This window comes from Myotis nattereri, assembly GCF_964212035.1.
Source record: "Myotis nattereri genome assembly, chromosome: 16".
NCBI classification, from domain to species: Eukaryota; Metazoa; Chordata; class Mammalia; order Chiroptera; family Vespertilionidae; genus Myotis; species Myotis nattereri.
Window position 1 is genome coordinate 34,176,589 of NC_138091.1, and position 236,384 is coordinate 34,412,972.

Below are 236,384 nucleotides of genomic sequence, written 5' to 3' on the forward strand. Positions count from 1 at the left end.
GCTAGGTCCGTGGTGCTGTTTATTTTTAAACTATAGGTCTGGTGCACGAATTCGTGCACATTGAAAGGAAATTAATTAGAAATATTTCAGAGGCCAGCTAGGGACCGTGGGAGGTTGGCTCCAGTGCATGTCTGGCCGTTTCGCCAAGTCCCAATCAACCAGACCCCAGCAGCAAGCTAACCTACTGGTCTGAGCGTCTCCCCCGATGGTCAGTGTGCATCATAGTGACTGGTCGAACAGTCAGACACGTAGTATATTAGGCTTTTATTATATAGGATGGCCAGTGCACATCATGGCAGCTCCTGCGTTGAGCATCTGCCCCCTGGTGGTCAGTGCGCATCATAGCTACCAGTTGGACAGATGGACACTTAGCCTTTTATATATATAAAAATTGAACAGTAAAGAAGTGTTGACAATTCCACAATTCACACTGTTTTAATGTAAGGATTATAAAATACATACAATAAAAAATACAGATGGTATAAATACTGAAATTTAACATTCTAACAAGCCATAAGGCCTTGTTTCTTCACCATTCGTTTGTTTTACATAGTGTAGAGATACATTAAAATATTAAGCCTCACTACTGTTATAAAAAGGGACTGAAACTCTTAATTTTATAATAAAATATAGTTAACACGACTGCCAAAAGCCCGTGTTCTTCACATTTACTATTCTCATTAATTCCTCATCACACACACACATCCAACCCCTATTGATCACCAAAATTTTATAGTCTTATCTTGCAAGTGTAGCATATATATAATTAAACAGTTGATAAACATATAAAGATTGAGCACAAAGAAGGCCCACAGAGTACTGCTGTGCAATGTATCTACCAACAGGTTGATTAGGCCAGTTGTTATATTTGACAGCAAGAAAAAAATCAACTGGTTTCTGTTTATAGCTGTGATTAAACAAAGACTGGGTTTCTTTCTTTCAGCTTCAGAGACTAGAGATTCTGAATGCTTTTTATTTGTAGCAGGAGACTGGATAAGTTTCCAAGAACATGGTACTAGAGCCCCTTGAATTAGAAATTTGGCAAAACTCAAAATTATATCACCCAGTAATAAACTACTAAGAAGGATCAAGCTAGAAGCAACTATCCAAATACAAAAGGCTAAATTGGCCATTCTTCTAGATGCTGCTTCTACCTTTACCTGAACTATGTAAAGAGATACAAAGAGGCTAATAGCTAACAGTAGAATACAATACGCTACTTTTATCCAGTCTTTGATATGTGATCTTTTTTTAAGCACATATGACCCTGTTTGCACACCAGCCATGTGTATTGCCACATACCCCAAGGTAGACATTATTCCTTCTCGGTTGGCATTTAATAAACCAACCCTTGTGCCACTGCCATCAGTGCCATACAAAATTAACCTTTTCAATGGGGTCAAGTCAAGGGCTAGCTGGTATAATACAGTGATGCCAATGGCCACAATCCAGGATTTATTAGGTGGGAAAAACATCAAAAGCAGTGATGTTATCAATTTCACAACTATTAAGGTAAAGAAAAAGTTCCAATGAACTCCATACTCAGTTAAATGTTCCTGATAGCCTATGGATTTTATAATGATTAATCGTCCTACTCCTAGGAAGACTAATGGCCAAACAGAGTACAATGACTTTGTAAAATGATCAAATCTGGACCCTTCCATACATTTTCTCCTAATCTCTGGACAAACCATTGCAGTTCCAAACACAAAGCCTCCTACTCCAAAATCCATTGCTCCTGTCCCGTAGAGCTCAGTTTTGGCTAATCTTCTGGGGAAAAGTGGGAAGTCCACAGCCAAAATGGCAACAGCAGTAAAGGCACTGTTAATTACACGGAAACAGGAGATGGCTGGAATGTATTCTGATTCTAGACTAATTTTTAAGAATTTTTCAAGTATTTTCTGGACAGGCATTCTGGCATAGCAAGTTCTCCGGCAGTATATTTGATAGAATAGCCCTGCCCCAAAGATAATTACAGTGAGGTGCTCAAGGTATACAAAGGAAGACAAAATGGTCAAAGTGGTCACCATGGGAACTATTAGGAAAACAAAGTCAATGAAGAATCGAGTTCTCCAGGTATGTGAAGACCACAAGTGCTGTGAGAGAATGATCAGGAGCCCTCTGCACAGGATGCAGACCACAGGCAAGCACAAGCCCTGGGTAATTTCCAGCACGCTGGTTCCATTGTGGTTACTAACAAAAGCTTCCTTCATCTGCTTTTGAGACATTTTTTCTTCTTCCTGTTTTCACAAAGAGCAAAGGAATGCATTTGTGGAAAGCAGTGTTCTTGTGCAATTGGCATATATATGTACCTGACTTACTTTTATCTTAAATTTCAGAGTAGAACCTAGGTCTGTCGTGTGACTTCCTCTTCGAAGGATTGTGGGAAGAAGCCTAACACTAATACATGAGGATACGAATGTTACACTAATAGCATGAAATTATTGGTTAAAAAGCTTTAGCTATTTTCAGTATAAGGCAGACTCACAAAGAAGTACATTTGGGATGATAAAAAAAAAAAAATCCCACAGTCGGACAGAAATTCCTATTACAAAACATGGTCTGTCATGAAGATTATGTAATGAAAATTGAGTACACATAACTAATGGCTATAAGTTAGATCAGACAGAGGGGAAGGGCAGGGACAGAGAAGGCATTCAAGTACACTTGGGAGTTGGGGTCTTGGTTTTTGTTCAGAGCCTCCAGGACACACATCCGAGTCCCCCAGTGGCCTCTTGAGCCCCAGGCTGCTCCTTACATTTACAGGTGCCGAATTTCACGTTAGATATACGTTAGGCAGAATGGAGGCTAAGGGGGGGAGGGGGGGGCTGTATAGTATAGCACATACTGGGGTTGTTTTATAAAACGCCTCTCGGCCACACAGCAATGTCTGAAAAGTGGCACATGCGAACACATTTGTTGGTCCAACAAGAACGATGTAGAATAAATGAATTCATGACGGCTTAAGCCGGTAACAAACCGATCGGCTGGCTTAAAACTACAAGTCCTGCCCTGGCCGGTTTGGCTCAGCGGATAGAGCATCGGCCTGCAGACTCAAGGGTCCCAGGTTCGATTCCAGTCAAGGGCATGTACCTTGGTTGCGGGCACAGCCCCTGTGGGGAGTATGCAGGAGGCAGCTGATCGATGTTTCTCTCTCATCAATGTTTCTGGCTCTTTCCCTCCCTCTTTGTAAAAAATCAATGAAGTACACTGAAAAAAACAAAAAACTACAAGTCCTTTTCCACCACCGCGTCGGGACCGTATACCTCCCGTGCTCGGTGCTCCGGTTGGTCTCAGTGCTCCCCGGACGGAGACTGTCTACGTGGGTCAGGCCGCCCGCCTCCCCCGGCCCCGAGGGGCAACGCGGCAGAATGGGCAGCTTCCGCCTCCCGAGCCGCGCTTCCGGCCGACGGGAGTGGGGAGATTGCGCTTCCGGGCCGGCGAATTCCGCGCGCATCCGGTCCTGGGTGGTGCTGGTTTCCTCGCCAGCTCCAGCATGGGGTGCCCGGCCAAGGGGTGCCCGGGCCGTGGCCGTAGCCGGCCCGTCCGAGGATCCGGAGCGGAAAAGCCGCACCGGGCGCCGCACCACCGCTCAGACCGCGGCGCGGCCCGTCAGGGTGATGGGTCGCAGGCCCCGGCCAACATTGGGCCGTGGCGGCCCCTCCCAGCCCGGCGAGGGCCCCGAGACCAGGACGCCCTGCCTCCCGCGCCGCTCCCGCCTGGACCCGAGCCTCCCCTTCACTCCGGTCATACCCAGACTCTCAAAACGTCCTGTGCCAGGAGGAGCCCCCAGCTCCGGGTCCCCGCATCGCGATCAGGCCACGTGCGCCCCGCGCCGCGTGTGCGCGCCCCGCCCCGGGGGAGGAGCCAGCCGCCGGCCGGCCACTTAGCGGAGCGGCTGCGGCGGTGCAAGCCCGCGGTCTCGGCTTTCTCTCGGGTTCGCCCCCGCCCCTCCTCTTCCCTCCGCTCCTCGGGCTCTTCCCGCCGCCCCACCCGGCCCGCCGCTTTTCCAGCCGGGCCGGCGGGGCCGCACGCTCAGGCCGTGGGATCGGTGAGTGCCACCCCAGCCCCGGTCTGAAGCCCTTCCATGACCCCCAAGGGGCGGGGAGGCCGGTTTGCCCCCGGAGCGCTGAGGCAGAAGTGGACATCTCCCCTTTCCAAAGCGCCTTTTCCCTGCCCTTTCCCTTTCCCTTTTGACCCTCTCGTACCCCAAGGGAAGGTAGCCTGGATCCTGGCCCTTACCAAGAACTTTTGTGATCAAGGACCTTTCATGGTCACCTTCCACCTTGCCAGCAGCGGGCGACCCTCAGTGGGGGTTGGGGGGAGGTCCAGGTCGGCAGGGTGGGTCCCCGCCCCTGCTCCTCTCCAGAGGGACCTGGGAGGGGGCGCTGGCCCCGGGAGGCGTCAGGGCAGCCGCGCCCTTGGCTGGGGTCACGTCCACCTTCCCGGGAAGGACATGCTCTCCCCGTGCCAGGTGCTTAAGGAGCGGCATCCCAGCCTGGGCCCGGCGGGCCCTTTGCCAGGATCGGGAGCCCCCGGTTCCCGCTGGGAACCTCAGGGCGGGGCTGGCGAGGCTACCAGGACCCTCACCCGGCTTTTCTATTCTGCCCTCCGAGCCGAGGAGAACCTGAGGCTGGGGAGGAGGAGGAGCTGGTGATCAGGTTGCCGCTTGCCTTGCCTTGACTTGGTGTTTCATCTATTCATTACCGGCTCCCTCCTGCCCGCAGTGGTCACACCCTTTCCAGAACTGCTTGGCTGGTAACCACGAAGCCGAGTGGGAGCAAGAGCGGGGAGGACTGGAGAAAACCGCTCTAACCTGACTTAACTCTGGCTGAGAGCTGACATTGCACATACTAACCAACATTTGCAAAGAGCTCTCACGGATTCCACTAGCGGCAGCCCATTTGATCCTGAACTCTACACTGTGAGGTCTGGGTGTTAGTATTCCTTTTTTGCAAACGACAGGGGTGAGGGGTGGGGCTGCAAATCTGGGTCAGTGTGATGTGGAGGGTGAAGACACTGGGAGACAGAAAAGCCTCCTGCTCTCTCCTCTCCACTAGACAGAAATATCCTTTCTTAACATAGCCAGCAGTTGGTGGGGTGGGAGGCTAAAGTCAACCAGATACTACTCCAGGAAGAGAAATGAGAGCTCAGTCATTCACTGTTAAGTCACATCACCTTCCTGGTCTACTTTGATTCCTCATCTTGCAAATGGAGATAGTAAAATCTGCCTCGCAAGGAGTGGTTGTGGAGGAAATAAAGCTTAGAGAGCTCTAGTGATGCATCTGAGGGGCTTTGGGTTCTAACCCACAACCTCTCGTGCTCTGCCTCTGGTCCTCTCAGATGAGCTTCCAGTCGAGGGAGTTTTGTTCTCCTTGAGTTTCTGGAGCCTCTGCGTAGCTGTCCTTTGGATGGGATACAGTCAGTGTCCAGGGTGAATGTGGAATGTGTCTAACAGGCCAGATGCTCTTCTCTGCCTGAATGTTCCCATGGAAGTTCCTATTCCTGTTCTTTCAAAGGCTAGATGTATTCAGAACCTTAAGAAAGTCTCCACCCAATTAAAAAAAACAAGAAAGAAAAAAAAAGAAAGTCTCCCCTCCTGGCCAGGGTGGCTCAGTAATTGAGCATCAGCCTATGAACCAAGAAGTCACGGTTCAATTCCTGGTCAGGGCACATGCCCGGGTTGGGCTGTGGGCTCCATCCCCATTGTGTCACATGCAGGAGGAAGCCAATCAATGATTCTCTCATCATTGATGTTTCTATCGCTCTCTCCCTCTCCCTTCCTCTCTGAAATCAATTTAAAAAAAAATTTTTTTTCTTAAAAAAAGAAACTACCCCCCAAGGTTAATCCATTTCAGACCCCCCACATCATGCTTTGCTGGGGCAGTGTGCGGCCTGGGAAATTCTGAGTCTGAGGGTCACTTATAGTTTTACAGAAATTGGCCTAAGCCCAACTCACAACACCCCTCTCTCAGATGGGCTCCCATCCTCTGAAATTCTCATTTTAAAGTTGACACTGGATATTCCACCTGATTAGTGCCCCCAAATTTTGTTAATTGTACTAACAATGTTTCCCCTCTGAGTGCATATTCAGATTTGTGTTTTGTGGGTTGCTTTCAATCCATGACCTCATTGACCTTCACAGCCACTCCTTGTGAGGCAGATTTTACTATCTCCATTTGCAAGATGAGGAATCAAAGTAGACCAGGAAGGTGATGTGACTTACCAGTGAATGACTGAGCTCTGATTTCTCTTCCTGGAGTATCTAGTTGACTTTAGCCTCCTACCCCACCAACTACTGGCTATGCTAAGAAAGGATATTTCTGTCTAGTGGAGAGGAGAGAGCAGGAGACGTCTCTGTGTCCAAGTGTCTTCACCCTCCACATCACACTGACCCAGATTTGCAGCCCCACCCCTAACCCTGTAGTAAAACTAGCCCCGGAAGAGCCCAGGGAGCCTCCAGAAGCTCTTGTAAAAGTTTCCCCTGCTCCCTATTTGGCAGGGAACAGAAGAGACTTCCTTTCTGCCCAGGCTCGCTCTGGTTCTCATTTTGCTTCCTCTGCTCGGTGCAGGGAGCGGGAGTCAGTCACCCTAAAGAAGCCTTCATCTGTGTGTGGCCCTTGTCTTCTCTCTCGTGCCATAGGCTCTGGAATGACTCACCTCAGATTCTTCCAGAACTGAGCCCTTTGCTGGACCCATGCCCGAGCCTGTGTCCTCATGACTAGGTGGATTGCACTCCTTGTGCCTGTAACCCAGAACTCTGGCTGACCACACTGAAGCAGGATGCTCCAGCAGGTAAAACCTCACCCTCAGATAACCCAGGCCCCAAAGCACCTGAAGCACCTTTGTATCTTTGACTTGTCTGAATGTGGTTTCACTACCCTGTCCGGGAAGGAAGAAAAACGACCCCTTAAAGGTCTTCTTTTCTCACTTCAGGAAGTTATTCCAGTGCCTTTCACCTGTTGTTAAGTTCTTCCTGATACTTAATTTGAATCTCCCCTTTTGTAGCTGATAGCTCTTTTCCTTGGTGTGGTTAAGGCAGTGGTTCTCAACCTTGGCTGCACATTAGAATCACCTGGGAATCTTTAAAATCCTGATTTCTGGGCCTCATCCTCCGGAAATTCTGTTTCTTTGTTACTAATGTTGTGGCCTCACCCCATAACAAAGAAACAGAATTTCTGGAGGATGAGGCCCAGAAATCAGGATTTTAAAAAGATTCCCAGGTGACTCTAATGTGCAGCCAAGGTTGAGAACCACTGGGTTAAGGGAATCCTGAGGACACTTTGGTGACCTTCAAGCCTGAACCAGTGAGGAAGTCCTGAGAGATGTCACTGCCAGCCGGAATTGTTGAGGCACAGGGGAAGCCTGGGGCTTCCAAAAGGAGGTGAAGCTGAGAGATGTCCCTGAAGATGTCTCCTTGAAGCTGGGCCTTAAAGAATAAGTAGGGCCTGGCCAGTGTGGCTAAGTGGTTGAGCATCGACCTATGAACCAGGAGGTCACAGTTCAATTCCTAGTCAGGGCACATGCTCAGGCTGTGGGCTCAATCTCCAATGTGGGGTGTGCTGGAGGCAGCCGATCAATGATTCTCTCTCATCATTGATGTTTCTATCTCTCTCTCCCTCTCCCTTCCTCTCTGAAATCAATTAAAAAAATATTAAAAAAAAAAAAGAAGAAGTAAGAATTAGCCAAGTAGAGAAGGAAAATAAGCAGTCCAAACAAAGAGGTCAGTCTGTGCAAAAGTGTGGGAGATGACCCTTGTGGAAATAGAGAAGGATTCTGATGAATGGATCACAGGGCACATGGGGGGTTGCTATTGGATCTCTGCCACTCGGAAAAGGCTACAAAGCAGAGGGATTTCCAGGGATCTAGCTATGCTCTGACCTCAGCACTTACTCTGGAGGCCAAGACGCTGCCTTGTGCATCATAGTGGGCCCAAGTTCAGAGAAGAGGCAACATCTTTGTTGCCCAAGCAGGTTTGGCTCAGAGAATATAGCATCAGCCTGCGGACTGCAGAGTCTTGGGTTCGATTCCGGTCAAGGGCACATCCCTGGGTTGCAGGAGGCAGCTAGCTGATCAATAACCTCTCTCATCATTGATGTTTCTATCTCTCTCCCTCTCCCATCCTCTCTGAAATCAATAAAAAAATATCTTTAGAAAAAAGAAACTTGTCTTTGGGCCTCTCAAATGACACCTGCCACCTGGGCTTGAGGGCTTTGAACTTGTAGGGCTCACTAGTCTCATGGAAACCCACACAGGTCATATCACAGACCCTTTCCTCCAAAAGCAGATTTCAGCCAGGTTACTGTCTTCTCCCCACCCCATCTTCCCTACATCCCCCAGAGAGAAATGGGGAGAAGAAACATGTGGAGAATGTTGGCATCATGCATGGGGAAGGGAGAAGGAGAAAGGGCCTGTTCCCTCGACTTCTGAGCCTCTTAAGTAGACCCAGAGCACAGGAAACTAGTTGTGTAATTAACCCCCAAGATTAATTAAGCTGCAAGAGGCAGGTGATGAAGGCATGGAGCTACCTCACAGCTGATTTTTCATCTCAAATTGAATGGTTTCTTTAACACGTTAAGTGCCATGTCAGTCACCGGTGACTGACGCTATACTTTCCGTCTGGACCCGTCACTCACTGGTGCCGCCAGCGTATCGGTGAAATCGGATATCGCAGGCTAAACGGAAAGGAAGACAAAGCAGGCTTGGCGCTTAACGTGTTAAAAAAAAAAAGCCCCAAACATGGTTCTTTTCCTTTGTGGTACTCCTATACCAGCCCTCCACCGTGGCCCCCAACCCTGCCAGGCCCAATAAGGCTAGTAGCTGGCCAGCCTGGAAGCCGGAGCTCATGGCATAGCAGACGGGATAGCATTTATTGATTTATCCAGTATTCACTATGTGCCAAGGACTAAGTGCTCTTTATATTGCTTCTTGTTTTTCCCAATAGCCCTGTGAACAGGCTTTATTTTCTTTTATTTACAAAAAAAACACCTGTGGCTCAGAGAGGTTAAGTCACTTACCCAGGCTCACTCGCCTAATAAGTGGTAGGACTGAAATTTGAACCCACCAGGCTATGATACTGGAAGCCAATTCTCTCTCCACTGTACAGTCCTACCCCTACACAGCTGCCAGCTGGTCTGAGTCACAGCTCTCCTGGCCCTGTTATACCCTCCAGGTGAATGGCCATAGTTCAGGCCCTGATGCCCACAGTGGGAAACCCCTCAGAGAAGACCTGCAGGAGTTCCTAGGCCAGGAGGCCCCGCTGCACCTGCTGGATGACCTCACCAAGGTGAATCCTGTGACGCTGGAGACAGGTATGGGCCTCCCCCTCAAGAGTGCCGTCTCCAAGAGCGTGGCGCTTTGGTGTAGGTATTCAGCACAGCTTCTCCTGGCCAGACAAGGCAGGCAGGACTCCGGACCTGGAGCCAGATACGCTGCTTCAGACCAGCCTGGCAAGTGCATCTAGGCTCCCCAACACCGACTTTGCTCCAGATTTGGCGTTCATCTTAATTAGATCTTGTACCTATTCATCAGGGAGCTGCTGGAATCTAATGGCTCTTGGCTGAGTGCAGAGGGAGTGCTGTTAGGCAGATGTTTGTGTATGCTAGTGTCTACATTTAAGCCAGAGTTTGCTAAAAGCACCTCTGCCTCAGTCCTGAGGTGTTTGCAGGCCCGGTACATGGCAGACACATTCTACACCAATGCTGGCTGCACCCTGGTGGCTCTGAACCCCTTCAAGCCTGTCCCTCAGCTCTACTCACCAGATCTGATGAAAGAGTACCATGCTGCTCCTCAGCCCCAGGTAAGACTCAGCCACTTCCAGGGCCTCAGGACTCCCCTACCTCCCCTTAGGCCTCCTTACAGCGTCCCTGTCCTTATCCATCTATGCACCGGCCATGCTGGTGCCACAGCCCTGCCCATTAGGAGCTCAAGGAATTTTGGACACATGACAGTGGTGCAAAATGAGAGGTAAATACTTGTTTAACTGAGTTTGGATCATAAAATAGGGACACAGGGCAAAGTATTTTTTTCTTATTTATGGGTGTATTAATAGGAAAGGATTTACAAAGATATGTTTGTGTATTTAACAAACCACTGTTCAGGAAAAAGATAAAATTAATGCGCTAAGGATTATCCTAGAAAATTCAGTGCACGTTCATCTCTACTGAGAGGAATACATTCTTATGGGGGTGGGGGAAGTGCAGGCAGGGAGTAGACTAGCTGGTGTTAAAGTGCATCATGTGTTCAGGGAAAGGCAAGAGCAGACTTGCTGGCAGTAAGGGGCTCTTGGGGAGAGAGGCAGTAGATGAGGTAGGAAGAGGCTGAGATAAATAGGAAGGTTCTGAGTCATCACAGCAGGCAGAGAGCCCACAGAGCTGCTTCCAGGAGTGGAGGTGGACTGAATGGTGCCCACTGCGGGGAGAATTACCCTGGAAGCTGGGGGAGTTGCGCTGAGGAAGGTGAGACAGGAGGCAGGGAGAACAGTTGAAGACTTGGTAATAGTCCAGGTGAGAAGTGACTGGGGCAGAAGCTGATGGAGAGAGGGACAGCTCTGACACCATCCAGAACTGTGCCTTCTCCTTCAGGAAGCTGTGGGTAAGCAATCATTGTGGGGTGGAATCATGTGAAGTCTGTCCTGAGAGCCCATATCTCACTGGCCATCTGCCTCCTCAAGGGCAAAAGCCAAGTCATGGTGCCCTCTGCTTTCCCAGTGCCCACCTTGATACCTGGCACATTGAGGACAATTAATGTTTGGTGATGGAAAGGAGAACAGTGGCCTTGGAATGCAAATCAGATGGTTTCACTTACTTGCTGAGTGGCCTTGGGAAGGTTACTTAACCCCTCCGAACCTCAGATTTCTCATCTATGAAAGAGGATTAGCTATCCATCTAATACAGACTTCTTAGGCAATAACTTGAAGGAAATTCTTTGAAAACTGCAAAGTACAGTAACAAAATAATACAGAACAGAATAAGACTTTTAAGATAAAATGGGATAAAGTATTTGAGGCTAGCTCTGCTTCCAGACTGAGAGAAGATGAGTGGGTAAAGCCACCAGGGGGGTCCCACAGTTGGGCCTAACACTGTTACATCCAGGAGATTTTTCTAGAGGAAGCCTCTTGGCACTGCTGTTGGCAGGCTCCCCATCTCAGCCATCATTGGATCAGCATTCCTTGAAGACATGCATTCCCTCACATGACCTTCTGCCCCTTGATGTTTCAGAAACTGAAGCCCCACATCTTCACTGTGGGTGAACAGACCTACAGGAATGTCAAGAGCCTGATTGAGCCAGTCAACCAGTCCATCGTTGTCAGTGGAGAGAGTGGTGCTGGAAAGGTACGAGGGCCTCTTTCCCATCCTGTCCACTTCATGACGGGCTGGGTGGGCAGAGAGGGAGGGGGACGTTCCTCGTGGAGCCGTTTGCTGCCTCGTCATTCCCGGACAGGCTGGCTTTACCAGGGAGTCAGTGTGTAGTGGTGGGTAGTGGTGGGCAGGAAAGGAAGTCAAGAGACAGGATTCTAGTCCAGGCTCTTCCACCAGCTCTGATGTAACTCTAGGTGAGATACTTTCCTCCTAGGGCCTAGGACCTAGGCCTTCATTTCCTCATCATAGGTCTCTCCCATCTCTGACACCAATGGAAACAAAAGATAGCTATTGGGGATTCCAGCATAGTGGTTCAGAGCACATCAGAAAGACATTTCAATTTTGTAAACCTGTTCTTTCACCTATAAAATGGCAAGGAAAGGAGGACCAACACGCAACTCATGGGACTTCTGTGAGAGTTAAACGAACCAGTGCACATAGACACTGAAGGTAGCTGGGATTACTTATGGGAAAGCAATTAAAGTAGCCCACTTGCATCCTCTGTGTTGTCCATGATGGTAAGGGCAGTGCCTTGGGCCAGAAGCTCCTGGTGAGTCACGTGGCTCCCTGGGGAGCAGAACCACAATAGGTGAGACCAAATGTTGCACAAGAATGGGTGCGGAGTTGCATAGCTGGTCGGAGGAGGATACTGGTCCAGGCCTCACCCTCCTGGCAAGCCTCATGCAACCACCCCTCCCTTCCCACCACACTTCTCAAGGGATTCTTTGGACCATAAACCCCCTCTGTCTACACTCACATATGAGGGAATTGCTGAGTGCTGAGTATCTGCCAGATTCTAGGCCAGGGCTGGGCAAACTACGGCCCGCGGGCCGGATCCGGCCCTTTTGAAATGAATAAAACTAAAAAAAAAAAAAGACTGCACCCTTTTATGTAATGATGTTTACTTTGAATTTATATTAGTTCACACAAACACTCCATCCATGCTTTTGTTCCGGCCCTCCGGTCCAGTTTAAGAACCCATTGTGGCCCTCGAGTCAAAAAGTTTGCCCACCCCTGTTCTAGGCCCTGGGCTCACCGCTGAGGAGTGGCAGGGGGAGGAACGGAGATGCAGCTGGCTTTCAGGGAGCTCTTAGTCCACTGGGAAAGATAGACAAGGAAACAGATGAAGGCAGTAAGCTGCAGGATGAGGACTTGGACTTGGGTGGGGAGGAGATCTTTGACAGTTGTATCAAGGTGGCCAGTGCAATGACAGATGTCCAGCTCCTGGACAAAGCCCACTGTCCCTCTGGGGAGCTGCAGCTGGACCTGGCTGGAGACTCATGCAACCAGAGCTCAGTAACTCATTACTGAGCAGCTGCTGTGGTCATGGGCTGGGCCTGGTAGACTTATTTTTAAATAGCATAGTTGCATAGTTCAAAAATCAGGCAATACTGCAAGGCTTACAAAGAAAAACAACAACCCTGCCCCATATTTCTCAACCCCCCTGGCTACTTTCACATCTTATAGCAGTGTATCTGGGTGTTTCTATCATGTTTCTAACCAGCATGATATTGTTAGTGACTGCTTTTTTCAGTTTTGGACCTAATCTTTTCATTTCCTACTTTGATGAGGATTTAGTCTTATTTCCCTGCCCCCAAACACATATGTAATTTTATCATGATTTCTAATTAAGTTAATAGGCAGTATTTATATTATAACCATGTAATCTATGATTATATTTCCTTGTCTAGTTTTTACTTTCCCTCATATGATTACCCCAGTTTTCTATTTGTTTAGTTTCTACATGCCTATTAAATTATTACCAAACTTATCACCAAAGCTTTTCCAGCTTGTTCAACTGGCAAGTACATCTGGTTCTTTTTTTTTTCTTCGAGGTGCCCTTTCCAGAGCTCTCCGATCTGCTCCCGTCTGGCCTGGTGGCTGCTTGGGGCTACTGCCATGCAGCTATTACCTGGGGGCTCTCTGCCTCGCTCTGGGGGTCAGATCACTGTGTCCATGATAAATCCCCCTTGCTGGAGTCCACGGCTTCCCTTCCTCCTCTACTGCTTTGTATTTATGGAGCACATTCTTTAGTAGCTTCCTGGAAAAGGCAGTAAATGAAGCACAAATTTTTGAGTTGCATATCTGAAAATGTTTATATTGCCTTAAATTGGATATGTTGGCTGGGTTTTATAATTTCAGGTTAGAAATAATTTTCTTTACAAATTTAGAAGTTTTTCCTTATATATTGAGTGTTGCTTTTGAAAGTCCTAGTCCATAAATTGTGATTTTACTTTCCAAAAGCTGTAGGTATTAAAACTCACAGTGGTATATCTTGGCATGGTCTTTTTTTTTTTTTTTTTACTTTCTATGCTGGATACTTTGTGTGGGTATTTTAACCTGGAAACTCATGTTTTTTGTTTAGGGAACTATTTTTGTAGTATATCTAATAATTTACTCCCCTCCATTTTCTCTTTCTGGAGCTCCTATTAGTAAGTTTGATTACTTGTTTAATAGTCTTTTTTTTTTTTTTTCCACCTAATCTTCCATCTCTTAACATTTTGTTCTGTCTTCTGGAAGATTTTTCCTACTTTCTCTTTCCAAAATTTGTTTTTCCTGTTTTTAATAACTTTCAATTCTTTTGAATTTTTGTTCAAAATTTTAATTCTAAAAACACTTTCTTGTTCTCTATTATTTCCCCCCCAGTATCTTGGTCTTTTCATAGGTTCAATATCTTCTCCTTTTGTTGAAAATATTTCATAATTTTTACTTGCCTTCTGCTCCTTACATTGACTGTTTCCTTCTAGTTCCTTTTCCTTCATTTGTTTTTATATTTGTCATTCATGTAAAGGAAGTTTACCAAATAGTTATTGATCCTCAAATATCTGTTCATACTTAAGATACAGTAGCCTGCTCAGGTCAGGGTGTGTTGTCCCATCTCTGCCTCAGGACCCCTTCTTTTTCTTAAATGCATCCTCTGGAGCTAGAAGCAAGCACTCCCCATTTCACAGAGCGGGGGAAGTGCTTTGCCCAAGGACACAGTTGAATTCAGCATTCATCCATTCAGTTAGCACCTTGCTTGGTGGAGGAGATGGTGCTAGTGTGCACCGTTCCCTCAGGCAGGCTCAGAGGTGGGAGGGAACTTGGGCAGGGCTCCCACAGGCTGTTTCTGCCGTAGACATGGACTTCCCGTTGCCTGATGAAGTTCTATGCTGTGGTGGCTGCCTCACCTACATCCTGGGAGAGCCACAAGATTGCAGAGAGGATCGAGCAGCGCATCTTGAACTCCAACCCTGTCATGGAAGCTTTTGGTAAGCTCAGTGTCCACTGTCCCATGTCCTCTGGGATTTGCCACCTTCCAGGGAGAGGAAAGTGAAACCCTCTCTGTGGGGGTTGGAGGATGAGTGTATCATTCACTGCCTTGGGCTCCCAATCTCCAGGTACCCTGAGCCTCTTTACAGCAGAGATGCTGTCCTTCAGCCATCTCCTCCCTCGAGCAGATGTAACAGTGGTGCTGGAGAGGATCCTGTGGCTCCTCTGGTCTAAATCCTGATGGTTCAGAGGAGAGGGGAATTGGTCTAAGGATGTACAACAGTTAGTGTCCATGTTGGGACTCTAGATGTTGTGCCTAACTCAATAGTGACAGATTGTTGTTTTTTATTCTTTCCCTTCAAAGAAGACAGTCCCTGGCTGCCTAGGCTTGCTCATTTCAGTTCACTGCCAGGAAGTCCTTCTAACTCCCGAGTCATACTTGCTTAGTCCTGTCCCCTGTGACATGGAAACCAAAAAGGGGCCTTTAGATGGCTTGATAGAGACATGGCCCCAGCAGACCTGCAGCCACATTGGCCCATGAGGACTCTGTAAACATAGGGGAGCGGTATAAACAGAGGTGTGATCTGTAGGGAATGCGTGCACGCTGAGGAATAACAACAGCAGTCGCTTTGGGAAGTTCATCCAGCTCCAAATGAACAGGTAATTGCTGCTGCTGCCACTGCCCTGGCTGATGGGAGGATGGGGGCAGGGAGTCAGCAAGTGGCTGGAGTAGTCTCTAGCCTGGGCCACCCCTGTGGGCAGAACCCTGCTCCTCCTGGCATGCATGTGTATGGGGTTTATTAGGCTCAGTGAACCCTGAGGGTGATCTTTGAATCCAGAGAACTATAGCTGCTGCAGCCTTGGGGAACCTGGGGCAGTTCCTCCTGGCTTTTACCCTTGCTTGGGGACTTACAGTTAAACAGCCACTTCTGTGGCCACAACCCTGAGCTTGACCCTGCAGGGCTTCTGCTCCTGCCTTGGGATGGGGCATAATGACTTACAGAGGCCTTGGCTCTGCCCACCTGAGCTGGGTGCAGGGGAATGTCCCGTAGCACTCAAGGGCCTGCTGAATAGTTCCTCGTCCTCATGACCCCCATTGGCGAAGTGGAAGAACCTGGTCGGGAAGTGGGGTTGCAGTCTGGCAAACAGTAAATGCCTATGGAATGAATGGGTAACTAATGGGCTCTGGTCTGCCTGTGCCAGGGCCCATCAGATGACTGGAGCTGCAGTCCAGACCTACCTCCTAGAGAAAACTCGTGTGGCCTGCCAGGCCTCCAGTGAGAGGAACTTCCACATCTTCTACCAGGTCTGTGCCAGGTGGGGCCCACAGCTGCCCAGATGCAGGGTGGAGATGGCCTGTGACTCCTAGCCCCTCCTTCTGCCCCCTGCCTGCCTCTTTAATTGGCTTCCAGTGGTGCCACCACTTATTCTAGCAAACTTTATGTAACACTGCCTCACACTGGACCTAGGCTTCTGGGATGGTTTGGCGTGGGATGTGTATTACCTCCTCTATCAAACCAGACGGTGCTGGGGACTCTCCTTAGAATGGTACTGTTTCCTCCAAACAGAACGAGGACTTCCCCAGAGCTGTGCCTCTTTCATCAGACGGGTGGTCCCCCAAAGCATGGATAGTGTGTCCCCGGCTCTCAGGTTGAGCCTGGGGCCTCCCCAGAGAGGAGTTGTGCCTTCTTCAAACATAGGCCTCCTCAGATGGTGTTTGGCACTGGTTGCTCTGCTTTTGCCCCGTGCCTACCCTGGGTGCTCTACAGTCTTGTGATGTCACTGCCATCTCTCACTCCTTTTATCTCGAACCCAGGCCTGTATAGGCCTGGGCTTCCCTCGCACCCCAGCTCAGCAACCTGTCTCCCTCCCACAGATCTGCAAAGGAGCCAGTGCAGACGAGAGGCTCCGGTGGCACCTCCCCGAGGGAGCCACCTTCTCCTGGCTGCCCAACCCAGAGAGGACCTTGGAAGGTAGGGGGAGCCTTACCCAGCACCCACCCCCCTCTGCTCACAGCCTGCCTCTCTCACCCCTCACTGCCCCTGCTGGCCTCTGGTCCTGACACTGGGCTGTGACTTGGGTTTCTTTTCAGAGGATTGTTTTGAGGTGACCAGAGAGGCCATGCTTCATCTTGGCATCGACACCCTCACCCAGAACAACATCTTTAAGGTCAGAAGGAAAGTCATGGCACTTACATTTGACAGAGGTCACTGGAAGCCTCCTCTGAACCTGAGTCTTCCTGAGAATCTGAGACTTTGGGCCCGCCTTGCAGTCTCCAAGAAGTGGACCGCTCCTCTGTGCCCCTGAACCTGAACACGGTGTCAGGGTGGGAGGGGCGTGGAGCACATAGTTCTGTGTATAAAACAGCACCGAGAGCGTTAGAGCGCACAGGGCAAGGAGCCTGGGTCAGCTTTAACTGCAGTGGTCAGAGTAGGGAAATCATGCTGCCACGTTTGCCCAGGGCAGCTAATGGGCTCTGGTGTGTCGGAATTTTAAAATCATGTTTACACCCTTTAGCTCACTGGGTTTTTCAACAGGCCTGTGTTTAGGGAGTTATTCCTACTTTATGCTTGAGAAGACTAGAGAGGTACAGTGACCTGCCCAAGGTCAGACACCACTGATACAGATAGACTTGCACCATGCGGAGTAAGTCCAATTCCCACCTTCTTTCCCCTCCTCTCCGGACATGCTGACCCAGGTGAGCTGGGCTCCTCATCCCCATTATTGGCCTCCCTCCTCCCATCTGTCTTTGCCGACTGACTACCTCCTGCTCCCTCACCTCCTCACCCACCAGAGCAATGGGAGGGAGTAGATAGGATAGGCTGGCAGCAGAGACGGTAGCCACTGCAGGGAGGTGGCAGTGCAGTGGAAAGTGACCTCCATCTCCAGGTGGGGCTCCTCAGGCAGGGAGGGGATCATGGCCAGTGTGGACACTGCCAGGCAAGCACCTGGCCAGAGGGACAGCAGGAGTGGACAATAGTAGGGTGTCCAGACAGGAGTGCTGGTTGGGGGCTGGCGTGACCCTCTGTTCCAGCCACACTGCCCATCGGGCACAGCAGCCTCCTTTCTACAGCTCCTAGGGGCTCGTCCACATGCATCGAGTGCAAAGGCAAGAGGGCCCCCACTGTACAGACACCATGGTCACAGATCCTCCCCTAGGCTGGGCCATCAGAGCCCAGGGAGTCAAGCCCAGCTCCATAGAAGCCTGCTCCACGAGGAACAGGAGCTGCGTTCTACAGTCTACTCCAGAGGGGAAGGCAGAGGGACAGACCATGGTGACCTGGAGGCCCGACCAGCTGCCCTGGGAGGCTTCTGTAGTCAGACTGCCTGGGTTCTCTTTTAACCTGTCCCCTTCTCATCTCTGTCATGGACATCGTTGCAGCACTCTCCTCTCTGATGTTGAAAAGATTAACCAAGCCCTAGCTGGTTTGGCTCAGTGGATAGAGCGTCGGCCTGTGGACCAAAGGGTCCCAGGTTTGAGTCCAGTCAAGGGCACTTGCCTGGGGTTGCAGGCTCGATCCCCAGTAGGGGGCGTGCAGGAGGCAGCCAATCAATGATTCTCTCTCATCATTGATGTTTCTATCTTTCCCTCTCCCTTCCTCTCTGAAATCAATAAAAGTATTTTTTTTAAAAAAGAAAAGATTAACCAAGATGATGCATGTAACATGCATAGAATTGTGTCTCATAGAGTCCTGCAGCAAATGGGCAGTAGCTGGGAGCTGCTATTATTCTTCTCTTGTGATTATATTTAGAAGAGAAGTCTTTCAGGCTGGGCTCCAGCCCTTACAAGGTGCCCACTGTGTGTCTCCTTTCTCCTGCCCCTCAGATCCTGGCTGGACTGCTGCACCTTGGCAACGTCCGGTTTGCTGACTGTGAGGATGAAGCCCAGCCCTGCCAGCTGATGGATGATGCCAAGGGTGAGAGCAAGGGTGGCAGGGGGCTGTGCCTCAGGCTTTGGTCACACACCCAGGGAGCAGGCCGGTCCTGCCCTGAAAAGAGCCAGTATCAGTGGGTTTGGGTGGGAGGCCAGAGGGTGAAATTTGGAATTTAACATTTGATTAAACATTAGCTGTAGCATCCTGCCCTGGATAAGATACTCCTCACCCCATCTCTGAAGCAGGCAGCATTGACCCCATTTTACAGATGAGCAAACGAGGGTCAGGGGGTTTATAATTTGTCCCACACGTGGCAATGTGGACTGGGACACAGAAGTCCTGGGTTCATGTCCTGCCTCTGCCTTTGGCAGGTCTCTTTGCCTACCAGCAAGGTTTCCTCTGTTCATTTGGGTGGGCGATGGTTCCACGACAATGGCTTCACTGCCTTGTGAAGGGGGCTGTTTGGATGGAAGGTTTGTCCTCCCAGGCTCTGTCAGAACATCGGCCTCGCTGCTCTGGCTCCCAGAGGACCCACTGCTGGAGACATTGAGGATCAGGACCATCAGGGCGGGCAGGCAGCAGCAGGTGTTCCGGAAGCCCTGCTCCCTAGCCGAGTGCGACACCCGCAGAGACTGTCTGGCCAAACTGATCTACGCACGGTGAGCACTCTGGGCCCCTGCTGCCTCCAAGTTCTCCCCTCTTTGGAGTTGAACCAGACACTGCCATGCAATAGGCCAAGGTGAGGGCTGCCAGACACAGCAGATGGCTTCCCTCCCTGCTCCCCAGATCCTTGGGGACAGCAGGGAGTAGCTCCCAAGACTTCCCCAAGCACCTGGGGAATTTGATAGATGGTGAAAGAGCCAGAACTTCAGCCCAAAGTGCAGGGCAACCCAGCAAGCAGCAAGTGGGAGCCCAGAACAGGGTAGGGCGGGTACTGGCCTTTCCTAGTGGGTGATATGGGCATGTCCACCCTCTGGCCATGTGGTTAAGGGTGCTTTCTCATCCTGGGTTCTGAGAAGCTCCATGATGCCATGTAAGGGTGTCAAGTGGCATGTTGAATTTAGGGGACGGAACACGTCTATGTACGAGTGCATGTGCTTATGGGAACTCAGGCCCTCCTGGGTATGGCACCCTCGCTGGAGGAGCAGCTCTGCCACCCCTCAAATTCAGCTCGACCCTCTCTCACCAGAGTCTCCTCTTCCCCAACCCCAACAGGCTGTTCGACTGGCTGGTATCGGTGATCAACAGCAGCATCTATGCGGCCCCCGACTCCTGGACCACTTTCATAGGTAGCAGGGGCCCCCCGCCGGGAACACCCCTTCTAAAAAAGACCAGGGCAGCTCTGGGTCCACCGTGCTAACTCTGGCAGCTCCTTTCCCTTCCCTGCATCCCCCTCTCCTCATCTGTCCACCAGTGTTTGGGCAAGGACATCTCTACTCCCGGATGCTCACATCTGACTCGTCATAGCTCACCAGGCAGACTCAGATGGCACCTGTCTGGGAGAGTAGTGGGGATGAGTGAAAGATAACCTTGCTGGAACCTGGGTAGGAATGTCAGGTAGGGGAGGCAGTAGAGCTCGGAGGCACCAGTGAGTTTGTTCACAGAATGTGGAATTCTAGACACCAACTGGTCTGGTGAGACCCAGGCCCTCCAAACTGGGCTGGATGCAGGAAATGTTCCCTGGGACTGGTGGCCTCAAGGTCCTGGTAGCAGGACCTAAGGATTCAGCCTCGAAGAAGACCTGGTGCCCTGGGTTGCCCCTCACACACATTCGGCCTTTCTTCCTGTTGCAAGTTCTGAGGGGGCATGAGGTAGAGATGGCACCCTGGGGTGGGGTACGGTGCTCTGCCCACTGTGGGTGTCATGCTCGCTCAGCCTCATCCCCAGGCTGCCAAGGATGAAGCTTCATCCTGGGCCCCTACAGTCCCCCGGCCTCTGCAGCGGCCCCATGGGTTCTCCCCTCACCACCGCCCCACCCCCCACAGGCCTGCTGGATGTGTACGGCTTTGAGTCATTCCCTGACAACAGTCTGGAACAGCTATGCATCAACTATGCCAATGAGAAGCTGCAACAGCACTTTGTGGCTCACTACCTAAGGGCTCAGCAGGTGAGCATGTGGCAGGGTGGGGCCGTCCTGGATCCTCTATCTCTTCCTGGCCCCCAGGACCTAGCCTTTAGTTCTTGATGCCATTCTGGAATAGTTGGTGTTGCTGAGGCCAGCCATAGGATGGCCTTCTGGGCCTCAGCCCTTAGCTGCCTCCTGCCCCCTCACCTTGCCTTCTAGGAGGAATACGCACTGGAGGGCCTGGAGTGGTCATTTGTCAACTACCAGGACAACCAGACCTGTTTGGACCTCATCGAGGGGACCCCCATCAGCATCTGCTCCCTCTTAAACGAGGTGGGAGCATCAGTAGTGTGCTGAGCAGCAGAGGTGGGCTTTGGACTTCTCTGGGGCCTCGAAGACTCGTCACTGCCCTTTCTGTGCCTCTGTCTCCCCATCTGCCAAATGGGTTTGCTAATCCCTGTACTCCTTCGCTCAGGGTCACTGTACTGCCTATGTGACAACTCTGCTACCATGGGGGCGATGGGGTGGAGACTCAGGGTGTGGGGAGCCCTCTCACTTTTGTGGCTGTCTGCCTGTCCCGCCCCACGTAGGAATGCCGCCTTAACCGGCCAAGCAGTGCAGCCCAGCTCCAGACACGCATTGAAAGTGCCCTGGCAGGCAGCCCCTGCCTGGGTCACGACAAGCTCAGCCGGGAGCCCAGCTTCATTGTGGTGCATTACGCGGGGCCTGTGCGGTACCACACCGCAGGCCTGGTGGAGAAGAACAAGGTGAGGCTGGGCCATGGTCCCTGGGGACCTGGGTACAACGGCACGCTGAGTCATTGCTGCCCATACACGCAGCTTCCTATTGTGTGTCTCCCTCCTGAGTATCTTCCCAGAACCCAGGGTCACCTCTGGGGCCATCTGCCTGAGGTCTGCTCATCAGGCATGACCCGCCCAGAAATGACCCATGTCACACTGGGTTGCTGATTCATAGGCGACCAGCTTGTCTCCCGGACTCAGGGCCTATCCTACCCTGGAACTCCCTCCTCTGGGGCCTGGGTGAGCAGGCTGGCAGGCCTGTGGACAGCCCTGGGTAGCACACCATCTGCCCTCACCCACTGTTCTCGTCCTCTCCCAATAGGACCCTGTGCCCCCTGAGCTGACCAGGCTCCTGCAGCAATCCGAGGACCCCCTGCTCAAGGTGTTGTTTCCTACTGACCCAGAAGAGAAGTCCCAGGAGGAGCCTTCTGGCAAGAGCAGGACCCCTGTATTGACGGTGGTGTCCAGGTTCAAGGTGGGTCTGGTAGTGCTAACATGACATGTTTGGGTCACTCCTCAGTCTCAAATGTTTACCAAGCACTTCCCAGGATTGGTGCTGTTTACGGAAAGCATTGATGAGTCAAGAAGATATGGTCCGGGTTCACACCGAGTTGACAGTCCTGTGTGGGAGACAGAGACAGGCAACAGACACATACACTTGGCCTAGGGGCCTGTGGGTGGCACAGGGGTCTCACCCACTGCTTATGGGGGGCTGTGGAAGAGCAATAGTTACATGCACCCGTGACCTGGCCCATTCCATTCTCCAGCTTCCTGCTCAGACTTTGTCCTTGGCCAGTGCAGGTTTGTCTCCTCCCGTATCTTATACTTTCTACCGTCTCTCAGCACACTCTGCTTCTCACCCCAGCCACCTCAGCTCCACCCTCCATGTCTCTTTTTAGTTTATTCCTTCTCATCCTTCAAAGCTCTGGAATATCATCACCTCCTTGAGAAGGTACCCAGGGAGCCCAGGTTTGAATAGCACTTTCCTGTCCAGCCTCAGATACTACTGATGGTGCCCGTCCAGTGTCTGTGCAGCTTGTTAGACTCGGCTCTGAGACAGCAGCAGACTGCCTGGGTCATAGGCTTTGGTTTAATAACAGCTATTTCCTGAATGAATGGCTGGGGGTTCTGATTGCTCTCTTCTAAGAAGATTGTGGGGGTTGGGGGACCCTGACACCAGATGCAGAGAGACCAACCAGCTGGAGGGTCACAGGTCAAGAAAGGTCCCTGGAGGCAGATGTGAGGAGCAGTGGGAGGTCAAGGGATGGGAGTGCTTGGACACAGTAAGAGCCTCCAATAGCCATCCCAGGGCACAAGAAGATCCTGGTGTTGGGGCTGGAGGTGTTTGATGCAGTCTCTAACCAGGGCCCAGCTGATGCCCCCAGGCAGCTCCAACCTCTGCCTGACCTCGCTCTCCCCTCTGCAGGCCTCCCTGGAACAGCTTCTGCAGGTTCTGCACAGCACCACGCCCCACTACATTCGCTGCATCAAGCCCAACAGCAAGGGCCAGGCACAGACCTTCCTCCGGGAGGAGGTAATTCACACTGAGCCAAAGCTGCTTCGCCGAGAGCCATATCTGGCCAAGGCCCTGGAGGGGTGAGGGCAGGACATCTACTCCAAGTGCAGTGACCAGAGAGGATCTCTCAGGCTGGGCCTGAGGGGCTTGTCTCCCCATAGCTGGCAGGACAGTCGTGTATGGTTGTGTGGTCTGCACTGCAGGGACCTAGCTAAGGAAGGAAGTAGGGCTCTGGCGCCTCTTGCTCTCTTCTCACCTAGCACTGCCCTGATGAGACTGGAGCTGCCCAGAATGGCTCTCTTGCAATTAGCTGGAAGTCTGTCCCGCCTTACATTGTAGATTTTTAATCTGCACAAAAAGGGCCAGCAATTGTTCTTTGCTCAGGGTACCGGGCTCCATGGGATGTGGATGAGGTGTGAATACTGGGCAATGCTGGAGTGTCCCACAGTCAACTGGTAGATGTGACCTAGGGGGTTATAGCCAGAACCACTCTTCTTTGGTCAATACCATGGTTCAGGTCCCAGAAGGTTCTTCACAGTATAACCAACCTCCCATGCCCTGCAGCTGTGACTCACTTGATTGCCTAGCCAAAAATAAAATAAATAAAAACAAATGGGGCTGGGCTGCATGTGAGGCAGAGCATCTGCACTGTGGGGATGGTGAGAGCCGTACCAGCAGCCATGAACCACATAGGGGACCTGGGGCTGCCAGGACCCTTTTAGCAGGGAGGTATTTCTTAATTTCTCACTGCACCAGCCCCAGAGTGTATACCTCCCTCAATGGAGCCTCAGGAGACCCTGCAGTCCACGCTGTCAGGGCCATGGGAATGCCGTCTGCCCTGCTGGCCCCATGCTGCAGGTACCACGTTGTCTCTCCACCCTTGCAGGTCCTGAGCCAGCTGGAAGCCTGTGGTCTCGTGGAGACCATCCACATCAGTGCCGCCGGCTTCCCCATCCGGTGAGTGGGCCCATCACTGCAGGGGCAGGGCCAATGTCAGGGTAGAGCTGGGACTCAGGCCCAACAAGAGCCTGCCCAGCCAAGAGACGGATATGGAGATGAAGGGAAAGGGCAGGTCTACAGGTGTCAGCCTGAACTCAAGGAACTGTGCTTGTCATTTATCCGTTTACTTTCTGTGCACAATTTTGAGCTAGGCACTGTTTCTAGTATGTATCAGTGAATAAGGAAGGTTGAGTCTGCCCTCTTGGGTCATACATTCCTGTGGAAAAAAGAACAATAACTATAAAGTTAATCAATGCTAGGGAAGCCACAAAAAATGCTATGAGGTAGACTGATGGGAAGGGGTACCCTTGGGCTGGTCCAGGAGGGGTCGTAGGCAGCTCGGGCCTCTGGGAAGATTTGGGGAGGAGAGCATTCCAGACTAGGGAACAGGTTAGGAACTGAGAGGTGCTTAAGTGACTGGAGCTCAGAGAACTGGGAGGAGAGGGAGGGAGGGATGGGGGCCAGACCTGAAGGACTTCACAGCCTGTCCTGGGTGCTGTGGAAGCTGCCGGGCATTCTGAGGAGGGAGTGCTGTGCCCTCACTCATATCCCATGGCTGCCATGTGGAGGTTGGACGTAGTGTCAGGAAAAGAGAGGAGTGAAAGGCTGTTGCAGGTGTATAAGTGAGATGGTGTCCCCGATGAGGGTGGCAGCAGTGAACACTGGAGAGAAGTGGGTAAAATTGGTGTGGCTTGTGATAGAAAGAGGACTGTGGATTGATTGAACGTGAGTTATTAGGCAGGATGGTCAGCTTCTAGGCTTCCCTCTGAGGCAAATGGGTGGATGGGGGTAATTCCTGGAGGCGAGATGGTTTGAGGAAGGCACAGGTTGCAGGGTGGGAGGGTCAGGTTTGAAATGGCTGTGAGACAGGCCCGGGCTCAGCAGAGCTCTAAGAACTGGAGGGTCTTAACACCACAAACAAGGAGGAAACCCCATCGGGGATAGAAGGGATCGGGGTCATGCCCTGAGGAATGCTCACATTTTGAGAGGGGGGGATGACGAGAAACCAGCAACAATTTTAGTGGCATGCTGATGGCTGTGACAGGAGCCGCATGGTGCAGTGTTGTAGGCAGAAGCCAAGCTTAGAGGAGGAAGTGCAGATATCAGATGTCACCAGCTGTTTAGAGAAGTGTTGCCGTGAAGGGGAGTAGAGTGGGTCAGAGGACGGGTGGAGATGCAGCCAAGCACGGGTGTGAGGTAGGAGTGGTCTAGTTGTCCAGAGGGGGCCCTCCACGCCCCTTGGAAGGAGGCAGACAGCAAGTCCTCTAGGAAAGGGCCCAGGAAGAGCAGACCCTTAAAATAATCTCTCCAGAGCTACAGCCTCATCCATGCAGTGCAGCCAGGGCAGCACCTCGCTGGGTTGTTGAGCAGATTAAATGCAATTACTCCCGTCGTATCCTGAGCGCTGTCCCCACGGATGAAGTTGCTTCATTCCCTTCTTCCACCCACTTTGGCTTCCAGGGTCTCTCACCAGAATTTTGTGGAACGGTACGCGTTACTGAGGCGGCTCCATCCTCGCACAGCCCGGGGCCCCCAGAGCCCGTCTCTTAATGAAGGGCGCTCAGGTGAGTGAGGCCCCTTTGTTAGTCATTTGTTCATCAATCTACTGTTACTGGCGTATAGGGGCAGACAGTGGTGGGAGGTGAGGCTGGGGTGACAGCTGGGGCCGAGTCACAGAAGCTGGACTTTATTCTCTGGGTGGACAGGGGCACTCCTCATGTTCCCTGGAGACTACTGTGGGGCCACGTGGTGGGCTGTTAAGTTGGCGGGAGTAGAGAGAAGCTAGAGATGTGGACACAGGAAATATTGAGAAGAAACTGGTCAGACTGGGCAAGCATTTGATGAGATGTAGAGGGAAAGGAAAGGAAGAAATTAGTTAAAATAATTATTAAAATAATGAGCTCTGCCTGGCCAGTGGGGAAAGGCGGTCTGGGGGAGCTGTTGAGCCTACTGGGGTCCTCCCCCCAAACTCTGATCTCAAGGGAAAGTTCTGGCCTGTGACCCTGATTTGAGGATTGTGGGCATGTGGCTGTCCTGAGGCTGTGGCCCCAGCACAGGAGGAGGAAAAGAGGTGCCAGGCTCCGCCCAGTAGGATCCCAGCCCAGTGGTAACCACTCCCCCCACTTACACAGCCTCACCTTGGGGCAGGAAACCCAGTTGGGACAATTCTGCTTTGTTTTTCTGTCTTGGGCACAGTTTGTCACCTTCCTTTCACCTTTCTCCCCGCCGCTCTTCCTCCTCTCTCCATGGTCTGCTCTGCTCTGTCTCTTGCCCACGTCTTCTGGGCTCTGGTTGATTTTGCTGCTGCTTCTCGTCTGCGGTATCTTCTATGGCAGCCTCTGTCTCCAGAGAGGCGCTGGGCAGCTAAAGGTGTTCAGAGCCTCAGGTAAACCTCCCTCCACAGCAGTCAGCCCTGTGATGCAGGTCGGCAGGGGGACCCCATGGCCTCCGCAGGCCCAGAGTCTGTCTTCTCTTTGCCCTTCCATGGCAGGAAGTGAGCTGTTAGGGCGGAGGGGGTGGCCCTAATGCCGTTGGGCCCTCAGCATGTTCAGGGCACCAGGTGTCCTTTGTCACTTGCCCGAAGGGACCCACAGGAGTGGAGGCTGCAGGCCAGTCCAGGGCACAGCTACAGTGGGATTCCAAGACTCCTCCTAACAGCCAGGGGCCTGAGGGATAAGAGGGGCTGCTCCTGGTCTCTCCCCCACAAAAATAGGTAAAAATGGCTAGAGACAAGAACAAAAAAGAGGCCTGTAAAATGCTAGGGAGACCAGAACCAGCTTCTTAAGGCCACAGAAGTGTGTAGAAGACGAAGCACTGATGGGACCTCTGTCTCCCACCCTTAGAATGGTCTCCACAGGCCGCGGAGGCCACACTGCAGCCTCTGCTCCAGGACATCCTCCGCACTCTGCCCGCTCTGCCTGGCGCAGCAGCCACATCTGGTGACCCGGTGGAGGCCACACCAGCCACAGTGCACTGTGGCAGGACCAAGGTGTTCATGACGGACTCCACGGTAAGCTGGCTTCAGAGGAGCAGAGGTCACAGAAACAGCTGTGTACTCTCAGCAGGACGGGCTGGGCTCTCCTCAGGATAGGGGGAGGGTGGGCTGCGGACCTCAGTGGATGCCCCTTCTCCCAGCTGGAGCTCCTGGAACGCAGGCGTGCCCAGGTGCTGGAGCAGTGCGCCCGCTGCATCCAGGCTGGCTGGAGGCGACACCGGCGTCGCAGGCAGGAGAGGCAGAGGCAGGCTGCTGTGCTCATCCAGGCAGGTAGGACTGGGGCCCTGGGCACGTAGCCTCGTTCCAGGCCCACAGATGGCCTTGGGTGCAGCTGCCATCAGTGACTGCAGGCCCTACGTTCCTTTGAATGCTGTGCCTTGAATCCCCACACACCAAAGCTGACAGTGTCCCAGCCTCAAGGCATTGGTGGCACGTCCTGTGGTGACCTGGGGTTCACGCTCCCGTCCTCACCCAGAGCGTCTTTCCAGTTCAGTGAGTGGAAAGCAGGTCACCCCACAAATACGGGTGCTATGTAGGTAGCGGAGGCTAAAAATCCCTTTAATTCCCTTTCCCAGACCTAGACAACTGTTTACTCCATCTTTCTTTCCCTTTACGACAACTCTGCTGGTCTCCAGGGCTTTTAATGAATTTAAGAAGGTAAAAACCTGTCCTAACTGGTTTGGCTCAGTGGATAGACTGTCGTCCTGCGGACTTAAGGGTCCCAGGTTCGATTCCGGTCAAGGGCATATACCTTGGCTGCGGGCACATCCCCAGTGGGGAGTATACAGGAGGCAGCTGAATTGATGTTTCTCTCTCATCAGTGTTTCTAACTCTCTATCCCTCTCCCTTCCTCTCTGTAAAAAATCAATAAAATATATTTTTTTAAAAAGAAGGTAAAAACCTGACAAGATTTGATTCATCAAAAGAAGAAATGTATGAACCATGTTAACAGCAGTCTCATTTTTAAAAATAAAAATACTAGAAACCACCCAAACATTGGACAGTGGTGGAATCATGGCTATATTATGGACCATCCTTATGAAATAGCTAACAAGTCTTTTTGAAGATTTTAAACTTAATGGAAAACCACTTCCAATATGATGTTCAAACCTGGGTGCCAAACTATACATCAGGGTGATGCCACCTTCGTAAGGTGCATTTCTGTGCATATTAGCATGAAAACAATGCATAAGAAAGCACTGTAGAACTATGTGGTTTGGTAAGGTAACAGCTGACTTTTATGTGTCTTTAAACATTTTCATTTTCTAGAATCCAAATGTATTCATATTTTATGGAATAGTCCTTTTCCTGAATATGATTATACCAAAAAGAAAAAAATGCTGAAATTTCAGTAAGAAAGTGTCATGGTCAGTCCACCATTTAGTAGTTATTACCTTTACCAGCATGTGAGTGTCTGGTGATATCACTCATGGATTCACAAGGCAAGCAAATTTGGGTTCCCAATAAACAGAACTAATTCTAAAAGATGCAGGCAAGCCGAAACCGGTTTGGCTCAATGGATAGAGTGTCGGCCTGCGGACTGAAAGGTCCCAGGTTCGATTCCGGTCAAGGGCATGTACCTTGGTTGTGGGCACATTCCCAGTGGGAGATGTGCAGGAGGCAGCTGATCGATGTTTCTCTCTCATTGATGTTTCTAACTATCTCTCTCCCTTCCTCTCTGAAAAAAAAAAAAGATGCAGGCAATTCAGACCCCTGATTCCCTGGACATTATGCCAGACTGAGCCAAGGGTGGGAGCTGACCCCGCTCCTAACTGTCCCTTCAAGGTACAGGTACCTCCAAGTCTGTGGGTGTGTGAGGGCCAATTCTGATTCATGTATTGACTTTAGTACCTTACCTGAGGGAAGTGTGCAGGTAGCCAGGGACTGAAAAAATACCCATTTCAAACTTTTAGGGCAGCTCTGGTGTCACTGCACAGCCAGGTTACCAAGAGCTGTAATGAACACTGTACTCTTTCCTGTTTCTGGGCAACCCTCTAGCCATTCGCTCCTGGTTAACTCGGAAACAAGTCCAGAGGCTGCACGCAGCTGCCACAGTCATCAAGCGCGCATGGCAGAAGTGGAGAGTGAGTATCGGACTCAAGAAGTCAGGGTTGCCTGTGGATATTTCGGTACCAGATAGACCCGGGTTGGAACATTGGCCCTGCCACTGCAAAGTGGGTGGTCTTGTGTTCTTCATGCACAAAATGGCGACGCCCCACCTACACTGCAGGGTGGCTGTGACAGTAAAGCGTGGCGTAAGCAACTGGGAACGTGCTAACACCATGGAATTACCGGTTCAAGTAGCCTGTGTAAGGCCTAGGCCCACCTGCCTTGGGTATGAAGTTCTGCCACACACAGCCAGTCTGGTTGAAGGCACCCAGCTGTTCACAGCCAGGGGCCCTTCAGTTCACCTTGTTAAGCTGACTTATTAAAGAGGGTTTTGGTTTCCATTTTCCATTGAGAGCTAATAAGTCAAAAGCTATAAAGTGGTGTTTTCTTTTTAAGATCAGAATGGCCTTCCTTGCTTCTAAAGAACTGGATGGTGTGGAAGAAAAACACTTATTTCAAGCTCCCGGTTCCCCAAGTTCCTTCCCGCTGCCCCAGGCACAGAGCTGGCTCCTGGGGGCAATAATCCGCCTCTGGCCCCTGGGACTGGTCCTGGCCAACGCAGCCGTGGGTGTGCATGGCTTCCAGAGGAAACTGGTGGTCTGGGCCTGCCTCCAGCTCCCCAACAGCAGCCCCCGTAGCTACACTGTCCAGACAGCACAAGAGCAAGATGGTGTCACGTCCATCCGAGCACTGCCTCAGGTAAGCTGTGATGGGATGGATGGCAGCAGCTCTGGGTCCCTCCCATCTCACTGTAGAAGGCAGGAGGCCAGGCCCAGGAATCCACAGTGGGAGCAGGTCTGAGGCTGGGACAAGAGCCGTCCTAACCCTACTGGGGAAACCAGAGCCTAAGCTTCCCAACTGGCTGCAGTTACAACTCCGACTTTTCCAGAGCCTTTTCATCACCTCTTAAAAACTGCCTCTAAGTGTTCTGGAGCAGCCGTCGCCAACCGGTGGTCCGTGAGGTCCGAAAGGTTGGCGACCGCTGGTTTAAGGAAACCTTCGGAGCAGCGGTCACTAACCGCTGGACCACCGGTCCCTGAGGTCTGAAAGGCTGGCGGCCACTATTCTAGAGTCACCTTTTAGTTGGTCCCACTTTCAAAAAACTTGGGTTTGCTGACAGCTTGCTTACTCCAGTGGCACTGGATTTGGCACCAGGTTTTCCCCAAATTATGTTACTTGGTTTTTCTCCTTTTCCAGCTAAGGAAATGACAACCAGGTGAGTCACGGGTCCTAGTGCCCTGTGTTTTTATATTACGAGCAGCCAGGGGGAAAGTCAGCCAGCATATAAAACAGGCAAACACTCAAGGATTACGTGATATCAACAAGGCAGAAGGAAGGAAACTGAATTTCTTGCCAGAGGAATTACTGTAAGCCAGAACCTGGGTAAAATCTCCCATGACCACACAGTGTAAACCGAAATCTGTTCGACCTTCTGGCGTTAAGCAGTCTCAGGGCTGAGACAGGTGACACTTCTAGGAGGGGAGCGCTCTACTGTTCCTCATCTGCCTCACACTGCAGGGATGTGAACTTTTCTATTCTAATACCGCTCTGGACTTTGCCACTTAACCAACTGAAAAACATATTGGTTAGTTCAGTCCTGTTACTGCTGTGACTCTCATGCCAGCACTTACTTGTCCACACTCCCCTGCATCCCTAGCATTTGCTCTGTGAGGTACCTTTAGGCCCTGGCTCTCCTGGGAGCCGGGGTTAAGCCACATCTCTCTCTCCCCAGGGCTCGATCAAGTTTCACTGCAGAAAGTCTCCGCTGCGCTATGCTGACATCTGCCCTGAACCTTCGTCCGACAGTGTTACTGGCTTTAATCAGATTCTGCTGGAAAGACACAGGCTGGGCCACGTGTGATCTCTTCTCACCTTCTGTCCTCACCTGGCTGGGCAACCTGTGGTGCCTTTGTTTCTACAATGCCTTTCCTGCCAGCTGCCTTGCCAAAGACATTTAATCAACACATAGCTGCCAAACTACTCCCAGTGACTCCCAGGCCTGTGAAGAGTGATGGCTCCTGCCCGCCTGCAGGCCAGGGCTGTGCGGCCAATCACCAGTGGGGCCTGGGTCTCCAGCCGCCATCTCAAGCACTGACAGGTGTCAGGGTTAGTAGTTCCCAGACCAAGATTAAGAAACAGCAGGGCCACATTTTAACTATATTCGAGGAGCCAACTGCAATCAAACAAGATTGAGAGTTGTCTGTCGCTACAGTGGGGTACCCCCCACTCTGATTCCCCACAAACAGAACAAGCAGCTTGAGATCAGCTCTAAAATTTTGGTTGGGGAAATTCTGTGTTTAGTTCCTTTAAAAGGAACAAAACTTTACTATTTAATATGTTGTTGATTTATTTAATTTGAAGCAATTAAATTATGAATCAAGGATGAACAGTGCAACGTACCACAGAACCACACCTTAATTTTATTTAGTAACACTGAGCAAGTTTTCACTCAAACAAGTGTGAAACTTGATAAATTATCTCATGATATCTACCTTAACTGTACCAAAAATAAATAACCTAAAAACAACCATTTGAATGTGTGCCACTTGAGTGCCCCCATCTGTCTGACACCTAAGCCCACAGCAATGGAGGTGAAGACTCGCATGACCTACCCTACATCAGCAGGTCTTCGTCCTGGAAACACTGCCCTTGCTTGGGGCCCCACATCAGCTGGTCTCCTGGGAGAAGGAGCAAGCAGCACCATAATCCATTTTAAGGATCCTTATTCTGGGATGGTTCCACGATGCTTAAACAGCAGTCGGCAAACTCCACAAACAAGGGCTCCTGCATGCAGGCTCTCATGAGCTTGGCTTTGTCGTCCCCCTGATCGAGGCTGACCATCAGCTGTCTAAGGTGTGGATTGAGCAGTAAGCTTCTTAATGCTGCAGACTCCCCTTAAAAATTAAGGAAAGAAAGCCAATCTGAGTTGAAGCTGGAACAGGTGGAGATGGCTGAAAGCTAAATGCTTTAAATGTAATATTGTATCCCCTTAACCTTTAAACCCACAAATTAACCCCAGTGCTTTACATAAACAAGGTGAAATCAGCATATAAAATGATTTCCAAGTTAAGTACTTCATGACTACATATACAGAGAACAGCCTTAGCTTATTGGCAAGGAGTTATACACTGAATCAAGCATGTCAAACTCCAGAGGGAGTGCTTGTGAATGATGCTTAAGTGCTTGATCCAGCCTGAAGCACGGTCGGTAGTGAAATGACTCTAACACCTGCATGGTGCTTTACAGATGACAGAACTGTTCACAACTATCCCCAGCTAGCTCCAACCTCATTCTATCTAACCACTGCGATGGGACCGGGTGCAAAGCACCACCTGTCAGGCAGCCTGTGAAATGGGAATGAAAATAATGGCCACCTGTAGGAAGTACCCTGGCCCATGAATTAGAGGTAACAGAACTGCTCTAGGGACTGAATGAGCAAAGCCAAAAAATACTGGGTATTATTAACACCCATATCCTCTTAAAAATCAAGTCCAAAAAAGGGGACATATAATACTTTCAACAATAAAGATAGCCTTAGCCGGTTTGGCTCAATGGATAGAGTGTCAGCCCGAGGACTGAACAGTTCAGGTTCTATTCTGGTTAAGGGCACCCACCTTAGTTGCAGGCACAATCCCCCACCCTGATCAGGGCGAGTGCAGGTGGCAACCAATCTATGTCTCTCTCACATTGATATTTCTCTCTGTCTTTCGCCCTCCCTTCCACACTCTAAAAATCAATGGAAAAATATCCTCGGACCCAGTAAGGTATTTTTAAAAAAATAAAAACAAATTTAAAAAATCAAGTCCTGGGATTATCCAGTATGCATTAATGGCTAGACTGCAAATGGAGCACTAGGAACACGGAAATAAATGTAGGTTTCTCCCCTACAGACTAATGTGAAACAAATTACCATAAAATCTGGTGAGTAGTATATTACAAGGCACCATGGGAATATGAAAAAGTATCTAATTCTGACAGTCAAAGGTCAAGAACACTTTAACTGAGGGCAGGACACTTGAACAAAGCCTTGAAGGAGGAAAAGAACTCGGCTAACTCACAAAGCCACTGTGACCCCAAGCCAAGAAAACGGCCTTACAGACAAGCTGGGAGGTGTGGAAACCCTGTGTTGTTAATAGAACCGTGTGGCTGGATAAAGGGCTCTGCATGCCACGCTAAAGTATTTAATAACCTTAAAAATCACATTCTGGCTCTGGCCAGGTGGCTCAGTTAGAGCTTTGTTCACATACACCAAGGCTGCGGGTACAAGAAGCAACCAATGAATGCATAAATAAGTGGAAAAACAAACTGATGTTTCTTTTTTTCTCTCTCCCTTCCTCTCTTTCTCTAAAATCATAAAACCACATTCTATACAACAGATTAAATGTATCTCAATGGTTGACAAAAAGTAAGCACAGTACAGACTTACCTAAATTCTTTAAATTCTGCAAAGAAACTCTGTCCTGTTCCTCGTCACTATTGAGAAAATCAGCTACAGAGTCGTCATCATCATCTAAGGAATATATAACACAACCAACTACTTATGGCTCTAAAGAAAGGCCAGGTACCAGATTTTAACTACTCAAATAGATTTTTAAAATGTATAGGCACGCACGTGACAGTACCCCATCTGTATAAACGCCTCTTTTAGGAAAGGGAAGGAAGATGAAAGAAACACTGGTGACTTAAATGCGTCCTAGTGTTCACACGCTTAGTCTATGTGTCTCCCTGTGCTGGAGGCTGATTTTCCAATTCTTATCCTCCGTCTCTCCTCACCATGGCTCCAGCTCTCAGATGGACCAATAAACTAGGTGTGCTCCATAAAAACCTGCTAACGTCAATCTCATGGGCAGAAATTGCTGGCATTGCCTGAACCCAATAAGGAAGTTTGTCCAAGGGCAGAACCGGGCCACCTCCTTGCTGTGAATGTTCAAGATGCCTTGGGTGGCATCAGAGGGGGCTGCTTTCAGAGGCAGGCATGATGCATGACCCCAAGTAGCCAGCTGGCTGGCAGGATGGGATGGCAGCTCTCTACCACTGTAACCTGTGAGAAGCCTCCAGCAGCAGCAGCAAGGTGTCATGAGCCAAGGGCAGCCTCTCACCTAGGCCCAGCTCAGGTGAACTGACAGGTCCAGCCAGACCCATGAAGGGAGACTGAAGCCATGACTACAGAAGGCTCCCTCACCCCCAAACCACACCCACGGTCTTCCCCCTCTTGCCCCTTGCCCCTATTATTCCTGTCCTGAACAATGCCTTTAGGCTGCTCTATATCACCAGCAAGAACAGTGCCCCCACTCCTGATGCTCTGGACCAGGGGTCCTCAAACTTTTTAAACGGGGGGCCAGTTCACTGTCCCTCAGACCGTTGGAGGACCGGACTATAGTTAAAAAAAAAAAAACTATGAACAAATTCCTATGCACACAGCGGCGGCAAAAACACCCGGCGGGCCGGATAAATGTTTTTGGCGGGCCACATGTGGCCCACGGGCCGTAGTTTGAGGATCCCTGCTCTGGACTAAGGAAGCTGCTTCTCCCTAATGAAGACATGGTCCTTGACTCCCTGCCCCAGCCCGTCTCCTCTTTCCTTTCAACTTATTCTATTCGAAACTCCTTTCTAGGTTTGCTTATTTGGAGCCAACTAACCCACCTTTGTTTTCCTCGGGCTTTATAGTTCTTGCAGTAAAAGCTGATACTTTTTCCTCAACAAGACGGGTTTCGGTATTGCACTGCTCTGAAAGACACACAAACATCAGGAGCACATCCCCTCCATTTTAGTGACAAGGCTATACCTCCCCACCAAGCCAGCATCGAGGTGGGAAGCATATGGATGGAGGAAGGGATGTGGGTGGGGGTAGAGATGGATGCAGAGGAAGTGAGAGATCAGATCAAGGGAAAGTAGCAAAAACAAGCAACCCTGAACCTGGCAAAACAACTTATGGACCCCTAGGACCTGTCCGGATCCCTCCTTGCCTTGCCTAGTATCACAGGGCTTTCATTATGTTTAAGTGGCACACTGACTTCAATTAGCATCAAACTATTTTCTCAGGAATTTCAGGTATCAAATTTGCATGTGCTGGTGCCATTGGGCATACACATACACAGGTCCAGCCCGGAGGGGTTCAGTCTTAGGGATGACAGCTAGAGAGATGGATAAGATGCAAAGGGCCAGAAGATAAGACCAAGAGGAGTCTTGCAGGAGGAGGCATTGCCAGGTCAAAGACCATTTCTGGCAGAAGAAAGATGTGTGGCTAGCACCCACCCTTAAAATAGCGTCAGGTGCAAGGAGATGGTGATGAGCAAATGCCAGCAGACGGGTGGTGGCTGGAACACAAGTGGAGGAAGCAGGAGCAAAAGTATGCCACACGCGGCCGACCGTTACAGGTATTTCTCAGCAAGAGTGCTACTGCGTTCAGGGTGGAAAGGTCTTTAATGCTGTCAGTCTCACACACCACAAGGTGTTTATTAGAATCAATACCAATTAACAGAAGTACCACCAACTCCTCCTCAGCTACCGTAAAACAAAAACTTTGTGAAGTGATATCTCCCTGGGAGAACCACACCCAGGTTAAGAACCACTGACCTGTGCTGGAGAGAGAACTGGCCTTTTCAACAAGGGAGTGAATTGCTCCAATTTGCATTTCAGAAAACTCACCCTGGCGGCAGCAGGGCCACACAGATAAGAGCTCCTGATGGGGTTCTTAGAGGGGCCTCATGGGGATGCAAGGTGAGGGGGAAGTGCTCCCAACCCAGCTCTCCAGCCCTATTTCCAGCAAAACAGTTATCTTCTTTCCTGTCTATCTTTAGCTGAAGGTTTACTTTTTTAAATATATTTTTATTGGTTTCAGAGAGGAAGAGAGAGAAACACCAGTGATGAGAGAGAATCATTGATCATTGGCCTCCTGCAGGCCCCCCTACTGGGGAACCAGCAACCCCCAGCATGTGCCTTGACCAGGAACTGAACCACGGAATCCAACCGTGACCGGCCAGGCGGAGGTTTCTTTTGAGATACTCCAGAGATATTAGAAAAAAGGCAGGGGGTGGGGTTGGAGAGAAAGGCATGAAACATACTGTTGTAAAGCAGAGACTAGAGGGGATGAAACAAACAACTAATGAGAAAAAGGGGGGAGGGGGGCATCTATAATACTACCAACGATAAAGATAAATTTTAAAGAACCTAAACGAGTAACTTTAACATGAATCAACCAATCATGAAGTCGTGGGAAAGGGCCCCCGAGGGCTGAGAAGAGGCGCTGGCGGAACAGTTCAAATGTACACTTGACAACATTAACAGCCAAGGACATATCGCCTTATTGTAAAAAGACCTACCTCACTGTTTCTAACAAGACATTACTGAGAAGAACGTTCTCGTTAACATTAGCCAGCGCAACTTGGGCCGAATGATGAGGAAAAGAAAGATGAAATAGCTGGGTTGCCTTTTCCGGCGAAAAACGACCCACTCTTTTTAAAAGACACAATAAAAGGACAGCACGTGGAAGAAAAGACAGAGCAGAAGAAAGGTTCTGACTGTTGAAAATCCGGAGAAGCAGTCACAGGCAGAGGTGTCCCCAAGAGATCCGGCAGGGTCGGGCACGACAAGGCCCGGAGGGAGCGGGCCTGAGGGGTGCACAGCCCCGAGACCCGGGCGGGACGTGGGAGCCGCCCCACACGAGGAGGGAGGCCCGGGCTGAGGCGGGGGCGCGGGGCCTTACCTCTGTGCTTCCGGAAACAGGTCACCGAGCAGCTGTAACAGAACCGACAGGGCATTTCAGCTCTAGCCTTGCGCACCCTCCCGCGTCCCAGCCCGGCCCCCGGCCCCACCCCCACCCGGCCCGACACTCGCGTCCGCCTCCCCCAGGACGTCCGGCGCTTACTAGGGCACGCGGCAGGCGGGGCAGCGGTATTTAGGCTTCTCCAAGCAGATGACACAGACGACGGTGCCACCACCACTGAGCGACGCCATGGTCTCCCGGTCCCGCCGCGCGCTGCTCCGGCCGCGGGTGCCACGTGCACGCTGTTTCTTCCGCCTCCTTAACCCGGGCCAATCAGCGCGCAGCATTTACTGGCAGACAAAAGCAACAGATTGATCCTGCTTACTGTTCCAGGCCGAATCAGTAGAAAGTCGATACACTCGATGTGCATCCAGTAACTGCATCAGGTTTTTCCTGATTGGGTCACCTCGTGGAAGAACTTGTCAGTAGCCCTGTCCGTCCGTACGCGGCAGGGGGACTTGGAACAAGTCATCGGCACTCTCCAGTTCAGTTGCCCCACAGTTCCTTTTCTGGTGTGGACTTTCTGACGCTTGCACAGGCTTTGGGTGCTCCCCGCACATGTCATTTGCTTATCTCTAGCAAATGAGAAGTCCAGCCATTGGTCAAACCTCTGTCAGATCACGAGACACACACATGCCCTTCCCAGCCTAGGCCAGTGGTCGGCAAACTCATTAGTCAACAGAGCCAAATATCAACAGTACAATGACTGAAATTTCTTTTGAGAGCCGAATGTTTTAAACTTAAACTATATAGGTAGGTCATTGTTATTAACTTAATTAGGGTCCTCCTAAGGCTTAGGAAGAGCCACACTCAAGGGGCCAAAGAGCTGCAGTTTGCTGACCACTGGCCTAGGCCATTTTTCTCACGGGAAAGAAAGATGAGGCTTGGTCACTGACAAACGTTTATGGAATCTAACTGTGAGTCCTGCTATGAGCAGATGCTGGCCTGGGACACCCAGGGATTATCAAAGGTTGTCTCTGGCCTCTGGGAGCTTAGGGCTTAGAGCAGCCGTGGGCAAACTACGGCCTGTGGGTCGGATCCGGCCCGTTTGAAATGAACTAAAAAAAAAAAAAAAAAAAAAAAAAAAAGACCGTACCATTTTATGTAATGATGTTTACTTTGAATTTATATTAGTTCACACAAACACTCCATCCATGCTTTTGTTCCGGCCCTCCGGTCCAGTTTAAGAACCCATTGTGGCCCTCGAGTCAAAAAGTTTGCCCACTCCTGGCTTAGAGTGAAGGAAGGAGGGGGAGGTGGGAAGGAAGATACTCAGTTTTAGAGTCATGCTAACACTAGCCTGCACTTGCATGATCCTGAGAGTGAGTGCCTCCTTAAATTTTGCACCCTTGGTTTCTCACTCACCTCACCCTAGTTCCAGCCCAGGGTGGGGCAGATTAACCAGGTAAGAGAAGAGTGACTTCTGGCCCAAAGGTGGGAATCCTGTCCTACTGAGTCCAGATAAGTGAGCTCTGATGAGCCTTGAATGCCACCTCAGGCTTTAGGAATAGACAAATTCACACATTATTGGGAGCCCCCCTCCTCCTCAAAGCCCTGAGCATGGCCCCATGTGAGTGGTGCCCTTACCCTAAGTGCTTCCCCCTTTTGTTGGCTCATCAGCCCTCAGGATCCCAATACAAGGGTCCCCCATGACTTTCAAAATCTGTGGGAATGCATCTGCTAACAACCAAGGCAGCCATTCTAGTCTTAGCTCAAACCCCTCCCTGGCTGTGTGACTTGGAAACATTGATTATCCTCTCTGAGCTCCCTCATCTATTAGATATCCAGACCTATATTCCTTATCTGTTGTGGGCAAAGAGGAGACCATGTATTAAAAGGTTTATAATCTGAAGCACTACAAAGAGTTATTTCCATGATATCTAAAACATTTCTGTAGCGCTCCTGCAGCTCCAGTCCAGACCCCATGAGCACAGGTCCCAGGCCCCGAGTCCCGGGTTTCTGCCGTCAGCCTCTGAGCTGTGCTGGCCCTGGGTGTGAGTGACTATCCATCCTTCCTTTGGCGGTGCCAGGCTGTCCGGAGGACGCTGTCCAGTCCTCAGTGCTGAACCGTCAGGTTCCACCCTGGCTGCCTCCCTGCACTACTGTCCCTACCTGCAGCCTCCAACCAGGCGCCCGGGCAAAATCCAAGGCGCATCCACAATGACCCAGTAATCTGCAGTGTTCTTTGTATTCCTCAACAATTGTGACGGCCGCTGGTTTCAATCAGAAGTATCCCAGCAGGTCTGTGCTTACCTGGGAAGGTGAGTGACTTGTCACACCACCCTTGAATCCCGTGCCCTGTCTGGCACCGGTAGAAATTCGCCCATTATGGACATCACCACTGCCCTCTCCAAACTTTTCTTGTGAATTGTGTTTGGAGGCTGAGGCCACAGAAAGTTTCCACAATTTTTAGGGGTTCAACCCCACCCCACCCACATCCAAACCACACTGAATCCCCTAACTTCGGGTCGAGGAATGGTGATTCCAGCAATAAATAAATAAATAAATAAATAAATAAATAAATAAATAAAATTCCTGGGATTCCTCCCAGGCACATTCTACGCAGTAAAAAACAGCCCTCCCTCCCTCCCCTCTGGGAGACCCTCAGCTTCCATGGACAGCCTCACCCCTCCTGCTCCAATGCCCAGGACAGAAGGTGGCTCAGCTGTGATGGCGATGAAATTGAGGAACATCAAGAAGCCACGGAAGACCAGCCCAACTCCTCCAGGAAGTGGCTAGTTCCGAGAAGAATGACAGGTCTGACTCCAGGCCCAGCAATGTCTACACTGACGCGGATGCCCATGGTGGCACCTGGCTCCCCTGGACCTCCACCGTGCCCATCCTAGCAACTGTCTCGCGCCTCCTTAGCGTCAGACTGAGCAGTGCCGACATGGAGAGGCGAGGTAACAACCTGGCGCAATCGTTTTCAGAGCTAGGGCTCTGGCAGGCGCTGTCCAGCGCATTTCAGACAAGCCAATCCTGGGGCTAACTCCTAAGACCCCGAGGCGCGCGGAGACGCCCAGGCCTGACGCCCATCACCGCCAGAGGGCGCTCCAGGTAGCGATCGGCCCTGGCGCAGCCGCGCTCGCTCCAGGCCTAACGGAGGAGACAAGGCTGTCCCACCTCGCAGGCCGGCAGGAGTTAAGTCCGGACCTGGGCCGCCGCACCTCGCACCTCGCCAAGTGGCAGGGAAAGAGCCGAAAGCGCGGCAAGGAAGCAGACGACCGATGGGCAAGTGTGTCTGGACGAAAGCAAGGCCCACGCTAGCGAGGACTCCAAATGCAATTGGCTGTCCAGGGGCAGTTCCCCAGTGGCTACCGCCCCACGCTCCCTGTCAGCCCCAGAGGGTGGAGGACACCTACATTAGTCTGATGAAAGTTTAATCTGGAGCTTTTGAGTTACTAACTAGGGCGTGAGCCCCTGCCCTGCACCTTCCCTCAATGCCATGATGGGGCGGGCGGATCAATCTAATCAGCCCACTAGGGCTACACATTGCCCTTATCAGAGTCCAGGGGTTGATAACGTCAGACTCTTTGCGCTGCCGTGCTAAATCTCGGCTTCTCTCTGCAGTTCTAACACCTCTATTCCTGCCCCCCAGGTTGGGGATTTCAGGTGACCGACTGCCATGTTCTCATCTGCCCCCCTCCCGTTTTCCCGCCCGTGTTCAGGTGTTCAGGTTGCTGGTGGGAGTCAATAAAAGGAGGCCTGAGGTTCTGGTAGAGTGGTCCCAATAACTGATTCCCAGCTCTCTGCATGTTATTTTATAGTTGTGACATGGTATCTGTTCCCCATCTCTAGACAATGACAGTCTGTCCTACAGTTAGACTTCAAAGAGAACTTCCAAACAATAAAAGGATAGAGAATAACTGCATTATCCACAGTCCCAGGAGAACTGGAAAGTACAAACAGTGCAGGTCACCGTTGTTTCATGAACACACTCATCCTGCCACCCACAGCTCCACACTTTTTTTCCCTCACACTCTCTCCACTTGAAAGTCCACATAGAACTCCTTAGGGCAAATAGAGATCAAAGGAATCAGGACTTCCCAACCAGATTCTCCTAGAAGCTTCGAAGGGTCTCCTGTGGAGCGGGGCCCAGAATGGGGGGCCCCAAGCTAGGGAGACCCAGCTCTAGAGGTTCTGGGTCCAGCCTGGTGGTGTGGTTCAGTGGTTAAGTGTAGACCTATGATCCAAGAGGTCACAGTTCAATTCCTGGTCAGGGCACAGGACCGGATCCTGGGCTCCGTCCCCTGTAGGGGGTGTGCACGAGGCAGCCGATCAAGATTCTTTCTCATCATTGATGTTTCTGTCTCTCCTTTCCCTTCCTCTCTGAAATCAATACAATATATTTTTTAAAATAAAAATTAAAAAGAGGTTTTGGGTCCAGAGGTCTTGGGGCGTGTACTGGTCACAGATAAGTCCCGACAGGCGGGTTGTGACCGGTCTTGAGCGTCCAGAATCAGGAGGCGGGGTGTTACACATGGACGCAGCCCTGCGCCTCCTCCCGGCCCCACAAGGATCCAACCTGTTAAGGATTCTCGCACCACCTGCGCTCGCCCTCTAGGGGCCAAAAATCGTCTCTCTCTCTAACAGCCCTCCCTTCTTTGTCGAGTCAGACACCCCAAGAAGTTCTGGCAGGAGCCGCCCGCCTGCCCCGGAGGCGCTGTCCAGCCCGCGGTGCTGAAGCGCCCAGAGCCCTGCCGCCAGGGAACAGACGGCAGTCCTAGCCTGCAGCTGCTATTCCTAACCCGGGCATCGTCCAGACTGGCCTACTAATCTGTACGGATGCTTGTCTGCCTCCGCAGGTTTAAACTGGAATTCCCCAGAGATCGGAGCTTTCCTGAGGAGGCCCAGGAATGCCAGTGTTTGACCAGGGGCCTGGAGGCTCAGGAAGTGGACAGTACTCAATTGCTGTGCGCCATTCTGGAAGCAGTAGGCCTTCACGCACGACAGGCATCTCCACTGCCCTCTTCACACTTGTTGTATGAGTTGTATGGTTCCCCGCACAACTGGGGAGAGCCCCTCACTTTCCAGGAACTCAATTCTCCTTCCCACGTGCATCCAAACCAGCAGGGCCAGCTACCTGAAAGGGAGGGGGGGACCATCCCTGGGCTCCTCTCATACACATTCCTTGCAGTAAAGATGCCTCCACTCTGGATGACCACCAATTTTCATGGATACCCACGACTGCTCTCCTCACCCAATGTCCAGGCAGGCAGGGGAGAATACAGGGTCCCCAGTGAAGGGCTCTGCAACTTGGAGTCTAGAGTCTTGCCCTTGAAGGAGTAAATGGCATGGTTGCCCAGTGAATTTATCATAATCGTGATGGCAGTGATGTTGGGCAGCATGAAGAAACTGGGTAGAACTACTAGGGCAGAAACTAGTCCAGAAAAGAGGGGCCAGTAGGATGCCAGAAGGAGCAGACAGGTGGCTACATTGGTGCCCGGGACCAAGCCTACACTGGACCTACCATGTCCTGTTGCCCCAGAACCCCAAGGGTGACCATTATGGTAGCCCAGGGCCCAGTCATATCTCCTCAGCATCAGTCAAACCTCAGTTCAGATTGGGAGAGGGATGAGGTACAAGTGGAGGCTAAAGGGTGGACAGTGAGTCCTGTTGCTTGACTCTTGAAGCCCGCCCCCTCTCCTGATCCAGGATGCCTGCTGGTGCAACCTGGATGAATGAAGACAGGCAGTGATGCTCAGCCTGCTGAAGGGACACATCTGTGTGGGCAGGAGTGGGCAGTCCACCAGCAGCTGAAAAAGTGTAACTCCACCCCAACATGTGAGTCCCAGACTGTGGCCCCCATGGCAACAGATTAATAACTAGTGTCACCCTGGGCATCATGGTGGCCCCAAAAGGCAACGGGGATATTAGCAAACCCATTCGGCACATGGGGAGACAGAGGGTCAGAGAAGGCACGGGAAAGTGCTAGCACCCCCAAAGACAAACTTCTGGTGTTCAACTCACTCCAACATCCTCCTCCCTGTTCCTTGTTCTCCACTTCATTCATCCAGGGCCTGGTGATAATGGAAGTCCCTTCTGTCAGACCCAAACAGCTCTGACTACCATGGTAATTAATAAACAACCACTCCAGGGTTCTCAACAACATAATCCTTCTGGGGACGGGGGGGGGGGGGCGGTGCAGGAGGGATCTTACTACCTTAGGGCCAACATGCCACCCTTTGGCTGGCCTGACACAAGCACATGAATACCACCCGGCGAGGAAAGGACTGCCAGTCAGACCCAGGGGACAGGTGGAGGCCTGAGGAAGTGCAGGTGCCTCCTCACCCACTGGGCCTGCAGGCAATGAGCCAGAATGCTGCTTCAGCTTCTCATCACAGAGTTGAGCCACAGCTGTGCCATGCTGTTACTGGGGAAAAACATGAATCCAAATCCATCCAGCAGGCCTGGCAGAATGAGGGAACCTGAGGGGCCACGGCAGGGGCCACCGGAAGAAGGCCAAGGTGGGAGCCCTCTCATCAGATCAAAAGATCGACAGCCCGAGTGTCCACATACGAACCAGAAGAAACCCACCACTGGGACACCCAGGGATGAGGCAGAAGAACATGAGTGTGATCCTAACGTGGTGACGCTGGGAAGCACGGAGAAGCCAGGTGCAGCGCCTTGCAGCAGGGCCCAATTCAGAAAAGAGGGCACTGAGCAGCCGGAAGGCACACTGCGTGCTTCCCTGAGCCCCGGCGGGGCCTGCTGCTCCTCAGCTCCTGCTCTGCCCCTGAGCATTCTTCCGCGGCCTTCTCCTGCCTTCTTGTCTTCAGTCTGGGGCACAGTGTGAAGCCCAGAGGGAGACCAGATACGAGTTGCCACCCAGTAGGCTCCAGGTGAGCTGAGCCTGCAGCAAATGCCCAGTTGCCAGTGTCCAGCACTGCCAGGCACGGCTCCCAGCCCAGTCTGACCCACGTGGCAACAGTACCAGGGCTGGACTAGGTGCACAGCCCACAGGGCCTCAGCAGCCCACATGCCAAAGAGCTGGCTGCTGGGGAGGGGGCAATGTGGTGCCCTGGGTTGCTAGCAAGGGAGCATTTCCCCTGAAAAAGCAGAACCTGAGCCAGCCCAGGGATCCACAAGGGGCTGCTGGGACACAGGTTGTTGTCCGGAACACCACTGTCTGGCTGCTTCTGGGCCAGCCCTGGGAGGGTGGACAGCCAGCCAGGAGACTGCACATCACCCACCCACCCTCACCCTGTATCCGCTACAAAATGAAAATGCTAGGCCCTTGGTTCAAAAATCGTTAAGCATTTCAGAATATTAAACCAAGTGCAGCCCCTCTGAAACTTCACGAGTTCCACAGCCATGAAGCCCACCCATCCCATCCCATTTAAGGCTCATTAAACTTGAACTGCACTTCAGGTTAACTTAGGGGTTACTTGCTATGGCAGAGCCACTGTCCCCCACCTCCTGGTTTGCCAGAATAAGGGAGGAGGCAGGGCCATTTGATCTCACCCTCCCACAGGGCCTACGGAGTGGGGAAGTGAGCTATCTATGCAGACTTGCCAAATCTCAGCCTCTTTCTGCAGCTCTGACACCCCCATCCTTCCCCGGGGCATGGGGGGAGCTGGGGTGACACCTGAAAGAAGTAGGTAAGGTGGGGTCGTTAGAGGAGTTTCTGACACATTCTCAGTGGCTTGTCTCCGTTTTCCCTCTGATACCTAAGAGGCAGGCGTTCAGGTCTTAAAAGAGCTTGCATATGGTAGTAGTATCGGAAAGTCTCTGGAAGCGAGCTGAAGTTCTGGGTATCAGGGATAGAGTGGACCTAAAGATTTGCTTTCCAGTTCTCTGTTTGCTATTGTATTATCGTTAAATGATGCCCTCCCCACAAATGAAAGGCTAGGGAAGGATGGACAGGAGGAAGACCTTCCGAACTGTAAATGGCCCTCAACTGTTGGAAGGGCGGGGGCAGCAGAGGGCGCCATTGTGCAAATACAATCCTGGGAGGAGGCACCCACCGGCACTCATTTTTCTCACACCCTCTCTGAGGCAGGTTAGTAAGCCGGGACAAATGGAAAAGGGAAACTGAGACAGGAAGTTGAACAGCTAAGCAGTTTATAGCCATGTAGTAAATCACAAAATCTTATCTTCCCTAACCAAGGACACGAAGAGTAAATGGTTTACACTTCTCCGCAACGGAGGGTAGATAGCACAAATCACCCTACTCTGGGAGACAGATAACAGAAATCAAGTTAGTGCCATGTGTGCCAGCCACACCCAAGGACAGATGAAGTCAGGGGAATAAATCTCATGTTGGCACTTCAGCATAAAGCTGATGCAATATTCTATTGAAGCTCTCCCCTAAAATTCCCATCTTTGGAAAACAGGTAAGAACCCTCAAGAAAAAGACCCAGCTCGGGCTCTCTCTGGAGCATGCCCACGGCTTTCTTCCCTCTCATTTGTGCATCTCTACTTTTCTTTCCTAAACTCTTAAGGGTCCCCATGAGACTTGCAACTGAGGGAGCAATGGGCAGCGGTAGCTCGTCCTGGGCTGACCCCTGAACTTGTCTCCAAGGCCCCTTTTTCTCTGACTACTCAGTGAGCTAACGGCAGCGCCACCGTGGCTCACTTCTTTCACTGTGACTGTTACTGCTCAGTGAGTCCACGCAGCCCAGCATGGCCCACTTCTTTCCTATAACGTTTCTGTTGAGCCAAAGCTGAGAGCCGCCTAGGTGCTCTCTTGTTGCTGCTTCTACGCTAAGCCTTTCCTTGTCTCACTGTTCCCAGTTTTAATAAACAAGCTCTCAAAATCACCTGGACTCATATTGTGAAATCTTTCCTGCATGAACCCACACACTACTGGCCGGCCTGAGGCAGACCTGCTCTAGGCCCAGTCCCCTTTCGGTGACCTCTCTACCCTGCAAATCTACAGAAACACCCCTGTTACTCCACCCCCACCACACACACACACACACACACACACACACACACACACTCCCTGTTTTACAGGAACATCAGAAAGCAAAGAGAACTCCAGGTTCAGATTCTCCAAACAGCCTCGGAGGGTCCCTTAAAGGGTGGTGGCTCCCAAATCTTTTGCCTTCATCCTTATCCCACCTCCAAACTATTTTCATGAGCTGATGATAGTTCTGCTCTGTGAGGAGCCGGGGAGAGAAACTGGGACCCTGGTTTCCTTCCCCAGCCTGTGGCCCTGCCCCTCCACTGGGAAGATGTTCCCTGCATCGTTATTTTCCATGAAAAGTGAGCTGATGACACAATTTGGTGTTTAAAAAAAAAAAAGAAAGAAAGAAACAGGCCAAATGAAGTCACTTTTGCTAAGCCATATCATTAAACCAAAATTTAATAACTAACCTAATTCAGTTTCAGCCTTTTCCAGGAGTAGAATTTTAAACCAATCAGCCTGGAATTTCCTGATCAGACACTTCTGCATAAGACCTCCTGCCTGAAATAATCCACTCTCTTAATCCCACCTCTTTCTGCTTACAAAAACATTCCACTTTGTACAACTCTTTGGAGTGCCTCTCTACTTGCCAGATGGGATATTGCCTGCTAAAGAGAAAGTCACAGGCCCAAAATGCCATCCCTCATGCTAAAAGCCCATTATAACCAAACCTAGATTTAATACTTGATTTAAGTGCAGTTTCAACATCTCACAGGAATGTAATCTTAATGCACCAGTTTGGAATTTTCTGATCAACCACCAGGAAGGCTCCCTCCAACTGAAAAGAAAAAGATATCCTGGCCTCAAAATAATCCTTTCTTTGCCTTTGTTACTAGCTCCCTTGCCTGATCCTTCTTCCTATAACAACCTTTCATTTTGTAAAATCCCCCACAGTACCCTTCTAGTTCTTAGATGGGGTGCTACCCAATAGATAAATTGCTGAATAAAGACAATTAGATCTTCAACGTTACTCATTTAACATGCCTGATTTAGGCCATACTAGCCTCAATAAATTCAAGAAGATTGAAATCATATCAAGCATCCTTTTCATCATAATGGCATGAAAAAATACAAATATGTGGAGACTAAACAACCAGTGAATCAAAGAGGAAATCAAACAAAAAATCAGAAACTATCTTGAATAAATGAAAATAAAAACACAACTTTTCAAAATTTATAGGATGTAGCAAAAGCAGTGCTAAGAGGGAAGTTCAGAGCTATACAAACCTACCTAAAGAAAAATCCCAAATAATCCAACTTTATACCTAAAGGAATTAGAAAAAGAAGAACAAACAAAACCCAAATTAAACAGAAGGAAGAAAATTTTAAGATCAGAATGAAAATAAACAAAATAAAAAAAAAAACAGAAAATATCAATAAAACTAAAAGCTGGTTCTTTGAAAAGATAAATAAAATAGACAAACTCATCAAGGAAAAGAGATTTTAATAAATAAAATCATAAATGAAAAAAGAGAAGTTACACCTGACACCACAGAAATTTTAAAAAAATCATTAAAGAATACTATGAGCAATTATATCCCCCAATTTGATAATCTAAATAAATGAATAGATTTTTAGAAGTATATAACCTCCCAAGATTGAATCAGAAAGAAATAAAAAGATCTAAAAACACCAATTACTAGCAGTGAAATTAAAGCAGTAATAAAAAAAACTCCCAACAAATAAAAGTCGAGGACCAGATAGCTTCACAGATGAATTCTACAAAACACTTAAAGAAGAATTAATACCTATATTTATTTTTTAAATATATATGTTTATTGATTGATTTCAGAGAGAAAGGAGGAGAGGGAGGGAGGGTGGGAGGGAGGGAGGGAGAGAGAGAGAGAGAGGGAGAGAGAGAGAGAGAGAGAGAGAGAGAGAGAGAGAGAGAGAAACATCAATGATGAGAGAGAATCATTGATTGGCTGCATATCCCACACTGGGGATGAAGCCCAAAACCGGCGCATGTGCCTTGACTAGGAATAGAACCTGACCTCCTGGTTCATAGGTCAGTGCTCAACCACTGAGCCATGCCAGTCAGGCAATACTTATATTTCTTAAAGTATTTCAAATATTGAAGAGGAAGGAACACTTCCAAACTCATTTTATGATGCCAGCATTACCCTGACACCAAAACCAGATAAGACATTACAAAAAAAGAAAATTCAGGCTAATATCCTTGATGAACATAGATGCAAAAATTACCAACAAAATGTTAGCAAAACAGATTCAACAATTAATTAAAGGGATTGTACACTATGTCCAAGTGGGATTCATCCCAGGCATGCAAGGATGGTTGAACATCCATATATCAATCAATGTGATATATTACATTAAGAAAATAAAGGACTAAAACCATATGATCATTTCAACAGATGCAGAAAAAAAGCATATGAAAAAAATTCAACATCCTCTTATGATAAAAACTCTCAATCATTAGAACTAATAAATGACTTCAGTAAAGTTGAAGGATGATACAGAATCAATCTACAGAAATCTATTGCATTTCTATTCACCAATAACAATCAGAAGAAGAAATTAAGAAAACAAACCCATTTACAATCACATCAAAAAGTATAAAATACGCCGAAACCGGTTTGGCTCAGTGGATAGAGCGTCGGCCTGCGGACTGAAAGGTCCCAGGTTCGATTCCGGTCAAGGGCATGTACCTGGGTTGCGGGCACATACCCAGTAGGAGATGTGCAAGAGGCAGCTGATCAATGTTTCTCTCTCATTGATGTTTCTAACTCTCTATCTCTCTCCCTTTCTCTCTGTAAAAAATCAATAAAATATATTTAAAAAAAAAAAGTATAAAATACCTATGGATAAATTTAGCCAAAAAGGTGTAAACTGTACTCTGAAAACTGTAAGACATTGAAGTAAGAAATTTAAGAAGATATAAACAAATGGAAAGATAAATCTTGTTCATGGATTAGAAGAGTTAATGTTGTTAGAATGTCCTTACCACCTAAAGTAATATACAGATTCAATGCAATCCCTATTAAAATAGCATTCTTCTCAGAATTAGAACTAATCCTACAATTTATATGAAACCACAAAAGACCCTGGATAGCCAATGAAATCCTGAGAAAGAATAAAGTGAGAGGTATCAGGCTCCCTGACTTCAAACTATACTACAAAGCTACAATAATTAAAACAGTATGGTACTGGCATAAAAACAGATACATAGATCAACAGAATAGAGAGCCCAGAAATAAATCCTTGTTTATATGGTCAATTAATCCATGACAAAGGAGGCAAATATATATACAGTGGGGTAAAGGCAGTCTCTTTAATAAGTGATGTTGGCAAAACTGTACAGACACATGCAAAAAAAGAAATATACAAAAATAAACTCAAAATGGATGAAAGATAAATGTTAGACTTGAAACTATAGAACTCATAGGAAAAAACAAAGGCAGGAAACTCTCTGATGGTGCTCTTATTACTATCTTTGTGGATATATCTCCTTGAGCAAGGGAAACAAAAGAAAAAATAAACAAATGGGACTACACTAATTTAAAAAGTTTTTGCACAGCAAAAGAAACCATTAACAACACGAAAAGAGAGCCTACTGAAGGGGAGAAGATATTTTCAAATTATACATCTAACAAAGAGGTTAATTTCCAAATCTAAAAAATAACTCATACAATTTTAACAGCAAACACCCCTCCCCAAAAACAATGCAATTAAAAAATGGACAGAGGATCTGAATACGCATTTCTCCCAAGAGGACATCCAGATGGCCAACAGACAAATGAAAGGATGCTCAACATCACTAATCATCTGGGAAATGAATATTAAAATCATAATGAGATATCACCTCACACCTGTCAGAATGGCTATCATCAATAAATCAACAAGTAGGAAGTGCTCGCAAGGATGTGGAGAAAAAGGAACACTCCTACACTGTTGGTGGGATTGTAAATTAGTGCAGCTACTATGAAAAATAATATGGAGATTCCTCAAAAATTTACAGCTAGAACTTCCACATAACCCAGAAATTATTCTTCTGGGTATTTATCCAAAGAAAACAAACACATTAATTTGGAAAGATATACGTACCACTATGTTTACTGCAGCATTGCTAATAATATCCAAGATATAGAAGCAACCTAGGTGTCCATCAATAGATGGACATGATAGTATACAGGATGGAATATTATTCAGCAATGAAAACTTGCCATTTGTGACCACATGGGTGAACCTAAAGGGTATTATGCTAAGTGAAATAAGTCCGACAGAGAAAGACAAATACTGTTCAATCTCACTTTTATGTGGAATATAAAAAATAATTAAATCAATTTTAAAAACCACAACAGCCCTAGCCTGTTTGGCTTGGTGGATAGAGCGTCGGCCTGCAGACTGAAGGGTCCCTGGTTCGATTCCGGTCAAGGGCACATGCCCGGTTTGCGGGCTCGATCCCCAGTGTGGGGCATGCAGGAGGCAGCCAATCAATGATTCTCATCATTGATGTTTCTCTCTCTCTGAAATCAATAAACATATATTAAAAAAACACACACACAACAGAAACAGATCTACAGATAATAGAGACCAAGCTGATGGTTGCCAAAGGGGAAAGGTTGGGGGAGGGGGACTTTTTCTAAGACCCCAATTCATGAATTGCTTAATAAAGCCCATTAGAGCTTCAGATTTACTCAGCTGAATTTTTGGTGTTTTTTATTTTTGTTTTTTTAACACTGGGTACATTGTGAAGCTGCAAGGTGACATTTGTGGAGGCTGTGAGGTAACACGGACTCATGTTTACAGTAAAATGTGAAGGTTAAAAAGCAGGACGCTCAGTTGTTCACTATGTCAATAGTGTTTTGCATATTGATAAAGACTAAAAGGGAAGGCTGGAAAATGAAACCGATGAATTAAGGTTATTAAGATTTTTTTCCCTTAACACTATGTCAAATTATAAAATGGTTGCCTTCAGAAGACAAGGTTATTGGTCACGCTTCCCCCTTGCTTCTTCCCAAACATTCTACACTGAGTAGATATTATCTGGATAATCAGAGAAAAGGAAACTACAACACCCCCCTCTCCCCATCCCCACCCCCTCGCCATGCTCACCTGCCGCACACCCACAAGGAAGTTGTTGCCACAGCATTCATGGAGTGGGGGCTGTCCCCCTTCCCCCCCAGGCTGCCTGCGTGGCTCTTCCCTGAATTCATGGAGTAGGGACTGTCCCCCTCCCCCCCCTTCCCTGCATTCATGGAGTAGGGGCTGTCTCCCCCCCCCTCTTCCCTGCATTCATGGAGTAGGGACTGTCCCCTTCCCCCCCAGGCTGCCTGCGTGGCTCTTCCCTTTTCTCCCCACCTGGCTGCACCCTCATCGCCCTCCTTAGAGGTCCTTCCACTACAAAGCCAGAACGTAAATGAATACACTTGGAAAATGCAAGGAAGCGCTGTCAGATCTCAGCCTCCTGCTGTTGTCAGCTGGGGCTCCGGCGGCTGAGACGCGGAGAGGGGCGGGAGAGCCATGGGGGAGTTTTCCTGAGCTCTGCAGGGCAGGAACAGAACATATGTCCTCTCCGGAGCCGGATTATTCCGTGCTTGTTCCTGCTGTTATGACTTCAAAATGTTCAGGGGCAGAAGTGCCTGCCAGTCCCTCTACTAAGGAAGCCCTTGTCTTTCCCCATGAGGACCCCCAGCACTCTCTCTGTGCCCCTCTTTCTGCTCCCGCGGGATTCTCTCCACAGTGCAGAGAAAGAAGGTAGGTTTGAAGGTGGGGGAAGGGGGACTGCAGCCTCCACAGATGCTGGCAGGAAAGGAGCTTTCTTGTCTCTGCTAGACTATGGCAGAGATCCAGGTTGGGGAGTGGTGGAGCTGAGGCTATTGGCTAAATCTTATATTACATGTGGGTTTAATCTCAATATCCAGGGATGCAAAAACTGCAGTCTCTGCAAAGAGGAGAATGCAGAAAGCAAGGGGAGCTGGGGGCTGGGGGTCCCCATGGAAGAAAGGTGTGTTTCGGGGAATGAGATGGCATGGAAAGAACATCAGGGTGAGGGAGACCAGGGTTCAAATCCCAGCTCTGTTCTCTCCTTGCTGAGCAACTTGGGCGAGTCACTGCCCTCTCTGAGCCTCAGCTTCCGCTCTGTAACTCAAGGATCCCTGTCCCTTTCTAGGGCCGAGTGGCTGAGGCTGTTTCCTGGCCTATAAAATCAGGATCTTGATATCTACCCCTTATCAAAGGACAGATCAGTCCAGCCTTCTAATCCCAACTAACAAATCCTACCCATCTGGTGCCAAATACCTCTCCAGTTTCCTCTCAGCACTCTCCCCTCTCACGTGATGGTCCTACCCACCCAGCCCACCTCCATGCCTTTTCTCATTCTGTTTCCTCTGCCTGGATTTCCCTTCCTTTTGGGGATTAACAACTACTTGTCTTCTAATACTCAGCTCCTCCAGGAAGCTTTCTTAGATTCCCCACCTCCGGCTGGGTGAGGTGCCACTGCCCTGGGCTCCTGTAATATTCACGGGCATATACCACTGTTGCCCTCACAGTGATTACAGCTGAGGTTTATTGAGCTTTCTAAGTGCCTCGCCCTCTACCAGACCCTTTACCCAGCATCATCTAGTTAAATCCTAACCATACCTATGGGGGGGAAGTGTCTTTGTTCTCATTTTGCTGATCAGAACACTGAAGGGTAAGTGTCCAGGTTGGGATGTGAACCAGGGTGGTGCCATGCCAAAGCCCATTAGAAGTTTTTGCTACACACTCTGTCTGCCCATGTCACCCCTTGAACGCAGGTAGTTTTCTGTTTTGAGATATGTTCTATCCTTCCTCTCACCTGTGGATACCACGAGTGCAGTGCTGAGATAGGTGCCTCCACCCCACTCTGCCAATCGGAGTCCCAGGAAGGGCTGAGTCCGAAACTCACATTTTCAGGGCCCTTGCAGTTGGGGCTTCCCTCTTGCCCTTCAGCCTTGCTCATCCCGCCTTGATGCCAGGGCCCCTCCCTGGACTCAGCCCCATGTCCCCAGCCACCTGATGTTACATCCACACCTGCCTCAGGTCAGGTTTAATCCAGGAGGAGGGACCTCCACTGAGAGGTCATGGTCACGTGTACTAATGTGTCCCACCTGGCTTCAGCTCACTGCATGCTCACAGTAACCTAAGAGGAAGTGAGGGGTATGGTTTTCATTTTACAGATGAGGGAAACTGAGGCTCTGCTGATATCAGAGCAAGTGGAGGCGACCAGATGTGACCCCACGGTTGTCTGACCGCCAAGCCCTCTGGCTTGCCCAGTGCCCCCCTCCTGTTCCTGGAAGGGCCTTGTACGTGCAGATCCTCAGAGGATGAGAACTATGATTCAACTCTGCATCCGTCTCGGGTCAGCGTGACACCCAGACACCAGGACGGTTGTGAAGTGTGGGCTGGGAGGGGCAGGCTCACAGCGAGCCCAATAACTTTACTGGCAGAGGTCAGAAGGGCAGAGATTGCCATCCCCACCTTAGAGATGAGGAAGTTGCAAAAAGAGAGGAGTAGGAAGGTTGCCCAAGGTTGCCCTGAGTCAGAGGAAGAGCAGGGATTAAACCCACAACCTTGGTGTGAGGCTCTAACCAACTGAGCTACCCAGCCAGGGTAGTGATGCCCATCTTTTACCTCCTCCCCTGCCCAAGCTTTTTTTTTTTTAATCCTCATCCAAGATATCCTAAGAGAAAAAGGGGTGGGGGAGAGGGAGAGAGGGAGAGAGGGAGAGAGGGAGGGAGGGAGAAAGAGAGAGGGAGAGAGAGAGAGAAAGATCGATCGGCTGCCTTCTGAACATTCTTCAACCAGGGATCAAAAATCGCAACCCAGGCCCTAACCAGTTTGGCTCAGTGGATAGAGCGCCGGCCTGTTGACTGAAGGGTCCCAGGTTCAATTCTGGTCAAGGGCATGTACCTTGGTTACCAGCACATCCCCAATAGAGGGTGTGCAGGAGGCAGCTGATTCATCAATGTTTCTAACTCTCTATCCCTCTCCCTTCCTCTCTGTAAAAAAATCAATAAAATATATTTAAAAAAAAATCGCAACCTAGGTATGTGCCCTGACCAGGAATCAAACCTGCAACCTTTTGGTGCACAGGATGATGCTCAACCAACTGAGCCACTCCAGCCGGGCTCTCCTTCCCCATCTTGCTGGCCCCAAAACACAATAGGGGTGCACCGACCTGAGAAGAGCATAATTACCTAGGGAGCAGCTCCCCTTCCCACACTCCTCTCCCCTGGGGGCTCCAATGCAATGGGTTTTGAAGTGAATTGAGTCGCTGATCAACAGCCCCTTCACCCCACAAATGTCTCCAAGTCCCTCTCCTGCCAGGTGGGGCTGGCCTGGGGTCACCGGACCCTCTGAGGTCGACCTCACTCCCAGGAACAGGCTTCTCCCGCCCTGCCCTGCCCGTCCACAGTCCTGAAGGATTTATAGCCCTGTGAACAACCATCCACTTCCCCAAAAAAGGCCCTTGGGGAAATCCCTCCCAGGGCCAGACTGGTGATTCAAGTCTAAAGCAGTGAGGACAATAGCCCCCCCCCCCCCCCAGCCTGGAGCCTGAGTGGGGGGGGCCCTCTGCCTCCATAAGATCAAAGGTGCTCCTGGGGCTGAGTGATCCTGGGCCAGGAGAGGGGGGCGGGGGGAAGCTCTACCCAAGGAGGAAGCCCCTTTACCCAGGTATTCTTGGGGAGGCAATCCCTTTTCAGAGGTCCCGAGCCTAGGTTCAAAGGCTGGTGGGGGCTGAGCAGTTGACAACAGCAGGGAAAGGGCCTAGATCAGAAAATGGGGGCTTCCTGTTGATGGAGGGGGGCCCTGGCCCACTGCCTGGCTCCCCATCCCTCTTCCTCACCCAAGTCTAAGATTCCCAAACTGCCACGGAGGCCCGCACCCCATGCGCAGTGAGAGGAGGAGAGAGGAGAGCCCTCAGAGCCGCGAAGGAGACCAGAGGCGTTGCCGCGGGGACGCACAGCTCCGCACCCTCCCGAGACGAGAGGGAGTGGTGGAGCTGAGGCTGTTGGTTAAACCTTGTATTACATGCCCCATCGCCCCAAAGGCTAGGCTTCCCTCAAGGGAGCTCCTCTCTCCCTAAACTCGTCGGGAGATCCTGGCGCAAGAGAGAACTAGGGCTCCATTCAGACACCATCTCTTCTTTCCCTCTCATCTCAGGGGTGGCGGGTGGCTCCACAGGACCCGGGCCCCCCGCCCTGACCCCGCAGGTTGCGCTCTCATGGAGCTCCTTTGCAATTCATTTCTCAATTCTGCCCCCCCGCCCCCCCCCCTCCCACCGCCCTCCTCCTGCTCTGGGCATCACATGGACACTCACGGTAACTTAGGGGCCTCTTCACTCTGTTGAAAGAAGGGTCTTTGTTCTGCTTGGAAATTAAGTTCTTAGGGAGCAGCCTGGGAGGAAAGAGGAAACGAAATGGGACAGAGGATCAGCGGCCACTGCCTGGGAAAGAGACGCAACCCTCCGAGTGGGGACGCCGGAGTCAGCGCACACCAACGCGCATCCTCAACTCTGTCCTCCCTCCCAGGCTACCTCCGCGGCCCGCCCCAACCCTAGGCGTCCCGAAGCCCCCCGAGGCCCCCCGAGGCCCCCCGAGGCCCCAGAGGTCCCCGAGGCCTCCGAAGCCCCCAGAGACACCCGAGGCCTCTGAAGCCCCCAGAGACACCCTGAGGTCCCCACGGGCTTCTCCAGAGGCGAGAGCGCTGCTCCCGGGCCGCGCCAAAATGGTCCAAATCGGGAATCCGGGCATCTTGCGTGGCTCAAGCACCTTGCGATGCTGCTACCCTGATCCCAAACCAGGGACGGTGTGGAACGGGGTGGGGTGGGGGGGTAGGGGGCTGGGGGGTATTCCTCTGAGAGGAGAGGACGCAGAATCGGTGGGGGTGCCTCTTGCGTACAGCGGGGTGGGGGTGGGGGGTGGGTGGTTTCAGGACACGGGGAGGTGAGGCCCCGCCAGGGGGAGGAGCCGCTACCCGCGTCCCGTGGATCGGGGCTCCCTCCCGTCGCGGCTCCGCTATAAAACCCCGGCCCTTATGGCCGCAGCACCCACGGCGGCCTCCTCGGCGTGCGACCCCCGGCTCGGCGGCGTCTTTGCTCCCGCGCAGGATGCGGCTGCTGCTGGCGCTCCTGGCCCTCGCCGCCTCCCGGCCCTTGGCCCGCGCAGGTGAACGCCTGGGCTCCGGCCCCTGCCCCTCCGGTGGCCCGCCCGCGCCCCCAGCCCCGCGCCCCCGCCCAGGCCGCGCCCGCGGCCACCGGTGCGCGCCGGTTGCGCGTCCGTCCCGGGCGGCGCGTGCGCCGGGAACGGCGACTGCGGGCGGACGGGGCGCGAGCGAGCTCGTGGGCGCACACGAACGGCCACGTGCTGTGCGGGGGAAGCGTGTGCCCGCGGGTGCGCGGCGGCCCCGGGCGAGAGGAGCGCGCGGGGCCGTGGGGAGGATGCTTCTCCCGCCGCTTTGACGCGCGCCGCTGCTTCTCGCCCTTTCCGGCGTCGCAGGCGGCTCCTGGTGCCACCGTTTGTCGCTGTGCGCCCCGCGGGGCTGGGGGCTGGGGGGCTGACCCTTCCTCTCCGCCCGGAGCTACGGCAACACATTGGTGTGGCGGGGCCTTGGCACCCCCGCCCCCGACCCTGAGTTCCTCGTCCCCGGGGGCTGCCCCCTTCCCGCGCCTCCCCGCCTCCCCGCGCTTTTGTCCGGAGCCCGGCTGGGGACACCGGGAGACCCGAGGTCCCCGGTTGAGCCGGTCTTTCTGGCCGGGGTGATTTTCGTTTAAAGATTAATGGTGAGGCCAAGCTCTTAATTATTCTCCTAGTTGGGAGGCGGCAGGAGAAATGTGTTAATATTTGATAAGGAACTGAAGGCGCTTCCAGCGGCGGGGCGCAGGGACCGGGAAGCACCTTTTCTACGCCTCCCGGGGCCCACCCCCTTCCCGAAGCCCCCACTGCGCGTCCCCGGCTCAGCTCCCCCTAAAGTTAACCATGGTCCTGGGTGCCCATCCGACCAAACCTCCTCTCCAAAGACCAAACCTCCTCTCCAAAGACCAAAGCGCCTCTCCAAAGACCAAACCGCCTCTCCAAAGCCAGGTGCCCCTCCCGTGGAGCGCGGAGTGGGGGGCGAGGGAGCCTCTGCACAGGGGGCGCGGGTGCGGGCCGGGGCGCAGGACAGCCTGGCCGCCTGGGGGAGGAGGGCCGGGTTGAGGGGCATCTTGCAGCGACTCTCAGGAGAGGAGGAAAGAGAAAAAAGGCAGTGAAAGGGTTCAGAGCAGGACTCCCCGCGATGTGCCACTTGGGTCTGTGACTTATCTTGAGCTGAAGGCAATCGAGAAACTGTTACCTCTCCCTGGAAGACTTTAAATTGGGGCTTTGCCAATCAGAAGAGTCATTACCAGAACTGACCTTTTATGACTTAGCTATGAGGCAGGGCAGACTTCTAACTACTGAGCATCTGCTCTTATGTTTTGGGTGTGAAGTGCCTCCCCTCGGAAGCCCAAGGTGCCTTACCTCATCCTTAGCCCAGAATGCCATATGGACCTCATTTTCCCTTTCTCGGAACCGCTCATGCATGTGGGGTTCCCACAGGTACATACGAGATTAAACTTGGTCATTTTCTCTTGTTAATCTGTCTCAAGTCTATCTGGTGATCCCACAGCCGAAAGACCCCAGGAGGGTAGGGGTAAGTGTGTTCCTCCCTTTCACAGCAGGACATGAACATTACTATTTATTTAATTTTTTTAATTTCTTTTTATTGATTTTAGAGATGAAGGGAAGGGGAGAGATAGAAACATCAATGAAGAGAGAGAATCATTGATTGGCTGCCTCCTGCACATCCCACACTGGGGATGGAGCCCACAACCCAGGTATGTGCCCTTGACTGGAATCCAACCTGGGACCCTGCAGTCCGCAGGCCGACGCTCTGTCCGCTGAGCCAAACCAGCCAGGGCTGAACATTATTATTTAGAGTTGGACCTTCGAAACCTACTTAAGCAGACAGGCTCAGTAGAAAGAGAAAGGTTTTGCAATTAATTCGGGCGTTCTGTGGCTGTGTGGCCTCGGGTAAGTCACTCTCCGTTTTCTCATTTACAAAGCAGGATAGTAATTAACTTCACGTGTGGTTTTAAGGGTCCCCATAAGCCAGTGGGTGTATGTGCTCAGTGTGGTGCATGATGGCTAGGATGGCTCTACCACTGGCCTGTGCCAGCCAACCAGGGCCTGATCTCAGCTGCCCCCTCACACAACCGGTGCTCCTTTTAGGGCCTGGGCCCTGCTTTCCTGCACCCATTTCATCCCTTAGGGAACTTGAGGCCGGAGAAGGACCGGGCTGCACACTGAGTCCCCAGAGCATCTGCTGCCGTGAGAGGAGGGGAGAGGATAGGGGGCCCCTCAGTCTCAGCCTCCGGGCCAGGACTTGCAGAGACTTTGCCCAGGACACATTTGGGTTTCGCTGAGCTGGTTTTCAGGATCCCTTCCTCCCCCCAGAGTGGGAGGGTGGGGTGTCCAAGGTCCATCGGAGGGAGGTTCTTCAGTCGTCTCTACAGAAGGGGGGTCAGGGGTGGAACGTCAAGGCTGGGGGACAGTGGCTGGGTGATTGGCATGGTGGTTAGTCTCTCACTCTGCTTCTGGTTAGGGCCGGCAGGCTAGGGGGAACCTGGAGCTTGGAGCCAAGACCTAGGTGTGGGTAGCCCCCCTCCTTCCCAGGCCCTCTTGGCGGGGGGCGGGGGGGGAAGGGGGGCGAGACAGGCGGGTAACCCTCAGCAAGGGCAGCCCTCTCGTGAACGGTGAACAAATACAGGAACCTGAGCGGGTGTGCGACCTGCCACCTCTTGCCTAAAAGCCAGCTCTCTACCCTCGGCCCACAGACAGACCTGACCCCTGGCCTTGGCCCCATCAACATTGTGTTTTCCTGGCTCCAGCCTCCTGAAGAGGGTAGTTACAAGAGCATTCATCCAAGCAGGTCAAAAGTTTCTATGATTAAGACAGTGGATCAGAGGTTACCATTACAAACGCAGGAGCCGTAGCTGGCAGGAAAGAGCAAATTCCTAAGAAAGCTTAGCCTGAACCAAAGAGGCCCTGGGGAGGCTCAGAGGGGGTTCCGCCCTTCACAGCTGTCTTCCAGGACTCTGGTCTAAGGAAGGCTTCCCTTGGAGTGGCTTTCCCATGAGCCTCCAGTCCAACTTGACCTTGGAGGCCCCTTCTGCCTCCGGGACCTCTGAGAGGTGAAGACACAGGAGGATGGTAACAAGGAGCTCTTCACCGGGGCAGGTGGCCTCCCACTCATCGTCTCCTGGGACACTTACTCCTGCCTGAGGAAGAACGTAGGGCTCAGAAGTCCGTGAACTCGCCCGCAGAGAGAGATTAAGCCAGAGGCAGCCAGGGGTCCGCTCCTGCGTCAGAGCTCTGCCACCCACAGAGGGGCCTGCATGGGGAGTGGCCACTCGCCCTTGCAGAGTTGACCCATATGGGGGTTCCAGAGGCAGCAACTCCAGGGGCAGCAGAGCCCTGTCCAGGGAAAGACGCTCAGGGACTGTCCCTCTCTGGAAGCGGCTGTCCCAGCAGGGGGCCTGGCCCCCTCCAAGAGGGCCTGGGAAGGAGGCGGGCTGATCCAGAGCTGAGGGACTTGAACACCCAAAGTGGTTCTGAGGGTCCTGGAGCAAGAGGGTGTCCAGCTTTCTGTGAGTGCTCACTCCTGGCCTCAAACTCTTCCTCCCACTCCCTAGCGAGACCCCGACCTCCTCCTGGCTCCCTCCCCAACCTGTCCCCATTCCAGGGACCCCAGAGAAGGTGGGTTTGGATGGGGGGCGGCCCAGGCAAGAAGGTGGGGGGAATGGAGGGATGCTCAGAGGGCTGAGCTCAGGCTGAGTGGGAAGCTGTGCTTTTCTTAGGAATTTCCTCATCCTTGAATTCTTTCCAACTCAGCTTTTGCCATCTGTGCACTTATAAGAGGCCAGAGGGAGGGAGGCAAGGGAAGGGAAGGGCTCAACAGGGACTTGGCTGAGTTCCAGGCTACCTGCAACACGCCTGCCATCTCATTTAGTCCTCCTCCCAGCCCAGTGAGGTGGGTGGTGGTGTTCCACTTTACAGATGATAAAACTGAGGCTTAGAGAGATTAAGTGACTTGCTCCTAAACCCACAGCTCCTCAGCCAGAATTCCAGCTCCAGCTCCAGATCAAATGCTTTGTCCACCCTGCTGGTCCAGCCTTTAAAAAAATATATATCGATAGACTTTAATTAGAGCAGGTTTAGGGTTACAGAAAACTGAACAGAAAGCAGAGGGCTCCTGTGTGCTCCCTCTGCCCCTGCACAGTCTCCCCTCTTGTCAACATCTTGCATTTGTGTGGCATGTTTGTGGTGCAGCCTTTCTGCAGAGATGCTGGTTCTACCAGCCTGAGGCAGAGCCGGGATGAGAACCTGAGTCTGTCTGGTCCCAAAACTCAGGAGTGTGGGGTGGTGGGACAGGGGTACAGGCTTGGCTGTCTTCCTTGCTGTGGGGCTGTGAAAGTTTAGCCAAGAATGGGTCTTACTAACAGAAGAGGGAGGGGCCAGCCTAATCTCCTGGAGGCATCGCCTCCACATTGGTCAACTCTGGGAAGGCAGCCAGAACCTGACTCTGTTGTCCTAATCCCCCTCCTCCCCTCTCACCTCCCTTCCAGGTTTGGGTTGGAGGAGGGAGGGGGAGGCTGATGAGAAACCTGGGGGCCTCGGAGCCCTGCCTGCCTGCGAAAGGAGAACCCCAGAACCCGTGTCTTGGGGACGGATGACCAGCAGATTAGTCACGTTCTTGCACTGCCTCTTGCCCCATCCCCACCCACAGTTTCTTCTTAAGTGTCCTCTCCTAGGAACCCGCCACCCCAACCCCAGGGGGGCTTTGACTCCAGGGAGATTTGCAGCCTCTGACCCACTGTGCGTGCACACGCACGCGCGCGCGCACACACACACACACACACACACACCTGGTGTGGCTTGTGTGCACACAGTTCACGTGCGCTCCTAGGGGCCTATGGCTGCACAGGTGCACGGACACACGCTCACAGGCCTCACTCCTGCCTCTCTCTGCTCCAGAGTCACACTGGTGCTACGCGATTCAAGCCAAGGACTCCAAAAACTGCGTGGGTAAGTCCAGCGAGCCTTGGAGACACAAGGATGGTGGGAAGGACGAAGGACAAGGGTGCCCCGCCAGCCACATATCAGCTCTGAACACAGGCACACACGCATGTGGGCATACACCCCTGAGCTCGGGGGGCCCTTCCCTGGCACCCCCATCACCGTCATCCGGAGGGGCCGTCCTCTGGGATGTCATTGGCAGCAGCAGATGGAGAGACGTTTGACTCTTTCGAGTAAAAGTGGAGACTTGCACCTTCTACTCAGATTCGCGGACCGCCTTCCAGCCGCTGCTTTGGTCCTGCCTCTGCGGTCGCAGGCTGGTCAGGGCTGCCCACGGTCACCAGGGTTCAGGCACCAGGCTCCTCCCTGGGTCACATCCCACCTCCAGCCCTTCCAGGGGACCCACTCCTCACCTGCCCAGAGCCCTCCCATCCCCCTTTGAACTCCATCACACAGGTTATCACCACATTTCTCCCCTCACAGCCCAGCAGCCTGAGGCTGTCCCCTCCCCCAGACCTCACAGCCACCTACTGGCCACCCTGTTCCCACCCGGTCCCACATCACTGCCCGCCCGAGGCCTTGCCACACGTGAGCTGGGTGCTTGGTCCCGACCTCCAAGGAGCAGAGGAGGCCACAGCCTGGCGCCAGGCACCCCAACTCAGCCCGCCTTCTCTCCCTGCTCAGCGCCGGACCAGTGGGGTGGGCAATGCCAGAAGGACCGCCAATCCCCCATCAACATCGTCACCGCCAAGGCAAGGGTGGATGAAAACCTGGGACCCTTCTCCTTCTCCGGCTATGACAAGAAGCAGAAGTGGACTCTGCAAAACAATGGGCACTCAGGTGGGTCCCGGGTGGGCAGGATGGAGGCCTGGGCACTGGTCCAGGGGCCCCTGGGTTCCCTGGGGACAAGGCGGGCACACAGGCCCAGGTCCACTTTGCTGAGGAGAAGCTGGAAGCTCGGAGGGAAGGCGAGGAGAGGGAAGGGGCAGGACAGGCTTTGGAAAGAAGTATTTGCAATACGTCATCAGATCAGTCTGGGGCTGGGGGCGGGGGTGTTCTGGGAATGAAGGAACACCATGTGCAAAGGTGTGGATGTGAAACAGCCTGGGAGCTGCACGTGGCTCTGTGTGCATGGAGGACAGAGCGAGGCTGGGAGGGGCCGGGGGCAGGTCACCGAGGGCTGAGGGGGTGGCTAGTCCCCTGAGGACGCCAGGCCACCACGGAGGGGGGTTGGAGCAGGGGAGGGACCCATGGAGTTTCCTGTTTGGGGCAGTGGGAGGTGTGCAGAGGGAGAGGCAGATAGGGGGGCCAGGGAACCGTCTAGGGCTGTGCCACCCATCCTGTCCCCTCCCTCCGGGTCCCGGCCTGAAGCCCACAGAGGGTGGGACGTAGTTGAGGTCTTGGTTGGGTGGAGCTGGGAAGAGTGGTTGGAAGAAGCTAGGGGAGGTGAGTACAGGACTCTGCCCCTCCTGTGCCCTTCAGTGATGGCGTCGCTGGGGAACGCGGCCACAATCGCTGGAGGAGGTCTGGCCTCCCCATACCGGGCCAAGCAGCTGCACCTGCACTGGTCCAGGGTGCTGGATGCAGGCTCGGAGCACAGCCTGGACGGGGATCGCTTTGCCATGGAGGTGAGTGACCCCTCCTGGGACAGAGCCTTGGCTGGGAAGGGGGTCCAGCCCCCACAGTTTCCCTCTCCTTCTCTCTCACCTCCCACCAGATGCACATAGTCCACGAGAAAGAGAACAAGGACGAGGACCCCAAAGACGAGATTGCAGTGCTGGCCTTCCTGGTGGAGGTGGGCCGTCCGCCAGGGGCTGCTGCTTAGGACCCAGAGACCCGGGATTCGGGCCGAACAGGAGGGGCCTGGGGAGGCCCCTTGTTTCTCAGTGACTTGTACACCCTCCGGGTCACGGGGGGGGGGGGGAGGGGGGGAAGCTCAGAGCCTCTCAGAGTCTCAGATGCAGAAGCTGCCTGCCCTCCCTACCCCCAGACCAGGAGAACACATTGGGGTCACCACCAGCTCCCCACTAGCCCCTCTCAAGCTCCCTCCCCTCCTGTTCCAGGCTGGATCCAAGAATGAGGGCTTCCAGCCGCTGGTGGAGGCCTTGTCTGCTATTCCCAAACCCAGTGAGTCAGGAAGTCCCGGAGGGGGAGCCTGGGGGTGATGGGAGGGGTGGGGACTTGTTCCTCCAAAGGGGGGCCGGGCTCTCAGAGGGAGGTGTGTGAGGGGGGATCAGAGGCTCGAGAACCCCCTTTTCCCCTCCACTGACAGCGCCCTTTCTCCACCCCACCAGTGATGAGCACCGCAATGACGAAGAGCATCAGCCTGTTTGACCTGCTCCCTAAGCAGGAGAAACTGAGGCACTACTACCGCTACCTGGGCTCGCTCACCACGCCGGGCTGCGACGAGAAGGTTGTCTGGACTGTGTTTGCGGAGCCCATTCAACTCCACGTGGACCAGGTACACAGGGCCCGGCTGAGGGCGCAGCCTTCCAGTGCGCAGCTCCCCAAAACGATTTCTCTGGATCCCCTCAGAGGTCCCCTGGGCTGAGGTGGGGCACCCCAGGGAGCTGAGGGCCTGCTGGTTGAATTCACAGACACTCCCTGCTGGAGACAGACAAGAAAGGTCCCAGCCATCCCATCTCTGGGGTAAGGGCTGGAGGGGAGAGGCTGCGGCGGGGGTGTCAGAAAAAGGGTTCTAAGGCTGCACCCTGGAAAGGAGGTGGGAGCCGGCCAGCTGAGGGCAGGGGACTCGTGTCCTGGGGAGAGGCGCCTGCGTGGGAGGGCCCGGCCGGCTGGTCAGGCTCAGCTGAGAGAGGGTCGGTTGTAGCCACAGTGGGAAAACGGGTCATTCCTTCCACAGACGGTCCTCCAGCCCCTATAACACACGAGCCTCTGGGGCTACAGCAGTGAGTCAGTCCCTGCCCTCCTGGTCTTTTGTTCCCAGACAGTGGTTCTCAAAGAGTGGTCCCTGGGCCCACGGCATCTACATCATCTGGAGACTTGCTGGACATTCAAATTCTCAGGCCTCACTCCTTACTGAAGCAGGAAGTCTGGGGGTGCGGCCTGGCAGTCCAGTAAGCCCCCAGGTGACATGCATGCTCAAGTCCCAGGACCATTGTTCTATGGTAACAGTAGTTGTGATCCTGGGCCCTCAGAGCTGTCCACTTGGCTCAGGGAGGCTAATGGGAATTGAGTGCCACCAGTGCCCAGCACTTTACGTCTCATTCTTATCCACATGGAAACCTGAGAGGTAGGGCTCAGAGGGGCAAGGCAACCGGCCTGGGGTCACACAGCAGGGACACCAGCCCCACCTGTCCCTGTCCCTCTGCAGATCCTTGCATTCTCTGAGAAGCTGTTCTATGACAGTGAGCAGACACAGAAGATGACGGACAACGTCAGGCCCCTGCAGCGCCGGGGGCAGCGCCCGGTGTTCAGGTCCCAGGCCCCCGGCCGACTGCTGCCCTTGCCGCTGCCCGCTCTGCTGGCCCTCACACTCACCTGCCTGGTGGCTGGCTTCCTTCGATGATGGCTCACCTCGGGACACTTGACCTCTGACCTCTGCCCTCAGAGGGCTTGGGCCTCCCTTCCTCTGCTTCCCAGATTGGACTTGGATGATGATTGAAAGAAATATAGATATATTTTTAGAGAAACCTTTCTCAGGTCTGTTTTGAGCTCCCACAACTACCCCTGCCCCATTCCCCTCAACCTACCCCTGTTCCCCGGAGATGCCTTCGGAGCAGGGACCACGTGGGTGTGAACTCCCTGTCTACACCCCACGTGGAGAGATGCGAAGGCACCCGGGAGCTCCAGCACAGTGGAAGCACCGAGGCCACGCAGAGCCCACGGAGACCCTAGCCAGCACCCTCTCCCCTGTGCTTCGCCCTCTCCCCTGTGCCGGCGCCCTCTCCCCTGTGCCGGCGCCCTCTCCTCTGTGCCAGCGCCCTCTCCCCTGTGCCGGCGCCCTCTCCCCTGTGCCAGCGCCCTCTCCCCTGTGCCGGCGCCCTCTCCCCTGTGCCGGCGCCCTCTCCCCTGTGCCAGTGCCCTCTCCCCTGTGCCGGCGCCCTCTCCCCTGTGCCAGCGCCCTCTCCCCTGTGCCGGCGCCCTCTCCCCTGTGCTTCGCCCTCTCCCCTGTGCCGGCGCCCTCTCCCCTGTGCTTCGCCCTCTCCCCTGTGCCGGCGCCCTCTCCCCTGTACCGGCGCCCTCTCCCCTGTGCCGGCGCCCTCTCCCCTGTGCTTCGCCCTCTCCCCTGTGCCGGCGCCCTCTCCCCTGTGCTTCGCCCTCTCCCCTGTGCCGGCGCCCTCTCCTCTGTGCCGGCGCCCTCTCCCCTGTGCTTCGCCCTCTCCCCTGTGCCGGCGCCCTCTCCTCTGTGCCGGCGCCCTCTCCCCTGTGCTTCGCCCTCTCCCCTGTGCCAGTGCCCTCTCCTCTGTGCCGGCGCCCTCTCCTCTGTGCTAGGCGCGGTGGGCGACAAGAGTTCATTTATTTTCCAAAATACTTCTTGAGTGTCTATGTTCTGGACACTGGGGATGTGGCAGGGAATGAGACAGACGAAAAGGCCTGCCCTCCTGGAGTTCCCATCAATAAAACAGACTCGTTGTACGATGTCTCAGAAGGCACTTCGTGCTGTGGAGAAAGCCAGGCAGGAAGGTGGGCAGGGAGGGCCTCATGGGGAGGGACATCCGGGGGACCTGAAGGAGGCCAGGGAGGAGGCCATCTGGAGCCCGCCGTGTTCAGGCCGGAGGAGGAGGAGGAGGAGGAGGAGGAGGAGGAGGAGGAGGAGGAGGAGGAGGAGAAGGAGGAGGAGGAGGATGGAGAAAAGAGACGGGGGGGGGGGGGGGAGTGGGGGGCGGTGTGCAAGAGGGAGAGGCTGCGGGGAGGGGGGGGCCTCGAAGTAGGGGGGCCTTAAAGTAGGATGTTTTAGGGATGCTGGTGTTGGGCAAGAGAGACCGGGAGCTGCCAGAGGGTCTTTGCTTTGTGGAGCTGGGGCTGCAGGGTGGGGCGCATGGGGTGCAGGTGGGGGTGCTGCAGTAGCCCAGGAGCTGATGGGTCAGAAAAGGACGGAGAGGAGAGGGAGTCACAGGTGAATCCAAGGGTCCCTGACCTGCGCTCGGGAGTTGTCAGTGAAGCCCCTACCACCACTCTCCCCCCCCCCCCCCCTCCAGTGCGTCTCTAATGATTTTTCCCTCTGGGACCCGAGGAGGGAGGGAGACTGGGGGGGGGGGGGCGGGGCTGGAAAGCCAAGGGAGAAGGAAATAAGGGCCTCCAGAGCCAGGGTTTGAGGGCCCCAGGCTCTCAGACCTCATCATTCAGGGCAGGGCTGGGTTTGGGAGGAGCTTGCGCCTTGAGACCCAGGGGAAGGGGACAAGAACAGGCCTGCTGGGTGAAGAGGCCTCCGCCCCCCGCCCCCCGCGACCCCCCCCAGGGCCAGGGCCAGGGTGCTGTGGGGAACACTTCTAACAGGCTCTCTGTCTGGAGGTGGTGGGCTCCCCACAGGGATCCCCTTACCCAGTGTGAGAAGTGAGAAGTAAGAAGCTGGGTCGCGGGACGGGGCTGGTTGGAGGAGGTGACCTCCAAACCCTCTCTGACCCTGATCCCCGCAGAGTCCCTGACCACCCCCAGCCAAGCCTGGGAAGAGGGAGAAAGGGCTGCTCCCGCTCCCTTTTCCTCTTCGTGACCAAGAATAAGCACCCACCTCCTTTCACTGGTGACCACACAGCTGTGGGTGGCAGGCGGGGAGGAGAGTGCCATTGCATCACCATGGCAACAGCAGGCAGCCTGTGTCAGCGGGGGGTATGTGGACACTGAACCTGTTCTCTTTGGTTCCCACGGCTGCCTGCAGGGGATCTAAGATCTAAGTGGCACACCAACCCCGCCCCCCCACTTCCAGCTCAGGGCTCTCAGAAGTCCGAACCTCCCCTTCGCCCCTTCTACACCCCACCTCCCATCCCGACCCTGCCCTCAAGGCAACATTCAGTGAATAACATGGTAGCAGAACCAGGAAGTCCCAGCTCTTTGCAAGAGACTGGGGAACCTTGGTCTCTCCAACCCCGGGCAGAAGGCACACCGCCCTCCCCCATCCCCCTGACCCCACAATAATAAACAATAATAAACCTGGCCAGTGGGGGCCAGAATGGGCACAGCTTGTCTGGGGCCCAGGGTTCAGGCCTCCTCCCAGCATTCCACCTGCCCTCCCTGCGCCTGGAGGCGGGAGCAGATGCTGTCAGCACACCACTCACAGCAAGGTCACTCCTGGCCAGTCACCCAGCGGTGGGCAGCCACCCCCTGGAACTGGCTCCTGCGCCCTGGAGGCTGAGACCGATGGGCAGTCCCTCTCACGTGTGTGATCTTGAGAGACCCCTCTTCTGAGTACATCCCTCCCCCAGTGCTGCCCGCCACCCTTCGCCAACCCCTCTGGCTCCTGACAGTCGCTCAGAGATCATAGGGGGCCATCAGCGGCCCCTTGTTCATAAAGAGGGCCCAGCCCACCCTCAGTCACTTCTCTTCCCGCGCTTGGCTCCATTCCAGCTCCCTCCTTTGGCCGTTATCTGAGGGATTCGGGCCTCTGGACCAGGGGCCAGGTGGGGTCTGCAGTGCCGTGTCCCACCCTGTCTCCACTGGCTGCTCGGTGTCTCCAGCGGGCAGACCTCTGACCCCCTGTTTAGATTTGGCATCTGGGTGGGAGCCAGGGCCTGAAAATACTCCCTGTGTGTTTAGATGATTCTTGGAAAATAAACTTCCCCAATCTTGGCTCTTGGTTTGCACACTTGCTGGCCCTGCTTCCTGTGGCTCAGATCTGACTGTGCAGGGGTGGGAGGGAGGAGTGTAGGAGGGGCAAGAGTATAAGGGTGCATAGGGGCTCAGGGTCATGGGTGGCGGGGTGGTGCGTGCACATAGACACCTGGACCTGGAAAAGCAGCAGTCACAAACTCCAGGGGGTGCCTCTCCCGAGACCACACGGTGACTGGTACCCTGTGTGGCGTGACCCTGAGGCGTTGTGCTTATGTGTGGGCTCTGGGCGGGCAGACGTAGGGAAGCCGATGGCCTTGTTCAAAGAGAGGGCCCAGGGGCACGGTGGGGTCTGCAGAGCCGTGTCCCACCCTGAACGTGGAGGCACGGCTTCCCTGCAGAACGGGCTAAGCGTGGCCTCTGCACCGCGCGGGGCCTAGCTGCCCGTGACCTTGGGAGGAAGGCCAGGCCTATCTCCATGGGTGGGGCGCCGCTCCTGCACCTTGCAGGACACACTTCAAGCCGGCTCTGTTTGTTTATCCGAGAAGGGACAAAGGCATTATCTCCTTTAGAGACCAAGGACTTGTCCCGGGGCCCAGGCGCCTGCCTGGCGAGGGGCTTCCTTTGGGGGGGAGGCTACAGGACAGAGGGAGTTACAGGCTAGTTCCTTCCTCAGCGGCCTGGCCCAGCTCAGAGCGGACACGCAGGAGGCTCTCCATAGTCCAAGTGCTGGCTTCTGCAAGGCCTGGGCGGACAGGAAGAGGGATGGGGGACAGGGAAGGGATCTGAGTACATTTTGGAACAAGATTTAGTCTTTCAACAAACACTGTTATTTCCTCTGTACTGGGGACTGAGGATTCAGGGGGGGAAATCCCAACCTGTGCCCTTCCTCCAAGAGTCCTGACCAAAGGGCAGACACGGGGCACGGCGCTGCCAGGTCTTTGAAATCCAGGCTGTGTGAGAGGCACGGACACTCCTGGAGCAGGGGCCCCTGAGCCCACAGACCTGGGTTTGAGTCCTCGCCCACTGCTGACTAGCTAGGGAGGTGCTTTGGTCCTTTAATTCACCCGAGCCCCAGTTTTCCCATCTGTAAAGTGGGGGCGATGATGGCGTTTACCTCATAATGTTGCTGTAAAGATGAAACAAGAAGCCTGGCCAACGGGATGTGTCCAGTAATTTATAGTTATCATTACGATTCATTTTGAAGGCTAGGTAGGACCTATAGATGGGGGGAAACTGGCCCCTTTCGGGGATGGCCGGGAACCGTGGGTGGAGGTGGGCATTCCCAGGAGCGATACACTGGGTCACCTCTGAGGCGCGTAGCAGACGCCTGTCCTCCTATGCAAATGAGAAACTGCAAGACCCTCGTGGAGCCCACCTCGCCTCTCAGACACTCCCCTCCAGCACGCTAACCCCATGCACAGAACGGTCCACTGAGCAGGCCTCCCAGCCTGACCTTTGCCAGAGTTGCCTAAGGTCACCCAGGACAGCACAGGAGCCGAGGGGCCCCGCTGAGCTCTCACATCCATAGTCCCTGTCGGGCAGCACAGGAGCCCAGGGGCTGCTCCGCACTCTCACATCCCTAGTCCAGCAGGGTTGGAGTCGGGTTGGGCTGAGACAACCCGGGCCCTTCTGCATTCCTGCTGCGGGGACTGTTAGGCAGGACCCGCCGCCTTTCTCCTTTCCTCCAGCCCTTCCCTGCCCCTGCCCAGCTGCTGCAGGATTCCCAGGATGCCCCTGTGCCCCCTGATGTGTCCCCCTCTGTGTCACTGCTCTGCCCCTGGCTGGCTGCGGGTGGGCCTTCCTGTCTGCCTTGGCGGCAGCCTTCCCCTGCCTAGCACATGGTCTGCACCCACCTAGGGTTACCAGAAAAACTTCAATTTCAGATAAACAACAATTTCCCCCCCCAAAATATGTTTTTATTGATTTTAGAGAGAGGGAGAGGGAGAGGGAGAGAGAGAGAGAGAGAGAGAGAGAGAGAGAAGCATTGATGTGAGAAACATTGATTGGTTGCCTCCCGGACCCACCCCGACGAGGAATCTAACCTTGACCTTACGGTGCACAGGATGACACTCAACCAACTGACCCAGGATAGGCTGGGGCTGAACAACACATTTTTTCTTAGTGTAAGTATATCCCCAAAATTGCATGGTGCATATTTACACTAAAACATTACTTGTTTATCTGAAATTGAAATTCCACTGGGTGTCCTGTAATTGTATTTGCTAGGTTTGGTGACCTACCCCTATCCCACCTGCTTCAGGGAAATAGACCAAGAGAGAAGGGTGAACAAAAGCAGGGCCAAGACTGCACCACTTCCTCCTCTTGGCCATCCCCCTCTCCCTCCAGCTGACCACACCTTCCAGGAACTGATAGCAAACTGGGCACTGGGTTTTTCCCTTCTGGAATGGGTGATTCCTGTGGGGCGGGCAGCTCGGCACACCTCAGAGCGGGTGTTGGAGCAGGCCTTCTGCTTGTAGATTTCCTACCATTTTCCAACAACTTGGGAGAGGCCATTGCCAAGGAAATCTCTTATTCTTGCTCCCTGGGTCTCTGCCTGCCATATATATATATATATTTCTTTATTGATTAAGGTATTACATATGTGTCCTTATCCCCCCATACCCCCCTCATGCCCTCACCTCCCTGGTTCTGCCTGCCTCTTGCCTCTCTGAGCTGGAGGTGCCAGGACCACTGCCCCGCAGCCCAGCTCCCACCCATCATCCAGCCCCCTCTTGCGGACGCCCCCTCAGCCCGTGCCCCTGCTGCTGCCCCAGGTGGAGTGAGGAGGCTCCTCGTGCAGGAGTTTTATTGACCAGCCCAGGAGAGGCTGGCTAGGTGCAGGACCCCCAGGGTGGAGTCCTGTCCACGTTATGGCCGGGAGCACAGGAGGAACAGGATCCAGACACCACTGGGCAGCTAAGTGCTGTCCAAGCCGGATGCTCTTCCTCCCATTCTGCTCACCTGAGGTCTTGCTACCTTTGGTCGTCATGGTTTGCAGACCCGCTCTGTTACACCAGGCCTTTTTGTAAGGCACTTTCACCCATGGTCTCCTTTAATCTGACAGCAACCTTGAGAGCATACGCTCCCAGGGCACAGCCTCTTCAGGAAGCAGGGGGTTCATGTGTGGTTTTCCTGGTGGACACTGTGGGGCAGAGCTCAGCGCCCCCTTTAAGAAAGGCTTGTCCTGGCCCGGCCGGTGTGGCTCAGTGGTGGAGGGTTAACCCATGAACTAAGAGGTCACTGGTTTGATTCCAGGTCAGGGCACATGCCTGGGTTGCAGGCTCCGTCCCCGATAGGAGGCGTGCAGGAAGCAGCCAATCGATGTGACCAGTGTTCTTATCTCTCTGTCCCTCTCCCTTCCTCTCTCTCTAAAAAAGTCAATGAAAACATAGAAAAACAGAAGAAAGGCTTGTCCTAGCTGTCAGAGCGCAGATGCCTTCAGCTGCCGGCCTCTCCAGGCAGAGGAAACCTCTCACTCAGGGTCACACTCCTTTCTGCGGAGGCCCAGCCAATGACTGACCCACTGGGACTCCCAAGGGCCGTTCCAGCCCCAGAGCTCTGTAGGGCCAGTGGAGGTTAGCACGGGGCCTGCCTGGCAGTTCTCTTCTCCCCTTCTCAGTCCTGCTTCCCCTTCCCCGGGTGTTGCTCCCAGAGGCATTCCTTAACGAACATCCTGCACCCCATTAGCCTCCCGGGGAGGCCAACCTGCAGGACCAGGTGCACCAGTGCCCTGACAGCAGCAGCGAGCACGTAGTAGGCCCTCAATCAATACTGGACTGGAAGAACTGGGGCAGGCATTGCGGGTCCTGACTCTACACACAAAACAGTACCTTAAGAGCAGTGGATGTTTACTCAGGTGAAACTACTTGGCATGCTTCCTCTCTCAATCCTTCGGAGGCGGGCGTCTCTATTTTCTCCACGTTCAATGAGGAAAAGGAATCAGGGGGCCCAGGGCCAGCAGGTAGTAGGACTTGGACCCAGACAGTTTGATACTCAAGCCCACCCTCTGATCATCAGCATCCTCGGCCATTTTCCTGAAGGAAATGGAGGCTTAGAAAAGTAAAGGCATTCTCCTTGCCAGCCAGGGAGTGGCCTGCCAGCCCTGCAGTCCTCGCTGCTTCTCTTGGTCTGAGTGCTGCTAGGGAGTCCTCGCCCACAGGGAGCTTGGCTGCAGGAATCACCGAGCCACCCACAGACCCTGGGGTCATGAGCTGTTCCCTAGACCTGTCCTAACCCACCTTGTGGCTCTTCTCACGAGGTCTACACATCAGCCCAAACCCAGCTTAAGCTCTAGCTGGTTTGGCTCAGTGGACTGAAGGGTCCTGGGTTCGATTCCACAGGTTCAATCCCACTGGGACTCATGCAGGAGGCAACTGATTGATGTGGCTCACATCTCTCCCTCTCTCTCTCTCTCTCTCTCTCTCTCTCTCTCTCTCTCTCTGTCTCTGTCTCTCTCCCTCCCATCCACTCTCTCTTAAAAAAAAAAAAAAATCAATGCAAAACCCAGCGTAAAAGTAACTCCTTCGTGAAGCCTTCCCCAGTCTCTGCTCCCCGCTCCTCCTTCCCCTGAGGTTCACATCAGAGTATGGAAGTGCCAGGCCAGGACTGGCCGCACGGAGGGGAGGCGGCAGCAAATGTTTGCAGGATGAATGAATAAAAGGAAAAATGATAGCGAAGCACGGAATTAGCGGGCACAATTCCAGGGCTGGAACTAAATATTTACTTTGTCCATTGGGCAATCCTGATGGACAAGCCTGGTTTTCCGAGTTCTATTTACACCGACTTTCCTTCGGTGACTGACACAATCGACTCGGTTGTGTTACAGTTTGAACAGCTGTTTCCACATGTGGGCCTGGGCGTACAAGGTGCTTGGTCCTCGGCTTCCGCTGCTCCCCAGCATCCTGGGTCCTCCGCAGAGTTGGCCTCCCAGTCCTTGGGCCTGGCTGGCGACAACCTCCATGAGGTTACAGGTCACACTGGGGTCTCACTCCAGTGTAAGCTGTGGGTTCATGTCCAGCCGGGGTTGAGCCATAGCAGGAGCCCCTGGAGCACGTAGGACAGACTTGCCTGGGTCTCCCACCCGAGGAGCCTCCTGGGAGACACCTTTCTTAAGGGAAAGGGGTCAGGGGTGACATGCTGGGTCCAAGGGAAGCTTCAGAGTCCGAGGGAAGAGGGACTTGGAGTTGAGTGTGGTGTCTATCAGTCAGCCTCGGGGTCCCAGTGGGGTCAGAGGGAGATGGAAGTGGCATATGAAGATGGAAAGAGCAATTTCACCCAAACACTGACACTCCTTTGGGGACACTTCAGTAAGTGGAGTATGAGGGCCAGTGAGCAGTTCTGACCCTGGAGCCCAGGCTGTGAGGGGATGCCTGGGGGCAGTGGTGATGTTGCATGAGGGGTACCCGGAAAACTGGGTGGTCTCACCCAGCAGACACCTCCTGGGAGCGGAAAGGACTCACTTACAACACATTTGAGATACTCTCCGAAGGTGCCGTCATTGTAGAGGAAGAGGGAGACTTCTCGGGGATAAGAGTAAGATCCTATGCCCTGGCCGGTGTGGCTCGGTTGGTTGGAGCGATGTCCCGTGCACTGAAGGGTCACAGGTTTGACCCCCGGTCAGGGTGCATATAGGAGGCGACCAATCAATGTGTTGTTTTTTTTCCTCTCTCTCTCCCTCTAAAATCAATAAAAACATATTAAAAAAAAAACAAAAATGATCCAATGGAACCTGCGTCATCACAATGAGTGACCTTTCACTGAGCCTGTGGCCGGAGCAGCACAGCTGGCAGGAAGCTGGCTCCGTGGGGCCGTGTGGAATTTGGTGACAGTTTAAGTTCAGGGAGTGGGGTGAGGCCGGCCTGTGCTCTAAGATGAGGGGAGGGCTTCCTTGTTGAACTGTCAATGCAAACAGGGTGACAGATGGAGTGTTCTTCCCATGGCCTGGCCAGGTGCCGTGGCATGTTCCACCCCCAGAAGCCTGTTACATGGGCAGCGGAGCAGGCCCTGATGTCAGCACTTCCTTTTAGGTCAGTTAGAGAGTTTAGATTTTCCTCCATATTTATACTGGTTATTTCCCCAGTTCCAAATTAGGTGTGTTTTCTCTCTCTCTCTCCCCACCCCTCTCCATTTCTCTCTCTCTCTCTCTCTCTCTCTCTCTCTCTCTCTCTCTCTCTCTCTCTTTACATATATCAGTTCTGGATCAGTTCTGGCATTTCCGCTATCATCAAAAAGGAGAGATGAGCACAGCTGGCATGGTTCAGTGGTTGAGCGTCGACCCAAGAACCAAGAGGTCACAGTTTGATTCCCGGTCAGGGCACATGCCCGGGTGGCATGCAGGGGGCAGCCAATCAATGATACTCTCTCATCATTGATGTTTCTCTCTCTCTCTCTCTCTCTCTCTCTCTCTCTCTCTCTCTCTCTTCCTCCCTCCCTCCCTTCCTCTCTGAAAGCAATATAAATAAATATATATTTTAAAAAGGAGAGATGAGAAAAACCAAAGTTGGGTTCATAAAGAAAGGCTGGGGGAAGACAAGGGCTGCCCCTTTGGTCTCAGCACAGCCAGGAACGAATGGAAGGCCGCTGAGGAGTCTGCCTGCTGTGTGAGGGGCCTGTCATGACGGCCGGATGGACATGTGGTATTTGGTTTAGAGCCGGGGCTTCTGGGCGCAAACACCTGGGTATAAACAGTCAGACTCAATTGTTATCCCTCCCTTCCCAGGAAAGGCCAGGAAGGAAAAGGCCTCAGCTTTAGGCATTGTCCTCGGTGGGTTAAACAACGCAGGTAGCCCAGTCTGGCAGGGGGCCAGTGGGGAGCTAGGGAATCTCATGGCTGCGGTGACTGGTGGCGGCCTTCCCAAGAACAGCTCATTAAATCCTTGTCTTTCCCATCCGTCCTGCCGTCCTGCCTCTGAAACTACCACATCCCTGCTAAATCCTCAATAAAATTACCATTAAAAAAAACAAAACTGGAAGAGAAAGAAAAGATACTATCAGACACTTCAAAGTCCAGTTTGGAGCTCGAGGCCTTGACCTGACTAAGCCCTCTCTCGCCCTCCCTGGGCCCACCTCCCCTCCTACACTCCCTTCCTACCTCGGTCCAGCTCCTATAGTCCCTGGGCCACTAGAGAGCAGAGAGCAAACCTAGGATGTCCGTCTCCCTGGAGTCACTCCTTGGCTATTAGCTCCCAAGTTTTTCATCTTCCAGGGAGGGCAAGGAGGCTGCTATCAGGACACCCACTTCCTCTCCTTAGCAATAATACTTTGCATTTGCATAAGTGTTATCAGTTGTAAAAGGATTTCAGCATTATCAGCTGTAAAGGGTTTCACCTTCACTTTCTTATTCAGTGCGTATAACACTATAAGGGAGTCAGGGTTATCATGACTCTCGTCACAAACAAGTCACTGAGGTTCACAGTGATAGACCAACTTGACAGGAGTTGCTAAGCTGTGGATTCAGGGGAAGGGGCGGGGTGGTCTAGAAGCAGCCAGATTAACCCCGGTTTGAATCCAACTTGTATCTGGTGTGATACTTTGGGCAAGAGACTTAACCTTGCTGAATCTGTTTCCTCATCCATAAAAAGAGATGATAATGCACTCTCAAAGAGCTGAGGTGAGCAGTACACAATCAATGAAACATGCATAGCAAGGTCTGGCCAGCGTGGCTCAGCGGTTGAGCATCAACCTAAGAACCAGGAGGTCATGGTTGGATTCCCAGTCAGGACACATGGCTGGGCTGAGGGCTCAATCCCCAGTGAGGGGTGTGCAGGAGACAGCCGATCAATGATTCTCTCTCATCATTGATGTTTTTCTTTTTCCCCTCTCTGAAATTAATAAAAACATAATTTTAAAAATGCACAGCATGGGTCTGGCAAATAGAGGTTCATTCAGTGTCTAAGTGCCCTCTCCAACTTTTCTCTCAGTTCCAAGCGCAGGACTAACGTTTATTTCACATAGTAGGTACTGTGGATGAAAAGGGGTGCTGTAATAGATCTGACTGAAAGTAACCTCACAGGGTGATCTATTCATAAATTCCTAACCGGGCTGGTCATGGTGAAGAGTCACGCCCTAGGCCTAAAACTTGTTTAGTAAAAGGTTTATCTTTGCCTGAAGCAAGCACTGTCCATTGTTTATTGTGCATCTAGGTAACACACTTAAAGAATGTTTTTATTAATTTTAGAGAGGAGAGAGAGAAACATTGATATGAGAAACAATGGTCGGTTGCCTTCCGAATGTACACACAACCTGGGTGTGTGCCCTGACTGGGAAATCAAATCGGCAACCTTTCCGTGCCTGGGACGTTGCTCAACTGAGCCACCGGGCCAGGGGTAGGTGACACGCTTTTGAAACAGCTCTTTTTCAGACCTTCGGAAGTGTAACCACACTCAAGAGAGCACATAATCGTAACTATCCTATAATCCAGTGGTTTTCAACAAGTGTGTTGCAAGCATTTTTAAAACATGCAATACCTGATGATTTAGCCAGGGGCACTGACCTCACTCCCCTTAGGCCAGTGGTCGGCAAACTCAGTAGTCAACAGAGCCAAATATCAACAGTACAACGATTGAAATTTCTTTTTTTTTTTTTTAATATATTTTATTGATTTTTTACAGAGAGGAAGGGAGAGAGACAGAGAGCTAGAAACATCGATGAGAGAGAAACATCGATCAGCCGCCCTCTGCACATCTCCCACCGGGGACGTGCCCACAACCCAGGTACATGCCCCCGACCGGAATCGAACCCGGGACCCTTCAGTCCGCAGGCCGACGCTCCATCCACTGAGCCAAACCGGCTTCAGCTGAAATTTCTTTTGAGAGCCAAATTTTTTAAACTTAAACTATATAGGTAGGTACATTGTTATTAACTTAATTAGGGTACTCCTAAACTGGCCTTTGCTAAAAATATTCTCAATCTGATTGAGGTACGTTCGCTGAGGTCGACCCCTTCCAACTCTCCCATCCACACTCGTCTTGTATACTTGTTTCATCTATCTCCTTTCGTTCATCCTCTCTATATGTCCAAACCATCTCAACATACCTTTCTCAATCCTCGACACTACATCTTCTTTCACTCCACAACATTCCCTAAAATTAATAAACTTTACTTAAAGTTTTAAGTCTTAGTTAAACTATAGGTACGTTGACTAAAACTTGATATCATACTTAATAATGATATTATTTATTGATAAAATTAAATTCCTTACAATATCCATAAAATTAAATCATGACAATGACTGACAAACACTAATGTGAACAATGGCCTTGCATCTCCTTGGAAAGTTTGGGTAAGTCAGGTTTGTATGTTGTTTTTAATTTTAGGCACGATTCCAGGTTCTCATCAATAAGACGACTTCTCAATTTACTCTTGGTAAGGTTCATGCTTGAAAATGATTGTTCGCATAAATATGTAGACCCGAATAAGGAAGGAACAGCAAATGCTAGTTTTTTTCAGTTGATTATATGAGTCAGGAATACTACTCCAGGTGTTAAAAATCAACATATCTTCCTTCTTCAGGTCTTTCAAAGCAGACCACTAGTGCTGTGAACTAAGTTCACATTTTTCTCCAATATTTCTATATCAGCACAGAGACGTTCAGATTTCAAGCTCCACAGTTCTTTGTTTTTTAAATCCAGCAATTGCATTTCAAAGTTGCCAATGTCAATATTAAAGGGAGAAAAATTTAATTCTGTTACAGTAGCATTGAGAGGTTTTTTAACAAAGGCTAACGTAGCTTTGCTGTTTCTGAATTCCTGAAACCTGTTGAGAAAAGCTTCCCTCATATTTAAAAGTGTTGTTTTGAAATAGCAAATGTCAATATCAGAATTATTTTCTTGGCGATGTTTCAACAGGCTTGGAAAGTGAATCAAAGTTTCTCTTTCAAAAGCTTGAGCAAAAAGAGATAATTTGTTTTCGAATAACTTCTTCTAACATTGAAAAAACTGTGTTTCCTTTCCCCTGTAGTTTACGATTAAGCTGATTTAGATCAGACGTAACGTCTACCATGAAATAAAATTTTTGGATCCACTCATCATTCGTTAGTTCTGGATAGTGTACACCCTTCTCAAGGAGAAATGCTTTAATTTCTGTTAATAAGGAAGTGAGACGTTTCAAAATGTTTCCTCTTGATAACCAACGTACCTTGATATGCAGCAGAAGATCTACGTACTCACTCTCCATTTCAACTCCTGCATGAGTAGCGCGCGCCTCGTGTCTCCCGTCGCCCGACCGACACACCTCTTCTTCTTTTTAAAAATATTTTATTTATTTTTTACAGAGAGGAAGGGAGAGGGATAGAGAGTTAGAAACATCGATGAGAGAGAAACATCGGTCAGCTGGATGTGCCCGCAACCCAGGTACATGCCCTTGACCGGAATCGAACCTGGGACTCTTCAGTCCGCAGGCCGACGCTCTATCCACTGAACCAAACCGGTTTCGGCACCCCCACTTCTTCTAATGCCACTTCTTCAAAATAGACTCGCCCAGGCCGAAAAACGACTTCTGCCACAAAGTTTCAATTGCACTGTACGTGCGCGCCCGCACAGGGTATTTTGTGGAAGAGCCACACTCAAGGGTTCAAAGAGCTGCATGTGGCTCGTGAGCCACGGTTTGCCGGCCACTGCCTTAGATTATCAAATAAAAAAATGACAACAGCCAACACAATAGCCGTCCGGTGTGAATGAATCAAAATTATATCTATTTGGATCTGGCCGGTTTGGCTCAGTGGACAGAGCATCAGCCTGCGGACTGAAGGGTTCCAGGTTCGATTCTGAGCACATGCCCAGGTTGTGGGCTCGATACCCAGTGGGGAGCGTGCAGGAGGCAGCTGATCAATAATTCTCTCTCATCATTGATGTTTCTCTCTCTCTCTCTCTCTCTCTCTCTCTCTCTCTCTCTCTCTCTCCCTCTCTGAAATCAATAAAAAAATATTTTAAAAAATTATATTTTTTGGTCAGATTAGCAAAAAAAAACCCAAAAAACAAACCACACATTTTTTTGGCATGCCACAGAATTTTAGTGATTAGTTTATGTGTGCCATGAGATGAAAAAGGTTGAAAATTGCTGCTGTAATCCAATCCCCACCTTGCTTTCTCCCACCTTCATGCAATCTTCCTTACATACCCTCCTTAATTCCAGATGCATAAATGAAATTGCAATGTCATTGCCTGAAGCGTTTTTCTCAGTCTGTTGAGATCTTGCTTCCAGGCATATCCTCTGGTTCAAATACACTCATAAAACTTTTCTACAGGTTTGAACAGTTCTTACAGGGACAGTGCTCAACGAACTGTTTGATATATGAGTGATTACCTCTCCCTTCTCCATTTCCCCTACCTCCCATAGTGAGAGGATGTTTATTACAGCTCCAAGCCTAGGGAGCTCTGCAAACAGGGAGTGGCAGCGGTGACTTTCTCCAGCTGGCACAGCGGAAGGCCACGGGCCCTAGGCTGGCTCCCTGCAGAGGCCCAGGTATTACTGTGGCGTCTGCAGGGAGGGAGGCTGACTGACCTTCACCGTAGTTGGCTGACTTTTCTTCCCCATCTAGATGCACTGAGAGCAGCACAATGGGTTCAGAAAGGTCCCCTCTGCTGCCAACGTGACTCCCAGCAGACCACAGGGAATCGCTGCTGTTGCTGGAACAATTGTCCGAGAGCTCTGGGCCAGGAGCAGCACTGCATGACCGACTTTCTGAGTGCTTGGAGGTCCAAGCGACTGTAGTGGCCATTTGAGCGAGAGCCCTCATAGGTTGATCAAGCAGCACACCGCCCTCAACTCTTACTTCAACCTGAGCAACTCCAACCTCGTCTGCTTTAGGAATGGTCCTTCAGATAAAATGTAGATGGAAGAAAGGATCCAGTCCCAATGCTGTTTCAAAATAAAAGCTGACCTAATGCAACCCCTTCATTATTCACAGAGGGGCCTCAGGTGCACAGGAGACAACTGACCTGCTCAAGGTCATACAATTCTGCAAGGTGTAGACCCAACACTACAGGCTATATTTCTAGTCTACCGCTTTCTGTGGTGTCATGACTGCCCCGAAATTGGGGCTATAGCAGCCTCTGGCGACCACAGGCATCTCCTGATCCTTTCTGGAAGACCCCCTCCTCATCCCCAGCTTGGAAGTCCTCTTCTTCCCACCGGATCTATAATCACAGTGAGCACTACGATTTAGCCATGATCAGCAGAGGACCCGGCTGTGAACTGAAGAAGTGCTCTCCCTCCCCCCACGGCTTCCCTGCGGCTCCCCAGCCCACTCACCTTCCTGGGCCCTCCTCTCCTCTCTTCTCTAGGCCACTTCACCCAGGACGGGGCTCCTCTCTCTGGCATGCTTTATCCCTTTCCAAGGCCCTTCTAGTTTTTCTCCCACCTCCGGCCTGGTTCCTTTTTTGTTTTCCGTCCACTTACTTGATCACCTTGGAGCACTTTAAGCCTGGTATCCATCTGTGTTTCTCTTGGGCTTGTGGTAAGGCCACAATATCAACCAAGAGAAATTTCAGCAAAAGTGGATTGTGTGTATGAAAAAGAGAAAGTTAAATTATAGCAAACAAAAACTTGTTTATAATAAAATGGTCTTACATAGATTAGGGTGTACTTCAGTATGCCATATGAAAATGTTTCACAACCACACCAAAACACTTGGCAATGTGAAGCACTTATTTTAACTGGTCTGACTTCAAAAGCCTTCATAACCAGGTTTCTGTCTGCTTGCTATCTTCTACTATGCTCCACCTCACCTCAATGCAGCTCTAACAGGCCTGCACAGCCTCTGCAAGGCGAGACCTCTGCTCCCTTGTCTAGAGTCCAAGCATGTCAAACTCGCAGCCGCTGGGCCGCAGGCCTCGTTTACATACATGAGCCTAGACTGCTAGATGGTTCTGCTTGCTTCTGACAAAATCCTGACCTCACTGCATGGTGTCACTCACTTCCCTTCCCGTTGGTTTTCCCTAAGGATTCTGTCAACAGCCGACTGTCTAATGTCCTCAGTCAGCACTTCATCAGAGACAATTATATCTAGGGAGCTTTAGTTAATTACTGTTAACTCTTCCTTACACATATGCATATGCTTATCATCTTTCCCTAATTAGACTGGAAGTAATGATTCATTTTCTGGAGCAGTGGTTTCCATAAATGCAAACTGGCTACCAGAGATCTCCCCTGAGGAACTCATTAAAATGCAGATTCTTGGGAAGATGAGCTCATAAATCTGGGTGTGGATAGGCACAGAACGCAGGTGTAATGTAACGATGGGTGGAACCCTGGAACCAGCACCTTTAACAAACACAGTTTATGATACAGATGAATTGCCAGGTTGGAAACTGCAGCTCCCAGAGAATCTAGCACAAAGCTCTGTACCTATAATGTGCTCACACGGTAGCTGAAGGCTTCTGGGCTGATAATGAATTTGATTTTAACAGTATTGTTTTATTAAACCTGTGTTGTTTCCCTGAGGAAGGAATACTACTGATACCTTATAGGTGTCAGGCTCTGTGGCTATTCACATACATTCTCTTTTCCTTATAACCTTTAGGAACAAAGTGGTATTCTCATTGGCATGAGAAGTCTGAGTTTAAGGAACTTGTTTTAGGTTACAGCAGAACTAGAATCTGACTTCTACTTACCAGACGGCATAAACTGGTGGCTTATAGTATCTGGTTTGCAGATACATTTTATTTGGACAGTACAATGTTTAACCTTTAAAAAAAAATAATGGCCAACATTTCTAAATTGGATATTTTGTATTAATAGCTGGATTTCTGGCTTCTCTTAAGGGGACCAAAAAAAAAAAAAAAAAAAAAAAAAAAGGATTGGTAACACTGGGGTCCACATTCCTCTATGGCAACAATTAAGTGGAGCCTTTTCAGTGGTTCTCAATCTTCTGGTCCTTTAAATACAGTTCCTCATGTTGTGGCCTAACCATAAAATTATTTTCGTTGCTACTTCATAACTGTAATTTTGCTACTGTTATGAATCGTAATATCTGATATGCAGGATGGTCTTAGGCGACCCCTGTGAAAGGGTCGTTCAACCTCCAAAGGGGTCTCGACCCACAGGTTGAGAACCACTGCTTTAGATGGATGTGGACTAGAACTCACCAGAGTCCCCGCTAGCCTCCATCCTCATCCATGGCTGGGCCTGCTTCTCTTACACTCTGTTCCCAGCCTGGTCCCTATAGGCCTCTGAGATTGAGGCCCTTCCACTCTTATTTATTATCCTGCTTCTCATTGTTCAGGAAGTTTGGTAAACCTAAAGACAGCCCCCTTTACTTGCTCTGTCTTGTATGGGTCTCTGATCACAGAGGTGTGTGCATTTTTTACTGTAATTTCAATACTAAGAAACCTGCTGGTACATCATTAAGGAAAACTGGGATCTTTGGTCCTTAAACTACACATTCTGGCCCTGGCCTAGTAAAAGTCTGTATTTCATCTTTAAAATAGTTGGGGAAAATATGGCAATTAATCTACTTCAATTCAATGGGGTCTGCCATGAAGGAATCCATAGTGAGCAATGCTGCCAAGGGATGGAGATCCCGTGGGTAAGTGCCACCTCAGCCAGAGAGGCTGGGAGATGGACGCTCCCTCTCACTTTACAAGGCCATTCAGAAATAAGCAATAAATGCTTACCCATCTCCACAAGCTGGTCCTTTCCAAGGCTGCATTTAAAAAGCCAGGGACACAGGATGACACCTTAGAAGATGTGCTTTCTGATGACTTTTTGGATCCCTTTTCTGTTTGTTTCTTTAAACAAGCTACCATTGCTGCTGATTCAACATGTTTCATTCTATAAATTTTTAATGTGTATTCCCATTTTTGGAGAATGTGAGCAGAGAGTTTGGTAGCATCAGTATAGCAAGCAAGTAAAAAAATAAATCTCTGCAAAACAGAGTGAATCTCATGGGGCTAGGACTTCACATTCATTGACAACTTACCAAGAAACGGCACCAGCCATTTATATACTTCATTTACTTAATATAAGCCTGAGAGGTAGGTATTCTAATTTTAAAGGTAAACAAACAGGGGCTGATGTTGAAGGACCCACAGCTCCAAATCTTCCACCCTTCTCAATGCTGCTGAATGCCTCTTTGGAGACCTTCCAGAGACAACCAGGGACATTCCTGGTTTCTCAGCACTACCTGGAAACAGGATCATTTCAAGGCATTATACAAATAAGAGGTCTTACTCTTCTTCACCTTATCCCCAAATCTGCATGAAGCTACTGTAAGACCTCCTTCATCAATTCTCAGTTCACCTGCTGTCTATGCTTCTCCCAACACCCTTCCATATCTTCAAAATAATTTCCTAACAGGAATGTGAGCCAAATTTAAAACAGTGTAGATACCTTGCTCTACCTCCACCACAGTTTCCATTCTTTCAGAGATGAAGTATGTACTCTCTAAGTCAGGTATTATTCAAGTAGGGGAGTTAAAACAAGGTCAAAGAGAGAAAGGCTGAAGGATTGGACTTTTTTTTGGTGTTTACTTATATAGAGGAAAAATAGCACATAAATGCAGCCACAGTATTTAATTTGTTTGGATAATAGTTACAGATAAACAGATACACTCCATATATAATTACCAATACTTTTTTATACAGTTCATATTTCAGTACATCAACACTATTTTATTTACACTCTATGTACATTAACATATTTCTAAAGTCAGTGCATTGTCAACAAGTTTTATACAGTAATTTACAAGGTGAATGTAGTTAATAGTTAATTTAATAAATTTTCCGCTAGTCATGAATTAAAAAAATTAATTACAACCAATATAACAAACATAGATCAAACAACATTAGTAGATTGTGCTACCTGTTTAAATAAAACATCTGTAAGGAAATTATTTAAAATCTTCCATTTTTTTCATGGGACTTGTCCAGGTAGGAATGGGCAGATTTTATATACTGAAAATCATGAAACTATAAAGTATGTATTTTGTCTGACTTCATCCCATTATTCCATTTAGGCCACTGCTTCCAACTTGCAATTATAGTCTCTGAATAGGGTTTAAACTTAGGAAGGCGTTTAAGACAACCTTTCCAACTGCTCTGAGAACTGGATAATAACTAGCCTCAGATATCAGAACATAAATGCTGAATTACTTTGGTACCTACTATTTATGAGGAAGAATGGGAAATGGAATCTGACAATTAATGAGAACCAACTTCCAGGGTCCATATGAATACAAAAAGACTGAAGAAAAAAAAGTGAAATATTTACTTTGAATATATATTTTATAACAACACATGAAAAACGATGCTGCCTGAAATAAATAACATTTACATTTTTGTTCCAGTCTTGAATTATCAGAGGAAAAAATAAAGTGAGCAAAGAAACAAAACTTTTGATGACTACTACTGGGAAATTTAAAAAAAAAAAAAAAAAAAGAGAGAGACAAACCCCCAAAACAAAACAAAACAAAAAAACAAACTGGACATGCAAACAAAATAGAAGTTTACTTTTAAAACCACCAATTTCATTAAAAATACACACTATCAATGTTTGAAAACAGATTGAATCTCATGGGGCTAGGATTTCACATTCATTGACAACTTACCAAGAAACGGGATGTATTTTGTTTTTAAACTGAATATGATGGGGGAAAACACCCCATTCAAGTTAATGTATAGCCCTTATAGCCATCAAATATAAACAAGTCTTGAAAAGTTCATTTGTATGTACTCTCTCCTTTTTAAAGTGCAAAACAAAGAAACAAAGAAAAATAATCACTAATTGTGAAATACCATTTAGCTTTGATGCCATTTCCTTCTCAGAAGCTTTTTGTGCAACACGTGCAAGTGAAGATGGTGCAAATATTGGCAACTGCCCACCACACTCAGCAGCAGGAGTGGAGCACATTTTTGAGGACACGTAAAGTATCCCCCAAAGTAAGATGCCTCTATCTGAGAGGGCCATTTTAGCTGGATTCCCAGGATGCTTTCTTTATAGAGTCTTCCAACCAAGGCCCTGGGTAGAAGGCACACAGCCCTTAAGAGATTCTTAGACTGACTGACTACTATATATGGCTCTGCCACCATGACTGGTTGTGTTTCAAACACAAACACAACAAAAATAAAAAGCAAGAAAAGACATAAAAAGACTGGGAAAATGCTTTAAAAAATAAGTGGAAAAATCTGTGTCCATGCCATAAGAATCCTTTGCACACCTTCATGATCTTGCTTTCTCCATCTTGTCAATATAATGGAATAAAACTTTAGGAAAAAGGAGGTAGCATGTCATGTCGTCCCGAGACAACACTATAACTTTTTGTTTTACTTTGACTCCAAGGAAATTCTTAGTATTTTGTTATAATTATTGGTAAACTCTATACTCACTACCTATTTGTTCACATCTGGACAAGCACAATTTAGTTCTTATTTGGTCCCAGGTGGCTGGTGCCAAACCCTTTTGTTTACAGGCTAATGGTGGACTCTGCCTGAAAGTTCTCTACCAGAGAACTTGTGTGAGATACTTTCAAACAAAACTATTACTACTGTTATGCTAACTGCTATTTTAATTAGGACTGTTATTTGTGCTTCAGGGTCACAGGATAAAAATAACTACCTTTAGTTAGCTTGCCTTTCAGGGACACTTTTGCCAAATGTTAGCTACGGGGAGTCATCTCCCTTACCACCAGACTGTCTAGCAGCCAGAGTGGTAGCTTACTGTAAAACACAGTACTTTTTGTAATCAGACTCAAAGTCTTCATCCATGCTGCTTGTGTCTGCCATCTTTTTGCCATCAACCTTTGGCAGAAATTGTGCATAGTCCATCCCCTTCTGCTCATAGAAAAGAATGTAGGCAGAGTCGGTGTCAATTTCATCAGGGTGAAGTTCCTAAAGGGATAAGAAGAGTCTTTAATAATAAAAAAGCCACCACTCTACTGGCTCTTAATCCTTGCCAGGAAAGTGAAGACCAAGCCTCTTCAATTACTAAACATGTTTGCTTCCAATTAGCTTAACATTTTGGCTGTCTCATACCTGCCCCCAAAATAAGCCTCATTATTTTCAGTGTTTGTTTTAGGGAAAATATTCTGACTACAGACACGTTAAAAAGAATAACCAATACCCCCCCACCCCCATCAAATTCTAATAGCTCAAAAGACAAGAGCTTTTAATCATTAAACAATACTTTTTTCCCCTTACTATTCATGTGTGTTTTCTTTAATGTGTTTTTATTGATTTTTAGAGACAGAGGAAGGGAGAGGAATAGAGAAATAGAAACACTGATTGGCTGTCTCTTGCACGCCCCCTACTGGGTATTGAGCCCACAACAGTGGCACATGACCTGACTGGGAATCAAACTGTGACCCCGATTCATGGGTTGACGCTCAACCACTGGGCCATACCAGCTGGGCAATTACTCATGTTTTCATTCTCTCCTCTGCATATCACTTTTGTTCCTTTAATACTAAAGGCATCTAGCCCTCGCCTGTGTTTCTCAGCCTACGCACCGAAGTGTCACAGGTTTGATGCCCGGTCAAGGACAGGTATCTGAGCTGCAGGTTTGAACCACAGCCCTGGTTGGGGTATGTGTGGGAGGCAATCAATCCGTGTGTGTCTCTCTCACTTCGATGTTTCTCTCTTTCTCTCTCTCCCCACCCCCACTCTCCCTCCTTCCTCTACTCTCTCTAAAAAAAATCAATGGGAAAACATCCTCAGATAAGGATTAACAAAAAAACAAACAAGCAAAAAATACTAAAGGCATCTATATATGGTTTCTAACAGAAATATCTATTCCATTTAGGAGAAAGTCCATTATTTAAACAAATATCCCTGAGAATTGTTGACATTTTTGTTTTCCTTTATTCGAAGATTAGGGATATCTACCTTACAGCTGCTGTCATTGTAACAGTACCACTTGCTGTTTGGGTTTTTGGCATAAGTGACGTAATGGCCCCCGCCCAGAATTCCTGAATGGCACTGTAAAAGAAGAAAGTGGAGGTATGTTAGTAGTTAATAGAACTGGTCAGGGGACACTACTAGGATCTGATCAGGAAAACACTAATCATTTAGGTGGTCAAGAAGGAAAGTTTGGGAATCATCTAACGTTTTTCCAAAAATCAAAATTCAAAAGTCCCAAATCTAAATATTTTGTAGTTGCAATTATTTGTTAGAAAGCAAAAATCCCTTGGGAGCACACAATTGTGAATAACTCAAACCTGTGACTCCAGTAATAATAATTACATGACTATAACCATTTACTCTGTGAGCATCTTGGGTTTTATCTGGAAGGCCAAGATACCTACTGCTAACTTTGTTTATCACCAAGCTCAATGCCTAGGAAATAAGCAAGCACTGAAAAAAATGAATGAATGAATGAATGATGAACAAATCACTGAAAAATGTAGACCATTCTGAAAACCATACAATAAACCACTTACCGAAATTGCATATAGATTATAAATCGGATTAACACGAATATCTTTTCTTTGGTCATCGGTGATGTCTTCTTCACTGTGGTTTTCAAGCTGACCATTGCTGTAGCCATTGCCACAGACACTGCCATATGCCTCATGTTCATAAAGAAATCCATTGGCCAAAGCTACTTCGTGATCCTGAGGGGTAACCAGCTCAGGTTGGCTGCCCCCCAGCATGTGCCCTTGGCTCAAGGCATCAGCCAGCTCACAAACATGCACAGTCCCATTCTCTTTGCTGGCATCCAAGTTCTCCTTACTACTCGTCAGTTTATTTTTGCTGCCAATCTGGGGTAGTCGAAGCCTCCCTTTGCTCCTCCCTAAAGTCCGTGGGCTGCTGTTAGGGCTGCTGTTTTTGCTGGAGGGACAGCTGGCTCCACCTTTTCTTGATGAAGAAGGTGAACCTGTCAAAGGGAGAAGGAAAGATTCATAAAACCCAAATGCCACAAATTAAGCTAGCCACCAGATGGTAACTTTGAAGCCACCTTCACAAGTATACACATAAAGGTATAAAGACTGGGAGTCCTGACTGGCTACTTTTTAGTTCCTATTATGTAGTCAATAAGTTACAGTCTTGTCTTCCTCAATGCCAAGCCCTGAAAATGCAGCAATGTCCTGAAAATGTAAATTACCATGTAGGAACTTAGAAAATAGTAGAAAGGTGATTTAGGTCAGATTCAGTTTAAAACAATATTATTAGACTAAGGCCCCAAGGAGTTTTACAAATGTATTTTCTTCTCTGTCTTGTATGTAAACTTAGATTAAAAATACAATCACTAATTATTAAGCACTTACTATTGCTAAGCATGGTATTGGAAACTCTCTATTATCTTCACCTCTCACAACAAACCTGTAAGGTAGTGAGTCTTAAACTTTTTTGGTCACAGCCCCACCCACTTCCTTATATACCCTTAAAAGTTGCTGATGACCTCTAGAACATTTCTTTTATGGGTTATATCTATCAATATTTACCATTCTAGGAATTAAAATGGAGGAATCTAAAAAATAATATACAAGCACATATTTCACCGATATTAGCACAGCATGCTGGATCTGACTTCACCATACACTTGTGAGAGAATGACAGTGAAAAGGTACATAATATCTTATTATTTTTATGAAAATAGTTCTAACCCTCCAGGCCCTCAGGGACTCTATAGGGGTTCCTGGACCACACTTTGAGAACCTCTGCCGTAAGGGAACAAGAATGACAACTACCATTCATGCTTTACTCCTGACATAAAATCCTCACATTCTGTGAACTTAGTATTATCTCCATTTTCTACATAAAAAATAGATGCAGGGAGGCTATATCTCTTGCTAAAAGTCACATAGTTCAAATCTAGATAGGTCTGATTCTAGATAAGTTTGTTCCATCTCATTAAGCTGTTGCTCTAGAGTGGAAGGGACAGGAAAGCATGCAGTCTACAGGGGTCCTGGGAGAGCTCCCCTCAGGGCGCTATCTGGGTTTCAGGAGGTTCCTAGGCTTCTTCACCTTTCGGGCTACTGATGATGTTTGCGCTGAGCGAGGATGGGCTTTTGCTCAGGTGCACATCCTCTTCCCCAGCGGAGTTCTGGGCATCCATTTTCTTCACCTCTCCTGTCGGAACCCTGGTCTCACAGAATTCATCCCCCTGGGGTGTGAGTGGTTTCCGCTGGCAGAGAGCCGGGTTTCTTGGTACCAAAAAAGCACTAGGGTCAAAACTTTCACGAGGAAATTTAACAATTTTCTGTGACTTTATCCATCGGCCATTTACAAATTGAAATCTTTTAAGATGAATAATCTGGAGAAGAAAAGGTAGAAAACACTAGGGTTAGAGGGTTCCAAAGATACAAAATAGATCTAATACATGTGAATGTTCAAGAATATAGAACATAACATTTTTTCAAAAAAATATATTTTATTATGTAACACAGTTATCAGTAGGGCCACTGCCCTTTAGCTATATGGTTACCATGGTAATCTCCCTAATTTCATATCCTTTGTATATCCAAAACTCTCTTTCCCAATTTCTTCAACATCCTTGGAGCCTATATTTGCATGTATCCCTCTGCTTTCTTTTTTTTTTTTTTTTAATATATTTTATTGGTTTTTTACAGAGAGGAAGGGAGACAGAGAGTTAGAAACATCGATGAGAGAGAAACATCGATCAGCTGCCTCCTGCACACCTCCACTGGGGATTGTGCCTGCAACCCAGGTACATGCCCTTGACCGGAATCGAACCTGGGACCCTTCAGTCCGCAGGCCGATGCTCTATCCACTGAGCCAAACCGGTTTCGGCCCCTATGCTTTCTGAGTTTGAGATCCACACTGAACTGTACCTCTCTCCAATAACATAGAAGAAAAATGGAGTTTTTGAAATAGATGAAATTTACCCAATCTCCGACTGCACATCTCTCCTTTCTCACCATATCCTTTGATGGCTACCAGGTAATCCTGAAGAGCATAAGAATCTCCCTACTTTCTGGCTTGTCTTCTTTTCAAGAGCAATGAATTCCTCCAGTTTCATACAGTGTTATTAAGCTCTGTAATGTGTGCACAGATCTTTGGTGGCTACCTCTACCCTAAATGCTTAACAATTTACTGTTAATATAAAGATAATTCCTTCCTAATGGGGCACACCAGTGTGTGGATATCATAGAAGCCCACCAAGCTCTCAACAAAACATTTTCTCATCATTATTTTATATTTATTTATCTGTAGTCTTCACCTAAGGGTATGTTTTTATTGATTTTTAGAGAGAAAGGGGGAGAGAGGTTGGGGGGGGGAGGGAGGGAGGGAAGGGGGGGAGAGAGAGAGAGAGAGAGAAAGAGAAAGAGAGAGAGAGACATCAATGATGAGACTCATCAACTGGCTTCCTCCTGCATGCCCCACATTGGGGATCAAGCCTGCAACCCATGTATATGTCCCGACTGGGAATCGAACCATGACCTCCTGGTTCACAGGTTGACGCTCAACCACAGAGCTATGCTGGTTGGGCTCATTTTTTAAAGTCCTCAAAAACATAGTTTTTATAAATGCCTTCACTCCAATACATGTCCAAGATATGTTTTATGTGATAGTTATATGAATATATATAATTGTCAGAACTCATCAAACTAGATATTTTAAATCTATGCATTTAATTCTGAGTTAATTATAACTCAATTAAAACAAAACAAAAAAACACTATCCCCCTTCCTACCTACCTGTCCCCAAGCCTGCTCTGGCCTTCTTCTTCCCTTCCCTCAGCTCTTATCCTTGTAGCTAGCTAGCCAAAATTATTAATTACTTGTGAATTCTTCCCTAGTTGTTCTAGATTAATAAAATAAAAACAACCACCTACATTCACAGTTTTAGAGAGTAGTAGGAAAACGTGAATAAAAAAATGCAGATAAGATCTGGTAAAAACACACCACTGCCTTATAGTTACACCTGTTATGATATCCCCACTCTTAAGGAAAAGGCTTTCTTAAATGAATAGGAAAAACTGTCACTTCAAACTCACCTGACAAACAACAGGAGAGTCTCCTAATCCATGAAGGGAGAAGGCAGAAGTAAATAAAATTCAAAAGAACACATAAACCCCCACTGCACATGTATGCTGTGGCCATGTGATCGAGCACAATGGAACCTGAAGCTCCAGGCTCAGCTGCTCTTCTACAATCCACTAACGATGAGCCTAAAGCTTGCTCTCTCCCTAGAGCCAGAAGTGCTTTCATTTTCTTTTGCAGTTCAAATTCAGCAGGTTGTACTTTTGACCCTTCCTATACCTTGTGTGGAATGGCAGTTACTGTTTTATATTACTTTTCTCTCCTTTTTAGTGGTCTGCTCTTTAGGAACAAGAACTAGCAAATACCTGTAGAACAATTAATTTCTGTGTGCAACATAAAAATCTTGCACAGCAAAAGTGTTTTAAGCATTGCTGAGGATTTTATTCTCAAAAATAACAAAAACTATTTGTTCATGACTTTTTTCCTTTTTGCCAGACTCTTGCTCTCCCAGAGGTAGGACTATAACGTACCAGGACTGGGGGAAGCCTCCAGAGATCCAGCTTCTTGGTTGCTAAGCAGTGGGTCTTACACTTGGAACAGTAGTACATCTCATTTTCCCCCAGCTCCTCCTCACTGGTGAAAGCACGGAGACAGTTGTCCAGATTGATGGGCTCAGCTTGTGCTCGCCGACTCTGTTCCACACTCTCATGCTCATCGACAACCTGTAAGTGGAGAGAATAAGAAGAATGGGGGGAGAAGGCGGGTGGGGAAGGGAGCAAGTTTAAAATGGTCACCTTGCTATGCATCATTCTCTATGTGATTCACACTCATTTTATTCTACACGAAGAAAAAGAAAATACAATCCAAACTAAAAGTCTTTGAGCAAATACAGTACCTGTACATTTATTCACAAACATCACATCAATAATATCCTGGACCAAATTTCTATTTATATGACCAAAGCTCTTGAAAAATTTCTGAATGGTTAGAAATGACAAAAACAAACAAGGAATTGCCTATTTATTTTACAATTTTGAAATCCTAAAACAGCTTACATGTGAGCTGGCCTTCAAACCAGGAGTGTTCAGATTAAGTCTTTTAATTTTTTAACTAGAAAGACAGCACATTATTAGTATGTTGCAGGCTTTACAGAGGCTAGGAGAAATAATATCACTGGAAAATAGATGCGAGATCTGAATTAAATAAGAAAGGTAAGAAAAGCTCACCATGAGAATACAACACATCAGAGTGTTAAACCCCATAGGAAACAACTCAGTTACATATTGACACCATGTAACACAAAGTTTTCAGAATACCATGTGTGTCATTATCTATCTCCTGCCTCACAAAGCCTCTTTATCTGAGACTGCAATGAAACAGTAGGCTAAAAAGAGCCGGGTTTTGTTGAGAAGGACACTAATACCTTCCAAACCTCCATGGTTCCATTAACCAACACACTAGGCTTTGGAGCAAGAAGATGGTAAGTATAAGGAGAGACAGCAAAGGGGGTAGGTATGTACCAGTAAGGATGTGTGTTGAAGGTGGTGTGTGATCAGGAGGAGGGAGAGAAGTAGGGGCCTAAAATGCAACAGAAAAGGAGTAATTTTTCTTTCTCCAATACTTGGCTGTCACTTAATAAGCAATTAAGAACTATGGTGGGTGAGGCATGGTGTGAGGACTATGAAAGCTACTGCGAGACTTCACACAGGGACCTTTTTATTCCAGGGTGGAGTTTGGAATACAAGTCGAAAACTGAATGCCTCTCTTTCTGGCAAAGGTCACACACATGTTCATCACTCCAGTTATTAAACCTCCCTTCCAAAGGTGAATTGGTTCTCTTTGCCTGAGGCAATTTCTCTCAGGTTTCCCTTCCTAAACTGACAATGGGAGCAGTGGGCTCCCTAAATTACAAGCAGGCACATCTCAACACATGCAGTTTACAACAGTTTTTCAGGGGTGACTTTTTTCCTAAACGAGAGGATGGCTGAATTACAGGCTGCCAAATACTTCTATAAACTATCAAGGTTGACCCTGGTGAGGTTGAGACGGCCCCTGTGAGGCTGGGATGGCCCCTGTGAGGCTGAGACGGCCCCTGCGAGGCTGCGATGGCCCCTGGGAAGCTGAGAAAAATACCACATGATCGCACTCATTTATAGATAATAAAGACCAATATAAACTGATGAACAAAAATAGATACAGAGGCAGAGCAGCATTGAACAGACTGTCAAACTACAGTGGGAAGCCTGGGGAGGGTTGGGGGGGGGGGGGCAAGAGATCAACTGAAGGACTTGTATGCATGCATATAAAAATAACCAATGGCCGAAACCGGTTTGGCTCAGTGGATGGAGCGTCGGCCTGCGGACTGAGGGGTCCCGGGTTTGGTTCCGGTCAAGGGCATGTGCCTGGGTTGCGGGCACGTCCCCAGTGGGAGATGTGCAGGAGGCGGCTGATCGATGTTTCTCTCCCATCGATGTTTCTAACTCTCTATCTCTCTCCCTTCCTCTCTGTAAAAAATCAATAAAATATATTAAAAAAAAAAATAACCAATGGACACAAGACACTGGGGGGTAGGAGAGGCTGGGGGAATGTCAAGGGGGGTAAAAAAGGAGACATGTGTAATACTCTTTGTAATACTTTAAGAAATAAAACAAAATTAAAAAAAAACAAACAAGAAAAAGAAATATCAAGGTTGAGGTTGACCATGCAATTAAGGGTTTTAGCATTGTAACACCATCCATTTCAAAAGAATTCATTTAAAAAAGGGAACTTGAGGAAAATCCTTTCTTCCAGAAAGGAAAATATAGCTTGACCTGGGCAGTGATTTCTTTTCTGATACTAATAACTCTTATCAACTTTAGAGCTGTTCACATCTCAGGGAAAAACTGACATTCTTCTAAAAAACAAACAAACAAAAAAACAAACAAACAAAAAATCCCATAACAAACAAATCCCCTAACAAATAAAAAATCCCATACTGAATTATGGCTGTTGGAATCAGAGTAGGAAAAGAGGTGTATCAAATACAGTAGTGTCTCTTTTCTTATAACAAGTTAAACATTATCTCTATCAAGGATGCTTTATGGCCAACCACAAATTACAGTAAGTTAGTAAAGAATGTTGACTTTTATTGACTGTATTTTCTATGGAACACCTAGGCTGCAGAATTAGATGGAAACAGGGAGAAAGACCAATAAAAAAACATATTTGTGGACTGACAATAATTTTTATTTATCAACAAAATTTCCCTAAATCACAGAGATTCCCTTCCTTTACTTCTTGAGATCCATTGACAGATTCTCTACTATTATTCAAATAGTCTAAATTACTATTGGCACCCTCTTCCTTTTTTTTCTAAGTTGCTTGAAAACTCATCCTTAACACAAAACATAAGGAATAAAATAACAGTGTTCATACATGATAAAACTACTAAAGGCCTGGTACATGAATTCGTTCACAGCTGGGGTTTGGTGGGCTGCCCTGATTGGGGCCGATTGGGCGGGCCAGTGGGGGGCAGGAAGGGGTGGGAGGGGAGGAGACTCGGGTGGTTGGCCAGCCGGCCCCACCCCCTGCTCCAACTCCCAGCAGAGGGGACAATTTGCATATTAGCCTTTTATTATATAGGATTAGAAAAGAGGGAGCTCTAAGAAATTACCTAAGTTTAATTTTCTATTAAGAAATGTGAGGTCTGAACGGAGAGAGGAAAAATAAAACAAAACAGCCCTAACCAGTTTGGCTCAGTGGATAGAGCGTCGGCCTGCAGACTCAAGGGTCCCAGGTTTGATTCCAGTCAAGGGCATGTACCTTGGTTGCAGGCACATCCCCAGTAGGGAGTGTGCAGGAGGCAGCTGATCAATGTTTCTCTCTCATCGATGTTTCTAACTCTCTATCCCTCTCCCTTCCTCCCTGTAAAAAAATCAATAAAATAAAAATAAAACAAATAAAACAAAACAATTTCCTCTCTACTTTTTTTCTGAAAACATTCACATAGAAATTTTGGAAAGCAGAGGAGAATGTAGAAAGGCAGAAAACCTTTTTATTCTTAATACAAAGACAAACATGTCAAAATATTGGCAGATTTTCTTTTGTCCTTTTCCTAAATAGTATTTTTTCATATTTAAGAGATTTTTCAGTATATGCAACTTTCTACTTTGCTTTTAAAAAAAACAACATATCATAAGTATCTTCCCATATATGCCAGCAAAAACTCCTGGTAATCATCATTTTCAATAACTGTATAAAATTTTATCTAATTACTATACCATGCTTTACTTAATCATTCCTCTAATGTGGGACAAATATAAGTTGTTTCTAATTTTTTACTATACTAAAAAATGCCATGATGAAGGTTTATCAGCAAATTACAGAGTATTTTCCTAGGCTAAATCTCTAGAAGGGAAATCACTGGAATAAAAAGTATAAAAGATATGAGGCCCTGGCTGTGTAGCTCAGTTGGTCAGATCATCCCAATATACCAAGGTTGCAGGTTTGATCTCCAGTCAAGGCACCTCAATGTTTCTTTTCTCTGTTTCAAATCAATCCATCAATAAAAATTTAAAAAATAAAAAGTATAAAACATGTGGGCAATAATCTCAATTTAAAACCATGGTATCTTCCTTTATCTATGTGACTCTCCAAGCACACACAGACACCACATGTGGGAAGATATATTACGTAGGGAAAAAATGAGTCATGTGGCCCCTCTCTCTAACAAGGCAAAATATCTCAATTGTAATTTGGTTTCCATGGTGTCCTAAGAGCATCCCTGGAAGTGAAAACAGGGTGAGATTGAACAGGTCACTTAGGCTTTTTTTTCTATAAGCAGAATATCCTCCAGAGCTTTTCAAATTGACACTCAGCTTGTTAAAAAACAGAGATTTTCAGAGCCAAATCACTTTTCATCTTTGACAGGAGTGTCTTGTCACAATAATGTCCTGTCAGATTTTGTGCTGACAAAGATTCAGGAATCTTCATCATTTGCTAAAATTTTTCCTCTTCAAAGGAAGCATGGCTGAGATTATTGAGTTACCTTGCTACAGTGAGCATGATCTACCAGATCAACTTCTCAACTTCCTTTAGCTCAACAATCTTTCATTGGGCAAGTATCCACAAGTTATATACTTCCGTGGCTAGTGAGAGCTGCCAGGAGCCTCAGGGTGTGTGGGGACATATTGAGGGATCCAAATAGGGAACTAGGTCTGGAATTGGTAGTTTCCTCATTCTTCAATAGCACAAAAAGACAGAAAAGTCAGTTATCATTACTCACCTATCTAAAGGGAACACTCTAACAGTAAAGGAAATTTCCATCAAGAGCTACATAAATGCAAAAGCCACTACAATTCTTCATGTAACTAAGAAACTCCTTTGATTCTATTGCTTTTTTTTCCCTCTCCATCAGATTCTTCTTATCTCTACCCATAAGCTACGTACTCAATTGACCCTTTTTTTTGTTTTGTTTTGTTTTTGGTGCTCTTGACTAGAATCGAACCCGGGACCCTTCAGTCTGTAGGCTGATGCTCTATCCACTGAGCCAAACCAATCAGGGCTCCACTGACCCTTCAAATAGCATTTGACAAACATATTTGGGTATGGAGTTCATATTCTTTTTTTAAAAATTAATTTCAGAGAGGAAGGGAGAGGGAGAGATAGAAACATCAGTGATGAGAGAGAATCACTGACCAGCTGCCTCCTGCACACCCCCTACTGGGGATTGAGCTGCAACCCAGGCATGTGTGCCCTTGACCAGAATCGAGCCTGGGATCCTTCAGTTGGCAGGCCGACGCTCTATCCACTGAGCCAAACTGGCTAGGGCAATATTCTTTTTATTTTTAATTCCATTTATTTGTTTGTTTGTTTTAGTATTCTTTTTGGAAGTAACATTTTCAAAATTTAAAAATTGCTCTAGCCAGAGAGTGGCAGTAGAGGAATCCCAAGGTAAAAGCCATTGAGATGTAATTTTAGTTGTCCAGCACTGAAACATTCAATATTTTTTCTAATTTTCTATTCACTATACCCATTAAAGGTAGCAGCTACAGCCCTGGAATGCATGTGAGCTAAGTAATTTTGGTTATCAAACGCTGCAGTTTCAATAATCTACACTAATAAAAGACAAAGATGCTAATTGACTGTACCTTCACTATGCCATAAGCCAGGCCCACCAGCCAATCAGAGCGACTTTATGCAAATTAACCCAACCAAGATGGCGCCGGCAGCCAGGAAGCTGGAGCAAGCAGGAGGCTTGATTGCACAGGCGATGGAGGAAGCCAAGCTTCCTGCCTGCCCTGAGCCGGCTATGGCCTCCCCTCATAGCAACAAAGTTTCAATTATAGAAGACAAATAAATCCCAGATACCTGCTTCCACCCAGCCTTCACTGGGACCTTGGGTGGCTGGGGGTTGTGGCCAGCCTGCAAAGAGCCATCAGCCCCTCACCCAGGCTGGCCACACCCTTATGGGGTGAAGGTTCCGGCTGGGAGGCTTGGCCAACCTGCAAACGGCCATCAGCCCTTCACCTAGGCTAGCCACACCCTCATGGGATGAGGGTCCCCACTGGGGGGCTTAGCCAGCCTGAAAACGGCCCTCAGTCCCTCACCCAGACTGGCCAGGCACCCCAGCAGGACCCCCCACCCTGAAGGGGCTGTGGCCAGCCTGCAAACAGCCATCAGCCCCTCACCCAGGCTGGCCAGGCTCCCCAGAAGGGACCCCCACCTTGAAGGGGCTGTGGCCAGCCTGAAAACAGCCATCATCCACTCACCAGGCTGGCCACACACTCATGGGGTGATGGTCCCCGCTGGGGGGCTTGGCCAGCCTACAAACTGCCATCAGCCACTCACCCAGACTGGCCAGACACCCGAGAAGGACTCCCCCGCCCTGAAAATGGCCCTTAGCCCCTCAAAGAGGCTGGCCAGGCACTCCTATATAATAAAAGGGTAATATGTAAATTAACCCTAACAGCAGAATGACTGGGAATGACTGGTCACTATGACACACACTGACCACCAGGGGGCAGATGCTCAATGCAGGAGCTGCCCCCTGGTAGTCAGTGCACTCCCACAGGGGGAGCTCTGCTCAGCCAAAAGCCAGGCTGACGGCTGCCAGTACAGCAGTGGTGGTGGGAGCCTCTCCCGCCTCCTCAGTAGCGCTAAGGATGTCTGACTGCAGCTTAGGCCTGCTCCCTGCTGGCAAGTGGACATCCTCCTAGGGCTCCTGGGCTGCCAGAGGGATGTCTGACTGCCAGCTTAGGCCCAATCCCCCCCCCAGGGAGCGGGCCTAAGCCAGCAGGTGGTCATCCCCCGAGGGGTCCCAGACTGCGAGAGGGCACAGGCCAGGCTGAGGGACCCCCCCCCCCCCGCCACCGAGTACATAAATTTTTGTGCACTGGGCCTCTAGTAATTAATAAACAGGCAGTGAGATATTTACTGATTGGTATGTCATGGCTAGAGAATATAACTTCTTAATTACACCTAAAATCTTGTTACAAGATTTACTTATTAGTATTTTTTAACTTTAAAGTTCTAATATAGTCCTGGCCGGTGTCGCTCAGTTTGTTGGAGCATCGTTTCATACACCAAAAGGTGGTGGGCTCAATTCCCAGTCAGGGCATATACCCAGTTTGTGGGGTTTTTTTTGTTTGTTTGTCTTTTTAAATATATTTTATTGATTTTTTTACAGAGAGGAAGGGAGAGGGATAGAGAGTTAGAAACATCGATGAGAGAGAAAGATGAGAGAGAAACATCGATCAGCTGCCTCCTGCACACCCCCTACTGGGGATGTGCCTGCAACCAAGGTATATACCCTTGACTGGAATTGAACCTGGGACCCTTCAGTCCCCAGGCCAATGCTCTATCCAGTGAGCCAAACCAGCTAGGGCCCCAGCTTGTGGGTTTGATCCCCAGTTGGGGCTCATTCAGGAGGCAGCTAATTGATGTTTCTCTCTTTTTCTCTTTCCCATCCAAAATCTGAAACCAGTAAAGGAAAATTTTTTTAATAAAGCTCCAATACAATTATCTCTAGAAGTGGGAAGACAGAAACATCCTTGTAATCATGTCAATATATGAAGTGCCACAGAGAATGCCAATGAATGTTTTTCTGGCTGTACTTAAATTGTCTACAACAGAAATGGTATAATATAGTTAAACCACGACAAATTTTACATATAAAAACCACCACCTTGGGATGGCACTGGGTACTTACCCTTTCCTGTGATGTTTGATAGCGGAGGTGAAGAGCCGTGGGGTCCCAATCTACAGCAATATAGGCATTTCCAATGAAAGCTTTGTCTTCCCCACAATCTATTTTACAGCCTCTGCAAAATCTAAAGGCAGAAAAAAGATATACCAAGAAAGGAATATTTATGAAGGAATCAAATTTTTCTTCTGATGAAGAATATTTCATCAGAAATATTCTTCTGATGAAGAATATTTCATCAGAAATATTCTTCTCCCTTTCTACATTCCTTCTTGGGTTCACAGTTTGTCCTGGGCTTCTTACTCCAAACTAATAAATGCACGAATATATATTAATCATTATTAGTATTTCAGGGAATCATGCTTATCACTTTTCAAGTCTTTGGCTTTTCAAAGTACTTGATAACCATTTATTAATTCATATAAACTATACGAACTTTGTAGCAAAGAAGTACTATGGGAATTGGATATTTGAGAGAGTACACCACTAAAGGCACTCTAAATTCAGTTATTTAATGTTCTGAGGATAATTTATCTGGTATAACAATGCCCAATTTCCTTGTTTGTAAAGTGGGACATTAAATAAATGTATATAAAAATGTATGGAGTGGGGGAGGGACCATGACAAAGCCATGGTTCCAATGCCTATTGTAAACTCAGTTTGGTAAGTCTATTACAGTTTTCTGAAGGCTGACTTCAGTATTCAAGCATTTTCCAACCTGGAGTAATACTGGTCAATCTTCTAAAAACTAAAACAGACTTGCAGCAAAGTCTAGTATGTAGACTATGTTCTACTGGGCTCAGAATTGCTATATTAATTTCTAATTAATGAGCAGAAGGCATAGAATAATGAATGTTGATCATAAACTATGAATTTGATGCAAGTATAGAGTTTAAAAAATCAGATTTCTCAAGAGTAAAACTTATACAGACTTCACAAGGAAGAGATGAATGAACAATTCCCAAGTTTATTTCAACTTCTCAGTCTAAAACTGAGAAATCTTATTATAAAGGTATAATATCTGGAGCTACAATTCTACTAAAATTTTTCTTTTGCAGAAGGTTACTTTACCTATACCATGGGCACCAAGCACAGGAGTTCCCATCTTTCTGCACAACTCGTAGAGTGAATGGATATTGATAGCCCATACTGTCATCACTGAAACAGAACATAAACCAAAGAGTGTAAGAAACATTTCTGATTTGAGTTCTCAACTCCTTTTCATCTTCCCATGAAATAATCCTCGGAAGGGGCATCTGTCATAGTAGCATGCTCACATTTACAGCTTCATGCTGCTTATCCTAACCCATTAGCTGGGCCCTGTACCACCCACACACAGGGCTCCCATGCTGTATCCCTGCTTACAGAAGTGTAGACATACTAGACTGCCAGAAGTCTCTGAGAGAGTCCATGTGGAAGGATAAGCTAATCAAATGCCAATTATCCTTCAGCCCTAATCCTATAAGAAGACTTAATTCACATTAGACTAAAATAATTAGATCTTTCCATGGCAAGAATATTGACATACCACAGAAGGCTGAAAGGTCATGTTTTTTGTTTGTTGTTTTTAGAAAGAGTGAAAGGAGGAGTGGAGGGGAGGGAGAGAGAGAGAAAAAACGATGTGAGAGAGACACATTGATTGGTTGCCTCCCACATTCACCCCACTCAGAGCCAGGGATCAAACGGCAACCCAAGTAAGTGTCCTTGACCAGGAATCAAACCCTCCACCCTACAACCAGAGGACCAATGCTCTAACCACTGAGAAAATTGGCCAGGGCTCATAATGGTTTTTAGAGAAGTTGACTATATATTTAGAAGCTTTCTTTAATCAGAACCCCTGATGTGGTACATGCTAGGTAACCCTTTTCCCTTGTCTTAACTACTCAAAGCTATAAACTACGTAACATTAATTTTAGAGTAACATCTTTTAACTATAAGGTAGCCTTGTGAGGTCTCAACTTTAAAAAAAAATGTATGTATCCTTACTAAAAGAGATTGTGGGGAAGACAATTTTAGAGTAACATCTTTTAACTATAAGGTAGCCTTGTGAGGTCTCAACTTTAAAAAAAAATGTATGTATCCTTACTAAGAAGAGCATGTATGTATCCTTACATGCTCTTACGTATGTAACGTAAGAGCAGTATACTTTATGGCTCAGTTGGCAACTGGTAGTGGCTACTACATGGCTGCTGATGGTAATGAATCCATGATAAGGACTCACTGTTACCTTAGGCCTAACCTAATCATCAAAAGACCCAAAACCATAACAAATACCTGTTTAGCTAATAGAACTTCTTTACTTTCTTTACTCAGTTCACAAAGAGGCAGAACTCTCACTTGCACAATTATAGCAAGAAAATGATCTACAATTCAACTGAGATATAAATAAGGGACTACAATCCCAATGACTGTTAGAAGTAAATACATTTAGTAGTCCAATAGAACAGTGGTAGGAGGAATAGAAAGAAAACAGAAGGTGTTTATTCTTTAATTACTCTTATGAAATATAATAATTTCTTGTGAAATTATTCCATATTAAAAATTACATGGTATGGAAACAATCCAACTGTTATGGCATGAGACTTTTTCAGAATTCACGTATAGATATGCACACTATTGCTCCCATTCTGATTTTCAGAGGGTTGAGATGATACAAATTCCCTGGTGAATTCATACTCCATTTTTGCAGAAAAGAAGTCAAGAATATTACCTGAAGCATTTATAGCAGCAGGAGGGATTAGTGAATAAAAGGATTATTAGACACGACAATGTCTAGTGAAGAAAGGAATCTGTATATACTCTCCTACTGAAAAGATCAAACCAAAGGATGAATTATATACTCCCTGGATGGTTCTTCAAAGAGTGTTTAAACCTACATAAAATGGGTCCTATAAGTCACATAGAATTCCTATACATTCTTCGGGAGTTTGGAAACCACAGGTCTAAGCTGATCCCCTGAACTCACCAATCCTGAGCGTGGTTACTAGCTTCCTGAGGTGGGAGTGGGCTGGCTAATCGAGATACTTGAATCCAAACTGAATCATACAGGTCTTTTTTCCGGGTATGCACAGTACATGGAACAATCAGTGGCATTCCAAAGAGGCTGGGGCGATTCTTCTGAGATGACAGGAAATATAGTTCCGTCCTCATCTATAAGTATAAACAAGAGAAGAGAGAACTGAGAAGAGAGGCCTTTCATTCCTCCCTTTTGTTCTTCTACAACTACCAATAACATGCATTACTATCAATTTCAAATTAGTCACTACTACTCTTTATTAACATGAAGACAAATTTACAGTGGAATCACTGAAAGGTTGAGGTACTGCCAATTTCAGAGTGGCTATCTATCAAGCTTGGATTTTCAGCATTTAATATTTTCAAACTAGTTTTCTCTGATAAACATTTCACATACACACACTGAATCATATGTAAAAACTAGTAATTGTTTTGTAGCTCAAGGCTTTTAAGCAATTAAAATCCTTTCTCTAGAAAGTATGGCAATAAACCAATACTCCCTCAAAATAAAATTTTCAGAAAATAAGCTGCTGACAACTGGAGACCTTTGGAGACTTATGAAACCAGTCATTTTAATTTTGTAACAATTTATCCACCTTCCTAAAAGTAGCTGAATGGCTATGATATATATATTTTTAATATTTTATTCATTTTTTTTACAGAGAGGAAGAGAGAGGGATAGAGAGTTAGAAACATCGATGAGAGAGAAACATCAATTAGCTGCCTCCTGCACACCCCCTACTGGGGATGTGCCCGCAACCCAGGTACATGCCCTTGACTGAAATCGAACCTGGGACCTTTCAGTCTGCAGGCCGATGCTCCATCCACTGAGCCAAACCAGTTAGGGCTAATTTTTTTAAATATGTGACAAATTAAAAGTAAGGTAAAATTTAAAAATATTTGCTTTGAGTATGTTAAGTTGAAATTCCTTAATAAAGATACTGCACAGAATTAGCTTGGAAATGGTTGCTTAATAAAACAAGAACTTAGTATAATAGATTGTTAGGAGTTCAGGATTATTTTAAAAAGCTGCTAAGCACTTAGACATTTAATTCTTTTGGTTGGCCTTTATGAAGTAGTTAGAAAAGCTAAGTCAACAACCTATAAACTCACAAAGGGTTAGCTAGTTTCCAAGTGAAAAGACTTTTTTTTTAAATTAAATCTTTATTGTTCAGATTATTACATTTGTTCCTTTTTCCCCCCATAACTCCCCTCCACCCAGTTCCCACCCCACCCTCCGCCCTCACTCCCCACCCACTGTCCTCATCCATAGGTGCACGATTTTTGTCCAGTCTCTTTCCGCATCTCCCACACCCCTTTTCCCCAACCCCGAAGAATAGTCAGTCCATTCCCTTTCTATGTCCCTGATTCTATTATAATCACCAGTTCATTCTGTTCATCAGATTATTTATTCATTTGATTCTTAGATTCACTTGTTGATAGATGCGTATTTGTTGTTCATAATTTGTATCTTTACCTTTTTCTTCTTCTTCCTCTTCTTAAAGGATACCTTTCAGCATTTCATATAATACTGGTTTGGTGGTGATGAACTCCTTTAGCTTTTTCTTATCTGTGAAGCTCTTTATCTGACCTTCTATTCTGAATGATAGCTTTGCTGGATAAAGTAATCTTGGTTGTAGGTTCTTGGTATTCATCACTTTGAATATTTCTTGCCACTCCCTTCTGGCCTGCAAAGTTTCTGTTGAGAAATCAGCTGACAGTCGTATGGGTATTCCCTTGTAGGTAACTGACTTTCTTTCTCTTGCTGCTTTTAAGATTCTCTCTTTGTCTTTTGCTCTTGGCATTTTAATTATGATGTATCTTGGTGTGGTCCTCTTTGGATTCCTTTTGTTTGGGGTTCTCTGCGCTTCCTGGACTTGTAAGTGTATTTCTTTCACCAGTTAGGGGAAGTTTTCTGTCATTATTTCTTCAAATAGGTTTTCAATTATCTTGCTCTCTCTCATCTTCTGGCACCCCTATAATTCGGATATTGGTACGCTTGAAGCTGTCCCAGAGGCTCCTTACACTATCTTCGTATTTTCGGATTCTTTTTTCATTTTGCTTTTCCGGTTGGGTGTTTTTTGCTTCTTTGCATTTCAAATCTTTGACTTGATTCTTGCGCTCCTCTGGTCTGCTGTTGGGAGTCTGTATAATATTCTTTATTTCAGTCAGTGTATGCTTAATTTCTAGTTGGTTCTTTATCACAACATTGAGGGTCTCATTAGATTCTTGAGGATCTCACTATATTTATCAGCGGTCTCACCAGTCTTTTCGAAGGCCTTACTAAGTTTATCGGCGGCTTCTAGACAGTTCTTGAGAGACCTTAAAAGTGTGGTTTTGAACTCTATATCCTCCATTTCTGTCATTTTTGTCCTGTTTCTTTGTCTCCGCATTTTTTATGCTTTCTTGGTGCACCTCCTTGTGGTCTTTGTGCGCAGTCTTGTTGTAGTTAAGCCTTGATTGTTGTAGGTAATACTAGGGGGGATTTGACCTCCAGGCCAATTGGCTGTGAGAATCAGCTGTGTCTCCGCACCTTTGTATTTTCCGCACTGCGCCTCCTCTGAGTCTCGGTATGCTTTTCTCTTTCCTTCTAGTTGTAGAATTTCCCTTCAGCCAGCCTTCCTGTGGTTCTGGGTGATGTCTGTTCTTTCTTTTAGTTGTATTTTTGAAGTGGTTGTGCGAGGCAGCAATCTCCAGTGTTTACCTATGCTGCCATCTTGGTTTCGACCTGAAAAGACTTTTATTTCTGATTCTCAAGCATTTTATTTTGCAATTATTCAATTAAGCTTAGCTAAATACATGATTTTAAGGCTCTATTTCATGTGTTGGTATTACTATTATTATTATTATTATTATTATTATTATTACTATAGGCCCAGTGCATGAAATTCGTGCATGAGGGAGGGGGGTGTCCCTCAGCCCGGCCTGCACCCTCTCCAATCCAAAACCCCTCGGAGCTCAGAGTTCTTAATACATGATCTGATAATACTTGGTAAAAACAAAACAAAACAAAAGCCCTAGCCGGTTTGGCTCAGTGGATAGAGCATCGGAGGGTCCCAGGTTCAATTCCGGTTAAGGACACATGCCTGGGTTGCAGGCTAGGTCCCTGGTAGGGGACATGCAGGAGGCAGCTGATCAATGACTCTCATCATTGATATTGATGTTTCTCTCTCCCTCTCACTTCCTCTCTGAAAGCAATAAAAAAAATATATTAAAAAAAAAAAGGTAGGGAAATGCATGAATCACCCAATTATTTTAGCTAATGGGACCAGTAGGAACTATGCTTAAAGACAATTTCAAGTCACAAATGTATCCTGTAATTCTATAGGCTGTCCACTCACACAATCCTGTCTAAAACATGGTCCATAGAACATCATCTACATAGTCAGAAACTCACTTTAGTCAATAGTTACTAATTCAAAGGGGAGGGGGGAGTACATTTCAAAGAATTAGCAAAAATCAAAAGCTGTGTAACCACGAGTCAGGTAAACAAACAGAATATAACCAACACTCGAAAAGCCTCCCTCTTGCTTCCTTTCCATTATGAAATCTTCCTTCCTTCTAAAGGAAGTTCGAAGAGGTATTGAAGTATTATCCCCTAAAGCCTGTGAAGGGAGCACAGCCCTGTTGAGACTTTATGGACTTCTGGCTTCCAGAACTGTGAAAGAATAAATTTGTTGTTTTAAGCCACCAAGTTTGTGGTAATTTGTTATAGCAGTCCTAGGAAACAACTTATCTTGCCCAAGAACATTTTTGGTGCCCTTCCATCCCCAAGCCAACAAACAAAACCTTCTCCAAAGACATCCATACTTATATGGTAGAGAAGATGTACTTGCCTACATGAACATATAAGACACACACACTGTTAAAAGAAACTAGTATGTACTACCATCCTGTTGCTGCTTAAAAATGAGTGAGAAATATCATTTCATATACAGGCTATGATCCCTTACAATAGCATACATAACACATTGAAAGTGCACAAAATGAAAATGTTGCAAAGACAGAAAATGGCTGTCTCACAAATGACACTGGCAATACAAGCAGTAACTTGCCTAACATCAAACTAACCATTTTTCGGTGGACTGCAATGATGTAACCTGTAAAGGGATTGTCAGGAAGAGATGGCATATGACCATTCACCATTCCATTTGTGAAGCTCTTCTCAGTTCCACATGGCACAACAGTGTTTGGCATTCCATTGGGGATGAATATTGGTCGGGGCAGGTCCCCATTGGTGGTTAGGGTTAACATTCCATTTGTGGATGGGGAAGAGGAGATATCTACAAATTCAAAGATAAATACAGCACCATAAGCTTGTGGTACTTCCATCTTTTTTCTCAAATATTGTGAGGATCTAAACTACTGATAGTAGTCTCTTTTAACAAAGGACAAGGAGAAATTATAGTTCAAATAATAATTCTAGATTGATCAGAAGATTTTAATTTCAGATTTTACTTCTATAACTCACACTTAAGACTAAATGGCAAAGAAAGATTAACTTCTGGAAAGTGTAAGTCGAATTTTTGCAGAAACCTTTGCTAGCACCATGTTGTGGCACCCAAACAGTTCTAGCACTTGTTTTCTTTTTCCTCTCCTCTAAAAATTCATTTCTCCATTCCTCTAAAAATGTTCTGTCAAGTGTGACAGTCTCTATCCAGAGATAGAGACTTTTCCTTTTAATTATTTCATTTTTTAAAAAATTTATTTTTTAGAGCAGTTTTTAGATTCATAGCAAAATAAAGAAGGTACAGAAATTTCCCACATATCCCTTGCCTCTACACATGCATAGCCTCCCCCCTAATAATCCCGCCACCAGTGGTACATTTGTTATAAATGATGACAGATGTTGCTTTTTAAATTAAAATGAAATACATTTCCTCAGTCTCATTAGCCACATTTCAAGGGCTCAACAGTCCATGTGACTAATGGATACCGTATTGACTAATGGTCAAGATTACAGAAAATTTCCATCACTGCAGAGAGTTCTATTGGCCAGTGAAGACCTAAACAAAAAAGCATTATTAAATCATTTACCCATCAGTCTTACCTATTTAGTGCCAGAGAAGTGCTTTATAATTGGGGAATGGACCTAATTATCAACAGTATAAAAAAGAATAAACAAACCGTATCAATGGCCAAAAGACTCATTAGATGACCATATTAAATTATATGCAAATATTTGATAAACAAATTCCTTTTTAGTCATATTAATTATCATGTTTTCTGATAGTATACTCTTCTCACACCAGCTATTGCCATGTTAGTATTAGATAAAAGAGCAAAAAGAGATCTGAATTCCAGTGGTAAATTAACTCATAACTCATCTACTTAACTTAACTTAGTTACTTAGGTTCTCTAAATTTCAGGTTCCTCATCTATAAAATGAATTTGAGCCAAATTATCACAAAGGTTTCCTTCAGCCTCCAAAATTCTTTTGCTCTAATATCCTCAGCCCAAACAAATATAAAAAGGATGCTCTTAGCCCAGAATTTAAAGCTGAAATCATGAAAAGAAACTCTAGTTCTACCATACCTGTCAATATTGGACTAGAAGCTGAAACTGGAGATCCAGGGATGGGAATTTCAAATGCGCACAAATATCCACTCACTGAGAGTCGTACTTTTTGGTTGTCCTGGGGGAAATTCTATAGAAAAAGAGACAAGGTAAGAGGAGATGTTTCAGATACGATGGAAAATGAACTCTCTGATATATTTGAAGCGAATGTCTTAGATGATTTAATCACTAAATAAACAAGATGAATGAATAATATGTCTCAACTAACTAAAAGGTGAAAGCTTGATAAGTTAACCTCATTGACAAAATCATTATCTATCCCTTTCCACAGAAAGAAAGTATGTTGTGTATAACTGGTTTTTAAGTTTTGTCCGTCACTTCAGGCATCTAAAGCCAACACCCTCAGAGAAATCTCACCTTTGCATTACACATGAACAAAATGTCAATAAGGTGGGGGAGTTTGTTCAGAAACCCCAAAGATAAATATAAGTAATACTAATGGTAGGAACTCAATTTAGAATTGGCAATATATTTATTAAATTGCTTGTTTCTCCAGCTGGTATTCAGGAGGAAGTGGTTTGTGTCAATTTATCTTTACTCTCTAAATTCCTAGTGTGTTAAAGGCCAATTAAATATATTCATAAATAAATACTAAAAACATTCATTCATAAATACATAAAATACTTTAACCTAGGATAATTCTAGTGACATTGGTAATACAGAAGAGCTGCCAAGCACAGCAGCAGCAGTCACTGGAGGACATCTATACTGTCGTAACACAGCTAGGTCACTCTATATAGGCAGCCTTGGCTTACATAATTCCCTTCTTTTAAAAATACCACCATGATTATTACTCCTTTATTCTGGCAGACAACCCTTTTAAATTTCTGGGATGGAAATTTTTGGGGGGGAGGGGGAAATTTTTATAAGCTTATTTAAGCCAAACTGACAAAATATGTTGGGGAGCAAGATCTCAAATGTTCCAGAGAATGGTATAAAAGACTTGACAAATTTTTTTGTTCAGCTGTTGCGTTTTAATATCTCGCTCAGTCACTTAACATCATAATTAATGGAGAAAACTGCTCTTTGAAGGATAGAATCAAGGGTTTCCTACAAGAATAGTTAATATTACCTTTATGTTGGAACCATGTACTTCTGCAAGAAGGATTTGTTCTGATTTAAGTCCACAGAGATCACTCAGCTGTTTTTTTAAACCTGTGTACTTTTCATCCATATTCAGTCTTAGTCCATAACGTACAGGGGTAGTACCATCCAACTTAATAACTAGTAATGAGAAAAGATCTATTATCAATAAAATGTGTGTGTGTGTGTGTCTATGACTTGGAAATGACAAACATTTCAATCTAGAATTTTAATTTTATATGCAAACACTATAACAGATGATACTTAGGGATTATATTAAAATAGTTTTATTTTTTTGAATGCTCATCTGATATGGAAGTGTGAGTGGTTTTGCAAGATTTTAAAGAGAGTTTCTGGCATATCTAAAACTAAAAGAGGAGTCAATAGGCACAAAAATGAACCCATGTTCCAAGTATTTCAAACCTTAAATCATGTCTGAAATTAGATTGCTATATTATAACAGGTTATCAATTTTTATGAGAATGCATAAACAAAATGACCATACTTACAAATTCAGGCTGTTTTGAATAAGGTAAATATTTTTTCAGAACTTTGTAACCTACCTGTTATTTCTAAGTGCATATAACTGTCCATTGGTAGCGGCAAAGACAAAAAATTGAATGGGTCAAATCGGACACTTATATGACCACATGTCTTGCATTTGACTTGGGACCTTAATTGCCCATGAAACAAATCTACAACAATTGATCTATTCCTTCTCAGATGGTTGTCCCAGGCCTATCAAGAAAAAAGATTAGAGAAAAAAATTTTTTTTGAAAATTCAAAAGAATAGTATTTCTACACAAATTCAAAGAAACTACTAGCAGTTAAATGAGATTTAAATGTCAAGAACATAATCTTTCACAGTCATTAAAAATATAAAAACTTTCTCCCTACAAACATAATTCAGATATAAAATTAAAAATGTGATTCTCTCTGTTCAAACTATAAAATATTAAATTCAAATGGAAAATCCTATTATTTTCTTTGTTCTTATCATGGTAACAATGATGATTATTAGAGTTCTTTGTCCATTAAAAAGGAAATAAAATGTGCCTATTGGTCACTGCACACATTACTTTAGCAATTATGGAGATTCTTGAAGTTACTGAGTAAATAAATATCCTCTCCCAAAAGTGTACAATGTGAAAAGGCAACATTTTTCTGTTTTCATTTAAGGCTGCTTTGCTTTGGCATTACTGCACAAAAACAAAGAAGAAAAATAAAAGTTCCTTTACTTTCATAGTAAAATTCTGATCACAGAATTTAAGTTGTGCAACATACATTTGTGGCCAGAACATTTAATCTATTGCTTACATTAGAAACTCAAATGACAAACCTCTGCAGCCACTTCCCAGTCTGGCCGGCCATTGCTGTCCTTCAGTTCCACATATGGCTTCTCATGGACTCGGTTGAGATCTTCATGAAGACCATCCAAGAGAAAAGCCAGAAGTTCTTGGGAGTCTTGTTGCTGGAACCCATTAAACCTGGGAGCATATTTTGCTATGGTCCACTAGAAATAAGAGTTGGAAGTAAACAAATTATTTGCTACCCCATAATATTTGGAATGAACATGCCTCATAATTCAACCAGAGGCATTATAAGAAGGTAAATAGTATGGTATTTAATCTGTCTCTATTTCAGCATATATATTTTGGATAATCATAAAAGCTTTCTAATCTTAATCTCAAATGACCAAAAGAAAAAAATGTATTTTGGCCAATATTATATTCCAGTTCAGCAAACAGTTCTTTAGATACTCAGATGTTATTTAAAACATGCCGAAACCGGTTTGGCTCAGTGGATAGAGCGTCGGTCTGCGGACTGAAAGGTCCCAGGTTCGATTCCGGTCAAGGGCATGTACCTGGGTTGCGTGCATATCCCCAGTAGGAGATGTGCAGGAGGCAGCTGATCGATGTTTCTCTCTCATCGATGTTTCTAACTCTCTATCTCTCTCCCTTCCACTCTGTAAAAAATCAATAAAATATATTTAAAAAATAAAAAATAAAACAGATAAGGCAGAAATATTAAAATAGCATTTGCTCACAATAAGAGTTACTATTTGTAAATTTTCTTTTACAGATAACTTTTCTGGTCTTATTGCATCCTGCTATTATTAGAGGCAGAACAGACTCATGTTTAACTGTGAGGACTTACAAACTAGCTTGCAACCTTGGGCAGGATATTTAGCTGCTCTGAGCCTTAGTTTCTCAGCCATAAAATGGGGACAATAATATCGCTTTTGTGCCGAAACCGGTTTGGCTCAGTGGATAGAGCGTCGGCCTGCGGACTGAAAGGTCCCAGGTTCGATTCCGGTCAAGGGCATGTACCTGGGTTGCGGGCACATCCCCAGTGGGAAATGTGCAGGAGGCAGCTGATCGATGTTTCTCTCTCATCGATGTTTCTAACTCTCTATCTCTCTCCCTTCCTCTCTGTAAAAAATCAATAAAATATATATTTAAAAAAAAAAAAAAAAAAAAAAAAAAATATCGCTTTTGTATTATAGGGCCATATAGAAAATTAAATGAGTTACTACACATAAAATGTGAACAGTGCCTGGTAAGTGGTAGTCAAATTTTTAGCTATTGTAATTATTAATTTTTAATCTAAAAAGATTTTACCTTGTTTTAAAATAGAGATGAAAACAATCCTAACTTCACTAAAATTCACTACAAATGACATTAATATAAAATTTTACCCATTAATTACATTCTTTCTTTCTGCTATTTTAAAAAATTCTACAAATAGAACTTATTATCACAATAATATTAAAGATGTATTGAATATCATTAATTAGACTCAGAGGTCTATCTTGCAGTTAGAATATTGCTAATAGTGACAGATTAACAAAGAAAGGTTTAATACATATATATAAATATATATATATATACGCAAGATATTTGACGAATTAGTAAAAGAAACAACATTTCAAATTTAGATTGTGCCTTAGATCTTTCCCTACCCACTCACTACATCTATAGTTGTACTTTTATTTTTTTCTATAGCTGTATTTTGCATATATTTAAACAAGCAAAGAATATGATATCCAGTTTATGCCATGTGAATCATCCAAAAACATGAATTAAACTAAAATAAAAAAAGCTAAACATACAAAATATGTAGAGAAAAATAATTACGTAAACAATAATTTAGGAGTTAAAAACATTTATGTTATTTTAACTGCTTACCCGAAGCTTTAATGGGGCGACATTCTTCTGAGTTCCACTCCAAAGTTCCTGTACTAAATCCCCATAGCATTTAGCCATATGCCCCTTCATACCAATGGGATTTGTCCTAGAAGTTTTGAAAGGAAAATTTGTTGCCAAAGATTCTAATCAATAAAAATCATGTGGGCATAAAAATGCCTAGTTATCTGTTTTCTCACATCAAAACATCTTTTTAAAATAAGAGACTTATCCCCTGGCCCTTATTTAATACTAAGTAGAGAAAATAAGGTAAGACTTTTCTTTACCATGGTAAAGAAAGAGGAAATTCAAGTAATACTGAGTTCATATAATTATAAAAAGTTAAGAGGCCAATAACTCAAGAAAGATTACCTGTTCAGTTCATAAAGATGTCTCCCTGAGATAAAATACTGTGTCAGTGGCTGTGTGTTACTAACACACTGGATGCTTGAATTCATGAAGCATGTGTTTCCTAGGTTACTCAGACCTGTGGCTCCCTTTTCTGTGGGAACTGGAACAAACAATATGAGAACCGAAGTCCAACTGTAGTAAAATGTCATAGACCAGTTACTTATATTCAATGCAACATTTTTATGACTTTTTAGATCAGCTAAATGAAGCTAATATTTCTCTATTTAGTCTTGCAATGCTGAAGTAGAGGAGTGTCACTGGCAATCCTGACAATCCACGCTCATTTGTAATCTAGAAGCAGCAATGATTCTCTGTAATTGCTATAGCTGTTTGTTTTGTTTTTTTAAAATTCAAACAATTCTCTCCTAGTATTCTCTTTATTTTTATATTTTAAAATTTATCCTTTTGTTGAAAGTATTACAGATGTCCTGTTCCTCCCTCTTTGGCCTCCTCCACCCCTTAGTATTATGTCTTTAAAAATATATAAATTAGCCCGGCTCAGTGGTTGAGCATCAACCTATGAGCCAGGAGGTCCTGGATTGCAGGCTTGATCCCGTGTGGGGTGTGCAAGAGACAGCCAATCGATGATTCTCTCTCATTACTGATGTTTCTATATCTCTCTCTCCCTCTCCCTTCCTCTCTGAAATAAAAATATATATACATATATATGTAAACACACACACACACACACACAAATTAGATTTTTCTTAGGCTATCTTTGAGAATGAACTGTTGGACCTATGAGGGCTGTATCCTTTGCTTTGCATTTTTTATGGAAGCATTTTGCTCCCCTAGCTAGGTCATAAAAGGCTTATTGGTCGAGTTGCTACAAATCCTATCATTACTGGCCAAACAGTGCATGTCTTGAGTTGAAAAAATTTGGGGTTGGAAAAATACTGGTATTAAAAATACTGGCCCTTAAGACACCCTTGATAAGATGGAAAGGCAGAAGGAAAAGTTAGAGAGTTCCAAAAACGGTGGAAATTTTTAAAAGTTATCTATATATATAAAAGCCTAAGCGACCGAACGACCAAACAACCAGTCACTATGAGGCACACTGACCACCAGGGGACAGACACTCAACGCACAGGATTGGGCTTCCTCCTGTCTAGATCAGGCCTGCGGGGATCGGGCTCCCTCCTGTCTGGATCAGGCTGAAACCAGCTATCTGACATCCCCTGAGGGGTCCCAGATTGTGAGGGCACAGGCCAGGCTGGATTTGTGCACTGGGACTAGTTTAAATATAAGGAAACTTGTTCATCTTACAGCAATTTTGTAAATTATATCTCTGTAAGTGGTAGTAATATATTTACATTTTTCTCCCTGCCTGATCCCTCCAGAATTTGGAAACTCTTATTGATTACCTGCACCATGATTAAGAAGGCCCTCATCTTCTTTACCTGGTTCATCTTGACTGTGACTTTCCCTGCATCATTCCCACACATCAATGACCTAGACATTAATACAGACCAAGAGTCAACCACTGCCCTAGACTCGACCACTGATGTGTATTTGGATAGCATCTTGGATTTTGATTTCTTTACTGATGTGAAATTAAACACCAGCTTAAAAAAAAAAAAATACAAACACACACACACACACACACACACACATATACACTAGAGGCCCGGTGCACAAAAATTTGTGCACTTGGGGGGTGGGGAATCCCTCAGCCCGGCCTGTGCCCTCTCGCAGTCTGGGACCCCACGGGGAATGACCACCTGCTGGCTTAGGCCCGCTCCCCGGGGGACTGGGCCTAAGCTGGCAGTCAGACATCCCTCTGGCAGCCCAGGAGCCCTCGGAGGATGTCCACTTGCCAGTGGGGAGCAGGCCTAAGCTGCAGTCAGACATCCTTAGCACTACTGAGGAGGTGGGAGAGGCTCCCACCACCACCGTTGTACTGGCAGCTGTCAGCCTGGCTTGTGGCTGAGCAGAGCTCCCCCTGTGGGAGCACACTGACCACCAGGGGGCAGCGCCTGCATTGAGCATCTGCCCCCTGGTGGTCAGTGTGTGTCATAGTGACCAGTTATTCCCAGTCGTTCTGCTGTTAGGGTTAATTTGCATATTACCCTTTTATTATATAGGATATATTTATTGATTGATTTCAGAGAGGAAAGGAGAGGGAGAGAAAGATAGAAATATTAATGATGAGAGAGAATCATTGATCGGCTGCCTCCTGCAGCATGTGCCCTTGACCGGAATCAAACCTGGGACCCTTCAGTCCTCAGGCTGACGCTCTATCCACTGAGCCAAACCAGTGAAGGCACAACACCAGCTTTTAAAAGAAGTCACTGAGGCCATAGCAAGTGTCACTGGTGATTATTTAGAAGAGCGCATGACTAGAACACCAGATGAGTCCAGCTTCTCCATGGAAACCAACGAGTTCATCTCAGTGTTTGTTTTAAAGGAAACAAATGTTTTGCTAGCAGTGTCCACCACTATGCTACTCACTACTTTCAAAACTAGTGAAACATAGCGTGAATTTCTCAGCCTAAGAGAAACAGCAAGGCATTGATCCTAGGCTGAGTGGAGAAAAGTTGACACGGTTTGGGGGAGGGACATATCTTAACCATTTCTTATTTAGTATGAGCTCAATAAATGTTCATTTGCATTGCAAAAATATACAGATATAAATTATGTAATTGAAAGGTTAGAAAGAGATTTGATACATCAGGAAAAAGAAAAATAAGAACTAGAAAGCCAAAAGTTATTAATACTTCAATTGTTGGGGGGGGGGGGGAGAATAAATTTAAGATAACCTATTTGAAAATAATATACTAGAGACTTACCCTTGTGTCTGTCTATTTTACTACTGTTTGCTATAAAGGACATTTCCTCAGGCCAACTCATATCTTTGTTTCGAACTAGAAAGACAGATAGGAATGTGTTAATTTCTTATCTACTGAAATCACACCTGCTCAACTACTTCTGTTAAAAAAAGTTATTTCTAAATCAGAAACTATTAAAAAAAAATCAAGTTATTTTTAGTATTTGATCCTGAAACCAATTCTGACTCTTTATATTGGAGACTTTATAGTCAGTTGGTTAGAATTAATTAGTAAGCTATTCCCTCAATTACCTACCTGAAGTAAAATTATACTCAACCATCTAGAGAAGTAATTAAAGCTCTTAAAGTTAATACATTAGAACTATTGCAGTTCTTTCTTAAATAGCGACAACTGTGAGAGTAATCTATTCATTTTAATACAAAGGCAATTAGTTTTCAATGATGTGTATAAATCTATGTGTGAATGTACAAGAAAGCTCTGTTGGTGAGAGACCAGTGTTGATGACTAATGAAAGCCTATGCCACTAACTATGCAAGAAAATTAGTCTCCTTCTTCAAACTCCAAGAGGCACCTTGAAAATTTAAGACACTTTTTAAACTTATAACTGAATACCCACTATTTCCACCCTTTGCTAGACAATTAATGTAGGCATATTTTTCTTTTAAAGTAATCTAAATAGTATGTGGGATTATATAAGGGTTGAATGCATATTCTTTACTATACAGCAGCAGTCACCAACCTTTTAAACCTCACAGACCACCAGTGGTCCGGCGGACCACCGCTAATAAAGAATATAATGATCAAAACAGAAAGAATTTAAAAAAGAAATAAAAATATAATGACCAAATTAAAGTTAAGAAAAATTACAAAATGGTTTATTAGTAAATCTTTAAATTGTTCCCCTAAAAATCTAATACAGATGCATGCTTCTTTCTTGTACCTTCAATTACCAGGTGCTGCTCATCTTGAATTTTCAAATATTCTAATCTATGATCTTCATCATCCAGAAGAGTAAGGTAATTCTGTGTATGGAGCAGAAAATGTTTCTGTTAATGTAATAAACTTGTAACAAATCCTATATAATAAAAGGCTAATATGCAAATCGACTGGATGGCAGAATGACCAGTTGCTATGACCACCAGGGGGCAGACGCTCAGTGCAGGAGCTGCCCCCTGGTGGTCAGTGCACTCGGCTGGAAGCTGGGCTCATGCTCCCACCTCCACAGCAGCGCTAAGGATGTACGTTGGACATCCCCTGAGGGCTCCCGGACTGCGAGAGGGTGCAGGCTGGGCTGAGGTACTGCCCCCTGAGTGCACAAATTTCATGCATCGGACCTCTAGTATGGAAATAAAAATGAATAACAATTAAAAATGCCCTTGTAGTCACATAACCTATGTGACAGATATTAGGCATACTTATAGTTGTTCAGAAATACTTATAATTTAGCTGGTAAGATGAGGGAAAACCAACATATACTTCATAAACATGTACTTTTTATCTCTAGAACAAGATTATATAGAATTTGGGGGGAACCAGAAGACTCATCACACATCAAACCTAGTATGAAATTCAGTAAACGTGCCTGTAATCAAGATGGAACTTGACCACTTACTGGGAACTAAAAATGTGAAACCAAATGTCATGTAGTAGGATTATACATTTTTGTTTATGTTCACCCTGTCTAAAATGCTCACACAATTAATTCATTTAATTCTTACAACTTCCCTAAGGGAGATACTATTATTTCCCCCATTTACTCATGAGAAAATAGAGATAGAGAGAGTTAAGTGACTTTCCCTTGGTTATATAACTAGCAAGTTATATAACAAGCTTAATCCCTGGCAGTTTGGCTCCAGGAGCCCATGCTCTTTAACTATTATACTATACTGCCTCTCAATGGTGACCAAAGGAGGATGTAAAAAAGAAGGAACTAGGGAATAGAGAACTGGTTAAAACTACTTATAATCCAATTTCATATTATAATCTGAAAACACAATGCATATTAAGCAATTAACAGCACCAACTCTGAAAAGAATGGAGGGACCAGAGAATGGTAAGGAAGAATATTAACTACATATTTTTGTATTGTTTGCATTTTTTGAACATGAGCATGTGACTTCAAAACAAATAGAAATTAAACTTATAATTTGGAGAAAATAAACTCTATTTAGTTGAAAAAAATGTATTTTCTGTCACTTTATAATAATAATCCTTATAAGATGGTACTGTCCATGATGATCAAGTGGTATTATGCATAAATTACTATATGCATACTACATGTATGCATATAGTAATTTAAAAGATGAAGTTTTCGCCCTAGTCAGTTTGGCTATGTGAATAGAGCATCAGCCTGTGGACTTAAGAGTCCAGGCTTGATTCAGGTCAAGGGCACGTGCCTAAGTTACGGGTTCAATCCCAGTAGGGGGCGTGCAGGAGGCAGTCGATCGATAATTCTCTCTCATCATTGATGTTTCTATCTCTCCCTCTTCCTTCCTCTCTGAAATCAATGAAAATATATTAAAATATGTGTGTGTGTGTGTGTGTGTGTATAATAAAATAAAAGATGAAGTTTTCACTGAGATCCTTGGAATGGTTTTCAGCATAATTACGTAGACAAAATCCTATGCTCATGAACTATGTATTCAACACTTGATCGCTGCATGGATATGCTTTCATGACTCTGAGACACCTCTTACCTCACTGTTGTATAGCCATAAGCGCATATCTTCCTCTTTGATGCGCAGCCTCTGAGATAGATATTCATGAATTTCCTTGATGGTCTGCATTCTACTAAAACAGCCTGTGTAGGCTAAGACCCGCTTTAATGGTGCATTTGGAGAAGGTACGTTTCCTATAGTCATAGTAATCACAATAAGGAAAAGATAGATGTTAAAAAGTAAAAAAAAATAAAAGCACCCCTTTAGCAATGGTGACCACAGTATTTTAGAAAATAATGATGAAAAATGAGAATTAGAGGTTTAATAATTTTATAAATTAATAAGCTTTAAGATGAAGACAGGAGACCCAAGTATCTTAGAGTGAGTCCAAAGCCTTAACTTTGAAAGGAGGCAAAAAAATCACAAAGACCCAAATAATTGGTAGTTCTCAGATCCCAGAAGAGTGGTAAATATAAACAAACAATAGGCCCTCAGCTGGGTCACACTCAATAGCAAAAGAAAAATTCAGCATACAAATGGAGAAGATAAAATGAGACTGGATTTGAATTTCACAGATACATAATTGGCTTCACCTGATCCACTTTCTTCAAATAAACTCTTTGAATTATTAACTCCATCAGTCTTGGTCATTAAGTGGCTCAAATACCTGACACACTGATACAATTACATGATTTTACTTAAAATTTTAAGTAGGCATAGATTTTACATGACCAAATGCAGCTTCAAGAAGTTTCCTAACGCTCTGTGGCAGTTTATGGATTCACACGAGAAAAGGAGACAATTCACGGAGCTAGCATTATTTTTCCTCCTGTCTTCAGAGATATATTCTGCTGTTTTGTGAGACATTTTTGGGGAAAAAAAAAAAAAAAAAAAAAGATTCTTAGGACCAAAAAAAAAAAAAAAAAAAAAAGCCCTATTAAAAGGCATAAGGGGTTAAAAATCATATGACCTGTCTGCCAAGTAAAATGGCAATAGACATGACCTTGAATTCCTGAAAGACATTAGGTAGAAAGAGAAAGAGGGGCAATAAGGGGAAAGAGTGAAGAGTGAAGGAAGAATATGTCAAAGTCTCACCATATACTTCATAGAGAAGGGGGATAAAATAAGAAATTATTGAAATCAAAGATAGGTTGTGGGGGGATAAGGACACATTTATAATATCTTATTCAATAAAGGGAAAAAAATAAAAACATAAAAATAAAAAATAAAAAAAAGATAGGTTGCTAAAACAACCTGCTAAACCGGCGTTAAACTATTTAGACAAAAGTTGAGACAAAGCTACAGCTTAAAATGGTCATCTTTTGTCAATGGGAAGTTATAGCTTATTGAGAAACCCAAAAATAAAATAAACATATAGATATAACCCATCTAGGATACAATTATACATTCCAGGTAGTTTTCCACACATTCAATGGTGACTTAGTTTTATTCTGATTAAATGCACTTTGAGTCTTCACCTACTAAGTAAAGCAGAGACGTGTGTAGGCATCATCCGCTTTTTTAGAGCTCCAAAAAGAATTCACTCACATAAAATAGGCTGAAAAATCATCTAAGAAACAATGACTTCTGTAGCAGTGTCTGTCAAAAAGGCTATGTTTAAGTCATTATAACTGTGGCAAGGTTTAAAAGGAATAAAAGAGTCTAGTAAACAGCTATACTAAATAGAGTAATGAGAAAGCAGAGCAAAATCCAACCATGATCAACTTTAAACCCATAGCAAAGCAAATCTTTTACTATAAGCAAGCAAAGGACAATCACTAAAATAAAACAAAAGAGCAAATTTCTCTAATTATACATCAGAGGATTAGTTATAAGATTACAGCAAGAAAGCATATTTTCATAAACTTCAAAATGATTACTGATTGATTTCACAACTAATTAGTAAGGAATAAAATTTCAAATTAAGAACAAATTTGGAGCATAATAACTACCTAGTTCTAGGATTCAGAGGCTTTTGAAAATGTAGTGTCCAAGTCAATTTCTATTGTCCTAAGCAACATAAGAAATTTATTTGAATTCTAGACAGTTTTTATAGCATAGCTCATTAAGTATGCAGCCACTTATACAAAGTGTTGTGCTTTTGAATAGCATCAACATATCTAGTGGTATTTACAGAGCAGCAAAAATCTAGGATCAGCACAAGAGTTGCAAAGACTACTTACTAAAGCGCACTAACACATTTTGCCTCTCATGTTATCTTTTAAGGAGAATTGAAAAAGGTGTGTGTTATGAGTGCCATGAAAGCAAGGCAAATACTTTTTTTATGAGTTAGAAACATCGATGAGAGAGATCGATCAGCTGCCTCCTGCACGCCCCCTACTGGGGATGTGTCCGCAACCAAGGTACATGCCCTTGACCGGAATCGAACCTGGGACCCTTCAGTCCGCAGGCTGACGCTCTATCCACTGAGCCAAACCGGTTCGGCAAGGCAAATACTTTTATTCTTGGAAAATTAAATCAAGAAAGTTTCCTAGAGATTCTATTTCACTGTTCCTTGATTTTGATGTTTTCCCCAAAGACAAAGTTTGGTTAGGCAGAGGCCACTGCTATGCTATAATTCTTACCAAAATATATGTGTAAGAATCTCCATATATTATTTGAATATAACCTTTAAGGAAGGCTTTAAATGAATCTTACTTGATTCCAAAGGAGGGATGGTAGAGTTGGCTTGAGTTCATAGGTAGTTCTTGCATATCAAGTTATATTAATTTTAATAACATTGTGGAATTGTTAGCACAAAGTCTGAGGCTCTGTGTAAATGGATGAATTCATTATTTTTGCTGAAGAACAATTTTGAATATTTGCAAAGCAAAAACATAGAGCGAGTCCTGCCTATCAATAAAACTTAACTTTGCCTGTGCAGTGTGGTTCAATGGTTGAGCATTGACCCATGAACCAGGAGGTCACAGTTTAATTCCAGGTTAGGGCACATAGCCGGGTTGTGGGCTCAATCCCCAGGAGGAGGCATGCAGGAGGCAGCTGATGAATGATTTTCTCTCATCATTGATGTTTCTATCCCTCTCTCCCTCTTCTTACCTCTCTCGGAAATCAATAAATCATATTTTAAAAAATGAAATAAAACAACTTTATAGGTAAATCAAAGGGGAACTATTTATATATAACACATTAAAATTGGAACTTATTTGTCATTTTGATAGGCTTTATTTATTTTCAAAATATATCCTTTGCTATCTGTGTCTCATAAGATACAGATTCCTAAGACTGAGCATGAAAAATGTATCATGTTTTATATAGTAAAATAAAACCGCAAAAAACTAACCCAAGATACACCAGAAATATTAAAAACAAACAAACATGATACTGCCAAAGAAATCACTTTGAAAAATTTGAGTGTAGTTGAAAAGAGAAATCATTGACTGGTTGACTTTAAATCAGGTCAAGCAAATAATTTACAATGGCTTGTTCTCAAAGAAGGTATGTAAAATATATTTCTATTTATTATGGTTGTATATTTTACAAACCAGGAAAGAAAACGACCCTTCCCAGTTTGCTGCTGAGATTTTTCCCTCTACTTCATCTAGTCTTGCGCATGACCATAGATCTAAGCCTCACAAAGGGTTTACTGGTACAGTGGCACCAGACTTTGAGCAATTTTATTTTATTTTATTTTTTTAAGAAAATGCACGATATTCTTGCTGCATTCTTAAGTTACCTCTTGGTAAATGCTGAGGAAACATTCTCAGGCTCATCATACCCATATTCACCCAGATGTTAGACTGCTGTGTTCGAGTGGCAGGCTGCTGTCTCAGGAATAGAAGATATCGAGGAAATAATTCTAGCTCTGGGATTTCTGTCTTGCTATTCTTGATCACCTGTTATTTTAAAAGATATAAAGTGATTACTGTAAAAGAAGAAACAAAACTTGCAATTTTTATTTAACTTCTGAGATTTAGTTTTAAAATCTAAAATGTTCAATAGGTTTGCTATTTATTTTTCAATTAAAGAAATTCATAGAATTAAATTACATGGATTTAAAAACACCCAAGTTTCTGCTCTAAATCTATCTTCTAAGATTAGAACTCCTGGTTGGTATTTCCCCCTTTCATTTAAAATCAGTAATATCAAAATTAAATTAAAAAAACTTAAATATTGTTCGAATGGTGTACCAGCTTAGTGGTTGAGCATTGACCTATAAACCAGGAGTTGAGGATTGGTAGCGGACTTGATACTCAGTAGGGGGCATGCAAGAGGCAGCTGATCACTGATTTTTTTTCATCATTGATGTTTCTATCTCTCCCTCTCCCTTCCTCTCTGAAATCAATACAAATATATGTATTTTTAAAAACTTAAATATTATCTACAATTTACTACCCTCACACCATAACTCTTTTCACTTTTACATATTTTATATATATAAATGATGGTCTTTTAACACATTAAGCGCCCAGCCTGTTTTGTCTTTCGGACAGAAAGTATAGTGTCAGTCACTGGTGACTGGGCGCTTAATGTGTTAAAGGGCAAATACTTAGGACTGAAGTTACATGTCAAAAGTATGGAAGTATTCATGCCATTAATTAATTGGTCATATTGCCACCCAAAGTGTAGTAATTTACAATATTCCAAGAAATGTATGAATGTACTACTCTCACAAAATCTTATCAACATCATTTAAAAATACTCTGTTGGTTGAATACATATAAAGAGTACTATACATTTACTTAAAATTTTATTTCCTATGTTAGTAGTGGGGATAAAAAAAGTTTATATAAATATTTACTATCTATGTTCTACTGTGTAAATGGAAGTGATTAACTTATCTATGCAAAACCTTCCTGGTATAAGAATGTTACGAGTCCTGCTGAGGGTAGCGAGTAAAAGTAACAAGTCCTGCTGTTTACCTGTATAAGCACAACAAATGATGCTGCATAGTTAAATCACTAAAATTTGGTATTATATTCTCTAAGTCCTTTAATTACTTCAGAGAATTTTACTTATGCTCTATATCAGCGGTCGCCAACTGATGGTCCGCAGACCACTTGTGGTCGTGAGGTCCGAAAGGTTGGTGACCGCTGGCTTAAGGAAACCTTTGGAGCAGCGGTCGCCAACCGATGGTTTGCTGACCACTGGTGGTTCGTGAGGTCTGAAAGGTTGGCGACCACTGCTCTAAATGATTCATCCTAGTAATGGCACCAATCAGAATTCATTTACTAGCTTTGAATTCCTATTATCCTTCCAAAAGACTAACCACAAAAATCCACCAACAGCTAGAAAATAAACCTGATCCCTCACTGGATGCCTTTGTAGTTAATGGGAAAAGCAGTTTCAGAAGTAAATTATGCACCACTTCTCCTACTAAACTAATAAGTTTAAGAACTGGCTCTCAGACTTCTGCTTCAGCCTATATCATGCATTATCCTAATGTTTGCATCTATGTGGATGACTTATTTAATAGCCTAGCTAATTATGTCCTGACTTTATTTAGCCCAGTGATTATTTCCTCCACTCCATAAAAGCCACCCACTCCGATAGGCACATCATTGTATGGTTGTTGCCTAATACAGCACTCAATAAATGTATGAAAAAATTAATGAATGAATGAGAAGAAACCCAAAATTTGTTCAACTGATTTGAACAGGTATTGAGTACTCTACTACCATAAGTAAGAACTAAATCAGTGATGGCAAACCTTTAGTTCGGCATGTCGGCATTTTAAAAAACCCTAACTTAACTCTGGTGCCGTGTCACATATAGAAATTTTTTGATATTTGCACCACAGTAAAACAAAGATTTATATTTTTGATATTTATTTTATATATTTAAATGCCATTTGCCAAAACCGGTTTGGCTCAGTGGATAGAGCGTCGGCCTGCGGACTGAAGGGTTCCAGGTTCGATTCCGGTCAAGGGCATGTACCTGGGTTGCGGGCATATCCCCAGTGGGAGATGTGCAGGGGGCAGCTGATCGATGTTTCTCTCTCATCGATGTTTCTGGCTCTCTATCTCTCTCCCTTCCTCTCTGTAAAAAATCAATAAAATATATAAAAAAATAAAAATAAAAAAAATAAATAAATAAATGCCATTTAACAAAGAAAAAATCAACCAAAAAAATGAGTTCGTGTGTCACCTCTGATACGCGTGTCATAGGTTCGCCATCACTGAACTAAATTGTAGTGATGTTTATAAAAGTAACAGAAGATCCCATCTATGATTGCTCCTTATATAAGGCACTATTGGCTATACTTACAGGTCTAGGAAGAGCCAGGTTTGCTCCATACCAATGATAAAGTGCTCTCCATACAGGTTCTGGGACCATTTCATAATCTCTTCCATGGATCAGCTGTGGGGTTCGTTTTAATCGACCACCTTCCAGTGTTAATGATGTAGCCTTAGAAGAATAAAATGTAAATGTTGATTTTTAATATTACAGTCTCTTGTAGACTAGACACAGAAGAATAAACACACATGTCACTACTCAGTTTCATGTTCTAAATAAGATTTTTATTTTTAACTTTCAAAACAAACTAAGAAAGGAAACTCAAAAAGCAAATCATTTGAAAAAAATCATCAGAGCATTTGGTAATAATAAGACTTATTTTCGCAGATTTCTCTCAGAAAATATAAAATATTATTTTGGGGGGAAAATTCCACAGGCACATGAAACTACATTTTCATAGTAGCTGTTCTATGACTGAGAATATTTCCAAGGATCACTACATTGCTTCTGTGCAAGTACTAAATCATAAAATATTCTCATGAAAATATACTATGCAAAAAGATTTCCATCCACAACAGGTTAATTAAATGACCACTAAGGAGGGTTAAGCCCAATTGACTGGCATGGCTCAGTGGTTGAGCATCAACCTATGAAACAGAAGGTCACAGCTGGATTCCCAGTCAGGGCATATGCCCAGGTTGCAGGCTCAATCCCCATTGGGGGGAGTGTTTTGTTATGTGCTAAAACCTCTAGAATAAAACTTATAAGCAATCTGAAAGAGAATGATTTTAAGTAGTTGTCAAATTACTTACCTTTACTGGCTCTTGAGTTACTAGTGGCTGGTTATCAATAGCCCCTGGTTTCTGAGGATTGAGATGCAACAAAATATTCCCATTGGCCCCTAGGAAACACTGGTTGTTACTGTCCAAAATGTTGTGTTGTCGAGCAAAGCACATATCTGCTCCTGGTGTGGCTGAATACAAAAAGCCTGTAAGGAAATAGAGGATGGAATCTCTATTTTCAGTTATTATACATAAATAGGCTTGAAGATATGAATTCAATGTCCATGTTTTAGGTTAATGCTATTATTCTCTTGGCATGTCAGTACAGTCGATTCTGATAAATCTGCAGAAGCTAGGAAATACAGATGTATTTATTTTTTTTAAAAAAAATATATTTTATTGATTTTTTACAGAGAGGAAGGGAGAGAGATAGAGAGTTAGAAACATCGATGGGAGAGAAACATTGATCAGCCGCCTCCCGCACATCTCCCACTGGGGATGTGCCCGCAGCCCAGGTACATGCCCTTGACCGGAATCGAACCTGGGATCCCTCAGTCCGCAGGCCGACGCTCTATCCACTGATCCAAACCGGTTTCGGCCAGATGTATTTCTTTCTGGACAATACCTAACATAATATTAGGTGAAATAAAAACTTTAAAAATTGTTACCACATGAACATTTGGACAGCCTCCTAGAATATCTGATAATTTACAACAAGAATTATATGTCCTCTACTAGGAAAGGAAAAAGTATAGCCAAGTAACTGGGCTCTCCCACAGTCTCCCATAATTCTTCTCTTCTACCTGGAAACACATCCCAAATGTTTTTGGAAGATGATGGTGGTAAGTCTAAACCAGGCCTAGTCAGTTCGGCTCAGTGGAGAGAATGTTGGCCTGAGGACTAAAGGGTCGTGGGTTTGATTTGGTCAAGGTCACGTACCTTAGTTGCAGGTTCAATCCCCAAGCCCCCGTCAAAGTGTGTGCGGGAAGCAACCAATCAATGTTTTTCTCTCTGTCTCTCCCCCTCCATTCCACTCTCTCAAAATCAATAGAAAAATACCCTCGAGTGAGGATTTAAAAAAAAAAAGACGTCTAAACCAAAGGGAAGGAGCTAAAATAACAACTTCAACAGAAGAATGCTGGGGGTAAGAAAATGTCCCCTAATGAATCTATTTGAAAGAAAGGTATTAACATTACAATAGAAATATACACACAGGAAAATAATTAATGACAACTTAGAGTTGTGAACTTCAATGATATATATTTTTAAAATATATTTTTATTGATTTCAGAGAGGAAGGGGGAGGGAGAGAAAGATAGAGACATCAATGATGAAAGAGAATCATTAATCGGCTGCCTCCTGTATGCCACCCACTGGGGATCGAGCCCACAACCCAGGCATGTGCCCTTGACCTGAATCAAACCTGAGACCCTTCAGTCCACAGGCCAAAGCTCTATTCGCGGAGCCAAACCCGCGAGGGCTGAACTTCAATGATATTTTAAGAAATTTTAACTCTTAACTAACTACATGTTAATCTGAGGTAAACATTCTAGCCATTAGTCACTTTAAACCTTCTAAGTGTGGCACTGCTCAACTTATAATAACACAGGTTATAAAGTGAGTATATGTCAAATGGAGGGTTAAACCCGATTGACTAGCGTGTCTCACTGGTTGAGCATCGACATATCAAACAGGAGGTCACAGTTGAATTCCCATACAGGGCACATGCCCAGGTTGCAGGCTCGATCCCCATTGTAGGGAGTGCAGGAGGCAACCAATCAATGATTCTCTCTCATCATTGATGTTTCTATCTCTCTTTCCCTCTACCTTCCTCTCTGAAATCAATAAAAATATATTTTTTTCTTTTTAATAAGAATATATATATATATATATATATATATATATATATATATATATATACACATACATACATATATCTAAAAGAAGGGTTAAGAAATAATTTGGTGTGAAGGCCAGAGAGAACTAGGACTGCTAACTGATCTTTGTAATGTCAGATGGGGAAAGAGAAGCAGTAAATTCAACAGTTTCCTAAAATGCTAGCTCTGTCCACTTTGGCTACTCCCTTAATAGAAGAAGAAGAAAAAAAAAAGATCTCAAAGATGAAATAACAACAGAATAAGACTGAAAGTCCTACTTTTATGTCAGCAGAATAATAAGGATCAACTCAATTCAGTTGAGGCATAAAAACACCAAAGCATCTTCCTCATGAGCCCCAACTTAGAGTAGAACCACTGAGTGTTAGGTATCAAGGGACGAAGGAAATTATGGGAAGCATTATGAATTGTTTCTCAAAATTTAAAACAATCCCCCAGATTCCAGTCTAACATATCTGTAGAATTTGATATGAAAATGTATTTAATCCAGTAAAGGTATGCTTATAGTTACAAAGTCCCGAAGAAAGAAATTTAGATTTTTATTTACCAACTTTAAACTTATTGACAAAATAATTTAGTAGCAATACAGGGAAATGTGGCTTAATCAGTGAAAATATTTTCAAGAATCTCATAAATAACCATTTCATTCAAAACTTGTTTCTGTGACTGGAAACCTGATGCCCAATATTCTACTAAGCACACTCTGACAAAGTATACTCCTTTAAGAACTGACCCTGACTAAACCCCATGGGAAACAAGTCAGACTTACCACTGCCAGCAGTTTCTGAGGCTTCAGATGCAGTAGAAATATTGTCTGAAAATTTCTCTTCTGTGGTATTCACATAACTGAGGCTGCCTCCTCCAATTCTATCTTCACTCTGCTCTATAGAATGTACTGTTCCAAATGAATATTTTCCTCCATTCAGAACAGATGATGGCTCAATCACAACAGGGCTAGCATCCTAAAAATCATGAAGTCAGATATTAGGAGGTAAATTTAAAAAAACATTTTTATCTATTTTAGAGAGAGAGAAAGGGAGAAAGGGAAACATCAGTGTGAGAGGGAAACATCAATCAGTGCCCCCTCCTGGGTATGAAGCCTGCAACCTGGGAAGGAATCAAGCCTGCCCTGCCCAGGAATCAAACTGGCAACTTTGGGTGCATGAGACACACCCAACCAAGTCACACTAGCCAGAGCATACCGTGTGTCTTTTTTTAAAATATATTTTATTGATTTTCTACAGAGAGGAATAGAGAGTTAGAAACATCGATAAGAGAGAAACATCGATCAGCTGCCTCATACACACTCCCTACTGGGTGTGTGCCCGCAACCAAGGTACATGCCCTTGACCAGAATCGAACCCGGGACCCTTGATTCCGCAGGCCAACTCTCTATCCATTGAGCCAAACCGGTTAGGGCACTATATGTCCTTTAACATGGCACAGTGAATGATGCACCCTGTAGACTTGGAGAATAGCGCTTTTCTTCATTTGTTTTCCAATGTACCAAACTACAGTGGTCTGTCTTTGGCCTTTTTTTTTTTTTCTATTCTAGGAATCTACTGCTCTCAGTGTCTGGCACTGCCTAAAACTGACACCATTACTCAGGTTTTTTGTTCTTTCCCCTTCTCTGTCCTGTAATTCTTGTCATTGCTTCCATTCTTCTTGGCTTCCAGTGCAATTATCAACATTTTCAGACAACTAATGTTATCACTTTCCTTCTATACCAGTATGTTGAACAAACCAATAATGGTCATATGTTGTAGTCATGGGCTACTTTTTGAGTATGTTATTTCCAGTTGCTCTGGGAAGCCCTGTCCATCCCCGCAAACATCAAAGGATCTTTTTGTTTTTACTTACTTCTTGGTCTGTAACTATCAGAAATTATCCTAGAAGACTGTGTTTTTAGAAAGATAGGTCTCTAAATAGATAAAGTTTCACCCATGTTGAACAATTTCCTTATTTTTATGTGAGTCAATTACTCCTAAAAAGCCTATGTGGAACTTGAATATAATTCTATTTTGAGAATTTTATGATTTCTTTTAAGTTGTATGAATGGTTTATGATATATCAAACTTCAGGATTCACTTTCTTCTCTGTCAGTGATGATGCTATTTCTTTTTATGCTTTATACATATGTACAGGGTGGGGCAAAGTAGGTCTACAGTGTTGAGTACACAAAGCACAGTTTATTATTTATTAATTACTGTATTATTTTCCATATGAACTGTAAACCTACTTTTGCCCCACCCTGTATACTACAATTTTTTTTTTTAGTTAATCCTCATCTGAGGATATTTTTTTTGAGAAAGTGGAGGGAGGGAGGGAGGGAGGAAGGAAGAAGAGGGAGGGAGGGAGGGAGGGAGGGAGGGAGAGAGAGAGAGAGAGAGAGAGAGAGAGAGAGAGGGAGAGAGAGAGAATATCAGCTGCCTTTCACACATGCCCCAACCAGGGATCAAACCCACAACTCTTTAGTACATGGAACGATGCCCCAACCAACTAAGCCACCTGGCCAGGGCTGCACTTCCGTTTCATAAGAGATATGCTGCTAAGAGCAAGACCTCTATCATGTTCCTACAAGAAGCAAAAAGTAATACCTCAAGTACAAAGCTAGGTTATTCTTTGAGTCTGTAGCTAGTAAGACATTCATAACCATTTATTCTAAGGTCAAAGTAAGAACGTAAAGACAAAAATAATTTCAAAATAGACTGTGACATGTTACCTAATACTCTCATTTTCTACCTACAATCACTATCATTATCTATAAGGTCTTTGAAGTCATTTACCTACTTTCACTCCTTCAGTGATATTTAAAGTCTACCTTTTCCAATTAACATATTTTATGTGTGAAAACAAACTACTAACCTCGGCAAAAGGAAAAAAGAACCAGGTAGAATGATAAGGAAAATAATGTAAACAATCTACCAGTATTTTCTGATAAACAATGATAGAAAAGGGCATATAGGAAAAATATGAATAAAATTATTAGATTTTTGGTTAGTAATCATTTGGCAACTGACAACGAGTCAACAAAATGTATCAACTGACTCTCGAAAATGGAGAATTTGATTACTGGAATTACTGTTTTCAGTTTTCTGAAAAAAAATCCCTTGTATGTTTTAAATAAGAGTAGAATATTCACTAATAATTTCTTCTTTAACTCTGTTTGGAACAATGTCAGGTTATCGTTTAGAAATTGGGTTCTAATATTACCTCTGAAATTAACTTTCTTGAATAGAAAATCACCCAGGAATCTTCAACTTTTTGATAAAAAAAGGTGAAATAATGAAGTATAATGTGGTTGACATGCCCCTGGATTTAAAGTCAGTCCTTATATTTGATTCCAGAACTTCCACTCTGAGCAAGAAATTCAGGTTACCTCTAGTCCCAGTCTCAGGTTCCTCACAGGTAAAATAGATATAATACCACCTTCCTCACAGAGATTGTGACGACTAAATGAGATACGTAAGGTGTATATACATGCACCTGCATGCCCAATATTACCTTCCTCAGAGTTGTTGCAGGGAGGAAATCTGTAAGCACAGAGCCTGGTACATAGCAAGTATTTTATGGGAAATCATTTCTATACCCTTCAAATCTTTAAGTTGGAGCATTTTATTATTAGCCAGTAGTCACCCAAAGTCTGTAGAATTGAAAATCCTATGAAAAAGGTAGGTAAACAGAAATCTTACTCACATATTTGACATAGTCCTTCCACTGCTGCCACCACTGCATGGAGATGATAAACCAATTGTGTCCTGGTTGCAGACCATACCTGCTCTCCCGTTCTAACCATCCTCTACACATACAAAAGAAATTTAGTACATCAAATGGTGTGTGAAACAGATGACCACACACCCACAAATTATCATTAGCAATTTTTACAAGGGAAAAACATGAAATAAATAGATATACTTGGGAAATGACTATAATTTCGATTAGTGAAATACTGATAAGCCAATTTCAGGGAGTCACAATACCACTGTCAAGTATCACTCATACTGATGATGTTTTTATTTTTTAATTTTTATTGATTTCAGAGAGGAAGGGAGAGGGGGAGAGAGAAACATCAATGATGAGAGAGGATCACTGATCAGCTGCCTCCTACATATCTCCTACTGGGGATAGAGCAGGGGTGGGCAACCTTTTTGTGAGTGCATGCCCAAACCAGCAAAATCTCTGACTCAAAATTCTTCTGCGTGCCAACCCTGATTTTTTGAGAACATGTTACGCCTACTTGATATCTCTTAAGGTGTACGTATGTGAAGAACCTTGAAGAAATAAAATTCATTCGAGCGACAAAAACACAGTATATGATGATGAAAAATACATTTATTTTTTAATGTATACATGTACACTGATAGTCCGACAGAAAACTTTATGACTCTGTTTGACATTATCAGTGGGACTTTTGCTGCTGCATCACTGATGACAGAGATTTTACATCAGGTTTATATTTCGTGACCTTCAGAGATATGCTCGAGCTACTACTTTTATCCGTCAGGCTACTCCTATTACGAGACTTAACAAAATTCATCACTGAGAACAAAGATTCACAAGCGTATGTGGATGAAAACATGGAGAGTAACGCTGCTGTAAAGTTTTCAAAACAGAAAAAATTTTCTGGAATGGCATTCCAAGTCCTCAATAGTTCGTTTTCGAACTGTCTCTAATGGCTTTATCTCAATGTTTTCCAAGTCAACTTTAAGGTCAATAAATTTCTGCTTCCAACCGAAACCGGTTTGGCTCAGTGGACAGAGCGTCGGCTTGCGGACTGAAAGGTCCCAGGTTCGATTCCGGTCAAGGGCATGTACCTGGGTTGTGGGCACATCCCCAGTAGGAGATGTGCAGGAGGCAGCGGATCGATGTTTCTCTCTCATCGATGTTTCTAACTATCTATCTCTCTCCCTTCCTCTCTGTAAAAAATCAATGAAATATATTTTAAAAAAAAAAATTCTGCTTCCAAATTGAGCTACACTGAAATTCAATCAACTGCATTTCAAAGCCAGCCATGTCCATCCATGAAAACATTTGTAAGTTTAGTTCCTCCAGTTTCATGCTGTCTGGAAACCTCATGAATTTTGCTGTCTCTTCCAGTTCTCTGAATTTCGCAAATCTTGAGAAGAACTGCTCAATAGTTGACTCGATGATGTTTAAAAACACCTTTTGAAGGCTGTGACAGTCTGTACTGTCATCTTTTGGGAGGTCTTTGATGTGCCTCTTGAGGTTTGGGAAATATCTAAATCTCTCACCATCCACATCCCTCTTAAAGACTTCCAGTTTCTTTTCAAAAGCCTTTATGTAACCAAACATAACATCAAGTGTCTTGCCAGTTCCTTGTAATTTAACATTTAAGTCATTCAAATGTTCACAAAAATTGTAAATGGAAGATTATAAGAGAGGGTTTCATGCACCAGCAAAAGTTACTGGCGTGCCATGTTTGGCACGTGTGCCAGGGGTTGCCCACCCCTGGGATAGAGCCTGCAACCTGGGCATGTACCCCCTGGAATCGAACCTGGGACCTTTCAGTCCGTAGGCTGACACTCTATCCATTGAGCCAAACCAGCTAGGGCCTGATGATGTTTTAAAAACAGCTTTATTGAGGAATATTTTACATATCATACAATTTACCTGGATTAAGTACACAACTCAATGATTTTGATAAATTTGCAGACATGTGCAACCACCACCACAGTAGAATTTTAGAATATTTCAATTACCCCAAAAATATATCTATTTTTAGTCAATCTGTGTTACCACCTTTAGACCTAGAAAACCACTAGTCTATTTACTATCTCTTAAAAACTTCCTTTATGTGAACATTTCATATAAATGGAATGATATAACACAAAGGTCTTTTATATCTGGCCTCTTTTATTTAGCATAATGTTTTTGAGGTTCATCTATATTATAGCAGGTATCCTTAGTTTGTGCTTTTTTATTACTGAATAATATTCCAAAAGTACATATACACCACATTTTGTTTCTCCATCTAACATCTAATAATCTGAAACTGGTGAAGTGTTTTTGCAAAGTACCACCTAATATTTCCATTAGCAACATATGAGGGTTCTATTCTTGTTTCTCCAGATTCTCACCAACGCATCTGCCTTTTCTATCATAAATGTTCTAGTGGATGTGAAATGGTGTACTAGATGTCACTGAATTATATGCTTTAAAATGGTTCACTTTATGTTATGTCAATTTCTCCCAAACATTTTCATACACCCCAATGAAGCAGTTATACATTAAGCAGTTTTCCCCTATTATTCCCTTCCCCCATCCCTTGACAATCATCCATCTGTTTTCTGTACCTATGGATTTACATATTCTGGATATTTCATACAAATGGAATCATACAGTATGTGACCTACTGTGAAGAGCTTCTTTCATTTGTAGGTCCATTCATGTTGTAGCATGTATCACAACATTTTTCTGTTTTATGCTGAATAATATTCCACGGTACCTATAAACCACATTTGGTTTATCCATTCATTCACTGGTAGCTATTTGGACTGATTCTGCCTTTTAGCTATTTTGAATAGCACTGTTATGAACATCTATGTACATCCTGTTTAAAAATGTTTTAATTATAGACTTAAAATTGGAACTGCTGAGTTATGTGGTAATACCATGTTGAGGAATGACCAAATTGTTTTCCACAACGGCTACACCATTTTACATTTCCACCAGCAATGTATGAAGGTCCCAATTTCTCCACATCCTCATAAAATCTTTTTTTCCTTTTTTTAAAAAAATGTTTTTATTGATTTCAGAGAGAGGGAAGGAGAGAGAGAGAAACATCAATGATGAGAGAGAATAATCAATTGGCCGCCCTCTGCCCCCTATCCTCCTAACGGGGATGAAGCCCACAACCCAGGCATATGCCCTGACTGGGAATCGAACGGTGATCTCCTAGTTCATGGGTTGATGCTCAACCACTGAGCCATACAGGCCAGGTGGCATTGCCTGTTTAAATTTTGACCATATAATCCTGTTCTCAAGTATTCCAAACAACTCTACTTCAGTAAACTCTTTTATCAAGTAGTCCAAAGCCAAAAAAAAAAAAAAAACTACTGAAAAATTTGTGTACACACTGCTTTTAAGAAATATATGAGTTATAAGCTATATATTGAGAGTTTATTCTAAAGGCAAAGTTTAGTTGAGATTTAGTCCTGTTTCTGAAACTTTCCAGACATTAACATTATATAATGGTAACCCTAAAGCAGGAGTGGGGAATGTCTGGCCCAGGGTCATTAAAGGCCAGCAAAATCATTTCTTCTGGCCCTGGCAAGGCATCAGGGGTATGTTAATTAAATGTTTGACCAAATACAGCAGGTTAATTTTTAAGATGATAATTTTGTATAGCCTGAGAATCTAATCTAATAAAAGAGAAACATGGTAATTGGCGTACGACTGCTACCCTTCCCATTGGCTACTCAGGGAGATATGCAAATTAACTGTCAGCCAAGATGGCGGCCAGCAGCCAGGCAACTTGAAACTAACATGAGGCTTGCTTGCTTCAGTGACGGAGGAAACCAACGTTCCCCGCCTGCTTTGCAGGCCTCTGAGCCTGCAGTTTGAAACATTTTAACAAATATAAAAGCTAAAATAAAACACCCCAGAAACCAGCTTTCAGCGAGCTGGGATCTCAGAGCTGGAGTCAGAGCTGGAGTTATACATTGTTTCGATTACCTACTTTCAGCAGCAGAGGCCTAAGAGCTGGAGCCTCAGAGCTAAAGTTGGCCCAGAATTTAAAAAAAAAGAAAAGAAAAAAAGGAGCGGTTGGGAGCTTCCGTCACCCGCCAGCCTGAAAACAGCCCTCAGCCCCTCACCCAGACTGGCCAGGCACCCCAGTGGGGACCCCCACCCTGAAGGGTGTGTGACCAGCTGCAAACAGCCCTCAGCCCCTCACCCAGGCTGGCCAGGCACCCCAGTGGGGACCTCCACCCTGAAGGGTGTGTGACCAGCTGCAAACAGCCATCATCCCCTCACCCAGGCTGGCCAGGCACCCCAGTGGGGACCCCCACCCTGATCCAGGACACCCTTCAGGGCAAACAACCCAGCCCCACCCATGCACCAGGCCTCTATCCTATATAGTAAAAGGGTAATATGCCTCCCAGCACCGGGATCAGCGGAGCCCTGAGGCCTCCCGGCACCGGGGTCAGTGTGACAGGGGGCAGAGCCCAAACCCCCTGATCGCCCTGCGGCTCTGTGTGTGACAGGGGGTGGGGCCACAACCTCCCTATCCGCCCTGCTCTGTTCGTGACAGGGGAAGGCGCCCCAACCTCCTTATCAGCCCTGCTCTGTGCCTGATACGGGGGAGCGCCCCAACCTCTGATCGCCCTGCGGCTCTGTGTGTGACAGGGTGCGGCGCCCCAACCCCCTGATCGGCCCTGCTCTGTGTGTGACAGGGTGCGGCGCCCCAACCCCCCCCCACCCCCCATGGACCCTGCTCTATGTGTGACAGGGTAGAGCCATAACCTCCCCATCGGCCCTGCCCTGAGTGTGAGAGTGGCGGCGCCCCAACCCCCTGATTGGCCCTGCTCTGTGTGTGACAGGGGGCGGTGCCCCAACTCCCGGATTGGCCCTGCTCTTTGCGTGACAGGGGGTGGCGCCACAACCTCCCCATCGACCCTGCCTTGAGTGTGACAGGGGGCGGTGCCCCAACCCCCCAATCGGCCCTGCCCTGAGCGTGACTGGGGGTGGCATCGCAACCTCCCGATCCGACCTGCTCTGTGCATGACAGGGGGCGGCGCCCCAACTCCCCAATCGGCCCTGCTCTGAGCCCGACCAAGGGCTGCGCCTAGGGAATGGGCCTGCCCTCTGCCACCCGGGAGCAGGCCTAAGCCAGCAGGGCGTTATCTCCCGAGGGGTCCCAGACTGCGAGAGGGCACAGGCCAGGCTGAGGGACCCCCCCTTCCCCCCGAGTGCACAAATTTTTGTGCACCGGGCCTCTAGTCCTATATAATAGAAGCCTAATATGCAAATAGACCAAACAGCAGAAACGGGTGGAACGATTGGTTGCTATGACATGCACTGACCGCCAGGGGGCAGACACTTAATGCAGGAGTTGCCCCCAGCCCGCAGGCCCCAGGCCAGCCAATGCAGATGCAGGAAGGGGCCCCCTGACTACCCCGCAGGTCACCCCACGGATCGACCCTGATTGCGGGCCAGGCCTAGGGACTCTACCCGTGCACGAATTCATGCACCGGGCCTCTAGTGATGTTATAAATATCCAAATGGCCCTTGGCAGAAAAAAGGTTCCCCACCCCTGCTCTAAAGCAATGAAAAATAATCAAGGTATTAAAAATTGAGTTATAAATATAAAAATGTGCAGGCCTAACCAATTCAGGTATTTTACCTCAAGTAATTTTGCCTAAGTAAATCCTTAACCAAAGATGTACATACTTTATTACTAAATTTTCCATATACATACATTAAAGAAATATAAATAGGGGATGAATAGGACCCATTAGTTAATCATTTAAATTATAAGAAGCCTTTATTAATATGTAAAAGTATAACTTATATATAAGATATGCATTGAAAATGCACGCAGAAAATAAAACAATATTTCAGAATATTCTTTTTTTATAAAAAAATTTATAAATTCCATCAGAGGCATAAACATATGTGGTTATATGAATGTAAAAAGTGCTAACATGCAACCATCAACAAAAAGGAAAGGAAACCTAATGAATGGGAGGAAATATTGCAAACTACATAACTGATAAAGGACTAATATGCAAAATATACAAGGAACTCATGTAACTCAATAGCAAAACAAACAAAAAACAACCCAACTTAAAAAATGGGCAAAGGATATTTTTACAAAAAAGACATACAAATAGTGAACAGGAACATGCGAAGGTGCTCAACATCACTAATCATCAGGGAAATACAAATCAAAACCACAATATCACCTCACATTTGTTAGGCTATTACCAAAAAAACAAAGTATAACAAATTCTGGTAAGGATGTGTAGAAAAAGAAACCCTTGTACACTCCTGATGGGAATGAAAACTGGGCTAACCACTATGAAAAACATTATTGAGGTTTCTCAAGAAATTAAAAATAGAACTACCATATGATCCAGCAGTCCTACTTCTGCGTATATGTCCAAATAAAAGAAAATCATTATCTTGAAAAGATAGCTGTACTCCCATTTCCACTGCAATATTATTTACAATAACCAAAGTATGGAAACAACCTAAGTGTCCAACAATAAATTAATGGATAAAGAAAACCTCTCTCTCTCAGGAATATTATTCAGCCTTAAACAAGGAGGAAATCCTGTCATTTACAAGAACATGGATGAAGCTGGAGGGTGTTATGCTAAGTGAAATAAGCCAAACAGAAAAGGATAAATATTGCACAGTATCATCTTATGTGTGGAATCTTTAAAAAAAAAAAAAGTCAAATCAGAAACAGAGTAGAGAAATGGTTGCTGGGGCTGGGGGAAATAGAAAGAGGTTGCTAAAAGGGTACAAACTTTCATTATAAGATGAATAAGGTTTGTGGATCTAATGTATAATATAGTGACTATAGTAGATAACACTTGTATAATTGAAATTTGCTAAGAGAGTATAACTTAAATGTCCTTCCCCCCCACCCCCAAAAAAAGCTAAAGATGGTAATAGAAGTGTTACTTAACTCAATGGGGAGAATCCTTTTATAAGACGTACATTTATGAAATCATCACATTGTATATTTTGAGTATCTTATCATTTTAGTTGTCAATTATACCTCAATAAATAAAAATGCCAACAGAAATTATCTAAATACAGAGATGGTGGGCATTTTTTATTCTTTTTGCTTAGGTCTACTTTCTAATCTTTCTACAATAAATGTGAGCTATTTTGTAGTAAGAAAAAATTGCTACCTGTTATCTTAATTTTTTAAAATATATTTTTAGCCCTAGTCAGTTTGGCTTAGTGGATAGAACATCGGCCTGCAGACTGAAGGGTCCCAGGTTCAATTCTGGTCAAGGGCACATGCTATGGCTGTGGGCTCGATCCTCAGTAGGGGGCGTGCAGGAGGCAGCCGATCAAGGATTCTCTCTCATCATTGATGTTTCTATCTCTCTCTCCCTCTTCCTTCCTCTCTGAACTCAATAAAAAAATATATATATTAAAATACATACATATATTATATATATACATATACATATACATATATATATATTATTGATTTCAAAGAGGAAAGGAGAGGAAAAGAGAGAAACATCAATAATGAGAGAGAATCAATGATCGGCTGCCTCCTACACACCCCACACTGGGGAACCAGCCTGCAACCTGTGCATTTGCCCTCACCAGGAATTGAACCATGACCTCCTGGTTCATAGGTCGACACTCAAACACTGAGCCATGCTGGCTGGGAACTGTTAACTTATAAAATGTCTTATTTCAAAAAATTAAATTTAGTACCAATGCAATTTTAATGTGAAATGGAATTTGATTTCTAAATTAATACAATACATTGGTTAGAAAATTACTTAAAAATATCTCGATATGTAATTGTTTTGGAGAAACAGGGTGTTACTATAATGATTACATTAAAGTGGGACATAATATTACTTAGTAATGATATATTTTGGGTGTTAGCAATTTCAACTATATAATGAAAAATACACAGACTGAAACTACAAACTTACCTAATAATTTGTCCTTCCTCTTCTGGAGTAGCTGGTCTTAATCCCAGAACTATGTGACATACCTAAAGAAAAAGTGGTAAATTAATCTTCATTGACTGGTGCTAATGACTAGATTGTATTTTTCACAGTCTCTGCAGAGTTTTCAATTAATGAACTATTAATGAGCTACTTGAGCAAATTTGAACTTTAAATTTTAGCTATTCTTTTTTTTAAATTGATTTTTAGAGAAAATACGGGAAAGGGAGAGAACGAGAGAGAAACATCAATGTGAGAGTGAAACACTGATAGCCTGCCTCCTACATGACCCCCTACAGTAGATCAAGCCCACAACCCAAGCATGTGCCCTGACTGGGAATTGAACTGGCAACCTTTCTGTGCATGCAACGATGCCCAACCAACTGAGGCACACTGGCCAGGACACCATAAAGTATTTATATAAATTGGGGCAAGAGAACTACTTCAGGAAAATAGTTAAAATCTAGCAAGTTCTATGACTTTTCACTCCTGGTAACTTTTCTTCTCTCTTTGTCCCTCAATCTTTCTTGGACCTTATAAAGAATAAAAATATAAATAAATAAAAACTAAAAAAAATTAAGAGACATCTTGAAACTAAGATAATCTAACTAAAGAGACTGTATACTTTGAAAAAATTATAGTTGCCTACTAATGATCCAACTCTCTGTTCACACTATCTCACTTGTTAGGAAGGGCTTTTAAAAAAGTGAAGCCCTTTTTTTTCTATAACAGCGAAGAAAAAGTAAATTATGATGGCTTTTATGATTCTCTGTAAGTCTACATGTGTCTCTATCATGAGGTATGATAAGATAAATAAACAATATCACCTATATTCTGCTTTCCTACCTCCCACATCATGATTTTGAGAAGGTTCAGTAGGCACTCATGCTTTATCTTACCATCTTTCAAGCATGTCTAGGATAATATAGTTCTATTTATCATATGTGGTTTTGCAGTCCAGTTGCATTAACTACTACATAATAGAAAATATATAGAATTACTGCTACCACTACCCTCTGAAACTGTCATTTACATTAAACGTACCTGGAAAAGGAGATTCAAAAATTCATTGGCAAGTACATTTTTCACACTCCAGATCTGATAGTCTTCTAGAGTAAGATGGCCCATCTGAAAGAGAAACAATATTTAAAAAGATCTCATGCTAAGAAAGTCATTTTTTATAGCATTTGAATGAAATCTGGTTTATTAAACTTATATCGGTCATTTGTCTGAAAACAAACCAATAATTTAAAGTAGATTCTAGCCTGGCCCGTGTGGCTCAGTGGCTGAGCATTGACCCATGAACCAGGAGGGCACATGCCAGGGTTAAAGGCTCGATCCCCCGTAGGGGACATAAAGGAGGCTGCTAATCAATGATTCTCTCTCATCAATGATGTTTCTATGACTCTTTCCCTCCGCCTTCCTCTGAGTTAAATTAAAAAAAATATATTTAAAATAAAATAGATTCTATATGTTCATATGACAAGTAGTCCAGCTAGCTAGAATAAGTTTAAAAGTAACAAAAATCTGTTGAAACAGTCAATGGTAATGAGGACAATCTATCATCAACAATTTTGTTTCAGCAAGACCTGGAAAATAACAGTATCTTCTGTTTCAATGGTTACCTATGGAAAACTACAAAAAGCTCTGGGTAAGAAAAATGAAGCATTCCTTTTTTTTTTTTCTTTTTTGATGCAAAAGCTAAGATTCCACTATAGCACAGAGACCAATATATTAATAGGTCATGAAAAAGTGGTGTGGGAATGCCGGATGTGATGTATAAACTGGAGGACTGGGTTATTTCCTTTATAAAACGACAGTACATGTCGCTAAGGAACACACTTAAATTAACACTGTGAAACTGAAATGAAATGTGGTACAAAAATAACAACTTCCAGGCATGCCTTCAAGCACCTCCCTTAGGACTTGCAATCTCTAGGCTTCAGTGTGGGGAGGATTACAATTCTTTGGAAGAATAAAAAGTTCTCACTTTTGAAATGCCAATTTCAGAGAATTTTAAGGTCAAAACATAGTGGGTTCATTTCTCTTCACCTTCAAGGAGAAATCTGATGCTTTATTCAAATCCGCATTAAACTTCTAGTTCAAATCCCAACCCAACCTTGTGACCTCCAGCATTGATGCTCTTTCCATTGACTAAAGCTGACTGGATCAGTTTAACTCCTGGTCGAAGAGTCTGAGTAAAACCCAGTCCTTTCATTCTAACAATATTCTAAGACCTTCTTAGTAACAAAGAGCAATATTATCAGACTTCTTAAAGATTTAATATCTACTTTACATTTCTCCAAAATGCAGTTTAACATTACATTTTTATAAGTTGGGAAAGCAACATTTTTGTGTTGCCAAAGAGCACCAAAAATTACATATACCATGTAGAAGATGATATATATTTTTTCTTATCTGGCAAAAATATAACCAAATATTTCATATTTCATGTATTCAACAATTACCTAATAACCCTAGCTAAAAAATGTTTCAGCTTTTATTATTTAATGATATTGATATATTCTCTTCTCAATATAAAATAACCATCTACACTAATAAAAGAGAAACATGGTAATTGGCGTACGACCGCTACCCTTCCCATTGGCTAATCAGCAAGATATGCAAATTAACTGGCAGCCAAGATGGTGGCGGGCAGCCAGGCAGCTTGAAACTAACATGAGGCTTGCTTGCCTCAGTGACGGAGCCGCCTGCGGTGCAGGCCTCTGAGCGGGCAGTTTAAGAAACATTGTAACAAATACCGCCGGACTTCAGCCAGCAGATTCGCAACATTGTAAGCAAAGGCCAGAAACCTACTTTCAGCACCGGAGGGAGGCCTAAGAGCTGGAGCCAAGCCTCAAGGTAAAGCTGGGCGAGAATAAAAAAAAAGAAAAAAGAAAAAAAGGAGCGGTTGGGAACTTCAGTCACCCCCAGCCTGAAAACAGCCCTCAGCCCCTCACCCAGACTGGCCAGGCACCCCAGTGGGGACCCCCACCCTGATCCAGGACACCCTTCAGGGCAAACCAGCCGGCCCCACCCATGCACCAGGCCTCTACCCTATATAGTAAAAGGGTAATATGCCTCCCAGCACCGGGATCCGCATGACAGGGGGCAGCGCCCAAACCCCCTGATCACCCTGCGGCTCTGTGTGTGACAGGGGGGTGGGGCCCCAACCCCCTGATCGGCCCTGCTCTGTGCCAGATAGGGGGGAGCTCCCCAACCCCCCCCCACAGGCCCTGCTCTGTGTGTGATGGGGTAGAGCCATAACCTCCCCATCGGCCCTGAGTGTGAGAGTGGTGGCGCCCCAACCCCCTGATTGGCCCTGCTCTGTGGGTGATAGAGGGCGGTGCCCCAACCCCCTGATGGGCCCTGCTCTGTGTGTGACGGGGGAAGCACCCCAACCCCGATTGGCCCTGCTCTGTACGTGACAGGGGGTGGTGCCGCAACCTCCCCATCGACCCTGCCTTGAGTGTGACGGGACGGTGCCCCAACCCCCCAATTGGCCCTACCCTGAGCGTGACTGAAGGTGGCATCACAACCTCCCAATCTGCCCTGCTCTGTGCATGATGGGGCGGCGCCCCAACTCCCCAATCGGCCCTGCTCTGAGCCCGACCAGGGGCTGCACCTAGGGATTGGGCCTGCCCTCTGCGACCCGGGAGCAGGCGGAAGCCAGCAGGTTGTTATCTCCCGAGGGGTCCCAGACTGCGAGAGGGCACAGGCCGGGCTGAGGCACCCCCCTCCCCCCCCCCCTGAGTGCACAAATTTTTGTGCACCGGGCCTCTAGTATGTAATAAGGAAAGATCTTAAAGCACTATAATTACTTACTTTCAGGATGCAATTTCTATTAAGTATGTTAATACCAATCTAAAGGTACAAAATAATGGGTAATATAGGCACAATCTAGTCACAAATGGGTATGGTTAATAGCTTTGGTTGAAAGGTCCAAGTTCCATTCTAAAATGCTAACCACCCTGGCTGGTGTGGCTCAGTGGCTGAGAATCGACCCAGGAACCAAAAGGTCACTGGTTCAATTCCCTGTGGGGGCATATGACAGGTAGGGGGTTTACAGGAGGCAACCTATCAATGATGTTTCTCTCTCATCAATGCTTCTATCTCTCTATCCTTCTCCCTTACTCTCTCTCTAAAAAATCAACAAAAAATATAAAAAAGTGAAAAATTAGACCTAACTGGTTTGGCTCAGTGGATAGAGCGTCGGCCTGGGGACTGAAGGGTCCCAGGTTCGATTCTGGTCAAGGGCACATACCTTGGTTGCAGGCACATCCCCAATAGGGGGTGTGCAGGAGGCAACTGATCGATGTTTCGCTCTCATTTCTAACTCTCTATCCCTCTCCCTTCCTCTCTGTAAATAATCAATAATAAAAAAATCAAATCAAATGCTAACCATTCATTATCATGGTTACATGGAGTTGAAAAGCTAAATTATCTTTTTAATGTTCACAGCAGAGCCAGAAGTAGCAACTCTATCTTACATAAAAATAGACAGCAATAATACCTACATACTTATTAAACACTCAGAAAAAAAAGTGTTAGCAATTATATCTGTACATAAGGCATTTTCTAACAGAAACTCTCCAAGGTTTTCTATACACTCCAAATAGAAGTAGATGTCATAGTTTTTGGCAAAAAAAAAAAAGAAAAAAAAAAAGGTAAATGAAGGCAGGGTGACTGAAATGCCAAACAAAGCTCAAGCCCTATAAAATTCATTTCTATTAACTTTCTATTGAGCACCAGTTAATAAGACTATGATGATTCCTTCTGGAATTATGATTGAAGAAAGAAAAAAACACTGATGTTACTTTTTAAATCTAAACTTCTATAACCAATCTGCTACTTGGTACGTCAGTGTTTGAGTGGAAAGGCTCAAATTAACTCAAATATGCCTCACAATATGTAGCTTATTTTCAGTTTCACAGGGACACACACATATATCCCAATAAATCAAACTATAGGAGTAAACCTATTGTAATAGTCTTAGTAATAAATATTATCAAATTAAAAAATTAAAGGATTTATTCTTTATAAAGTACATGCTTATTTTGGCTAGTACTCAAGAACTTGAGAGGGCCTTACCAGTACTATTTAAAAAAACAACAACAAAAAAACAAACTCTTTTAGGAATACATGGACCACCCAGATTAGTATTAAAAAATCATTATTCTAATGCCTACCATCATGTTAGTTTTGCCCCTGTTCCTGACTTCATATAAATGGAATCACACAGTATATTCTTTTTATGGGGCTTCTTTTGCTCAATATAAGGTTAGCCTTACCATAACTTATTAAAATGGAAGAAATAAAAATTATAAACTATTTTGACAAGGGCTGTGTCTACTTAATTTTTATAAAATGCTTAGCTTATAATAAATGTTTTTATACATAAAACACATGGAATGGACTGTCTTTAGAGTCAACCTGGAGGTACTGTTACCACAGATCAAATAAGCAGTTGGTACGGATGATCCAGAACAGATTAAAATATTATATACTATATATCCCAATTTTTGGTACATGATATTTTTAGAAAAGGATAAGTTAGTCCTGGCTAAACTCACCTTTGTGGTGTCATGTGCACTCAATATGCCTTCTACAATATCAGATAGATCAGTATGTAATTCCTTTAAAAAGAGAAATTCAAAGGAGTAATTAGGAAAGAGTTGATACCATTTTTATTATTCAGTGGCCAAAATATACTATATTTTGACCAAGTATTTTTTATTACCATAAATAGAATTTTATATTTGCTTTTAAAAATTACAATAATTATCCTGTAGTTTCATTCTTACTTTATACAGCTTATTAAATTTTCTAAGGCAAATTCTCTACCCAGTTTTGCATCTTCAGCAATGAATATTTTGAGTAGCATAATTCAGCAACTAACAGTAATAAAAAATCCTTTTCATTCGCTGACTTTAAAAAAGTTCTCCACTCCATTTTCCTATTGGAAGTTACATACAATAAGATGTTTAAAATCAGAACTTACTGGGATATCATCAGTGCGGTTGTCCTTCCAGACCTCTAAAAGTGCAACCACCATGCCTCTCAGTTCAACCCTAGAGAGAACTCCATCTCGGTCAACATCAAATACCTTGAAGCAAACTAAAAAAAAAAAAAAAAACTCTTATGAAGGGGAATTAGTTTTATGTTTAGAAGTACAATACATTTCACTAGAAGCTGCCCTAGTAAAATTACTGAATTTCTCAAACAAATATATTCTGGATTAAGTTCTCATCTAGAGCAGACATAGAAATATGTCATTAAAGTCCCCTGAACATGTAGGACTAACTGCACACTTCACTAATCTGTCTCTCTCAAAATTTTTTTTAAAATATATTTTATTGATCTTTTACAGAGAGGAAGGGAGAGAGATAGAGAGTTAGAAACATCAATCAGCTGCCTCCTGCACACCCCCTACTAGGGATGTGTCCGCAACCAAGGTACATGCCCTTGACCGGAATCAAACCTGGGACCCTTCAGTCTGCAGGCTGAAGCTCTATCCACTGAGCCAAACTGGTTAGGGCTGTCTCTCTCAAATTTGAAAACAAAAAAGGGGGCCAATAAATATTACCATACCTCCCAGGTTTTAAGGAGGTAATTCAAGCCCTTAAATTAATTTCTAATATTTAAAACTGATCACTGAAGAGTTGATTCTTCTAATGATGAAAATACTCAATCTACATTAAGAATCAATGACAAGCTGGTATTAAGATAGTCTACTTCCATTTTGCCTCTCCAATTAAACTAATATACACTCAAAGTTTTGCCAAAGAAGAATTTCAACTCTTCAATGAAGTTTATATATAATACTAGAGGGCCGATGCACAAAAATTTGTGCAAGAGTAGGCATTCCTTTCCCTGGCTGCTGGCACCCGGGACCCGGCTGGCTTCCCTCTGGCCCTGGCTTCATCAGGAAGAATGTCCAGAATGATGTCTGGTTTAATTAGCATATTACCCTCTTATTATTATAGATTGTAAGAATTAGAAATATAAGCACTTTGCTAATTAACTCCAAATGAATCACTAGTTTTTTAACTTTCATTGGTCCATCAGCAAAGAATTTTAAAAAGTTTTTAACTCCATAATTAAGATCAAGTGAGAAGCAAAAATTTCAGCCTCTCTTTTTAATATTAGCACTTTATTTTTTTGTTAACCTTCACCCGAGGATACTTTTCCACTGATTTTTAGAGTGGAAGGGAGGAGGAGAGACAGTGAGAGAAACATCAATGTGAGAGAGACACATTGATTGGCTGCCTCCCGCACGCTCCTCAACCAGGGCTGGGGATAGAGTCTGAAACCAAGGTATATGCCCTTGACTGAATCAAACCCGTGACCCTTTGGTCCACAGGCAGATGCTCTACTCACTGAGCAAAACTGACTAGGGCAATATTAGCACTTTAATGGGAACAAATAATCCTATATAATAAAGAGCTAATATGCTAATTAGACCGAACAGCCAAACGACCTTCCAGACATCCTTCCAGACGAAGTCAGGGCTGTGAGGGGCTGTGAGGGCCGAGCCCCTTGCACAAATTTCATGCATGGGGCCTCTAGTCTATCATAAATCCAGGTCAAACTAATGGTATATCATCATGAAAAAAAAGAAGAAATCTAAGTTTTTAATATTAAGTAATAATCTATTTCATACACACCCAAAATAATTATGCTGTTAAAGTGCATTATTGTAATATTACTGAAGGTCAAAATATTCAAATAGCACACTCAAAACAGACAACATTTATGATCTGTATTTTAGAAAGACAGATAATAACCTTAGTAAATATATCAGTATTAGGTACCAATTAAATGTAAACAGCATTTTGTGAATTATGGTTAAGATTTAATATGTAACATGCTTATAAATTATGCTATAACATTTTAGCTAGATTTAAATGACCAATTTAGTATTTAATAAAACTGTGTTTTGATCATAAATTTCACTTTGCTATTAAAATATTTATACAAGTCATAGATAATGAGTTGTACTTCCAATTATGCAAGGCACTGAATTCTCTATATAGACTACTAGAAAATATTTTCTAGGGGGGAAAAAAAGAAAATAGTTTTTAAATGTTTAACATTTTCAAATATATTATGGCTGAAATAGTTTCTTTATCATGAACTGTAAATTCATCAGGACACTCAACCCCACCTATATATATAAAAGGCTATGTGACCGTATGACTGTCCGGCCATCCAGCCAGTACCTATGACACACACTGACCACCAAGGGGCAGATACTCAACACAGGAGCTGCGGTGACTTGGCAGCAGCAGTTCTCGGGTGACGCACCCCGGAACCAGAGAGGAGGGAGCCCGATTCCTCACAGGGCCACGCGATTCCACGATTCCACCTTCCGCTGTGGGTTATGTTGTTCCTGGGGCACTGTCGGCCCTGAATCTGGTTTATTGCACACTTGCATTTGTGTTCCACACCCTGTACAAAAGCAACTTTGCAGGGTGCCCTCTTGCACTCGGGGATCCCTCAGGGGATGTCAGAGAGCTGGTTTCAGCCCAATCCCCACAGGCCAGGCCAAGGGACCCCACCTGCCAGAGGGACCCCACTCACTCTGCAGACGCCAGTGGTGCCACCCAGTCCTGCACTGCTAGCCACCTCCTGGGACCACCTGCATCAGTCCCTGCACGGGAACCAGTGTTGTGAGCCAGAAGATCTGTCTCCCCCTGCCCTCCCCTTACACTCCACAGATGCCATTCAAGTCACGGTACCGCCCCAGAAATTCTAATTAATTTCCTTTCAATGTGCACGAATCTGTGCACCAGGGCCACTAGTTATTAATCACAAAGATACCAAACTGCTCCACAGTGCAAAGAATAGATGATTGAATCCTTAGAATGGCTTCAATAAAATATCAAGATGAGACTGCTATATGCTAATCTGACAAAGTGATGAAAATTCAAGCCTTAATCCACAGACGATTTTAGATGAATACTAATTTTGTCACTGTATACTTTGCAAATTTTGTGACAATGTTTAACTTACATTTTTGTCTTTCAGCCAGGGGTCCCCTGCAACAGGCTGATAAACCACAGGATATCTCCTTAAAATCTATGTGATTGTCACGATTTTCATCAAAAGCATTAAACAAACCTGTAAAATAGGAAAAGACACCATAAACCAAAGCAACCAAACTTCCTACTGTTATAATAACATATTTATAAAAGCAGGCATGACTCCCATAAGCTGGCCAAATATTTTTTAAAAAAGAGTTTATCAGTAGTTTCAGGAAGTTATTTTTTTTTTTTCTTTTGGTATAAGTATAACTAAAACTTAAGATCCTAGCAGAAATACATTACTATCACTTAGTGTTTGGTTATGTCTGCCTCTCTCTATTTTGTATCAATTTTAACCACTAAAATGGCTATAGTATACAACATAAAATTTAATTCAAAATCAGAAATTATTTAGAAAGATTGAGAAGTAAAAGGATGCCCTAGCCAGTTTGACACATTGGATAGAGTGTCAGACTGCAGACCAAAGGGTCCCAGGTTCGATTATGGTCAAGGGCACATACCTCAGTTGCAGGCTCCTCCCCGGCTCAGGCCCTAGTCAGAGCTTGTGCAGGAGGCAACCAATCAATGTGTTTCTCCCACATCAATATTTCTCTCTGTCATTCCCTCTCTCTTCCACTCTCCCAAAAAATCAATGGAAAAATATCCTCAGGTGGGGATTAACAAAAAAAAAGGAAAAAGGAAAAGTTTAACTGCACACTCAAAGATATAACATACTATTATTTTTATCTTTATTGTTGAGAGTATTACAGATTTCTCCCTTCTCCCCCTGTATTCTTCCCCTCTACCCAGTTCCCACCCCACCCCAGGCCTTCACCACCCTATTGTCTATGTCCATAGGTAATGCATATATGCATATAAATTCTTTGGTTAATCTCTTCCCGCCCTCTGAGATTCTTCATTCTGTTCCATGTTTTTACGCGGTTGGTTCTATTTTACTCATTAGTTTATTTTGTTCATTAGATTCCTTGTACATTTATTTTGATTTTAACATGCTGTTATTAATAAGCTCCTATAAAGCTCTTCCATGACATGAAGAAAAATAACACATTATATTAAGAGAAGTTCTATACTGCACTCTTCTTTGTACTACATAATCCTATAAAATAAAGAGGTAATATGCAAATTGACCATCACTCCAACAAATAAGATGGCCACCCCTATGTGGTCAAAGATGGCCACCACAAGATGGCCAGCAGGAGAGGGCAGTTGGGAAGGACCAGGCCTGCAAGGGAAGGCAGTTGGGGGCGATCAGGCCTGCAGGGGAGGGCAGTTAGGTGTGACCGGGCCTGCAGGGGAGAGCAGTTGGGGGCGACCAGGCTGGCAGGGGAGGGCAGTTGGGGGTGACCAGGCCTGCAGGGGAGGGCAGTTAGGGGCGACCAGGCTGGCAAGGGAGGGCAGCTGGGGGCAATCGGGCCAACAGGGGAGCAGTTAAGCGTCGATCAGGCTAGCAGGGGAATGGTTAGGGGGTAATCAGGCTGGTAGGCAGAAGTGGTTAGGAGCAATCAGGCAGGCAGGCAGGCAGGCAGGCAGGCAAGCAAGCGGTTGGGAGCCAGCAGTACTGGATTGTGAGAGGGATCCAGATTGGAGAGGGTGCAGGCAGGGCTAGGGATACACACACACACCGCCATGACGAATGTCATGCACCGGGCCTCTAGTCTTTTTTAAATGAGTATTTAAATTTCAGAAAGAAAAGGGATTTATAATCCAATCCTGTGGTTTTCAAATATTTTGTAAAAGGTAGAAATAAAATTATTTTGATTTAAAATGATTTATCAAATTCTCCAACTCAGAAAAGGTAAAAACACAGCTGTACTGTTGAAGTGGGTGAAAGTCCTGGGCCTTGTCAGTTCTGGCTCTCCTAACAAGTACTTCTGAAGTACCCTAAAAATCTGAAGAATACAGATTATATATTCCAAGAATGTAATTCCATACCCTCAGTTTAAAGAGTAGAAAACTAAAAACTCAGAAGGGGGTTCCCAAAAGGAAGAAGTTTAAAAAGATCAGAAGAAGCAGAACCTAAATATTCAGATTCCAAATATGTTTTTGTGTGATATCACCTACAATTACTCTTTGTATCCCTAATGTTTTAAAAAAGTCATAGCACGCCTGGCTGGTGTGGCTCAGTGGTTGAGCATCGACCCATGCACCAAGAGGTTGCCAGTTTCATTCCTGGTCAGAGCTTGTGCTCATATTGTGGACTCAATCCCTAGTGGGGGGCATGCAGGAGGCAGCCAATCTATTGATGTTTCTATCTCTCTCTCCTTCTCCCTTCCAATAAAAACATATATATTTTTTAGAAAGTCATAGCAATGGAAAGTTTAGAGCCAGCAGGGACCTCAGAGATGGTCCAGTAGTTTCTTAATTTCTTTTGGTAGTTGGGGTGGGGGGAGAATATAGCAATGGAAACTTCTTACATAAAAAAAAAAAAGTAGAGGCACTCAAATTGAGGAAGAAATGGGGCTAAAAAAAACCTTGGTCCTGGTTGATGTGGTTCAGTGGTTACAGTATCAGCCCTGCCCACTGAAGGATCATGGGTTCAATTCAGGTCAAGGGCACATACCTGGGTTCGCACCCAGGCTCCAGTTGGAGCGTGTGCAGGAGGCAACCAGTTGATGTGTCTCTCTTGAATCTATGTTTCTCTCTCTCTCTCTCTCTCTCTCTCTCTCTCTCTCTCTCTCTCTCTCTCTCTATCCGCCTTCCCTCCCTCCTTTCCAGTCTCTGAAAAGCAATGAAAAAAGTATCCTCATGTGAGGATTAACAAAAAACATACCCAAATAAAACAAAGCAAAAACCTGGAGCTCTGCCCATTCAGTGGCCATCACCCTAATCCCTGGCACCAGCTACTAAGGTACCTCTTTGGAGTACAGCTTCATAGCCACTGACTTGGTCAAACTAATTTATGCAAGGTCACACAGGTAGAACAGGATGCTCAAAACTACAATCTTAATTGCCATTTTAGTTTTTTTCCACTAAACTCTGCTATTTGCAAGAAACTTGCAAACCTGTAATATTATGGCCTTTAGAGTTAAGATATATTGGTTAGTAATAAGAGATGGGCTCAAATCTGTTTACCAAAAAACACTTGAAGAAAAGAGAATAATTCCTACCTTCACTTAGAGATGGGCGAATAGGTGGTGAAACCAAGGGGCCAAATGTCTCTAAATCAAATCGTCCAGTCCGGGATTGAGCCTTCAGCAACCAGTAACGTTTCTCCAGATCAATGATGTCTGATTCCTCCACTAAGAGTCATATCAAACAAAATTATAAAACCTCTCAGCCTCTTCTTCCGGGCTGTTTATCCTAATAATATAACTTTTAAGGATATATTTTAATTTTCCAATTTAATTGCTAAAAAAAAAAACATAATCTATCTAAAACAAAATTCTGAAACACAAATACATTATATCTAAACTAGCATGAAAAGTAAATTCAAGTTAACATAAAAAAGATTTTAAAATAAAAAATTACTTTTGCAACTGCCCATTTAGTAGACTGCTTAAATCCAGTATGTAGAATAAACAACTGAAACATTTCTTTTTGGTATCCCACACCTTTTTTATCTGTACTTATTTTTTATCAGTTTCAATCTCTATTTGGGGTTTAAAGATTCTATATACATATTCTCTCTACTATAAACATTCTAAGAGCAGAATCTATGTCTGATTCATCCTATCAATATGGTTACTACTTACAAATTCAATATTTATTAAGTAAATGAAAAAGAGTACGATAAAAGATATAAGTAACAAACTCAATAATGATAGCAGAGTTAGAGGATTTACGATGTGACAGGTTATAGGAGCATCATGAAAACATGAACATTTTTCTTTCCTCATTCATCAGAAGGTATATATTTTTAAAACCACAGATACGCTAATCATAGTTATATTTTATATGTGCTTTCCCCACTCTTTAAGGTACTAAAGTATTTCTGATTGATGTTTACATAATACACTAAATTAGAACACAGAAAAATCACACCAATTGCATCCCAATTTTTTTACCTTAATCTCCTTAAAAAACACAATTTCTTTACTGAAGTAGAAATGTGGAAAGACAAGTAGAACATATTTAGAGGAAAATAATGATCGGATTGGTCCTGGTTACCAATTAAAAACATGCTTTAGAGCTTCCTTTTAAGCTCACGTTAACTATTCATTTGGGGGTTACAGACTGCAATTCATTAATTAAATATTTGGCAAAAACAAACTATAGTAAATTATATGTATTATATTATTATTACTCAAACACTTTGAATGAATTGACAGCTAAACACTTCTGAGAAGAGGGAAGGCAGCTAACCTTATTTTCCCTTAAAGAGGTAATAATTGCAGTAGTTGTTCTATTTGCAATTCATAAACCAACACCTAAAACATATACTTTATAAACTATATAGAAATTAATTTATTACCCATCTATAGATATTTTTTTTCTGGTTCACAATAGCAGCATACAATATTCCTAACATTCTAAATAGTTCTTGTCCTGCATGATGGGCAATCCTACTCAAGTCCCACCTTGTCAGAGGCTCCAGCTGCAGAAAAAACTCTTTAATGCCATAATTTTATTCTAATTTTTTTTTAAATATATTTTATTGATTTTTTACAGAGAGGAAGGGAGAGAGATAGAGAGTTAGAAACATCGATGGGAGAGAAACATCGATCAGCTGCCTCCTGCACATCTCCCACTGGGGATGTGCCCGCAACCCAGGTACATGCCCTTGACCGGAATCGAACCTGGGACCCCTCAGTCCGCAGGCCGACGCTCTATCCACTGAGCCAAACCGGTTTCGGCATATTCTAATTTTTTAAAAAGCCAGGCAAAATGTCCAAGTGTTTTCAAACAGTCACAAAGTTCCTCAACATTTTTGAGTATGCAACCTTCTCAAAAGCAATGACCTTCTAAGATGTAATTAAAATGGCTGTAAGCCTTACATAATTTACAAGACAAGAGGATGAACAAGGAGGGACATGCAGATCTACTAGCGGCTTATGGTCTAAGAATCACTAAAGTACGTTTTTGTATTCAAAGTTGTTTTTTTTGTTTTTTTTAATATATTTTATTGATTTTTTACAGAGAGGAAGGGAGAGAGATAGAGAGTCAGAAACATCGATGAGAGAGAAACATCGACCAGCCGCCTCCTGCACATCCCCCACTGGGGATGCGCCCGCAACCCAGGCACATGCCCTTGACCGGAATCGAACCCGGGACCCTTCAGTCCGCAGGCCGACGCTCCATCCACTGAGCCAAACCGGTTTCGGCGTATTCAAAGTTTTTAACACTACAAACTAAAATGTGGCAAGGGAATACAATAATATACATATTTTTAGTTGAGATAATAAATGCTAAAATAGAGACAATGTAAATTTGAATTAGATATGAAAAGAAAAATAATCAAAATTAGTTACATGGCCCTAAAATTAGCCCAAAATACTGTATTAATTACCTGAGAATCCAGATTCTATTACTACAAGGAATCACTGAGGTAGCAAGCTTATTGACTCTTATGATACATTTTAGGGAAACTTCAAAAACTCTTTCTAAATTCTATGAAAAATATGATCAACATTAAGGAAAATTCACTCTCAGTTATTAAAACATAGTTCTTAAAAATCATAGTTGTTTTATTATTTATTTCACTGTAGGTAAAGGACAATCATTCAATGATCTTGCCTGGATCAAATGAAATTAATTATTGAAGAGAAATAAAAAATAATCATTTGTGAGTATCCCAAGGGAAAAAGAAACTAGAAAAATGAATCTGCAAGATTCTCTGCAGTCTGAAGAAGATGGCTCACAAGCACCACAACTGCCACATGACCAAATCCTTTTATCTGCAATTACAAGCTATCATAAAAGATTAAAGAATAAAATGACTGTGTCAATCAACTGTCTTCAGGTCCTAAAATGGAAATAAGCATGCACTCTGGGATTCAAACATCCCACCTTTGACACCTATTAGTCATTTGATCTTGAGAAAATTTCTTTAACTTCTCACAGTCTTGGCTGCCTCTTTTCAGAATGGAGATGAAATGAAGGATTAAATGAGATAATGTACACAGAGATGGCACAAGGATTAAATGAAATAATGTACACAGAGTATAGTGCCTCCTCTAGAAAGTACCCAATCTGCAAGTGGTAAATTTGAACCTTCCACAGAGCAAAGTATTGGGGGGGGGGGGGGTGTTACGGGAAGTGGGAGGGAAGGGAGGGAGGAAAAGTACAGGAACTATAATGAAAAATCATTTAATATTCTGCAAATATGTAATAAAAGTATAATATTATGTGTCTGACAAAAACTATAGATATGATTGTGAACAAACAACTATGTTTAGATTCTAATAAAAGTAAAAATTGGTCATTTTAATCTAATGTGGAAAGTACAATGAGGCAATAGACACAGGGTTTTTAGGGAGCATGTGAGCAGCTAGGCTCTGGAGGTCTTGCAGAGGCAAAAGAGTATTTACAAAAAGTCTGTAGGCAAGACAGGTAATAACAGGACAGAAACACAAACAAAAAAACTGTTGTGTTCTCTTATAATTCAAACACAAGAATAACTTATACAAGGACCTGTATCATGGACCCAAGATAAAAGACAAAAAACAAAAAAGAACTTTACTTTTCAGGGAGTAACAAAAAAAGAATGTTAAAGATGACAGACATTTCAACCTAGAACTAGAAGGCAGTTAGACAGAATGTAGGCATTTCAAAGGTTAGCATCTAAAGGATGAGCCTTCAAACTCAAGAAGAGAGCTGCCAGATTGTTTTTGGCTAGGACTATGCATGTTCAGTAGTAGAGGATAGATACACTGATCTAAGTATGTAAAATGAATTACATTTTGAGTTTATAGTCTGTGTCTCCAAACTCTAACACTATGTGGAGCTAAATAACTGTGAAAAAACAGATGGGGAAAGGGTATTTCAAGAAAAAGCCAAAAGACCAGGGTTTAGTCTTGGACTACTCTCTCAGATATGAAAAAAAGAGAATGAATTAACAGCTGTTCCAACCTATTTCAAACATTTAGTTATATAGAACACATTTACGCTCTATCTATATGTTCTCATGACTCTGAACATCATCACCAAGATGTTCAGCACTGCCTGGCAGGTGTGGCTCAGTGGTAGAGCATCAACCCATGAAATAGAAGATCACAGTTTGATTCCTGGTCAGGGCATATGACAGGGTTGCAGGCTTGATCCCCAGGAATGGGTGGGCAGGAGGCAGCCAATCAATGATTCTCTCTAATCATTGATGTTTCTATCTTTCTCCCTCTATCTTGCTCTCTGAAATCAATTTAAAAATATTTTTTAAAAATATGTTCAGCATTATTGCAAACACTGTCTATGTCTCTCTTCACTATAAATGGCTTTAAAAATTAATTTGTCATTAAGAACATTGTTTATACTTGACCAAAAAAATTTCTTATAAAACTAATCTTAGGTATTTAAATAGCAAACTATGAGAGATAAATATAACCATCTTGATAAACATTTGGTTAAGATCTATTCAAGCATAAAAACTAGAACTTTGGGCTAAAGTTCTAATTCAATATCTTAAATTTAAATAAGAGGTAAGGTAACAATAGTTTGAAATTTGCAGTTCTGAAAATGTACTTGCCATGACAAAATCTAAAATCTTGTATAAGTCAAATCAGTTAATTATTCTAACTGTATTGAATACAAACAGCTCCTCAGTTTCATTTGTGATTTATATAAAGAAAATAAAATTTGATTAAATATGGCAGTATGTTCAACTGACTGTGACTTCAAATTTCACTTTATAATTGTATGTGAGAAAGTAATTAAAGGCATCTGCATTCTAATATAAATATTACTTACAAGTGAAATATTGTAATTCCTTTATGTTTCCTGGATAACTTGGCTCATTACACAAATTTAAATAGTTATTGATGCTGTAAAATAAATATTTTCTGTCTACTTATAAATTAGTTAATAACAGTCTCTATTTTTATCACAAGTTTCCACTTTCCTGACATATTATTTGAAAAGTATAAAGTAGCATATATGCTTTGAGTCGAAGAGCCTACAAAGATGTCAGTAGTGAATTGCTTAGACAGAAACTGAGAATTTATAAATGATAAATCAGTCATCAGAATGTAAACCTGCCCATGTCAGAATTTCTGTAAGATGTTTAACAGTAATTCTGATTTTGTGAAAATGCTCTAATAGTAAGGCCCACTAAGACAGTGGCGATTTGCTGAAGCTAGTAGCAAATTGAGTTTCTGCTGAACTTGTTTATTCTGGTTCCTTATTTTTATAAATTATAAAAGAAAACCAACTAGCAAGAAAAACTTTCCACAGATGTGGAGGAGTTCATTTTTGCACTGGTCTATAGCCCTTTGTTAGAAAATTGCCTGCTCCCAAAACAATTAGTCTCTGGAAACAGTGGGTGAAACTCACTGATATTCACAAGCCAGGTATGTTTTCAATAATACAAGAGGATGCATATTCATTGTAAAGCACCTATTCTATACCAGGCATAGAGCTGAGTCCTGTAAAAGCCAAAAGTATCATTTCATGTACTTGTAAAGGATAGCACTATATGCCACCCCAAATATGGCACTTTGGCATAAAGGATTATTTGGCATAAGGATTATTTTGAGTTGAGGGCAATTGAGAAGCAAATACAAGAAAAGCTCTCTGTCCTCCCCTATCTGCCTAATTTGTAAAGGTATCTTCCCTGCCCCTCTACCAGGAAGAACAGAAGTTACTCCTCAGAGACAACCCTAGATCCTTATCACCAGAGGAAGGAATCTGTATAACAAACTTCATTAACAACCCTATCTGTTATTAGTTTCTCCATATTTTAGCCTTCCCACATTTTGCCATCCATAGAAGTTCAAAGCCCTTTTCTCTTTTTCTCCTCACTTCTCTACAAAATTATTGTATGTATTTTTTTGCTAGAATGATATATAAGCTCAAATTCTAACCACTCCTTGGAGTTATACATCAATGAATGCTCCCATGCAGGATGTTAATAAACTTTCATTTTCTTCCTATCTGTCTTTTTTCAGTCTAATTTAAAAGACCCAGCCAATGAACCTAATATGGATAAGGAAAAAAATTTTCCTCATCTACACTCCTTATAACATACCTATGAGGTAAGTTGTATCATTAGCCCTGTTCTTCAGAGAAGGAAAAAAGTTCAAAGAGATTAAATAAATTTCCCAGAGTTACATAAATAATAAGTGGCAGGGCCAGAGTGTTCACCCAAAGTCTGAAGAACTCAACATCATATCAGTATTTCTCAAAATGTAGTCCAGGGTCCATGAACATCAGATTATCCTGGAAATCTAGGAAAGCAGAGTCCTAGGGCGCACTGAATAAGTATCTTTGATATTAGAATCAGTAAGTTGCACTTTTAATAAATACCCTTCCCAAATAATTCTAATGCTCAATAAAGGCTGGTAACTACTAATATATTATAGCGGCCTTATAGTTGATTAATTTTTTAAAATTTATTTTTATTGATTTCAGAGAAGAAAGATGAGGGAGAGAGAGATAGAAACATTAATTATGAGAGAGAATCACTGATTGGCTGCTTCTTGCATGCTCCCTACAGAGGATCGAGCCTGCAACGCGGGCATGTGCCCTTGACCGGAATTGAACCTGGGACCCTTCAGTCCTCAGGACGATGCTCTATCCACTAAGCCAAACTGGCTAGGGAATTGATTAGTTTTTTTAATTTTGAGGTAGCTCTCTTATAAGAAACAAGAATATGACAAAAATCAACTATGATGCCAGCAATTTGGACTTTAAATTTTTAAATTTAATTTTATAAATAATAGAAAATTAAAAGCATATTATTTCTTCAGGTTTTTACCACACACTATTATTGGCTTATTTCTACGGCCAATATGTGCATTACGGGAGTAGATAAAATAATTAGATAATTCCCTTATATTTAGTGGAAGCTGATCTTCCATGTGCCTTAATTTAATACTAATCAGTTTTCTGTATCTCACATCATTTATTTAAGCAAAAGGTTTAGAAAAGAAGATCTTAGAACTAACTTTTGACCTTTAGAAGTTCATTAAATTTGTAAAATATCATAATTAATTTCCCCCTAAAACATGATATGTCTTTATAAAAGCCCTCACATACTATGAAGTTGTTAAAACTTATTCAAATATGATAATTACCTTGGTCCTTCTCTTTGGTATAAGTTTAACCCTACAATCCTAAAATAACATATACCTACTGCTCACTGCTGGGAAAATCAAATGTATAAATCAGTATTTACAATGTAGACTTTTAATGGCTGAGAACTTTTTGACACAGTTAAGGCCAATAACATGCATTTAGTCCACTGCACTAAGAAAAACACCAAGATAAACAGACCATGAGTATTGTACTCAAGGGCTTGTAACTTCTAAGGAGAAACCAAGCCATTTCCAAGACTCTAAGGCAGGGGTCCTCAAACTATGGCCCACGGGCCACATGCAAATACAAATATTGTATTTGTTCCCGTTTTGTTTTTTTACTTCAAAATAAGATATGTGCAGTGTGCATAGGAATTTGTTCATAGTTTTTTTTTAAACTATAGTCCGGCACTCCAACGGTCTGAGGGACAGTGAACTGGACCCCTATTTAAAAAGTTTGAGGACCCCTGCTCTAAGGTAAGGCAAAATGCATCTTAATTGCTTCAATTAAAATGTGAAGTATGCCCTGGCCGGTTTGGCTCAGTGGATGGAGCGTCAGCCTGCTGACTCAAGGGTCCCAGGTTCGATTCCGGTCAAGGGCATGTATCTTGGTTGCGGGCACATCCCAAGTGGGGGGGGGGGGGGTGCAGGAGGCAGCTGATCGATGTTTCTCTCCCATTGATGTTTCTAACTCTCTATCCCTCTCCCTTCCTCTCTGTAAAAAAAATCAATAAAATATATTAAAAAATAAATTAAAAATTAAAAATAAAATGTGAAGTATGCAGAAATGCAAATGAAAAATTAATTCAAACTGTAGAAAAATGGAGACCACATGACAAAAGCAGCAGCATCTGAGCTCTTAAATTCCTTGGAATTTCTTGGGTAGTAGAAGCCTTTTGTTTTACTGCATAAGGTGACTCTTGGTGGGTTCCTGGATGGGGGCTGATTACCAGAAAGACCAAGCCATAATTAGAAACTGTAACTTTCAGTCCCACTCCCCAATCTGGAGAGGAAAAGGACCTGGAATGAAGCCTCCATAAAAATCCCCAAAGTATGGGGTTCAGAGAGTTTCAAGACTGATGAACACATCCACATGCTAGCAGGTCTAGTTTATCCTAGCTCCACAGGGACAGAAGCTCTCTTTCAGATCTTGCCCTATGTATCTCTTCATCTGGCTGTTCATCTGTATCCTTTCACATATCCTGTATTATATAATAAATCAGTACTCATACCCATTTCCCTGAATCCTGTGAGCTATTTTAGCAAATTATCAAACCCAAGGAGGGACTCATTGGAACCTCTAATTTACAGATGATAGGTCAGAAGTATGGTGACAACCTGGACTTGTGATTGGTATCTGAAGTGGGGGACAGAGTCCTCAACCAGAGGGGCAGCCTTATGGCACTGAGCCCTAAACCTAGTGGTGTCTATGCTAACCCTAGGTAGATAGTGTCAAAATTGAAATGAATTGCAGGACTCTCAAATGGTGTTTGTAGAGCGCTGGAGAATTGCTTGCTGTGGGGAAAAAACCCACACATTTGGAATATACTCGTAAAGTAGACAAAAAAGAGTTTTCCCTTTCAACAAAGCATTTCATTTTATTACACTCTAGAAGAAAAAAAACTACTGACAATATAAATTTCTTCTTTATAGGCAATTGCATTAAAAAGTGAACAGGAAACAATGAAATGTCATTACTTACAATGTGTGACTCCAGCCAGAGTTTGGTAGAAAGTGGGAGTATCACTATCATCAGTGAGGGTCACATATACACCTCCAGACAGTAGCCAACGAGAAAAGGTAAAAGCTTCTTTGTTTAGAAGAAGCCAATTTCTAAACTTTTCATAGTTTACCTTTTCACCCTATGATTAGGAAAGAAAAAGCATAGTTTAGTCAAAATTTAAAGTATTTTACTTGGATCATGCACAACTTGAAATCTGCAATTAGTTGACATTAATCTACAAAGGAAGAATTATCTAAATAAATTATCTTGTAATCTTGGAAATCAAGGTGTTTTCAAAAACAACTGTATTTCAGAACTTCCATTTGCTCTAAATCTATATGCAAATTACAACATATTTCATCAATTCATGAAAGTAGTACATTGCTACTAATAAGTCATATTTTATTTGCTAAGGTATATCCTGAAATCAGTAAACTGCATTTCTTTTAATATTTAATAAACCCAATTTTCACTTATCCCTCTTCTTTAGCACCTCAATCTAAATTAGCATATATTTGAGAAATTAGCATATTTTAATTAAACACGTATGAAACTTAAGGGCTCTTTTAAGTTTCATTGGCAAATTAAAAACAACTTTCCCTGCCTTAGCTGGTTTGGCTCAGTGGATAGAGCATCGCCCTGCGGACTGAAGGGTCCCAGGTTTGATTCCAGTCAAGGGCATGTACCGTGGTTGCGGGCACATCCCCAGTAGGGGGTGTGCAGGAGGCAGCTGATCGATGTTTCTAACTCTCTATCCCTCTCTCTTCCTCTCTGTAAAAAATCAATAAAATATATATTTTTTAAAAAAACAACTTTCCTAGAGTCCTCAACCAGAAGGCATCAATGAAAACATGTACTAGTATTCACAAGTCAACTAGAATACAAAAAAGAAACAAGTATATTTCTATTTCTTTGCTTTCTTTCCTTACTAAGACTTCTTTGCCTTGTTAAATCTCTGGAGAAAAATAGTACCCAGGCTGGGACAGAACATCACATGGCTATGCAAATCAATCTCTTTGGAAGACAACAGGACTTACATTGAGTGAGGGCCAGATGTTACTGTGAGAAAAAGGGAGACCCAACTCACCCAGGAAATACAATTAGGAATGACACTCAGTAGATACTAAGGGATACAAATTAACTTATAACCTAAAAGAGATATGGTGGAGCCCTAGCAGGTTTGGCTCAGTGGATAGACCCTTGGCCTGTGGACTGAAGGGTCCTGGGTTCAAGGTCCTGGGTTCGATTCTGGTCAAGGGCACATACCTCGGTTGCAGTTTCCCTGGCCCTGATTGGGATGCCTGCCCGAGACAACCAATAGATGTGTCTCTCTCACATCGATGTTTTTCTCTCTATCTCTCCCCAACTCCCTTCTACTCTCTCAAAAAAATCAATGGGAAAATATCCTTGAGTTAGGATTAACAAAAAAAATTAAATAAGTAAAAACCAAACAAACAAAAAATATGAATTTCTATTTTAAAATATATATACAGTAAGAAAAAAACACACAATACTACTCCTATGTGGATTTCCTTTATAACAAACATCATTTATCAAGGCTAATAAAGCCAAGACAGAGAAAGTAGAGACCCATTCCATGTCTCTTAAATCTAGGTGCTAGGTCCATTATCTTTTAGCTATAGTGCTTCTTTTTAGTTTTGGGGGGTATTTTAGGAGTGCAAAACACACAAAACATTATGGAAGATCTAAAAAATAAGCCTATTCTAAGAAAACTGATACTGAAACATGGTAATTTGAAAAGCTCGAGTCTTGGTAATTTGGAAAATTACCAATTCTTGGAAAAGCTCAATCATCAGATACATTACTCAGAAATTACAGCAGGTAAATACATCAAATAGCTGAATCAGGTAAAATTAGCCCATTTATAATGTTGAGTTTATATCACCCATTAAGTATCTAATGATTTTCATAGCCTTACATATGAATGTTGTAATACCTTGACCTCTCATTTCTTTGATCTTCCCCCTTCCAAAGCTCGTGTCCTTCATAAAACACTACCCCAGATATTTTCTACCAAAGTCTTATGATCATTTTCTTAAAATAACCATTGCTCTTCCCAAAAATGCAATTTTAAGCCTCTCCCCATCACAATTTCCTCTCATAAGCACATTCCTTCTAGTAACCCAACTCCAGTGATTTTTTATTCCTCAGGACCTACAACAATGAGCTACCCTTCAAATCTAATGATCATTTCTCAGTGATCAGAGGTCAACTCAATTGACCTTTCAGTTTATTTGACTTAAACACTCCTTCCTCTTAAAACACTTTTATCACTTCGCTTCCAGGACACTATTCACTCTTGGGTCTCCTCACAGGCTACTCATTGGACACCTGTTTTGGATTCCTCTTCATCTTGCCAATCTCTATCTATAAGCCAATAAATCCTTTTGTTTTCTATCTATAAGCCAATAAATCCTTTCCCTTGAACTCCAACTTATTATGTCAAAAAGGATAGCTGACAACTCCACTTGAATGTCTAATATGATTCTCAAATTTAATTATGCCCCAAACCTCCCTCTCTAGTGGTCTTAGCCATCTTAGTTAATGGCAACTCATTTACCAAATCAGGCCAAACACCTTAGTCATTCTCTTCTCTTTCTGTCACAGCCCATAATCAATACAAGAAAAGATCCTGTCAACTCTACCTTCAAAATAAATATAGAACCTAAATCTAAAAACTTATCACCTCACTGCCTGCCACACATGATCTAAATGGCCATTACCTCTTACTTGGGTCATTCAGATACCTCAATTGGACTCTGTCCAGCCTACCCTACAGATAAAAGCTAAAATGATCATATTTAAAAAAACAAAAACACAACTCATGTAGTCGTCTGCTCAAAATTCTCTAATGGTTTCCATCTCACTAAGGGTGAAATCAAAGAACTCACACAGGGTCATATATATAGTACCCCTAACTCTATCCCACCCCTCCCCCAACCTCTGCAACTTCATTTCCTACAATATAGCCTGCTCACTACATTCCAGCTAAATTGGCCTCTTTGTTGCTCCTTAATCATGTCAAGTACACTCCCACTTCAGGGCCTTAGCTATATTCTCTTAGTGGAAAGTGCTTTCCCCAGATATCTGGTTTTATTTCTCACTTCCTTTAAATTTTTTGTTCAAATGTCATTTTATCTAACAAGCCTTTCCTAACTAGTCTATACAAAATACTGACACTCAGCTACCTCCTCCTTATCACCACCTAAATCTTTTTTTTCCTCACTCAAGGATATTTTTCCATTGATTCTTTTTTTTTTTTTTTTTTTTGAGAGTAGAAGGAAGAGAGGAGGAAGGGAGGGGAAAGGAAGGAGAGGGAAGAAGGAAGAGAAGGAGGGAGGGAGGGAAGAAGAGAGGAAGTGGGAACGAGGAGGAAGGAGGAGAAGAGAAAGGAAGAAAGGAGGGAGGGAGGGAGACACAGAGAGAGAAACATCTATGTTGGAGAGACATTGATTGGTTGCCTCCCACATTGATTGGTTGCCAGAGATAGAGCCTGCAACTGAGGTACCTGCCCTTGACCTGGAATCAAACCCCTTGACTCTGGTCCAAGGGCTGATGCTCTAATCACCAAGCCAAACTGGCCAGGGCTATTTTATATTTTCCTATAGCACTAATTATCATCTAATATATATACCTGCTTTTGTGCCTAAATTAGAGAACTGGGTGATAACCACATTTAATTCCCATCTATAAAACGGGAATGTCTTTATAAACCTTATTAAAACAAAAAACATACACATTTTTCCCCCAAATGAGCAGAGTATTAACACATTTGACATCTCTGGGGGGGGAAAAATCCAATTAATCAAGCCTGAAAAGGTTAGATTACATTTTTTCTGACTAGCAAATGTTTGTTATTGGAGGGGGGAAAAACACATAGCTAGCCAGTTTGTCTTGAAATATTAAAAGACTATCACAGCAACTTCCAGTCAATATGTCAGAACCAAAAATGCAAGAGGCTAATCCTCTGCACCAAATACATAGAAATACTGAGTAAAATATAACACCATAACCACTACCAAAAACTGCACTGCCAAGCTCAAAAGCAAGAAAGGGAAATCTCCAAGTGCTATCAACACAGAGGAAGCTCAAAGTCAGAGTGGTGAAAATCTTAAGATAAAGAGTCCAAAGAGATATATATACCTGCAGTATTGACAACCAATGTCTATATAGTTAGGAAGGGTGACTAAACTAAACAATAAAAACTCCCTGAATAAAACCAAGAGCAGTGAAGGATTGTCATTTCTGTGAAATGAAAGTGTGTCAAAGAGCCACCCATAAGAAATCATACAGCATGAGTGCTTCAGGAAAGATTCAGAAACTTCTAAAAGGGTTTTTTTTTTTTACTCCACCATCTCTAGGAACTTTTCCCATATTAGCAGACCTCGGAAAAGAAAAATGGGAATTTTCTCTGAAAGATACACATTTTGTAATGTTTAACTCTTATACAATGAAAATAAAAAAAATTATGGAAAGAGAAAAAATGATAAATTTTGTAAATCCAAATATCTCACAATGCAAATCAACTGAGTAATAAAATAAATAGTAAAATGGGCCCTGATGGGTCAAAGAGATATAAGACTGGATCAAGGCAAATGAGTGATTTACCTATATGTCCATGATGAAAAGCAATGGCACTACAATGCGAGCAATGCCCAGGTTCCTGCAGGATCACAGTGTGAGAATGTGTGTGTTGGTGTGAGAATATGGGAGTGTATTTCATTATAGACAGCTGCCTTTACAGTAGAATTGGGTTTCAGATTCACATATGTAGCAGAAATAAGTACTATGGATCTTTGAGCACAAAACATGGTTAAAACATCAACTGTTAAATAAAAAAAAATGTTAAGAATATGCTGCACATAAATATTTATTCATCACAGCTAAACTAAGAATTAATACTCATAGTCAATAGGTAGGGATAAAATGTAAATCTTTAAATATACCTCTGAGAAACATTTCCTGAGTGTATCTGGGACTTTACCATCCACAACATGGAGCATTCTTTCCATTTCTTCCCGTGTAACATAGCTTCCGGATTCACTTGCAAAAAGACTAAAAATGTCTAGGATAAAGGAAAAATAAATTAATCTTATCACAGATCAAATACACCCCTTGGTGGAAGTAGGGAGGGAAGAGAAAGGTAACAATTACTCAGTGATTACTAGTGCCAAGTACTTTATGAACACATAAATTTATTTATTCCTCAAAACAACCCAGCAATGCAAATTAAAACAGAAATGTGAGCCCTAACCAGTTTGGCTTAGTGGATAGAGTGTCGGCCCACAGTATGAAGAGTCCCAGGTTTGATTCTAGTCAAGGGCAGATACCTCTGTTGCATGCTGCATCCCCAGCCCTGGTCAGGGCACGTGTGGGAGTAAACCAATCGATGTGTCTCTCTCACATCAATGTTTCTCTCTCTCTGTCTCTTTCCCCTCCCTGTAGCAGTCTCTAAAAACCAATGGAAAAATATCCTTGGGTGAGGATTCAAAAAACAAACAAAAAAAAACAACCCATCCAGCAATGTGATATACTTTTAAACATAACAAATTTGCAAAAATGTTTAGGTGTGACAATACAAAGAGTTAGTAATAATGTGGAAAAAAACAGAAACTCTTATACATTGTTAATTAGAGTATGAATTACTGCAACCACTGCTGTTATGAACATTTGTGTACTTTTAAAAAAAATGAATACAGTTGCCCCTTGAACCACACAGATTTGAACCATGGGGGTCCACTTATACACAGATATTTCCCCCCCCCCCCCCAATAAACACCTCTACTGTTTTTCAATTCACAATTGGGAGCCTACAGATACAGAAGACTGACTGTATGCACTGATCTATGCCATTTTATATAGGACACCTTGAGCATCTTCAGATTATGGTATTCCCAGGAGGTCCTGAAACCAATTCCTCCTAGATACCAAGGGATAGCTAAGTTTTGAATCTGAATTTTCAACTGTACAGGAGTTGGTGCTCCTAATTCCTGCATTGTTCCAGGGTCAACTATCCATTTTCAATTTTCTTGGGTATGTAACTAGAAGGGGAATTGCTGGATCATATGATAACTTGATTTTAAAAATTTTGTTTTGATTTTTGAGAGAGAGAAAAAAGCACATCGATGTGAGAGCAAAACATTGATCGACTGCCTCCTATATGCCCCCTAACAGGAATCAAGCCTGCAACCTGGGCACGTGCCCTGGCTGGGAATCCAGCCGGCGACGGTAGGACTACACCCTACCGAGCCACAACAGGCCAGGGCAAAAACTTGATTTTTAACAAAAGTTTGAGGAACTGCCCAATTGTTTTCTCAAGTGGCTACACTATAAGCAATGTATGAGGATTGCAATTTTCCCACATCCTCACTAACACTAATTATTATGTTTTTTCAGTTTGTTTCTTTTTTTTTTTCTTCCGTTTGTTTCTTTGTTATCCTCACCAGAGGATAGTTTTCCTTTAATTTTTAGAGAGAGTGGAAACAGAGGAAGGGAGACGGGAGAGAGAAACATCGATGTGAAAGAGACATATTGATTGGTTGCCTCCCAAATGTGCCCGAACTGGAGCCAGAGATTGAACCTGCAATCCCTCAATGCTCTGGCCGATGCTCTAACCCAGGGGTGGGCAAACCTTTTGACTCGAGGGCCACAATGGGTTCTTAAACTGGACTGGAGGGCCGGAACAAAAGCATGGATGCAGTGTTTGTGTGAACTAATATAAATTCAAAGTAAACATCATTACATAAAAGGGTACGGTCTTTTTTTTTTTTTTAGTTTTATTCATTTCAAACGGGCCGGATCCGGCCCGCAGGCCGTAGTTTGCCCACAGCTGCTCTAACCACTGAAAATATTGGCCAGGGCTATGTTTCTTTTTAATTTTAACCATTCTCGTGGGTGTGACTTGTTGTGTCATTGTAATTTTTTATTACATTTCTCTAAAAACTAATAATGTTGAGCATTTTTCTTTTAAAAAAATATATTTTTATTGATTTCAGAAAGGAAGGGAGAGGGAGAGAGAGATAGAAACATCAGTATCAATGATGAAAGAGAATCATTGACTGGCTGCCTCCTGCATGCCCCAAGCTGGGGATGGAGCCTACAACCAGAGCATGTGCCCTGACCAGGAATGGAACCATGACCTCCTGGTGCATAGTCGGTGCTCAACCACTGACCCACACTGGCCGGGCTGTTGAGCATTTTTTCAAGTGCTTTTTGGACACTTGTTATCTTCTTCAGATAAATATCAATTTAAATCCTTTGCTTATCATCAGAAATTTGAGGTAAGGCCCTAACTGGCTAGCTCACTCGGTTACAGCATAATCCTGATATGCCAAGTTTGTGGGTTTGCTCCCTGGTCAGGGCACATACAAGAAATAACCAGTGGATACATAAGTAAATGAAACAACAAAGCAATTTCTCTCTCTCTCAAATCAATATAAAAAAAACGAGGTAAAATAGTTCTGTGCCCATCTATATTATCATATTGAGATAAAAAAAAGTACTTACATTTTGCTTTCTCTTCATCTTTGCCTCTTGTAAGAAGAACAAGTCCAACTATTAAATTATTGAAGTGTAGTCCCTTTGATGTTCCACCAAAAGAACAGTAAATCACCTAGGAGAAAATGATAAAGCCAATCTTAGATGTTGAGGAATCTGAGGCTGATAACACCTTAAACAAATCTTGTCTCCATCTCCAAACAAGGCCCCTGGTAAACTTTAGTGAAATTATATTAAGTTTCTTCCCCTTCTTCCTCTTTAACACCATGTTATCGCACTGAGCCAAGAATATACTGTATGTATTCTCAAATACATATACCACTGGCTCACACACTAAATATTTATTCTGTTTCTTTGGATTCCTTAGCAAGGTCCAGAAAGATAAGGTCCTTTAACAGCCCTAATAATGTGATAAGGATTCTGTGGTATTACAGAACTTCCTTCAACTTCTATAAAATGTATACACATCATTTTGATTTGAAAGACTGAAATTCTCTAACTGAATGTGTAACCATGCAGAAACTTCATTTCTTTAATATGACCTTTTCTTCTTTCTTTCCTTTTGATTCAAACTGGCCTCATCCAGCAACCAGACCCACGTGCCTTCTTCGTTGCACATTCACTCCCTCAATCATTAAATCCTTGGGACAATGACATTCTGGTCTGCATCAAATAATCTCAGGAACAGACTCAGGTCTGTTGACTGGAGACAGAGTTTCAGTCAGACTAGAGATAACATCTAAACCTTAGTTGTGTTCAGCTCCAGAAAAAAACACTATTTAGTTCAGTCTCTGCTGTCCTATACAAAACATCCATCTTTCAACCACAAAGTTAAATGTTTTATACAAACAAAGCTGGGTTGAAGAACCACCTAGCTTTAGTTTTTCCAGATATTCAGCATGCAAAGGCCGGCTTGTAGCACTGGAGAGCCTTGACCGCATCTACTTTGTTGAATCTTCCTCACTTCCACCCAGTGATAACCTAATTTCCCTAACCCTCAGAATTGTAGCATGTATATTCTGTGCTTTCAATCTTGGTTCTGTTTAAAAATGCCCAGGAGTCAGCATAACTTCCCCTGATTCCTTCCTCTTTATACACCTCTGAAACTGCCACACCACCTGTCTCTTCCTAGGGTTCCATACCCCCAGCCAGCACAACATTATGGCCAAGGTACGACTGTTACTTACAAATAGCACCTCGTCCTAAGCATTTTAAATCAATGAGTAGGGTTATGATATAGAAGGCATATGTATTAATTTTGTAAATAACAAAGTTGGGAGGGATGGCTAATAAAATAGGTAACAATACAGAATCAAACTCATCAAGACGGACACTTGGCTAAAGGTAATAAGATTAAATGTAATGTATTTAGAGTTTCTTAACAATTTAGTTTATATAAATATAGAACAGAATTGAGCTTGGAAATTTTAGGCAACAAAGCTATAACCTTTTTACATAAGTTAACAGAATTTTATGCTGCATGGTAATGACACAAGAATAAAGTATTCTCCTACTGTTCACTAATCTAATTCAATCTAGAGAACAGCATGGGATTAACCAGTATGCATATTAACTATGGTTAGGGAGCAGCAGGGGAAAAGAAGTTATTTAAATGCCTATAAGGGAAGGTTCCAGTTTCTCAATTCAAATAGCTGAATTCCATCTCTGGGAGGTATCAGATTTCCTATGGGGGCTCCAGTAGAGACAACAAAAATTTGGGATCATGATACTGTGCCAAAATCCTCTGTGGCTTCTAGTTCCACCCTCATTTCTAAAGCCAGAAAATGAGGATTAATAAGAATAGCATCTACACTTCACATGGTGTGGTGAGAATTACATGAGATAAATTACATAAAATGTTTATCATAGCTCCAGATAACTGGCAAATAACTCCATAAATGTTAGTTATTATCATCATCAGTGGAAAGCAACATAGAACAGTAGCTAAAATGGATTTGGATACATGGACTTGCTCATTAGCTTTAATACTTGAGCAAGTAACCTAACTTCCTTAAGCCTCAGTATCTTTTCCTCACTGATCAAATGATAGTAACATCAATACTTACATAATGACAAATGTCATATAACTTAAATTGTCAGATAAAAATTTGTGAATTCATTAGGCAAATATAATTTATCTAAGTGTTCAAAGTTAATATCCCAATTAATAGATAAACCAGCTACATGTGGTTGTTCAAAGTACTAACTGATATACTTGCAAAGCAGCTAATAAAGTAACTAGCATATAATATTAATAAACAACAATCAAAGTCTATCAAAGTGACATAGTATCTCTGAGGGAAAATTTGGTTTCAAATAACCAAATTGTACCTCTTGTAACATCTGCAAACTATGTTATTATATACTAGTGGCCTGGTGCACGGATTCGTGCACATTGAAAGGAAATTAATTAGAAGAAATATTTTATTATTGCTATTCACCCTTTCTCTATAATAGAAGTGTCAACCAAATTCACAATCTACAATGACAGATTGAAATGCACACGTGCAATTGGTGCCAGTGAGAGCTTTATATGTATCACACATGCGTGAGTCAATGTTTATTTTTAAATTGCCAGTGCAAGTCATATGTATCAGCCAGTCAGACGGTCGGTCATTTAGTCTTTTATATATAGAGATAACTATGTTATTGCCAGTTTTGGGTTCAGCTGAAATTATTCATCGGAGGATAAAAATAACAACCTTGACCATTATAGCATGATGCTCTGAAATGACCTAATGAGGAACAGACTAATGATAATTAAACAGTTCAGGCAGTATCTCTTTGGAATTCAAGAATATTAAGTAAACATTCTATTATCTTTCAAATAAATAGGCTCATGTGGGCTTAATGTGGTTCCTAAAGATTATTTAAAAAATAATCCTGCCCTAGCCGCTTTGGATAGGGCATCAGACTGCGGACTGAAGGGTCCCAGGTTCAATTCCAGCCAAGGGCACATGCCTGGGTTGTGGGCTCGATCCCCAGTAGGGGGCGTGCAGGAGGCAGCCAATCAATGATTCTCTCACATCATTGATGTTTCTATCTTTCTCTCCTTCCCCCTTCCTCTATGAAATCAATAAAGAAATATATTTTAAAAATAAATAAAGACTTCTTAGGTTTAGAAGTCCTTTCAGATGGAGAAAAATTTGATATAGTGGCATATCATTCCTATTTCTCAAATGTAAAAGTTGTAGTAAGCAAGGCATTTCTGAGAACTTCCATGACAGTCAAAAATTGTCTCACCTAGGCAAACTACAGTAAAATACCATGATTAATTTTACCTTATCTTTCAAACTAAGAGCCAAGCATGCTCAGGGCAAGCTCTTCCTAAATTCATGCCAGTTGGTGCCTTTACCTACAGCCACTGGCAGCTTATAACTGACCTAAACATTATACTACTCAACTATTACGTAAACACTATATAACTCTATAAGAAATGGGAAAATCAAAAAACCTAACTCAACTATTTGTATCAGTGTGTGACAAACATTGTGTCAACAGCTGAATTTATGTTTATTAAATCACAAGGTCAAATAGAATACTCATCATAAAACAAAAGAGGTTATAAATATCTTTAATACCATCACTAGAATAATATCATCTACATAGTAAATTTTCGGAGAGTAATCACTATTGAAAATCTCAAACTAAGATGTAAACAACAAAGAACGCAAAATTATATAAACTTATTTCCAGTAATCAAGAAAGATTTCAGCCCTGGCCAGGTAGTTCAGTTGGTTAGAGGGTCATTCCAATAACGCCAATGTTGCAGGTTCCATCCCTGCATGTTCCATCAGGGCACATGTAAGAAGCAAGCAATGAATGCATAAATAAGTGGAACAATAAATCAGCGTTTCTCTCTCTCTTAAATCAATAAATAGGCGAATTCATACTGAAGCAATAGGTGAATTCATTCTGAAACAGAGAACCCAGTAAGTCATATTAGGAAAAAGCTAACTGTCATAAATCTGAAATAATGACAGAACAAGAACTACACAATTTTACATAATACATATAAGAGAATTAATGCAACATATATCCCCACCAAAAAAAAAATTAAAACACAAACATACACACACAAAAATGTAATCTCTGTATCATGTAAACCACAAGAGTCAAAAGCACACAAGTCAGGTCAGAATAGAAACTGTCTCTAATTAAATTAGGAATGGTGAATTATGGTTCTATGTAATATACCAAGTTTAAAATTCCTATTATAGCCCTAGCTATAGTGGATAGAGCGTCAGCCTGCAGACTAAAGGGTCCCAGGGTCAATTCTGGCCAAGGGCATATGCCTGAGTGTGGGCTCGATCCCCCCCAGTGGGGGGTGTGCGCGAGGCAATCGGTGATACTCTCTCATCATTGATATTTCTATCTCTCTCTCCCTTCCTCTCTGAAATCAATAAAAATAAAAAAATAAAAAAAAATTCTATTATAACTTTCCCTGTTTTATTAATCTTATTCTCTTTGTACATTTAGAATGACATATGTGGAGAAACCAAGATGGCGGCATAGGTAAACACTGGAGATTGCTGCCTCGAACAACCACTTCAAAAATACAACTAAAAGACGGAACGGACATCATCCAGAACCACAGGAAGGCTGGCTGAGTGGAAATTCTACAACTAGAAGGAAAGAGAAAAGCATACCGAGACTCAGAGGAGGTGCAGTATGGGAGTAAAATACTAAGGTGCGGAGTGCATGCGGAGGGGGCTGGCGGCTGAGGGCGTGGTTATCGTTTTCAATTGGAAGGGAGTCTCAGGCTCTGAGCTTCAGTTCCGGGCGAGTCTCTAGGGATCCAGACTCATACTGGAGAAGCGGGACTGTCTGGCATTGGTCAGAACCCTAGGGCAGCTTTCTCTCCAAGTTGCTTGCAGTGATTACCGGGACACTGAGAAGCAAAGCCTCTGAGGGCAAGACTGAGAGCAGCCATAACTGCTAGCCCCGCCCTGTTGATCCCGTGGGACCCGCCCCGCCCAAGCTCTGCAGGGAGGCTTTTGCTGGATAGCCTCAGGCAAAAGCTATATTAGCACCTCCTTAGAGATCCAGGAGCCAGGAAGCCCAGAGGTCAGAGTGGGACCATCCAGTTGGCAGCTCCATGGAACCATAAAAGACACACTCAGGGGGCAGACTCAGTGAGCACCAAAGCCCCATTGAAGCAAGTCTTGCCCCAGAGGGGTGTCTCCAGCACAGAAGTTCTCCCACTGCAGACACAGCTGATTCTCACAGCCAACTGGCCTGGAGGTCAATTCCTCCCAGTGATAACTACAACAATCAAGGCTTAATTACAACAAGACTGTGCACAAAGCCCACAAGGGGGTGCACCAAGAGTGTCTACCTCAGGTAATTGGGATACTTAGCACAGAAAGGCACTCTATTGACACAGCGAAGCATAAAAAATGCCAAGACAAAGAAACAGGACACAAACGACAGAAATGGAGGAAAGCAAACTGCTGGATATAGAGTTCAAAACCACACTTTTAAGGTCTTTAAACAACTGTCTAGAAGCCGCCGATAAATTTAATAAGGCCCTAGAAAAGACTGGTGAGACCGCCAATAAATGTAGTGAGATTTTCAAGAAATCTAGTGAAACCCTCGATGTTGTGATAAAGAACCAACTAGAAATTAAGCATACACTGACTGAAATAAAGAATATTATACAGACTCCCAACAGCAGACCAGAGGATCACAAGAATCAACTCAAAGATTTGAAATACACAGAAGCAAAAAACACCCAACCGGAAAAGCAAAATGAAAAAAGAATCCAAAAATACGAAGATAGTGTAAGGAGCCTCTGGGACAGCTTCAAGCGTACCAACATCCGAATTATAGGGGTGCCAGAAGATGAGAGAGAGCAAGATATTGAAAACCTATTTGAAGAAATAATGACAGAAAACTTCCCCTACCTGGTGAAAGAAATAGACTCACAAGTCCAGGAAGCGCAGAGAACCCCAAACAAAAGGAATCCAAAGAGGACCACACCAAGACACATCATAATTAAAATGCCAAGAGCAAAAGACAAAGAGAGAATCTTAAAAGCAGCAAGAGAAAGAAAATCAGTTACCTACAAGGGAGGACCCATACGAATGTCAGCTGATTTCTCTACAGAAACTTTGCAGACCAGAAGGGAGTGGCAAGAAATATTCAAAGTGATGAATACCAAGAACCTACAACCAAGACTACTTTATCCAGCAAAGCTATCATTCGAAAGTGAAGGCCAGATAAAGAGCTTCACAGATAAGAAAAAGCTAAAGGAGTTCATCACCACCACACCAGCATTATATGAAATGCTGAAAGGTATCCTTTAAGAAAAGGTAGAAGAAGAAAAAGGTAAAGATACAAATTATGAACAACAAATACACATCTATCAACAAGTGAATCTAAAAACCAAGTGAATAAATAATCTGATGAACAGTATGAACTGGTGATTGTAATAGAATCAGGGACATAGAAAGGGAATGGACTGACTATTCTTGGGGGTGGGGGGAAAAGGGGTGTGGGGGGTGCGGGAAGAGATTGGACAATAATTGTGCACCTATGGATGAGGACAGTGGGTGGGGAGTGAGGGCGGAGGGTGGGATAGGAACTGGGTGGAGGGGAGTTATGGTGGGAAAAAAGAGGAACCAATGTAATAATCTGAACAATAAAGATTTAATTAAAATTTAAATAAAAAGAATGACATATGCATATCTGTGACTACCTATAAAATAGTAAACTTATTATTTTTAGAAAGGGAATATTTTTATCAACTCAGCACATTTTATCTCTATCTGAAAACTTCAGTAGAATTTAAATAAGCCTTTACAAGTTCCAAAAAGCTAGTGTTTCATCTACAACATTTAATTTTATAGAATTTAATTTTTTTATATGAAAAGGTTTTAACACAAAATTTATAAAACATAACCCAACATAAAAATATGCCAGAGTGATGAGGTTTACAAGAATGAGATGCCAGTCATACAAATGGTTTCATGATCATAATCAGTGGCTAGTAAAGCTCAGAAATACAAAAGAAGCAGAATTGCAGCTCTGCAGTACTTCCATTTAGCCTCTAAGAACATAGCCATATTGACATCTAAAACTTACCTACTCAGCAAGAAAAATAAAGGGGGATTTAAGTTTGTTAAGACCAAGAGGCCCCACAAAAATTCAGGCTGGTGGGTAACTATCTCAAAGGAACACCTAGAACACAGAGATTACCTCAGCAACTTTTGGAGGCACTCCTTCCCCAAGCACTTCCTTGATAAAGCAGTGCTGGCCCATGTAATATGAGAGTCCACAGGTCCTCTTGAAGGCATCTTTCAGTCGTTTCAGCTCTACATCTGTAACTGCAATTCAGAAATAGAAGATGGATAAGAAACCAGAAGAGAAAAGAAACCTTCATTTTTTTCAACCCAGTTCCTAATAAAATTTGGCAAATATTACTTCTCTCCCCAGATAAGTAAAACAAACCCAAAGATATTTAGACATAATTCTAATATTTACAAATCTAATCTAGAAAATAAATATGAAAATTCTTGACCCACTATTTTCAAACAACAGATTATATATACAAATTTCAAGCAGGGGCAAGGAAGAGGCAACAAGTATTTCAAATTAGCAGGTAAATTAAATGGAATTAGATTCTGGCATTAATATGTTTTCAGCAGCAATGTACTCATTCCTTTGAGATAAAAATTATATTGTTTGTAGTCCTTAAGCGTGCACCTATCCAAGTGAAAAATAACCCCAAGTTTCGCTTAAATTTTTGTCATCATTTACAGATAATGTAACCTATTAATAGATGATTCTAACAACCTAAAATTTTTAGATACTATCAAAAAATGATTACTGAGCCATTACTTCCTTTTAGGCATTGAAGACTTTTTTCATTGAATAGAACAATCAATCTCTGTCTACAAAGATGGAAAAATAAACACTCTTTAATGCTATGCAGTCAGTACAATGATCACAAAGGAGACACAGAAATGATATTTTTTTAGTCCATGCTAGAAGAAAAGAAAGACTTCTGGCCAGAAAAGATGATTACATAATATTTTAAAGATTAATTCAAGCAAAGGGGACAAGGTCATACCAAGCAGAGATAACAGTTTGTTTCTATACATATAGAACTTATGGAGACTTGATAGTACTATAATAAAATAAACAAGGCAGGGAATAGTAAATAGTAAGTTTAGAGAGACAATCATTGACCAAGTGATAGAAATTCTGTTCTGTCATAATAAGGAAGGGATACAGTCAGATACAATTCAGATAGAAACTCCAGGCAAACATAAAACAGGACACACATAAAATTCAGATAGTTCACTCTACCAGTAATGTAGAGAACTGAACAAACCTGGAAGCAAAAAGTAGACTGCTACTTCAAGAAGAAAAGGAGGCGCTAAATCTGGGAAATATCTAGAAAGAAAAGTCAGTAGAACTTGGACCTTGCTTGAAAGTAAAAGCAGTCTATAATAATACTCAGGATTCTATATTGAGAAGTTTGAAAGATAGCATTATCATGTAGAAAGGGAATATAAGAAAATGAGGATGTGATCAAGAAAAGATGATACATTCTGGTAAGGACACATCAAATATAGGAAGAAACTGGAAGAGATCAATTCTTAGAGTGTATGGAAAGAAGTACTTAAAGAAAGTTGATAAGAATAGTTACAACAGGAAAAACAAGAGTGGAGTGTGGTCTCCAAACAAAAGGAAGAAGGGACTGGTCTACAGTCTCAAGTAAAGCAGAAAGGAACAGCAAGATAAAGACTGAAGAGTGCCTGGCACATAGATTATCTATCATTCAGTAAGTGTCTGTGGTAGGGAGGGAAAGGTCATGGGTTCAACAACAGGTTGAGCAATGATAGTACAATAAGAGCTATTGCTTGAAGAAGTAGCCAAAGTGTGAATTAGACGCTTAATTCATTAAAAACTGGACTCATAATATTAACATTCCCTATACACTAATATACTTTTTTCCTTGCTAGAACATAAAAATGAAAAACAAAACTCATCTCATAAATTACAGTAATAGAGAAGAAATTACTTTAGCTACTGGAATATACCTATTTCTTCAAGATGGCTAATTTTCATTAATGGCTTCATTAACAAATTAGGATACTCACAGTCTAGTGGAGGAGACAAGTAAATCAATCACTGAGGTATAAAATAATAATCACATACACTGTTGGTTACAAATTATTTGAAAAACTGTTTTGTAATGTTTTGTTATTCATTTATAACAAGAAAATGTACAATAAGCTTTTTTGTTTGTTTTTTGTTAATCCTCACCTGAGGATATTTTTTCCCATTATTTTTTCAGAGAGAGTGGAAGGGAGAAAGATAGGGGGGAGATGGGGAGAGAGAGACATAGAGAGAGAAACATCAATGTGAGAGAGACACATTAACTGGTTGCCTCCCACACACCCCCAACAGGGGGTGGGGAGCAAAGCTGTAACTGGGGCGTTGAACCTGCGACCCTTCAGGGCACGGGCCGACAGTCTAACCCCTGAGCCACACCGACCAGGGCAGAAAATGTACAATAAGCTTTTTAAAGCATTTATAAGAAGGAAACAATGTCCATCAACAGAGTATAAATTGAATAAGTTATTGTTTATGCTCAAAATAGAATATCAGACACTGAAATATTGCCACAATCCATATTTACTGAAAATAAACAGTCTTTTTTATTTATTCAAAATAAACAGACTAACACTTGGTGAATATGTAGACAAGGAGAACATAAAAGTGTTAATTGTACAAGTGAAACTTTGAAAACTTTAAAAATAAAAATTTGGGCAAGATGGAAAATAGAATAAAAATTAGCCCTGGCCGGTAGTTCAGTTGGTTAGAGTGTCGTACCTATACACTAAGGTTATGAGTTCAAACCCCAGGCAGAGCACATACAAGAATCAACCAATAGATGCATAAATAATTGGAACAACAAATTGATGTTCCTTTCTCTCTCCCTCCCTCTCTCTAAAGTCAATAAAAAGACAGAAAAGTTTAGATTACCATGGAATTGCCATATAACCTCTGCATATCCTATCTTCAGATTTGTGTGTGAGAAACATAAAACCCTGTATATTATTTAAGTTATTTTCTGTTCAATTTAAGTTATTGAAACAATCCTGATGAAAGAAGGTACAAGTATATGGACAGACACTACACTATTCCTGAGCGTTATCAGGTTTATGCTTACTTACATGCATGGTTTTGTGTTGAAAAGACATAGGCAGCAGAAAGTCTGGTTGAGCAACTACTGCATTAGTTAAGACAAGAGATGAAGGCCTAAACTAAAAACGGAGGTAAAGCCCTAGCTGGGATAGAGCTTTTTCAGTGAATAGAGACTGCGGACTGAAAGGTTCTGGGTTCAATTCCAGCCAAGGGCACATGCCTGGGTTGCAGGCTCAATCCCTAGTAGGGGGTATACAGGAGGCAGCTGATCAATGATTCTTCTCTCATAATTGATGCTTCTCTCTCTCCCTTTCCCTTCCTCTCTGAAATCAATAAAAATATTTTTTTAAAAAAACAACAGAGGTAAAGTAAGGCAGATTTAAGAGATAGTAACGTTGACTGAATGGTTCGATAAATAATTAGCTGGGAAAGAACAATAAAGAAAAAAGGATCTATGATTTCCAGATGTCTGCTTGGTTCTAAGGTGTAATCTGTGTCACTGATGAAGATAAAGTCTATAGGAGAATTTGAATATTTTGTATTTACATGTCTGATATGGACTAAATGTGTCACTCCCAAAATTCATATGGTGAAGTCTTACCTCCCAGTGTGGCTGCATTTGGAGTTGTGAAAAAATGAGGTTATATGAGTGGGGCTGACAGTCATGTGTCCATATAAGAAACACCAGAGAGCTTGCACTGTCCCCCATCTCTACCTCTCCACATGCACAGAGAAGAAAAGAAAGGCCATGTAAGAATCCAGAAAAAAAGCAAACATCTTCAAGCCAAGAGTTCTCACCAGAAACCAAACTCTGACAGAATCTTGATCTTAGACTTGCTAGCTTCCAGAACTGTGAGGAAATAAGTTTTGTTGTTTAAATCACCCAGGCTTTGGTATTTTGTGTGGCAGCCCAAGCTAATATCAAGTTTGGTACTGAGAAATGGTTGCTGCTATAACCAATACCTAAAAATGTGAATGTGGCTTTGGACTGTGTAATAGGTATAAATTGGAGTTTTGAGGTGCATGCCAGAAAAGGCCTATGTTGCTGTGAAAAGCCTATTGGTAGAAATATGGCCATCAAAAGCCATTCTGGGGAGATCTCAGACAGAAATGAGGACTATGTTATTGGAAACTGGAGAAGAGGAGATCCTTGTTAAAAAGTGGCTAAGGACTGGGCTGAACCTTTGCGTGATTAAATTGAATATTTAACTAAGGATATTTCTAAGCAAAGTATCAAAGAATTGTTTTCTCCTTACTACTTTTAGTAAAATGAGGAGAAAAGAGACACAGAACTTGAAGATTTGGAAAATGCTCAGCCTATTTATACTACAAAAAGACAAAGTTTATTCTGAACACTAAAGGTGTGGCTGAAAAACTATTTGATAAGATTAGTATGGATGTGAGCCATCAACTTAATCACCTCAGCAGAAGCCAGGAATAAAGACTGTATTATATCAGCAGAAACACTTCCAGCTGGGACTAAAGGAAATAGGAAAAAAAAGGGCGGTCAAGACTTCTAGGATTCTACAGATGGTAGCTAGTTACCTAGCACAAACAAGAGATATCCTTCAAGAAAAGGGAAGCTTAACTGCAAAGCTGATTCAGAGATGGCAGGGCTGCCACTCCTACCACAGGCCCAGGAGGCAGGACTGGTTTCAAAAGGTGGGATCTCCTTGGTTTGAGGATGGGGAACCACGATGCCACCACCCAGTGCCTCAAGAGCAAGGTCATGGCCCAGTGCCTGGGGGCATGGCTGCCCCACAGAGCCATGGGGGTACACTGCCTCCTTAGTGGGCCTGGAGGGCAGTGCACTGAACCAAAGCGTGTTATTCTTGAGACATCTAATTGAATTTGATATGCTAAGTTCTGGGCTTGTGTGGGACCTATCATCTCTTTCTTCTTTCAGATTTCTCCCTTTTGAAATAACTATCCTATTCTGTCTCACCAATATATTTTGGAAGCACATTAACTTGGCTGGGTTTCACAGGTTCACAGCTAGAGAGGAATTTTGTCTCAGGATGAATGTATCTCCTGTCTTACCCATATCTGGATTCAGATGGACTTTAGACTTCAGAGTTGATGCTGGAATGAAGATTTTGGGGGCTGTTGGGATAGAATGAATGTGTTTCTGATGCAATGAGGACATTCATTTTGGAGGGCCACAGGTAAAATGTTATAGATTGAATGAATGTATACATCTCTCAAAATTCATATGTTGAAACCCTAACACCCAGTGAGACTATATTTAAAGCTGGGAATTAAGGTTAAATGAGGTCATAAGGGTGAAGTCATGATTGGATAAGATTATAAGAAACACCAGAGCTTAAAAGCTTACTCTCTTGCTCTGCCTTTAGGCACACAGGTACAGACAAAAAGGGGCCACATACTAAACCTGAAAAGTTCAGGGGAGGCCTCTGAGGCAGTCTTACAAACGCAGAATCCTAAAATAACCACAAAGGATGGTGTGAAATAAAAATGTGGGGTTTTGTGTGTGTGTGTGTTTTTAACTAAAAGCAGTTTATGATGGGTAGTCATGTCCTAGGCCAGTATCTTCCCTGACAAAGGACAATCTTTATCTTAACTGAGCCTGTTTATTATTGTCTTTTTGTATCTATGCTAACATACAATGGAACCTCGGTTCTTCAACTTAATGCATTCCAAAAAGCTGTTGGAGAAGTGATTTGTTCGAAAACCGAATCATCCCCCCTCCCTTATTAGAAATCATGTAAACTGAATTAATCTGTTCCAGACCCTCAAATGATTTCTTATATACATGTTTAATATACTGATTAATCTATAAACAAACACTTGTTTTCTTAAATTTATCAAACCACTTCCTACTAACTTTAAACGATTTTTTCATATTATCACTGCCTCCAAAATGCTATCACGGCCTAACTGCTATCACAGCTGCTTTATGCTTATCCAATCAACAGTTTTTCTACCTAGTCAATTGCCGGTAATGTCTTGTGAGCACTTTCACACCCTTAGCAACATTAGCACTCTGGATGGCCTCTTTATGTTTTAAAATTGTGCTAATTGTTGCCAACAAAAACATTCTCTCCTTTGTTGCCTAAGAGATGCTTTTTGTCAGATCGAAAGCTGAAGTTCTGGTTGACAACTGAAACATTTTCTCTGAGAACAACTTGGTCCAGAACTGAATTGTTCAGATGGGAGAGTTGGAGGTTTGACTCTTATCTTGGAAAGTCAGGGTAACTCCCTTTTTTCCACACCCCTCAGAGCACAACCACTGCACCAGGGCGGGGGACCATAAGTCCTCATTGTTATTGTTACCATGTTAATTGTTGACTGTTAATTATCCTGTACTCACCTATATAAAAGATGTGTCTATCATTTTACTTTTTATCCAATGCCAGAGGTCCCACCTTTACTTTCTCCCACCTCCCTAAGCTATCACCAATGGATTTCATGTTATACACACCTTCTCCTTTGATCCTAATGTATAAAACAAGGTGCAAAACTGCCATTCTCTGAGGCATTGTCTCAATCCATTGAGATTCTGCTTCCCGGCATTTGTTGACAGTTTGGCACAAATAAAGTCACAAAAATTCTTCACATGTTTGAATGTTTCTTAGTTAACAGAGAGGAAAAGGCACTTGAAGGTACAGAGATAGGGTGGCCATCTGCAAGCCAGGAAGAGAACCATCACTAAATCCTGCCACAACCTTGATGAACTTTGCAGCTCCTAGACTGTGAAAAAATTAATCTTTTTTAAGCCACACGATTTTTGGTATTTTGTTTAGCAGCCTGAGCAAACTAATTTCTATAGTACAGACAATAAAGAGGCCAACTCCTCCTTTTCAATGTAGATAGAGAAGCTTATTTAAATTGCTTTTGCAGCCCTTCCGGTTTGGCTCAGTGGATAGAGCATCGGCCTGCGGACTGAAGGATCCCAGGTTCGATTCCGGTCAAGGGCACATGCCCGGGTTGCGGGCTCAATCCCCAGTGGGGGGCGTGCAGGAGGCGGCCAATCAATGATTCTGTCTCATCATTGATGTTTCTATCTCTCTCTCCCTCTTCCTTCCTCTCTGAAATCAATAAAAAATATATTTAAAAAAATAATAAATTGCTTTTGCAAAAAAAAAAAAATTGCTTTTGCAGGGTCCTATGTAGAGATTAGAGCTCATAGTCCTTGAAAGGAAAATAAAAGTATAGTATCTTTGGGAAATACAATCCAAGACCCCCAGTGGATGCTTAAAATCATGGATAGTACAGAACTCACATATACTTTTTTCCCTTACACATATACTTATGATGAAACTCAGATTATACATTAGACACAGTGAGTTAACAACAATAAAAACAGAACAATTATTAAAATATATTGTAATAAAAGCTACATGAATGGGTCCCCGCAAAAATATTTTATTGTGAGTGCATACACAACCTTTTTATAGACATGGGACATGACTATCCATCATCATTTGCCCAGCTAGGAATTTATAATCAGATCACCCTGTGAGGTTACTTTCAGCCAGATTGATCGCAGAGCCCCTTTTTCATCCACTCTCTCATAGAGCCATGGCAGTATCATACATTCAGATTTTTGCTGAAAGCTAGGAGTTGCTGTTTAAACAGTTTGGTTCTAAAGGCATGAATGAAAATTTAACATCTGAATCAGATGATAACCACTGAGGTAAACACTGGGAAACATGCTTTTCATTGCCAATGTAGAGCAAGAATTCCTAAACAGAAGAAAAAGCACCAAATGTAGCGAAGACGTCACAAATGGTATTAATTTATAAATGTGCTTGGTGCAGCTGATCTAAAGTGAATTTACCTACCAAAAGTCTCTGGCAGGCCACCTATAGCAAAAGCTACCGCAAAGCCACTTCAGGTAGATAATAAAGGGCATCCTAGATGGAATATCTCAGACAAGAGACAGCCTACAGACACCAAGTTTTTTTGCCACTAGAGACTTGGTTGAGAACACTACCCAACCTGAGTTTCAGAATGTATATATCTAGTGCTAAAGGGTGTCATAAGAGTTTTTTCTCTAAGAAGGCGCAAAGCAAAGTGGAAGGGTTAAACTCTCACACATACCTGTAATCTTTCATCAAGTGGCACAAAATTGGAAATTCTGAAACTGGCTTAATATCTGTTCTATAAACTAGAATCTCTTATTTTCCTTTAAAGCATATATTAGAAAGATAGAGAGCCAATTGGAAGATGGAAAAAAGACTTAAATGGGGATTTCATAAGAAAGAAAACATTAGAAAATGTGTTCAATTTCATTAGTAATCAAGGAAATGCAAGTTAAAACCAGTATCATAACGATTTTTAAAAAAATATTTTTATTGATTTCAGAGAGGAAGGGAGCAGAGAGAATTAGAAACATCAATAATGAGAGAGAATCACTGATTGGTTGCCTCCTGCATGCCCCCGACTGGGGATCGAGCCCGCAACCCAGGCATGTGCCCTTGGCCAGAATCAAACCTGGGACCTTACAGTCCGCAGGCTGATGCTCTTTCCACTGAGCCAAGCCAGCTAGGGCTATCATAACTATTAAAGTGCCTAAAATTAAAAAGGCTGAGAACACCAAATGTTGACAAGGATATAGAGAAACTGAAAATCTTATTCATTGCAAGAGGGAATGTAAAACGGTAAATCTGCTGTGGGAAAGGTTTAGCAGTTTCTTATTAAGTTAAACAAGTACATATTCTATAACCTAGCAATTTCACTCTTAAAGTATTTATCTAAGAAAAGTAAAAAGATATGATCCCGCCTGGCTGGTGTTGTTTAGTGGTTAACGTCAACCTATGACCAGGAGGTTATGGTTCGATTCCTGGTCAGGGCACATGCCAGAGTTGCAAGCTCGATCCCTAGTGTGGGACATGCAGAAGGCAGCCAATCAATGATTCTCTCTCATCATTGATGCTTCTATCTCCCTCTTCCTTCCTCTCTGAAATCAATAAATATATATCTACATATATAAAACCCTAATATGCAAATAGACCAAACAGCAGAACAACCAAACAACCGGTCGCTATGACATGCACTGACCACCAGGGGGCGTGCACAGAACATGTTGGGCATCGGCTGCAGCAGGATGGTGGAGCAAGTGAGCGGAGGCGCCAGACTAAGGTGAGATGCCAGTCGCTGTCATCAGGGCAAGCCTCTGGTGATTACTGAAAATTCTTTGCTCCCGGGCACTGTGGTCTTGCCCGGCACTTGCACCTACTGCCGGCACTTGCACCTACTGCCAGCACTGGCTCCGCTCGCACCTGCTGCTGGCACCGGAGCTGCCACTCGCACCTACGGCCAGTGCCCAGCGCCGGCCCTGATTACTCAGTGCCATCAGTGGGTGCAAGCGGCAGCTGTCGGTCCTGATCGCTCCTCAGGGCTTTTTCACCTCCCCCTGTGCCTGACAGGTGATCAGTGGGCTCACACCCACTGCTGGCGCCGGTCCCAATTGCTCTGCGCTGTCAGCATGGGCGAGCGGAGTTGGCGCCGACAGCACGTGGGAGCAACGGGAACAGGGCTGCCGGCAGACAGGGGATCAGGGGCCATGGCAGGAGGGGGGGGTAGGGGCATGGCCCACAGTTCCTTTCCAGATGGACGAATTCATGCACTGGGCCCCTAGTTAATAACAACCAAAAACTGGAAATGACCCAAATGTCCATGCATAACTGAAGAAAAAGATTAAGATACATTAATATTATGGAAAATTATTCACCAATAGAGAGGAAAAAGGTACTGATACACATAACAACATGGATGAAACTTGAATACTATACTGAGCAAAAGAAGGCTGATTTAAAAGAGCAGCTTCTACTACATGAAAAACTAATAAACCTATGCCAGATACATAGGAACAGTCCAAGATAATACAAATATCTGACTTACTGACAACTCACCAGCTCCTTACAAATGAACAAAAATTCCCTAAAGATACTCTTATCCCTCTAAGTGTATAATAGTAATTGATAAACACACTAAGGCTGCATCTGAAAAGGGTGACTGGCCTATCAGGGATGGGTGTTCCATATCTATAAACATTGGTATTTACATACATCTTTAAATGACTTTTTCAATTTTATTGTCATCTAGTATTCCCAGTTTTGTTCCTACTACTTTTTTTATTGCAAATGTACAGTATTTCAGCTAACTGGTGAGTTAAATTTCTGTAAGCCAGCTCCCTATGACTCTAATAATCCTATCTAATAAAGAGGGGATATGCTAATAGACCCTCTCACCATTGCAAAGATGGAGGTGTCCACAGCCAATAAGGAGGGAATATGCTAATTGACAGCCACGCCCTCAAAGATGGTGGCGCCCACAGCCACAAGATGGCGACACCCAATCCCCTCAGCCCAGCCGGGGCCTTGCCATGCACCTGCCTCCAGAGTTCCCCAGTCCCCTCAGCCCCTGAGCCAACCGGGCCACCCGAGGCTCAGGTAACCAGGGCCGGCTGAGGCTTGCGCTGCTGGCAATGGCAGCAGCAGAGGTGTGATGGGGACGTCGCCTTCCCCTGATGGCCAGGTTGCCTCTCACCCCTGAGGGCTCCCGGACTGTGAGAGGGATTAGGCCGGGTTGAGGGACCCCCCTCCCCATTTTCATGCACCAGGCCTCTAGTCATTTATAACATTGTTTCTATAGAGAAATAAATCAATAGAGTACTTTAAAACTAGGCTTATTCTTAGGTTTAAAAAAACGTGTTCCAATGGCTCAGTTAATCCAATATGTTTCTCTAACCTCATTAAATCACTCAATAACACAAATCTAACCTTTGATAGTGAACAAGTCTACCAAAATGACATTTTCACAAATCCCTTTAAGCATTCACAATATTTTGTTCTGGCTCTAAACTAAAACATAGAAATATAGCTTTTGAAGGTAATGTCAAAAATAACCATTCCTCCAAAGTTTCCAAAATATCTATGAGGAAAAAAAGGGTAAAATATAAACAGAACATAAAAGTAGAAGTAATACAGAAGAAATCCAATGACAGAAACAAAGAAAAATCTACAAATATGACACAGAGGAAAATTGCAAAAAACAAACTAGTGATGATTACATTATAGTTGGCATGAGTAGATTGCAAAGTTAAGTACTAAATACATTAATAGACGAGATCACTCTGGACGAGATCTGGCTATCTATAGAGGGTACTATAAAAAAGACAATTTGACTACTTGAAATATATAAAAATGTATAGGCAGCAATCAGAAAAAGTTATAGGTCAGAACCTCACAACTTAGAAACAGTACTAGACCTAGTCATCTCTTCTACTATGTCCATACAAAGTTGCTCTTGGCTTTACCACAACACACATGGTTAGTGCAGGCTGTAAAATAGATTGTGACTCCATATCTTCACTTCACAGACTGCTAGTGTCTGTAATCAAAACGAGCCTCCCTAACTTTGCAGAGCATCAGGTTGAACCATCTGCCACTACTTCTGTTCCCCAGCATCTCTGAGCTTTGCTGCACTGCATAAATATTAAAGTAGTCTAAGGAAAAATTCCGCTTCCTCCTTCCTATTAGTTTTTTTTATTAACAAGCATAAAAATGTGAAGAAAAAATAATATGAATGAAATCGGTATGCTGAACAACAAAGCTATTTTGTTAACGAATAAACCATTAACAAACAACTTATAAACTTAGAATACAAATGGAGAAAAATGCAAGTTGTACAAGTTTTCTTCTACTAAGAATAACAGCTCATTCTGAAATATGCCAACTATAGTTAACAAATTCAAATAATTTCTAGAAAGAATGTGTCCTTGAAAACTGCCCATAAGAAAAGAACATCAATCAAAAAGATTCCACTTAGTTTATGGCCATAGGAAATCTGCTGTATACTTAAATACCACAGAGGAGTCTTAAAAATGTCATAGAAAGAATGCCTTTAAGTATTCATTAGCTTTTTAAAAAATTCTCCATAACGTAACAAAATGACTAGTCAACATATATTGACAAGAAGTTTTCTAAATTCATTCACTTGTTTCCAGCAAACAAATTAGTCATTCTCCTGGTTCATAAACTTCTGAGCTATCAGCAACATGGCACTCATCCATTCAACTACATTAAATTATATGCTGCCAAGTATTCTCCTTGGGGTGAGGAGGATCAGTTGAGGACATCTAGTAGCCTAAATCCCTTTCCATATCTAACCAAAATGTAATGACAAGTTATCATCACTGCCTTTAACCTTAAACAAAATAAGATTAAATGTTGTAGCTAACTTAATATTTTACTTTTTAAAAAGCAATTTCACAGACACTATCTCAAAAGATTCTTACAATAGTCTTATGAAATAAGAATAACATACATTTCAGTATTGTTTCTTCCGTTTGGAAGAGGAAGGAGAGGAAAGACAGAAAGCAAAGGGGGAAAGTATTCAGGGAGATGGAGAGAGGGAGGCTGGGAAGCTGGGCGGGTGGGGGGGGGGGGCGCTTGGCGAAAGGCTGCGTCATCCACAAGTACTTTAAGGTTCCCTAAAGAAACCAGTGAGGTTTCTCTTTTACCACCATTGCCCAAAACCTGCTAAGTCAATCACATGTAAAATTCATGAATTTGAAACCATTTATTACCTCCATTCTATTTCACTTTAAGAGCAGTCTTTTACAACATAATATATCCTAAACTTACCTTTCCAGAAACTTTATTATTTATGAATAAGTTTGCAAATTTTAAAAAAGTCCATTCCTCCAATGAGATTCATCTTCCATGTAAAAGTCCAAGTCTATATTTTAGGCTTCAATTTGTAAAGAAAGCCACAAATAACAACACAAATTTATATCTTCATCAAATGATTTCAAAATTAAAAGTGAGATCGTCTACATTCTACTATTAGTACTAGCTAAGCCCATAATTCAGGTTGAAACTTATTTTCTTGTATTTTAATTAAGAAATCATGAAATTTTTCCTACAGTTGTATGAGAGAATTCACCTATTCTTACGTGTCACTAAGATCCTTGTTAAAAGGCATTACAAAAAAAAATCACCTTAAAAAAAAAATCACCTTAGAGAAAAAAACAAATTAATGGAAATTTGGAAACAAAAAAAAGCATTAATCAAAAAAAAACACATAGCCAATACCAGTTTGGCTCAGTGGATGGAGCGTCGGCCTCCGGACTGAAGGGTCCCAGGTTCGATTCCAGTCAAGGGCATGTACCTGGGCTGCGGGCACATCCCCAGTAGGAGATGTGCTGGAGGCAGCTGATCGATGTTTCTCTCTCATCGATGTTTCTAGCTCTCTATCTCTCTCCCTTCCTCTCTGTAAAAAATCAATAAAATTTATTAAAAACAAAAACAAAAACACACACATAGTAATGAAATTTGGAATAGTTCTGCTTTCCATACTGATGAAACAATTGAAAGAAACATCCTTCTTGAAAAACTGGTGAAAAAGAGCACATATACTGTCTCTATTCTCAATGCTGCTGTCATTATGAAGAAATACTTGGAAAATAAACTGATGTGTTGGCAACCACTACACCTACCAAGTGACAGGAAAAATGTCATTTTCAGTACTATTAATAGTTACAACATATAACATCTGAAAAACCTTCAGATGTTACGCCTTCTAATACAAAAAGCAATTTTGAAAAAATTAAGAGTCAGATGTGGACAATTATGAATTATATAAAGAAATTCACATGTGCCCTTCCGGTGTGGCTAAGTGGTTGAATATCGACCCATGAACCAGGTGGTCACAGCTCAATTCCCAATCAGAGCACATGCCTGGGTTGTGGGCTCGATCCCCAGTAGGGGTGTGTAAGAGGCAGCCGATTAATGATTCTCTCTCATCATATATGTTTCTTTTTTTTAATATATTTTATTGATTTTTTAACAGAGAGGAAGGGAGAGGGATAGGAGTTAGAAACGTCAATGAGAGAAACACATCAATCAGCTGCCTCCTGCACACCCCCTACTGGGGATGTGCCCGAAACCAAGGTACATAGCCTTGACCAGAATCGAACCTGTGGGACCTTTCAGTCCGCAGGCCGACGCTCTATCCACTGAGCCAAACCAGTTAGGGCTCATCATTTATGTTTCTCTCTCTCTCCCTCCCTCCCTCCCTCCTTCCCTCTTCCTCTCTAAAATCCATTTAAAAAGCATATTTATAAAAAAAGATAAATTCAGGCATTTACCGAGTTGTTTGTTTTTATTTTTTTATTTTTTTTAATATATTTTTATGGATTTTTTACAGAGAGTAAGAGAGAGAGATAGAGAGTTAGAAACATCGATGAGAGAGAAACATCGATCAGCTGCCTCCAGCACATCTCCTACTGGGGATGTGCCCGCAACCCAGGTACATGCCCTTGACCGGAATCGAACCTGGGACCTTTCAGTCCGCAAGCCGACGCTCTATTCACTGAGCCAAACCGGTTTTGGCTGAGTTGTTTGTTTTTAATAAAAGTTTGAGCTAAGTTGACTGCATATGCCAGGAGCAAGATCTCAAATGCACCCCAAAATGAGTTCTTGCTTTATATTTTCTCAAGAGTGTTTACCAATCTGGTAATGATGTTTTAATCTGAAATTTTTAAATTAAATTTATATTAAGATCTAAGAGCTTAAAATTTTTGTAAAAATGATTCATATACCATAAATACTTAATTTTCATGAGTATTTTAGATATTGTTTCATACCAGCTCCCTGATCTCAAATTTTCTAATACCAATGATATATATTCTTCTCATCCTAAACTCTTGATCACAACTTTCAGACAGGTACCTAACTGTAAAACTATTGGCATAAATGGCAATAGTTTACCCACAAGCATAAGGGGAAAAGTCATTACTGTTCTTCTAAACATTCAGAGAAACAGACAGCAGCATTACCAGCCTATGGCTTGAAGAAAAATGTTATTTCAACAAGTGAAAGTTAATTTTGTTTAAATTTTTTTTTAAGTTCATTGTTTTCCAGTTTACCTTATCAATCAAGCTCTAATTAATTCAATTAATCTACTTTCTTTATGAGTTTGCCTTTAAAAATGACTGCATTTTAAAGCTGAATTTAACTTTCAAGATAATTAATCTGTAACTAAAGAATTACCTTCCTGTAATCATTCACTCAATATTTCCCCAAGGAATTCTTGTCCTAGTTATACACAAAAATTTTATTACTTTTTCATTATTCTACTCTGACTTCATGGTAATGGTTATAAAGTCATTAGGAAACAAAGTAATTACTAAAAGGACTCATTCAGAGAAGACATTTTTACAAATATAACTTTATATATAATTTTATTAAAATATCAAAAATAATATACCACAGAGTAAATATATGCGAAAAACTAGAACAAAACTATCAAAAAGAGTTTGGGCTTGAATCCAAACTTATACAAAGGACAGGCTTCAAAATGACATGAAAAATTCATGTGTTTAATAGTTCTAGTCCTCTGACATTTAAAACTGAAATGAGTATTTCCTCCACAAGCACACTCAAGAAACACACTGCTATTATTAAAATGGATTAAAAAATCTCAAGCCCCCTTTTTGCCCAGCTGGTGTGGCTCTGTGGTTGAGCATTGACCCAGGAACCAGGAAGTCAGTTTGATTCCCAGTCCAGGGCACTCACCTTGGTTACAGGTTTCATCCTCACCAGGGGGAGGCGTAAGTGGGAGACAACCAATCGATGTATCTCTCTCACATCAATTCTCTCCCTCCCAATCTTCCACTGTCTCTAAAAATCAATGGGAAAAATATCCTTGGGTGAGGATTAACAACAACAACAAACTGTTAAAACCCAGAACTGAATCTGGCCATCAAAAAAGTAAACATAAAGTAAGTCTAAGAGTGCCCTGACTAGTTTGGCTCAGTGCTTAGAGTGTCAGCCCTTGGACCTAAGGCTCACGGGTCAATTCCCGATCAAGGGCACAGTCAAGGGCACGTACCTGAGTTGCAGGTGCAGGAGGCAATTAGTGTCTCTCTCACATCAATGTTTTTCAACCTCTCTCTTCCTCTCCCCCTCTGCCTCTCTTCCACTCTCTCTCTCTAAAGACCAATGGGAAAAAAAATTAGTCTAAATTAATTTTCCTTATTATACATAATAGTAGGTGTACCGGTTAATAATGAGGACTTTTTTCAATAGATGGAGTTACACATATGTTGATACATATGCATTTGATATGTATGCTATTTTGTTGTATTGACATCAAGCTTCAAAACGTCATATGTCAAATTTGCTAAAGGTGTTAACATCATAGATATTTTTACGGTTAAAAATGTCAAATTTTGTGCCAAAAAAAGACCATTTGCGGGAAGTTTTAATTCATTACTTTATTTTGAAGAAAAGTGCTGCTGAAAGTTATGGTATACTTTGGGAGGCTTACGGTGAACATACTCCATCTCAAGATACTTTTGAACGCTGGTTTAAACGCTTTAAAAGTGATTTTGATGTGAGAGACAAAGAACATCCAGGTCAACCGAAAACGTTTGAAGACTAACAATTACAAGCATTATTGGATGAAGATGCATGTCAAACTCAAAAACAACTTGCAGAAAGATTAAACGTTGCTCAGCAAACAATTTCCGATCATTTACAAGCAATGGGAAAAATTTTAAAGGAAGGAAGATGGGTGCCACATCAACTGAATGAAAGACAAATGGAAAACCGAAAAGTCATCAGTAAAATGTTGCTTCAACGGCACGAAAGAAAGTCTTTTTTGCATCGAATTGTGACTGGCGATGAAAAGTGGATTTCTTTTGAGAATCCCAAATGCACAAAATCAGGGGTTGATCCAGGTCAACCATCAACATCGACTGCAAGGCCAAATTGCTTCGGAAAGAAGACAATGCTCTGGGTTTGGTGGGATCAGGAAGGTGTGGTGTATTATGAGCTTCTAAAACCAGGTGAAACAGTTAATACTGATCGCTACCGACAATAAATAATCAATTTGATCGTGAAATGACCAGAATGAGCCAGAAGACACAGCAAAGTAATTTTGCTTCATGATAAAACACCATCACACACTTCAAAATCAGTTAAAGGCACGTTAAAGGATCTTGCCTGGGAAGTATTAACCCGCCCGCTGTATTCACCAGACCTTGGTCCTTCAGATGACCACTTGTTCTGATTGATGGCACACGCACTTTCTGAGCAGCACTTCAAAATGTACGAAGTGGAAAATTGGGTCTTTGAATGGTTTGCCTCAAAACAAGAAAAGTTCTATTGGGACAGTATCCACAAATTACCTGAAAGATGGGGGAAATGTGTAGCTGGCGATGGACATTACTTTGAATAAAGCACTTTTGAGGTTTCTCTTGAAATTATCATGTTTTCTTTGATTACAAAATCCGCATTAGTAACCGGTACATCTGGTAAACACTTCATCGTTGTCAGCAGTTTTTGATAATCATACATGGTTTTATAAACAACCTCAAGATAGAAACATTCTAAAAATTTATTACATAAAAGCAAAAGTGTGGCCCTAACCGGTTTTGCTCAATGGATAGAGCATTGGCCTGCGGACTCAAGGGTCCCAGGTTCGATTCCGGCCAAGGGCATGTACCTTGGTTGCGGGCACACACCCAGTGGGAGGTGTGCGGGAGGCAGCTGATTGATGTTTCTCTCTCATCGATGTTTCTAACTCTCTATCCCTCTCCCTTCCTCTCTGTAAAAAAATCAATAAACTATATTTAAAAAAAAAAAAGCAAAAGTGTGCAAACACTTCCCAAACAACCAAAGCAGAACAAAATAATTTAAAATAAGGAAGTCTTGACTTCATGTAGTACAAATGCAAATTTTTCTGAGAAATACACAAGTTTTTGACGTAAGACTACATGGGAGAACAGAATATATGAGGCAAAATAGGAGTTAGTACAAATATTCAATTTTTTTAAATATATTTTTTGATTTTTTTACAGAGAGGAAGGGAGAGGAATAGAGAGTTAGAAGCATCGATGAGAGAGAAACATCGATCAGCTGCCTCCTGCACGCCCCCCACTGGGATGTGCCTGCACCAAGGTACATGCCCTTGACGGGAATCGAACCTGGGACCCTTCAGTCCACAGGCCGACGCTCTATCCACTGAGCCAAACCTGTCAGGGCCATATTCAATTTTTTAAAGATTTTTTTTAATGCGAATATAAATGAGTCCCTGGCTATTAGATAGCTGCTTAAAAGTAAAACACACACATACACTTAACGAAAAAGCAAACAAACAAAAATCTTATAATTTAGATCATAACTTTTACCACACTCCAAAATAAATCTCAGGTGACTAACAGAAAGTTAAATACTAAAAATACGTAATCATAAATTAAAACCTATTTATTTTTAAGACATGTTAAGCCCTAGCTGGTTTGGTGCAGTGGATAGAGCATAGGCCTGTGGACTGAAGGATCCTAGATTCAATTCCAGTCAAGGGCACATGCCCAGGTTTCGGACTCAACCCCCAGTAGGAAGTGTGCAGGAGGCAGCCGATCAATGATTCTCTCTCATCACTGATGTTTCTATATCTCTCTCCCTCTCCCTTCCTCTCTGAAATCAATAAAAATATATTTTAAAAACAGACAAGTTAAGAGTAAAAATGAACTTCAGAACAAAACACACAACAGGTGACAGATTTAACTATATACAAATTTTACGTGTATGCATATTAAAAACAATTGCAAAAAACAGAAATAAAATGGTAAGCCAACTGAAGAAAATATTTGTAGCAAATCTGTCAGATGGTTAATATTCAAGGCTTGTATTATAAGGAGTTCTACAAATTTATTTTTTTTAAAAGGAATAATTTGAATGGGTCCTCACTGGTTTGGCTCAGTGGACAGAGCATGGGCCTGCGGACTAAAGGGTCCTGGGTTCAACTCTAGTTTGAGGCACATGCCTGGGTTGTAGGCTCAATCCCTAGTGAGGGTCACGCAGAAGGCAGCCCATCAGTGATTCTCTCTCATCATCTTTCTATATCTCTCCCTCTCCCTTCTTCTCTGAAATCAATAAAAATTTATTTTAAAAAAAGGAACAATTTTAAGAACTAGTATTATTGATAAACAAGAACAAAACTCCAAAAGACAAATAATGAGAAAATACAACTACCAAAAATGGAGGGAGAGATTCTACCTTGAAAACTAATTCAAAAAATACAAACTTAAAAGCTACCATTTTAGACTATTTATTTTTTATTTTTTAAAATATATTTTATTGCCGAAACCGGTTTGGCTCCGTGGATAGAGCGTTGGCCTGCGGACTGAAAGGTCCCAGGTTCGATTCCGGTCAAGGGCATGTACCTTGGTTGCGGGCACATCCCCAGTGGGGAGTGTGCGGGAGGCAGCTGGTCGATGTTTCTCTCTCATCGATGTTTCTATTTCTCTCCTTTCCTCTCTGCAAAAACTCAATAAAATATATTTAAAAAAAAAAATATATATATATATATATATATATATTTTATTGATTTTTTTTACAGAGAGGAAGGGAGGGAGACAGAGAGGTAGAAACATCGATCAGCTGCCTCCTGCATACTCCCTACTGGGGATGTGCCCGCAACCAAGGCACATGCCCCTGACCGGAATCGAACCTGGGACCCTTCAGTCCACAGGCCGACGTTCCATCCACTAAGCCAAACCGATCAGGGCGTAGACTATTTAATTAACAAAGAATTGTTTTTGCATATTTTAATAACAATTTTTAATAAATGTTTAGTAAAATCAATAGTCATATATTACTTTCAGAAAATTATTTGAGTCAAATGTCATTTCTACAGCATGGATGTACCTAGAAGGTATTATGATCAGTGAAATAAGTCAGTCAGAGAAAAAGAAATAACACGATTTCACTTATATGTGGACTCTAAAGCAGCGGTTGCCAACATTTCAGACCTCACGGACCACCAGTTGGCGACCACTGCTTCAAAGGTTTCCTTACACCAGTGGTCGCCAACCTTCCGGACCTCACGGATCACCAGTGGCCCGCAGACCACCGGTTGGCGAACGCTACTCTAAAGAACAAAATAAACGAACAAAATTGAAACAGACTCACAGATACAAAAAACAGACTGATGGTTGCCACAAGAGAGGTACATTGGGGAAGTAGGTGAAAAAGGTGAAAGGATTAGGAAGTACAAATTGGTAGTTACAAAACAGTCATGGGGATGTAAAGTACAGCTCAGGAAATATAGTCAGTAATATTGTAATAACTATGTATGGTGCCAGGTGGGTACTGAAAATATCAGGAGAACCACTTTGTAAAGTATATCACTGTCTAACCACTATACTGTACACCTGAAACCAACCCTATATAATAAAACCTAATATGCAAATTGTCCCCTCAACCGGGAGTTCAACTAGGGGGCGAGGCTGGCCAACCTACCACACGAGGCCCCTCCCCCCAGCCAGCCTCAACCTGGCCAGCTGCTAGGGATCCTACCTGTGCACAAATTTCATGCACTGAGCCTCTAGTAGAAAATAATATTGAATGTAAACTATAATTGAAAAATAAAATTAAAAAACAATAAAAGGGTTTACTGTAAAAATAGATAATTATATTGAATATCAAAAAAAAAAAAAAAAGATTGCCAGTTCTGGAAATCTATTCCAAGGAAAGAATCCTAAAATTAGTGGAAACAAATAAATATGTTCACTTAAGCATAATGTAGTGAGTGAAAAATTGAAAGAAACATGTACCTAGTAATAAAGCAAATTATAAGTAAACTAGAGCCCCGATGCACAAAATTCGTGCAAGGGGCTCAGCCCTCGCAGCCACGGTGGCTTGTCTCAGCGCTTGCAGTTGCAGCAGCTTGCTTAGGCCCTTGCAGCCCCGGCTTCATCCAGAAGGTCGTTCAGGAGGATGTCCAGGAGGATGTCCGGAAGGTCATTTGGCTGTCTGGTCTAATTAGCATATTATGCTTTTATTATTATAGATTATAAGTAATCCAGGCAATGGAGTAGCAAGAAACCAAAAAAAATTACAATTATGAAAATACAGTAATTTGTAAAAAAAAAAACACGGTATGATATACTGTGTGACAAAAAAATATACAGAGCTCTGGTAAAAGAACACTGGATTGAAACATTTAATTTTACTCACTTCTTAAAGCCCACTAAAACTCAATAAAGGGATTATTTTCTTCTTTAAAGGTTTTATGAACCCAAAGACAAAAGAAATTAAAACAGGAGATAAAACTAAGAAAATATCTGAAGCTGGAAAGCAGACACATATTAAAGGAATTAGTAGATGTAAGAAAGCTGAATCCTAAACTGCCAATAGAAAAAGGTGAGTTTTTTATATGGCAGAAACCCACAAAGGCTCAGAATTAGTGGGACCAGGGTACCTCTGGAAGATGGGAGTAAAGAAAGCAATTATGCTATTGGCTCAAAGCTATTTAAGAAGCAATGACATTCCAGAGATCTCCAATCCCATTCCACACAGCCTGCTTACCAAGACTTCCAAACCATGACAAAGACTAGAAGTTTATTCTCTGGAAGACATGACACACTTCTCTGAACACCAGAAAATATCCTTAAACACCAGTCATACGTGAGGTTAACTAAGCCATTCTAAAAACAGAGGTATTAAATACATGCATGGGAATATAGAGACATCTTACCTCTCTCTCCTCTGAGCTTCCAGAGTCTGGCAGACTTTTACCCTGTAGACCAGTGATGGCGAACCTATATGACACGTGTGTCAGAAGTGACACACGAAGTCATTTTTTTGGTTGATTTTTCTTTGTTAAATGGCATTTAAATATATAAAATAAATATCAAAAATATGTCTTTGTTTTACTATGGTTGCAAATATCAAAAAATTTCTATATGTGACACAGCACCAGGGTTAAGTTAGGGTTTTTCAAAATGCTGAAACGCCGAGCTCAAAAGATTCACCATCACTGCTCTAGACAGAAGACCTGAGGAGACTTCTCTGAGTAAAGATACTGACTTGGGGGTAGGTGTGAGGAAGTTTCCACAATGAAAATGCTCACAACAAGCACCACTAACACAGAATTTCTAATCAGCTTTATGAGCAAAGGAACAAAATTATTAGACACCTGTGAAAAGCCCTTAATATAAAAGAAGCAAAAAACCGACAGGGAATTTTGTTTTATTTTTATTTTTTTAGTAAACAGTCTATTTAGGGAGGAAAAAAAACTTTTAGAAATGTATTATTAATGTCCTCAAAGAGATAAGATATGACAAAGATAAACACACACACACACACAGAGATGCCAGTAAACAAAATTCATAGAAAAAAAGGGCTCTTAAGGGACATACAAATGACCAACATCCACAAGATACACCAAGATACTACTTCCTACCAATCTGAATGTCTAAAATTAAAAAAACTCAATACCAAGCATTGGTGATGAGGTAGAGCAACAGAAACTGGTGGAAATGAAAGTTATATAACCTTAACCAACTTTGGAAAACTATCTGGTGGTTTCTAATGAAGTTAAACATATACCTACCCTGTGACCAAACTATTGCACTACACTCCTAAGTATATAAGATATATGAAAGAATATGTCCAGAAAGACTTGTATAAAAATGTTTATAGTAGTTCTATTCATAACAGCCAAAACCAGGAAACTCAAATGTCCAAATGAAGAATCTTATATAATAAAAAGCTAATATGCTAATTAGACCAAACAGCAGAAGGACCTTCCAGACAACCTTCTGGGCGAAGCCGGGGTTGCGAGGTCCCAGCCCCTTTGCACGAATTTCGTGCATCGGGCCTCTAGTAGATAAATAATTGTGTTATAGTCATATAGTAGAATTCTACTCAGCAACATCATGGATGAATATCACATCATATTGAGCAAAAAAGCCAGCCGCAAAAGGAAACATACTTCATTAATCCATTTATATTAAATGCAAGAACAAACAAAACAAATACTTTTTTAATGGTAACAGAAATCAGGTCAAATGCCTATGGTGGGTGGGGATGATTATCTGGAAAGAGGAATGAAGGCTCTTTCCAGGGTGATAGAAATATTCTATATCTTGAATTGGGTGATAACGTAAGTGTAAAGCACTTGTCAAAATTCACTAAACTAATACTTAAAATTATAGCTTCATAGGTTATGTACCTTGACACAGGTATATGTATTTTTTATCTCATTGAGGTATACCCTTAAGATTTGTGTATTTTACCATACGTAAAATTTTACATGTGAAGTTATCACATGAAAAAAAAGTTTTAATTTCCAATAAAGAAAAAAATTAAGAGCTCTTAAACATTTTTAAATAAAAGAGGGAAGAGAAATTTAAAGATTGGAAAGTAAGGTTAAAAATATCTCCCCAGCCCTAACCGGTTTGGCTCAGTGGATAGAGCATCGGCCTGCGGACTGAAGGGCCCCAGGCTCGATTCCGGTCAAGGGCATGTATCTTGGTTGCAGGCATATATCCAGTGGGCAGCGTGCAGGAGGCAGCTGATTGATGTTTCTCTCTCATCGATGTTTCTAACTCTATCTCTCTCCCTTCCTCTCTGTAAAAAAATCAATAAAATATATTAAAAAAAAAATCTCCCCAAAAGTAGTACAAAGACAAAGATGGAAAAAGATAAGAAAATTAGAGGATCAGTCCAGGAGGACCAATATCCAAATAAAAGAGTTTCCAAAGGAAAAAAAAAAATCTGAAAGGAAATCATCTATGAGATAATTAAAGAAAATGTCCCAGAACTGAAGGACATAAGCCTTCAGATAAGAGCCCATTTTTACTAGCAAACAGATGAGAATAGAGCAGTTTCCAGAAACAAAAACAAGTATAAACAGTCTAAGAATCAGAATGACACTGGATATCTAAACATCTACATGGAAAGTCAGGCTAAAAATGAATCATAACTTTTTTAAATTCTGAGGAAAAATGATTTCTCACTTAGAATTCTAACTCAAACCAACTTTCAATCAAGCATGAGAACAGATTTAAGATATTTGCAGGCTTACAAATCTCAAATAATTTGCCTCACATAAACTTTTTCTCAAAAAATTCTTGGAGGAAATCATCCACCAAAACAAGAGAAAATCAGAAAGCAGAAGATATGGAATAGAGGATACAAAAAATCTAGTATAGGAGAATCCCCAAGATAAGGGTGAAGGGAATTCCCAGGTTCATAATTATGGACCAGGTTCAAAGAGTAAACACTCCAGTTTGAAGCCGGTCCAAAGGCTACATGAAAACATTAGAAGAAACTGACATCTGATCATCTTGAGAGACTTGGGCAAGTTATAGCATAACGTTGAGTCAGTGCTAAATACTTAAAATACTAAACAAACACAAATAAAACCACAATTATTAGCTCTAAATTAAACAAAAAATTGTGCAGAAAAATAATCATAGCTTACTACATAACTTCAGTTATGAATCATATGTACATGGTGATAAGGTAAACACTGAATGCTTATCTAAGCATAATTAGCATATAACCACAACTATCACGGTAAAATGAAGTAATAAGGAAAGAAGAAAGGGAAGTGGCTAAAGGGGAAGGATGGGGAAGAAGGCTAAAATCTCATGCTCAGAAGTGAGAAGTCAACAAATATGGCTAATACTGAAAAAGCTATACCAAGTACCAAAATCAACTAAAAGAATATAAAGTGGTTTCTTTTTGGGAAATAGAAAATGCCAAGGAAGATTAGATAACTGCTTCTGATCTACTTGTAGTGTTTTCACTTGCTTGCATAAGGAAATACATAAACATCTATTATTCCAGGTATAGGAACTCGGGATAATAAGATAAACAGCTTAGCTTATTATCTCTGCCAGAATCACAAGAGAGGTAGATGTCTTAGGTACATTTTTAAATTCTCAAAATTAAACAAATACATAAGATGAGCAAAAGCCTTCTAAATTCTAGTGCAACCAACAATTGTCTCTCTTCTGATAAATTCTTCTAACATATATAGAACTGCCATGCAGTGCAATTCTCTTAGACCTATAATTGTAACCTTTAGTCATATTCCCATAAACTTGCAAATTGGGAGTTTGATATGTGAGCTGCATATTACTTAAACATTGAGAAGACATGGAAATTAAAAGGTGTGTCTTAAAACTAAATAAGATATAACTATTGATTTTTTTAAAAGCAACAAATCACAATCATAAAAAGACAGTAATGACTTCAACCATCTGGTTCTCTTGATCATCAAGCGTATGCTAAACACCTATCTGTGCTTCAAACAGTACAAAGTGGTTTTTAAATAAGCAATTTTTGTCCTTTCATAATCAGCTGCAAAGAGGTATTCTCAAGTTAGCATATCTGACAAAGAATAACTTCTGATCTATAAAACTCCACATATTGAAAAATTTCATTTATGGATGCTTACATAAACTAAATCTCTAAACCAAATTTATTAATGGAACAACTCTTACAAGCCCACCACACCTTCCCTCCACAGCTGCTAACAGATTCCAAAACCAACTTTAAAGCAGAGCCCATCATAATGACATATTTAATACAATTAACCATTTTTTAAATGTAAAAGATGCATTTAAACATAGAGACAAAAATGTTGAGTTTTAAGCTTCAGGGCATACACACAGAGCACACACACACATATCCTAAATCAAGTTTCCTCTAAAAGTTCAATCTAGTTTTTAGAAAAGATTGTTTTGATATGCAATTCACTCATTCAACAAATATATAATGGATAGCTAATATATGGCAGGTACTGTGCTAGGGATATAGCACATGTCCCTACACACATGGAGTTTTATAGTCTCTTAACTGATCACTGCAATGAACCTGCCCTGAGGCTTAAATTAAGACTCACATGACCAGCGATCAAGTATGCAGATTATTAAAAAGTAACTGGGAAAAACAGAGAGCCTCTTGGAAACTAATGAGTAGACAGACAAGTAGAGATGTAAGAATTTTGTTGTTGTTGTTGCTGCTAATCCTCACCTGAGGATATTTTTTCCATTGATTTTTAGAGAAAGTGGGAGGGGGAGAAGTAGGAGGGGGGCGGGAGAGAGAGAGAGAGAGAGAGAAACATTGATGTGAGGGAGACACATCGACTGGTTGCCTCCCGCATGCTCCCCAATCCCGATCAAACCTGCAACCCAGGTACTGCCCTTGACCAGGAATCAAACCAGAGACCCTTTAGGGTGTGGGCCAATGCTCTAACCACTGAGAAACACTGGCCAGGGCTAAATCCTCATCTTTTATAGTAAAAACTCAATAAATACTCCTTAAATGGAAAGAAAAGTAGTATATTATCTGGCGATAAATGTAAAGATCAAATTAATAAATTTAAAGTGCTAAAAGTATTAGTCAATTAGTAGAGGAATACTGGTGAAGGAGAGAGGATAACAATAATACTATTATTTTCATAACAAGTCCCATTTAACCACTTGATTATAAATTATATATCACTGCAATAAAGATTAAACTAAAAGACTGAGAAGACAGGATAAAGCATTAGCCATGGAGTATAAGAAAGAAAGAATCTTAGACAAAAAAAAAAAAAAAAAAAAAAAAAAAAACACCCAAAAACTAAAGATATTTTAAAATTTTAGTTTAAAATCACCTAGGTTATTTAGAACCAATGAGACAGGGCTCTGAATGTGTGTATTTTATTCTTAGCTTCCAAAGTAACTCTGCACAATACTTTAAACATATAAGTTTCCAACTCTAACCTCACATATGGCAATAGGATAAAACTTGTCATCATGGATGAAAAGTACATGAAGATGCTATATAAAATTAAATCTATGCACAAGGTTATTAAATATTACGTATTACCAAAAGGCATTCTCAAGTGTTAATAAGCACAATACTTACTGTCATACTAGTCTCTCATGACTACTCAGGAATTTATATTATTGGGTATCAACTTTAAATAGAACTAAACAGACAAAATTACATATTTCAGGCTCTTATATTTTTAACTATCATTTAAAAACTTTAAAAGAAATTTTGAGATGGATACATTGCTTAGTATACTTAATCCATGTCAGCAGCCCATTTTTACCCACAACCTTACAAACATGAATATTCTACAAATGTTCTCTCCATCATTTATACATTCACCCAGCCATCCAATATTTACTGAGCACTCTAAATACATCAGGCTCTGTACTTATCCTGGCAATGGGGATTCAGCATCATGCCTGACAATAAACATCATAATTACATATTATGAGAAAGGCTATAAACTATACAGAATAGTGCAGTAGTGACAGAAGACAACATCATATATGATGATAAAAGAAGGCCTCACTGAGGCCATCAGCACTGGGACTTCAGGTATAAAGAATGGGCCAGACATGTGATATTTGTAAATAGCCCCTCGGGGGGGTTGGGGGAAAGGCTAAGGAAAAAATATGAAACAATCTGACTTGGATTTTAAGGTAGCACTGGCTACTGCGTGAAAATAGGAAATCACTGCTTGGTATCTTAGCAAGAGATGATGGCAGCTGGGACTACAGTAGTGGCAGTGAAGATGAGAAGTTAACAGTTTGAAATGGATAACAAACAAGACTGGGTAACACACTCAAACTGGAGATAAAAGGATAGGTCAGATGATGAAAGAAAAGTGAGGATGTCTCTATATTTTTGGCTTTAGCAACTGAAATAGTGGTGCCATTTACTGTCATAGGACAGAGCAGGGGAGACCTACCATGATAAAAGGGTCCTTTCAGAATGGAATCTCTCTAGACTCTCACAAGTCATTCGGAAAAGGCAAGAAACCATAGCAAACCTTATAAGGGGTAAGTAAGATGCTAGGACACTCTAATTTCTTTATAGAAACGAAAGAGAAGCTGGAAAACTTCCTCCTGCAAAAACCTCACTTTAGCAGTTATGCTTTTTTTTAAAAAGTGTATTTTTATTGATTTCAGAGGGAGAGACAGAAACATCAATGATAAGAATCATTGATTGGCTGCCTCCTGCATGCCCCCAACTGGGGATCGAGCCCACAACCCAGGCATGTGCCCTGACCGGGAATTGAACCAGTGACCTCTTGGTCCATAGGTCAACGCTCAATCACTCAGCCGTTCTGGCTGGGCATGCTTTTATTAAATTTTTATTTCTTGATTTTTTAGAGAGAGGAAGAGAGAAAGAGGAAAAGAGAAACAGCAATTTGTTAGTCCACTTACTTATGCATTCATTGATTGATTCTTGTGTGCCCTGATGGAGGATCGAACCCGCAACCTTGGTGTATGGGTACAATGCTCTAACCAACTGAGCTACCCAGCCAGGTTTCTTTTGCTTTTAGTGCAGTCTAATACCAAGATTCCAAGAACCATGTTATAGCAAGGTTTCATAACATCATTTTTTTTGAATCTTGTTCAAAAGATAGTTATAAACTTGGGAATTCCCTAAAAGAAGGAGAGCTTTATGTTAATTAATAATAAATCCCCAATAAAGAGGACTGTAAAGGGAAGGCCTTCATCTTTTGATAGGTCTTCTAATAGATGTCTCTGATTATAACAGTAAATAACAAAAAGCTAGTTTTATCAGGTTTTTATGTCAGTAATTAGCTATCCACCTCTGACCTCCAAGAGCACTTTATTATTAGATGAAAGAACTTACTGGCATGCAAAATGAGGTAGAGGGTCTCAATTTAAACACACATATCATGAAGCCCAAAAGGTAAAAGCAAACATTAACAAGCCCTGAAGAGAGAAGCCATTCTTTCAGGATACAGTATGAAAGCACTGTCAGTTCCATCTTAGTCTTCTCGGTACTACTATCAAACCACCAACTCTTAATCTATATATATAAAAGTCCAGCACCTGAATGGCAGAACCAGAACGACCAGTCGCTATGATGCGCACTGACCACCAGAGGGCAGACGCACAATGCAGGAGCTGCCCACTGGTGGTCAGTGGTCAGTGTGCTTTCACAGTGAGAGTAGCTGCTCAGAGGGCAGGTCCATAGCCGCCTGGCTGACTAGGATAAGCAGCGGTCCAATGAGGGCCGATCTCTGCAGGCCACACCCCCACCACTGCACAAATCTGTGTACCAGGCCTCTAGTTCATAAATAAAAGCCTGCCGCCCCTGCAGCTACTGAACATTAAATCTTCTAATCTAACCTCTCAGCATTAATCTCTAGTGCTCCATAACCGGATTTTCTATAGTCACAGCAAATTACTACCCTAATTTTTCCTGTGACCTATCATATAATCAAGTGCCAAAAATCTTCCCTTTCTCCTGAGAAAACACCTAGCTACTGTTTGGTCACCACATTCCCAACTCTTTCTGTAAGGTAGCCCTAAATGCTTTCATTGTGAAGTCTTACTAACCAAGCATAAAGACAAACAATAAACAAGGGGGGGAAAAAGCTGTCCAATTTAGTAAATGGGGAGGCCATTCATCATCAAGTGACACCTCATTCTGCTCATCCCCCTAAATTCATGGTTCAATGGTATATTTATCTTCTCTTTATCACTTATACTCATTATGTAGTGTCAAACTGGAGATTATGAAGAACAGCACCTTTGTAACTATTTAAGTGACTACATATAAGCAGACTAATTCAAAATTGACCTATTTCTCTCCTTTATATATAACAACAGCTGGGTAGGTATACTTGGAAAGGCTTAATCAAAACTTACAATTCCATAACACATGGACACAAACAATAGAGTGGTGAAGGCCTGGGAGGGGTGCATACAGGGTGGAGAGGTCAATGGGAGAAAAGAAAACACAAAGGGGACATCTGTAATACTTCCAACAATAAAGATAATTTAAAAAAAAAACAAAACACAATTCCATACTAATGCTAGAAAGTTCACTGGTAAATATAATAAATTCAGTTGAAAGCAAATAAGCGCTTTAATAAGAGAGAATAGTACACCCCAAAAAGTACCAACTGTGAACTCAACTTTCAATCACACAATGATGTGTTACATTAAACCAGCTAACATCACATCATAAGTGGTATAATAGTAGTACAATTTTATAATACTATGAAATTTGGGAAATAAAATATTGGTTGGGGAGTCAATGTTTTAGAGTATATTAAGGTTGATGGATAAGCAAAATGAAAAGTACCAGAACCTTCAACTATTACATGCTTAATTATTCCACTAGCAAACACAACCTTTAAGTCACTAGAAAAGTAAATTATTTAACACAGTTATTGAGCATATACAGTGTTAGGACACTTCCAGGCCACCAAATACACCCACACACACACTGCATTCCACTAGCATTTTCTTCCACTGTACCATCCCATTTAATAAATTAAATGTTAATCATTTATAAATTATATAAATATACATATGCTCTATTATTTTTAATATTATGTACCTTACCAAACACATACAAAATGGAAATTTAAGTAGAATTTCTAAAATTTTATTCCCACCTATTCCCATGGATAGTCTTGCATACACTTTGAGGTAAATATACTACAGTGAAAGAGGGTCTTGGTAATCTTTGTTCCTTCAGTGCCTAAGTCATAGGTAGTGCTCAGTAAAAATTTGAAGAATTAATGAGCAAAGGTACACTCAAAAACATGAATCCACAACATAACTTTTTGACATTATAGTTCATTCACCCAGCTACTTAATCCAATCTAAGTAATGAAAGGGATTAGAATATATTATCCACTGTAGTTTATTTCCACAATTTAAAAATTAAGAATAATTTTAATTCAGCAATTCTTGGAGGAAAATAAACCCTTATAATTCTGTTTCCAGAAAGATGAAAGGAGAGAGGAACAGGAAAAAGAAAGAATTGAAGATTTTAAAGTTTCTTGGAGTTCTAAAATGCTCTGAAACTGTAATTCATCTTTCAATTTTTTTAAAAAAACATATTTTTATTGATTTCAGAGAGGAAGGGAGAGGGAGAGAGAGATAGAACCATCAATGAGAATCATTGATTGGCTGCCTCCTGCACGCCCCCCACTGGGGATCAAGCCCACAACCTGGGCATATGCCCTGACCAGGAATCGAACCGGTGACCTCTTGGTTCCTAGGTCGACACTCTACCACTGAGCTATACCCAGCTGGGCTATCTTTCAATTTTTTAATACTATATTCCAAGCACTTAGAATAATATTTAGGAATACACAAACCACACATGTGCAAACTTAAAAATGAAAAAATAAAGAACATAGCTGCTAAAATTCTCAGTACCCACTACTTGCAGTATACTTTAGGAAATACATGCAATCTAAAACAAGTCAAACCTTCAAGGGAAGGCTTGTGTTCTACCCAGATATTCAAGAAAAACAGATACAAGTCAAAAATAAAAGCCACCACTAATACATCTCCCTTTAAAAAAAAAAAAAGTTAAGGTATACTTTCAGGAACTATTACTATTTATATAACTGATGGCATACAGGCTAGCCAAATTAGTAGGCAAAACCAATCTTCCTAAACTCAAGTGCTTCTGAAATGTAAATAAATAAGAAATCACTAGACTGCCCTTTCACTTTGGTCCAGTAAGTGTTATCTGCTGTGAACATAACACTCCATTTCCAGGGCCCCATTCTCCAAGATAAACTGCCTGCAAGTCCAGTTTGCATGAGGCAATCTATACTTAACTATTATTTTAATACTACCTAATTATGGTTAGCATTATTTTGTGCTCAATAATTTTAAGTAAAGCCAAGGGGATAGATATTTCAGTAATTTATCAAGCTTGCTTTTTACTTATACAATGATTCATATAACACATGTTGTGTTTGTCCAATCCACCTTCCTCATCTCCCTCCATTCACCTTATACAATATAAACAAGCAGGTGAGATTAATGGACGGAGGTTTTAGTACCTATTTAGATTACTCAAGTACCCCCAAAAAGTTCTCAAACCATTTTTACCTCTATCAAAAGCTTTATAAATTCTTTTTATAACCTTACTAAAAAAAATTCTATATTAAAGTCTGACATTTACAAGAGTAAATAATATGTTCAAAAGAATTACCCACTTAAAAAATAGCTCCTGTTTACATTTAGAAATGTTACGTTATCAACTTGCTTCTCTCTTTTGCTTTAATTTTCCCCTGCAGCAAAACTGATAAAATGTAAATCCATTCAAATAGATAAGATGTGAACAAGTATTTTACTACTTCTTCAAATATATCTTTTAAAATTCAACAGGTATACACCTCATAACAAATCTAACAAAGACCTTCAGTCAAATCAGTTTAAAATGCACCAACTATTAATTTAGTTTATATGCAAAGGTACAACCTTAGTTTGATATGAGAGTAATCAGGCTAGAGATGGATAAAAGTTTAATTTTAGAATTCCTAAATGCCAACTACATCACCTTCCAACTTAAGAAACTAAACACTTCTGAACCCTGAAGCCGTAAATCAGTTTGAATGATGTCCTCCTTCACGCCATGTAAGCCATTGCCTAATTGAGGCCAGACCTGTCAGGCTCAACAGCATCCCGGAAATGACTAGCCTACTAGAGCTGGAACCACATCAAGAATTTGGAATATTTCTCATATTGAGGCAAGGAAAAAAAGTTCAAGCGAGATTGTCCATACAACAATCAGTACACTGTTCCGCAGGGAAAGACGTAAAAAGCATATTTTTGCAATTCTGGCCAGTCCACAAGACCTCGACACGCTGTCATTATTTTCAGGTGGTGACCCACTGAACTTACCCCTTTTCTTCCTGCATAGTAACAAGCGTCCACTACTAAACTCTCGGTTTGAATGCCTTTCAATCGAATTTCTCTTAGGTATTAAAACTGTCACCCGGAGCATGGCTGGTTATTTGGGTTGGAAACCAGTTAAAAATAATGCTTTAGCATCTAACCCGCTTAATGTTTATCACCTCTTACCAAGAAAATCCATTAAGTGTCACAAATAAATAGGAGCGCACACACACACACACACACTCAAATCCCAGTCACGAAAAAATTGAGTCACCTTCCAGCCATAACCTGAGCAATGGGCACTTGCAGTTGGCGTGCGCCTTGGTGGTCGCGGCCGGCGGCGGCGGCGGAGGAAGGGGTCGGGGGCCGGGCCAGCTAACGCCACACTGTGCGCCGGGGCAGGGAGGCGGCAGCAGGCTGGCGCCGGCGGCCAGGCCGGTGCCCACGGGGAGCTACCACCCCGGGTCAGAACGCCGGGCTTCCGAAGGCCATCTTCTGGGGAGACGGGGCGAGCCCGGCGGATCGAGGGCCATCAACGGCTCTGGCCAGCGTCGGAGGACATGAAACCTAAGACCAGGTCTTGTGGCTACACCAGCTGTCCAGGCTCATCTCACCTCAAACACAACTTAATTTCAGGTCGTTCTTAGCAAAGTCAGCCGCTCAGAGGGTGCGGGTGTGGATGGTGACAGCCCCCAGGAGACCGGCCAGGCCCTCGGAAAAGGCAGACACTCCACACAGGGAAGGGGCTCCCGCCGGCAGAGAGAAGAGGGCTGTGCAGCCGCCTCCCCTCTCCCCCCCAGTCAAGGCTGCTAGGTGCGAGGTGAGGATGCTGCTGGAAATGTTTATGGAGGAGGGATGTGAGAAAATGGCAGTAGGAGACGAGGGGGTTGAAAGGGCCGGTGCCACCCAAGCCAGGGGGGAGAGGAGGGCTTCCCCGGACCCATCCGGGGTCACGACGACACCAGAGAGCACGGGCACTGCCCGGCCAGCGCCGGGCACCGCTCCCTCCGGGAGAGCTTCGCCCCCTGCCACACAGTCCCGGTCCCCCAACCCTGCGCCCCCCATTAGACTCCCCCATCACATTCCCCACCGCGGGCCTCCCTACCCTTCCGCCTCCGCGCCCCACGCCCTCAGCCTCCCCTCCCCGTGCCCGGTCGCCCACCCCCTGGGCAGCCCGTCGCCGGCCTTCCCGGCAGCTCGTTCGGACCCCTCCCCCCTCACCTCTCCTCAGCGCCTCCTCGTAGCTGAGGAATCCGATCCGTGACTCCTTGGCGCCCATGCTCCCTTCATCCCCTCGGCCGGGGGTCGGAGCCTGGTCTCGCCCCCACCCCCACTCCCACCTTCTCCTCGGCGTCCCTGGGTGACGGTGTCGGCGTCCCCCGGACCCCTCCTCCCCTGACACTAACAAGTGCGGCTTCTACCCCGGCAGCTCCTCCCGGCCGCCGCCACCGCCTCCATGCCGAATCACGTGACCCGCTCCCACCCCGCCCCTTCCCCTCCCTCCTACTCCGCCCTTCTGGTCTCTCCTCCCCTCCCTTCCCTTCCCTCCTCACGCCCACTTCCCTCCCCCCAACCCCCACCCGCCAGCCCCACCGAGGCCGGGTTAGTTCCGGGTAATGGCCGCCAAGGGCCACACACTCCTCCCCGCCCCACGCTAACCGCTCGCAGGGTCGTAGGGGCGGGGCCGGACCCCGCGCGTCACGCGTCATCCCCACCTTCCGGCCAATCGGAAGCCGGGAGGCGGGGACCTCCGCTGGCCCGGGGGTGGTGACTTCCGGGGCGCTTGCGGCCGTCCCTCCCGCCCACACGTCCTGGCGCCGGACAGGCGGGGCCTGGGCGGTGGACGGTTGGTCAGGCCTCGTCCCAGACCCATGTTGGAAAAGACGTGGAATCTTAGGGAGCCGGGGTCCGCGGGGTGCGATTCCCGAGAGACGGGAGCGAGCAGGCGAGGAACCCCTCCCGTCAGAGCAGTTTTGACGGCGAGGGGGTTGTGAAAGGCGAGGAGACAGGTTTCCTGTGGCGAAAGAGTCCTTGCTGCTCGCGGGGTCAGCGCTGAGGAGAGTGAACCTTGTGACCGAGTTCACGGACCTTCCTTTTCCGCGCGTCCCCTGCCCCACCTCCCGGCCGCCGGCGCCCCCGCCCGCCCTGAGCCCGCCGCTAGTTCCTCGATTCCTCGGAAACTGCTCTGCAAAGGGCTCCGCTGGCTTCTCTCCGGGGCTGCTCCCCACCAGACCTGAGAGTCACCACACGTAACAGAGTTCCTGCTTTAAACTTACGTATTTATTTTTTAATATATATTTATTGAATTCAGAGAGGAAGGGAGAGAGAGAGAAACATCAGTGATGAGAATCTCCCATCTGCTGGGTGCTGCACACCCGTCACTGGGGATGGAGCCCGCAAGCCGGGGTGTGCCCTGACAGGGAATCGAACCTTGACCTCCTGGTTCATAGGTCGGCGCTCAACCACTGAGCCACACCGGCTGGGCAGGTTAGTTTTTAATTGTGAAATATAAAGGGTGGGGCACAGTACGTTTGCAGTTGTGCGTATTTGAAACAAGAGTTGATTCTTGTGTGATTATTTTCTAGACAAATAATTGTAAACCTACTTTTTCCCCACCTGTACCTGACAATTACTGTTTTCACCATTTTTAAGTACCTCATGAGTGGACTCATGGTGTAGGTCTTCTTTCGTGGCTATAGTCTACTTCTTTCGTGGCTAGTTTATTTCACTTTAAAATAAGGTCCTCAAAACCGGTTTGACTCAGTGGATAGAGCGTCGGCCTGCGGACTGAAAGGTCCCAGGTTCGATTCCGGTCAAGGACATGTACCTGGGTTGCGGGCACTTCCCCAGTGGGGGGTGTGCAGGAGGCAGCTGATGGATGTTTCTCTCTCATCGATGTTTCTAACTCTCTATCTCTCTCTCTTCCTCTCTGTAAAAAATCAATAAAATATATTTAAAATAAAATAAAATAAGGTCCTCAGAGCTCCTCCATGTTTGTACCAGACGTCAGAATTTCCCAGTTTACCATGTGATCCACAAGTTACACTTGATTCTATACCCAAAAGAACTGACAGCGGGGAGACATATTTATACCCCCATGTCTGTAGGCCACTATTCACAATAGCCACAAGGTAGACGCAACCCAAGTGTCCGCAGACAGAGACATGAACCGTGGCCTACGCACCAGGTGGAATATTACTCCGTTCCCGGCTTTTGAACTCTCAATTCAGTTTGCTTCCCTCTGTCTTCATCCTGAAAGTCACCATCTAAAGCTTCTGGATAAGGAAACAACTTTGAAAAATAACTATTTGGATTAGATTAGACCCAAGGTGCCAGGTAGGTCATTCAAAGCCAGCAGAAGGTGTTTTGTTCCTAAAGACCTGCTGGAGAAAGGGGGTCACGCTGCTTCTCTGCTTACCTTTCCTGGTAGACCAGACCAGCACGGCCTCGTCACAGGCTGCCCTTCCCAGTTCGCTGGGAGGCAGTTCATTTGAAGACCTGGGGTTAACTTCATTAGTAAAAGGCCATGACTAAGGGGGTTGGGAATGTACTTCAAAGCCTTTCGTTTCCAGGTCATTAGTTTGGTATAGACAAGTCTCCAGACCAAACAACTCAGTCATCTTCAGCCTGCGGTTAGTCATTAATGGGAAGTGGCCCTGGCCGGTTTGGCTCAGTGGGTAGAGCGTCAGCCTGCGGAGTGAAAGGTCCTGGGTTTGATTCCGGGTCAAGGGCACCTGCCTGGGTTGCGGACTCAATCCCCAGTAGGGGGCGTGCAGGAGGCAGCCGATGAATGATCCTCTCATCATTGATGTTTATATCTCCCTACCTTCCTCTCTGAAATCAATTAAAAAACTACTTTAAAAAATGAATGGAAAGTGAATCTTCAGGGCTCAGCTGTGGGAGAAAAGACCCTTGAGAGTTCCAGTGCCACATCCCTAGGCCTAATGACAGTCCTGAATAATCAGGGCCTAAAGGTGGCCTTGCTGTACAAAGGGTAGAGCTGGGGTACAAAGGACTGCTCTCCCCACTTGACTTACAGAGGAATTGGAAGCAAATTGTTTTATCTCTTTGTAGTTCTTGCCCCACATGAAAGGTGGGACTAGAGTTGAAGTTAATCTATCTCACGAAATAATAAATGATTGTAAAATACTCAGGAGAGAATAGATAAGAAATTTTATAGTGAAAATTCAGAGCAGTATTAACCCACAGACACGTAAAAATGTTTCTCCTTGGTTTCAGGCCTGTTTTCCCCCAGGACCATAAAATGTTTCACCCCATCACAGAGTTTACCATGGACTAAACACTTCTCAAAATTGTGGGTTGAGATAGAAAACTAAGAAATACTATTTCTCCTTTGTCTGAGTTAAAGTAAGCCTATTATTGAAGGCAGTGAAGCAGATAGTTATATCAGATGGGAACTTTAAATGGTACGCTGGGATTAAAACCTGTCTTGGTTTATGTTACACAGTATCAGGCAAGTCAAGTGTTAAACATCCCTCTATAACTTAAAATTGATACAGTACTTAAATTTGATGATGTAGAAAATCTTTAATTTGTCCTGCTGAAAGGACTACTAGTAATCCTTTAGTTTATTTGGTTTTATTATATTTCACTTAACCCACTTAAGAGTTGGCCAGCCACCTGACTTTAAGCACAAGACTGTACTTTGGGAATCATTGCTTTAACTATAATTACATGCCTGTGAAAGAGTTGCCTGTACAAAGATTTAAAGCATGAGAGATTGGTATGTAATTTCTACTTCCAGTTGGGCAATTTGAATGACAGTTCCTCAGTTTGTACTCCCAGAGAAATGGCAAAGGAATAAGACAGTTGTTTTACTACTTGTCAAAGAAGCTTAGGCCATAGATAAAGAGGTCAGTATAATAGAAAGGGTGGAACAGCACCTAATTTATGTATAACTTTTTAAAATATATATTTTTATTGATTTCAGAAAGGAAGGGAGAAGGAGAGAGAGAAACTTCAATGATGAGAGATAATCATTGATCAGATGCTTCCTGCACACCCCTTACTGGGGATTAAGCCTGCAGCCTGCAATGGGGGCATGTGCCCTGACTGGGAATCACACTGCAACCTCCTGGTTCCTGGGTTGATGCTCAGCCACTGAGCCACACAGGCACACTGGCCAGGCTGATTTATGTATAACTTGATTGCCACAAAGTGAGGCCAACACTGTATGAAATGTGACTACATGATAAGAGAATTTCCCAGCATTATGAACTTGTTACCTTATAGGGCCATCATATGAAAATATGATCAATTACTTTTTTATTTACTCTAAAGCACTTTAAGCTATTTTTAATGAAAATAATATAGTCATTTAAAAAAATTTGCATAAGTACAAAAATGTGTATAAAATAAAAGATGGTGCTTTCTGTTTTACCTACTCTCACTCCCTAAAGCAGTGATGGCCAACCTTTTGAGCTCGGCGTGTCAGCATTTTGAAAAACCCTAACTTAACTCTGGCGCCGTGTCACATATAGAAATTTTTTGATATTTGCAACCATAGTAAAACAAAGACTTATATTTTTGATATTTATTTTATATATTTAAATGCCATTTAACAAAGAAAAATCAACCAAAAAATGAGTTTGCGTGTCACCTCTGACACGCGTGTCATAGGTTTGCCATCACTGCCCTAAAGGTATATGTCCTTTCAGTTTTCTGTGCTACACCCACCATATTTTCCATGCATATGAAGTGTGCATCTATATTCCCTTTCTTTCTACACACATTTTTTAAAATATATATTTTATTGATTTTTTACAGAGAGGAAGGGAGAGGGATAGAGAGTTAGAAACATCGATGAGAGAGAAACATCGATCAGCTGCCTCCTGCACAACCCCTACTGGGCATGTGTCCGCAACCAAGGTACATGCCCTTGACCGGAATCGAACCTGGGACCTTTCAGTCCGCAGGCTGACGCTCTATCCACTGAGCCAAACCAGTTAGGGCTCTACACACATTTTTATAGTGTACATACTGATATGCAGTTTTTTTTCACTCAATAGTATATCTCAGATTGTTTTTCATGTCTGCATGTAGATCTACCTTATTCTTTTTAATGGATACATAGTATGCCAATTTTGGGTATTTAATGTATCATTAACCACTTACTGATGAACATTAGATTGTTTCAAGTGTTTTAATATTATAATGTTGCAATAAACATCCTAATACACATATCCTTCTTTACATATGTAAGTGTATCTGTAGATGGAATTTCCAGAAGTAAAATTGAGGAGTATGTATCTTTTAAGTTTTAATAGATATTGTCAATTTGCCAGCCTAAAAAGTTGGATCAATTTACATTGTAATAAAAAGCCAGCCCTGACCTGTTTGGCTCAGTGGATAGAGCATCGGCCTGCAGACTGAAGGGTCCCAGGTTCGATTCCAGTCAAGGGCATGTACCTTGGTTGCTGGCACATCCCCGGAAGGGGGTGTGCAGGAGGCAGCTGATCGATATTTCTTTCTCATCGATGTTTCTCTCTATCCCTCTCCCTTCCTCTCTGTAAAAAGCCAATAAAATATATTTTTTTAAAAAGCCAGTTTCCCCTCACCCTTGCTAACAATATCAATTTAAGCTGATTTTTGTCATTTACCCTTTATCTATTACAAATCCTAACAATAAAGAATTGAGTCCCCGATTTTCTAGACATAAAATTCATTTTAAACCTGGACAAAATATTTGAAAAAAAATGACTAAAATTATGTCATTCTCTAATCTGTAATTAGAGATGTTTCTCTTGTTTATCACTCTTGAAAATATGCCTAAAATTGGCAAAATTCCGACAGGGCCCATCCCCTAAAAGCTTCCAACTTACTACATACCTAAGTTAAAACTAATGATTGGAAAGAAGTAAAACATTCAGAGTGAGAGCTTTTAACTTACACCTGTCTTAGAAGTTCTCTTTTTCCTCTTTCCACAATCCAAGCTTGGCAAACAAAATTTACAATACCCACTGAATCTCTGAGTAAATATTTTCTCTCTATAATACTCCTATATTGTCCTCTCCCACCCCAACTGCAATAAAGTTGTATTTCTGTCCCTTTCAAATTAATCGTTTACAAAGGTTAGGGAATAGATCTTATGGACTGTACCACCAGTGGCTTCTTTTTCTTGTTAGCAGCTTCTTTTTAGTCCTCTAATCTCCTTATACCGTCTACTGTGGCAATTGTATTGTACTCTTAGACCAATCTTTTCTAGAAAAAATAGAAACTACAAGTTTGAGAATAAGTACATTACTGAATTCTAATCGGCAATTAAAACAGAATAATATAAAAGCCAGCTCTGAACAGAGAGGTTATAGCTTACTTCAGTTTTTAGGTTCTTAATAAGCTTTGTCATCTAAAGTTCACTTATCGTTTTAATATGCTTTCTTAGACATTTGAGAAATGCTAACTTTAGCTCTGTATCTTCGACTTTGATTTTTTTTCATCTAATAGATGAGAGATTCAAACTCAATCAGGTTTTTTCCAGTTCTTATATTCTAGTATTATCTCTTAAATTATACATTCTCTTGCCAGCTCAAATCTGTTTTTATGTTTAGTTCACTCTGAGTTTTTTCTCACCTGGCTATTAATATAATTTTCTATTCTGTTTCCCACCTTTTACTGAACTACCAGTCTGCTGTTTGTCTAATTGTTTTCCCTTTCTTGACTGTGGCTTCCTTTTGATCAATAATTATTACTTTAATGGGGGAGGCTATGTATGTGTGGGGACAAGAGTTATATAGGAAATCTGTACCTTCTGCTCAATTTTGCTGTGAACCTTAAAATTGCTCTAAAAAATAAAGTTTGATAATCCAAAAATCCTGATACAGAGATGTGCCTGCCTACATAAAAGTATTTAATGGTGATATAATTAAAAATGATCAGGATATACAGTGGAAATGAGGATGGGGTAAATCATTAGTCTTACAAGGAGGTAGGAGGTGAAGCTAGTATGTGATTGTGATTCTAGGTTTAGATTTGAAAGCTATAAAATAGCATTTGATCAAAAGATATTTGGCAGTTACGTCAATTACTGACCCTCCGGGGGTGGGGGTGGGGTGAAAGCAAATCTGGGTTTCTTTAAAAGAGGAAGGAAATTCATAAAAAAAAAAGAGGAAGTTGAGAAATCCCTATGCCCATTTAAAATCTTCTCACGGCCCCAACATTTGGTATAAATGCAGCAAATAGTTCATTTTAACATTTGTTAAGCATTATCTAGGTGTAAGGGACTGTGCTAGGGAATACAACAATGAAATTTTTTTAAAAGTCTCTGGAAAGTACTATAATCAAGATAACTATAGTATGTTATGGAAACCATGGGTAGCGAGAGATATTACACCAAACTAATAAGAAGGCAAACGAGGGAAGCCTGGGGGATGGGAACTCTGAAAGATGAGTAAGAAATCAGCCATTCATGCTCTCCTTCAAACAAAGTCAATGTGCCTACTATCCTAGGCTCTGAACATACAGAATGGAACAAAGGAATATTCCTGTTCTTATGAAATTTACATTTTAGTAGGAAAAGAAAGAGTAAATAAAATAGTGGCAAGTCAGTAACAAGTTCTAAGGAGAAGGGAGACAGGAAGTGCTGAGATGAAGGTTGCAATTTAAAATACGATGATCAGCCCAGCCGGTGTGGCTCAGTGGTTGATCATCTACCTATGAACTAGGAGATCAAGGTTTGACTCCTGGTCAGGGCACATGACCAGGTTCGATTCTGGGCTCAATCCCCTATAAGAGGCCTGCAAGAGGCAGCTGATCAATGATTCTTATCATTGCTGTTTCTCTCCCTCTCCCTTCCCCTCTAATAGTGAACAAAAATATGTTTAAAATAAGATGATCAGAAATCAGCAAAAAGGTGATATTTAAGACAAAATCTGAAGATGATAGAGCAAAGCTTGTGGCTACCCAAGGGAAACTTGCCCTAGGCACTGAAACAACAAGGTCAAGTCCCTTGTGTGCAAGCTCTTTTCAATAAACTCTATCTACTTGATCTTGTACTGAGTTCAGTGCTCATTTCTATGACATGGAGACTCAAGAACCTGGCAGTCAAGGTCTGGTAACAGTGTGACTGCAGCAATGAAGGAGGTGGATAGAGGCAAATCTTCCCTAACGACTTTGGCTCTTTGCAGATGGTATGCTGTTAGAGGTGGGTTCTGTGTTTATTTTTAATTTATTGGTTTTAGCCATCTGGTGTAAATGAATCAAAATTATACCTTTTATTTTTGTCAGATTGGCAAATACAGTATATATACTGTATACTAGTATAGTAGTATATATACACATGTGTATATACACATATTGGTGTGCCACAGGATTTTAGTAATTAGTTTACATGTGCCATGAGCTGAAAAAGGTTGAAAATCACTGTCCTAGATCATCATCCACTCCCAAGGTGATTGGGGCTTCCAACGTTAAAAGTTCAGAGGTTGGGAACTATCAAGAAGACTGAGAAGATAAAGCCAGTAAGGCAGGAAAGCAAAGAAGGGGAGAGGGCATTCCAAGGAAAAAGAAAAGTGAATAAGGCACAGAGATATAAAGTGGAACTCAAGAGATAAGAAACTTTGCCTCATCAGAAATGCCTTTGGTACCAACAAAATAAAGCTAGCTACTAACACAACTGAAAAAAAATCCATTAACTAACAAGATAATAGTTCTCATTTTTAACACTTGGTAAAAATTATGAACATTTGACAAAGGCTTTCAGATAGATTTTAAGAACTTAGTAGGTTTTACCAGATTTTTATTTTGCTGTGACCTCTTTGAGCTATCAGTGAGCAATACTTGACAGAAGGTTCTGTCTGAGGACAATATGTACCCTTAAAATTTGATCTAAAGGAATAAATTGGGCCAAAGTCAGACAATTAATGGTTGAAAGTAGATCTCTCCCTATGCATGAAATTTAGCCTGAATGTCACTCAGAAGAGATTTTTAAGGCCCATACTTTTGTGTAAATTAGTAAGTAATAATCCAAAGTATTTCAAGCAACAATATAAGGGAGTAGCCAATAGATAGAAAGGTTGTTACCAGAAAATCCATAAGGAGAGAGTTCAAATTCCCCTGACTCAGAGAAACTCTTCATTCGTAGCTTAGACTATGTACTAGATTCATACGCAGCCTTTACCAAAAAAAAGGGGGGGGGTGCTAAATTAACCCAAATCTTCTATCTTCTGCGGCTATGGAACAAAAACAAAGGTGAGAAGAGTTCTCATTCTAATTAATAGGTCACTGTGTGCAATTACTAACTGCACCCAACCTTGCATTCCACAAACACTAATACATGGGTTTTCTCCATCCTCAACATTCCATCCCTCGTTGGTCTGAACTTTATTATTCTTCTGAAGTGCTACAACAGGAATTAGAATTACACTGTAGAACATATATTTTTGTTTACACAAGTCAGTGTACCTGAGCTACTATATGTGATTCTGGTTATTATTACTGCATGAGAAATGACCCCAATAAACTAGTAGCGTAAAACAATTATAACATTTATTTTGCACATGAATCTGCCATTGGGGCAAAGTTCAGTGGGGATAACTAACCTCTATTCCGTTTAGTGTGAGCTGTAACAGCTCCAAAGCTAGGAATCCTCTGCAGGCTCGCTCTCTCAAGTCTGGCGATTGATGCTGGTGGTTGGCTGAGATCTCAGCTGCAACAACTGCACATGTAATGCACTTCCTTTTTCCTCACAACGTGTGGCCAGGTTTCAAAGGTGAGGAGGGAAAGAGAAAAAGAGAAAGAAAAGAGATGATAGAGATAGAGATAGAGATAGAGATAGAGATAGAGATAGAGATAGAGATAGAGATAGATAGAGAGAGACATAGACATAGACATAGACATAGACATAGACATAGACATAGACATAGACATAGACATAGACATAGACATAGACATAGACATAGACATAGACATAGACATAGACATAGACATAGACATTGACATAGACATAGACATATAGAGATAGAGAGAGTTCAGCCAAGATGTATCGCTTTTTATGACCCAGGCTTAGATGTAACACAATGTCAGTTCCGCTGTGTCCTAGTCATTGAAGCAGTCACAAAGTTCTTCCCAAGTACAAGGGGTGGGGAAATAATCCCTAGAAATATTGCTGTGCAGCAGTGTGCCCTCTGAAATATTGCAGGCTCCGTTCCAGATCACCACAATAAAATGAGGACCACAATAAAGCAAGTTGTAATCATTTTGCTGGTAGAGGGTTTTGTATTCAATTGTTAAAAAAAAAAAAATGCAACATCTGTGAAGCTCAATAAAACGAAACACAATAAAATGAGGTACGCTTGTACATTCACCCCTTTCTCCAAAATCCCCATTATGACATCAGGTTCAAGCTTGGAATCTAGGATCTCATCAACTAGATCAGGTCTAGGTGATTGAGGTTTCTTGGATGTGTTTTCTTCAATGCAGACTCTCTTTAGCACCTGTTCTTAATAAATACACACTGGAGTTATTTAGGAGCAAGTGACGTAGATCTATAAAACTTACTTTTAAATGGTTCAGGAAAAGCCCTAGCCAGTTTGGCTCGGGACAGAGCATTGGCCCACACACTGAAGGGTCTCGGGTTTGATTCTGGTCAAAGGCACGTACTTCAGTTGTAGGCTCCATTCCTGGCCCAGGAGGCAACCAGTGATGTTTCTCTCTCTGTGTCTCTCCCCCTCCCTTCCACTCCACTCTCTCTAAAAATCAATAGAAAAACATCCTTGGGTGAGGATTAATAACAAATAAAATGAATGGTTCAGGAGAAAAAGTATTTTTACATATAAACACTCTTCTGGAAACTCTTTCCCCCCTTCTTGAGCTTAAGCAGAACTCTGTGATTACTTCAATTAATGGAATGTAACAGAAATAGCACTGTTATATTTGAGGCTAGGGGAGAGAGAGAGAGAGAAAGAAGGAGGGAGAGAGAAGAGAGGGAGAGAATACAAATAATAAAGCAAATTGAGCAAAATGTTAACAATAGGTGAATCTGAGCGAAGGGTATGCTAGTATTCTTTGTACTCTTCAGATTTTTGCAACGTTTTGTAAGCTTGAAATTATTTCCAAATAAAACATTTTTCAAAATGTGATACATACAGAATAAGTCCTGAACATCATTAGTATTTTGATATTTTAATTCCAGGGGCAAGTCCTAACTTGACCTTTCTAATAACTTTTGGGGGTTAATGCAAACCCTTTAGTTCTTCCTTTGCCCGATGTCTACAAGTAGACACCATCACCTCCCACACTTCAGCCCACATTTCTCCACATCCCATTTCCCTCAAGAGCAGGCCTGGGCAAGTTCCCTCTTCGAGAGGGGAGATTTGGCCGTGCTGAGCCTGAGCTTTTCAATGGTCTTGTGGTACCTACCATACTAAAGGCATCTGTAAGTGTGGCTTGGCTTTTAGAGAAATTGCAGGAAAAGGATGCACACCTGCCTCCTTCTAACAAAAGAGACTGGCATTAGCTCCCTTGAAGCACCATCATTGTGCTCCCAGAACACAAACTCTAAAAATAGTGGCTGCCAAGAAACAACCTTCTCATGTTTCCAACTTGAAAAGGACACTCAAATAGAAGACAGGTCCTTTTAGCCACAGGGTCACAGTCCCCAAACAAAGAATAGTCACGAGCAAAGTCCCAATTTAGGAACTGTTAGCACCTCTAAAAGGTACATGCTATCCACTTCATATGTTTATGCATGGCCATCACGTAAACAGTTTTACTCACTCAAAGCTGATTATTCTGAAACCCTTGTCACCTAAAAAGTAAGTATTAGCCATACCAAAGATATATAAAGTTCATTTATGAGATATTTAATCAAGGAAAATCCTCTTCAATAATTTAATAATAATTGCTAGCACTTATTGAGCTCTTATATGTGTCAGACACTGGTTTAAGGCCTTTTACATATATTATTAAATTATTTAATCTTTACAACAGCCCTCTGTTAATAATAACTCCATTTTACAGATGAAGAAAAATTGAGGCCCAAAAAATTTAAATAACTTGCCCAAAGTCATATAACTATAACTAGTTACTAATGGAACCAGGATTTGAACCCAGGCAATCTAGATCCAGAAGCATTACTTAACCTATACTTACACTATGGATTAGAAAATAAAGTATGAACTGAAGTGTGTTGCTACTTTGTGAGTTATTTTTCCTCTGTGAGAACATTGGTGCGCTTTGCCCACCCATACATATGGCAAACAGTCATTTCTTTGATGAATTAGCCTTGTTTCTCAAGATGAGTGTGATTAGACAACTTCTTTGCCATAAGATTCATTGATCAAGGAGTTAGTAAATTCTTAGGCTAGAACAAATCAGTCTGGCCATTCTTTTGGATCCTAAAAAACACACACACACTTATAAATTATTTATGTTCACTTAGCAATTCACTTATTCAATAAACATTTGTCAAATAATCATTTTGTATAAGAAATTGGAGTATGAGATGTCACCTGGACAAGCTTGTTAGCTGCCCACAAAAGCTTCCAAAGTTGACACTAATCTTAATGCAGTCACCTCGGTTGAGGAACTTTTAAGCTTCCAAACTCCATTTGTCAGATTGGTTAGTATTTCAAACACTGGCTTATGCTAATCAAATGACCATGAAATGGAGGAACGTTGTTTCTAACCATTATAGAGTAAAAGGCACCGGATTTACCCTCCTGCCATAAACAACTAGGAACCTAGATAAAACATACAAAGCAACTATTTTCAGACACTGGCAATAGACAGGGCAGAACTGACATCACTGAGAGAAGAAAAACAAATGAGGTGAGTTATACACTTGCCCTGGCTTTCCGCCTAGAGGCACATTCTGTGTCATAGATTCAGAACATGGGAGAACACAGCAGTCTCACTGAGTTAAGGAGGCAGAGATTGGAGTTCGTGCACTCTGAGGCAGCTGGAAGTTGCTACATAGACTAGCCAAATGAAATAAAGTATATAAAAACGAGCTCCAAAAACCTGCATAGAGTAGTATTTTAATATCTAGCAGTATTTCAATAGTAAAGTATTTTTTAAAATTAATTTTAACTTTAATATTTAATAGTGTTTTTAAGTATGGGTACCACAGCTTATTTACCCTTTCCTATTGATGACAGGGTTAGAATTCTAAACACGGTGTTTCAAGGACTATCACGTAGAGATAAAGAGAACTCTTACAATAGTCAATGTAAGGAGATGGAGGAGAGCAACAAAAGAGGGAAGACAAGCGATCTCTACCAGAAGATTCAAGAAAAAAAGGGAAATTCAGACCTAAACTAAGAATGTGGAATGATCAACAAGGTAGCACATTATCTGATTCGAAGAAAATAAAGGGAAGGTGGAAAGAGTACACCAAAAATTTACACAAAAAAGACAAAAGGATGGTAGATATCTTTGAAGAAGATACCTCTAAAGAAGGACCTGTAATTCTAGAAAGCTAAGTGTGACCCCCTTGGGCATGGGTTCTCAACCTGTGGGTCACGACCCCTTGGGCATGGGTTCTCAACCTGTGGATCACAACCCCTTGGGCATGGGTTCTCCACCTGTGGGTCACGACCCCCGGGGCATGGGTTCTGCCCTGAAAGTATTGGAAAGAAATAAATTACCAGGAGTAGATGGGATAGCAGTAGAATTATTTCAAGCCACAGAGACTGTATCTGACAAAATCCTAACAAGAATACATCAACAAATACGGAAAACAAAACAGTGGCCTACCGACTAGACATGTTCAATATACATCCCAATCTTCAAGAAAGGAGATGCCAAGGAGTGTAGTAACTATTTGCTCTAATTTCCATGCAAGTAAAGTGATGCTCAAGGGTGATGCAACAAAGGCTTCTACCTTGTATGGAACAAGAAATGCTGGAAGTTCAAGTTGGATTCAGAAAAGAGGCCCTTGAGATCAAATTGCAAACATGCTCAGCCCAATAAGTCAGAGAAAGACAAATATCATATGACTGCACTGATATGTGGAATTTAAAGAACAAAATAAACAAATGAACAGAATTGAAACAGACTCACAGACACACAGAGTGGACTGGTGCCTGCTAGAGGGGAGGGGTTGGTGGGACTGGGTGAAAAGGGTGAAGGGATTAAGAAGTACAAATTGGTAGTTACAGAATAGTCACAGTGATGTAAAGTGTACAGCATATAAAATATAGTCAATAATATTGTAGTAACCATGTATGGTGCCAGATGGGTACTGGAAATATTGGGGGGAACACTTTGTAAGGTATATGATTGTCTAATCACTATGGTGTACATCTGAAACCAGAACAAAATAATATTGAAAGTAAAGTGTAATTGAAAAATAAAAATAATGCAAAAAATTTGCAAACATTGGTTGGATACTGAAATGCTCCAAAGAATTTCAGAAGAAGTTTAGTCTATGTTTTATAAACTACAGTAAAGCCTTTGTGTGGATGATGACAAGCTATAGGTTGCTCTGAAAGACATGGGCATGCCTCAGCACTGGATTGTCCTGATGTATAACCTGTACTATGGACAGGAAGCCACTATCAGGACAAAATATGGAAAGACAAAATGCTTTCCTATAGAAAAAGGTGTCAGACAGATGCATTTTATCTCCCTATTTGTTTAATCTGTACACAGAATATATATATGAAAAACTGGGCTAGGCGCAAGGAAGGAGTACAAATTGTTGCAAGAAATATCAATGACTTAAGGTATGCAAATGACACAATCTTACTGCCAGAAAGTAGCCATAATTTGAAATTACTCCCGATGAAAGTGATAGAAAAAAGTGCCAAACCAGGACTGCATTTGAATATCAAGACAATAAAAATCATGACTACAGAAGAAATACACAACTTTAACAAAGACAAAGGAAGCGCTGGAATTGTTAAAGATTTTGTTTACCTTGGTGCAGTCATTAATTCAAACGGAGACTGCAGTCAAGAAATCGAGAGAAGGCTAAGATTCAGAAGGGTAGCAATGGAAGAATTAGGAAAGACCGCCAAGAGCAAAGATATGTCACTGGAGAACAAGGTTAACGTCATCCACACATTGTATTCCCGGCTATACTGTGTATGGGTGTGGAAGTTGGACAGTGAAGATAGGAAAGAAGGGATTCATTTGAAATATGGCTCTGGGGGAGAGCTCTACAGATACCACGAATTCCTGAAAGATGAACAAGTGGCTCCTAGAGCAAATTAAGCCTGAAATATGGCTGAAGGCAAAAATGACAAAACTGACGCTGTCCTACTTTGGGCACGTCATGAGACGGCAGGGTTCTTTGGAAGAGACAATAAAGCTGGGAAAACTGAAGGGGGTGGGAAACGAGGAGGATCAAATATGAGATAGATTGACCCATAAAAGGAGCCATAGGCAAGAAATGAGCAGGGCTTTTGAGGACAGAACACTGCAGACATCCCTCTCATTCACAGGGTCGCCAAGAGTCAGAGCCCACTCAATGGCGTGCAACACACACATTGATGGCACTTCCGTTATTTCTAAATTGTCACCATTGTAGCAGCCCTCCTACATTTTCTCTCCTTAGAACTAATTTGTGGAAATGGATCAAAGGGAATGAACATTTAACAGTTTGCATTGCTACAAAAATTGTTTGCCAATTATCAATCCCAGTAAAGTGTATAAGGGAGAGCCCCCTTCCCCTCACCGTTGTCAATATAATGATCCTTCTTCATAGCTGCAAAATAATTCTGAATGAATGCTCAGAGAACAGACCTTCCAGTTTGGAGGCAAAGCCACATTGTCCTGTATGTCAAGAGCCACAAAGCCCCTATCATGTGTGGGTACCCGGTCAGATGGAGAAGGGAAGGCGTGGGAGAGCCCTGACTTCTGCTCCATTGGCCGGTGGCGATCCCACCCGGTGCCCGCTAAGCAAGGGGAGGAAAGGGACCAAACTGGGTGGGGAGCACGGGACCCTGGAGCCCTTGGACAGGATGGCAGGGGCCAGGAGACGGAGGTCAGCCAGCGTTTCCGAGACGAAGATGCGTGTTAAGTAAGAAAGCGAAGGCTGCAACGGTCTCAGTAACCCGCCGTGCGCCCTGATGAAGGACGCGCGGGGGCGCCGTTGCCACGTCCTCGAGGGAGGCCCCGAGGACCCACGGACCAGGCGGCCCACGGAAACGCTCACCCAGACCCCGAGGGCGGCGCGGTGGGGAAACCAGAGCGGCCGGAGTCAGGTTGACAGCGCCGCCGCCCCACCTAGTGAGGCAAGTTACGTCTGGGCTCCTCTTCTGCGAAATGGGGTCCCTCCTGGCACTTTATCCCAGGGAAGAGTGTTGTGGAGTTTAACTGAGATAGTGTACGGAGGCTAGCATTTTTGTACACACCCCTAAAAACACCACCACCACCACCCAACCAGCACCCAGCGCTTATTAATTTCCCGGAGGCTCCCCCATGGAAGAGAAGCGCTAGCTCAATAGAGAGCTACGGTATTCCATTCTCTCGGGGCACCTTCTAGACTATCCCTTTGTTCCGAATCCGGAAAGGAATGTTACAAACCCTGGTCCTCTCTCTCGGGAAGCCCACGGTGTACCTGAGGGGGCATGCATGGGACACACAATTTTTGGAAAATTACTCCAAAATCAACAGCATCTGACAACCTCTTGGGAAAAGGGGTGCCGGCCTCCCCTGGCCAGCTGCGCACCCAGCACACCTGGTCTTCCCAGCACATCGTGCTCACTTCCCTGGTCCAGGTCCCTGCTAAAGGAGAAGGCTGGTGGCCACCCCTAGGAATGAGGGGTGGGCGGGGGAGGGGCACAGGGCTCTGTGTTGGGCAGTTGCCATGGTTTTGCCCGGGGTTCTGGAGCCAGCCGGCCCACTCCCTGAGACACTGAGGTCACAGGAGCAGTAGGTCAGAGCCTGGGGGCACAGAAGCAGTGCCACTCTGGAGCCCACTGGCACACCTGCCGAGATGGAGTCCTCAGATGGGCAAGGGGATGGAGAGGACAAACCGCTAGAGAAGGTGAAGTGGGGCTGGGGATGGGAGGGGGAGAGGGAGGGAGGGAGGGAGGGAGAAAGGAAGGAAAGGAGGGCCCCGGAAGGGCTTTTGGAAAACCGAGACTACGAAATTCAAGTAGGAGGAGGAGAAGGAAAATTGGTGAGGTACATGAGTTAGCAAGAAACCAAAAGAACAAGAGAAGGTTAATTCATTCAAATTGTTTATCAAGGACATACACTACTGGCAAGATGATGGGAAGATTCCTGGTAAGGTGATTGTTGGATATGAAGACACAAGGGATCTCATCTGTGTGTGTGTGTGGGGGGGGTGTTGTGTGTGTGGTTGCGTGGGGTGTAGTTTATAATGTTGATCAGCCAGAGTCTCCTGTCTCTGGGGCCTGGAGGAACCTGGGTCCTGTACCCTTTCCATCTACTAACCTCCCTTTCCCTGATCTCTCCCTCCAGAATGGTCTGGGCCTGGATCTTCCTTGTTCCCCTGAACACAGGCAGGAATTAATACTCACTTTTCTGAGAGGTTTTTAAAAGGTCAGGCACAAATTCCACCCTGTCCATCTAATTCTGTGCTCTGCCTTCAAGTCACTTTATTTTCATTAACTAGATTTCTTTGCCCCACTTTTTCTGTCAGAAAATTCCTTCTTACCATTACCATCACCATCACACTTTTTTTCTTTTTTTTTTTTAAATATATTTTTATTGATTTTTACAGAGAGGAAGGGAGAGAGATAGTTAGAAACATCGATGAGAGAGAAACATCCATCAGCCGCCTCCTGCACTCGCCACCCCCTACTGGGGACCAACCCTGCAACCTGGTCATGTTCCCTTGACAGGAATCATACCCGGGACCCTTCAGTCCACAGGTCAATGCTCTAACCCTGAGCCAAACCTGCCAGGGCTCTTTTTCTTTTAAATATATACATGTAGTGTTTTTATTGATTTCAGAGAGGAAGAGAAAGGGAGAGAGAGAGACAGGAGCATCGAGGATGGGAGAGAAGCATTGATCGGCTGTCTCCCGCACACCCCACACTGGGGATCAAACCCACAACCTGGGCATGTGCCCTGACCGGGAATCGAACCGTGATCTCCTGGTTCATAGGTCGATGCGCAATCATTGAGCCACACCGGCTGGGCCATTCTAGGTTTTCTAAGCAGGGGTTCTCAGAGATGGGTTTCTTTGCCCAGGGACTCACTTGTCTCAGGGCTGGGTTAGGGAAAAGGTCATAGGGAAAATGGAGAAAGGCTTTGGCTAGCATTTGACTCAGTGGTTGCCCAGCACTGCCCCTCAGGAGCAAAAGCCCCCCAGCAGACCACTGCCCTGTCTCCCCCCAGGTGATGGATGGACCCTGCTTGGAGAAGAGTTCCAGCACGATCCCCGCTGGAGACTCACTTGTGTGCCATGCCAAGGGCCTGGACCAATGTACCTTCAGAATTGTGAGTAAGGGGCCATCCCAGGACCTGATCCCTGGTCCCCACACATCAGGAAACCTGGACTAGAAATTGACAGGCCTCAGACCCACAGCTCATGCCTGATCTGTCACACTCTTGGGAAAGAAGTGGGGTAGGACATTGACTGGAGCCTCCTTACTTAACATGTGCAGTCCTGAGGGCTGCAGCCAGACTAACCTCTGGTTACTGGGGTGGCCCATCTGCCTCTTCTTTTCTTCTTTTCTTCTTTTCTCGAATGGCCCCTCACTTCCCTTGTTGCCTCCTCAGTGTAAAGAATGTCTAAGGCCATTAAAGAAGTGCCTGCGAAAGTTGTCCCTGCCCCAGGACCTTCCCCAGAAGAAGAAGCTAAAGTATATGAAGCAGAGCCTTGTGGTCCTAGGCGACCACATCAACACCTTTCTGAAGCACTACTGCCGAGCCTGGGAGATGAAGCACTGGAAGAAGTAGGGCAGCCTCCTGGCCCTTCCCCTGCACCCACGCCTGGGTCACCCCCTCCAGACTCCAAGTCACACCCCAGTCAAGACCCCCTAGTCCCTCATCTTGATGTGAAAGAGTCAGGATCCTGGAGTGAGCATGGGGAAGGTGGGGCGGGAAGAGCAGAGTTCTCTAGTCACTCAGGGCGGCATTGATTCGCCGCAGCTGCACACACAGAGGACACAAAACTCTCCTGCCCCCAAGACAGTGATCTCTGATTGCACAGGTTCTGTGTGGTGTGGGTGCTCATCACCAGCACAGGGTAGTCAAGGTCTAGAAAACCCCCATATCTCCATTCCCCCAACCAAAAACCCAGGAGACAGCCCGTGGCCCATTTTTCCCTGGGTGGGTCCTGGAGGGACAGGGGCTGTGCCCTCCCTCCCTCAGCCTCAGGTCTCTCCCTGTAGGATGCTCTGGAGATTCGTTTCCCTCTTCTCAGAGCTGGAGGCAAAGCAGCTTCTCAGGCTCTACAAGTACACCAAGAACAACCAGAACACCAAGTTCCTGGTGAGAGGCTCCGGAAAGCTCCTCCTGGGCCCGCTGGGGGCTGGTCGGTGTGCACGTAGGGTTCCAAGAGCAGGGTTCAAGCAACTGGCACAGCGGGAAGCCCTGCTCTAACCGACCATGCCCGACTCCCCCGCCCCAACACCTCCCCACCCGACCCCCGACCCCTACCCTCCCCCCACCCCTCACCCGAGCCCCCCACCCCGTGTACCTTCAAGCTGTGCAGCTTCAACCAAACCCTCTTCCTCTCTGGGTCAACAGCTCTTCCTCTGAACACCAGTGGGTGGATCAGTTCAGTGATTCCTCCTCTGAACACCAGGAGCTGCCATTTTAGCGATTCCTGGGTTTCACCGGCCAGGAACATTTCAAAAGATATTTTCAGGCTCTCAGTTTTAATTTTGCAAAAGGCTTTTTTTAAAAAAAAATGCTTCACGACAAACACATAAAACACTGTAACTCAAAAAAAGAAATGGAGGACCTACCTCAAAGTAAAGAACCACCCGGGGACAGACCGTTGGCAGCCTGGCCTCCATGTCTCCATGACCCTTTCTGTGCTGCATCCTCCTCCTGGCTAGGCAGATGTTTGGTGCAGCCAGACCGCAGCAGCTTCCCAACGAGGGCATAGCTGGCACTGGAACTCGGGCCCCGCACTTCTCCACACTCTTCTGAATACTATGTCCCCGTTGCAGGCAGCCTTCTGCCCGTTGGACGCTCCGGAGAGCTGCTTGCTGGCTGACCAGGAAGACAATCTGCCCAAGCTCTGCAGCGCCTGGGGGCTGCACAGTAACATCAGCGGCATGAAGGAGAGGCTATCCAAGATGCAGGCCCCCAGCGGCGAGGCCTCCCTGCTAGCGGAGCCAAGATCCAGGGTCCATGTGAGGAGAGGTGATGCTCACTAGATGTGTGGAGAGTGCCTGGAGGAGGGCCCTTGCCACTTCCCTCCTTTCCATTGCTTCTCATCCCTACATTTCTTTTTCTGTCCATTTTCCTTCCTTCTCTCCCCTTTGTTTCCTCTCTTTTTCCTCCCCCTCCTGGCAGGTATGCTCATTATAGAAAGTATGAGATGCACAGGTAAGTATCAATCAGAAGAGGGAAGCACCCAGAGGCCACGACTATTATTGTTTTGGTGTGTTTCCTTCCGTGTTCTGTGTAATTTCCCCCTCTCATGATACCTACCATTTTGAATTCTGCATTTTTCAGTTAACATTTAAGTGAAGGCACTTTCCCACCTGTTTCTAGTGGCCATAAGTGGGGACTCCCAGGAAGGGCCCTAGTAGCAGGACACCCACTGTAGGTGTTGGGTGGGGTGTGGGCTAAGGGAGGGCACTCATTCCCAGAAGGCCAGAGAATGGCTTTCCCAGCAGCTTTGGCCTCGGTGATGACTGCACTGCCTGACTCTGAACAGAGGCTGTGGGAATAGGGAGGAGCCCCAGCCATGGTTGGAACCTATGAAGACCGCTTCTGTGCAGTGAGGTGCAGAGAGATGTTGGAGCCACCCACTCCTCACCCTTCTGGAACTGGCTTCTGGGGCCAGTGAGCTGCTCTTATTTAGCTCCTGGGGGAGAAAGTGGAGGCAAATAGGGTTCCCTAGGACCTCAGAGCATGGTCCTAAGTTGGACCCAGGTGTTCCCTCTAAAGGCCAGCTAGCTGGGGCTAATGCAGATGAGCAACCCTTGGGGCCTTGCCCCCTAGTCTAGCTGGACCGAATGGGAGAGCAGGTCAGGTGCAGTGAGCATGGGTTAGGCAGCTACTAAGACCCAGAATCCTGCCTGGGCTCTGTGTGAGCCCTGGCCCCGGTGCCTACAGTTAAAATTGGGGAAGTGAAACCTATAATGGAATGAAGACCAGTCTGTCTTAAGATGATCTAGGCCAAGCAATCCATGAATCAGATGAAATTATGTATCTCATAATTTCACTTAGGCCTTACAGCATCCCGAGGAGCTCAGTATTATTATCCTCCTCTTACCAAGGACTAATCTGAGGCCTTAGGGCAAAGGTAGGACAGGCTGTCTGGAGGAGGTAAATTTGGAACAGGCTTTAAAGAAAGGGATAAGGAGAGGAAGTGGGGAAGAGAGGAAAAGAGGGGCAAACAAAGGTGTGTGCAGAGGTGAGGGGCAATGAGCAGACAGTCTGGGTTTAGAGGTGGATAGCAGAGCAGGATGGAGATGTGCAAGATATGGGTAACAAGGGAAAACCCTTGTATGGTCGGTTAAGAAGTTTGGCTTTCATGCAATTCTCAAAATAATGTTTTATTACTATAAACATAAGCATAACATAGAAAGTTAGATAATACAGATAAGCAAAAATAAGAAATATAAACAGCACATTGTCATCACCACAGCTAGCACTTACCAAATTTGTCTTATGTATGTAAAACATCTATTTGAGTCAAAATGAGATCACTATGTATATACCTTTTTTTGTGGGGTTTTCTTTTTTTGAGAAAGAGAAACATCAATTTGCTGTTCCACTTGTTATGCATTATTTGGTTGATTCTTTTTCTTTTTTGTTGATCTCTGAGAGGAAGGGAGTGGAAGTGAGAGATAGAAACATCAGTGATGAGAGAGAATCACTGATTGGCTGCCTCCTGCATGCCCCACAGTGGGGATCAAGCCCGCAACCCGGGCATGTGCCCTGACAGGGAATGGAACCGTGACCTCCTGATTCATAGGTTCATGCTCAACCACCTAGCCACGCCATCCAGGCCATTGGTTGATTCTTGTACGTGGCCTGACTGGGGCCCAAAACCGTGGGGTATTGGGACAACACTCTAACCACCTGACTACCTGGCCAAGACTATAATGTATACACTTTGGATTTGAACTTGTGTTCTTCAGTTAACTTATCAACCTTCCATGTCAATATTTTCGCTTCATCTATTTGTTGGATTCAATACTCCATATTAAAATTTCCCAAAAGTCTTTTGCACTGGTATCCTAAACTTCATGCATCCCACCTGGCTATAAGTCTCTTTTACCCTAACAGACCCCTTTCTTACTCCCTGACCTGTTGAAGAGCTCAGGCTATTGTTCAGTAGAATCTTCCACTTTTTCTTGTTTCTTTCTTTTGGCATCTTTTAAGCTTGCTCTTCTCTCTATAAACGGGACTTTGGATCAAAAGTCTAGATGAATTCATGTTCAAAATTTTTTTGGAGGGAGCTAGGAGACATTAGAGATAAGGTTATGTTCTTCCTGTATGTGTTACATAAGAAAACAGATACTATACTGGTACTATCTGATGGACCCCCCCATGATGAGCTGAGTTTTATCTATGCAATTAAAGGTAATATGCATGGTGTTTCTTTGGCACCATGTTTATGTCTGTTCTTAAGTAAAACAATGGCAATGGTGTTTGCAAACAGTCCAGCACTAAAGTACTGGGAACTGGAACATGAAACAGAGAGAGGAGTGGGGAGGAATCAGTCTGTAGCCAGATGTCAAGAAACATGGGTCTTGCCCTGGCCAGTGTGGCTCAGTTGATTGAGCATCGTCCCATGCCCTGAGAGGTTGTTGGTTTGATTCCCGGTCAAGGGCACATGCCTGGGTTTTGGGCTCGATCCCCAGTGGAGGGCATGCAGGAGGCAGCTGATTGATGGTTCTCTCTCAATGGGCAATGGGCAGGCCATTTCCTTCCTCTGTGGCTAGGGGAGATCCCGCATCTGTAAACTACCCCACAGATTTCTGTGAGAAAAAAAATAAGGGACATAGGTTGGAAGTAAGATTTTGTTTTCGTTTCTTTAGATCTCTACCACTGCTCCCCAAATGTTACAGACCGAAGTTCTTAGTATTTGTAATGTCATCAGAGCTGTCTCTGACCTTCCCTTCTTCAGGTTCTTTAAGGAAACTTCATCAAACACCAAAACTCAAGAGAAAGAGGATTAAGGAAGCCCCAGAAACCCCAGAGACCAACCCATAAGAAGACCTGGCTGGAGCAGAGGGACAGCTCCCCCTGGGTCCCAGAGCACATGTCTGTCTTCAGACCTCTGCACCTGGGGAGATGGGGACCTCTGAGGGAAAAGAATAAACTTGTCTTTATCAAAAGGATGCTTGGGTCTTAATTGTGCATAAATGGGATGGGAAATAAAGCATCCTTAAGACAGCTATATTTTACTTGGCTAACAAGCATCATTCATTTTTTAAATTTATTTAAAAACATTTGCCAGCCACCTTTTGAGTGGCAGGTGCCCCGCACATACACAGATAATAAGAAGTGGTCACTTGTGTCAAGGACCATCACAGTCTAGTGGGGAGACACATGTGAATAGACATTACATCGGGGTGAATACAGGGACCTGGGCAAGGCCTCAGGAGTAACAAAGAAGCTGATGTGTGATTGCCAGAGGTGAGCATGGGGAGTGGAGTGGGCCTGGGGCCAGAGAGTGAGAAGTCTGGCAGCCTGCCCAAATCGCCTGGATTTAATCTTGTGGGGGAACTTTGGGGGGTGGGGGAGGACAGTGGTAAGGGAGATGTCAAGCAGCCAAATTGGGCTGTTGTGACCTGGGGATTGGGTAGATGCTCTGGAGACTGTGAGCAGAACGCATGGAAGTGAAAGAGGGCAGAGGCAGACCAAAGAAGAAACAACAACAGTAGTCTTTACCAGGAAGGTGATTCAAACCAGCGGTCAAAAAATCAGCAGCCTGGCCCTGAGTGGTTTGGCTGAGCGGATAGAGCGTCGGCCTGCGGACTGAAGGGTCCCAGGTTCAATTCCGGTCAAGGGCATGTACCTTGGTTGTGGGCACATTCGCAGTAGGGAGTGTGCAGGAGGCAGCTGATGGATGTTTCTCCCTCATCCATGCTTCTAACTCTCTATCCGTCTCCCTTCCTCTCTGTAAAAAATCAATAAAATATATTTTTTAAAAAGCAGCAGCCTGTGTGCTGCATTCAGACCATTGATGTGCTGTAGTTGCCACTTATGGTGTCTACTTGTTTATAAAAACATTGAAAAAAGGATTACTTACCAATATGAACTCAGTACATTTCACATGAAAAACAACAGACTTCTGGCTTTTAACAACTGGCCACACTTGAACCTGCCTTGGGTGATCCCTACACTGAGATAAGGGCAAGCAGGCTGGAGGGGTGTGTCCCTGATAATTGAGGTCTCGGATTTTCTCTACTCCTGAGAGATTTCACTTAGGAAGGTCCAGGAAGGAGTCCCCTGTGTGAGGCAGCACTGCCACCTAGAGGAATTACGGGTCTCTACTTACTCTTTCAACCAAGGCAGGGGTGTGCGGAGAGATGGAGACTGGGAGGAAGTGGGGGAGCTACGCGTTGGGGACAATCAGGAGGCCCGAAGGCAAAATGGGCAATAGGTGAGGCATGGCGTTGGCACCCTTAACTCTTAAATTCAGTGGGATCTCAGAATTCCAAAAGGGCAGATCACTTGACATTGCTCAACTCAAAATCCTCCAACAGCACAGGATACTAGTAGCACACTTGTATGATACTAGAATGGTAGATACATGTTATTTCACATTTGTCCAAACACATACAATGTGCAAACAAGAGTGAACCCTAACATAAACTATGAACACTGAGTGATTATGATGTGTCAGTGTAGGTTCATCAAGTGTAACAAATGTACCACTCCGGTGGAGAAGGCTATGCATGTGTGGGGATGGCAGTATATAGGAAATTTCTGTACTTTCTGCTCAGTTTTGCTGTGAACCTAAATAAAGTATTGAAAGAAACAAACCTCTCCAACAGCTCTTTACCTCTTGTAGATTAAAAGCCAAAGCATGTGCTATAAGGCCATTTACACAGTCTATTCCTACTGTCCATCGTGTTACTTCTCTGCCCTCATCCTTGCATTCTCATACTTGTCAAGCATGCTCCTGCCTCAGGGCCTTTTCACTGGCTGTTTCCTCTGTCTGGAATGTTCTTTCTCAAGATACCCACTTGCTAACTCCTTAATTGCTCTCAAATCTTTGTTCAGTGCAGCCTACCCTGTCCTTCTGTTTTAAATTCCAACACTCCCCCCCACACACACACTCTAAATATCCGTTTTTGTTTTCCTAAAGCACTTACACCCCTCAATATTAGATAATTTAGTTTATGATTTTATTTATTTATTAATATATTTTATTGATTTTTTACAGAGAGGAAGGGAGAGAGTTAGAAACATCGATGAGAGAGAAACATCGATCAGCTACCTCCTACACATCTCCTACTGGGGATATGCCCGCAACCCAGGTACATGCCCTTGACCGGAATCGAACCTGGGACCTTTCAGTCCGCAGGCCGACGCTCTATCCACTGAGCCAAACCGGTTTCGGCTATGATTTTATTTATTTTAATATATTTTATTGATTTCAGAGGAAAGGGAGAGGGAGATACAGAAACATCAGTGATGAGAATCATTGATTGGCTGCCCCCTGCACGCCCCCACTGGGGATCAAGCCCACAACCCGGGCATGTACCCTTGACCAGTATAGAACCTGGGACCCTTCAGTCCGCAGACTGACTCTCTATCCACTAAGGCAAACCAGCTAGGACTGATTTTATTTCTTATTTATTGATTGTTGTCTCCCACTAAAATGAAGTTCCATAGGGCAGAGCTTTTTGTCTATTTCATTGCTATATCCCAAGCAATTACGATAGTACCCAGCATGTAGTAGGTACTTAAACATTTGTAGAATGAATGATTGATTAAAAAAATGAATAAATGAGAGAATGAACAAACCCAAATAGAGCTTTTAATCGAACCAACTCCTGGTTCAGATGGGGGAAAAGAAGCCCAAGAAAAAAGGTGACTTCTCCAAAGTTGTATAGGGTGTCTACACCAGAAGTGGCACTAAAACTCAGACCTATGACCCTCACAGCAGCAGACTTCCCACACACTAATAACACAAATATGTGGCCAAAGCATTTCCACAACAGATAAGTAACCCGCAAAGCACAATCTATTGCTTCTCCTGGTATCGTTTGTTCTCTCTCTCTCGTTAATCCTCACTTGAGGGTATTTTGCTATTGATTTTAGATAGAGTGGAAGCGATGGAGGGGAGGAAAGGGGGAGAGACATGGAGCAGTAGCTTCCAGTACTCCCCACCCCATCCCACCCCCACCAGGGATTGAACCCGCAACCTAAGTATGTGCCCTGACCAGAAATCAAACCTGCCACCTTTTGGTGTATGGGACCATGCTCCAATCAGCTGAACCACCCAGCAAGGGCAGAAATTTGATTATTCTGACACCAACATAACAGATGCAGAATGTGGACTGGCAATGGGTCACAGCCAATAACAGGAAAGAAAAATAAACTACAGAGTGGGGCAAAAGTAGGTTTACAATTGTTTGTATGGAAAGTGATAATACACGAATAATCTTTCATGTACTCACAACTGTAAACCTTTTACCCCCCATTCCCAGCCCTTGTATTTAAATAACACCAAGACTGAAAAACAAAGCCTGATTCTGTGCTGAGCCGGAATTTAAATCAACTTCTGCATGTTACATCAATGTTCTAATCCAGAAATAAATCACAGTTGAGGTTTATCAAGCATTGAAAAGTGATCAGATCTTTTCAAACTTTATGTATCATGTCTGATTTAACTGCTTATGCAAGTCGAAAGCCTTTGCCCTGAAATTTTTAAAAAATGTGGTAACTCAACTTTACCTTATTTGTAAATGTACAGTTCAGTAGTGTTAGTATATTCATTGTTGTGCAACTGATCTCCAGATCTTTTTCATCTTGCAAAACTGAAACTCTATACCCATTAAGCAACCACTCCCCATTTCCCCCTCCTCCTAGCTCTGACAACCACCATTCTACTTTCTGTTTTAGGAGTTTGACTACCTTACACACCTCACATAAGTGGAATCATACAGTATTTACTCTTCTTCCCCTTCCTTTTGTGACTGGTGTATTTCACTTAACATAATGCCATCAAGGTTCATCTGTGTTGTAGAATGTGTTGGCTTTCCTTTCTTTTTAAGGCTGAATAATGTTTCATTGTATGTAGTATATACCACGTTTTTAAAAATCCACTTATCCGTTGATGGACATTTGGGTTGCTTCCATATTTTGGCTATTGTGAAAGCTATGAACATGGGTATATGAGTATCAGTTTGAATCCTGCTTTTCTTTTAGATATATTACCTAGACAAGGGATTGCTGGGTCACACAGTAATTCTATTTTTAGTTTTTTAGGAAACACCCATTTTCCAAAGCACATTCATCATTTTATATTCCCACCAATCATGTGCTGTAATAGCTATCCTAATGAGTAATTTGCTTTGAATTTTCAAACTGTAGAAATGTGCGTAAGTGGGTATAATTTGCTAACACTTGGAATAGTATCGGTTACAGGGTAAACTTTGTTAAATTTGTTAAATAAACGCACAAATTGCCAAAGTTTATGAGCTGGAAAGTCTTAATTCTATAAGTTATGTGATTATATGGTAATGGCTTTAACAAAGCTTTAAGTAAAATACCGCCTAAGTACCAAGAGGAAACTTAAGCCTTAAGGGAAGCATGGCTCTCTTGTCCATTGAGCTGAACAGATAAGACTTTACACAGGAAATGACATTCCAGACAAGAACAGCATGCTATAAGTCACAAGTGGGTAAAAGGAAAAATGTACAAATTCAATACATTTGTACAGTGCTGGCTGTTCCAAGTGAAGGTGGAACTTTGTCTAAACATTGATTTTATTTTTAAAAATTTGATTTTACTTCTTGTAACTGTTTTAAGAGTGCTTAAGATAAATGATGTGTCATGCTGGTTTTTGTTCTTTTGAAAGACTGAATTTGATCCCACCATTCATATGAGGAAATGAAACACAAAGAAGCTTATGACTCATATCTCCAATTCCTACTGTCAGAGGCAGAGCTAAACTGTAACTCAAATCCAGAGTTTTGTGCACTATGAAGGTCAGCAGAATTTCAGCAGGTCTCATCACCCATTTTTTAGCCTTTTAAAGTTAAAAGACTAGGGAAAAGAATGGTGTAGTTGCGTTGGTAAAGTCTAAAGTTCCCTGCATTACTGTGCTTTGTCTTTTCCAAACTACTTTCATGGGCACCATTTCCAAATACTGTTACCTTGTGCCTCCTCTGCCACATATTTTTCTTTTCTTGAACAAGAGCACTTATGTTCTGGTCCCAACAGCTTCTCTTGCACTGTTCTCTAAAACGAAAACAGTCTGCAATGTTTAAATCCCAAGTTCTAATCAAAAGTGTTCAGACTAAATTGGAAACACACTATGAATGCAGGAACACTATATTTATTAGGTCAATAATTCATTTTTAGCAATACAAGTACAGAATATATCACAATGCTGGTTACAAACATACTCAGTATGGTTTAATGGTTACAAATAATGATGGGTACTACAAGTTTGTGATAAGGATGGTATGAAAGGTCATTATGACACAATGAAGAATTGTCTTAAAAAAGAAATCTATCAATGACCTTAGATATTTCTATAGAAAGTATTGTGGCACTATTAGTGGGGATTTTCATGTAAAGAATTGTTAGTGATTTGCTTTTATCATTTCATTAAGAGCTTTTTATTTTTAATCTGTTAAACTAAAATCCCCTGTTGCTTAATAAAGTATAAAAATAGTACTGACCTGGTAATATTTAATAAAATGTAGCATTCATTCACATCATAAAAGTAGAACTAAACTGAAAAGTTTTAGTTACCATGGCAACATATCTTCCCATAAAAGGAATATACAGAAATGAGTAATGTTACACAAATGGTACCTGCAACAGTTATTTAGTGATCCAACATTTAACTTGTGCACCACAAACCAAGTTTTCTAGATATCTATATATAGCATATATTTTTAATCTTAAATTTTACTTTTGAAAAAATGTACACTTCAACAAACTCACTAAGGCCACTCATGCTATCGATACCTAGGACTGCAATTAAAGAAGGGTATTACTTAATAAATCCTAAAGTACACTCCTTCAGATCACCAACAAGGTACAACCAGTTTTCTGCCTAAAACATTCCTGAGATTTGTGGACAATACAACTATTAGTGTTCAAGCTGGAGATTAATCCAAATGTCAGATTTTAAAAAAAGAATTTCCTAGCAAGATCTGAGGTTCACCGAAGCCAAGAGATGAAATATACGTTAATTTTAAAGCAAAATGAAACTCTTAAAAAATTTGCACTAATTAAATAAGTTTTTCCAGTAGTAACTTTGCTATTCA

General features: G+C 43.6%; 6 protein-coding genes across 10 annotated transcripts; 3 read left to right on the plus strand and 3 right to left on the minus strand.

Annotated features, from left to right (window-relative positions):
* Positions 1 to 390: 390 nt before the first annotated feature.
* PIGW (phosphatidylinositol glycan anchor biosynthesis class W) lies at positions 391 to 3,826 on the minus strand. The gene is made up of 2 exons (XM_081110668.1): positions 3,754 to 3,826; positions 391 to 2,240 (listed from the first exon to the last, which is right to left on the minus strand). The coding sequence occupies exon 2, from the start codon at positions 2,226 to 2,228 to the stop codon at positions 720 to 722; it is 1,509 nt and encodes a 502-aa protein (XP_080966794.1). The 5' UTR covers positions 2,229 to 2,240; positions 3,754 to 3,826; the 3' UTR covers positions 391 to 719.
* Positions 3,827 to 10,041: 6,215 nt separating this feature from the next.
* MYO19 (myosin XIX) lies at positions 10,042 to 31,475 on the plus strand. Its single transcript, XM_081110665.1, has 21 exons — positions 10,042 to 11,333; positions 14,479 to 14,611; positions 15,203 to 15,272; positions 15,816 to 15,918; positions 16,489 to 16,585; positions 16,705 to 16,781; positions 18,439 to 18,529; positions 18,975 to 19,146; positions 19,703 to 19,776; positions 20,473 to 20,594; positions 20,772 to 20,885; positions 21,143 to 21,319; positions 21,675 to 21,827; positions 22,779 to 22,886; positions 23,755 to 23,825; positions 25,329 to 25,432; positions 26,711 to 26,877; positions 27,003 to 27,132; positions 28,861 to 28,946; positions 29,368 to 29,670; positions 30,704 to 31,475. Exons 1-21 carry the CDS (start codon positions 11,193 to 11,195, stop codon positions 30,830 to 30,832), a joined length of 2,622 nt encoding a protein of 873 aa, XP_080966791.1. The 5' UTR covers positions 10,042 to 11,192; the 3' UTR covers positions 30,833 to 31,475.
* ZNHIT3 (zinc finger HIT-type containing 3) lies at positions 31,372 to 55,827 on the minus strand. Of its 2 annotated transcripts, XM_081110671.1 has the most exons (7): positions 55,685 to 55,827; positions 54,952 to 55,028; positions 36,839 to 37,026; positions 36,677 to 36,708; positions 34,615 to 34,698; positions 33,398 to 33,481; positions 31,372 to 31,865 (listed from the first exon to the last, which is right to left on the minus strand). In XM_081110671.1, the coding sequence occupies exons 3-7, from the start codon at positions 37,021 to 37,023 to the stop codon at positions 31,684 to 31,686; spliced, it is 567 nt and encodes a 188-aa protein (XP_080966797.1). In that variant the 5' UTR covers positions 37,024 to 37,026; positions 54,952 to 55,028; positions 55,685 to 55,827; the 3' UTR covers positions 31,372 to 31,683. The 2 variants fall into 2 exon arrangements, with proteins under 2 accessions (XP_080966797.1, XP_080966798.1); XM_081110672.1 differs by lacking the exons at positions 54,952 to 55,028; positions 55,685 to 55,827 and adding an exon at positions 37,143 to 37,445.
* CA4 (carbonic anhydrase 4) lies at positions 55,554 to 81,216 on the plus strand. Of its 3 annotated transcripts, XM_081110669.1 has the most exons (10): positions 55,683 to 55,798; positions 60,686 to 60,736; positions 61,412 to 61,567; positions 62,210 to 62,355; positions 62,445 to 62,522; positions 62,791 to 62,854; positions 63,022 to 63,188; positions 76,066 to 76,167; positions 76,771 to 76,819; positions 78,993 to 81,216. In XM_081110669.1, exons 1-10 carry the CDS (start codon positions 55,741 to 55,743, stop codon positions 79,163 to 79,165), a joined length of 1,044 nt encoding a protein of 347 aa, XP_080966795.1. In that variant the 5' UTR covers positions 55,683 to 55,740; the 3' UTR covers positions 79,166 to 81,216. The 3 variants fall into 3 exon arrangements, 2 of the variants coding, with proteins under 2 accessions (XP_080966796.1, XP_080966795.1); XR_013997014.1 differs by lacking the exons at positions 76,066 to 76,167; positions 76,771 to 76,819; positions 78,993 to 81,216 and adding exons at positions 64,062 to 65,045; positions 65,143 to 65,335 and having other exon boundaries at positions 55,554 to 55,798; XM_081110670.1 differs by lacking the exons at positions 76,066 to 76,167; positions 76,771 to 76,819; positions 78,993 to 81,216 and adding an exon at positions 64,062 to 65,328 and having other exon boundaries at positions 55,618 to 55,798.
* Positions 81,217 to 82,893: 1,677 nt separating this feature from the next.
* USP32 (ubiquitin specific peptidase 32) lies at positions 82,894 to 207,340 on the minus strand. 2 transcript variants are annotated; one of them, XM_081108781.1, is made up of 34 exons: positions 207,076 to 207,340; positions 173,427 to 173,554; positions 166,236 to 166,341; positions 163,676 to 163,794; positions 158,688 to 158,847; positions 149,930 to 150,061; positions 146,791 to 146,898; positions 143,777 to 143,892; positions 143,349 to 143,411; positions 138,820 to 138,903; positions 137,761 to 137,822; positions 129,800 to 129,902; positions 126,873 to 127,065; positions 124,239 to 124,414; positions 123,457 to 123,597; positions 120,968 to 121,085; positions 117,271 to 117,425; positions 115,515 to 115,596; positions 114,575 to 114,649; positions 111,747 to 111,885; positions 111,378 to 111,483; positions 109,529 to 109,702; positions 108,753 to 108,927; positions 108,179 to 108,330; positions 107,065 to 107,176; positions 105,601 to 105,812; positions 101,480 to 101,664; positions 99,586 to 99,672; positions 98,521 to 98,641; positions 90,863 to 91,054; positions 88,354 to 88,642; positions 86,826 to 87,262; positions 86,272 to 86,364; positions 82,894 to 85,278 (listed from the first exon to the last, which is right to left on the minus strand). In XM_081108781.1, the coding sequence occupies exons 1-34, from the start codon at positions 207,131 to 207,133 to the stop codon at positions 85,105 to 85,107; spliced, it is 4,827 nt and encodes a 1,608-aa protein (XP_080964907.1). In that variant the 5' UTR covers positions 207,134 to 207,340; the 3' UTR covers positions 82,894 to 85,104. The 2 variants fall into 2 exon arrangements, with proteins under 2 accessions (XP_080964907.1, XP_080964906.1); XM_081108780.1 differs by having other exon boundaries at positions 120,926 to 121,085.
* Positions 207,341 to 223,753: 16,413 nt separating this feature from the next.
* CHCT1 (CHD1 helical C-terminal domain containing 1) lies at positions 223,754 to 230,136 on the plus strand (the record flags this gene model as incomplete). The annotated part of the gene is made up of 6 exons (XM_081108782.1): positions 223,754 to 223,804; positions 225,127 to 225,228; positions 225,511 to 225,686; positions 226,125 to 226,224; positions 226,911 to 227,106; positions 230,051 to 230,136. 6 exons carry the CDS (start codon positions 223,754 to 223,756, stop codon positions 230,134 to 230,136), a joined length of 711 nt encoding a protein of 236 aa, XP_080964908.1.
* Positions 230,137 to 236,384: the final 6,248 nt, after the last annotated feature.

Bases quoted from the DNA above. Each gene is read 5' to 3' on its own strand.
- PIGW (XM_081110668.1), bottom strand. From the start codon at position 2,228: ATGTCTCAAAAGCAGATGAAGGAAGCTTTTGTTAGTAACCACAATGGA.
- MYO19 (XM_081110665.1), top strand. From the start codon at position 11,193: ATGACCTTCTGCCCCTTGATGTTTCAGAAACTGAAGCCCCACATCTTC. The intron at 11,334-14,478 runs GTACGAGGGCCT...TTTCTGCCGTAG, and splicing joins GAGAGAGTGGTGCTGGAAAG to ACATGGACTTCCCGTTGCCT. The intron at 15,273-15,815 runs GTAATTGCTGCT...TGCCTGTGCCAG, and splicing joins ATCCAGCTCCAAATGAACAG to GGCCCATCAGATGACTGGAG.
- ZNHIT3 (XM_081110671.1), bottom strand. From the start codon at position 37,023: ATGCTGCGCGCTGATTGGCCCGGGTTAAGGAGGCGGAAGAAACAGCGT. The intron at 36,709-36,838 runs GTAAGCGCCGGA...GTTCTGTTACAG, and splicing joins CCCGCCTGCCGCGTGCCCTA to CTGCTCGGTGACCTGTTTCC. The intron at 31,866-33,397 runs GTAAGTCTGTAC...TTAATTTTTAAG, and splicing joins GCAGAATTTAAAGAATTTAG to GGGAGTCTGCAGCATTAAGA.
- CA4 (XM_081110669.1), top strand. From the start codon at position 55,741: ATGCGGCTGCTGCTGGCGCTCCTGGCCCTCGCCGCCTCCCGGCCCTTG. The intron at 62,356-62,444 runs GTGAGTGACCCC...ACCTCCCACCAG, and splicing joins GGGATCGCTTTGCCATGGAG to ATGCACATAGTCCACGAGAA. The intron at 76,168-76,770 runs GTACATGCCCCC...TTTTAATTTTAG, and splicing joins GGGACGTGCCCACAACCCAG to GCACGATTCCAGGTTCTCAT.
- USP32 (XM_081108780.1), bottom strand. From the start codon at position 207,133: ATGGGCGCCAAGGAGTCACGGATCGGATTCCTCAGCTACGAGGAGGCG. The intron at 150,062-158,687 runs GTAAGTAATGAC...TATGACTCTTAG, and splicing joins TCTGGCTGGAGTCACACATT to TGGAGGAATCAGACATCATT. The intron at 101,665-105,600 runs GTTAGTTTGATG...TTATACTTATAG, and splicing joins TTGCAGTCCACCGAAAAATG to ATGAGGACGGAACTATATTT.